A 276,514-nucleotide genomic window follows, 5' to 3' on the forward strand; every position below is an offset into this window, starting at 1 on the left:
AGTGGTCGTTGCTTTACGCCCGAGGAGTTGAGAAAGGCAAAGGGCAAAGAAGTGGTAGATCTTGACAAAGCACTAGAAGTTAATAAGCCAGTAACGGAAGAGGAATCGAATGAATTCTTGAAGTTGATCAAGCATAGCGAATATTGCATAGTAGATCAACTAAAGAAGACTCCAGCTAGGATCTCCCTTATGTCCTTGATACTCAGCTCTGAGCCGCATCGAAACGCCTTGCAAAAGGTATTGAATGAGGCATATGTACCCCAAGACATCGAACATAAAACCATGGAGCATCTAGTGGGGAGGATCCATGCAACGAATTACCTGTACTTCACAGCTGACGAGCTCGATGCTGAAGGTACCGGACATAACAAGCCTTTATACATTACGGTTAGGTGCAAGGACTGCCTCATAGGAAAAGTACTCAGTGATAATGGCTCGGCCCTTAACGTGTTGCCAAAACACATGCTAGAAGAAATGCCGATCGATGAATCCCATATTAAGCCAAGTACTATGATGGCCAGAGCGTATGACGGGTCGCCTAGGCCAATAATTGGGACTTTAGAAGTGGAGCTATATGTGGGACCACAAATGTTCCTAGTAACACTTCAGGTTATGGATATCCACCCTTCCTATAGTATGTTGTTAGGAAGACCTTGGATTCATGCAGCGGGGGCAGTAGCTTCGTCATTGCACCAATGACTGAAGTATATCATGAATGGGATGTTGGTAACTGTCAAGGCCGAGGAGACAGTATCCATGACAAAGAATGTAGCTGTGCCTTTTATCGAAGCGGGTGATTGCAAGGGTAACAATATCCATGCCTTTGAGATCGTGAACACCGACTGGGTGCCGGAAAACACAGTGCTAAGAAGGCCAAGGATCTCAGAAGCAGCAAGGATGGCAAGTCTATGCTTCTTGAACCGCGGAATCCCATTTCAGTATAACCTTATTATCGGGATACCAGAAGGGGTTAATTTGGCAAAGATGAAAAGTGCTGCTCAAAGATTTGGGCTAGGGTACCAACCTAACCAAGAGGATTATCGGTGGGCTGCTAGTCGGAGAAGGGCAAGAAGGATGGCTAGAATTAAAGGAAGAGAGCCTGATGAAGAAAAGCTGGAAATCCCTCCCCTTAGCGTGTCATTCCCAAAAGCTGCATACATAATGCAACATGATAAAGAAGCCGTCAAACATGAGCATAAATACCTTGGGGGAAAACAAGGTGGAAGGAGATGACATGAAGACAGTAGCAAGAAAGGGAGATGAAGCACTCCCACAACTGACGGTCTACACCATAGAAGAAGTATCCGCCAAGACCTTTGTGCGCAAGTTAGCTCAAGACGAGAAGTTTCAGAACTGGGTGACCCAAGAAGCTCCAGTGGTTTTCAAAATGTAAACCAATTTTGTTTGTCTTAACATGCTTTTGTCATTGCTTATGTTTGCTTTTATTTCCTCTAGTTGACAATCAAGGCTCATGATGTCAGCTAGATTTTATGTTTGTCATGGAGCCCACCTTTTCTTTAAATAAATTGTGAGATCATGCACTTTTCACAAATTGCCTTATTTTTTTATGCATTTACACCAAACACTTCCCGCTTTCAGGAATCCTGAAAGCGGATCTCCCACAACATCACATACATTTAGCATCAAGAATAAATGGCCAAACTTGAACGAGCATGTGATAGCTATGGAAGAAGAAGAGTGGGATGAAAGCAATATCAGTGAATTCACTAGGCTAGTAGAACAACAGGAACAGACTTGGAAGCCTATCGCTGAGGAACTTGAAACCATCAATGTGGGCAGTGATCAGCTTAAGAAAGAGTTAAAAATAGGTACCCTAATTACTTCTGAACAAAGGATCAAAATGATCACCCTATTACAAGAATATTCAGATGTCTTTGCTTGGTCCTATGAAGATATGCCTGGTTTGGATACAAATATTGTAGTACACAAGATACCGTTGGAAGAAGGTTGTAAGCCAGTCAAGCAGAAGCTGAGGAGGGCCCACCCGGATGTCTGGATCAAGGTCAAGGCAGAACTCGAGAAGCAATGGGATGCTGGTTTTCTAGAAGTCGTTAGATATCCGCAATGGGTATCTAACATTGTTGTGGTGCCTAAGAAGGAGGGGAAGATTAGAGTGTGCGTGGATTTTCGGAATTTGAATAAAGCTAGCCCCAAGGATGATTTTTCGCTACCACACATAGATGTTTTAGTAGACAACGCTGCCCGGAGTTCCACATATTCCTTTATAGATGGTTTTTCAGGATACAACCAGATAAAAATGGCTTCGGAGGATAAGACGAAAACAACTTTTGTCACACCTTGGGGAACGTTCTGCTATAAGGTCATGCCATTTGGATTGAAGAATGCAGGAGCAACCTATCAAAGAGCAATGGTGACTTTGTTCCACGACATGATGCACAAGGAAATTGAGGTGTATGTAGACGACATGATTGCCAAGTCTAAAAGGGAAGAGGATCATGTTGAAGTTTTGAGGAAGTTATTTGAGAGACTGAGGAAGTATGAATTAAGGCTCAATCCTGTAAAATGTTCATTCGGAGTTAAATCGGGTAAGCTGTTAGGATTTGTGGTAAGTGATAGAGGTATAGAGGTGGATCCAGATAAAGTGAAGGCCATCCAAGCTATGTCATCCCCTAAGACGGAGAAAGAAGTAAGAGGATTCTTGGGAAGATTAAACTACATTGCTAGGTTCATAGCTCAGTTAACAACAACGTGTGAACCAATATTCCGACTACTAAGGAAAAAGAATCCTGGAACCTGGAATGAGGAGTGTGAGGAGGCATTCAATAAAATCAAGCATTATTTACAAAATCCACCTTTACTGGTGCCTCCGGTATCAGGAAAACCTCTAGTATTGTATCTAACAGTGACTGAAGCGGCCATGGGATGTGTATTGGGTCAGCATGATGAAACCGGAAGGAAGGAAAGAGCTATTTATTACCTAAGTAAGAAATTCACTGAATGTGAGTCTAGATACACGGAGATAGAAAGGCTTTGTTGTGCGTTGGTGTGGGCTGCAAAGAGGTTGCGACATTATATGTTATACTATACCACTTGGTTAATTTCAAAAGTGGATCCTCTGAGGTATATTTGTAACAAGCCCTTTCTCTCAAGTCGAATTGCAAGGTGGCAAGTTCTATTAGCAGAATATGACATAGTATACATGACAAGAAAAGCCGTAAAAGGAAGTGCAATTGCAGATCATCTGGCCGATAATGCTGTTGAAGATTATGAACCTTTGGATTTTGACTTCCCTGATGAAGATATATTGTCAATAGAGAAAGAAGAAGAGAAGACAGATTGGTGGACGATGTTTTTTGATGGTGCAGTGAATGTATATGGTAACGGGGCCGGTGCGGTAATAATCTCTCCTAATAAGAAACAATATCCAGTTTCGGTTAAACTACATTTCGAGTGCACCAACAACACAGCTGAGTATGAAGCTTGTATCCTCGGTTTAGAAGCGGCATTAGAGTTGAAGATAAAGAAGTTAGATGTATATGGAGATTCAATGTTGATTATTTGTCAAGTTAAAGGGGAATGGCAGACCAAGGAGGACAAGTTGAGGCCGTACCAGGAATACCTATCCACGCTAGCAAAGGAATTTGAAGGAATTAGATTCACCCATCTGGGAAGGGAGGGGAACCATTTTGCGGATGCTTTGGCCACGTTAGCTGCTATGACTACCATTGATCTCAAGTGCAAGGTACAACCGGTACACATTGACATTAGAAATGACCCAGCTTATTGTTGCTTAGTTGAAGGAGAGATAGACGGACATCCTTGGTATTATGATATCAAGAACCTTGTGCAAAATCACGAATATCTGGTGGGAGCTTCCAAAACGGATAAGAAAACTTTGAGAAGGTTGGCTATAGACTTCTATTTAGATGGAGAGATTTTGTACAAAAGATCATTTGATGGGACCCTACTAAGGTGTTTGAATGAGGCAGATGCTAGAAAGGCATTACGGGAGGTCCATGAGGGGATTTGCTCAACCCATGCTAGCGGGCATATGATAGCGAGGAAAATCCAAAGGGCTGGTTATTTTTGGATGACACTAGAGAAAGACTGTATCGATTATGTCAGGAAATGTCATAAATGTCAAGTTTACAGTGACAAGGTCAATATGCCACCAGCTCCTCTATTTAATCTAATATCCCCTTGGCCGTTTGCAATGTGGGGAATTGACGTGATCGGGCCTGTTAACCCAAAAGCTAGCAATGGTCATAGATTCATCCTCGTAGCTATTGACTACTTCACAAAATGGGTAGAAGCTAGTTCATATGCCCACGTAACACAGAACATAGTGAAGAGGTTTATAGAGAAGAACTTGATTTGTCGATATGGTCCTCCTGAAAAGATAGTGACAGATAATGCACAGAATTTCAATGGCAAAATGATAGCGGAGCTGTGTACTAAATGGAAAATCAAGCATTCGAATTCTTCACCATACCGACCAAAGATGAATGGCGCAGTAGAAGCCGCCAACAAGAACATCAAGAAGATTATTCAGAAAATGGTAGTCACATATAGAGATTGGCATGAGATGTTGTCATTCGCACTTCACGCATACCGCACTACAGTCAGGACCTCGACAGGGACTACCCCATATTCTTTGGTATACGGTATGGAGGCAGTGATGCCGTTGGAAGTGGAAATCCCATCGTTAAGAGTATTAATGGATTCCGAACTAGAAGAGGCTGAGTGGGCCAAAGTGAGATATGAGCAACTGAACTTGATCAGCGAAAAGAGGATAGCTGCAATATGTCATCACCAACTTTACCAGAAACGAATGGCCAAGGCATATGATAAGAAGGTTAGACCGCGGTTGTTTCAAGAAGGGGATCTAGTATTGAAGAAAATATTGCCGTTACCTGGAGACGATCAAAGCAAATGGGCACCGAATTACGAGGGTCCTTACGTAGTAAAGAAGGCATTCTCAGGAGGAGCGCTGAAGTTGGCTAGAATGGATGGGGAAGACCTAGCTCGACCTGTGAATTCTGACTCTGTAAAAAGATATTATGTTTGATGTACGCTCCTAAATCAATAAAGCAAAGTTTGGCCATTGACTTCTTTCTTTTTTTTGCATTGATCTCACAACAATCATTTTTTTTGCATTAATCCCAATAGCGCATGTTTTGTTGTTATCGCACCTAAAAAAGTTTAGCATCGGCTGAACGAATTCCTTTTCTATACAAAAGCCTAGGCTAAAATCACACCCCTACACTGGGGGCAATAAGAGATGTTTTCATGAAAAGTTTTACGTGTTTAAAATGTACGGAAGCCTATAGATTTGAAAACCAAGCTAAAGCATTTGACAAAAGCATGACAAAGAGGCAATGACAAATCATACATTTTGGGAAAAGGACTACTTAAAGAAAGTCAGAGATTTCTTCTCCAAAATATGATAGGAGGCAACACGAGAGATGAATCCAGCATGCGACTTCAAAAGCAAGCTCAGGTTAAGAAGGAGGCTCAAGAACTCGAAGAAGGTGATGGGGCCTATGTTTCAAAACCAGGTACGAATGCATGCATGACATCTAATCATAAAGCATTGCATATATGTTTTTTGGATCGTTACAGGAGGAGACCTTGATGCTTTCCAACAAGATTGGAGACGAAGAAAGAATCATAGAGGATGATAGCAAAGAATCACGGTTTTGAACCATAGTGGATTCCGGAACAACGAGAAGAACAAGAAAAAGAGAGAATGAAAAGTTTTGAACCCTGCCATCAGGAAGAACGACATCGATATCAGCTTTGGTAATAAGGAATCGCCAGATGGGATTCCAAATTGATTAAAGGAGATCGCCAGAAGGGATCTCGTGTTTCGCTATTAGAAGGTCGCCAGATGGGACCTCATTTCATGTTGAAAGGAATCGCCAGATGGGATTCCAAGTTGATTAAAGGAGATCGCCAGAAGGGATCTCGTGTTTCGCTATTAGAAGGTCGCCAGATGGGACCTCATATTTCATGTTGAAAGGAATCGCCAGATGGGATTCCAAGTTGATTAAAGGAGATCGCCAGAAGGGATCTTATGTTTCGCTATTTGAAGGTCGCCAGATGGGACCTCGTATTACATGTTGGTTAGAAGGAATCGCCAGATGGGATTCCAAGTTGATTAAGGGAGATCGCCAGAAGGGATCTCGTGTTTCGCTATTTGGAGGTCGCCAGATGGGACCTCGTATTACCTGTTGAATAAAAGGAATCGCCAGATGGGATTCCAAGTTGAAGGAGATCGCCAGAAGGGATCTCGTATCTCGCTATTTGGAGGTCGCCAGATGGGACCTCATATTTCGTTTGAATAAAAGGAATTGCCAGATGGGATTCCAAGTTTGATTAAAGGAGATCGCCAGAAGGGATCTCATGTTTTGCTATTTGAAGGTCGCCAGATGGGACCTCGTTTTTCATATTGATTAAAAAAGGAATCGCCAGATGGGATTCCAAATTGATTAAAGGAGATCGCCAGATGGGATTCCAAGTTGAGGAGGATTGCTGTAAAAGACAAGTTTCAGATCAATCAAGCTTCAACCAGATCAGTTTCGGGAGTTCCGTTTTGGGGTTTATCTTTATAAAACTTACTGCGCAAAACCTCTGCTCCGTAAGCATTATAAAGAGGGGGCATCTGTTGTAACCCATTTTTGGGTTCCCCCCATAAAAATATAAATATATAGCCGGAAGAAATTAGAAAAAAATAATAAGAGGTGGGAGTGCTCAGAAAATGGTTGGAAAATTGGTCAATGAGGTTAAAAATACAAAGATTGGAGTTAGGACAGTATATTCTTGAAGGATGAGAGCCCTATTGAGAGGGGAATTTTGAAATTTGAGGAGAAAAGCCCAAATTTGGATGTTTATGGACTTAATTGGATTTTTAAATGAATTTATAGGGGATTTGATTGTAAGAAAAATTGATTTTTAAGTCAATTTGGGTTTTAATTAGAAGAAATTTAAGTTCTGGGGCCAAAATATATTTTTTAGGAATTTATTAGGTCAAATCAGGGGCTTAATTGCATAAATATTGAAGTTTAAGGGCCAATTGGGGACTTAATTGAGAAAATCCGAAATCAGGGACCAAATTGGAAGAGGCGCGTAAATGGAGGGGCTGCAATTATTCGATTCAGGGGCCTAATTGAAGAAATTGAAAGTTTATTAATCAATTGAGGGCTCAATTGCATAAATCAGAGGCCAAGGACCAAAGTGAAAAACGCGGCCAACTATAGGGGCGGAGACCGAAATTGGCAGGGATGCAATTGAAGGAAAGAAGATAATTGAGGGCTGCTTTGCAAATTGACGCGTTTTGGCGTCTTGCTGGACTTAAATGAAACGGCGCGTTTTGCCTAAAACGACGCCGTTTCATTCCAAAAAAAAAAAAAAAAAAAAAAAAAGAAGAAGATCGGAACGGTGTCGTTTTGAACGACACTGTTCCTCTTTCTTCCTCCCATGGACGTGCAGCAGGGGAAGAAAGCAAAATGGTGGGTTTTTTCTTCTTCACGTGTGCTGCCTCTCTCATGACCGCATGCCTTGCCAGAAAACCGAGGGAGCCGCACCTCGCCAGCCACGCCCGCTGGCCGACCACCCGCCGCGCGCCATGCAGAAAACAGGGGAGTAACGTCTCGACAGCTGCACCCGAATGGCCGACCAACCGCCGCAGCCCCTGCCCCCCATGTGCAGCCATAAAAAGCCCCGCCTCTTGGCTCTATAAATAGACCCAAGAAGACAGAAGAAAAAAAGAAAAAAGGGAGGAGACCCGGAAGAAAGAAAAAAACCGAAGAGAGAGAAGAGGAGAGAAAATCAACCGAAACAGAGGAGAGAGACACCGAAAACCCAACACTGAGAGGAAGGAGAGCTAGAAACCGCGAGGGAACATAGAAAACGAAAAAACAGCAAGGAGCCGGGAAGAACGTCGCCGCCGGGGGAGGTAGCAGCACTGCTTGGAGCTGCCGTTGGGACTATAGCGCCGCTTGATACCACCACCGGCTTCCACCGCAACGCCACAACACCGCCGGAAACGCAGCAAGCTCCACCGCCTCCTCCGTGCCAGGTAATTCTTCCTCCTCCCTTCATTACTGTATTTTCTTTTTTTTCGTTCCTGCATGCAGAACGAATAACGTTCTGCATGCAGAAGGGTGGGGGGAAAATAATTCCCCCCGCCAGCGTTTGTTGCTGGGCCAGGCTGGTCCTGGCCCAGCCCAGTCTTCTGGGCCGGGTCTGGCCCAGAAGTGTATAATAGTATCTGGGCCGAAATCGGCCCAATCCATTTTTGGGCCGAGATCGGCCCAACACTTTTGGGGCTGAGTCCGGCCCAGTTGTTTTGGGCCGGCCCAGCCCGATTTAATATTAAATATTATATATATTATATTTTTTGTATTACTTATATATATATGTGAAAAATTACGAAAATTCTGCAAAAATTAGTAAAAAATATATGGGATTTGGTTGTAATTTTATTACTATATTTTGATCAATATCGGTTTGTATTTTTATACTGTAAAGATACAAATCCGGTATTAAAATACCCGGTTTTCGTCAAAACATAAAAAATACATAATTACAAAAAAAAAAATGTTTTGTTTTCATGCATACGGCCTAGTCTCTCCAATATATATATATAAATATTATAACATCATATTTTTCACACAACAAAGAAAATTTCAAAACAATATATGTATTAGCATGCATTTTGGCTTTAATAACCAGTTTATTCAAGCCATGAGAACTAGGCCAATATTTCAAAAAAATTCTAAAAAAATCTTTTTGTCCTCTTTTAGTATTTGGGATTACGAATTTATACGTAAGACGTATTCCTGATATAAAAAATATGGTTTTTCATAGACGTTAGAATAGTTAGGTTTTACCCGATAAGATAAGGACCTCCTTATTGAGGAGGACTTTTCTTGAACCATAGACGGACCAACATACATAGACAGTTAGAAGGATTAGGTTTTACCCCTTAAGATAAGGACCTCCTTATTGAGGAGAACTTTTCTTGGACCATAGACGGACCAACATACATATACATTAGGAGGATTAGGTTTTACCCGATAAGATAAGGACCTCCTTATTGAGGAGGACTTTTCTTGAACCATAGACGGACCAACAACTAGGAAACACAACGAGACCTTGAATTTGATCAGACAAATAAACAATGCAGCTTACCTTAGGTAGGGTGTATTTGGGGTGCTAATACCTTCCCTTTACGCAACCAGTCCCCGTACCTAATCTCTGAGACCAGTTAGGGTTCCTAGTGACCAAAATACTAGGTGGCGACTCCCATTCCATTTTCCTACCAACAAAAGACTATTTTCTTGTCTCCCCACATTTGCCAGATAAATACCATACACACTTCCTAGATTCTAAAAAGTGGAATTTTCGCCGCGACGCCGCGCACCCCGCGACATCCGGTATAGGGGAGGTGCTGTCGAATTTTTTTTTTACATTTGAATTTAATTATATAATTATTTGTATCAAATTGTGTAGATGCGTAAAACGAAAACCAGAGCTGGTCGCTCAGGTGCGGTCGCAGCTAGTTCGTCTAACAGCGAGGATGATATTTCCTTAGGTGCCTCTCAAGAAGAGGCACCTACACCACCTGCGCCGTCAACCGATGCTGCCTCTTCCAGCGGTACTTCACAACGCAGAGGCGGCGTGCCTTCGCAGCGGAATCAATTTACCCGCAAGTACGAGGCACAGTGGAAGGACGACCTTTCAATGTAAGTTTGTTAAGGTTTTAGTTTTTTTAAAAAAAATTACAACATAATTTATGAAGTAATCACTATTGAATTTATTTCATTTATTTTCAGGTTCACAAACATTGAAGCCGCCCGAGTAATATCATCGGCGTTTAAATCGTCGATGGAGATTCCATTGTTTCAATGGAGTTAGATATCCAAGCATCCTGAATGGATGCCTCAAATCAATGCATGGTTTAACAGGTTTGAGGTTGGTATTAATTTATAATTTTCAGCTTATTAATATAATTGTAAATAAATTATTATTTTTATTTAAACTTGTTTATTTATACACAGCACAAATTCTGCTGGGACATTGAGCATAACACTGTTGTGAGGAGGGTGTGGGAAAATCACGCGGCAACTAGGTAAGATCGAAAACAATACAGGTTTTTTTTTAGACAAAAATTTATGTTTCGAAATGTAATTTTTGGTTGCGTGAAGTAGGTTGCGTGATTTTTGGTATGAAGCACAGAAAAAGGCAAAAAAAACCGCGAGGGATAAGGGTTTCCAAGGCTGGAATGATGTTGCGGTTTGGAGGGATTTCAAACCGATATACATCCCGGAATATATATGGCCGCACTATCTTGAGCACATGACGTCTGAGCGGTTCACACGACGCTCACAGTCCGGTTCTGGCAACCGGAATCGGCCAATTCATGGCGGGGTGACAACGCACACTGGCGGCTCCGTTCCGTTTGCTGCACATGCGAAACGGATGGTAAGATTAATTTAAATGAAATATATCGTTAAATTCAGTTGTTGTTAATATATCTTTTTTCATTATAGGCCGCGTCTCTTGGACATGAGCCGAGCCCGATGGAGCTGTTTGTGGAGACGCACGTGCGGAGTCAAGACCGCCAGAAGGGGGCGCAACAGTTCGTTGATAACCGTGCTCAGCATTTCGTGGTATGTTTGTTCAACCATTTTATTTTGTAAGTTATTATGTAAGTTATTATGTTTATTGTATTGAATATGATGATTACTTTTTATTTTTATTTTCAGGAGACATATAATAATCGGTTGAGGGAGAGATACGGGGACGATACTTTGACCCATCCGGAATTCGATCCGGATTTGTGGATGGAGGTTGGCTCGTCAGGTGGACCCGATAAAAATCGGGTTTACGGGCTCTCCAACACTACGGCCGACAACTTGCGGTCGACCCGTAGTGTTTCAACCGTTGGGAGCTCCCAATCAATATCGAGCTCCCAATCTAAGGAGTTCGTGGCTTTGCAGCAACTCGCCGAGAAATACGATAACCTAAAAGCGGAGTACGCACAACTCAAAGCGTTTCATGCACAACAAAGAGCGGAACAAAGAGCAGAGTCTGAGCAACTCAAAGCGTCTCAAGCACAACAAAAAGCGGAGTATGAAGCGGCTCATGAACAGCAAAAAGCGGCTTATGAACAGCTCCACGAAATGATTATGAAATTGTCAAATAGCGGAACATGTGCGCCTAATCTTTTTTGGCTGTATAACCACCAGACTCCGCCAGGATCTCCACCTCCTCCTCCAGCTCCATCATCTTTATATTAATTTGTAATCAACATTATTTACCTTTAAAACTTCATTTAATATTTTTCTTGAAACATATTCAGTTTGTAATGAATATTATTTAACTTTGTTTTTTTTTATGTTTAATATAAATTTTATTTGCATAATTGGTTTGTATTACAATTAATTTATATAGTTTTATATTATATATCCTAAATAATTTTTTAAAAACAAATTAAGAAAAAAACTATTACCAAGGATTTTACCGACGGATGAATTCGGTCGGTATTTTAAACACTCACCGACAGCCTTACCGACAGAATTAATCCGTCGGCATGTAACAGTAGCTTCCACAATTACCGACGAATTTACAGACGGACATATTCTGTCGGTATTTCATACAGTCCCCGACAGATTTACCGACGGGTAGTTTCCGTCGGTCAATCACAATATACCGACGGACTAAAAATCCGTCGGTATATTTCAAGCGGGAATCTTTTTTTTTTGGCGCGCAAATTCCGTCTGTAAAACCATCGGCAAATGGTTTTTTTGTTTTTCCGACCGATATAGCGACGGAATGGGGAATCACCGACGAAGGGAAAGCCGACGGACGTAATCCGTCGGTGATGATGTCGGTAAAAAAATCACCGACAAACTTCTAATCACACACCGACGGAATTTTTCCATCGGTAAAACTGTGAAATCTTGTAGTGTTTTTGACTTAAAATACCTAGCAAAACACTCTAGAGATCTTGTTAAACCAATCCATTATCACAAAAAAGCCAAAAAACCACCTCAAAACCCGAAATCCACCTGGAACAAAAATTCTTTCCGAGCTAAGATCTGTTGTTTTAGCCTAAAAATGGATCCGGTTGCAACGCCAAATCTAAATATTCCGATTTTATCCTTATTTATTTTTTTAATATAAAATGTATATAATTACAAAAGACAATTTTACTTTTATTGCATGTTTAGCAAGTTTTATCGTTACATTGTTTGATGAACAATAATTTATATACAGATAAACAATAACATGTGACTAAACTAATATAATTATATGTAATATTTACAGGAAATAGCTGAAATAATTCCCTTCCGGGTACCAGAACCAGCCACAGCCGGACTAGGCCACGCGGGCAGAATAGTTAATGATCGATGGCAAAACTGTGGTCGACCGTGGTGTTGGAATGAATTGACAGTCCTCCTCCTAGGCATGTCCAAGAAACAAACTTACCAGGACGTATTTATTGGTCTGCATTCTATCAGTGCGCCCCATTTATTAGCCTCAACTATAAATCATAACCATTAACCCCTTGTACCGTCATCATCTTTTAACCACTTCCCTTTCATCTCATCTTTTTGGCCTCCATTTCATCATATTTTGTTTTTTTTATGTTTTTTATATTAAATTAATTTTTTAAATTTTTAAATTTTTTTTACATATTTATATAAAATATAAATTATAAAAAATATTTTCATATATTTTGAAATAAAAAAAACAATTTTTAAAACGATATCAATTCAACAATAGCTGCCGACTTTTGACAGTTTCCATGTATTTTCAGAGAACTAGGTGCAGGTTTAGATACGAAGAATTTAACCTCATCACAACAACAAATAAAATATTTTTTGAAAAAATATTAATATGTGAGCATCATACGTACACGTGTGTGTGTGTGTGTGTGTGATGAGAAATTAAGTTAATCATTTGAGATGCGTCGAAGATTTGAAGACTAGAAGTAAGGATCGAGGGAAGAGGAAACAAGGAAAAAATTATTTATAACTCGCCAAATGTTGCTGACACTTGTACTCTGTACCCACAGCGAGGCTCGGCAACAGAACTAGATTAAACTAATAATTAACGCTTTATCTTGAGTAGAATCTTTAACGCTCTACTGACCTCGACTTTGGTTTCCAATGATTTCTTACTCGTCGATGAAAGTGTCTAATGAGAGAGGTTTTAATTATTTTTTAAAGATGCCAGAGATCCAAGTATTCTGATTTTATTTTTATTTTTTTAATATCAAATATATATAATAACAAAAGATAATTTCACTGTTAGTTTCATCGTTACATTGTCCGATGAACAATAATTTATATACAAATGAACAGGAACGTGATATTGAACTAAAATAATTATAGGTAATATTTGTAAAAAATAGTTGAAATAATCCCCTTTCGAGTACAGAGTAACAGGACGGAGCCACAGCCAGATTGGGCCATGCGGGCAGAATAATTAATGATTGATGGCAAAACTGTGGTCGTATTTATTGGTCCTGCATACTATCTCAACTATAAATCATAACCATTAACCCCTTGTACCGTCATCATCATTTAGCCGCTACCCTTTCATCTCCTCTGTTTTTGGGCTCCATTTCAGCATTTTTTTTTTCTGTTTTTTATATTAAATTAATTTTTTTCATTTCTAATTTTTTTTACATATTAATATCAAAAATAAAATATAACAAATATTTTAATATATTTTGAAATAAAAAAACAAATTTAAAACGATATCAATTCAACAATAGCTGCCGACTTTTGACAGTTTCCATGTATTTTCAGAGAACTACGTGCAGGGTTAGATACGAAGAATTTAACCTCATCACAACAACAAATAAAATATTTTTTGAAAAAATATTAATATGTGAGCATCATACGTACACGTGTGTGTGTGTGTGGTGAGAAATTAAGTTGGTCATTTGAGATGCGTCAAAGTCTTGACTAGAAGTAAGGATAGAGGGAAGAGGAAACAAGGAATATTCAGTGGATCAATGACATGCTATGCTAAAAATAATTCAGTGTGTTGAATGTAAACATGCTTTAATTTCAACAAATTTTTAATTTAATTTCAATATAATTTTTAATTAATTTTAAAATTAAATAATAATTTAAAAACTTGAGAGTTTGAACTAACACATATAAATCACGATGAAATTTCAACCTCTTTATAACTCCTACATAATATCTTCAAATCAATTGTATTGTAATTTTGATATTTTTAAATATTCTTAAATGATGAAAAAAAATCACCAGCTGAAAAAACGTTAACTAGTCTATGTTAAAAGTCTATTGACACGTGCTCTATCTTGGTTAGATTAATTTTTTTAAAACATAAAAAAGACTATTGAGAGCACGAAGAGTTTTTTTTTTTTTTATAATGTTATGAACTCTGATCAAATAGGTCAATCCTAAAACCTTTTGTCTTAGCTGTTTGTCTAATTCAAGTTTCAAATTAAATCATGTGAGAGCTAGTCTGATTAAACAATTAATTTTATGGATTCAAATGTAACGTGAATGACTAATGAAAACATAACTTAGCTTTTAAAAAGAATTCAAGATAAATCTTTTTTAAATATCGAGACAATGACAGATTGAATCAATCCCGGTCCCCCAATAACCCGGATCATGAACTCTATTTGATTTAATAACATTTTTTCTAAACTCTTTTTAATTATATAATAAAAATAGATACTCATAAAATTAAACACCAACCCTAAAATATATATTTATTTGAAACTATGATAAATCTATAGAAAATAAACAAAAATAAACTTTATAGTCTATTTTCTAACCAATCCAATATTAAAGGACGAAATAAAAAAAATAAAGGATAAAAAAAAAAACATCCAGTCTGTTAGTAAACCTGTCAAACCTGTGAATCAGGTAACTTGAGCTAGCATGCCAAACTAGTGAACGGGGTTATGGACTTCACTGAGATTATAATTTGCTTTTTTTTAAAAAAATTATTTTTTATTTAACTATACAATAATAAAAATAGACGATCGCAAAATCGAACATTAACTCAATACTGAGATATTTTTTGAGACCGTGATAACTCTATAAAAAAAAATGAAAACCAATTATGAAATTAAATTTCCAATTAACCCAATATCTATAGATGAAATCGAAAAAAAAAAAATCTTTCCAAACCCGCAAACAATGTCAACCAACCAAACATGTGAACAGATTTATGAACTTTATAAAGTTTAATAATATTTTTTTTGAAATTATTTCTTTTAACTATATGAGAAAAAAAATAATAAAAAACTCAAGTTCAATTAAAAAAAAAAAACTTCGCTAAACCCATAAACCAGTATAACTTGGGTTATCCAAGTAAACCCGCAAACTACTTTAACCATATAAAAAAACAAATTAAAAATAAATAAATTACAAGGCTTGGTTTTAAATTACTTTTATATTGAAAGATAAAATAGAAAAAAATCATTTTGAAAAACAAACAACACAAAAAATTTTTTAAAAAAAAAAGAAAAAGAAGAAAAAGCAATACACAGATTATTGTAATCCATGGGGTAATAGATATGAATAAACAGTAGTTTCCACTTTAGCTTTCTCTTAATTATAGAAAACCAATAAGCAAAGCGAGAGCAGAGAGAACATATATCATGAAATTTTTGCTATAAAAATAATAATAGCAAAGGCTAAAACGGTATGCTTAAAAAAAAAGGAAAAAAGAAAAAGTGGACGATGGACGACGTGGTTTTGTCCCACAGGTTGAAAAAAGCAGTGTTTTAAAACGCGGACCGGCCCAGCGGGTCGACCGGTGACCCGGCCGACCCGGGCCTGGGACCGGTCCGGGTGGAGGCTAAAACCCGCTTGGGAATTGGCCCGGGGAAACCCTGTCGACCCGCCGGGTCGACCCGGGAACCGGTCCACCCGGTCAAACCCGGGTGAGACCCGATCACTTTTTTCCCTGCCGCTGCCTCTTCTCTTCCTTCGACCTCCGCGTCCCGGCCTATTGCACCTGCTGCCTAAGGAGAAAAACCCGAGTTGGAGGAGTTCCATTGAAATTCACACTCTTCACCTTCTTCTCACTAGCATTCACTATAACCCCAGCTCTCCTATCAGTCTTCTTCGCCATCAATGGCGTCATCATCGCCATCTCCTGTTTCCCTTGCTCCTGTTTAGTATAATCCTTTGCTCCTGTTTCCCCAATCCTTGCCCTTCCTTCCACCCCATCCTCGCCATCATCCTCTGCGCCGCAGTCATTTGTCCACCAGCACCAACTCCCAACCCTATCGTCCCTGACATCCCAATACTAAACCCATCCCCATTCCTGGGTGGCGAAGAACTCCTCGGAACACCTCCACTCATGGCAGCACGCCTTCTCCACGCTTCCTCCCCAGAAATATTCACATCCCTGTCCCTATCCTTCTCCCTTTCCCTTTCCCTCTCCCTCTCCTCCTCCTCCTCTTGCCTCCTCCTCTCAATCTCCCTCAACCTCTCCGCTTCCATCGCCTTCCTTTTTTTCTCCCTCCTATAATCTTCATAATCATTCAGCCTGGCCGGATCATACTCCTCAACAACCACCGAATTCACCCCTACCAGTTCTGGTTGCGGAGCAACCTCATCGGGTAGCACAGTCGCCGCCGCCACGAACGAAGAAACTAAAGATTTGGAAGCAGAGATTTGGGGTTTAGGTTTGTTAGGGTTTTTTAAAAGTGATGTGAGCAGAAGAAATTAATAAAAGTGAATGTGGACTTGTGGTGTTAATTTAGAATTTAGGTTTTTTTTTTTGGGTTGACCCGGGTTAACCCGGGTCAACCCATCTGACCCGTGACCCGATCACTTGACCGGGTCGGGTTTCAAAACTATAGAAAAAAGGCTTGTGCTTCTCGTGCATCTTTTATTCCCCTCCCCTGTCCCTTTCACTCAAAGGGTTAGTTCGAGTTTCTTCGCATATTGTTGAAAATATGAAGGATAATTGTTTTGCGACGACTGATTGTGTCATCATCAAAATAGGTAGGATTAAATTGTGGTAATGATTTTTTAAAAAATATTTTTTATTTGAAAATATATTAATATAATATTTTTTAAATTTTATTTTTAATATCAATATATCAAAATCATTTAAAAATATCAAAAACTTTAATTTAAAATAAAAATTTTATTTTTTTAAAAAAAGCACGGCATCACTACAATAGTTAACACTCACAAAATCTCGTGGAAGTGTTGAGTGCTTTTTTTTTGGGTTATTAACTTGGTTCATGAGTTTGAACCGGATCACCTAAATTATTAAATAGTTAAATGAGTTTTATCTGTCAAAATCTTGGTTAATTCAACTAATAACCTGAACCGATTTTAAATTTTGAATTTCCTACATTAATCTATCCGGTTGGCAAATATTATAAATATGGTAAAAAAATAATAAAAAAAATGCAGTACAGGCACACCACTCGTATATAAAAGACACCGAAGGTTTGAACTTTGATCACTGAATTGAGGTGTTGCCAATTGAACTTCATTGGTACTGGTAGAATATGGCAGATGAGAAGAAACAAAACCTGGAAAACAAACCTGTGTTGTCTCCACCTCTACCCGAGAGGAAGAAAAACACCTCACCAAACTTCCTTTTATCTGTTGAGCTCAAATATGTGAAACTTGGTTACCACTACTTGGTTTACAATGCCATGTACCTCATGCTCATGCCAGTACTTTGCGTGATTTTTGCTCATCTTTCAACATTCACAGTTGATGAGCTTTGGAATCAACTCAAATTCAATTTTGTGACAGTAGTTCTTTCCTCAACCTCAATTGTTTTTACTGCTACACTCTACTTCATGAGCCGTCCAAGAAAAGTTTACTTGGTGGATTTTTCATGTTACAAGCCCGGACCAGCTCATAAAGTATCTAGAGAACTCTTCATGCAGTTATCTGCAGCGTCCGAGGTTTTCACAGAGCAAAGCTTAGCTTTTCAAAAGAAAATCCTAGAGAAATCAGGCTATGGTGAAATGACCTACGCTCCAAAAGGCTTGATGCGTGTCCCGCCAGACCAGTCCATGGCTGAATCCTGGAGGGAATCAGAGATGGTGATGTTCGGAGCAATTGATGATCTCTTGGCCAAAACAATGGTGAAGCCTAGAGACATAGGAATACTGGTGGTGAATAGCAGTTTGTTCAATCCCACGCCGTCTCTCTCAGCTAGAGTTGTGAATCACTACAAGCTTAGAGGGAACATTTTGAGCTATAATCTTGGTGGTATGGGCTGCAGTGCAGGACTTATTTCTATTGATCTTGCCAAAGACCTTTTACAGGTTTGTTACTTCAAATTAATGGCAAACTTTTACGGTTTTTAAGGTGCCGCCTTCGGATTTAGCAATTTAATTTGAATGATTTGACGACGGTACGGTTGATATATAGCATGATTTGCACATATGTATGATATTCTTAAAATTAAGCATGAGTTTGTACATATTTCAAATCTACTTGTCAGAAGGTCTCGGGTTTAAATATTTCCTTTATATAATAAAAGTAATAATACTTACAAGGATTGACACTTCATTGTACCAGGTGCATCCCAACTCCTATGCCCTAGTGGTGAGCACCGAGAACATTACTCGCAACTGGTATTTTGGCAATGACCGATCGATGCTTGTCACCAACTGCCTCTTCCGTATGGGAGCAGCCGCAGTCCTCCTATCCAACCGGACATTTGATCGCCGTCGCTCAAAGTATCAACTTATCCGTACTGTACGTACACATAAGGGTGCAGATGATAAGTCCTTCAACTGTGTCTTGCAACGAGAGGATCTTGACACCCAAAGAGTTGGCGTCTCTCTCTCAAAAGACCTAATGGCAATAGCTGGAGAAGCCCTTGAAACGAATATAACCACTCTGGGCCCATTAGTTCTTCCAGTCTCCGAGCAACTTCTATTCTTTGTAACCTTAGTTGCCAAAAAAATCTTCAAGATGAAGATAAAACCATATATTCCTGATTTCAAGTTGGCATTTGAGCACTTCTGCATCCACGCTGGAGGAAGAGGTGTGTTGGATGAGCTTGAGAAAAATCTTGAGCTCACTGAATGGCATATGGAGCCATCAAGAATGACTCTTTATAGGTTTGGAAATACGTCTAGCAGTTCTTTGTGGTATGAATTGGCGTACTCCGAGGCCAAGGGAAGGATCAAGAAGGGGGACAGAATTTGGCAAATAGGTTTTGGTTCAGGATTTAAGTGCAACAGTGCCGTGTGGCGTGCTATAAGAGCTATCGACCCGGCCAAAGAGAAGAATCCTTGGATGGATGAGATTGATGACTTTCCAGTTCGTGTGCCTAGAGTGGCACCTCTTGTTTATTAAAAACGTCATCTCGGAAAAAAGGTCATCGTCCATCGTTATTATTCTTTCAATCGGCAATATGTTATTATCCGAATGCAGGAGTAATTATTAACATGAAATAAAAATGTTATTTTCACATCTCTTTTGGTGTCGAAATATAACATTATTGAAATTGGTGTTATAATGTAATGGTTCTAGCTATCTGTTTTCACGTTTCTTTGTGCAATCCTGTTGTAGCACTTATCGGGTCCGATGTTTAATGTAATGGCTATATCTCTAATGTCAGGTTCAATTGAGGTATTGGCTTAGAAAATAATTTGGATTATATTGAATCAACTTGTGCAATATCAAGTCAATTCAGACTAATCAATTTAGTTAAAATGATAATTTTTATAAAACTAGAAAAAAAAATTAATTTAAAAAGAAATAAAAAGAACTCCAAATCAACCTAGTATAATCTGTCAAACCTTTCACCCAAGTAATGAAAATGAGATAACTTCATAAAAAATAAATTAAAACAAATTATAAAACTTATTTTTTAGTCAACCAAAATAATAAAAGATAAAATTATAAAACAATTATAAAAATATCCAAAAAAACCTAAGTAAAGTGGATTAACTTGTAAAACTCATGAATCATGTCATGAAACTAGGATAATATCATAGAAAATAAATCAAAATAAATTACAAAACTCAATTTAAATTTATGAAATCGTTGTTTGGACTAGATGGCAGACCATGAGCGGAATATGTAGGGCTTTTGAAGAAGAAATTATTGTTTCAATTATGAGAAAAATTGTAAAGGGGGGGGGGGAATTAATTACATGATCGAATATAATAGCACTAACGTAGGCAGTTAGTAGCAAGAAAAGAGGAAGAGTATTAAAAATACGATATATTAAAGCGCGTGTATACATGCACATGCTACCTGGAGAGTGAATTCAAATTTGAAAGTATTTAGCATATCATTTATAAGCCTACATTTAACCTAATCATTATGGGCCGTAGACAACATGAGCCCATTATAAAAGATTCAATTAGTATTATCTAAACCTAATTATTATAGGCCTTAGACAGCATGAGCCCATCTTAAAAGATTCAAGTACTATCTAAATCTAATGATTATGGGTCTTAGATCGCATGAGCCCATCTTAAACTATAAAGAGGGCATTTGGGGAAGGAAAGCAACAAGCCTTGTAAAACAAAATAGAGGTGAGGTACAAGAAAATAGATTTTTCAATATTAGAGCTCAAAGGGATCGTTCAACCACATAGGCATTTGTAAATTAAATTAATGTCGATAGTCTATGGATACAAATGCACAACATCAAGATTACCTAAGTGTTATAAAACATTAAATTATAAATCATTAGCAACCGCCCATTAAGCTAGTGAAATGAAATTTAAATCATTAATTTAAAAAAAAATAATGATTTTAGATTTTCTAATATGATTGTGTTACTCTTAAATATGAGGAGAGCCCGATCCTGGACAAACAATGATATATTCACTCATGGACATTTGAAAAAATAAACAAAAAAGCTATCTTTCACGTATTGGTTTAGGTGGTAAACCAGTTTATTTTTTACCTCATATTTTTAGGTTTGAATTCAAGAAAAAATTACAATATTTTTATAACATGATTTTATATATCTTTTGTGAATATTATAAAGTAATTTAGTTTAAATAATTATAATATTTTCATTCAAACCTAGCTTTTGGTCCATAATATATCATTGAAACTTCAAATATCTAGCTTCGAACCAATTGATAAAACAGCAAAATACCACTTAAAATTAAATATATTATATAGAATGCTTTTGGGATTAATTTACTTGTAACCGAACTCCAAAACTCAAATTTTTATTTTGTACGATTGTCTTCATGTATAAGAAAATTGAGTCATTTTAACAGTAAAAACCTTTAAGTACCCAACCACACTAGTACAAATGAATTTTTGGTGCCCACGCACAATATTTCTTAAAAATGATTTCTGATGGGGTTCAAATATTTCATCATGAGAATGTGGGTCAAGGCTTATATATTTGATAATTGATTAATTTTTTATTTTTGGTTATCTGATTAATTTTTTCTAATCAAAACGGCTTGTGGCTAATATTTAATTCCTATAAAAGATCTCTTTTGATGGATTTGGAGACTTCTAAAACTTAAGTAAGTATCGTTGGAGGATATAAAGTAAAATTATATTTTAGAAAAGAATTCCAATTATAAATATGTAATAGGGAGTCCAAAAAAAATTGAAACTTCTTTGGAAGGATTTTCACGGTCCTTTTTATAGCACATATGACTTGTCTCTTTTTGAATGGAAGATGTGAAAGTATAAGTAAAATATTTATGACTTGTTAAATTAAAATATTTTTCACTTATTAAGGAGTAACATATCTTTGACTGATGGTCTAATCATAGAATCTAAGATTCTAGGAGTAAAAAAAGAGCATGGGCACAACGCTTGGTTGAGTCTAAAAATGATAAATCTGGTAGCTTGCTGGACCTATATATATATATCTGAGCTCAACACTTAACTGAGTTAAAAATATTGATTTATCACCTTATCTTTAGTCATTTTTTAGAAAAGACAATTAAGATAAAAATAAAATATGCTTGTGAAAAATAAAACTTCTTGAAAAAAAAAATCCAATTAACTCTTCTAGAGAAGAAATTACATGCATTAATATATAATAGATATTTGGCCCGCATTTACAGTAGTTTAGATTTTTTTTTCTCAATAAAAACATTTATAGACTTTTTCAACATGTTTTTTTATTTTAAAAAAATTCTAAGTGAAAATCAAAATATTTATACATATATGCAATCAAATAAATTGAGAACTGTGTATATTAATAAGTGAAAAAAAAAACATAAACGATGACTAAATATAAAAACTGGAAAAATCGAAAGACATGTATAGATCAAAATATTTAATTTTGCAAGATGTGACATTTAGGCGGTTGTGTTTGCTAAATTTGTTAATTAAAATAATTTTTTTATCCAATCAAACGATAATAAAAATAAACACACATATTAAATTGATTGAATAAAATAAAACAAAAAAAACAAGTAAAGTTGTACATATTATAAATATTATTTGAAAATAAATTTCTTTTTATTTTCAGAAATAAAGTTCATCTATACAAAAGATTAAAAAAATATAGATTAATCATAAAAATCTCATCAAAAATTAAATGTATAATTAAAAAATAATTATCATTTCAAATAGGCTTTCTAAATAACATAAAAGAGAGAAGAGATATTAATCTAAATATAAATATAAATATAAATAAAATTAATATTAATATTAATATTAATTTTAAAAAATAAAAATAAAAAAATAAAATAGTTTTTCTTCAACAAAAAAAGAGAGTAAATAGTGTCGTCCACAGTAAAACTTGTAGGGTGAACCCAGACCATGAACTCAACCGGTTTTTTCCCCTTAAATTTATGGCAAACCTAAAAAAAAGTGAACAATGTTGTCCATGGTAAAACATAAGGGGATGAACATTGCGGTTGCACAGTATTTACCTCACACATTTTTCCCTTAAATTTATAGAAAAACCTTAAAAAAAATAATGACTAGTGTCGTCCACAGTAAAACGCGAGGGGGTGAACAGTGTGTCTGTATAGTGTTCACAACACACGCTTTAGTTTATTTAGGGTGAACCCGGATCATGAACTTAATCGGGTTTAATATTTTTCCCCCTCAAATTTATACCAAACCTAAAAAAAGTGAACAATGTCGTCTATGGATGAGGGGGCGAACAATGCGGCTGTATAATGTTCACCCCGTATGCTTTATATATATATGAAAAATGGGAAAAACACTGTGGACTTGCATATTATTTTTCCCACGCAGTTTAGATTATACTAAATAGATTGCCTGCGCGTTGCTGCGGGTTACTTTTAGAAACATGTGCTGCTTTTAATTATGAGACAATTGAAAAAAAAAAGTGTTTTCTAAGCATGCAATCAAGAGCTGATAGCATTAAAAAGGTATATGATTTGCTTTCAAGCAATGAATAAGTAACATGCAAAAAACTTGCATAAACTGTCTCGAATTTCGTATAAGAATCAAATTGTAAAATATAAAGAGAGATCAATCTAACATAGGCATTGTTTGAACAACTCAAAATAAAAGGTGGCATGATATATATATATCGAAAAACTTATGCACGACTTTAATTAAACAACCTAATAAACATTGTGTAAATTAATGACAAAAAAAATCATCAACAATAAAAAAAAAGATGAATTGAGAAAACCAAGCGAAAAATAAAGATCAAAATATCTCACATCACAACACGGGTAATTTACTTGGTCATGTTTAATAAATTCCTCTATCAAAATAAGTTTGTAATAGAAAAACAAATAAAATTTGTAATAGAAACCGACACACATAAAATTTATTGAACAATATATATAAAAAAAATACTGCAAAGCTGCATATATGAAAAATCTTATAAAAAATCAATATTAAAAACAATCTATATAAAATTAAGAAAAAACCAAAGATGAATCATACTCACCTCTCTAAAAACTAAATACACCCAATATCATTTAAAAATATCACAATCTAATTAAAATATAAATAAAAAATTTATTTGGAAAAGTATACACAAATGATGCATTATTTAAAAAAAAAGTATACATATAAAAAAGAACTAGGTCAGAAGCTTGTAGGTCTGGTAAGCTAGGCCCGACGCCTGGCCTAATGAACCAACGGCCTGCACTTGGGCCTGCAATGCCAGGCCTAAGCGCATGCCCTTTTTTAAAGTTTAATGGGGTGGACAATGCGTCGTCCGCCCCAAATATTTTAAAAAAAAATGATGCGTCGCTTACTCCATCCTAGAATACGGCCATTGTGGTGGCTGAAAAAACAAGGTCCGTCGTTTTTTCACCTAAAAATCTCATTTTAAACCCATTTTTTTTTTACCCAAAACACCTACAAATAGGGGTGATTATTTTCAGTTCGGTTCGATTTTTATCAAAAAAAGTAACCAAACTGGTTTTTTTAAAATACCGAAATCAGTTCAAACCGATCGATTTCAGTTCGGTTTGGTTATTTTAGAACAAAAACCGGTTCAAACCGATCGGGTTCAGTTTGGTTTGGCTCTGTTTTTTCGATTTGACTCAGTTTTTTCCGATTTGGCTTGGTTTTTGGTTTGGGTTTGGCTCGGTTTTTTTGGTTTCAGGCTTATAAAACCAAACCGAACCATTTGGTTTTTTTAAAAATTCTAATCATATTTTTTTCACGGTTCGGTTTTTTCGGTTATTTTTTTCTAGTTTTCTCAGTTTAATCGGTTTCTTGGTATTTTTGCTCATTCCTACCTAGAAAACACCATAGAGACCTTTTTAAACCAATCCATTGCAACAAAAAAGCCAAAAAACCACCACAAAATCCACTCGAAACAAAAATTCTTCAGGAGCTTAGATTTGTTGTTTTAGGTGTTTTGAAGGTAAAAACAAATACCTAAACATAACCCCCTCATCATATGAAACCTTCTAACACAAAAATCAACCATTTTAGTGATCAGAATCTTCCCCAATAGCTACTTTCTCTCTCTAGACCGGAATCCGAGGACTCCCTCTCTCTCCTCTCAACAAAAAAAGACTGAAAAAAAAGGAAAATAAAGTTAGGTATCAAAATGTATTATTTTGAAATATAAGGCACCAATCACTTTATACCAAAAAAATATTGCGGATTAAAATGAATGTTTCAATGAAACTTTCAACCCTCTCCTAATGCTACCCGAGATTTTCACTTCAGTCCCTTAACTTTCAATTCAATCCTCCTTCTAATAAAAATACAATCGAAGGCTAATTTAGGCTCCAAAAATCCAAATCATGCGAAATAAAAGTTCAGAGATTAAAGTGAAAATTTTCAAAAATTACAGTGTTCAAATCCACAGTAGATTATGAAATAGTGCACAGTGTTTTAGCTAATGTAAAAAGCTGATGCCTTTTAGCTTTGTACTAGTTAGGTGGCCCGCGCTACGTTGCGAGCCAATATTTTTTTAGCATAAAAATATATATAAAAAAACTAAGACCCAAGAGCCTTGGGTCTCACTGCAGCGTCAGACCCAAGAGAATTGGATTTGGGTTTGGCTACACCGTCAGACCCAAGAGCTTTGGGTGCGGGACTGGCAAGAGCATTGGGTCTGGCTACAACCCCGGACCCATGAGTAATTTTTGTAATATTAATTATAATACCAATAGTAATATTTATAATACAAATAATAATATTTTTAATATTAATAATAATATTAAACTTGCTTGGCCCAAGTTCTTATAGTTTTTAATCCCTTTAAATCAAATATATGATTTTTCTTTAATATTAATAATATTTTATTTCAAATTTAATAATAATAATAATAATAATAATTTTTAATTTTACACTTCAAATCAAATCTATGGTTGTTTTTCAATATTAATAATATTTTTTTTCAAATTTATTAGTTATCATATTAATAACATTAATTATAATAAAAATAATTATTATTATAATACAAATAATAATATTAATAATAATATTAAAATTGTCTGACCCAAGTTTAAGTGGGTCTGACTGCAACGCTAGACCCAAGAGCTTTGGGCCCCTTGTAAACGTCTGACTCAAAAGCTTTGGATCCCTCTTAAACGCCATACCCAAGAACCTTGAATCCGGATGCTAGACCCAAAAGCTGCGGGCCTGAACACCGGATCCAAGAACCCTGTGTAAACCCTCGGTTATAATTTTTCTGGGTATTTAAAAGATGAGAAATTTAACCAATAGTAAAATGGGTTAAATTAAATTAAAGAAACCTAAACAAGATATAAATAGTGAAATTAATGAAATGAAAAGTGAATATAGTACTAAATCATTGAAAAGAAAAACATTTGTGAGGACAAAATGAATACGTAAGATCAAGAGAGGTCAATATGCAAATAACAGAAGGTTGGGAGTTTATATATAAATGATAAAAAAGGGTGGGGATAAATGTGCAATTAACAAGATGTTAGAACTATAAATATCATTCTATTTTCTCTCTTGGAGTGACTGGCAAGAGTAAGAGAGAGTTTAGAGAGAGGCTGGAGAGAAGATATATTGATGGTAAATCAACTGACAGCTATAACTCCACCTTCCACCGTTGGATCAGCACGATATTCGGGTATGTTTTTCTCATCCATGTTGTATACATTGTCACCGTAGGGATTTCCTATATCAGTCCCCTTTTGAGAGATATCGAGGGAGGAAAATATTTGGGAAAATACACTTCTGGATAATCTTCTTTGCTGTCTGTTTTCTCCTTCGACCACCGTTGGATTAAGCTATAACTTGGATATGTTGTTCTTCCTGATTTTGTCTAGATTCTGAACGGTGGAGATCTGAAACAAACATTTGGTATAGAAGTTGTATATCTCGCACAGTAGGTCTGCAAGTTTGAGGTCAGTTCGGTTAAACCCATATTTCTGGACATTTCACCATTTGATGAAGTTAATATTTGGATATGTTATACTCATAATAATGCATTATAACTTGACAGTATAGATTGTTTGGAATATTATTCGTTTGTTATTTATGGTTTATAAGAACTGTGTCAAGGATTGTGTTTAGAAGAATATTGTTCGGAAAGTTTGTAAAATCGACAAGAATGTTTTATTTTGACGTAAAGAGGGAAGATTGAAATAAATAAGATAAATTGGCTCTTATAAAGATATTCTTTTTTTTTTACAGTCTTAAACGATATGTGATATGACCAGGGGTTGAGATGATAGAGAAATAGTTAAATTGTGGATGTTGTGTGTAAATGGAAAGGTTGATGAATCTGGACAGATTCGTCTCCTAACATTTGGAGAGAATTCGAGTAGAAGAATGAGAGAATTAAGATCAAGTTTCTCATAGTAATTGTAGTTTTGGATGTTAGCTAACTAAGAAATTGGTCTTGCTCAATCTGGAGCTGTAGAACCCCAGTTATGGGTCATCAACCGAGATTGGGTCTTGCCAGACCCTGTAGGGTAGTGTTTGTTGATGAGTAATTTTGACTATCTCAAAGGCAGAACTGGGTTCTCCTTCCTTCAAAGAACTTGTAGCCTTGTGTATTAGCTTTCCAACGAGACTAATCTCGCTTGAAACAGAGTTCTATAAGTGTAGATATAGTTAAAAATCTAATGAGTGTTCAGACAGTAACAGTTCAAATGTCTAGACAGTAACAGTTCAAAGTGTAGACAGTAACAGTTCAAATGTCTAGACAGTAACAGTTCAAAGTCAGACAGTAACGGTTGGAAAAGTCAAACAGTAACAGTTCAAAGTCAGACAGTAACGGTTGGAAAAGTCAAACAGTAACAGTTGGAAAAGTCAGACAGTAACGGTTGGAAAAGTCAAACAGTAACGGTTGGAAAAGTCAAACAGTAACGGTTCAAAGTCAAACAGTAACGGTTGGAAAAGTCAAACAGTAACGGTTCAAAGTCAGACAGTAACAGTTGGAAAGTGGACAGTAACAGTTCAAAGTTAGACAGTAACAGTAGACTTTCACGTGAATACTAAATAAAGGAATTGAGTCATACGAACACTTGCACATTGAGATACTAACTCTGAAAATATACATGATATATGTATGTATGTTATTATGAGGAAATGAACATGCATAAGAAAGTAACATATGAGTAATGGATGAATATGGATTCTCTATAATATCGGCCTGAAGGAATGATAACTATGGTTGGATAAAGGATGACAACATTAATGGGTGTAATGAGAAAAACATAAGATATAAAGAAAGGAATGATTGAAAGGAAGATTTATTAGCTATTGATATGATTATTATAAAACATATCCTTGAATGAGGAAAATTTATGAGATGAGTCTGTGACTGCAGGAGGGACCACCGGTGTGGTGCAACAACAGCAACAGGGGAGCACAATTAGAGCTTCTACTGCATGTAGGTGACTTTCACCTTCCTTTTAAATAATGTTGAATAATGAAAATACTTTATCATGAATATTACTGTATTGTGTTAATTCAGATACCAGACTGTCAAATGCTTAAATGTTAATAAATGAACGATTAGCTTCAGCTAAAGGCATCTGAAGAGATGACCTTGAACATTGAAATACCTTATCATGAATGTTGTCGTATTGTGTTAAGTCAGATATCGGATTGCCAAATGCTTAAATGATTGATTAGCTTCGGCTAATGGCATCCGAATGGATGACCGGGACAAATGAATGATTAGCTTCGGCTAATGGCATCCGAAGGGATGACCGGGACAAACGATTGATTAGCTTCGGCTAATGGCATCCAAATGGATGACCGGGACAAACGATTGATTAGCTTCGACTAATATCATCCGAATGGATGACCGGAATAAATGAATGATTAGCTTCGGCTAATGGTATCCGAAGGGATGACCGGGACAAACGAACGATTGATTAGCTTCGGCTAATGGCATCCGAATGGATGACCGGGACAAATGAATGATTAGCTTCGGCTAATGGCATCCGAAGGGATGACTGAGACAAACGATTGATTAACTTCAGCTAATGGCATCCGAATGGATGACCGGGACAAACGATTGATTAGCTTCGGTTAATATCATCCGAATGGATGACCGGAATAAATGAACGATTAGCTTCGGCTAATGGCATCCAAAGGGATGACCAGGACAAACGGTTGATTAGTTTTGGCTGATGGAATTCGAAGAGGATGACCGGGACAAACGATTGATTAGCTTCGGCTAATAGCATCCGAATGGATGATCGGAATAAATGAACGATTAGCTTCGGCTAATGGCATCCAAAGGGATGACCAGGACAAACGGTTGATTAGTTTTGGCTGATGGAATTCGAAGAGGATGACCGGGACAAACGATTGATTAGTTTCGGCTAATAGCATCCGAATGGATGACCGGAATAAATGAACGATTAGCTTCGGCTAATGGCATCCAAAGGGATGACCAGGACAAACGGTTGATTAGTTTTGGCTGATGGAATTCGAAGGGGATGGCCGGGGTGAGTGAATAGTTAACCTCGACAAATGATGTCTTAAAAGAATGGCCGGATTTAAAATTATAGTTGATTGCAAGAATTGGTGTATATATATATACTGCAAGTTATGTATACCAAGAACATGAAGGAACTACAAATGTCACGCTTCAAACATGAGATAATGTTAATGCTTCGTTAAACTGTCAGACCATTTTCTTATTGTTGTTGTTGTTATTATTATTATTAAGTAATTGCATTCTTGTAAATGTTTTGTACTGCAGTAGGGACGTCATACCAACAAGGTGCCTAGGAAACCCGATACATGGGAACCTACTTTTGCAAGGAATCATGTAGTTGCATTCTAAATCATGATGTATTTTATATGAATCAATGTACTGAATGTATAACTATTATTAGATCCTTTTAGATTAAATTCATGATGACTATTTGTAGGATAGAATACAAACTCATGACTGTGCATGTATATTTTAAATGCGAACTTCTAATCATGCAAACATAATATTATAAGTTAAAAAAAAAAATTACTGTTGTTTTGGGCTTGTAAAAGCCGTGCTGTTACACCTGGGTCGGTCTGTAAGGCTAGACCCAAGAACCTCGGGCAGGTTGCAACGCCGAACCCAAGAGCCCGAACAACTTGGGCTTGACGCGCCTTTTCAGCCCCAAGTTACTTAGGTCTAGAAGGGGATGTCAAACCCAAGTTAATAATAATAATAATAATAATAATAATAATAATAATTGATTTTACTCTTCAAATTAAATTTATGTTTTTTTATAATAATAATATATTTTTTAAAATTTAATAATATTAATGAATATAATAATATTTGTAATATTAATAATAATATTAAACTTGTTTGACCCAAGTTTTTATAGTTTTTAATTTCTTCAAATAAAATTTATGGTTTTTCTTTGATAGTAATAATATTTTCTTTCAAATTTATTAATGATAATAATAGTTATATTAAACTCGTCTGACCCAAGTTCTTATAGTTTTTAATCCCTTCAAATCCAATTTATGTTTTTTCTTTAATAGTAATAAGATTTTTTTTTTCAAATTTATTAATGATAATAATAATAATTTTTAATTTTACTCATCAAATGAAATCTACGGTTGTTTTTCAATATTTATAATATTTTTTCAAATTTATTAATTATTATATTAATAATATTAATTATAATAATAATAATAATATTAATATTAAATTTGTTTAACCCAAGTTTAAGTGGGTTCAGCTGCAATGTCAGGCCCAATAGTATGACAGTCATGCCTAATCCCAGCGCCAGGTATCTGATAGCCATACCATACCCCTCCCCTGTCCCTATCACTCGAAGGGTTAGTTCGAGTTTCTTCCTAGATTGTTGAAAATATGAAGGATAATTGTTTTGTGACGACTGATTGCGTCATCATTAAAATAGGTAGTTTTAAATTGTGTTAATGGTTTTTTTAAAGTATTTTTTATTTGAAAACATATTAAAATTATATATATTTTTAAATTTATTTTTAATATCAATATATTAAAACCCTTTAAAAACATAAAATAAATTTAATTTAAAATAAAAAAATTAATTTTTTAAAAAAGCACGGCAACCTGCAATAGTTAACACTCCTATAATCTCGTGGACATGTTGAGTGCTTTTTTTTTGGGCTATTAACTCGGTCGAGTTTGTACCGGATAACCTGAATTATTAAAAACCTATCATAGCTAAATGAGTTTTAGCTGGTAAAAATTGGTAAATTCAACTAGTAACCTGAACCGATTCAAGCTTTGAATTTTGAATTTTGAATTTCCTACATTAATCTATCCGGTTGGCAAAGTTTTATAACTATGGTAAAAAATAAATAAATAATGCAGTAAAAGGTACTCCACTCGTATATAAAAGACACCGAAGGTTTGGACTTTGATCACTGAATTGAGGTGTTGCCAATTGAACTTCATTGGTACTGGTAGAATATGGCAGATGAGAAGAAACAAAACCTGGAAAACAAATCTGTGTTGTCTCAACCTCTACCCGAGAGGAAGAAAAACAACTTACCAAACTTCTTTTTATCTGTTCAGCTCAAATATGTGAAACTTGGTTACCACTACTTGGTTTCCAATGCCACGTACCTCATGCTCATGCCAGTACTTTGCGTGATTTTTGCTCATCTTTCAACATTCACGGTTGACGAGCTTTGGAATCAACTCAAATTCAATTTAGTGACAGTAGTTCTTTCACTACTAAAAAAAAAAAAGGTATTAGCATCTGAATTTAGCAACGGATAATTCCGTTGCTAAATTCAGTAACGGATTTGCAACGAATTATACATATATTATTTTTTTAATATCAGCAACGGACTTTAGCAACGGATAATCCGTTGCAAAATTTACGTTGAATTTAGCAACGGATTTTCCGTTGCTAATTAAAAAAATAATTATTTAAATTTTAATATAAAACCAAAATTACGAACACCGTTGATTACATTTACAAGGATTAAATCTCAACCGTTTATTTTTCGCTGGCTTTGGTAAATCTACACTAGTGCTCTCCCCCCACACCGAAATGCAAACAGAGACAAAATGAACAAAACCAACAGATGAAAATTAATGATCTTCCACTCTTCCAGTCTCCTTCGTCCCTAACAACATCGATCCATAACTGTAGAAAAATCACCCTCTCTTTATCGATTTGATTTTCCTTTATCCCAAACATTTCATCTTCTTCGCGTCTTCAGCATCCCTAATTTCTTTTCTTCATCTTCTTCTCCTTCATCTGAACAAAATCGAACCAAACCCATCATTATCACCATCGAACATGCTGATTTAAGGTATCTCCTTGTAAACGGGTTGGGTGTTTCACAGTTTTCTTCAATAGTTCAGGTAAGTAATTAAGGGTTTTTGTTTTTGTTTGTTGCAATTTAACTTGCACTAAAAATTTTTCACCTAACTTTCCCAATCCAGGTTTCTTTCTGTCCTGTAGAACGATCTCGGTCACCTGTAACTCAAGAACACAGGTAACTTTTTTTTTTTCAATACTTTGAATAATGGTTTTAGGCTATTAATTTGATAATATAGGGGTTTATGAAATGTTTTTACCATGATCTATAACCTAATTATGCATGTGTAATTGAAAATTTATCAAAACCCCCAATTTAATTTTTAGGGTTACGGTTCATAAATTTTTTGATGTCCCAGCAGTTGAGCTATAATCATTTTTGCTTCCCTTTGGTTTCTTTTTGCCAGTAGATAGTTGTTTTCCCCCATGAGATACCTTCATATCATCGTGTAAGTGGGATGCATTTTTCTCTTCAAACTACTGTTTTGTAAGATCCAATGTTATATCTCCACATTTTCTCATCTCCTCAGGCATATAATTGTCTTTAAACAAAGCAAGGCTTTTTGGCTAAATAACTCCTTCTTTGCCCCACTGAAATTGGCTCTGAATATTATACCCTGTTGTAACTTGCTACCCTGTTGCTTCAACTTTTTACATTGTAATGCTCTACTTCTATAATTTTGAAGTGTTACAGCAGCGTATGGATGCTGTTAAAATATAGAGAGTCTAGCAACTGGTTAACCTGTGATGCATTTTGTTCTTCTGTAGCAGTCCAAGTTTTTCTTTTTTTTCTTGCTGTGATTTGATTGAGCATGCTTGCAGAGTTTTAGTGCTGCCTTTTAGTCACAGCCAATCCAACTTACTAGGATGTGGTGGTTGCTGATTCCTGTAGATATTATTTCAAAATATGCAATTATTAGTTTTAGTTGCAAAACTTATACGCACTTATTTTCCTTGACAAAATTCAAATTTTACGATCCTATTCATATTTGTAATATCATATCATTTTCTGGAATAATCCACCTTTTATTTTGCTGTGTTATGCAGGAGGAACCTCAACTATTTCAATTTGTTCCAAATTAAAAGCAGGTACCATTTGTTCAGACCACATTGTATTAACAAAGTTGTATTTATTGTGATAGATTCATAATTCTGTTTATCTGATTTATGCTCTCACAGGTCAAGGCAGCACACCAACTTCTCAAGACTATTCCACATAGCTATGGGAGCAGGAGGGTTGATGGAGTTCCTGTTTTCAGCAAACAAAATTCAGAAATTGCAATAGCTACCAAAGACGGGATTAAGTGGTGTGTATTGATTCTCTTGTATCAAAATTTAAATATGCATATTTAAATTTTCAGGGCATAAGACTGTTTTTTTTTCTTTCCTTATTCAATTCAGAAAAAAAATTGTTATAAGAAGACAATTGCCATGAAAATATGAAAACTAAACAGTACTTTAACTTGGATATTCTTTCTGTTTTTCATAGTTTAACTTAGATTTGTTTCAAAGACTAGCAATTGATAAAGCTGGATGGGTTTAACATACTGTTTATGTTTTTTATTTTTCCAGCAATATGAATGGCTTATTGGATCACAATATAAATCAATAGAGTTGGCTAAGTCTGATTGGGTTGCAACAAGGAAATCTCCACCTTGGGCCATTGATTATTGGGGCTTTGGTAAGTCAATTTTGCTCCATTTTTTGATGGTTGCTTAATTAGATTATGCTTAATTTGTCTGCTGGGCATGCCTATTGTAATCTTTTCAATTAATTAGAACTTTGCTTTTCATTGGGATAAGATTATTCATATTTAAATTTATTGTCCTTGTAGATCCTAGTTTTGGAGGTTTATGTGAACATGATGCTGGGATTATATTCAATTAACTTTTCTGGGCATAGTACTGTCTTTTTTATTTCTGCTTTTACATATTGCTTCCTGAAGTTCATGTTTTTGGTATTTTTCCTCTTAAGAAGAATAAGAATAAGCCTCGATCTTCTTTATTTAATTTCAAAACCATGAAGGCATTTAGAGGCCCAAATCCCATTTTGATTATTTGGTTAGACAATATAAATCAATGACAAGGTAATTTAGAACTTTGGGTGGGTAGTTCAAAAAATAATAATTAATGCTTTTTACAATAAGATGTGGGGGGAACATTACAAGAGTAAAAAGAATGGGGTAAGAGGTGATAAGGACATATTTAAGGGCGAAATCTTATGGGGAAACTTTATTTTTACTAGTGGAGGGTGTGGTGACTGTTTAAGGATTCCTTAATTTATCTGTAAAGTCGTGGTGTTTTGTAGCTTTGAGGTAAAATTGGATTTATAATTACGGGGAAAGAAAATAAAATTATTGGTTGACAGCAAACTGTTGCGCTGTGAATGGATGGTGGAGGAATGAGGAGATGTTTTGGACTGTTATAATGCTACATTGATTTATTTATTTATTCTCCACTGTAAAGATATTTATTTTCAAATTAAGTTGTATATCAACTGGAAAGTAAATCTCTTATGTTACACGGGCCTCATATGACATCATCATAAATGAAAGTATTGCTGTAAATTAAAGCACAGACATCAATTGTTTTTCCTTCCATTTCATGTAGTAATAAATAAGAATTGGATTGAATAATTTCAAGATAAAAGAGACCTAAAGCAACGCTTTTTCCTGAGGTGAAGCAGTTTGCCAAGCATCTAGGTTACATATTATTCTTGCTTCTGAAAGAAAAAGTAGGAGTTTGAATGCTTGTGATGGAAGAAATAAGACCAAACAAGATTCTTGATTTATTGATGCACATGCAACAATTAATAGCACCAGTCTCTTTTGCTTTATTTGTTGAGCCATCAAATGACACTAGTTGTGGGTGATTTTTGTTTTTTCCAAGCTTATATTGGAATTCCCGAAGACTACAGTACTGTGTGGATGTTAATGGGAGCACACGTATAACCAGTTTAACCTAGAAATAATAATAATAATAAGAAAAAAAACAATTCTTGAGTTTTGAGAACCAACATCTATGGACATCAAGCAATTACCAGTCTGCTTGGTCATTAAATTATATGCCATATTCTAATTAGTTAGTTAGGTTTTTTTTAAAAAAAATAATCAAATCCCCTCTTATCATGTGCTTTATTTATAAGAGATCTCAAGAACTTGAGTACTCCACATAAAATCAAAAGGGTAAACTGAAGAAAAAGGAAAAAAAAAAAAAGTTCCCCATTCAGGAGTTACTAACTAGTGAAGTTTTATTGCAAGTAATGATTTCCCATTTGAAAAGGAGATGTCTGCTTTTTTCTCCTGCTAAATTCCAACAAATTCCAATTAGCTAGCACATATATGGAAGACCTTGTCTTCTGGATCATTTCAAGCTTTTTACACAAAGCAAGCATCCGATCCCTCTGTGCATTTTATTTCCCTTCATGTCTTTCCACCCTCTCAGACGCATCCTTGGAATCAATTTAACTTGGATTTGTTTTAAAGACTAGCAATTGTTAGAACTTGATGGGTGTGACATACTGTTTATTTTTTTTATTTTTCCAGCAATATGAATGGCTTATTGGATCACAATATAATCCAAAAGAGTTGGCTAAATCTGATTGGGTTGCAATAAGAAAACCTCCACCTTGTGCCATTGATTCTTGGGGCTTAGGTAAGTCTATTTTGCTCCATTTTTACATGGTTGCTTAATTATATCGTGCATAATTTTTTTGTTGGGCATGCCTATTGTAATCTTTTCAAGTAGTTGGAACTCTGCCTTTCATTGGGACAATATTGATAGTTTGTATAAGAAAACTAATTGAATGATTTTCTTTTATTAAATCTGATATTGAGTTTATTTTGGATGAAAATTATGAGACCAAAATGAAACCTAGAGGTGGCTGAATAATATATCAATTAATTGCAAATTTAAATGTTGTGCTATTTGTGAAGTCTTGAAACATATTGTATTAAGAGATTGAGAAGACAACATTTCTCTTACGGTCTGCTCATGTCAATTAATTAACAATAATATTATGCTCCATACGTATTAAGAGAAGAAAAAAGACAACAAATCTACTAGTACATGAAATTAACTAATTTGGATTGTGCTTAAAGAATTTATAAAACAAATGTATTTATATTTTCATCCACCAGTATTATAATTATTATCTAATTATTATTTCACTACAACATAAAAGATAGATACAATGTATATGATAAGAGACAAAGATACAAATGTGAGTAACTATTATAACCCATAATAAATTATGTTTTTTTTTATATTGCATTTTCATCTTTTTTAAAAAATAAAAAAAATTCTTTAATCTTGTATTACCTCGCATGTTTCTAATTTCATTTACCATTTCTTAGTTGAGCAAAAATAGATCTGAATAAAAATAAAAAGTTTGATGGATCCAATAAAAATAAAAGGATCCAAATAAAATAAAAAAAACTATTTCAGGTGGTAACAAAAGTTAGAAGGACCAATAAAAAAAATGAACTCCAAAACTATTATAAAGATAAATTTATTTAATATTTGTTCAACTAAATATTTTTTTTTCTTTATCCATTCATTCTGTATAAAATACTAACCGAACATAATCTAAAAAGTATATTTTTGTCACTAGTTAGAAAATATAAATGACAATATGAGTGTGTGGGAATTCCTCACACACTCATATTGTCACACTAAACAGCCCATATAATTAAAAACTCAATAAGAAAAAGTAGAAGAAAAACAGTTATCCATTTTTTAGCTTCATAATGTTTGAGCTGGACAAATAATTAAAGTTTATTCATGTGGTACATATTTTATTTTAAAGGATTGTTTAAGTACTAGTAGTTAAAGAAGTATGCTTATTTCAAAAAATGCTTATTGGTGTTATCATGTTAATTAGATTAACATGGATGATCGATCGTGGATGTATCGTCGTCTTATGGATGGTCGCCTTCGTCCTGAATACATTACTGGTGTTAGAAGATTTATCAATTTTGCATTTTCAATTGATAAAAATATATCTGGGGGAAAAATTAGATGTCCTCATGTGAGGTGCAAAAATCAAAAGTTTTTAAAGGAAGATGATGTTTGTAAACATCTATTGACAAAAGGTTTTTTACCTTGTTATGAAAATTGGACTGTACATGGGGAGCCTTATGTCGCAGAACCAATATTGGCTGGACTTTCATCGATTATAATGAGTCATGATGTGAATGATGTTTGTCTAGAGAATCCATATAGGAATCTGGTTATGGATGCAATGGGGGTTGGTGATGCATTCTATAATGATAATGTGTCTAGTCCTATGGTAGTAGGGGAAATTCCAAATCCGGAGGCAACTAAATTTTTTAAGCTTTTGAAAGCTGCGGAGGAGCCGTTGTGGGATGGGTGTAACAAGCAATCCAAATTATCTGCTTGTGTACAATTGTTTAATATGAAGTCAACTTTAAATTTGACTCAGAATGCCTTCAACAATTTTATTGACTTTACAAAAAGTTACATGCCTAATGATGAAAATTTGGTTTCAAATTTTTATGATGCCAAGAAATTTATGCGGCCACTTGGACTTGGTTATGAGAAATATGATGTGTGTCCTAATTACTGTATGCTGTACTATGGGGCAGATGCAATGAAAATAAATTGTGATTTTTGTGGAAGTTTACGATACAAAACTAGAAATCCAACTAGTAAAGGTTCCAATAAGGCGGAGAAGCAACTCCGATACTTTCCTCTAACACCAAGGTTTCAGAGACTATTCATGTCTCCATATCATGCCAAAGATATGACATGTCATCATTTTCATAAGTCTGATAATGGGGTTATGGTGAACCCATCTGATGGGGAGGCATGGAAGGAGTTTAATCGTGTCCACTTAAGCTTTGCATCAGATCCGAGAAATATTCGGTTAGGGTTGTGCACTGATGGGTTTTGTCCATTTGACATGTCTTCAAATACATACTCTTGTTGGCCAGTAATTGTAACTGTTTATAATTTGCCTCCGTGGAAGTGCATGACTAGACCATTCATGTTTTTGACAATGATGATTCCTAGGCCAAAGAATCCGGGTAAAAAGCTTGATGTTTTTCTAAGACTTTTGATTGATGAGTTAAAGAATTTGTGGTTTTTTGGTGTTGAAACATATGATGTATACAGAAAGGAAAATTTTCAATTAAGGGCAGCTTTGATGTGGACCATTAGTGACTTTCCAGCATATGACATGTTATCGGGGTGGAGTACTCATGGAAATCTGTCTTGTCCTTATTGTAGGAGCATAGCAAGGCTTTTAGATTAAAAAATGGGGGGAAAACTATATTTTTTTATTGTCATCGACGATTCCTACCCATGAACCACCCATATAGATTTCAATCTGATAAGTTTTTGAAAGGAGTAATTGAAAGGCTTCCTCCTTTACCTCGTCCATCTGGTTTGGAAATGTTAAACGAAGTGTCCAAGTATACTGAGGGACATAATGGAGGTTCATCATATAATAATAAAATTCCTGGCTTTGGTGTTAAGCACAATTGGGTGAAGAAGAGCATTTTCTGGGAGCTTCTATATTGGCATACAAATTTGATTCGTCATAATCTTGATGTCATGCATATTGAGAAAAATATCTTTGACAATATTTTTTATACAGTAATGGATTGTCCGAATAGAAGCAAGGACAATTTAAAGGCTAGGTTGGATATTCAATTGTATTGTCAGAAGCCAAATTTACATTTGCAACAAGATATGAGTGGTCGGCTTTACAAACCTAAAGGCACTTATTGTCTACACAAGAAACAACAACAAGAAGTTTTGTCATGGATGAAGGAATTATCATTTCCTGATGGTTATGCTTCAAGCATTTCACGATGTGTGAAAGAGGCACAATGTAAGGTTTCGGGATGAAGAGCCATGATTGTCATATCTTCATTCAAATACTTCTTCCAACCGCTTTCCGACCTTACTTACCTAGGCCACTGTGGGAGGCATTAACTGAACTGTCCGTATTTTTTCGAGATATTTGTTCAACAAATTTAAATGCCCAGCACATGGAGTTAATGCAGATGAATATAATTGAAATAATTTGCAAACTTGAAAGGATTTTTCCTCCATCCTTCTTTGACTCCATGAAACACTTGACGATACATCTACCTTACGAGGCAAAAGTTGGTGGACCAGTTCAATATCGATGGATGTATCCATTTGAACGGTATGTTTTCATACTATGTTAATTTTATTCACTTTTTATTTTTTAAAAATAAACTAATTGACAGAAATGATATAGGTATATGTTTTATTTGAAGAAGAAAGTGACCAATAAAGCTAAAGTTGAGGGTTCCATATGTGAAGCATACTTGATTGATGAAATTACCAATTTTGCATCTCATTATTTTGGTGATGACGTGCAAACAATTTGGAATCGAGTTCCACAGAATGATGATGGTGGCCTTAGAAGTGTAGATGGATGTCTCTCTATTTTTTCCTATCCAGGGAAAAAATTATCCAAAAGATTTTATAAAAGGCAGTTGTCACATGCTGAAATGCAAATTGCGCATAACTATATGATATTCAATTGTCAAGAACTGAAGCCTTATTTAAAGTAAGTATGAAATATTATTTTGTACTAAATTTATAATAATTTATTATTAACTTTAACATTTTAAAATTTTAGGCAATGTCGACAAGAGCTAAAGTCACAACAACCACATGCGAGTGATGGTGAAATTGAAAAATTATGCGAAGCGATCTTTCGAAATTGGTTAAAAAATAATGTAAGTATTTTAATAAAATTAATTTATATTTTATGTCAATTAGCTACTTTAAAAATATTATTAATCTCTTTTAAATCATTATTTCTTATGGAGTTAACTATTATGCTAGGTGGAATACCAATCTAACAGAATTGAAAATCAGCTCTTTGGACTTGCTATGGGCCCTTCAACTTCAGTGAAATGTTATAATGGGTATTATGTGAATGGTTTTAAATTTCATACTCAACGTTATGGCCGTTTTAAAAAGACAATGAATAGTGGAGTTTGTGTGAAAGGAAGTTGCTATGATGATAATGAACGTGATTATTATGGAATGCTTAAAGAAGTTGTTCGGCTAAAATACTTGGGGAGTAAGTGCAAGTTATTTATGTTTAAATGTAATTGGTATGATACAAAACGAGGGATTAGAGTGCATCCTTCGAATGGTTTGGTTGAAATCAAGCATACATCTCGACTACACGGAAATGAAGATTTTGTGTTAGCACAACAATGTCAACAAGTCTACTATACATATCCACCTGGTAATAAATCATCTGAATGGTGGACAGTTATTAAGACAACTGCTAGAAGTCATTATAATGTTGACATGGGTGAATTTATTGAAGATGCCAACAATGTGAGATCATTTGATGTTGATCAATCAGATGAGATTTCTCAACCATGTCGTGTCCTTCCTACTCAAACACTTGATGATCCAAATATACTTGTTGAATCATCTTATTATGAAGAAATCGGGCAACATGAATTGATTCAACTTGACATGAATTGGGGAAACAAAGATGATGAAGAAGAAGAAGAAGATGATGGTGATGGTGATGGTGAAGAAGAAGAAGATGATGATGATGAGGATGATTGTTATGGTGGTGATGGTTAGGAATGATGATAATAATGAGTAGCACAAGTTAATTATATTTTGTAGTATATGTAATGAATTATCTTTATTATATGTATGAATGATTTCATATTATTTGACAATATTTAGGCTTTCAATGTTTTTTTATTTTATTTTATTCAAGTGTGTGTTATGCATCACATTACATAAATCATTTTCATTCACCTTTGAAACCATTTATAACCTTTCAAGTATCAATCTTTAAATTGTGATTCTGATGTTATATTTTATTTTGTGATTCGTTTTCTTGCTTACAGATGCTGAAGCGTGAAAGAAAGGGTTCTTCCTACTCAATGTTTTGATTTATAGGACCAAACATTAAGGTAAGCATACTCATAAATTTTGATTTCTGCTTAATTAATTATTTAGATTTTTATTTTTATTATTGTTTGTGTTAATTGGATTTTGACAATTTAAACTTCATGGCTGAGTTTTGTCATTGTAAGGAATGCTTAATGAAATTGTCTTGATGTTATTTATATATTTGGTTTTGTTACAGTAATTATTTTATTTGAAGTATAATATTTTTCGGAGTGATGACTATTAAGTGGACAATCCATACTGATTTTGAACTTCATAAACTAGATATTGTTTGTAATGAATTGGGAAAAAAATGAGATTTAACAGTTTGTTTTCATTCTAGTTATGGCAGTCTTGGGAAAATATCTGTGAATTTTTTGTTCCTGATAGTTTAACTATGAGCTAATTTATTGTTATGTTGTATATATTCATATTAAATGTTAGTTATTTTTTTCTGGTTTTTAGCATGCCTCGACGAGGATCCATATTAGATTATAGGAGTGACAGGTCCACATCAAGGAGTGACAGGTCCACTTCATCCAAGTCATTTCAAACTACATCAAGACATAATAACAAAGGATCCACATTTCATCAACCTGTGTATCAGAACGCAAATGAGTATTATATACCTACTTTGGGGAGTACACATCCTCCTCAACATGATTATGGGAGGGTTGATGCATATCAATATTGTGAGGGCTTTCATTTTCAAGATTTGCTTCAAACTCAAGGAGGTTTCTCTCGAGATAACCAACTTGTTTATGGAGGACATAATTTATATGGGAGTTATGGGAGAGTTGATGGTAATGATGATGATGTGAACATTAGAAATGAAGATGAGGGAGACGGTAGTAATGAGAGAGGTGTATATGATGAGAGAGATGTATGTGATGAGGATCAAGATGGTGTTCCATCATATCACGGTTCAACATCTTCTCCATACAATTATGATCAAAGTGTTAAAAGGAAGGGTTTTGACACGTCAATAGATCCAATAACAAGAAAAAAAGAGCTTTGTTTGTATGGAACAACAGAGTAAGTTCAAACTTTTAATAACTAACTTATTAAGGTTATATTTTCAAGTATGAAAAAAATTACTTATTATTGTGTAATTATTTGTTTAATATAAGTTTGTTATTATATATTTTCAGGTTCAATAACGCATCGTGTGGCCGTGCAATCGGAGATATTTTGAGGTCCAATTTTAAGGGAGCCTGGCACTCTTGGGAAAAAGTAGATCCAATGTGCAAGGATGAACTCTTTAAAGAGTTTAAAGTAAGAACCAACACTAATTGCCATAATATTCTTTTCAATTTTGATCACTTTAATGTAGAATTATGAAAATTATCAATTGAATAGCTATGATTGATTTGTGTTATAATTTGTTCTTATTTCTTGTTTACTCTTTAATATCATTTAATTTCTTTAGTTATTACATCATCTTGCAAATTTTGAACAAGATAACACAATATGATTAATTATTTATATAATTTGAAATTTTGTGCACTCTTTTTACTTGGTATATATATTATTTGGTAGAAAAAATATTCCTTTCCTGAGGAGGATGAGTCGATTGTTCGTAATATTTGGGAAGATAAGGCTAGGATAGCTTTGAATCAACAATTGACACGAGCTCGCAAGAAAGCTACGTCAAAAGAAAACACTACAAATATTATAGATTGTCTTGATAAAGGTCCTACCTGGATAAACAATGATGACCGGAATCAAATGATCAAAGATGTTTGGTCCACCCCTGAATTTCAAAGGAGATCTGAATCTGCTAGGAGGAATCGATTAACCAAAAAAGATGGCAAAATAAGCACTCATTCTGGAGGAACAGTGTCATTTGCATCATATCGAGCTAACATGGTAAGGATTTTTTTTTATGCTTAAGATAATAAATTAAAATTTGTATATTTATCTTTTATAATATTTATTAATCTTGAAAGCAAGAGGAAGCTGGTGGAAAAGAACCTCCATGGGATGATGTCTTTTCAGCTTTGCATCAAAGTACTAAGCAATCTGGTAGCTTCGTCGACAACAAGTCTAAAAAAGTGGTTGTATGTATTTTTATTTGATTATTTCTTAATATAACTTAAGTATTATTCAACATTCAAATTAATTTATTGTTGCATGTATTTTATTTGTAGGAAAATTATAAAATGGAGATGATTTCAAAGTATGGAACTGATCGGGAAAATCATCATTCATTTGATGGAGCAGCTTGGTGTGTGGCTTCAGGAGGAGTTACAAAGGGTAGGGTATATGGTGCACCTCGTATGCCAAAATCAAAAGTTAGTACAAGCTCTTCATCACATTCCTACTCGGTGGAGTCATCATATCCCAGTTCATCGTATCGAGCATTGCAAAAGGAGATAAAGGATAAAGAAGAGGAGATAAAGAAAAAAGATGATTTTATTCTTGAAATGAAACGGCAGATAGATTCCATGAAAGAATATCTTGTAAACAATCTTGGATACCATAGTGGGACATCAAATATTGATCAAGGTATGCCACCACCTTTGACTCCATCAATACCGCCACCTATGGCTCCTCAGATAATGACACCTATAGGTCCCGCATGTCAACCAATTTTTTGACCTACACCTCGACCTTTATATCCTGATCAATCTTGTGTTGATCCACAATATCATGGTTCGTCTTCGCAACCAGCACCATGATTGTATCTTTTGTTGTTTTTTTTTATTGTATTTGAACTTAATTGTATTAATGCAAGTTTAACTAAATTTTTATAATATGAATATTATTTTTATTTTGTTTTTTATTAATGATATAATTATTTTTAATATTAATTAATTTATGTTGGTTATATATATTCTACAACTTTTAAAATATCCATAAATAATTAAATAAATAAATTAAAAGTCATTTTAATAAATAAATAAAAATTAATTTAATAAAAACAAATGCAATCACAACGGATTCTCCGTTGGTGATTGCAACTGATGCATGAATCAGCAACGGAGAATCCGTTGCTGATTCACAAAACTAGCAACAGATTTATCCGTTGCTAAAATGAGCAACGGATAATCCGTTGCTAGTTTTGCAACGGAAAATCCGTTGCTAATTACTCCATTTTTTAGTAGTGTTTCCTCAACCTCAATTGTTTTTACTGCTACACTCTACTTCATGAGCCGTCCAAGAAAAGTTTACTTGGTGGATTTTTCATGTTACAAGCCCGGACCAGCTCATATAGCATCTAGAGAACTCTTCATGCAGTTATCTGCAGCGTCCGAGGTTTTCACAGAGCAAAGCTTAGCTTTTCAAAAGAAAATCCTAGAGAAATCAGGCTATGGTGAAATGACCTACGCTCCAATAGGCTTGATGCGTGTCCCGCCATACCAGTCCATGGCTGAATCCTGGAGGGAATCAGAGATGGTGATGTTCGGAGCAATTGATGATCTCTTGGCCAAAACAAGGGTGAAGCCTAGAGACATAGGAATACTTGTGGTGAATAGCAGTTTGTTCAATCCCACGCCGTCTCTCTCAGCTAGAGTTGTGAATCACTACAAGCTTAGAGGGAACATTTTGAGCTATAATCTTGGTGGTATGGGCTGCAGTGCAGGACTTATTTCTATTGATCTTGCCAAAGACCTTTTACAGGTTTGTTACTTCAAATGGCAAACTTTTACGGTTTTTAAGGTGCCACTTTCGGATTTAGCAATTTAATTTGAATGATTTGACGACGGTACGGTTGATATATAGCATGATTTGCACATATGTATGATATTCTTAAAATTAAGCATGAGTTTGTACATATTTCAAGTCTATCGTGTCAAAAGGTCTCGGGTTTAAATATTTCCTTTATATAATAAAAGTAATAATAATTACAAGGATTGACACTTCATTGTACCAGGTGCATCCCAACTCCTATGCCCTAGTGGTTAGCACCGAGAACATTACTCGCAACTGGTATTTTGGCAATGACCGATCGATGCTTGTCACCAACTGCCTCTCCCGTATGGAAGCAGCCGCAGTCCTCCTATCCAACCGGACATTTGATCGCCGTCGCTCAAAGTATCAACTTATCCGTACTGTACGTACACATAAGGGTGCAGATGATAAGTCCTTCAACTGTGTCTTGCAACGAGAGGATCTTGACACCCAAAGAGTTGGTGTCTCTCTCTCAAAAGACCTAATGGCTATAGCTGGAGAAGTCCTTAAAACGAATATAACCACTCTGGGCCTATTAGTTCTTCCAGTCTCCGAGCAACTTCTATTCTTTGTAACCTTAATTGCCCAAAAAATCTTCAAGAAGAAGATAAAACCATATATTCCTGATTTCAAGTTGGCATTTGAGCACTTCTGCATCCACGCGGGGTTAATAATCTTTTTATTTTTAACACAAAAAATTATTTTCAATATTTATATTTTCAATTACTTTCCAGACGCATCACTTTTAAATATTGATTTAGATGGTAAACCACTTTATTTATTGTATTTAATATTGTAATCCTCACCCTACCCTTCCTAAAATATCAATTACTTTCTCTGTTTCATAAAGAGAGTTTTATTAAACTTCACACAAATCATTTCGTTTTGTTTGCCACCCTAGTCTTTCGCAATCTTTCTTCAAGACACTTCCAATTTTCGAGAGAGAAAACTCATATATTTTTTTTATCATATTTATTACATTACATTTTAAAATTACATGTAGTTGAAAAAAAATGTGAATTCAATTTTTAAAAGAAGTAAAATAATAAAATTTGACACTCTATTCTTTTTATTTATGAATAAAACATATGTTTTAAGATATCTAAAGGAAAAAAGAACTCTCTCTTTGAGATGAGATGGAAGAAATATAATGTTTATTCTATAGGCTCCACATGTAAACAATCACCATAAAATTATAATTATTATACTCGATTCAAAAACTAAACTAAAAAGGATATGAGGTGTTCAGTTACTAGACTAACTTGTGGATCATCATATCAATTCAGTGGATCAATGACATGCTATATTAAAAATAATTCAGTGTTGAATATAATCATGCTTTAATTTCAACAAATTTTTAATTTAATTTCAATATATTTTTTAATTAATTTTAAAATTAAATAATAATTTAAAAACTTGAGAGTTTGAACTAACAGATATAAATCACGATGAAATTTCAACCTCTCTATAACTCCTACATAATATCTTAAAATCAATTATATTGTAATTTTTACATTTTTAAATATTCCTAAATGATGAAAAAAAATTAACTGGCTAAAAAAATGCTAACTAGTCTATTGACCCGCGTTCTGTCTTTGTCAGATTAATTTTTTTTAAATGTAAAAAAGAATATTGAGAGCACGAAGATTTTTTTTTTATAGTGTTATTAACTCTGATCAAATAGGTCAATCTTAAAACCTTTCGTCTCAGCTCTTTGCCAAACTCAAGTTTTCGATTAAATCGTGTGGCAGCTTGTCTGATTTAAACAATCAATTTTATGGATCCAAATATAACTTGGATGGCTGATGAAAACATGAATTAGCTTTCAAAAAAAATTCAAGATAATTTGTTTTAAAAAAAATATCGAGACAATGACATATTGGATCAATCCCGGTCCCCCAATAACACGGATCATGGACTCTATTGGATTTAATAATCTTTTTTTATAAATTCTTTTTAATTATATAATACAAATAGATGCTCGTAAAATTAAACAGCAACCCTAAAATATATATTTATTTGATATTAGGATAACCCTATAGAAAACAAACAAAAATAAACCTTATAGTCTATTCCTAACCACAAATATTGAAGGACGAAATAAAAAAATAAAGGATCAAAAATAAAAAAAAGCATATCCAGTCTGTTAGTAAACCTGTCAAACCAGTGAATCGGGTAACTTGAGCTAGCATGCCAAACCAGTGAACGGGGTTATGGACTCCACTGAGATTATAATTTGTTTTTTCTTAAAAAAATATTTTTTATTTAACTATATGATAATAAAAATAGACGATCGCAAAATCGAATATTAACTCGATACCGAGATATTTTTTGAGACCGCAATAACTTTATAGAAAGTAAATCGAAACCAATTATGGAATTGAATTCTCAATTAACCCAATATCTATAGATGAAATTGAAAAAAAGAGTTAAACTTTCCAAACTTGCGAACCATGTCAACCAACCGAACCTATGAACAGATCCATGAACTTTATAAAGTTTAATAACATGTCTTTTTTTCGAAACTATTTTTTTAACTATACGAGAAAAAAATAAACGATAACAAACTCAAGTTCAATTAAAAAAAAACATTTTGCCAAACCCATAAACCAGGATAACTTGGGTTACCCAAGTAAACCCGCAAACTACTTTAACCATATAAAAAAATAAATTAAAAATAAATAAATTACAAGATTCAATTCTAAATTACCTCAATATTAAAAGATAGAATAGACAAAAACAATTTTAAAAAAAAAAAACCAATAAGCAAAGTGAGAGCATATCATGAAATTTTTGCTATAAAAATAATAATAGCAAAGGCTAAAAGTTTTGTATGCTTAAGACTGTATGCTTAAAGGAAAAGTGGACGACGGACGACGTGGTTTTGTCCCACAGGTTGAAAAAAGGCTTGTGATGAAATCGTTTCAGCCTAGCTTAAGTTTAATTTCCCATTCTTCTGCTTGTCGTGCATCTTTTATTCCCCGAGCTAAACTCAACAGAACACTCATTACCCACAAAAAAAAAAAACATACCCCTCCCCTGTCCATTTCACTCATAGTTTTAAGATCCGGCCCGGGTTCCGGGTTCCGGGTTTTGATTGGGTTACCGGGTTTTGGCCGGGTCAGTTCTTGTTTTTTAAAATCAAAACGACGTCATTTTAGTAAAAAATAAAAAATAAAAAAGTCAACGGGTTTGCAACCGGGTCTTGCTGGGTCAACTGGGTCGCCAGGTTAGCTGAGCCACACCGGGTTTTTCCTTTCCCTGTTTTTTCTTCAACCCGGCCCGGTTCCAGCCTCGGGTCGGCCGGGTCCCGGGTCGACCCGCTGGGCCCGGCCGGGTTTCAAAACTATGCTTTCACTCGAAGGGTTAGTTCGAGTTTCTTCCCATTCTTCTGCTTCTCGTGCATCTTTCGTTTTGATATTTGACTCGCATTTCACAACAGTTTAGATATTTTTTTCTCAATAAAAAAAAATGTATATATAGACTTTTTCAACATGTTTTTTAGTTAAAAAATAATTCTAAGTGAAAATCAAAATATTTATACATACATGCAATCAAATAAATTGAGAAATATGTGTGTTAATAAATGAAAAAAAACCATAAATGATGACTAAAAATAAAAACTAGAAAAATCAAGAGACATGTGTATATCAAGATATTTAATTTCACAAGATTATGACATTTAGGTGGTTGTGTTTGCTAAATTTGTTAATTAAAATAATTTTTTTATCCAATCAAATGATAATAAAAATAGACACACATATTAAATTGTTTGAATAAAATAAAAGGAAAAAAATAATATGCAAAGCTGTACATATTAGAAATATTATTTGAAAATAAATTTTTTTTATTTTCAGAAATAAAGTTCATATATACAATAGATTGAAAAAAAATATAGATTAATCAGAAAAACATCATCAGAAATTAAATGCATAATTAAAAAATAATTGTCATTTCAAATAGGCTTTTTAAATAACATAAAAGAGAGAAGAGATATTGATCTAAATATAAATAAAAATAAAATTAAGATTAAGATTAATTAAAAAAATAAAAACAAAAAAAAAGAAAGTATTTTTTCTTCAACAAAAAAAAAGGTAAATAGTGTCATCAATAGTAAAACTTGTGGGGTGAACCTGGACTATGAACTCAACCGGTTTTTTCCCCTTAAATTTATGGCAAACATAAAAAAAAGTGAACAATGTTGTCAATGGTAAAACATAAAGAGGTCAACAGTGCGGTTGCATAGTATTCACCTCACATATTTTCCCCTTAAATTTATAGAAAAACCTTAAAAAAAAACAATGACCAGTGTCGTTCACAGTAAAACATAAGGAGGTGAACAATGCATCTGCACAATATTAAAAACAAATCTATATAAAATTAAGAGAAAACCACAGATGAATCATATCCACTTCTTTAAAAACTAAACACACCCGATATCATTTAAAAATAATCACAATTTAATTAAAACATAAATCAAAAATTTATTTGGAAAAGTATACACAAATAATGCATTTTTTTTAAAACAGAAATATATATATATATATAAGAACAAGGCCAGACGCTCGTAGGCCTGGTAAGCCAGGCCCCACGCCTGATCTAATGAACCAACGGCCTGCGCTCGGGCCTGCAATGCTAGGCCCCAGCGCATGCCCTTTTTAAAAGTTTAATGGGGCGGAAACGACGCGTCGTCTGCCCTAAATATATAAAAAAAATAATGCGTCGCTCGCTCCATTCCAGAATCCAACCACTGTGTTGATTGGAAAAACAAGGTCCGTAGTTTTTTCACCCAAAAATCCCATTTTCAATCCATTTTTTTTTTACCCAAAACACCTAGAAAACACCATAAAGACCTTGTTAAACCAATCCATTGCCACAGAAAAGCCAAAAAACCGCCCCAAAACCCGAAAATCCACCCGAAACAAAAATTCTTCCCGAGCTGAGATTTGTTGTTTTACGTGATTTGAACGTAAAAAGAAATACCTAAACGTAATCCCCCCTCATCATATAGAACATTTTGACACAAAAATCAACCTTTTTAATTGTCGAAATCTTCCCCAATGACCACTTTCTCTTTCTAGACTAGAATCTGAGGACTCCCTAAACAAAAAAAGGAAAAAGGAGGAAAATGAAGTTAGATACCAAAATGTATTGTCTTGAAATTCAAGGTCCCAGTCACTTTATACCAAACAAATGTTGGGGATTAAAATGAATGTTTGAACAAAATTTTCAACCTGCTCCCAATGCTACCCGAGATTTTCACTTCATTCCCTTAGCTTTCAATTCAATCCTCCTTCCTAAAAAAGATGCAATTGAGGGCTAATTTAGTCTCGAAAGATCCAAATCATGCAAAATAAAAGTTCAAAGATCAAAATGAAAATTTTTAAAAATTACACTGTTCTAATCCACAATAAATTATGAAATAGTGCACAGTGTTTTAGCTAATGTAAAAAGCTGATGCCTTTTAGCTTTGTACTAGTTAGGTGGCCCGCACCACGCCGCGAGCCAACTTTTTTTTGGCATAAAAAATATAAAAAAAACTAAGACCCAAGAGCCTTGAATCTGGCTGCAGCGTGAGACCTAAGAGAATTAGATTTGGGTCTGGCTACACCGCCAAATCAAAGAGTCTTGGGTGTGGCTCTAGCTACAATGTCAGACCCAAAAATCTTGAGTCTGGGTCTGTCTGCAACGCCAAGCGCAAGACCGTTGGGTCTGGCTGCAACGCCGGATCCATGAGTAATTTTTATAATATTAATTATAATAGTAATAGTAATATTTATAATACAAATAATAATATTTTTAATATTAATAATAATATTAAACTTGCTTGACCCAAGTTCTTATAGTTTCTAATCCCTTCAAATCAAATTTATGGTTTTTCTTCAATATTAATAATATTTTATTTCAAATTTATTAATGATGATGATGATGATGATGATTATTATTATTATTATTATTAATTTTACACTTCAAATCAAATCTATAGTTGTTTTTCAATATTAATAATATTTGTTTTCAAATTTATTAATTATCATATTAATAACATTAATTATAATAAAAATAATAATATTTTTAATACAAATAGTAATATTTTTAATATTAATAATAATATTAAACTTGTCCGACCCAAATTTATGTGGGTCTGGCTGCAACCGGCAGATCCAAGAGCTTTGGGCCCCTCTTAAACGTTTGACCCAAAAGCTTTGGGTCCCTCTTAAACTGCAGACCCAAGAGCCTTGGATCTGGCTGCAACGTCGGACCCAAGAGTCTTGGATCCGAACGCCAGACCCAAGAGCTGCGGGCCCGGATACTAGACCCAAAAGCCTTTGGTCGGTCTACAAGACTATACCTAAGAGCTTTGGGCTGGTTACAACGCCGGACCCAGGAGCCTTGGGCTCGGCAGGGTTGCCAAACCTAAACAACTTGGGTTTGACACCCTTTTTCAGCCCCAAGTTACTTGGGTGTGGAAGGGGATGCCAAACCCAAGTTAATAATAATAATAATAATAATAATAATAATAATAATTGATTTTACCATTCAAATCAAATCTATATTTTTTTATAAAAATAATGTTTTTTTAAATTTAATAATATTAATGAATATGGATAATATTTATAATATTAATAATAATATTAAACTTGTCTTACCCAAGTTTTTATAGTTTTTAATCTCTTCAAATAAAATTTATTGTTTTTCTTCTATAGTAATAATATTTTTAAAAAAATTTATTAATGATAACAATAATAATAATATTAAACTCGTCTGACCCAAGTTCTTATAGTTTTTAATCCCTTCAAATTCAATTTATGTTTTTTCTTCAATAGTAATAAGATTTGTTTTTTAAATTTATTAATGATAATAATGATAATTTTTAATTTTACTCATCAAATGAAATCTATGGTTGTTTTTCAATATTAATAATATTTTTTGCAAATTTATTAATTATTATATTAATAATAATAAAAATAATAATATTAAACTTGTTTGCCTAAGTTTAAGTGGGTTCGGCTGCAATGTCAGGTCCAATGGTATGACAGTCACTGCTTGACCCCAGTGCTAGGTGTCTGGCAGCCATGCCATTTCCCAGCGCCTGGAGCTGATAGTCTTGCCATGCCGCAACACCTGGGACCTGACAGTCTTATCATGTCCCAACAAAATCTGAACTGACCATTTTATCCCCAATTATTTTTTTAATGCCAAATGCTTCCCATGAAAGAAAAAAAAATTTGTACGCCATTGCAATTTTAGCAAGTTTTTTTTTTTATATAAAAATAACTTCATCATTATACTACTTCAATCCACCGTAATCTATATCCAAATAAACAGGGAGAGGGACATGCATTCATTTTAATAAATTGAATAATATAATATAATTATAGGCAATATTTGCACGAAACAGCTGCAATAGTCCCCTTACGGGTACTGGGACCGAGCCACAGCAGGACGGGGCCATGCGGGCAGAATAATTTAGCGTGTTTGTTTTTGAGGTAGCTTTTGTGGTTGTGATTTGAAAAAAGTAAGTTTTTAAAAAATATGGTTAGCTGAGGTTAGTTGGATTTTGATACATATTTTGTAAAAAATATGGTTGAAGTTTATGTGCAACAAAAAACATGTATAAAATGTTTGGTAGTTGTGTGGTTGTTTTTCAAAGTGCTTTTTACTTAGAAATACATTAAAATAATGTATTTTTATTTTTAAAAAATTATTTTTGATATCAGCGCATTAAAATGATGTAAAAACATTAAAAATATATTAATTTGAAGTAAAGAAAAAAAATAAAAAAATTATCAATTTTTTTTAAAAGCTCTTTTGAAATGTAAAAACAAACAATATTTTACGAAACTTAATTGAAAAAATATATAAAAACTGCATCAAAAAAATTACATTTCAAACTTAACTTTTTAATGAATCTCGCTAATTTTTACAGTTAACGAACACCTTATTATATTTTTTGTGGACTGCAAATACAAAGGCAGGTGAAAAACAAACGCAGTGTAATCGATGGCTTCGGCAAAACTGTGGTCGACAGCGAAGAACTACCAAAAGTCTTTGAATGAATCGACAGTCCTAGGCATGTCCAAGAAACAAACATACCATTAATAATATTTTTCAAATTTATTAATTATTTATAATAATAATAATAATAATATTAAACTTGTATGTCCCAAGTTTAAATGGATCTGGTTGCAACGCCAGATCCAAGTATTTCGATTTTATCCTTAGTTATTTTTTTAATATCAAATGTATATAATAACGAAAGACAATTTCACCTTTATTGCATGTTTAGCAAGTTTCATCGTTACATTGTCCAATCAAAAATAATTTATATACAGATAAACAACAACATGACACTGAACTAATATAATTACAGGCAATATTTGCAGGAAACAGCTGAAATAGTCCCCTTACGGATACAAGGAGCAAGCCACAAAAGGACTGGGCCATGCAGGTAGAATAATTAATGATCGATGCCTTCACCAAAAAATCCTATTTCAACATATTTTGACCCAAAATACCTAGAAAACACCCTAGAGATCTTGTTAAACCAATCCATTATCACAAAAAAGCCAAAAAACAACCCCAAAACCCGAAATCCACCCGGAACAAAAATTCTTCCCGGGCTAAGATATGTTGTTTTAGGTGTTTTGAAGGTAAAAAAAATTCAATTTATGTTTTGTCTTCAATAGTAATATGTTTTTTTTTTTCAAATTTATTAATGATAATAATAATAATGATAATAATAATAATAATTTTTAATTTTACCCATCAAATCAAATCTATGGTTGTTTTTCAATATTAATAATATTTTTCAAATTTATTAATTATTTATAATAATAATAATAATAATATTAAACTTGTATGTCCCAAGTTTAAATGGATCTGGTTGCAACGCCAGATCCAAGTATTTCGATTTTATCCTTAGTTATTTTTTTAATATCAAATGTATATAATAACGAAAGACAATTTCAAATAATTATTCTAAATAATGTATATAGTTACATTATTTTATGGTTACATTGTTCGATGAACAATAATTTATATACAGATAAACAGTAACATGACACTGAACTAATATAATTATATTTAATATTTACAGGAAATAGCTGAAATAATCCCCTTCCGGGTACCAGAACCAGCCACAGCCGGACTAGGCCATGCGGGCAGAATAATTAATGATCGATGGCAAAACTGTGGTCGACCGTGGTGTTGGAATGAATTGACAGTCCTCCTCATAGGCATGTCCAAGAAAGTAGAAATAAACATATCACACTATTTGACCACAGTTTTAACCAAACATCTATTTTTTCAAACCACAACCACAACAGCTACTACAATACAAATCACACTATTTGAATGAATCGACAGTCCTAGGCATGTCCAAGAAACAAACTTACCAGGACGTATTTATTGGTCTGCATTCTATCATCGCGCCCCATTTAATAGCCTCAACTATAAATCATAACCATTAACCCCTTGTACCGTCATCATCTTTTAACCACTTCCCTTTCATCTCCTCTGTTTTTGGGCTCCATTTCAGCATATTTTGTTTTTTTTTTTATGTTTTTTATATTAAATTAAATTTTTTAATTTTTAATTTTTAATTTTTTTTACATATTAATCTAAAATATAAAATATAATTTTTTTTTAATATATTTTGAAATAAAAAAACAATTTTTAAAACGATATCAATTCAACAATAGCTGCCGACTTTTGACAGTTTCCATGTATTTTCAGAGAACTACGTGCAGGGTTAGATACGAAGAATTTAACCTCATCACAACAACAAATAAAATATTTTTTGAAAAAATATTAATATGTGAGCATCATACGTACACACGTGTATGTGTGTGTGTGATGAGAAATTAAGTTAATCATTTGAGATGCGTCGAAGATTTGAAGACTAGAAGTAAGGATAGAGGGAAGAGGAAACAAGGAATATTCAGTGGATCAATGACATGCTATGTTAAAAATAATTCAGTGTCAGGTTCGAGCTCTGTGATTGCTCATATAATGGCTACTAGAGGCTTATATAATCGTTAACTTCAGGGCCCGTGGGATTAGTCGAGGTGCGCGCAAACTGACCCGGACACCCACATTAAACTAAAAAAATAAAATAACAATTCAGTGTGTTGAATGTAAACATGCTTTAATTTCAACAAACTTTTAATTTAATTTCAATATAATTTTTAATTAATTTTAAAATTAAATAATAATTTAAAAACTTGAGAGTTTGAACTAACATATATAAATCACGATGAAATTTCAACCTCTCTATAACTCCTACATAATATCTTAAAATCAATTATATTGTAATTTTGATATTTTTAAATGATGAAAAAAAATCACCAACTGAAAAAACGTTAACTAGTCTATATTAAAAGTCTATTGACCCGTGCTCTGTCTTTGTTAGATTAATTTTTTTAAAACATAAAAAAGACTATTGAGAGCACGAAGAGTTTTTTTTTATAATGTTATGAACTCTGATCAAATGGGTCAATCTTAAAATCTTTTGTCTCAGTTTTTTATCTAATTCAAGTTTCAAATTAAATCGTGTGAGAGCTAGTCTGATTTAAACAATCAATTGTATGGATCCAAATGTAACGTGGATGACTAATGAAAACATAACTTAGCTTTTAAAAAGAATTCAAGATATTTTTTTTTAAAATATCGAGACAATAACAGATTGAATCAATCCCGGCCCCCAAATAACCCGGATCATGAACTCTATTTGATTTAATAACTTTTTTTTTATAAACTCTTTTTAATTATATAATAAAAAAAGATTCATAATCTTTTTATTCTTAATACTTTAAGTATTTATATTTTCAATTACTTCCCAGAGGCGTCACTTTTAAATATTGATTTAGGTGGTAAACCACTTTAATTATTGTATTTAATATTGTAATCCTCACCCTACCCTTCCTAAAATATCAATTACTTTCTCTGTTTCGTAAAGAGAGTTTTATTAAACTTCACACAAATCATTTCGTTTTGTTTGCCACCTTAGTCTTTCGCAGTCTTTCTTCAAGACACTTCCAATTTTCGAGAGAGAAAACTCATATATTTTTTTTATCATATGTATTACATTACATTTTAAAATTACATGTAGTTGAAAAAAAATGTGAATTCAATTTTAAAAGAAGTAAAATAATAAAATTTGATACTCTATTCTTTTTATTTATAAATAAAAACATATATTTTAAGATAAAATGAAAAAAGAACTCACTCTATAAGATGGGAGAAATATAATGTTTATTCTATAGGCTCCACATGGAAACAATCGCCATAAAATTATAATTATTATACTCGATTCGAAAACTAAACTAGAAAAAAGATACGAGTCATTGAGTTACTAGACTAACTTGTGGATCATCATATGATCAATTCAGTGGATCAATGACAAGCTATATTAAAAATAATTCAGTGTGTTAGAATGTAAACATGCTTTAATTTCAACAAACTTTTAATTTAATTTCAATATATTTTTTAATTAATTTTAAAATTAAATAATAATTTAAAAACTTGAGAGTTTGAACTAACATATATAAATCACGATGAAATTTCAACCTCTCTATAACTCCTACATAATATCTTAAAATCAATTATATTGTAATTTTTACAGTTTTAATTATTCTTAAATGATGAAAAAAAAATCATTGGCTAAAAAAATACTAACTAGTCTATGTTACTAGTCTATTGACCCGCGTTCTGTCTTTGTCATATTAGTTTTTTTAAAATGTAAAAAGAATGTTGAGAGCACGAGGATTTTTTTTTTATAGTGTTATTAACTCTAATCAAATGGGTCAATTTTAAAACCTTTCGTCTCAGCTCTTTGTCAAACTCAAGTTTTCAATTAAATTGCGTGGCAGCTAGTTCGATTTAAACAGTCGCTTTTATGGATCCAAATGTAACTTGGATGGCTGATGAAAACATGACTTAGCTTTAAAAAAAAATTCAAGATAATTTTTTTTAAAAAAAATATCGAGACAATGACAGATTAGATCAATCATGGTCCCCCAATAACCCTGATCATGGACTCTATTGGATTTAATAATTTTTTTTTATAAACTCTTTTTAATTATATAATAAAAATAGATGCTCGTAAAATTAAACACCAACCCTAAAATATATATTTATTTGAGACTATGATAACCCTATAGAAAACAAACAAAAATAAACCTTATAGTCTATTCCTAACCGATCATATATTGAAGGACGAAATAAAAAAATAAAGGATAAAAAATAAAAAAAAGCATATCCAGTCTATTAGTAAACCTGTCAAACCTGTGAATCGGGTAACTTGAGCTAGCATGCCAAACCAGTGAACGAGGTTATGGACTCCACTGAGATTATAATTTGTTTTTTCTTAAAAAAATATTTTTTATTTAACTATATGATAATAAAAATAGACGATCGCAAAATCAAATATTAACTCAATACCGAGATATTTTTCGAGACCGCAATAACTTTATAGAAAGCAAATCGAAACCAATTATGAAATTGAATTCCCAATTAACTCAATATCTATAGATGAAATCGAAAAAAAGAGTTAAACTTTCCAAACCTGCGAACCATGTCAACCAACCGAACCTATGAACAGATCCATGGAATTTATAAAGTTTAATAACATGTTTTTTTTTTTCAAAAATATTTTTTTAACTATACGAGAAAAAAAATAAACGATAACAAACTCAAGTTCAAATCGAAAAAAAGAGTTAAACTTTCCAAACCTGCGAACCATGTCAACCAACCGAACCTATGAACAGATCCATGAACTTTATAAAGTTTAATAACATGTTTTTTTTTCAAAACTATTTTTTTAAATATAAGAGAAAAAAAATAAATGATAACAAACTCAAGTTCAATTAAAAAAAAACACTTTGCCAAACCCATAAACCATGATAACTTGGGTTACCCAAGTAAACCTGCAAACTACTTTAACCATTTAAAAAGAAAAAATAAAAATAAATAAATTATAAGATTTAATTCTAAATTATCTCAATATTACAAAATAAAATAGATAAAAAAAATTTTGAAAAAAAAAAACCAATAAGCAAAGCGAGAGCAGAGAGAGCATATCAAGAAATTTTTGCTATAAAAAAATAATAGCAAAGGCTAAAACTGTATGCTTAAAAAAAAGGAAAAAAGAAAAAGTGGACGACGGACGACGTGGTTTTGTCCCACAGGTTGAAAAAAGGCTTGTGATGAAATCGTTTCAGCCTAGCTTAAGTTTAATTTCCCATTCATCTGCTTGTCGTGCATCTTTTATTCCCCGAGCTAAACTCAACAGAACACTCATTACCCAAAAAAATAAACATACCCCTCCCCTGTCCCTTTCACTCAAAGGGTTAGTTCGAGTTTCTTCGCAGATTATTGAAAATATGAAGGATAATTGTTTTGTGACGACTGATTGCGTCATCATCAAAATAGGTAGGATTAAATTGTGGTAATGATTTTTTAAAAAATATTTTTTATTTGAAAATATATTAATATAATATTTTTTAAATTTTATTTTTAATATCAATATATCAAAATCATTTAAAAATATCAAAAACTTTAATTTAAAATAAAAATTTTATTTTTTTAAAAAAAGCACGGCATCACTACAATAGTTAACACTTACATAATCTCGTGGAAGTGTTGAGTGCTTTTTTTTGGGTTATTAACTTGGTTCATGAGTTTGAACCGGATCACCTAAATTATTAAATAGTTAAATGAGTTTTATCGGTCAAAATCTTGGTTAATTCAACTAGTAACCTGAACCGATTTTGAATTTTGAATTTCCTACATTAATCTATCCGGTTGGCAAAGTTTTATAACTATGTAAAAAAAATTAAAAAAAAAATGCAGTACGAGCACACCACTCGTATATAAAAGACACCGAAGGTTTGAACTTTGATCACTGAATTCAGGTGTTGCCAATTGAACTTCATTGGTACTTGTAGAATATGGCAGATGAGAAGAAACAAAACCTGGAAAACAAACCTGTGTTGTCTCCACCTCTACCCGAGAGGAAGAAAAACACCTTACCAAACTTCCTTTTATCTGTTCAGCTCAAATATGTGAAACTTGGTTACCACTACTTGGTTTCCAATGCCATGTACCTCATGCTCATGCCAGCACTTTGCGTGATTTTTGCTCATCTTTCAACATTCACAGTTGATGAGCTTTGGAATCAACTCAAATTCAATTTTGTGACAGTAGTTCTTTCCTCAACCTCAATTGTTTTTACTGCTACACTCTACTTCATGAGCCGTCCAAGAAAAGTTTACTTGGTGGATTTTCATGTTACAAGCCCGGACCAGCTCATAAAGCATCTAGAGAACTCTTCATGCAGTTATCTGCAGCGTCCGAGGTTTTCACAGAGCAAAGCTTAGCTTTTCAAAAGAAAATCCTAGAGAAATCAGGCTATGGTGAAATGACCTACGCTCCAAAAGGCTTGATGCGTGTCCCGCCAGACCAGTCCATGGCTGAATCCTGGAGGGAATCAGAGATGGTGATGTTCGGAGCAATTGATGATCTCTTGGCCAAAACAAGGGTGAAGCCTAGAGACATAGGAATACTCGTGGTGAATAGCAGTTTGTTCAATCCCACGCCGTCTCTCTCAGCTAGAGTTGTGAATCACTACAAGCTTAGAGGGAACATTTTGAGCTATAATCTTGGTGGTATGGGCTGCAGTGCAGGATTTATTTCTATTGATCTTGCCAAAGACCTTTTGCAGGTATGCTACTTCAAATGACAAACTTTTAAGGTTTTTAAGGTGGTGCCCCTTTGGGATTTAGCAAATTAATTTAAATGATTTGACGACGGTACGGTTGATATATAGCATGATTTGCACATATGTATGATATTCTTAAAATTAAGCATGAGTTTGTACATATTTCAAGTCTACGTGTCAAAAGGTCTCGGGTTTAAATATTTCCTTTATATAATAAAAGTAATAATAATTACAAGGATTGACACTTCATTGTACCAGGTGCATCCCAACTCCTATGCCCTAGTGGTGAGCACCGAGAACATTACTCGCAACTGGTATTTTGGCAATGACCGATCGATGCTTGTCACCAACTGCCTCTTCCGTATGGGAGCAGCCGCAGTCCTCCTATCCAACCGGACATTTGATCGCCGTCGCTCAAAGTATCAACTTATCCGTACTGTACGTACACATAAGGGTGCAGATGATAAGTCCTTCAACTGTGTCTTGCAACGAGAGGATCTTGACACCCAAAGAGTTGGCGTCTCTCTCTCAAAAGACCTAATGGCTATAGCTGGAGAAGCCCTTGAAACGAATATAACCACTCTGGGCCCATTAGTTCTTCCAGTCTCCGAACAACTTCTATTCTTTGTAACCTTAGTTGCCAAAAAAATCTTCAAGATGAAGCTAAAACCATACATTCCTGATTTCAAGTTGGCATTTGAGCACTTCTGCATCCACGCGGGAGGAAGAGGTGTGTTGGATGAGCTTGAGAAAAATCTTGAGCTCACTGAATGGCATATGGAGCCATCAAGAATGACTCTTTATAGGTTTGGAAATACGTCTAGCAGTTCTTTGTGGTATGAATTGGCGTCCTCCGAGGCCAAGGGAAGGATCAAGAAGGGGGACAGAATTTGGCAAATAGGTTTTGGTTCAGGATTTAAGTGCAACAGTGCCGTGTGGCGTGCTATAAGAGCTATCGATCCGGCCAAAGAGAAGAATCCTTGGATGGATGAGATTGATGACTTTCCAGTTCGTGTGCCCAGAGTGGCACCACTTGTTTATTAAAAACAATATCATCTCGGAAAAAAGGTCACCGTCCATCGTTATTATTATTTCAATCGGCAATATTATATTGTTATCCGAATGCAGGAGTAATTATTAACATGAAATAAAAATGTTATTTTCACATCTCTTTTGGTGTCGAAATATAACATTATTGAAATTGGTGTTATAATGTAATGGTTCTAGCTATCTGTTTTCACGTTTCTTTGTGCAATCCTGTTGTAGCACTGATCGGGTCCGATGTTTAATGTAATGGCTATATCTCTAATGTCAGGTTCAATTGAGGTATTGGCTTAGAAAATAATTTGGATTATATTGAATCAACTTGTGCAATATTAAGTCAATTCAGACTAATCAATTTGGTTAAAATGATAATTTTTATGAAACTAGTAAAAATCAATTTAAAAAAGAATAAAAAGAACTCCAAGTCAACCTAGTATAACCTGTCAAACCTTTCACTCAAGTAATGAAACTGAGATAACTTTATAAAAAGTAAATTAAAATAAATTATGAAATTTATTTGGCCCGCATTTACAGTAGTTTAGATTTTTTTTTCTCAATAAAAAAATTTATAGATTTTTTCAACATGTTTTTTATTTTAAAAAAATTCTAAGTGAAAATCAAAATATTTATACATATATGCAATCAAATAAATTGAGAACTGTGTATATTAATAAGTGAAAAAAAAACAACCATAAACGATGACTAAATATAAAAACTGGAAAAATCGAAAGACATGTATTGATCAAAATATTTAATTTTGCAAAATGTGACATTTAGGCGGTTGTGTTTGCTAAATTTATTAATTAAAATAATTTTTTTATCCAATCAAATGATAATACAAATAAACACACATATTAAATTGATTGAATAAAATAAAAGAAAAAAAATAATACGTAAAGTTGTACATATTATAAATATTATTTAAAAATAAATTTCTTTTTATTTTCAGAAATAAAGTTCATCTATACAAAAGATTAAAAAAATATAGATTAATCATAAAAACCTCATCAAAAATTAAATGTTTAATTAAAAAATAATTATCATTTCAAATAGGCTTTCTAAATAACATAAAAGAGAGAAGAGATATTAATAAAAATAAAAATAAAAATAAAAATAAGATTAATATTAATATTAATTTTAAAAAATAAAAAGAAAAAAAGAAAAAAGTTTTTCTTTAACAAAAAAAAAAGAGTAAATAGTGTCGTCCACATTAAAATTTGTGGGGTGAACCCGAACCATGAACTCAACCGGTTTTTCCCCCTTAAATTTATGGCAAACCTAAAAAAAATGAACAATGTTGTCCATGGTAAAACATAAGGGGATGGACATTGCGGCTGCACAGTATTTAGCTCACACATTTTCCCCTTAAATTTATAGAAAAACCTTAAAAAGAAAACAATGACTAGTGTCGTCCACAGTAAAACACGAGGGGGTAAACAGTGTATCTGTATAGTGTTCACAACACACGCTTTAGTTTATTTAAGGTGAACTCGGATTATGAACTCAATCGGGTTTAATATTTTTCCCCCTCAAATTTATACCAAACCTAAAAAAAGTGAACAATGTCGTCTATGGATGAGGGGGCGAACAATGCGGCTGTATAATGTTCACCCCACATGCTTTATATATATATGAAAAATGGGAAAAACATTGTGGACTTGCATATTATTTTTCCCACGCAGTTTAGATTATACTAAATAGATTGTCTGCGCGTTGCTGCGGGTTACTTTTAGAAACATGCGCTGCTTGTAATTATGAGAAAATTGAAAAAGAAAATGTTTTCTAAGCATGCAATCAAGAGCTGATAGCATTAAAAAGGTATATGATTTGCTTTTAAGCAATGAATAAGTAGCATGCAAAAAACTTGCATAAACTATCTCGAATTTCATATAAGAATCAAATTGTAAAATGTAAAGAGAGATCAATCTAACATAGACATTGTTTGAACAACTCAAAACAAAAGGTGGCATGATATATATATATATATATATATATATATATATATGCACGACTCTAATTAAACAACCTAATAAACATTGTGTAAATTAATGACAAAAAAAATCATCAACAATAAAAAAAAGATGAATTGAGAAAACCAAGCGAAAAATAAAGATCAAGATATCTCACATCATAACACGGGTAATTTATTTGGTCATGTTTAACAAGTTCCTCTATCAAAATAAGTTTGTAATAGAAAAACAAATAAAATTTGTAATAGAAAACGACACACATAAAATTTATTGAACAATATATATAAAAAGAATACTGCAAAGCTGCATATATTAAAAATCTTATAAAAAATCAATATTAAAAACAATCTATATAAAATTAAGAAAAAACCAAAGATGAATCATACTCACCTCTCTAAAAACTAAATACACCCAATATCATTTAAAAATAATCACAATCTAATTAAAACATAAACCAAAAATTTATTTAGAAAAGTATACACAAATGATGCATTATTTAAAAAAAACAAAAAAAAGTATATATATAAAAAAGAACTAGGCCAAAAGCTTGTAGGTTTGGTAAGCTAGGCCCGACGCCTGACCTAATGAACCAACGGCCTGCACTTGGGCCTGCAATGCCAGGCCTAAGCGCATGCCCTTTTTTAAAGTTTAAAGGGGTGGACAACGCGTCGTCCGCCCCAAATATTTCAAAAAAAATAATGCGTCGCTTACTTCATCCTAGAATACGGCCACTATGGTGGCTGGAAAAACAAGGTCCGTCGTTTTTTCACCAAAAAATCTCATTTTCAACCCATTTTTTACCCTAAACACCTAGAAATAGGGGTGATTATTTTCAGTTCGGTTCAATTTTTATCATAAAAAGTAACCAAACCGGTTTTTTTAAATACCGAAACCGGTTCAAACCAACCGATTTCAGTTCAGTTCGGTTATTTTAGAACAAAAACCGGTTCAAACCGACCGGTTTAAGTTTGGTTTGGCTCTGTTTTTTCCAATTTGGCTTGGTTTTTCGGTTTCAAGCTTATAAAACCAAACCAAACCAGTTGGTTTTTTAAAAATTCTAATTAGTTTTTTTTACGGTTCGTTTTTTTCTAGTTTTCTCAGTTTAATCGGTTTTTTTATTTTTTTGCTCATTCCTACCTAGAAAACACCATAGAGACCTTGTTAAGCCAATCTATTGCAACAAAAAAGCCAAAAAAACCACCGCGAAATCCACTCAAAACAAAAATTCTTCCCGAGTTTAGATTTGTTGTTTTAGGTGTTTTGAAGGTAAAAACAAATACCTAAACGTAACCCCCTCATCATATGAAACCTTCTGACACAAAAATCAACCATTTTAGTGATCAGAATCTTCCCCAATAGCTACTTTCTCTCTCTAGACCAGAATCCGAGGACTCCCTCTCTCTCCTCTCAACAAAAAAAAGACTGAAAAAAGAGGAAAATGAAGTTAGGTATCAAAGTGTATTATTTTGAAATATAAGGTACCAATCACTTTATACCAAAAAAATATTAGGGATTAAAATGAATCTTTTAATGAAACTTTCAACCCTCTCCCAATGCTACCCGAGATTTTCACTTTAGTCCCTTAACTTTCAATTCAATCCTCCTTCCTATAAAAATACAATCGAAGGCTAATTTAGGCTCCAAAAATTCAAATCACGCAAAATAAAAGTTCAGAGATTAAAGTGAAAATTTTCAAAAATTACATTGTTCTAATCCACAACAGGTTATGAAATAGTGCACAGTGTTTTAGCTAATGTAAAAAGCTAATGCCTTTTAGTTTTGTACTAGTTAGGTGGCCCGCTTTACGTTGCGAGCCAACATTTTTTTGTCATAAAAAATATATAAAAAACTAAGACTCAAGAGCCTTGGGTCTAACTGCAGCGTCAGACCCAAGAGAATTGGATTTGGATCTGGCTGCACCGTCAAACCCAAGAGCTTTGGGTGCGGGACTGGCAAGAGCATTGGATCTGGCTACAACCCCGGACCCATGAGTAATTTTTATAATATTAATTATAATACCAATAGTAATATTTATAATACAAATAATTATATTTTTAATATTAATAATAATATTAAACTTGCTTGGCCCAAGTTCTTATAGTTTTTAATCCCTTTAAATCAAATTTATGGTTTTTCTTTAATATTAATAATATGTTATTTCAAATTTAATAATAATAATAATAATAATAATAATAATTTTTAATTTTATACTTCAAATCAAATCTGTGGTTGTTTTTCAATATTAATAATTTTTTTTTCAAATTTATTAGTTATCATATTAATAACATTAATTATAATAGAAATAATTATTATTATAATACAAATAATAATATTAATAATAATATTAAACTTGTCTAACCCAAGTTTAAGTGGGTCTAATAATAATATTAGACCCAAGAGCCTTGGATCCCTCTTAAACGTCTGACCCAAAAGCTTTGGATCCCTCTTAAACGCCAGACCCAAGAGCCTTGGATCCGGATGCTAGACCCAAAAGCTGCAGGCCCGAACACCGGATCCAAGAGCCTTGGGTCGGTCTGCAAGGCCAAACCCAAGAATCTTGGGCAGGTTGCAACGCCGAACCCAAGAGCCCGAACAACTTGGGCTTGACGCGCCTTTTCAGCCCCAAGTTAATTAGGTCTAGAAGGGGATGTCAAACCCAAGTTAATAATGACAATAATAATAATAATAATAATAATAATTGATTTTACCCTTCAAATCAAATTTATGTTTTTTTATAATAATAATATATTTTTTAAAATTTAATAATATTAATGATAATAATAGTTATATTAAACTCGTCTGACCCAAGTTCTTATAGTTTTTAATCCCTTCAAATCCAATTTATGTTTTTCCATTAATAGTATTAAGATTTTTTTTCAAATTTATTAATGATAATAATAGTTATATTAAACTCGTCTGACCCAAGTTCTTATAGTTTTTAATCCCTTCAAATCCAATTTATGTTTTTCCATTAATAGTATTAAGATTTTTTTTCAAATTTATTAATGATAATAATAATAATTTTTAATTTTACCCATCAAATGAAATCTACGGTTGTTTTTCAATATTAAAAATATTTTTTTCAAATTTATTAATTATTATATTAATAATATTTATAATAATAATAATAATAATAATAATAATAATAATATTTTTAATAATAATAATATTAATATTAAATTTGTTTAAGCCAAGTTTAAGTGGGTTCAGCTGCAATGTCAGGCCCAATAATATGACAGTCATGTCTAATCCCAGCGCCAGGTGTCTGATAGCCATACCATACCTCAACGCCTAGGGCTTGATAACTTTACCATGCCCTAGTAAAATCCAAACTTATCATTTTATTCCTAATTATTCTTTTAATGTCAATTAAATACATCTAATGAAAAAAACAATTCTACCCTCCATTACACATTACATGCTTAACAAGGTGTTTTTTTTTTAAAGTAATAACAACTCCATCATTATATTATTACAGTCCAAGTAATCTGTATCTAGATAACTAGTAAGAGGGTCCAAAGTGATTTTAATATATTGAATAATATAATATAATTTTAGGTAATATTTGCACAAAACAGCTGAAATAGTCCCCCCTTACTGGTACCAGGACCGAGCCACAGCAGGACTGGGCCATGTCTTCGGCAAGCCTGTTGTCGGCAGTGAAGAACTACCAAAGTTTTTGAATGAATTGACAGTCCTAGGCATGTTGAAGAAACAAGCTTAACCAGGACGTATTTATTGAAAGAAAAGAAAACGTGGACGATGGACGACGTGGTTTTGTCCCACAGGTTAAAAAAAGGCTTGTGATGAAATCGTTTCAGCCTAGCTTAAGTTTAATTTCCCATTCTTCTGCTTGCCGTGCATCTTTTATTCCCCGAGCTAAACTCAACAGAACACTCATTACCCAAAAAAAATAAACATACCCTTCCCCTGTCCCTTTCACTTGAAGGGTTAGTTGGAGTTTCTTCACAGATTATTGAAAATATGAAGGATAATTGTTTTGTGACGATTGATTGCGTCATCATTAAAATAGATAGTTTTAAATTGTGTTTATAGTTTTTTTAAAGTATTTTTTATTTAAAAATATATTAAAATTATTTATTTTTTTAAATTTATTTTTAATATTAACATATTAAAACCCTTTAAAAATATAAAATTAATTTAATTTAAAATAAAAAATTAATTTTTTAAAAAAGCACAGCTACCTGGAATAGTTAACACTCCTATAATCTCGTGGACATGTTGAGTGTTTTTTTTGGACTATTAACCCGGTCAAGTTTGAACCGGATAACCTGAATTATTAAAAACCTATCATAGCTAAATGAGTTTTGGGCTATTAATCGTTTCCTTCTTTTAGATTTGACCATCCTGTCTTCTTTCTTCCTCCCGGTTCGTTTCCCTCTGTTGGTGGCAGATCCGGCCGTTGGTTCACGGTCCAGATGTGCTACGTGGGGTTGAACCGATGAAGAAGAGTCGGGGATTTCTGGGTCTTCACGAGCTGGCGGCTGGTTCAGGAGAATGGGCTGTTGAGGCCGAGTGAGGAGATATCTGGGTCTCCTGGCCTGTGGGTTGCTGGCGGTGTTGAGGCGGAGACACCGCTGCTGGGAGTTTCGGGGAGTCCAGTCTGTCAGTGTTGCTTCCCTATTACTGTCGGTGGAAGGGCTGAAAGGAGAAGGGAAGGTCAGGCGGTGGTTCAAGAGCAAACGGGGCTCTCTCTGTGTTTCGGCCAGAGCTCAGAAGAGAAAATGAGCGGCCTTTTTGTTGGCTGGGAGTGTGGCCGGCTAAAGAGGGAAGAAGAAGATCAAAGGGGAGGGGGGCCGGTTTGTTTTTTTGGAGGAGAAGGGCCTGTTTTTTTGTGGGGTTCTCTCCTTTTGCAAGGAAGATGGAGGGCAAGCTTTTCTGGTTCTGGGACCAAACAAAACTCCAAGCCGAAAGGGAGTGGGGTGGCGGCTTGTCTGTAGATAAATTTAGGTTAGGGTTTTTACCTTTTCCCCCCCAAAATTTTCTCCGCCTCCATGCCTCTCAATTTTTTCTCTATCCTTTTTTTGCACTGTAGCTTGGTATTTATAGGCGAAGTGTTGTTTCCAAATTGGTCCCTCAATTTTTTCTTTTCTTTTTTTTTGGTAAATTTTGATTTTTCATATTTTTTTTGTATTTTTAAAAGCGACCAATATCAACGTCGACTCAACAAGAAAAATCGGTGATTGTAAAATTAACGCGTTAAAAGTTGAACGCGTTCAAAATACCTTCAAAAATTTAAATTTTTTTGAGATGGCGTTGAAAATGCTAAAAATGATATAAATATATCAAAAATATATTTTTTGGGTGTTTTTTTTTTGTTTTTACTATTTTTTGGTTTTTTTGAAAAATTTATCAAAAACATGGGTAAAAAATTAGGTAGCAACAAGCTGAATATGAAGGGCTTTCGAAGAAAAAATTATTGTTTCAATTATGAGAAAAATTTAGAGGGGGAAAAAATTAATTACCTGATTGAATGTAATAACACTAACGCAGTTAGTAGCAAGAAAAGAGGAAGAGTATTAAAAATACGATATATTAAAGATTACTCAAGTGTGTGTATACATGCACATGTGCAACCTGGAGAGTGAATTCAAATTTGAAAGTATTTAGCATATCATTTATAAGCCTATATTTAACAAGCTCAGAACCATCAACATATCAAAAAAAAAAAAAGATTCAAGTACTATCTAAACCCCTTTCTCTCTCTAGACCGGAGTCCAACAACTACCTCTCTCTCCTTCTAACAAAAAAAGAACTGAAAAAAAAATGAAGTTATGTACCAAAATGTATTGTCTTGAAATTCAAGTAACCAACCACTTTATACCAAAAAAATATTGGGGATTAAAATAAATATTTCAATGAAACTTTTAACCCGCCCACAATGCTACCCGAGATTTTCACTCCAGTCCCTTAGCTTTCAATTCAATCCTCCTTCCTAAAAAATTGCAATTGAGGGCTAATTTAGGCTTCAAATAGCCAAATCACACAAAATAAAAGTTCAAAGATCAAAGTGAAAATTTCCAAAAACTACCGTGTTCTAATCCACAGTTAATTATGAAAGAGTGCATAGTGTTTTAACTAATGTAAAAAGTTGATGCCTTTTAGCTTTGTACTAGTTAGGTGGCTCATGCTACGCCGTGAGCCAACTTTTTTTTAGCATAAAAAATATCAAAAAAAAGTTAAGACCTAAGAGAATTGGCATTTGGGCCGACTGCACCACGAGACCCAAAAGTCTTGGGTGTGGTTCTGTCTGCAACTTCAGGCCCAAGACTGTTGGGTCTGGCTGCAACATCGGACACATGAGTAATATTTATAATATTAATTATAATATCAATAGTAATATTTATAATACAACTAATAATATTTCTAATATTAATAATAATATTAAACTTGTTTGACCCAAGTTCTTGTAGTTTTTAATCCCTTTAAATCAAATTTATGGTTTTTCTTCAATATTAATAATATTTTATTTCAAATTTATTAATGACAATGATGATAATAACAATGATAATAATAATAATAATAATAATAATAATAATAATATTTAATTTTACGCTTCAAACAAAATCTTTGGTTGTTTTTCAATATTAATAATATTTTTTCTCAGATTTATTAATTATCATATTTATAACATTAATTATAATAAAAATAATAAAATTTATAATACGAATAATAATATTAAACTTGTCTGACCCAAGTTTTAGTGGTTCTGACTACAACGCAAAGCCCAAGAGCTTTAGGCCCCTTTTAAACGCCAGGCTCAAGAGCCTTAGATCTGAACGCCAGACATAAGAGCTGCAAGCTAGGACACCGAACCCAAGAGCCTTGGGTCGGTCTGCAAGGCCAGATCCAAGAGCTTCAGGTTGGCTGTAACGCCTGACCCAACGCCGAACCCAAGAGGTGTGAACTCGAGGGGGCTGCCGGATCCAAGTAACTTGGGTGTGGCGCCCTTTTCTAGCCCCAAGTTACTTGGGTCTCGAAGGGGATGTCTAACCCAAGTTAATAATAATAATAATTATTATTATTATATGTTTTTTTCTATAATAATAATTTTTTTTTCAAATCTAATAATATTAATGAATATAATAATATTTATAATATTAATAATAATGTTAAACTTCTTTGACCCAAGTTTTTATAATTTTTAATCTCTTCAAATAAAATTTATGATTTCTCTTTGATAGTAATAATATTTTTTAAGAATTTATCAATGATGACAATAATAATAACAACAACAACAAACTCGTCTAACCTAAGTTCTTATAGTGTTTAGTCCCTTCAAATCCAATTTATGTTTTTTCTTCAATAGTAATAAGATTTGTTTTCCAAATTTATTAATGATAATAATAATAACAATAATTTTTAATTTACCCATCAAATCAAATCTATGGTTTTTTTCAATATTAATAATATACAAATTTATTAATTATTATATTAATAATATTAATTATAATAAAAATAATAATATTTTTATTATAATTAATAAGAGCCTTGGGTCCTGACGTCGGACCCAAGAGCCATGGGGTCTAGTTGCTCTACCTAACCCGGGTGCCTAGGGTGTGACAGTCATGCCTAATCCTAGTGCCAGGTGTCTAGCAGCCATGCCATGTCTCGACGCACGAGGCTGATAGTTTTGCCACGCCTTAATACCTTGGGCCTGACAGCCATACCATGCTCCAATAAAATCTGAACTGACCATTTTGTTCTCAATCATTCTTTTAATGCCAAATGCATCTTATGGAAAAAAACAATTCCATCCTCACTGCATGCTTAGCAAGTTTCTTTGGCAAGGACATCTCCATCATTACACTGCTTCAATCCATAGAAATTTATATCTAGATAAACAATGAGAGGGGCACTGAGCCCTTTTAATATATTGAATAATATAATATAATTATAGGCAATATTTGCACGAAACAACTGAAATGGTCCCCTTACAGGTACAAGGAGCAAGCCACAAAAGGACTAGGCCATGCAGGTAGAATAATTAATGATAGATGGCTTCATCCAAAAATCCTATTTCAACCTATTTTTGACCCAAAATGCTTAGAAAACACCCTTGAGATCTTGTTAAACCGATCCATTATCACAAAAAAGCCAAAAAAAACCTCCATAAAACCCGAAATCCACCTAGAACAAAAAATCTTCCCGAGCTAAGATCTGTTGTTTTAGGTGTTTTGAAGGTAAAAAAATTCAATTTATGTTTTTTCTTCAATAGTAATAAGTTTTTTTTTTCAAATTTATTAATGATAATAATAATAATAATAATAATAATAATAATAATTTATTTACCCATCAAATCAAATCTATGGTGTTTTTCAATATTAATAATATACAAATTTATTAATTATTATATTAATAAAAATAATAATATTTTCATTATAATTAATAAGAGCCTTAAGTCCTGATGTCGGACCCAAAAGCCATGAAGTCTAGTTGCTCTACCTAACTCGGGTGCCTAGGGTGTGACAGTCATGCTTAACTCTAGTGCCAGGTGTCTGGCAGCCATGCCATGTCCCAACACCCGGGGCTGATAATTTTACCACGCCCTAATGTTCTGACAGCTTTACCATGCCCCAATAAAATCTGAACTGGCCATTTTGTCCCCAATCATTCTTTCAATGCCAAATGCATCCTAAGGAAAAAAACAATTCCATCCTCACTGCATGCTTAGCAAGTTTCTTTAGCAAGGGCATTTCCATCATTACACTGCTTCAATCCATAGTAATTTATATCTAGATAAACAGTGAGAGGGGCACTAAGCCCTTTTAATATGTTGAATAATATAATATAATTATAGGCAATATTTGCACGAAACAACTGAAATAGTCTCATTACAGGTACTAGGAGCAAGCCACAAAAGGACTGGGCCATGCAGGTAGAATAATTAATGACAGATGGCTTCACCAAAAAAATCCTAATTCAACCTATTTTTGACCTAAAATACCTAGAAAACACTCTAGAGATCTTGTTAAACCAATCAATTATCACAAAAAAACCAAAAAACCAGCCAAAACCCGAAATCCACCTGTAACAAAAATTCTTCCTAAGCTAAGAATTGTTGTTTTAGGTGTTTTGAAGGTAAACAAATTCAATTTATGTTTTTTCTTCAATAGTAATAAGTTTTTTTTTCAAATTTATTAATGATAATAATAATAATAATAATAATAATAATTTTTAATTTACCCATCAAATCAAAACTATGGTGTTTTTCAATATTAATAACATACAAATTTATTAATTATTATATTAATAATATGAATTATAATAAAAATAATAATATTTTTATTATAATTAATAAGAGCCTTGGGTCCTGATGTCGGACCCAAGAGCCATGGGGTCTAGCTGCTCTACCTAACCCGGGTGCCTAGGGTGTGACAGTCATGCCTAACCATAGTGCCAGGTGTCTGACAGCCATGCCATGTCCCGACACCCAGGGCTGATTGTAACATCCCACATCGAAAAAAGAGTGTCCAGAGCCCGGGGCTGATTGTAACATCCCACATCGAAAGAAGTAGGGTTGGGCTGATTGTCCAGAGCCTAGGGCATATTAAGACAGTAAGTACCTAACCTTGTAGGACGTGTTTTGGGGTTTGTGGGCTGCCAGGAACAAAACCGTGAGGCGTGGAAGTAGGGTTGGGCTGATCCATAACGGATAATATTCTGCAAGGGGGAGTGGGTCGGGCCTTACATATGGTATAAGAGCCGAGGAAGACTCGTTCTTAAGGTGGGGGGGATTGTAACATCCCACATCGAAAGAAGAGTGTACAGAGCCAGGACATATTAAGGCAGTAGGTATCTAACCTTGTAGGAATCGTTTTGGGGCCTGTGGGCTGCAAGGAAAAAAACCGTGAGGTGTGGAAGTCGGGTTGGTCTGAGCCATAGCGGATAATATTTTGCAAGGAGGAGTGGGCCGGGCCTTACACTGATAGTTTTGCCACGCCCTAATACCTGGGGCCTGACAGCCTTACCATGCCCCAATAAAATCTGAACTTACCATTTTGTCTCTAATCATTCTTTCAATGTCAAATGCATCCTATGGAAAAAAAAAAACAATTATATCATCACTGCATGTTTAGCAAGTTTCTTTGGCAAGGACATCTCCATAATTACACTGCTTCAATCCATAGTAATTTATATCTAAATAAACAGTGAGAGGGGCACTGAGCTCTTTTAATATATTGAATAATATAATATAATTATAGGCAATATTTGCACGAAACAGCTGAAATGGTCCCCTTACGGGTACAAGGACCAAGCCACAAAAGGACTGGGCCATGCAGGTAGAATAATTAATGATAGATGCCTTCACCAAAAAATCCTATTTCAATATATTTTGACCCAAAATATCTAGAAAACACCCTAGAGATCTCGTTAAACCAATCCATTATCACAAAAGGCCAAAAAACTGCCCCAAAACCCGAAATCCATCCGGAACAAAAATTCTTCCCGAGCTAAGATATGTTGTTTTAGATGTTTTGAAGGTAAAAAAAATTCAATTTATGTTTTTTCTTCAATAGTAATAAGTTTTTTTTCAAATTTATTAATGATGATGATGATAATAATAATAATAATAATAATAATAATAATAATTTTTTATTTACCCATCAAATCAAATCAATGGTGTTTTTCAATATTAATAATATACAAATTTATTAATTATTATATTAATAAAAATAATAATATTTTCATTATAATTAATAAGAGCCTTAGGTCCTGACGTTGGACCCAAAAGCCATGAAGTCTAGTTGCTCTACCTAACTCGGGTGCCTAGGGTGTGACAGTCATGCCTAACTCTAGTGCCAGGTGTCTGGCAGCCATGCCATGTCCCGACACCCGGGGCTGATAATTTTGCCACGCCCTAATACCTGGGTTCTGACAGCCTTACCATGCCCCAATAAAATCTGAACTGGCCATTTTGTCCCCAATCATTCTTTCAATGCCAAATGCATCCTAAGGAAAAAAAAAACAATTCAATCCTCACTGCATGCTTAGCAAGTTTCTTTGGCAAGGACATTTCCATCATTACACTGCTTCAATCCACAGTAATTTATATCTAGATAAACAGTGAGAGGGGCACTGAGCCCTTTTAATATGTTGAATAATATAATATAATTATAGGCAATATTTGCACGAAACAGCTGAAATGGTCCCCTTACTGCTACCAGGAGCAAGCCACAAAAGGACTGGGCCATGCAGGTAGAATAATTAATGATAGATGGCTTCATCAAAAAAATCATATTTCAACATATTTTTAACCTAAAATACCTAGAAAACACCCTATAGATCTTGTTAAACAAATCCATTATCACAAAAAAGCCAAAAAAACCGCCCCAAAACCCGAAATCCACCCGGAACAAAAATTCTTCCCGAGCTAAGATATGTTGTTTTAGGTGTTTTGAAGGAAAAAAAATTCAATTTATGTTTTTTCTTCAATAGTAATAAGTTTTTTTTTCAAATTTAATAATAATAATAATAATTTTTAATTTTACCCATCAAATCAAATCTATGGTTGTTTTTCAATATTAATAATATTTTTTAAATTTATTAATTATTTATAATAATAATAATAATATTTTTTATAATAATAATAATATTAAACTTGCATGTCCCAAGTTTAAATGCATCTGGTTGCAACGCCAGATCCAAGTATTCCGATTTTATCCTTAGTTGTTTTTTTAATATCAAATGTATATAATAACAAAAGACAATTTCACCTTTATTGCATGTTTAGCAAGTTTCATCGTCACATTGTCCAATCAAAAATAATTTATTTACAGATAAACAACAACATGACACTGAACTAATATAATTATAGGCAATATTTACAGGAAACAGCTGAAATAATCTCCTTACGGGTACAAGGAGCAAGCCACAAAAGGACTGGGCCATGCAAGTAGAATAATTAATGATAGATGCTTTCACTAAAAAATCCTATTTCAATCTATTTTTGATCTAAAATATCTAAAAAACACCCTAAAGATCTTGTCAAACCAATTCATTATCACAAAAAATCACCCCAAAACCCGAAATCCACCCGGAACAAAAATTCTTCCCGAGCTAAGATCTAAAAGCCATGAAGTCTAGTTGCTCTACCTAACTCGGGTGCCTAGGGTGTGACAGTCATGCCTAACTCTAGTGCCAGGTGTCTGGCAGCCATGCCATGTCCCGACACCCGGGGCTGATAATTTTGCCACGCCCTAATACCTGGGTTCTGACAGCCTTACCATGCCCCAATAAAATCTGAACTGGCCATTTTGTCCCCAATCATTCTTTCAATGCCAAATGCATCCTAAGGAAAAAAAAAACAATTCAATCCTCACTGCATGCTTAGCAAGTTTCTTTGGCAAGGACATTTCCATCATTACACTGCTTCAATCCACAGTAATTTATATCTAGATAAACAGTGAGAGGGGCACTGAGCCCTTTTAATATGTTGAATAATATAATATAATTATAGGCAATATTTGCACGAAACAGCTGAAATGGTCCCCTTACTGCTACCAGGAGCAAGCCACAAAAGGACTGGGCCATGCAGGTAGAATAATTAATGATAGATGGCTTCATCAAAAAAATCATATTTCAACATATTTTTAACCTAAAATACCTAGAAAACACCCTATAGATCTTGTTAAACAAATCCATTATCACAAAAAAGCCAAAAAACCGCCCCAAAACCCGAAATCCACCCGGAACAAAAATTCTTCCCGAGCTAAGATATGTTGTTTTAGGTGTTTTGAAGGAAAAAAAATTCAATTTATGTTTTTTCTTCAATAGTAATAAGTTTTTTTTTCAAATTTAATAATAATAATAATAATTTTTAATTTTACCCATCAAATCAAATCTATGGTTGTTTTTCAATATTAATAATATTTTTTAAATTTATTAATTATTTATAATAATAATAATAATATTTTTTATAATAATAATAATATTAAACTTGCATGTCCCAAGTTTAAATGCATCTGGTTGCAACGCCAGATCCAAGTATTCCGATTTTATCCGTAGTTGTTTTTTTAATATCAAATGTATATAATAACAAAAGACAATTTCACCTTTATTGCATGTTTAGCAAGTTTCATCGTCACATTGTCCAATCAAAAATAATTTATTTACAGATAAACAACAACATGACACTGAACTAATATAATTATAGGCAATATTTACAGGAAACAGCTGAAATAATCTCCTTACGGGTACAAGGAGCAAGCCACAAAAGGACTGGGCCATGCAAGTAGAATAATTAATGATAGATGCTTTCACTAAAAAATCCTATTTCAATCTATTTTTGATCTAAAATATCTAAAAAACACCCTAAAGATCTTGTGAAACCAATTCATTATCACAAAAAATCACCCCAAAACCCGAAATCCACCCGGAATAAAAATTCTTCCCGAGCTAAGATCTATTGTTTTAGCCTAAAAATGAATCCGGTTGCAACACCAAATCCAAATATTCCGATTGTATCCTTATTTATTTTTTTAATATAAAATGTATATAATAACAAAAGACAATTTTACTTTTATTGCATGTTTAGCAAGTTTTATCGTTACATTGTTCAATGAACAATAATTTATATACAGATAAACAGTAACATGACACTAAACTAATATAATTATATGTAATATTTACAAGAAATAGCTGAAATAGTCCCCTTCTGGTACGAGGACGGAGCCACAGCCGGACTAGGCCATGCGGGCAGAATAATTAATGATCGATGGCAATACTGTGGTGGACCGTGGTGTTGGAATGAATTGTCAGTCCTCCTCCTAGGCATGTCCACCCGAGGGATTTCTGTGAAGTAGAAACAAACTTACCAGGACGTATTTATTGGTCTGCATTCTATCATCGCGCCTCATTTAATAGCCTCAACTATAAATCATAACCATTAATCCCTTGTACCGTCATCATCTTTTAACCACTTCCCTTTCATCTCCTCTCTCTTCTGTTTTTTGGCTCCATTCTAGCATCTTTTGTTAATATAAAAAATAAAATATATTTTAATATACTTTTACATGAAAAAAAAAAAACAATTTATAGTTAATAATAATATTTTTTTAAAATTTAATAATATAAATGAATATGATAATATTTATAATATTAATAATAATATTAAACTTGTCTTGCCCAAGTTTTTATAGTTTTTACTCTCTTTAAATAAAATTTATGGTTTTTCTTCAATAATAATAATATTTTTTTAAATCCTGATTTTTAACCAGACATCGAGACTCGCCTTGCGGTTTTCCAAGCCCTTCGCGCCAAGCAAGACCGCTCTTGCCCCTTTCCTTTCTCCATTCCGCCTCTTTCTTTGCTTTGTTTATTAATGATAATAATAATAATAATATTAAACTCGTATGATCCAAGTTCTTAATAAATTGAATAATATAATATAATTATAGGCAATATTTGAACGAAACAATTGAAATAGTCCCCTTACGGGTACCAGGACTGGCCATGAGGGCAGCTAAGTGTGTTTGTTTTTGATGTATCGTTTGTGGATGTGATTTGAAAAAATATAAATTTTAAAAAATATGGTAAGCTGAGGTTAGTTGGATTGAGATACGTGTTTGGTAAAAAATATGGTTGAAGCTTATGTGCATCAAAAAACATGTATAAAATATTTGGTAGTTGTGTGGTTGCTTTTCAAAGTGCTTTTTACATAGAAATACATTAAAATATTTTATTTTTATTTTTTAAAAATTATTTTTGATATCAGCGCATTAAAATGATGTAAAAACACTAAAAAAATATTAATTTGAAGTAAAGAAAAAAAAATAAAAAAATTATCAATTTTTTTTAAAAGCTCTTTTGAAACATAAAAACAAACAATGTTTTACAAAACTTAATTAAAAAAATATATAAAAACTGCATAAAAAAATTACATTTCAAACTTAATTTTTTAATGAATCTCACTAATTTTTACAGTTAACGAACACCTTACTATAATTTTTTGTGGACTGCAAATACAAAGGCAGGTGAAAAACAAACGAGTGTAATCGATGGCTTCGGCAAAACTGTGGTCGACAGCGAAGAACTACCAAAAGTCTTTGAATGAATCGACAGTCCTAGGCATGTCCAAGAAACAAACATACCATTAATAATATTTTTCAAATTTATTAATTATTTATAATAATAATAATAATAATATTAAACTTGTATGTCCCAAGTTTAAATGGATCTGGTTGCAACGCCAGATCCAAGTATTTCGATTTTATCCTTAGTTATTTTTTTAATATCAAATGTATATAATAACGAAAGACAATTTCACCTTTATTGCATGTTTAGCAAGTTTCATCGTTACATTGTCCAATCAAAAATAATTTATATACAGATAAACAACAACATGACACTGAACTAATATAATTACAGGCAATATTTGCAGGAAACAGCTGAAATAGTCCCCTTACGGATACAAGGAGCAAGCCACAAAAGGACTGGGCCATGCAGGTAGAATAATTAATGATCGATGCCTTCACCAAAAAATCCTATTTCAACATATTTTGACCCAAAATACCTAGAAAACACCCTAGAGATCTTGTTAAACCAATCCATTATCACAAAAAAGCCAAAAAACAACCCCAAAACCCGAAATCCACCCGGAACAAAAATTCTTCCCGGGCTAAGATATGTTGTTTTAGGTGTTTTGAAGGTAAAAAAAATTCAATTTATGTTTTGTCTTCAATAGTAATATGTTTTTTTTTTCAAATTTATTAATGATAATAATAATAATGATAATAATAATAATAATTTTTAATTTTACCCATCAAATCAAATCTACTGGTTGTTTTTCAATATTAATAATATTTTTCAAATTTATTAATTATTTATAATAATAATAATAATAATATTAAACTTGTATGTCCCAAGTTTAAATGGATCTGGTTGCAACGCCAGATCCAAGTATTTCGATTTTATCCTTAGTTATTTTTTTAATATCAAATGTATATAATAACGAAAGACAATTTCACCTTTATTGCATGTTTAGCAAGTTTCATCGTTACATTGTCCAATCAAAAATAATTTATATACAGATAAACAACAACATGACACTGAACTAATATAATTACAGGCAATATTTGCAGGAAACAGCTGAAATAGTCCCCTTACGGATACAAGGAGCAAGCCACAAAAGGACTGGGCCATGCAGGTAGAATAATTAATGATCGATGCCTTCACCAAAAAATCCTATTTCAACATATTTTGACCCAAAATACCTAGAAAACACCCTAGAGATCTTGTTAAACCAATCCATTATCACAAAAAAGCCAAAAAACAACCCCAAAACCCGAAATCCACCCGGAACAAAAATTCTTCCCGGGCTAAGATATGTTGTTTTAGGTGTTTTGAAGGTAAAAAAAATTCAATTTATGTTTTTTCTTCAATAGTAATATGTTTTTTTTTTTCAAATTTATTAATGATAATAATAATAATAATGATAATAATAATAATAATTTTTAATTTTACCCATCAAATCAAATCTATGGTTGTTTTTCAATATTAATAATATTTTTCAAATTTATTAATTATTTATAATAATAATAATAATAATATTAAACTTGTATGTCCCAAGTTTAAATGGATCTGGTTGCAATGCCAGATCCAAGTATTTCGATTTTATCCTTAGTTATTTTTTTAATATCAAATGTATATAACAACAAAAGACAATTTCACCTTTATTGCATGTTTAGCAAGTTTCATTGTTACATTGTCCAATCAAAAATAATTTATATACAGCTAAACAACAACATGACACTGAACTAATATAATTACAGGCAATATTTGCAGGAAACAGCTGAAATAGTCCCCTTACGGATACAAGGAGCAAGCCACAAAAGGACTGGGCCATGCAGGTAGAATAATTAATGATCAATGCCTTCACCAAAAAATCCTATTTCAACATATTTTGACCCAAAATACATAGAAAACACCCTAGAGATCTTGTTAAACCAATCCATTATCACAAAAAAGCCAAAAAACAACCACAAAACCCGAAATCCACCCGGAACAAAAATTCTTCCCGGGCTAAGATATGTTGTTTTAGGTGTTTTGAAGGTAAAAAAAATTCAATTTATGTTTTGTCTTCAATAGTAATATGTTTTTTTTTTTCAAATTTATTAATGATAATAATAATAATAATAATAATAATTTTTAATTTTACCCATCAAATCAAATCTATGGTTGTTTTTCAATATTAATAAAATTTTTCAAATTTATTAATTATTTATAATAATAATAATAATAATATTAAACTTGTATGTCCCAAGTTTAAATGGATCTGGTTGCAATGCCAGATCCAAGTATTTCGATTTTATCCTTAGTTATTTTTTTAATATCAAATGTATATAATAACAAAAGACAATTTCACCTTTATTGCATGTTTAGCAAGTTTCATCGTTATATTGTCCAATCAAAAATAATTTATATACAGATAAACAACAACATGACACTGAACTAATATAATTAAAGGCAATATTTGCAGGAAACAGCTGAAATAGTCCCCTTACGGATACAAGGAGCAAGCAACAAAAGGACTGGGCCATGCAGGTAGAAAAATTAATGATAGATGCCTTCACCAAAAAATCATATTTCAACCTATTTTTGACTTAAAATACCTAGAAATCACTCTAGAGATCTTGTTAAACCAATCCATTATCACAAAAAAGCCAAAAAACCACCTCAAAACCCGAAATCCACCCGGAAAAAAAATTCTTTCCGAGCTAAGATCTGTTGTTTTAGCCTAAAAATGGATCCGGTTGCAACGCCAAATCTAAATATTCCGATTTTATCCTTATTTATTTTTTTAATATCAAATGTATATAATAACAAAAGACAATTTTACTTTTATTGCATGTTTAGCAAGTTTTATGGTTACATTGTTCGATGAACAATAATTTATATACAGATAAACAGTAACATGACACTGAACTAATATAATTATATTTAATATTTACAGGAAATAGCTGAAATAATCCCCTTCCGGGTACCAGAACCAGCCACAGCCGGACTAGGCCATGCGGGCAGAATAATTAATGATCGATGGCAAAACTGTGGTCGACCGTGGTGTTGGAATGAATTGACAGTCCTCCTCATAGGCATGTCCAAGAAAGTAGAAATAAACATATCACACTATTTAACCACAGTTTTAACCAAACATCTATTTTTTCAATCCACAACCACAACAGCTACTACAATACAAATCACACTATTTGAATGAATCGACAGTCCTAGGCATGTCCAAGAAACAAACTTACCAGGACGTATTTATTGGTCTGCATTCTATCATCGCGCCCCATTTAATAGCCTCAACTATAAATCATAACCATTAACCCCTTGTACCGTCATCATCTTTTAACCACTTCCCTTTCATCTCCTCTGTTTTTGGGCTCCATTTCAGCATATTTTGTTTTTTTTTTTTAATGTTTTTTATATTAAATTAAATTTTTTAATTTTTAATTTTTAATTTTTTTTACATATTAATATAAAAAATAAAATATAATTTTTTTTAATATATTTTGAAATAAAAAAAACAATTTTTCAAACGATATCAATTCAACAATAGCTGCCGACTTTTGACAGTTTCCATGTATTTTCAGAGAACTACGTGCAGGGTTAGATACGAAGAATTTAACCTCATCACAACAACAAATAAAATATTTTTTGAAAAAATATTAATATGTGAGCATCATACGTACACACGTGTATGTGTGTGTGATGAGAAATTAAGTTAATCATTTGAGATGCGTCGAAGATTTGAAGACTAGAAGTAAGGATAGAGGGAAGAGGAAACAAGGAATATTCAGTGGATCAATGACATGCTATGTTAAAAATAATTCAGTTTCAGGTTCGAGCTCTGTGGTTGCTCATATAATGGTTATTAGAGGCTTATATGATCGTTAACTTCAGGGCCCGTAGGATTAGTCGAGGTGCGCGCAAACTGGCCCGGACACCCACATTAAACTAAAAAAAATAATAACAATTCAGTGTGTTGAATGTAAACATGCTTTAATTTCAACAAACTTTTAATTTAATTTTAATATAATTTTTAATTAATTTTAAAATTAAATAATAATTGAAAAACTTGAGAGTTTGAACTAACATATATAAATCACGATAAAATTTCAACCTCTCTATAACTCCTACATAATATCTTAAAATCAATTATATTGTAATTTTGATATTTTTAAATGATGAAAAAAAATCACCAACTGAAAAAACGTTAACTAGTCTATATTAAAAGTCTATTGACCCGTGCTCTGTCTTTGTTAGATTAATTTTTTTAAAACATAAAAAAGACTATTGAGAGCACGAAGAGTTTTTTTTTATAATGTTATGAACTCTGATCAAATGGGTCAATCTTAAAATCTTTTGTCTCAGTTTTTTATCTAATTCAAGTTTCAAATTAAATCGTGTGAGAGGTAGTCTGATTTAAACAATCAATTTTATGGATCCAAATGTAACGTGGATGACTAATGAAAACATAACTTAGCTTTTAAAAAGAATTCAAGATAAATTTTTTTTAAATATTGAGACAATGACAGATTGAATCAATCCCGATCCCCCAATAACCCGGATCATGAACTCTATTTGATTTAATAACCTTTTTTTTTATAAACTTTTTTTAATTATATAATAAAAATAGATACTCATAAAATTAAACACCAACCATAAAATATATATTTATTTGAGACTATGATAAACCTATAGAAAATAAACAAAAATAAACCTTATAGTCTATTTCCTAACCAATCCAATATTGAAGGACAAAATAAAAAAAAACATCCAGTATGTTAGTAAACCTGTCAAACCTGTGAATCAGGTAACTGGAGCTAGCATGTCAAACCAGTGAACGGGGTTATGGACTTCACTGAGATTATAATTTTTTTTTTAAAAAAAATTATTTTTTATTTAACTTACAATAATAAAAATAGACGATCGCAAAATCGAACATTAACTCAATACTAAGATATTTTTTGAGACCGTGATAACTCTATAAAAAACAAATCGAAACCAATTATGAAATTGAATTCCCAATTAATTCAATATCTATAGATGATATCAAAAAAAAATTAATCTTTCCAAACCCGCGAACAATATCAACCAACCAAACATGTGAACAGATTTATGAACTTTAAAAGAAAAAGTGGACGATGGACGACGTTGTTTTGTCCCACAGGTTGAAAAAAGGCTTGTGATGAAATCGTTTCAGCCTAGCTTAAGTTTAATTTCCCATTCATCTGCTTGTCGTGCATCTTTTATTCCCCGAGCTACACTCAACAGAACACTCATTACCCAAAAAAATAAACATACCCCTCCCCTGTCCCTTTCACTCGAAGGGTTAGTTCGAGTTTCTTCACAGATTGTTGAAAATATGGAGGATAATTGTTTTGTGACGACTGATTGCGTCATCGTTAAAATAGGTAGATTTAAAATGTGTTAATGATTTTTTTAAAGTATTTTTTATTTAAAAATATATTAAAATTATATATTTTTTTAAAATTTATTTTTAATATCAACATATTAAAACCCTTTAAAAACATAAAATTAATTTAATTTAAAATAAAAATAATTAATTTTTTAAAAAAGCACGGCAACCTGCAATAGTTAACACTCCTATAATCTCGTGGACATGTTGAGTGCTTTTTTTTTGGGCTATTAACTCGGTCGAGTTTGAACCGGATCGGATAACCTGAATTATTAAAATCCTATCATATATAGTTAAATGAGTTTTATCGGTCAAAATCTTGGTTAATTCAACTAGTAACCTGAACCGATTTTGAATTTTGAATTTCCTACATTAATCTATCCGGTTGGCAAAGTTTTATAACTATGTAAAAAAAATTAAAAAAAAAATGCAGTACGAGCACACCACTCGTATATAAAAGACACCGAAGGTTTGAACTTTGATCACTGAATTGAGGTGTTGCCAATTGAACTTCATTGGTACTTGTAGAATATGGCAGATGAGAAGAAACAAAACCTGGAAAACAAACCTGCGTTGTCTCCACCTCTACCCGAGAGGAAGAAAAACACCTTACCAAACTTCCTTTTATCTGTTCAGCTCAAATATGTGAAACTTGGTTACCACTACTTGGTTTCCAATGCCATGTACCTCATGCTCATGCCAGCACTTTGCGTGATTTTTGCTCATCTTTCAACATTCACAGTTGATGAGCTTTGGAATCAACTCAAATTCAATTTTGTGACAGTAGTTCTTTCCTCAACCTCAATTGTTTTTACTGCTACACTCTACTTCATGAGCCGTCCAAGAAAAGTTTACTTGGTGGATTTTTCATGTTACAAGCCCGGACCAGCTCATAAAGCATCTAGAGAACTCTTCATGCAGTTATCTGCAGCGTCCGAGGTTTTCACAGAGCAAAGCTTAGCTTTTCAAAAGAAAATCCTAGAGAAATCAGGCTATGGTGAAATGACCTACGCTCCAAAAGGCTTGATGCGTGTCCCGCCAGACCAGTCCATGGCTGAATCCTGGAGGGAATCAGAGATGGTGATGTTCGGAGCAATTGATGATCTCTTGGCCAAAACAAGGGTGAAGCCTAGAGACATAGGAATACTCGTGGTGAATAGCAGTTTGTTCAATCCCACGCCGTCTCTCTCAGCTAGAGTTGTGAATCACTACAAGCTTAGAGGGAACATTTTGAGCTATAATCTTGGTGGTATGGGCTGCAGTGCAGGACTTATTTCTATTGATCTTGCCAAAGACCTTTTACAGGTTTGTTACTTCAAATGGCTAACTTTTACGGTTTTTAAGGTGCCGCCTTCGGATTTAGCAATTTAATTTGAATGATTTGACGACGGTACGGTTGATATATAGCATGATTTGCACATATGTATGATATTCTTAAAATTAAGCATGAGTTTGTACATATTTCAAATCTACGTGTCAAAAGGTCTCGAGTTTAAATATTTCCTTTATATAATAAAAGTAATAATAATTACAAGGATTAACACTTCATTGTACCAGGTGCATCCCAACTCCTATGCCCTAGTGGTGAGCACCGAGAACATTACTCGCAACTGGTATTTTGGCAATGACCGATCGATGCTTGTCACCAACTGCCTCTTCCGTATGGGAGCAGCCGCAGTCCTCCTATCCAACCGGACATTTGATCGTCGTCGCTCAAAGTATCAACTTATCCGTACTGTACGTACACATAAGGGTGCAGATGATAAGTCCTTCAACTGTGTCTTGCAACGAGAGGATCTTGACACCCAAAGAGTTGGCGTCTCTCTCTCAAAAGATCTAATGGCTATAGCTGGAGAAGCCCTTGAAACGAATATAACCACTCTGGGCCCATTAGTTCTTCCAGTCTCCGAACAACTTCTATTCTTTGTAACCTTAGTTGCCAAAAAAATCTTCAAGATGAAGGTAAAACCATATATTCCTGATTTCAAGTTGGCATTTGAGCACTTCTGCATCCACGCGGGAGGAAGAGGTGTGTTGGATGAGATTGAGAAAAATCTAGAGCTCACTGAATGGCATATGGAGCCATCAAGAATGACTCTTTATAGGTTTGGAAATACCTCTAGCAGTTCTTTGTGGTATGAATTGGCGTACTCCGAGGCCAAGGGAAGGATCAAGAAGGGGGACAGAATTTGGCAAATAGGTTTTGGTTCAGGATTTAAGTGCAACAGTGCCGTGTGGCGTGCTATAAGAGCTATCGAACCGGCCAAAGAGAAGAATCCTTGGATGGATGAGATTGATGACTTCCCAGTTCGTGTGCCTAGAGTGGCACCTCTTGTTTATTAAAAACGTCATCTCGGAAAAAAGGTTATCGTCCATCGTTATTATTATTTCAATCGGCAATATTATGTTATTATCCGAATGCAGGAGTAATTATTAACGTGAAATAAAAATGTTATTTTCACATCTCTTTTGGTGTAGAAATATAACATTATTGAAATTGGTGTTATAATGTAATGGTTCTTTGTGCATGCAATCCTGTTGTAGCACTGATCGGGTCCGATGTTTATTTATTATCGTGTGGTCAAGTTGGTGTTTAGTGGGATTCTTGCCCGCTATTTTCATTCCAATATATATCAGTTTATAAAAAAAATATATATATTTCTGACAGCTCATTCATGAATGACATTCTCTCACAAAATTTGTTCGATAAAATGTAATGTCAGGTTCAATTGAGGTATTGGCTTAGAAAATAATTTGGATTATATTGAATCAACTTGTGCAATATGAAGTCTATTCAGACTAATCAATTTGGTTAAAATGATAATTTTTATGAAACTAGAAAAAAAAAATATTTTAAAAAGGAATAAAAAGAACTCCAAGGCAACCTAGTATAACCTGTCAAACTTTTCACCCAAGTAATAAAACTGAAATAACTTTATAAAAAGTAAATTAAAAACAAGTTATGAAGTTTATTTTTCAGTCAATCAAAATGATAAAAGATAAAATTATAAAAAAAATAATTATAAAAATATCCAAAAACACCTAAGTAAACTAGATTAGCCTGTAAAACTTATGACTCAGATAATAAAACTAGAATAATATCATAAAAAATAAATCAAAATTAATTAAAAAACTCAATTCAAATTATAATCACCTAAATTATACAAATCATGGAATCGTTGTTTGGACTAGATGGCAGACCATGAGCTGAATATGTAGGGCTTTCGAAGAAAAAATTATTGTTTCAATTATGAGAAAAATTTAGAGGGGGAAAAAATTAATTACCTGATCGAATGTAATAGCACTAACGCAGTTAGTAGCAAGAAAAGAGGAAGAGTATTAAAAATATGATATATTAAAGATTACTCAAGTGTGTGTATACATGCACATGTGCAACCTGGAGAGTGAATTCAAATTTGAAAGTATTTAGCATATCATTTATAAGCCTACATTTAACAGGCTCAGAACCATCAATAGATCAAAAAAAAAAAAAAGATTCAAGTACTATCTAAACCCCTTTCTCTCTCTAGACCGGAGTCCGACAACTACCTCTCTCTCCTTCTAACAAAAAAAGAACAGGAAAAAAAAGAAGAAAATGAAGTTATGTACCAAAATATATTCTCTTGAAATTCAAGTAACCAACCACTTTATACCAAAAAAATATTGAGGATTAAAATAAATGTTTCAACGAAACTTTTAACCCGCCCCCAATGCTACCCGAGATTTTCACTCCAGTCCCTTAGCTTTCAATTCAATCCTCCTTCCTAAAAACTTGCAATTGAGGGCTAATTTAGGCTTCAAATAGCCAAATCACACAAAATAAAAGTTCAGAGATCAAAGTGAAAATTTCCAAAAACTACCATGTTCTAATCCACAGTTAATTATGAAAGAGTGCACAGTGTTTTAACTAATGTAAAAAGTTGATGCTTTTAGCTTTGTACTGGTTAGGTGGCCCATGCTACGTCGTAAGCCAACTTTTTTTTAGCATAAAAAATATCAAAAAAAGTTAAGACCTAAGAGAATTGGCATTTGGGCCGACTGCACCGCTAGACCTAAAAGTCTTGGGTGTGGTTCTGTCTGCAACTTCAGGCCCAAGACTGTTGGGTCTGGCTGCAACATCGGACCCATGAGTAATGTCTATAATATTAATTACAATACCAATAGTAATATTTATAATACAAGTAATAATATTTTTAATATTAATAATAATATTAAACTTGTTTGACCCAAGTTCTTCTAGTTTTTAATCCCTTTAAATCAAATTTATGGTTTTTCTTCAATATTAATAATATTTTATTTCAAATTTATTAATGACAATGATGATAATAACAATGATAATGATAATGATAATGATAATGATAAAGATAATGATAATAATAATAATAATAATAATCTTTAATTTTACGCTTCAAACAAAATCTATGGTTGTTTTTCAAAATTAATAATATTTTTTCTCAGATTTATTAATTATCATATTTATAAAATTAATTATAATAAAAATAATAATATTTATAATACGAATAATAATATTAAACTTGTCTGACCCAAGTTTTAGTGGTTCTGACTATAACGCATAGCCCAAGACTTTATGCCCCTTTTAAACGCCAGCCTCAAGAGCCTTGGATCCGAATGCCAGACATAAGAGTTGCAAGCTAGGACACAGAACCCAAAAGCCTTGGGTTGGTCTGCAAGGCCAGATCCAAGAGCTTCAGGTTGGCTGTAACACCTGACCCAACGCCGAACCCAAGAGCTGTGAACTCGAGGGGGCTGCCGGATCCAAGTAACTAGTGCCCTTTTCTAGCCCCAAGTTACATGAGTCTCGAAGGGGATGTCTAACCCAAGTTAAAAAAAAAAAATAATAATAATAATAATAATAATAATAATAATTATTATTATTATATGTTTTTTTTCTATAATAATAATATTTTTTTTCAAATCTAATAATATTAATGAATATAATAATATTTGTAATATTAATATTAATGTTAAACTTCTTTGACCCAAGTTTTTATAATTTTTAATCTCTTCAAATAAAATTTATGATTTGTCTTTGATAGTAATAATATTTTTTAAGAATTTATCAATGATAATAATAATAAAAAAACAAAAAAAAAACTAGTATGACCTAAGTTCTTATAGTTTTTAATCCCTTCAAATCCAATTTATGTTTTTTTCTTCAATAGTAATAAGATTTGTTTTCCAAATTTATTAATGATAATAATAATAATAATAATTTTTAATTTACCCATCAAATCAAATCTATGGTTGTTTTTCAAAATTAATAATATACAAATTTATTAATTATTATATTAATAATATTAATTATAATAAAAATAATAATATTTTTATTATAATTAATAAGAGGCGTAGGGTCTAGTTGCTCTACCTAACCCGGGTGCCTAGGGTGTGACAGTCATGCCTAATCCTAGTGCCAGGTGTCTAGCAGCCATGCCATGTCCCGACGCACGAGGCTGATAGTTTTGCCACGCCCTAATACCTTCAGCCTGACAGCCTTACCATGTTCCAATAAAATATGAACTGACCATTTTGTTCCCAATCATTCTTTTAATGCCAAATGCATCTTATGGAAAAAAAAAAAAAAAAACAATTCCATCCTCACTGCATGCTTAGCAAGTTTCTTTGGCAAGGATATCTCCATCATTACACTGCTTCAATCCATAGAAATTTATATCTAGATAAACAGTGAGAGGGGCATTGAGCCCTTTTAATATATTGAATAATATAATATAATTATAGGCAATATTTGCACGAAACAGCTGAAATGGTCCCCTTACGGGTACAAGGAGCAAGCCACAAAAGGACTGGGCCATGCAGGTAGAATAATTAATGATAGATGACTTCATCCAAAAATCCTATTTCAACCTATTTTTGACCCAAAATGCTTAGAAAACACCCTTGTGATCTTGTTAAACCGATCCATTATCACAAAAAAGCCAAAAACCCTCCCCAAAACCCGAAATCCACCCGGAACAAAAATTCTTCCCGAGCTAAGATCTGTTGTTTTAGGTGTTTTGAAGGTAAAAAAATTCAATTTATGTTTTTTCTTCAATAGTAATAAGTTTTTTTTTCAAATTTATTAATGATAATAATAATAATTATTATTATTTTTTATTTACCCATCAAATCAAATCTATGGTGTTTTTCAATATTAATAATATACAAATTTCTTAATTATTATATTAATAATATTAATTATAATAAAAATAATAATATTTTTATTATAATTAATAAGAGCCTTAGGGTCTAGTTGCTCTACCTAACCCGGGTGCCTAGGGTGTGACAGTCATGCCTAATCCTAGTGCCAGGTGTCTAGCAGCCATGCCATGTCCCAACACCCGGGGCTGATAGTTTTGCCACGCCCTAATACCTCCGGCCTGACAGCCTTGCCATGTTCCAATAAAATCTGAACTGACCATTTTGTTCCCGATCATTCTTTTAATGCCAAATGCATCTTATGGAAAAAAAAAAAAAACAAATCCATCCTCACTGCATGCTTAGCAAGTTTCTTTGGCAAGGACATCTCCATCTTTACACTGCTTCAATCCATAGAAATTTATATCTAGATAAACAGTGAGAGGGGCAGTGAGCCCTTTTAATATATTGAATAATATAATATAATTATAGGCAATATTTGCACGAAACAGCTGAAATGGTCCCCTTATGGGTACAAGGAGCAAGCCACAAAAGGACTGGGCCATGCAGGTAGAATAATTAATGATAGATGACTTCATCCAAAAATCCTATTTCAACCTATTTTTGACCCAAAATGCTTAGAAAACACCCTTGTGATCTTGTTAAACCGATCCATTATCACAAAAAAGCCAAAAACCCTCCCCAAAACCCGAAATCCACCCGGAACAAAAATTCTTCCCGAGCTAAGATCTGTTATTTTAGGTGTTTTGAAGGTAAAAAAATTCAATTTATGTTTTTTCTTCAATAGTAATAAGTTTTTTTTTCAAATTTATTAATGATAATAATAATAATAATAATAATTTTTTATTTACCCATCAAATCAAATCTATGGTGTTTTTCAATATTAATAATATACAAATTTATTAATTATTATATTAATAATATTAATTATAATAAAAATAATAATATTTTTATTATAATTAATAAGAGCCTTAGGTCCTGACGTCGGACCCAAAAGCCCTGAAGTCTAGTTGCTCTACCTAACTCGGGTGCCTAGGGTGTGACAGTCATGCCTAACTCTAGTGCCAAGTGTCTGGCAGCCATGCTATGTCCCGACACCCGGGGCTGATAATTTTGCCACGCTCTAATACCTGGGTTCTGACAGCCTTACCATGCCACAATAAAATCTGAACTGGCCATTTTGTCCCAAATCATTCTTCCAATGCCAAATGCATCGTAAGGAAAAAAACAATTCCATCCTCACTACATGCTTAGCAAGTTTCTTTGGCAAGGACATTTCCATCATTACACTGCTTCAATCCATAATAATTTATATCTAGATAAACAGTGAGAGGGGCACTTAGCCCTTTTAATATGTTGAATAATATAATATAATTATAGGCAATATTTGCACGAAACAACTGAAATAGTCCCCTTACAGGTACTAGGAGCAAGCCACAAAAGGACTGGGCCATGCAGGTAGAATAATTAATGACAGTTGGCTTCACCAAAAAATCCTAATTCAACCTATTTTTGACCTAAAATACCTAGAAAACACTCTAGAGATCTTGTTAAACCAATCCATTATCACAAAAAAGCCAAAAAACCAACCAAAACCCGAAATTCACCTGTAACAAAAATTCGTCCTAAGTTAAGAATTGTTGTTTTAGTGTTTTGAAGCTAAAAAAATTCAATTTATGTTTTTTTCTTCAATAGTAATAAGTTTTTTTTTTCAAATTGATTAATGATAATAATAATAATAATAATTTTTAATTTACCCATCAAATCAAATCTATGGTGTTTTTCAATATTAATAACATATAAATTTATTACTTATTATATTAATAATATGAATTATAATAAAAATAATAATATTTTTATTATAATTAATAAGAGCCTTGGGTCCTGACGTCGAACCCAAGAGCCTTGGGGTCTAGTTACTCTACGTAACTCGGGTGCCTAGGGTGTGACAGTCATGCCTAACCCTAGTGCCAGGTGTCTGGCAGCTATGCCATGTCCCGACGCCCCGTGCTGATTGTTTTGCAACGCCCTAATACCTGGGGCCTGACAGCCTTACCATGCCCCAATAAAATCTGAACTGAGCATTTTTTCTCCAATCATTCTTTCAATGCCAAATGCATCATATGGAAAAAAAAACAATTCCATCCTCACTGCATGCTTAGCAAGTTTCTTTGGCAATGACATATACATCATTACACTGCTTCAATCCATAGTAATTCACTACCAGAAAATTGATAAATACAAACGGAAATACCGAGGGAATTACCGTGGGAAAAAAAAATTAAAACAAAGCAAAAAAAAATGATGACGTGTCATTTTTACCAACGGATTCCGTCGGTAAATTTGTTGGTAAATTGTGAACACTATTCATCATGTTAATTACAAAGGGAATCACCGACGGAACATTCCGTCAGTATTTTCCAGAGAGTAAATCACCGACGGATTGAAAAGTCGTCGGTGTTATTTGGCGGTTTTCTGAAAAAATTCAATTAATTTAAAATTTTCATTTAAATATTACAGACGGAATCATCGACGGATTGAAAAATCATCGGTAATTTTTTGGCGGTTTCTGAAAAAATTTTACGAAATTGAAAATTTAAATTAAATATTACCAATGGAATTACTGACGGAATAATTAAAAAAATATTAATATTTAATTATCCGTCGGTAAATCCGTCGGTAAAGCGTCCCAATAAAAAACCTGAATGCCCTTATTTCACAAGAGACAGACCTGTTTCTTATTCTTCTTCTTCTTCTTCTTGTTCTTCTACTTCTTCTTCTTCTTCTTCTTCTTCACTATATGTAAAAAACATCATTAAGGTATGTCTTCTTCTTCTTCTTCACTTTATGTAAAAAACATCATTTCTTATCTATTTCTTTCTCTTCTTTTCTCTCCTCATCTCCTTCTCTTTTCCTCCATGCTTGGGTATGTCTTCTTCTTCTTTCTTCTTTTATCCTCTTAGTTTTTTTTTTAATTAATATGCTTAATGAAATTTTTTTTCTCTCCTTAGCTTCACTTGCAACTACATTAAGGTAAGATTTTTCTTTTTTCTTCTTTTTTCATGATTTTTTTCACTATATTTGTTTTTTATTTTATTTTTAATTGTTTTTGTTCTTAATAATTGTATAAATGTTGTTGTGAGATTTTTTTTTCATTTGAGATCAATTTTTAGTAGATTTATTTATAGGATTTTTAAATTTTTAGCAATTGCAACTTCATTTTTTTCATATGAATTAATTTTTTAGTTGAATTTATTTTTTTATTTTATTTATTTGTTGCAAATTTGTTTGAATTGATTTTCTTATTCTTTTTTCCAAGCATTTTGAGTATATATTATACAGTGTTAATTTATGTTAATTTAATTATTTTATAATTTTATAAAATGAATTTTTTTAAAATGTTTTTCAATAATTACCGACGGAATTACCAACGGAAATTCCGTCGGTAATTCCGTCGGTAAAGCCGTCGGTAATTCTGTCGGTAATAAAAAAATTATTACCGACGCGTCTGTTCCGTCAGTAAATCCGTCGGTAATTCTATTACCAACGGATTTACCGACGGACAAAACATTACCGACGAACGATTCACCGACGGATCATTTCCGTCTTTGATTCCGTCGGTAATATAATTACCGATGGAATATGTGTCTTACACCGACGGAAAAATTCCGTCGGTAAAACTATTAAATCTTGTAGTGATTTATATCTAGATAAACAGTGAGAGAGGCACTGAGCCTTTTTAATATATTGAATAATATAATATAATTATACGCAATATTTGCACGAAACAGCTGAAATGGTCCCCTTACTGCTACCAGGAGCAAGCCACAAAAGGACTGGGCCATGCAGGTAGAATAATTAATGATAGATGGCTTCACCAAAAAATCTTATTTCAACCTATTTTTAACCTAAAATACCTAGAAAACACCCTATAGATCTTGTTAAACAAATCCATTATCACAAAAAAACCAAAAAACCGCCCCAAAACCCGAAATCCACCCGGAACAAAAATTCTTCCCGAGCTAAGATCTGTTGTTTTAGGTGTTTTGAAGGTAAAAAAAATTCAATTTATGTTTTTTCTTCAATAGTAATATGTTTTTTTTTTCAAATTTAATAATAATAATAATAATAATAATAATTTTTAATTTTACCCATCAAATCAAATCTATGGTTGTTTTTCAATATTAATAATATTTTTCAAATTTATTAATTATTTATAATAATAATAATAATAATATTAAACTTGTATGTCCCAAGTTTAAATGGATCTGGTTGCAACGCCAGATCCAAGTATTTCGATTTTATTCTTAGTTATTTTTTTAATATCAAATGTATATAATAACGAAAGACAATTTCACCTTTATTGCATGTTTAGCAAGTTTCATCGTTACATTGTCCAATCAAAAATAATTTATATACAGATAAACAACAACATGACACTGAACTAATATAATTACAGGCAATATTTGCAGGAAACAGCTGAAATAGTCCCCTTACGGATACAAGGAGCAAGCCACAAAAGGACTGGGCCATGCAGGTAGAATAATTAATGATCGATGCCTTCACCAAAAAATCCTATTTCAACATATTTTGACCCAAAATACCTAGAAAACACCCTAGAGATCTTGTTAAACCAATCCATTATCACAAAAAAGCCAAAAAACAACCCCAAAACCCGAAATCCACCCGGAACAAAAATTCTTCCCGGGCTAAGATATGTTGTTTTAGGTGTTTTGAAGGTAAAAAAAATTCAATTTATGTTTTTTCTTCAATAGTAATATGTTTTGTTTTCAAATTTATTAATGATAATAATAATAATAATAATAATAATAATTTTAATTTTACCCATCAAATCAAATCTATGGTTGTTTTTCAATATTAATAATATTTTTCAAATTTATTAATTATTTATAATAATAATAATAATAATATTAAACTTGTATGTCCCAAGTTTAAATGGATCTGGTTGCAACGCCAGATCCAAGTATTTCGATTTTATCCTTAGTTATTTTTTTAATATCAAATGTATATAATAACGAAAGACAATTTCACCTTTATTGCATGTTTAGCAAGTTTCATCGTTACATTGTCCAATCAAAAATAATTTATATACAGATAAACAACAACATGACACTGAACTAATATAATTACAGGCAATATTTGCAGGAAACAGCTGAAATAGTCCCCTTACGGATACAAGGAGCAAGCCACAAAAGGACTGGGTCATGCAGGTAGAATAATTAATGATCGATGCCTTCACCAAAAAATCCTATTTCAACATATTTTGACCCAAAATACCTAGAAAACACCCTAGAGATCTTGTTAAACCAATCCATTATCACAAAAAAGCCAAAAAACAACCCCAAAACCCGAAATCCACCCGGAACAAAAATTCTTCCCGGGCTAAGATATGTTGTTTTAGGTGTTTTGAAGGTAAAAAAAATTCAATTTATGTTTTTTCTTCAATAGTAATATGTTTTTTTTTTCAAATTTATTAATGATAATAATAATAATGATAATAATAATAATAATTTTTAATTTTACCCATCAAATCAAATCTATGGTTGTTTTTCAATATTAATAATATTTTTCAAATTTATTAATTATTTATAATAATAATAATAATAATATTAAACTTGTATGTCCCAAGTTTAAATGGATCTGGTTGCAATGCCAGATCCAAGTATTTCGATTTTATCCTTAGTTATTTTTTTAATATCAAATGTATATAACAACAAAAGACAATTTCACCTTTATTGCATGTTTAGCAAGTTTCATGGTTACATTGTCCAATCAAAAATAATTTATATACAGATAAACAACAACATGACACTGAACTAATATAATTACAGGCAATATTTGCAGGAAACAGCTGAAATAGTCCCCTTACGGATACAAGGAGCAAGCCACAAAAGGACTGGGCCATGCAGGTAGAATAATTAATGATCGATGCCTTCACCAAAAAATCCTATTTCAACATATTTTGACCCAAAATACCTAGAAAACACCCTAGAGATCTTGTTAAACCAATCCATTATCACAAAAAAGCCAAAAAACAACCCCAAAACCCGAAATCCACCCGGAACAAAAATTCTTCCCGGGCTAAGATATGTTGTTTTAGGTGTTTTGAAGGTAAAAAAAATTCAATTTATGTTTTTTCTTCAATAGTAATATGTTTTTTTTTTCAAATTTATTAATGATAATAATAATAATGATAATAATAATAATAATTTTTAATTTTACCCATCAAATCAAATCTATGGTTGTTTTTCAATATTAATAATATTTTTCAAATTTATTAATTATTTATAATAATAATATTAAACTTGTATGTCCCAAGTTTAAATGGATCTGGTTGCAACGCCAGATCCAAGTATTTCGATTTTATCCTTAGTTATTTTTTTAATATCAAATGTATATAATAACGAAAGACAATTTCAACTTTATTGCATGTTTAGCAAGTTGCATCGTTACATTGTCCAATCAAAAATAATTTATATACAGATAAACAACAACATGACACTGAACTAATATAATTACAGGCAATATTTGCAGGAAACAGCTGAAATAGTCCCCTTACGGATACAAGGAGCAAGCCACAAAAGGACTGGGCCATGCAGGTAGAATAATTAATGATCGATGCCTTCACCAAAAAATCCTATTTCAACATATTTTGACCCAAAATACCTAGAAAACACCCTAGAGATCTTCTTAAACCAATCCATTATCACAAAAAAGCCAAAAAACAACCCCAAAACCCGAAATCCACCCGGAACAAAAATTCTTCCCGGGCTAAGATATGTTGTTTTAGGTGTTTTGAAGGTAAAAAAAATTCAATTTATGTTTTGTCTTCAATAGTAATATGTTTTTTTTTTCAAATTTATTAATGATAATAATAATAATAATAATAATAATTTTTAATTTTACCCATCAAATCAAATCTATGGTTGTTTTTCAATATTAATAATATTTTTCAAATTTATTAATTATTTATAATAATAATAATAATAATATTAAACTTGTATGTCCCAAGTTTAAATGGATCTGGTTGCAACGCCAGATCCAAGTATTTCGATTTTATCCTTAGTTATTTTTTTAATATCAAATGTATATAATAACGAAAGACAATTTCACCATTATTGCATGTTTAGCAAGTTTCATCGTTACATTTTCCAATCAAAAATAATTTATATACAGATAAACAACAACATGACACTGAACTAATATAATTACAGGCAATATTTGCAGGAAACAGCTGAAATAGTCCCCTTACGGATACAAGGAGCAAGCCACAAAAGGACTGGGCCATGCAGGTAGAATAATTAATGATATATGCCTTCACCGAAAAATCTTATTTCAACATATTTTGACCCAAAATACCTAGAAAACACCCTAGATATCTTGTTAAACCAATCCATTATCACAAAAAAAAGCCAAAAAACAACCCCAAAACCCGAAATCCACCCGGAACAAAAATTCTTCCCGGGCTAAGATATGTTGTTTTAGGTGTTTTGAAGGTAAAAAAAATTCAATTTATGTTTTGTCTTCAATAGTAATATGTTTTTTTTTTCAAATTTATTAATGATAATAATAATAATGATAATAATAATAATAATTTTTAATTTTACCCATCAAATCAAATCTATGGTTGTTTTTCAATATTAATAATATTTTTCAAATTTATTAATTATTTATAATAATAATAATAATAATATTAAACTTGTATGTCCCAAGTTTAAATGGATCTGGTTGCAACGCCAGATCCAAGTATTTCGATTTTATCCTTAGTTATTTTTTTAATATCAAATGTATATAATAACGAAAGACAATTTCACCTTTATTGCATGTTTAGCAAGTTTCATCGTTACATTGTCCAATCAAAAATAATTTATATACAGATAAACAACAACATGACACTGAACTAATATAATTACAGGCAATATTTGCAGGAAACAGCTGAAATAGTCCCCTTACGGATACAAGGAGCAAGCCACAAAAGGACTGGGCCATGCAGGTAGAATAATTAATGATCGATGCCTTCACCAAAAAATCCTATTTCAACATATTTTGACCCAAAATACCTAGAAAACACCCTAGAGATCTTGTTAAACCAATCCATTATCACAAAAAAGCCAAAAAACAACCCCAAAACCCGAAATCCACCCGGAACAAAAATTCTTCCCGGGCTAAGATATGTTGTTTTAGGTGTTTTGAAGGTAAAAAAAATTCAATTTATGTTTTGTCTTCAATAGTAATATGTTTTTTTTTTCAAATTTATTAATGATAATAATAATAATGATAATAATAATAATAATTTTAATTTTACCCATCAAATCAAATCTATGGTTGTTTTTCAATATTAATAATATTTTTCAAATTTATTAATTATTTATAATAATAATAATAATATTAAACTTGTATGTCCCAAGTTTAAATGGATCTGGTTGCAACGCCAGATCCAAGTATTTCGATTTTATCCTTAGTTATTTTTTTAATATCAAATGTATATAATAACGAAAGACAATTTCACCTTTATTGCATGTTTAGCAAGTTTCATCGTTACATTGTCCAATCAAAAATAATTTATATACAGATAAACAACAACATGACACTGAACTAATATAATTACAGGCAATATTTGCAGGAAACAGCTGAAATAGTCCCCTTACGGATACAAGGAGCAAGCCACAAAAGGACTGGGCCATGCAGGTAGAATAATTAATGATCGATGCCTTCACCAAAAAATCCTATTTCAACATATTTTGACCCAAAATACCTAGAAAACACCCTAGAGATCTTGTTAAACCAATCCATTATCACAAAAAAGCCAAAAAACAACCCCAAAACCCGAAATCCACCCGGAACAAAAATTCTTCCCGGGCTAAGATATGTTGTTTTAGGTGTTTTGAAGGTAAAAAAAATTCAATTTATGTTTTTTCTTCAATAGTAATATGTTTTTTTTTTCAAATTTATTAATGATAATAATAATAATGATAATAATAATAATAATTTTTAATTTTACCCATCAAATCAAATCTATGGTTGTTTTTCAATATTAATAATATTTTTCAAATTTATTAATTATTTATAATAATAATAATAATAATATTAAACTTGTATGTCCCAAGTTTAAATGGATCTGGTTGCAATGCCAGATCCAAGTATTTCGATTTTATCCTTAGTTATTTTTTTAATATCAAATGTATATAACAACAAAAGACAATTTCACCTTTATTGCATGTTTAGCAAGTTTCATTGTTACATTGTCCAATCAAAAATAATTTATATACAGCTAAACAACAACATGACACTGAACTAATATAATTACAGGCAATATTTGCAGGAAACAGCTGAAATAGTCCCCTTACGGATACAAGGAGCAAGCCACAAAAGGACTGGGCCATGCAGGTAGAATAATTAATGATCAATGCCTTCACCAAAAAATCCTATTTCAACATATTTTGACCCAAAATACATAGAAAACACCCTAGAGATCTTGTTAAACCAATCCATTATCACAAAAAAGCCAAAAAACAACCACAAAACCCGAAATCCACCCGGAACAAAAATTCTTCCCGGGCTAAGATATGTTGTTTTAGGTGTTTTGAAGGTAAAAAAAATTCAATTTATGTTTTGTCTTCAATAGTAATATGTTTTTTTTTTCAAATTTATTAATGATAATAATAATAATAATAATAATAATAATTTTTAATTTTACCCATCAAATCAAATCTATGGTTGTTTTTCAATATTAATAAAATTTTTCAAATTTATTAATTATTTATAATAATAATAATAATAATATTAAACTTGTATGTCCCAAGTTTAAATGGATCTGGTTGCAATGCCAGATCCAAGTATTTCGATTTTATCCTTAGTTATTTTTTTAATATCAAATGTATATAATAACAAAAGACAATTTCACCTTTATTGCATGTTTAGCAAGTTTCATCGTTATATTGTCCAATCAAAAATAATTTATATACAGATAAACAACAACATGACACTGAACTAATATAATTAAAGGCAATATTTGCAGGAAACAGCTGAAATAGTCCCCTTACGGATACAAGGAGCAAGCAACAAAAGGACTGGGCCATGCAGGTAGAAAAATTAATGATAGATGCCTTCACCAAAAAATCATATTTCAACCTATTTTTGACTTAAAATACCTAGAAATCACTCTAGAGATCTTGTTAAACCAATCCATTATCACAAAAAAGCCAAAAAACCACCTCAAAACCCGAAATCCACCCGGAAAAAAAATTCTTTCCGAGCTAAGATCTGTTGTTTTAGCCTAAAAATGGATCCGGTTGCAACGCCAAATCTAAATATTCCGATTTTATCCTTATTTATTTTTTTAATATCAAATGTATATAATAACAAAAGACAATTTTACTTTTATTGCATGTTTAGCAAGTTTTATGGTTACATTGTTTGATGAACAATAATTTATATACAGATAAACAGTAACATGACACTGAACTAATATAATTATATTTAATATTTACAGGAAATAGCTGAAATAATCCCCTTCCGGGTACCAGAACCAGCCACAGCCGGACTAGGCCATGCGGGCAGAATAATTAATGATCGATGGCAAAACTGTGGTCGACCGTGGTGTTGGAATGAATTGACAGTCCTCCTCATAGGCATGTCCAAGAAAGTAGAAATAAACATATCACACTATTTGACCACAGTTTTAACCAAACATCTATTTTTTCAAACCACAACCACAACAGCTACTACAATACAAATCACACTATTTGAATGAATCGACAGTCCTAGGCATGTCCAAGAAACAAACTTACCAGGACGTATTTATTGGTCTGCATTCTATCATCGCGCCCCATTTAATAGCCTCAACTATAAATCATAACCATTAACCCCTTGTACCGTCATCATCTTTTAACCACTTCCCTTTCATCTCCTCTGTTTTTGGGCTCCATTTCAGCATATTTTGTTTTTTTTTTTTATGTTTTTTATATTAAATTAATTTTTTAATTTTTTTTACATATTAATATAAAATATAAAATATAAAAAATATTTTAATATATTTTGAAATAAAAAAACAATTTTAAAACGATATCAATTCAACAATAGCTGCCGGCTTTTGACAGTTTCCATGTATTTTCAGAGAACTACGTGCAGGGAAACAAGGATAGAGGGAAGAGGAAACAAGGAATATTCAGTGGATCAATGACATGCTATGTTAAAAACTAATTCTCTGTGTTGAATGTAAACATGCTTTAATTTCAACAAACATTTCATTTAATTTCAATATAATTTTTAATTAATTTTAAAATTAAATAATAATTTAAAAACTTGAGAGTTTGAACTAATACATATAAATCACGATAAAATTTCAACCTCTCTATAACTCCTACATAATATCTTTAAATCCCGGTCCCCCAATAACCCACATCATGAACTCTATTTGATTTAATAATCTTTTTTTATAAACTCTTTTTAATTATATAATAAAAATAGATACTCATAAAATTAAACACCAACCCTAAAATATATATTTATTTGAAACTATGATAAACCTATAGAAAAGAAACAAAAATAAACCTTATAGTCTATTTCCTAACCAATCCAATATTGAAGGACGAAATAAAAAAAATAAAGGAAAAAAAAAAACATCCAGTCTGTTAGTAAACCTGTCGAACTTGTGAATCAGGTAACTTGAACTAGCATGCCAAACCAGTGAACGAGGTTATGGACTTCACTGAGATTATAATTTGTTTTTTTAAAAAAATTATTTTTTATTTAACTGTACAATAATAAAAATAGACGATCGCAAAATCGAACATTAACTCAATACTGAGATATTTTTTGAGACCGTGATAACTCTATAAAAAACAAATCGAAACCAATTATGAAATTAAATTCTCAATTAACCCAATATCTATAGATGAAATAAAAAAAAATCTTTCCAAACCCGCGAACAATGTCAACCAACCAAACATGTAAACAGATTTATGAACTTTATAAAGTTTAATAACATGTTTTTTTAAAACTATTTTTTTAACTTTACGAGAAAAAAATAAATGATAACAAACTCAAGTTCGATTAAAAAAAAAATTCGCTAAACCCATAAACTAGTATAACTTGGGTTATCCAAGTAAACCCGTAGACAACTTTAATCATATAAAAAGACAAATTATAAATAAATAAATTATAAAGTTCGATTCTAAATTACCTCAATATTAAAAGATAAAATAGACAAAAACAATTTTGAAAAACAAATAAGACAAAAAAATTTAAAAAAATAAAAGAAGAAGAAAAAAAAGAAAAAATAATACACAGATTATTGTAATCCACGGGGTAATAGATATGAATAAACAGTAGTTTCCACTTTAGCTTTCTGTTAATTATAGAAAACCAATAAGCAAAGCGAGAGCAGAGAGAACATATATATATCATGAAATTTTTGCTATAAAAATAATAATAGCAAAGGCTAAAACGGTATGCTTAAAAAAAAAGGAAAAACGAAAAAGTGGACGATGGACGACGTGGTTTTGTCCCACAGGTTGAAAAAAGGCTTGTGCTTGTCGTGCATCTTTTATTCCCCGAGCTAAACTCAACAGAACACTCATTACCCAAAAAAAAATAAACATACCCCTCCCCTGTCCCTTTCACTCGTAGTTTTAAGATTCGGTCCGGGTTCCGGGTTTCAAGTTTTGACTGGGTTACCGGGTTTTAACCGGGTTAATTCTTATTTTTTTAAATCAAAACAACGTTATTTTAGTAAAAAAAAAAAACATAAATTATTGTTTTGTGACGACTGATTGCGTCATTTCACTCAAAGGGTTAGTTCGAGTTTCTTCACAGATTGTTGAAAATATGAAGGATAATTGTTTTGTGACGACTAATTGCGTCATCATCAAAATTAGGTAGTATTAAATTGTGGTAATGATTTTTTTAAAATATTTTTTATTTGAAAATATATTAAAATAATATTTTTTAAATTTTATTTTTAATATCAATATATCAAAATTATTTAAAAATATCAAAAACTTTAATTTAAAATAAAAATTTTATTTTTTTAAAAAAGCACGGCATCACTGGAATAGTTAACACACTCACATCAATCTCGTGGAAGTGTTGAGTGCTTTTTTTTGGGTTATTAACTTGGTTCATGAGTTTGAACCGGATCACCTAAATTATTAAATAGTTAAATGAGTTTTATCTGTCAAAATCTTGGTTAATTCAACTAATAACCTGAACCGATTTTGAATTTTGAATTTACTACATTAATCTATCCGGTTGGCAAATATTATAAATATGGTAAAAAAATAAAAAAAAAATGCAGTACAGACACACCACTCGTATATAAAAGACACCGAAGGTTTGAACTTTGATCACTGAATTGAGGTGTTGCCAATTGAACTTCATTGGTACTGGTTTTTTAAAAATTCTAATCAGTTTTTTTTCATGGTTCGGTTTTTTCGATTATTTTTTTCTAGTTTTCTTAGTTTAATCGGTTTTTTGGTTTTTTTGCTCATTCCTACCTAGAAAACACCATAGAGACCTTTTTAAACCAATCCATTGCAACAAAAAAGCCAAAAAAACCACCGCAAAATCCACTCGAAACAAAAATTCTTCCCGAGCTCAGATTTGTTGTTTTAGGTGTTTTAAAGGTAAAAATAAATACCTAAACATAACCCCCTTATCATATGAAACCTTCTGACACAAAAATCAACTATTTTAGTGATCAGAATATTCCCCAATAGCTACTTTCTCTCTCCAGACCGGAATCGGAGGACTCCCTCTCTCTCCTCTCAACAAAAAAGACTGAAAAAAGAGAAAAATAAAGTTAGGTATCAAAATGTATTATTTTGAAATATAAGGCACCAAATCACTTTATACCAAAAAAATATTGTGGATTAAAATGAATGTTTCAATGAAACTTTCAACCCTCTCCCAATGCTACCCGAGATTTTCACTTCAGTCCTTTAGCTTTCAATTCAATCCTCCTTCCTATAAAAATACAATCGAAGGCTAATTTAGGCTCCAAAAATCCAAATCACACAAAATAAAAGTTCAGAGATTAAAGTGAAAATTTTCAAAAATTACATTGTTCAAATCCACAATAGATTATGAAATAGTGCACAGTGTTTTAGCTAATGTAAAAAGCTGATGCCTTTTAGCTTTGTACTAGTTAGGTGGCCCGCGCTACGTTGCGAACCAATATTTTTTTAGCATAAAAAATATAAAAAAAAACTAAGACCCAAGAGCCTTGGGTCTCATTGCAGCGTCAGACCCAAGAGAATTGGATTTGGGTCTGGCTCCACCGTCAGACCCAAGAGCTTTGGGTGCGGGACTGGCAAGAGCATTGGGTCTGGCTACAACCCCGGACCCATGATTAATTTTTATAATATTAATTATAATACCAATAGTAATATTTATAATACAAATAATAATATTTTTAATATTAATAATAATATTAAACTTGCTTGGCCCAAGTTCTTATAGTTTTTAATCCCTTTAAATCAAATTTATGGTTTTTCTTTAATATTAATAATATTTTATTTCAAATTTAATAATAATAATAATAATTTTTAATTTTACACTTCAAATCAAATCTATGGTTGTTTTTCAATATTAATAATATTTTTTTCAAATTTATTAGTTATCATATTAATAACATTAATTATAATAAAATTATTATTATTATAATACAAATAATAATATTAATAATAATATTAAACTTGTCTGACCCAAGTTTAAGTGGGTCTGGCTGCAACGCTAGATCCAAGAGTTTTGGGCCCCTCTTAAACGTCTGACCCAAAAGCTTTGGATCCCTTTTAAACGTCATACCCAAGAACCTTGGATTCGGATGCTAGACCCAAAAGCTGCGGGCCCGAACACTGGATCCAAGAGTCCTGGGTCGGTCTGTAAGGCCAGACCCAAGAACCTCGAGCAGGTTGCAACGCCAAACCCATGAGCCCAAACAACTTGGGCTTGACGCGCCTTTTCAGCCCCAAGTTACTTAGGTCTAGAAGGGGATGTCAAACCCAAGTTAATAATAATAATAATAATAATTGATTTTACTCTTCAAATTAAATTTATGTTTTTTTTATAATAATAATATATTTTTTAAAATTTAATAATATTAATGAATATAATAATATTTGTAATATTAATAATAATATTAAACTTGTTTGACCCAAGTTTTTATAGTTTTTAATCTCTTCAAATAAAATTTATGGTTTTTCTTTGATAGTAATAATATTTTTAAAAAAATTTATTAATGATAATAATAGTTATATTAAACTCGTCTGACCCAAGTTCTTATAGTTTTTAATCCCTTCAAATCCAATTTATGTTTTTTCTTTAATAGTAATAAGATTTGTTTTCAAATTTATTAATGATAATAATAATAATTTTTAATTTTACTCATCAAATGAAATCTACGGTTGTTTTTCAATATTAATAATATTTTTTCAAATTTATTAATTATTATATTAATAATATTAATTATAATAAAAATAATAATATTTTTAATAATATTAATATTAATATTAAATTTGTTTAACTCAAGTTTAAGTGAGTTCAGCTGCAATGTCAGGTCCAATAGTATGACAGTCATGCCTAATCCCAGCGCCAGGTGTCTGATAACCATACCATACCCCTTCCCTGTCCCTTTCACTCGAAGGGTTAGTTCAAGTTTCTTCACATATTGTTGAAAATATGAAGGATAATTGTTTTGTGAAGACTGATTGCGTCATCATTAAAATAGGTAGTTTTAAATTGTGTTAATGATTTTTTTAAAGTGTTTTTTATTTGAAAACATATTAAAATTATATATTTTTTTAAATTTATTTTTAATATCAATATATTAAAACCCTTTAAAAACATAAAATAAATTTAATTTAAAATAAAAAAATTAATTTTTTAAAAAAGCACGGCAACCTGCAATAGTTAACACTCCTATAATCTCGTGGACATGTTGAGTGCTTTTTTTTTGGGCTATTAACTCGGTCGAGTTTGTACCGGATAACCTGAATTATTAAAAACCTATCATAGCTAAATGAGTTTTAGCTGGTAAAAATTGGTAAATTCAACTAGCAACCTGAACCGATTCAAGCTTTGAATTTTGAATTTTGAATTTCCTACATTAATCTATCCGGTTGGCAAAGTTTTATAACTATGGTAAAAAATAAATAAAAAATGCAGTAAAAGGTACACCACTCGTATATAAATGACACCGAAGGTTTGGACTTTGATCACTGAATTGAGGTGTTGCCAATTGAACTTCATTGGTACTGGTAGAATATGGCAGATGAGAAGAAACAAAACCTGGAAAACAAATCTGTGTTGTCTCAACCTCTACCCGAGAGGAAGAAAAACAACTTACCAAACTTCTTTTTATCTGTTCAGCTCAAATATGTGAAACTTGGTTACCACTACTTGGTTTCCAATGCCACGTACCTCATGCTCATGCCAGTACTTTGCGTGATTTTTGCTCATCTTTCAACATTCACAGTTGATGAGCTTTGGAATCAACTCAAATTCAATTTAGTGACAGTAGTTCTTTCACTACTAAAAAAAAAAAGGGTATTAGCATCTGAATTTAGCAACGGATAATTCCGTTGCTAAATTCAGTAACGGATTTGCAACGAATTACATATATATTATTTTTTTAATATCAGCAACGGACTTTAGCAACGGATAATCCGTTGCAAAATTTACGTTGAATTTAGCAACGGATTTTCCGTTGCTAATTAAAAAAATAATTATTTAAATTTTAATATAAAACCAAAATTACGAACACCGTTGATTACATTTACAAGGATTAAATCTCAACCGTTTATTTTTCGCTGGCTTTGGTAAATCTACACTATGCTCCCACATACCCTGCCAACGTGATAAATAAAAGAGAGGGACACCATGCCCTGCAAACAGCCGGCCACCTTACCTTGCACAGGTAAGGCAGCCCGTTTCCCCCCTGCACCACGATGGGACAGAGCAGGGGGGGCTCCTTCTTTTCCTGCTTATAAATAGAGGAAGAGAGACGAAGAGAAAGGGGTGGCAAAATTTTGGAGAAGGAACAGAGGACGAATGTGAGAGAGGAGGAGGCAGAAGAGAAAACAGAGGGGAGAGTTTATTTGAGAGGAGAGGAGCTCGGGCAAAACAGAAGAAAAAGGAAGAAAAGGGGGAAAGGAGAGTGAAAGAGCAAGACCGAAGAAGAAGGAGAAGAGCCACCGTTGCACCTCCACCAGCGCCTCCATCGCTCCTCCCAGCCACCAACGATAGCACCATCATCGTCCAAAAATAGAGGAAGAGCAGTGACAGAGAGTGAAGCGAGACGAGAGAAGGGAGAAAGGAATAGAAAACAGAGACTGCGGTCTCTGCACAGAGAAGAAGAAGAACCGTCCTCACCCTCTGGGCACCACCGCTGTGCTTCCTCTCCATCGCCACAACAGCACCGTCATCCTGCCACTATCAACGCTGCCAACGCCAGCAGAACCAGAGAGGGAGAAGAGAAACAGGGCAGAACAGAGAGGGAAGAAAAAACAGAGACCGCGGGCTCTGCACAAAGGAGGAGAAGAAAAGACAACCGCGCCACCACCTGGAATCATCGTCATTTCTCCTCCCAGACGCTGCCCCGACCACCTTCCACTACCGCCAGACCATAAACGGGGAAGAATAGAACAAACGAGGGGGAGGGGCAGAGAAAGCAGAAGGCAGCAAGAAGAAGAAAAAAAAACTGTAACAGCAGCCGCCGCCTACACCACCACCCCTGCCGCATCCGCTGCCGCCAGTGTCGCCACCGCTCCAGGTAACTTTCTCCCCTCCCCTGTCGTTTTTCGCTTCAGCTTCATTTGCATGCAAAACGTTTACGTTCTGCAGCAAATGAAGATTAATTAGCCAGTTACTGTGCTGTGCACAGTAACTAGCTAATTATATTTTGCTGGTTACTGTGCGCAGCACAATAACCAGCCCCTTTTATTTGTTACGGGCTGGCACATCAGCCCAGCCCACGCGGCTGGGCTGAGTCCAGCCCACAGTATATGGGTCGGGTCAGGCCCAGCCCAGGATGGTTGGGCCAGATCCGGCCCAGTTTTTTTATTTTATTTTTTTGGTTAAAAGAAAAATTCAAAAATATTTGTTTGTAATTTTACAAGTTTCCCGCGTATTTTTTATGTCATTTTGATTAATATCAAGCAATATTTTTTTATATTGCTAAAAATACAAAATCCGATATTAAAATACCTGGTTTTCGTCAAAACTTTCAAAAAAAAAAAACTTGTTTTGAAAAAAAGAAAAATATTTTTGTGCATACGACCAAGTCTCACAAAGAATAAAATTACATCATATTTTCATACAACAAAGAAAACTTCAAAAAAAAAATGTGTTTTAGCATGCATTTTGGCTTTAATAACCAGTTTATTAAAGTCACGAGAACTTGGCCAATATTTCAAAAATTCCAAAAAAAATTATTTTGTTTTCTTAATATCAGGGATTATGAATTTATACGTAAAACGTACTCCCGATATTAAAAAGGTAGTTTTCTTTTATAGTCATTAGAACGGTTAGGCTTTGCCCCATAAGATAAGAACCTCCTTACTGAGGAGGGCTTTTCTTGAATCATAGACGGACCAACAATTAAAAAACATGACAAGACCTTAGATTTTTATCAGACAATAAAACAATGCAGCTTATCTTAGGTAGGACGTATTTGGGGTGTTAATACCTTCGCTTTACGCAACCAGTCTTCGTACCCGATCTCTGAGATCAGTTAGGGTTCTTAGTGACCAGAATACTAGGTGGCGACTCCCATTCCATTTTTCCAATGATAAGAGACAAGAATTCCTTGTCTCCCCATATTTTCTAGACACACACCCATTGAGTGTGAAGGACGATCGCCGCGACGCCGCACACGTGCGACAGGCTCCACATGTAAACAATCACCATAAAATTATAATTATTATACTCGATTCAAAAACTAAACTAAAAAGGATATGAGGTATTTAGTTACTAGACTAACTTGTGGATCATCATATCAATTCAGTGGATCAATGACATGCTATATTAAAAATAATTCATTGTGTTGAATATAATCATGCTTTAATTTCAACAAATTTTTAATTTAATTTCAATATATTTTTAATTAATTTTAAAATTAAATAATAATTTAAAAACTTAAGAGTTTGAACTAACATATATAAATCACGATGAAATTTCAACCTCTCTATAACTCCTACATAATGTCGCACGTGTGCGGCGTCGCGGTGAAAACATCCACCCTCAAAATCTTAACTAATGTAGAAAATATGGCGAGACAAGGAATTCTTGTCTTTTATTAGTGGAAAAATGGAATGGGAGTCGCCACCTAATATTTTGGTCACTAGGAACCCTAACTGGTCTCAGAGATCTGGTACGGGGACTGGTTGCGTAAAGGAAAGGTGTTAGCACCCCAAATACGCCCTACCTAAGGTAAGCTGCATTGTTTTATTGTCTGATAAAATTTAAAGTTTTGTTGTGTTTTTTTGTTGTTAGTCCGTCTATGGTTTAAGAAAAAGTTCTCTTCGGTAAAGAAATCTTTATCTTATTGGGTAAAACCTAACCGTTCTAATGTCAACAAATAATTTAATATCCGGAATACATCTTACATATAAGGTCGTAATCCTAGATATTAAAAGAAAACAAAATAATTTTTTTGGAATTTTTGAAATATTAGCCAGTTCTCGTGACTTTAATAAACTAGTTATTAAAGCCAAAATACGTGATAAAACTTTTTTTATATATATATGAAGAGACAATATGATTTTTTTTATTATTATATATTTTTTAGAGAGACTTGGCCGTATGCATGAAAACAAAACATTTTTTTTTTACAAAAACCAGGTATTTAATACCGGATTTGTATCTTTACAGTATAAAAATACAAACCAATATTGATCAAAATGCAGTAAAATATTTGCAGAAAATCACAGATTTTTGAAAAGAATTTTTTGATTTTTTTTTATTTTTCGGGCTGGGCCCATCCCGGCCCATGTGGTTGGGCTGGACCCAGCCCACCTGTGTGGCTGGGCTGGACTCAGCCAGCCCAGCCTGGTCACTGGCCCAAAGCCAGTGACCCAATTATGCCATGCAAGCATAAAAATTTACACGTGCATGAAATTACCTTCGCACTGTTCATCTCCTTCTTGCCAATTAACCCAAAACGCAGGCAACACTTTTTATCACAGAGACTGTGGAAGGAAGTAAAACATGCCGGGTGCTGGAGAGATGAAGAAGATGGTGGTGCTGATCTCTTCTGCTATCTGCGTTGCTATGCGTTCCTCTGTTTTTTGTTCAACTCACGTCTCTCCCTCTTTCCCTCTTTCTTTCTTTTCCCGTCTGCTCTCCTCTATCCTCCTCCTTCTGCTCTCTTCTCTTGCTGCCTTTTTTACTTTCTTATGCTCTTCCTTCCTCTGTTTCTCTCTTCCTTACATTCCCCTCTCCCTCTGTTTTTTTTTCTATTCTCTGTCGCGTCCTCTCCCTCTGCCTCTCTCTTCTTTACACTCTCTTCTCTCTGTTTTTTTTTTCTGTCTCGTTGACTTCTTCCTTTTCTCCCTTTCTGTCCCGTTCTTTCCTCCTGTTTTCTCTTCTTCTCCTCTCTCCCCTCTCTCCCCTTTTCAGTGCAGTACATCCTCTGCTTTTATAGCCAGAGGATGAAAGCGTTTTCCCTTTGATGTTGCAGGGATGGAGTAACGGTCGGCGTGCATCATGGTAGCCGTGAAGCATGCCCCCTTGATTGAAGCAAATCGCGCCTTCGCCGCTGCAAACGTTTCTCGGCCAGCTCCCGTAACATAAAGAAGACAGTAAACAGTGTTGAATAAAACGGCACCGTTTTGCAACTTTAAATGATATTTCCTATTTGGTCCTTGGATGTTAATGCAATTTTGTAATCAAGCCCCCGGATGAATTGTAATTGGATCCCTTGATCTTAGCGCTTTTCTGGTTTGGTCCTTGGTTTCGGATTGTTTCAATTAAGTCCCTAATTGGCCATCAAAATTCAATAATTATGCAATTAAGCCCCTAATTTGACCAAATCAACTCTTTAAAATTATAATTGGACCCTAGAACTTTAATTTCTTCCAATAAAAGTCTAAATTGACTTAAAAAATCAATTTTCTTGCAATCAAACTCTCCATAAATTCTATTAAACCTTGGATAAAATTTAATTGAGTCCATAAACATCTTATTTTGGACTTTGCTTTCTCAAATTGAATTTTCCTTGTCCCCAGGGCTCTCATCAGTCAAAAATATATTGTCAAAATTTCAATTCTTGAATTTTCCTTGTCCTCAATCAATTTATGTCATTTTTTCAGCATTTCAGCATCATTTTCTCACTCCTATTATTTTTTGATTTCCTTCGAATATTTTTGTGATATGTATATTTTTTGTATTTTTTTCATTTTTTGTGGGGAACCCAAAAATGGGTAACAACACATAATATCTTAAAATCAATTATATTGTAATTTTCACATTTTTAATTATTCCTAAATGATAAAAAAATTAACTGGCTAAAAAAATGCTAACTAGTCTATTGACCCGCGTTCTGTCTTTGTCAGATTAATTTTTTTAAAATGTAAAAAAGAATGTTGAGAGCACGAAGAGTTTTTTTTATATAGTGTTATTAACTCTGATCAGATAGGTCAATCTTAAAACCTTTCGTCTCAGCTCTTTGCCAAACTCAAGTTTTCAATTAAATCGTGTGGCAGCTAGTCTGATTTAAACAGTCAATTTTATGGATCCAAATGTAACTGGATGGCTAATGAAAACATGAATTAGCTTTTAAAAAAATTCAAGATAATTTTTTTAAAAAACAATATCGAGACAATGACATATTGGATCAATCCCGGTCCCCCAATAACCCGAATCATGAACTTTATTGGATTTAATAATCTTTTTTTATAAACTCTTTTTAATTATATAATAAAAATAGATGCTCGTAAAGTTAAACAGCAACCCTAAAATATATATTTATTTGATATTAGGATAACCCTATAGAAAACAAACAAAAATAAACCTTATAGTCTATTCCTAACCAATCAAATATTGAAGGACAAAATAAAAAAATAAAGGATCAAAAATAAAAAAAGCATATCCAGTCTGTTAGTAAACCTGTCAAACCGGTGAATCGGGTAACTTGAGCTAGCATGCCAAACCAGTGAACGGGGTTATGGACTCCACTGAGATTATAATTTGCTTTTTTTTAAAAAAATATTTTTTATTTAACTATATGATAATAAAAATAGACGATCGCAAAATCGAATATTAACTCGATACCGAGATTTTTTTGAGACCGCAATAACTTTATAGAAAGCAAATCGAAACCAATTATGGAATTGAATTCCCAATTAACCCAATATCTATAGATGAAATTGAAAAAAAAGAGTTAAACTTTCCAAACCTGCGAACCATGTCAACTAACCGAACCTATGAACAGATCCATGAACTTTATAAAGTTTAATAACATGTTTTTTTTTCGAAACTATTTTTTTAACTATACGAGAAAAAAATAAACGATAACAAACTCAAGTTGAATTAAAAAGAAAAACACTTCGCCAAACCCATAAACCAGGATAACTTGGGTTACCCAAGTAAACCCGCAAACTACTTTAACCATATAAAAAAACAAATTAAAAATAAATAAATTAAAAGATTCAATTCTAAATTATCTCAATATTAAAAGATAGAATAGATAAAAACAATTTTTTAAAAAAAAAAACGAGTAAGCAAAGCGAGAGCAGAGAGAGCATATCATGAAATTTTTGCTATAAAAAAAATAATAGCAAGGCTAAAAGTTTTGTATGCTTAAAGGAAAAGTGGACGACGGACGACGTGGTTTTGTCCCACAGGTTGAAAAAAGGCTTGTGATGAAATCGTTTCAGCCTAGCTTAAGTTTAATTTCCCATTCTTCTGCTTGTCGTGCATCTTTTATTCCCCGATCTAAACTCAACAGAACACTCATTACCCAAAAAAAAAACATACCCCTCCCCTGTCCCTTTCACTCATAGTTTTAAGATTTGGTCCGGGTTCCGGGTTCCAAGTTTTGACCGGGTCACCGGGTTTTGGTCGAGTCAGTTCTTGTTTTTTTAAATCAAAACGACGTCATTTTAGTAAAAAAAAAAAAAAAACAAAAGTCAACAGGTTTGCAACCGGGTCTTGACCGGGTCTTGCTGGGTCAACCGGGTCGCCAGGTCAGCTGGGTCACACCGAGTTTTTCCTTCCCCTGTTTTTTCTTCAACCCGGCCCGGTTCCAGCCTCGGGTCGGCCGGGTCCCGGGTCGGCCCGCCAGGCCGGGCCGGGTTTCAAAACTATGCTTTCACTCGTAGGGTTAGTTCGAGTTTCTTCCCATTCTTCTGCTTCTCGTGCATCTTTCGTTTTGATATTTGACTCGCATTTCACAACAGTTTAGATATTTTCTTCTCAATAAAAAAATGTATATATAGACTTTTTCAACATGTTTTTTATTTAAAAAATAATTCTAAGTGAAAATCAAAATATTTATACATACATGCAATCAAATAAATTGAGAATTATGTGTGTTAATAAATGAAAAAAAACCATAAATGATGACTAAAATTAAAAACTAGAAAAATCAAGAGACATGTGTATATCAAGATATTTAATTTCACAAGATTATGACATTTAGGCGGTTGTGTTTGCTAAATTTGTTAATTAAAATAATTTTTTTATCCAATCAAACGATAATAAAAATAGACACACTTATTAAATTGTTTGAATAAAATAAAAGGAAAAAAATAATTTGCAAAGCTGTACATATTAGAAATATTATTTGAAAATAATTTTTTTTATTTTCAGAAATAAAGTTCATATATACAATAGATTGAAAAAAAATATAGATTAATCAGAAAAACATCATCAAAAATTAAATGCATAATTAAAAAATAATTGTCATTTCAAATAGGCTTTTTAAATAACATAAAAGAGAGAAGAGATATTGATCTAAATATAAATATAAATAAAATTAAGATTAAGATTAATTTTAAAAAATAGAAACAAAAAGAGAAAGTATTTTTTCTTCAACAAAAAAAAAGTAAATAGTGTCATCAATAGTAAAACTTGTGGGGTGAACCTGGACTATGAACTCAACCGGTTTTTTCCCCTTAAATTTATGGCAAACCTAAAAAAAAGTGAACAATGTTGTCCATGGTAAAACATAAAGGGGTCAACAGTGCGGTTGCATAGTATTCACCTCACATATTTTCCCCTTAAATTTATAGAAAAACCTTAAAAAAAAAAACAATGACCAGTGTCGTCCACAGTAAAACATGAGGGGGTGAACAGTGCGTCTGCACAATATTAAAAAAAAAATCTATATAAAATTAAGAGAAAACCACAGATAAATCATACCCACTTCTTTAAAAACTAAACACACCCGATATCATTTAAAAATAATCACAATTTAATTAAAACATAAATCAAAATTTATTTGGAAAAGTATACACAAATAATATATTATTTTTTTAAAAAAACAGATATATATATATATATATATATATATATACACACACACGCTCGTAGGCCTGGTAAGCCAGGCCCCACGCCTGATCTAATGAACCAACGGCCTGCGCTCGGGCCTGCAATGCCAGGCCCCAGCGCATGCCCTTTTTTAAAGTTTAATGGGGCGGAAACAACGCGTCGTCCGCCCTAAATATATATAAAAAAATAATACGTTGCTCGCTCCATTCCAGAATCCAACCACTGTGTTGACTGGAAAAACAAGGTCCGTAGTTTTTTCACCAAAAAATCCCATTTCAATCCATTTTTTTTTACCAAAAACACCTAGAAAACACCATAAAGACCTTGTTAAACCAATCCATTGCCACATAAAAGCCAAAAAACCGTCCCAAAACCCGAAAATCCACTTGAAACAAAAATTCTTCCCAAGCTGAGATATGTTGTTTCACGTGATTTGAACGTAAAAAGAAATACCTAAACATAACCCCCCCTCATCATATGGAACCTTTTGACACAAAAATCAACCATTTTAATGGTCGGAATCTTCCCCAATGACCACTTTCTCTTTCTAGACTAGAATATTATGAGGACTCCCTGAACAAAAAAAGGAAAAAGGAGGAAAATGAAGTTAGGTACCAAAATGTATTGTCTTGAAATTCAAGGTCCCAGTCACTTTATACCAAACAATTGTTGGGGATTAAAATGAATGTTTGAACAAAACTTTCAACCCGCTTCCAATGCTACCCGAGATTTTCACTTCATTCCCTTAGCTTTCAATTCAATCCTCCTTCCTAAAAAAATGCAATTGAGGGCTAATTTAGTCTCGAAAGATCCAAATCACGCAAAATAAAAGTTCAAAGATCAAAGTGAAAATTTTTAAAACTTACACTGTTCTAATCCATAGTAAATTATGAAATAGTGCACAGTGTTTTAGCAAATGTAAAAAGCTAATGCCTTTTAACTTTGTACTAGTTAGGTGGCCCGCACTACGCCGCGAGCCAACTTTTTTTTGGCATAAAAATATATATAAAAAAACTAAGACCCAAGAGCCTTGGGTCTGGCTGCAACATTAGACCCAAGAGAGTTGGATTTGGGTTTGGATGCACCGCCACATCCAAGAGTCTTGGGTGTGGCTCTAGCTATAATGTCAGACCCAAAAATCTTGAGTCTGGGTCTCTCTGCAACGCCAAGCGCAAGACCGTTGGGTCTGGTTGCAACGCCGGATTCATGAGTAATTTTTATAATATTAATTATAATAGTAATAGTAATACTTATAATACAAATAATAAAATTTTTAATATTATTAATAATATTAAACTTGCTTGACCCAAGTTCTTGTAGTTTTTAATCCCTTCAAATCAAATTTATGGTTTTTCTTCAATATTAATAATATTTTATTTCAAATTTATTAATGATGATGATGATAATTATTATTATTTTTAATTTTACACTTCAAATCAAATCTATAATTGTTTTTCAATATTAATAATATTTGTTTTTAAATTCATTAGTTATCATATTAATAACATTAATTATAATAAAAATAATAATATTTTTAATACAAATAGTAATAAGTAGGAGCTTTCCAAAGAAATAGCTTAGTAGCCACATTAGCAGCGCTTGGGATGATTTTAGGCGCGGCCTATTCCCTTTGGCTATATAATCGTGTGGTTTCTGGAAATTTAAAACCCGATTTCCTCCATAAATTCTCCGATTCAAATGGCAGAGAAGTTTCCATATTTATACCTTTTCTTGTTGGAGGGGCGACCGTCCGTTGAACTACCAAAGAAAAAAGGGTAAACCAATGTGATCATGACCCTTCTTTTTATTGGCATAATCTAAACGACAAAGTAGGATCAGAAGGCTTACGCACCCTGGAAATGAAATGAGTTCGCTTCGCACCTTCCTCAGCTTTCAGGAAAGATCCGATGCAGCTATCGAGAGATATAAGCTTGCCAGCCCGGAGTGGAGGGAAAGAGTAGCTCCTTGCCAACAGCTGAAAATTCTACATTTTAATATTAATAATAATATTAAACTTGTCCGACCCAAATTTATGTGGGTCTGGCTGCAATGCCAGATCCAAGAGCTTTGGGCCCCTCTTAAACGTCTGACCCAAAAGCTTTGGGTCCCTCTTAAACTGCAGACCTAAGAGCCTTGGATCTAGCTATAACGCTGGACCCAAGAGCCTTGGATCTAAACGCCAGACCCAAGAGATGCAGCCCGGACACTGGACCCAAGAGCCTTTAGTCGGTCTGCAAGACTATACCTAAGATCCTTGGGGCAGGTTGCAACGCCGGACCCAAGAGCTGCGGGTCCGGACACTGGACCCAAGAGCCTTTGGTCGGTCTGCAAGACTATACCTAAGAGCCTTGGGCTGGTTACAACACCGGACCCAGGAGCCTTGGGCTCGTCGGGGTTGCCAAACCCAAACAACTTGGGTTTGACATCTTTTTTCAGCCATAAGTTACTTGGGTGTGGAAGGGGATGCCAAACCCAAAATAATAATAATAATAATAATAATAATAATAATAATAATAATAATAATAATAATAATAATAATAATAGATTTTACCCTTCAAATCAAATCTATATTTTTTTTATTATAATAATATTTTTTTTAAAATTTAATAATATAAATGAATATGATAATATTTATAATATTAATAATAATATTAAACTTGTCTTGCCCAAGTTTATAATAATAATAATAATAATAATAATAATAATAGATTTTACCGTTCAAATAAAATTTATGGTTTTTCTTCGATAATAATAATATTTTTTTTAAAATACTGATTTTTAACCAGACATCGAGACTCGCCTCGCGGTTTTCCAAGGCCTTCGTGCCAAGCAAGACCGCTCTTGCCCCTTTCCTTTCTCCATTCCGCCTCTTTCTTTGCTTTGTTTATTAATGATAATAATAATAATAATATTAAACTCGTCTGACCTACGTTCTTAATAAATTGAATAATATAATATAATTATAGGCAATATTTGCACGAAACAACTGAAATAGTCCCCTTACGGGTACCAGGATGATGCAACCATATTATTTGATAGTTTCACCAACATTTAACTAGTGTTTTGCCTATGTTTTATATATAAAATGCCTTGATATTCTTTGTTTTATGTTTTGAAGGCACTTTTGGATGAAAGATGCAAAAAAGAGTAAATTGGAGATAATTGGCAGATTTGACTTTCAGTCGATGTTTTGTGCTGAGTGTGAGCTCTAGAGGTTGAAATGAAGTGATTCTAGTGGCATTAAAAATCTAACATCCATACCTTTCTTGACATCTAAGGCAAGAAAATAAAATAAGGAAGAGCATGGAAATCGCAGCCTTCAAAGTTAAATCTTGCAATCTGCCAGTGTTGACCTTCAGCCATTCAAACTTGAATATCTGGAGCTACAAAAGCCCAATTGATGCAAACTCAATTTTTTTGGATTCATGACTCAAAGGTCTATAAACGCTCCAAATGTAAGCCAAAAACGATGTCATATGAGGGAGATATGATTTTTCAAAGATGACATCTGAATTCTGCCAGCAAACAGGTTTCGTGAAGAAACGAGTCCAAATTACATTCCGAAGCATCTAAACCGATATCCAAGTTTTTATTTCAGCAATTTAGCTCCTCTAAGTCAAAGCTTGAAGATTTCATGCAAGGCTATTTCTCTTTTTTTAGGAAAATAGTTATTGAAGTACTTAAATGTAAACAGTCTACTTAATGGAGGACTATTTTGTAAAATAGAGACCTAGGGTTTCCTAGGATATAAAAAGAATGAGAGAAGAGAAGGGGGGCAGCCAGCCAAGAGGAGAAAAACGTCCCCCTCCTCTAAGAAACATGAAATTATGCATTCTTCCTTCTTTTTGATTAGTTGTTCAACAAACATGCAAGGCTAAACACTTTTTCTTTGTTGCAAGGACACGGAAACCTTCAGGATTTCAAGAACTGTGAGATTTATTTTACCTTTTCTTTTCAGTTTATATGATGAATATGTTTGTTCTCCTATGCTTATTTTTCTATGATTGTTTATTTTAATTGCTAGAGCGGACTCTAAGTTATTATTGTAGACAATCTATTGCTAAGTTTGATATCAAAACCGGAGTTGTGGTATATGAACTTGTGAAGCAACTGAGTTTAATAATTGTGGCGGATCTACGTTATTAATCTTAGGGAGAACATTCAATCAAATCAAACATAGACTGCGAACAGTTATGTTTTCTTGATTAATCAACTTATCTAGTTCTTAAGGCTGCCATTAAATTAAATTACTAGTGCGGACACTGTGGTTGTTTGATGGTTAGGGTTAGTTATACGGCGGATCCGTTAACTAACCAATGTTAAGAAGAGATAAATATTCAGAATATAAATTGATGTTTCGTTTCCATGATCAGTTCTGATTTCTGTAGGTGGATGTGTGCTTGTGACCAAGGTTTGTTCTCTTGATAATTTTCTGATTTTATTAAATTTCGTTTGATAGTTTTCTGTTTTCTTTTGCTTTAGCCTAGATAACATCCAAACCCCCCCCCCCAAATTGCATATCATCTAGCATAAAAATCTGACTTGAATATTCCCCGTGGGATCGACCCCTTGCTTGCGCTATACTATTTTGTGTGTTGTGTTTGAAGCTAGGGTAATTAATTTGTGCGACCGCGACATCGCAACAAATTTTGGCGCCGTTGCCGGGGAAGTAATTTTAGTTGATTCTTGTGCTATTATTTTTATTTGCTGTGATTGTTATTTCTTTTTCTGAAAAAAAAACAGAATTTTTGCTTGCTGCGGTATTGTTCATTACGGCAGCGGTACTGTTCAAAACAGATATTTTGGTGGAATTAGGTATCGGCCTTTTTTTTCCTGAAAGAAAACGGCGTTCTAAACAGGACTAGTGGTAAACCACTAGCCCCACCCTATCGAGGCCAAATTCCGCTGTTTTCTAGGGTTCTTAGGCAGTTTTTATTTTCTACCGTAGGATTTCGTACAATTTGTATTGTTTTCGATCTCTTGTGTGGTTAGTTTCTTTTGAGTTTTCTTGATGATTTATGCCAGTAACCCGTTCTACTAATCAAAGTCAAGTGCAGTTGGATCTCAAAATAGAAAAAACTTTATGCAGGTTACGAAAGGAAGCTCGCCTCAACACCATGGCTATTGCACGACAACAAACACTCAAGGAGCTTGCTGCTCCTAACGTGGAAAATCAGCCACTGTGCATAAACATCGACAATAATGTAAACTTTGAGCTCAAATCTGGTTTTATACATTTGCTACCAACATTCAATGGTCTTGCAGGTGAAGATCCTCATACTCATCTCAAGGAGTTCCATATGGTTTGTGTTGGCATGAAACCGAATGGAGTTGACGAAGAACAAGTTAAGTTGAAAGCTTTCCCTTTCTCTTTAAAAGGGGCAGCAAAGGCATGGTTTTTCTCTATTCTCCTAGGTTCCATTGGAACTTGGAATGTCATGAAGAAGATTTTCCTTGAAAAGTATTTCCCAGCATCCCGAGTTGCCAACATAAGGAAAGAAATATGTGGGATTCGACAATCTCATGGAGAGACATTTTCCGAGTATTGGAAAAGATTTGAGCAATTGTGCATTCAATGCCCTCATCATCAAATACTTGATCAGCTGCTCATTCAATATTTCTATGAAGGATTGATGCCTACTGATCGTAGCATCATTGATGCTGCAAATGGAGGGGCATTGGTAGATAAGACACCCGAGGCTGCACGCCAATTAATCTCAAACATGGCAGCCAACTCGAAACAATTTGGCACGTGTGGAGACTTCGTAAACAAACGAGTAAATGAGGTAAATATTTCTAACCTTGAGAATAAAGTTAATGATCTTACTTCTCTTGTGCGTTCTTTGGCTTGTGGAAATGTACAGCAGATGAAAGTTTGTAGCATATGTTCCTTACAAGGACATACCTCAGATATGTGCCCAACAATGCAAGAAGATTACATTGAACAAGTTCATACAGTTGATGGAGGATTCAACGGATAGTCCCAGCGTAAATATGATCCCTTTTCCAACACGTACAATCCCGGATGGAGAGATCATTCAAACTTATATTATGGGAACCCACCTAAATAAGGCAATCAAGGCCGACAGTTCCATCCCTATGGATTTCAGTCCCAACAGAATTATCAAGCAAGACAACCCCCTCCATTCACAAACTCCAATGTTATGGGGTCGTCATCCAGTGATGATCTTCGTGAGATGATGAAAACTTTGGCTTCTAACACTGTGACCTTGCAACAAAATGTCATGTCTTTTCAACAGGAAACAAGGTCAAGTATTCACAACTTGGAGAAGCAAATAGGGCAAGTAGCTTCAAGTGTGGGGAAATTGGAAGCACAAATAAATGGAAAATTGTCCTCCCAGGCATTGAATCCAATAGAGAATGTTAGTGTGATCATGCTGCGAAGTGGGAAAGAACTTGAAGAGAAAAGGTCGAAACAAATTGAGATGGAAGAAAAAGAAGAGATAGAAACCGAATTGAGTACAAAGAAGGAACATCCTCCTCCTTCACAAACTGAAACATCGACCAACACTCCAAGGTAACTCCTCACTCAATGAATTCCAGTTTTAAAACAATTCCACCTTTTCCTGTGAGTTCTTCTAGGTCAAAGAAAGAGGACAAAGAAAAAGAGATTTTAGAGGTTTTCAAGAAAGTAGAACTCAACATTCTTTTGCTTGATGCTATCAAGAAAATTCCCAAGTATGCCAAATTCTTGAAGGAGTTGTGTACTACCAAGAGAGCTTTCAAACTAAAAGGTCATGAAATGGTAAGTATGGGTGAAGTTGTATCTGCTATTGTTCAAAAGAATATGCCTTTGAACCAAAAAGACCCAGGTGCGTTTACTATCCCATGTGTTATTGGTAATGCTGGTTTCAAAAGGGCCTTGTGTGATTTAGGTGCATCCATTAGTGTTATGCCTAAACATGTTTATGATTCTCTTAGTCTTGAGCCTTTGAATAAAACTAGCATTGTAATACAACTTGCGGATCGTAGTTTTGTTTACCCACTTGGTGTGATAGAAGATGTCCTAGTCAAGATTGATAGTTTGGTCATTCCATGCGACTTTTATATTCTTGATATGGAACATGATTCTTGTGATTCATCAAACAACACTCCTATATTGTTTGGGAGACCATTCTTGAAAACTGCCAATACAAAGATTGATTGTGGTAAGGATACTTTGTCTATGAAAGTAGGAGATGAAAAGATTGGATTTAATTTTCATGATGCAATGAAATATCCTTATAACAATGTTTATTCTATCACATGCTATGACCAAGTTGATAAGTGTGTGCAACAAGTTTTTGATTTTGATTGTGAGGATGGATTAAGCGTAGCTTTGAGCTATGGCTATAATTTTACCAAGATTGAAAAGATGGAGAGGCATGTATGTGTTCCCCGAAACGTGCATGACTCAGCATTGGATTTGCAAGCTTTGCAAATTGTCCTCCATGATGCAGGAGTCATTTACCTCATCACGGACAGTGAATGGGTGGCGCCTATCCTTTTGGTGCCCAAAAAGATTGGAATTGCGTTGGAAGAAATACAAAATGATGCTTATGAGAATGCAAGGATTTACAAAGAAAAGATCAAAAGTCTTCATGACCGAATGATTACAAGAAAAGAGTTTAATGTTGGAGACAAAGTCCTTTTTTATCATTCGCGTTTGAAACTTTTTCCTGGAAAATTGCGCTCTCGTTGGATTGGACCCTTTGTTGTTTCTAATGTTTTTCCTTATGGTGCAGTTGAAATTACAAGTTTAGAAACCAACAAAATACTCAAGGTCAATGGGCATCGTTTGAAACCTTTCTATGAAGGTTGGACGACAGAACTCACCGCTTCTGTAGAGTTAGCTGAACCAATCTATGAAGAATGAGCATGCCACATGTCGAGCCAATGACATAAAATAAAAGCGCTTACAGGGAGGCAACCCAGCACAAAAAAAAAAACAAACAGATTTGCTTTCTTTTTCCCTTATCTTTTATTTTTCGCATTTTACTTTATTTTTGTCATTCTCCAATATTCCTTTTCTTTTATTTCAACATTGAGGACAATGTTGTGTTTTAAGTGTGGGGGTACTGGGAGAATGTTGGTTTTCTAATTTTGGTTTTCTTTGTTATTTTTCAAAATAAAAAAAAATTATGTTTGATCTTTTGAACTCCCATTGGTTTTTGAGAATATGAGTATTATGTATGAGAATTAGTTGAGATAGATGAAGATATAAATCAAATGAATGAGTGTGCATACAAGTTTTAATGTTTAATTGGTTTAGGGATTGACTTTGAGAATATGTCATGTTGACTTTATAGTGTTATACCAATGCAAGCTTTTGAGCCTTCAACATTATATTCTTTGATTGTGCCTCTTTTCAATGATATGTATCTCTAAAACTTGCTTTATATCTTGTTGAGATTACATTCACATTACATATATACATGAAGATGATAAAGGCATTAGAAATTTTAACCACTTGAGCCAAAAAGCCAACCTAAAGCAAATTATCCTTAGTAAACCTCTTTTGAGCTTGTTTATATCTTTTCTTTGCTTTATCCATGTATAAGCCTTAACTTTATATATGTTTTCCTTTTCCCTTGGCCAAGGATTAGTAGAGCATATACTAGTGATATTTCATGGAATTATGGTTGGAAATTATGTGAAAAGAAAGAAGAAGAAGAAGTGATGCTTGATGAAAAGATGGGCAAAGTTGCCAAAGGTAAAAAAACAAAAAAAGAAAAAAAGAAAAAAAGAAAAAAAAAAGTGTTCCTTTATGTTCTTAAGATTTTACGTTGAAAAAGCTTGAAATCAAAAGAAGTTAAGCATTGGTGATTAAAGATGGAAAATTTATATGCTTTAATGGAATATCTTGTTTGAAATATTATTTTTCAGAATGCTCTACTTTTTTTGGTTTGAACCTTTTCTTTTACTCTCTTTTACCTCATCTTAACCTTAGCCCCATTACAACAAGAAAATAAGACCTTTTGATTCATGCATTGTTTGTAATATGTTAGTAATGGAGATGAGATTGAAGAGCAAGCTTATGGTAGAACATATTCATTGATTGAATTTGAGAGATTTAAACACATAAGCCTTAAACACGTGAGTGTTGGAGTGTATATCAATGAGAGGACCTATCACTTTGGCATGGCATAGATTTCATTTAAATCCCGACAATTAATTGAATTTTGAAGTTTGCATGTAAATAAATTCATGAAAATTTATACTCTTTATCCTTCTTAATTGTGTTCTTGTTTATAATGCATATATTCTTGGATATTGATCGGAGATTAGAAGATTAGTCATAGTGATTTGATTTAATTTAATTTAACTTCAATTTGATTTTACCTATCCTTTCTCGAGGACGAGCAAGAGCTAAGTGTGGGGGTATTTGATGCAACCATATTATTTGATAGTTCACCAATATTTAACTAGTGTTTTGCCTGTGTTTTATATATAAAATGCCTTGATATTCTTTGTTTTATGTTTTGAAGGCACTTTTGGATGAAAGATGCAAAAATGAGTAAATTGGAGATACTTGGCAGATTTGACCTTCAGTCGATGTTTTGTGCAGAGTGTGAGCTCTAGAGGTTGAAATGAAGTGATTCTACTGGCATTAAAAAGCTAACATCCATACCTTTCTGGAAATCTAAGGCAAGAAAATAAAATAAGGAAGAGCATGGAAATCGCAGCCTTCAAAGTTAAATCTCGCAATCTGCCAGTGTTGACCTTCGGCCATTCAAACTTGAATATCTGGAGCTACAAATGTCCAATTGATGCAAATTCAATTTTTTTGGATTCATGACTCAAAGGTCTATAAACGCTCCAAATGTAAGCCAAAAAAGATGTCATATGAGGGAGATATGATTTTTCAAAGATGACATCTGAATTCTGCCAGCAAACAGGTTTCGTGAAAAAATGAGTCCAAATTACGTTCCGAAGCATCTAAACCGATATCCAAGTTTTTATTTCAGCAATTTAGCTCCTCTAAGTCAAAGCTTGAAGATTTCATGCAAGGCTATTTCTTCTTTTTTAGGAAAATAGTTATTGAAGTACTTAAATGTAAACAGTCTACTTAATGGAGGACTATTTTGTAAAATAGAGACCTAGGGTTTCCTAGGATATAAAAAGAATGAGAGAAGAGAAGGGGGGAAGCCACCCAAGAGGAGAAAAACGCCCCCCTCCTCTAAGAAACACGAAATTATGCATTCTTCCTTCTTTTTGATTAGTTGTTCAACAAACATGCAAGGCTAAACACTTTTTCTTTGTTGCAAGGACACAGAAACCTTCAGATTTCAAGAATTGCGAGATTTATTTTACCTTTTCTTTTCAGTTTATATGATGAATATGTTTGTTCTCCTATGCTTATTTTTCTATGATTGTTTATTTTAATTTCTAGAGCGGACTCTAAGTTATTATTGTAGATAATCTATTGCTAAGTTTGATATCAAAACCGGAGTTGTGGTATATGAACTTGTGAAGCAACTGAGTTTAATAATTGTGGCGGATCTACGTTATTAATCTTAGGGAGAACATTCAATCAAATCAAACATAGACTGCGGACAGTTATGTTTTCTTGATTAATCAACTTATCTAGTTCTTAAGGCTGCCATTGAATTAAATTACTAGTGCGGACACTGTGGTTGTTTGATGGTTAGGGTTAGTTATACGGCGGATCCGTTAACTAACCAATGTTAAGAAGAGATAAATATTCAGAATATAAATTGATGTTTCGTTTCCATGATCAGTTCTGATTTCTGTAGGTGGATGTGTGCTTGTGACCAAGGTTTGTTCTCTTGATAATTTTCTGATTTTATTAAATTTCGTTTGATAGTTTTCTGTTTTCTTTTGCTTTAGCCTAGATAACATTCAAACCCCCCCCCCAAAATTGCATATCATCTAGCATAAAAAGATGACTTGAATCTTCCCCGTGGGATCGACCCCTTGCTTGCTCTATACTATTTTGTGTGTTGTGTTTAAAGCTAGGGTAATTAATTTGTGCGACCGCGACATCGCAACACAGGACTGGGCCATGCGGGCAGCTAAGTATGTTTGTTTTTTATGTATCGTTTGTGGTTATGATTTGAAAAGATATAAATTTTAAAAAATATGGTAAGCTGAGGTTAGTTGGATTGAGATACGTGTTTGGTAAAAAATATAGTTGAAGTTTATGTGCAACAAAAAACATGTATAAAATGTTTGGTAGTTGTGTGGTTGCTTTTCAAAGTGCTTTTTACTTGGAAATGCACTAAAATAATGTATTTTTATTTTTAAAAAATTATTTTTGATATCAGCACATTAAAATGATGTAAAAACACTAAAAAATATTAATTTGAAGTAAAGAAAAAAAATAAAATAATTATCATTTTTTAAAAGCTCTTTTAAAACGTAAAAACAAATAATATTTTATGAAATTCAATTAAAAAAATATATAAAAACTACTTCACAAAAATTATATTTCGAACTTAATTTTTTAATGGATCTCACAATATAAAACTTAATTTTTACAGTTAACGAGCACCTTACTATATTTTTTGTGGACTGTAAATATAAAGGCAGGTGAAAAACAAACGCAGTGTAATCGATGGCTTCGGCAAAACTGTGGTCGACAGTGAAGAACTACCAAAAGTTTTGAATCCGTTTGTCTACGTGGCTGCGGCTGCGGTTAAAATAAAACGCAGCAAATATATGTTTGGTTACAGAAAAAAAATTGTTTGCTATTCATGGGTCCCACCTTTTACTGCGTTACAAACGCAGTAATCACAAAGCAGCAGGAGACTGCTTTTGTTTCAACAGTAAACAATGGGCAACACATATTTACGCACTGTGCATGCTAATTAATTAGCATGGACAGTGTAACTTGCATACATTGTACACTGTATGCATGTTACACTGTTCATGCTAATTAATTCGCATGAACAGTGTAACATGCATACAGTTCCGGTTGGACCGGTTCCGGCCAAACCAGTTCCGGTTCAAAGCTTAAAATACATTAAATCAGGTTCAACCCAGTAAAATAAAAATTATTTTTAATTTTTTAATTGTTTTTTATTAAAAAAACTAGTGTTTAACATTATTTAATGACACTACATAAATTAGACAGATATCGCTTGATAAAGTAGCATTTGCAGAATTTGATCGCAATCCTAATTTTGCTCTTGATTATATTTTATCTGATGTTATTCCGCGCTTAAACAACCAAAAAAACTGTAGTCCTTGTCGGAGGTATTTCATACGTGATGGAATTGTAGATATTTTAATGGAATAATAAAAAATATTTTATATAAAGTATTATTTATTTCATGATGTAATAACAAAAGTTAAATCTATAATATTTAAATTAAAAACTATCAATATTAATATATATTTTTTAAAATTATTTTATAACCTCAATTCCAAAAGCATTCTTAACCAAACACATTAAACTACTTTTTTTTCAACGTCAATTTTAACCACAGTTTTAACCAAACATCTATTTTTTCAAACCACAACCACAACAGCTACTACAATACAAATCACACTATTTGAATGAATCGACAGTCCTAGGCATGTCCAAGAAACAAACTTACCAGGACGTATTTATTGGTCTGCATTCTATCATCGCGCCCCATTTAATAGCCTCAACTATAAATCATAACCATTAACCCCTTGTACCGTCATCATCTTTTAACCACTTCCCTTTCATCTCCTCTGTTTTTGGGCTCCATTTCAGCATATTTTGTTTTTTTTTTTTATGTTTTTTATATTAAATTAAATTTTTTAATTTTTAATTTTTAATTTTTTTTAAATATTAATATAAAATATAATTTTTTTTTTAATATATTTTGAAATAAAAAAACAATTTTTAAAACGATATCAATTCAACAATAGCTGCCGACTTTTGACAGTTTCCATGTATTTTCAGAGAACTACGTGCAGGGTTAGATACGAAGAATTTAACCTCATCACAACAACAAATAAAATATTTTTTGAAAAAATATTAATATGTGAGCATCATACGTACACACGTGTATGTGTGTGTGATGAGAAATTAAGTTAATCATTTGAGATGCGTCGAAGATTTGAAGACTAGAAGTAAGGATAGAGGGAAGAGGAAACAAGGAATATTCAGTGGATCAATGACATGCTATGTTAAAAACTAATTCTCTGTGTTGAATGTAAACATGCTTTAATTTCAACAAACATTTCATTTAATTTCAATATAATTTTTAATTAATTTTAAAATTAAATAATAATTTAAAAACTTGAGAGTTTGAACTAACATATATAAATCACGATAAAATTTCAACCTCTCTATAACTCCTACATAATATCTTAAAATTAATTATATTGTAATTTTGATATTTTTAAATATTTTTAAATGATGAAAAAAAATCACCAACTGAAAAAACGTTAACTAGTCTATATTAAAAGTCTATTGACCCGTGCTCTGTCTTTGTTAGATTAATTTTTTTAAAACATAAAAAAGACTATTGAGAGCACGAAGAGTTTTTTTTTATAATGTTATGAACTCTGATCAAATGGGTCAATCTTAAAATCTTTTGTCTTAGTTTTTTATCTAATTCAAGTTTCAAATTAAATCGTGTGAGAGCTAGTCTGATTTAAACAATCAATTTTATGGATCCAAATGTAACGTGGATGACTAATGAAAACATAACTTAGCTTTTAAAAAGAATTCAAGATAATTTTTTTTAAATATCGAGACAATGACAGATTGAATCAATCCCGATCCCCAATAACCCGGATCATGAACTCTATTTGATTTAATAACCTTTTTTTTATAAACTCTTTTTAATTATATAATAAAAATAGATACTCATAAAATTAAACACCAACCATAAAATATATATTTATTTGAGACTATGATAACCTATAGAAAATAAACAAAAATAAACCTTATAGTCTATTTCCTAACCAATCCAATATTGAAGGACGAAATAAAAAAATAAAGAATAAAAAAAATATCCAGTCTGTTAGTAAACCTGTCAAACCTGTGAATCAGGTAACTGGAGCTAGCATGTCAAACCAGTGAACGGGGTTATGGACTTCACTGATATTATAATTTTTTTTTAAACATTAACCCCTTGTACCGTCATCATCTTTTAACCACATCCTTTTCATCTCCTCTCTCTTCTGTTTTTTTGGCTCCATTCTAGCATCTTTTGTTAATATCAAAAATAAAATATAAAATATAAAAAATATTTTAATATATTTTTACATGAAAAAAACAATTTAGAAAACGACATCACTGCAGACTTTGACAGTTCCATGCATGTACTTTTCGGAGAACTGTCATCCCAAGGACACAGATAGAGATAAACATGATCAATCATGGAAGGTAAATTTAGATCATTGATTTTGAAATTAATGGCTTAGATTTTATTTATTTGGAAAAAAATAACTATCAATTTTAAAAGAATTCTAAGAAACCATTAACTTTTTTAATGTGTTGTCCAAGAGAAATTCAACCTTGAGATCTCTTTGAAAAATTAAAGACATTAATACCATTTGAGCATATTAGTTCGGTAAAATGAAATCTAAACCTTTAATTTTAAAGATAATAAATTATTTTTATTTAGGAGTTGTTTGTGAATGTGATAGTAGTTGCTGTTTAAAGTGTTTTTTATTTAAAAATATATCAAAATAATATATATTTTTTATTTTTTAAAAAATTATTTTTGAGATCAGCATATAAAAACAATCTAAAAACATAAAAATTAAATTTTATCCTCCCTCCGTTTAAACCGCACTCCTAGAAGGGGGCTTAATATGAGAGGTCATGTTACTCCAAACATAAAGAGAGCTCAATCATTAAAAGCAAATAATATCTTCACTCATGAACACTCAACAAAAAAAAGGTAATAAAAAATTATTATTTTTATAGATATAAATTTAATAGGTTTAAAAAACCCAAAAAACTCGAAAAACATCACCTTCAAGCTCGGGTCAGCAGCTACCAAGATGCATGCTACCTGGATCCAATTAAATTTTTGGCTTGGACATGTGCCCCAACAACCCATGGGCTCGGGCACGCTCCCCAAGGCCAACTTGTCCTTACCTAACTCTCCCTTTAGAATTTTCTCAGGATCTCATGTTGGTCTCTTAGTTTTTTATACTGATCTGATACATATTATTTTGAGTTGAATACAACACAAAATATCACAATGGTAAAATTACATTTCAATCCATCATCGCCACAAAAAAAAAAGACTAATAAGCTATAAATATATCATATATCCTTCAATCAAAGATTCGTAATCTTTTTATTCTTAACACTTTAAGTATTTATATTTTCAATTACTTTCCAGAGGCGTCTCTTTTAAATATTGATTTAGATGGTAAACCACTTTATTTATTGTATTTAATATTGTAATTCTCACCCTACCCTTCCTAAAATATCAATTACTTTCTCTGTTTCATAAAGAGAGTTTTATTAAACTTCACACAAATCATTTCGTTTGCCACCCTAGTCTTTTGCAATCTTTCTTCAAGACACTTCCAATTTTCGAGAGAGAAAACTCATATATTTGTTTTTATCATATTTATTACATTACATTTTAAAATTACATGTAGTTGAAAAAAAATGTGAATTCAATTTTAAAAGAAGTAAAATAATAAAATTTGATACTCTATTCTTTTTATTTATGAACTAGTTACATGACCCGCGCGATGCCGCGGGTTAATTTATTTTTGCTTAAAAAATATATAAAAAAAAATAAGGTCTAATAGTGTTATGTTTTTCTGCAAAGTTATACCCAAGAGTCTTGGGTTTGGCTGCAACACCTAACCCAAGAGTAATATTTATAATATTAATAATAACATCAAACTTGCATGATACAAGTTTAAATGGGTCTGACTGCAATACCGGACCCAATAGCCTTGGATGTGGGTCTGGCTGCAAGGTTGTGTCATAAAAGTATGATAATCAAATAGATTAATTAAAAAGAAAAAAACAAAGAAAAAAAAACCAACCGGAAGAAAAAAACTAATGAAGAAAAAGAATTTTTTTTTTAATTAACTGGGTTAACCCTTCAAACCAGGTTAACCCGTCAAACCTTGGATTCATGTCGTGAAAGTTTGATAACTAAACAGGAAAAACAAATTGATGGGTTACCCGTAATTAATTGGGCTAACCTGTGAAACCAGGTTAATCCATCAAACCCGGGATCCGTGTCATGAAAGTTTGATAACTAAATATAAAAAAATTTAATACTAACAAACTAAATTAAACGAAAAAAATTAACTAAAAAGGAAAAAAAACAAAAAAAAACAAAAGGCATCAACCTTTTCATTGTGGACTGCTCTGTGCAGTCCACAGTCAAAGGCATAAAAAGGAAAAAAAGCAAAAAAAAAAAAACTAAAGGCATCAAACAATAACTAAATAGAAAAAAAAATTAATATTAATGAACTAAATTAAATAAAAAAATATTAATTAAAAATAAAAAATAAAGAAAAAAAACCTATAAGAAGAAAAAAACTAATGAAGAAAGAGAAAAAAAATCTAAATTAACTTTGAATCAACTGGGTTAATCTATCAAATCTGGGATCCGTGTCATAAAAGTCTGATAATTAAGTAGAAAAAATTTAATATTAAAAAGTAAATAAAAAATAATTAAAAATAAAAAAAACAAAGAAAAAAGCTTAAAAAAAAACTAAAGGCATCAGCTTTTTCACTGTAGATTGCACTGTGCAATCCATAGTAAAAGGCTTAAAAAGGAAAAAAACAAAGGCGCACGCCACGGGTAATTTTTTTTTCTTGCATAAAAAATATCAAAAAAGGCTAAGATCTAAGAGTGTTAGGTTTTTTTGCAAAGATATACCCAAAAGCCTTGGGTCTAGCTGCAACGCTTGACTCAAGAGTAATATTTATAATATTAATAATAATATTAAACTCACATGACTCAAGTTTAAGTGAGTCTGACTGCAACACCAGACCAATAGCCTTGGATGTGGGTTTGGCTGCAAAGTCATGTCATAAAAGTGTGATAATTAAATAGATTAACTAAAAAGAAAAAAACCAACAGGAAGAAAAAAACTAATGAAGAAAAAGAAAAAAAATTAAATTAACTGGGTTAACCCTTCAAACCAGGTTAACCCGTCAAACTTGGGATTCGCGTCATGAAAGTTTGATAACTGCATAGAAAAACAAAATTGACGGGTTAACCCATGAAACCAAGTTAACCCGTCAAACCCGAGATATATGTCATGGAAGTCTGATAACTAAATAGAAAAAAAATTTAAAATTAACAAACTAAACTAAACAAAAAAAATTAATTAAAAAGAAAAAAAGAAAAAAAATCCGGGTTAACTCGTCAAACCAGGCTAACCCGTTAAACCCGGGATCCGTGCCATGAAAGTCTGATAACTAAATAAAAAAAATTTAACATTAACAAAATAAATTAAATAAAAAAATTATTAAAAGAAAAAAAAATTGACAGCTTAACCCAAAATTAATTGGGTTAACCCATGAAACTTGGAATATGTGTCATGAAAGTCTAATAACTTAATAGAAAGAAATTTAACATTAACAAACTAAAGTAAACGAAAAAAATTAATTAAAAAGAAAAGAAAAACAAAAAAAATATTTCGGATTAACTCGTCAAACCGTGTTAACCTGTTAAACTCGGAATCCGTGTCATGAAAGTCTAATAACTAAATAAAAAAATTAACATTAACAAACAAAAAAATTTTATTAAAAGAAAAAAAAAAACAAAGAAAGAAGCAAAAACAAAAAAAACCCTAAAGGCATAAAAAATGAAAAAAAAAAGAAGAAAAAAAACAGAAAAAAATGAAAAAAAAAGAAGCTCATCTTTTACTCAAAAACAAAAAACCCTAAAGGCATAAAAAATGAAAAAAAAAAACAAGAAGAAGAAGAAGAAGAAGCTCATCTTTTAATGTGGACTGCACTGTGCAGTCCACAGTAAAAAACTAAGCCCTTTTAGTATAGTTTAATAAACACATATGTTTTAAGATATTTAAAGGAAAAAAAGAACTCTCTCTTTAGGAGGAGATGGAAGAAATATAATGTTTATTCTATAGGCTCCACATGGAGACAATCACCATAAAATTATAATTATTATACTCGATTCAAAAACTATACTAGAAAAAAAAATACGAGTCATTCAGTTATTAGACTAACTTGTGGATCATCATATCAATTCAGTGGATCAATGACATGTTATATTAAAAATAATTCAGTGTGCTGAATGTAAACATGCTTTAATTTCAACAAACTTTTAATTTAATTTCAATATATTTTTTAATTAATTTTAAATTAAATAATAATTTAAAAACTTGAGAGTTTGAACTAACAGATATAAATCACGATGAAAATTCAACCTCTCTATAACTCCTATATAATATCATAAAATCAATTATATTGTAATTTTTACATTTTTAATTATTCTTAAATGATGAAAAAAAATTCACTAGCTAAAAAAATGGTAACTAGTCTATGTTACTAGTGTATTGACCCGCGTTGTGTCTTTGTCAGATTAGTTTTTTTAAAATGTAAAAAAGAATGTTGAGAGCACGAGGAGTTTTTTTTTATAGTGTTATTAACTCTGATCAAATGGGTCACTCTTAAAACCTTTCGTCTCAGCTCTTTGCCAAACTCAAGTTTTCAATTAAATCGCGTGGCAGCTAGTTCAATTTAAACAGTTGATTTTATAGATCAAAATGTAACTTGGATGCCTGATGAAAACATTACTTAGCTTTCAAAAAAAATTCAAGATAATTTTTTTTTTTAAAAAAATATCGAGACAATGACAGACTGGATCAATCCTGGCCCCCTAATAACCCGGATCATGAACTCTATTGGATTTAATAATTTTTTTTATAAACTCTTTTTAATTATATAATAAAAATAGATGCTCGTAAAATTAAACACCAACCCTAAAATATATATTTATTTGAGACTATGATAATCCAATAGAAAACAAACAAAAATAAACCTTATAGTCTATTCCTAACCAATCAAATATTGAAGGACAAAATAAAAAAAAATAAAGAATAAAAAACAAAAAAAGCATATCCAGTCTGTTAGTAAACCTGTCAACCCTGTGAATCGGGTAACTTGAGCTAGTATGCCAAACCAGTGAACGGGGTTATGGATTCCACTGAGATTATAATTTGTTTTTTCTTAAAAAAATATTTTTATTTAACTATATGATAATAAAAATAAACGATCGCAAAATCGAATATTAACTCAATACCGAGATATTTTTTGAGACCGCAATAACTTTATAGAAAGCAAATCAAAACCAATTATGGAATTGAATTCCCAATTAACCCAATATCTATAGATGAAATTGAAAAAAAGAGTTAAACTTTCCAAACCTGCGAACCATGTCAACCAACCGAACCTATGAATAGATCTATGAACTTTATAAAATTTAAGAACATGTTTTTTTTTAAACTATTTATTTAACTATACAAGAAAAAAATAAACGACAACAAACTCAAGTTCAATTAAAAAAAAACATTTCGTCAAACTCATAAACCAGGATAACTTGGGTTACCCAAGTAAACCCGCAAATACTTTAACCATATAAAAAGACAAATTAAAAATAAATAATTTACAAGATTTAATTCTAAATTATCTTAATATTAAAAGACAGAATAGACAAAAACAGTTTTGAAAAAAAAAAAGCAAAGCGAGAGCAGAGAGAGCATATCATGAAATTTTTGCTATAAAAATAATAATAGCAAAGGCTAAAAGTTTTGTATGCTTAAAGGAAAAGTGGACGATGGACGACGTGGTTTTGTCCCACAGGTTGAAAAAAGGCTTGTGATGAAATCGTTTCAGCCTAGCTTAAGTTTAATTTCCCATTCTTCTGCTTGTCGTGCATCTTTTATTCCCCGAGCTAAACTCAACAGAACACTCATTACCCAAAAAAATAAACATACCCCTCCCCTGTCCCTGTCACTCGTAGGTTTAAGACCCGGCCTGGTTCAAGGCCTGGGTTCTGGGTTTTGACCGGGTCGGCCGGGTCATTTTTTTTTTAAAAAAATCAAAACGACGTCGTTTTAGTAAAAAAAAATCAAAAGTCAACGGGTTTGCAACTGGGTCTTGACCGGGTCAGCCGGCTCACATCAGGTTTTTTCTTCCCATTTTTTTTCTTCAACCCGGCCCGGTTCCAGCCCCGGGTCGGCTGGGTCTCAGGTCAACCCACTAGGCCAGGCCGGGTTTCAAAACTATGCTTTCACTCGAAGGGTTAGTTCGAGTTTCTTCCCATTCTTTTGCTTCTCGTGCATCTTTCGTTTTGATATTTGACTCGCATTTCACAACAGTTTAGATATTTTTTTCTCAATAAAAAAAATGTATATATAGACTTTTTCAACATGTTTTTTATTTGAAAAATAATTCTAAGTGAAAATCAAAATATTTATACATACATGCAATCAAATAAATTGAGAACTATGTGTGTTAATAAACGAAAAAAAACCATAAATGATGACTAAAAATAAAAACTAGAAAAATCAAGAGACATGTGTATATCAAGATATTTAACTTCACAAGATTATGACATTTAGGCGGTTGTGTTTGCTAAATTTGTTAATTAAAATAATTTTTTTATCCAATCAAACGATAATAAAAATAGACACACATATTAAATTGTTTGAATAAAATAAAAGAAAAAAAATAATATGCAAAGCTGTACATATTAGAAATTTTTTTTGAAATTTTTTTTATTTTCAGAAATAAAGTTCATATATACAATAGATTAAAAAAATATAGATTAATCAGAAAAACATCATCAGAAATTAAATGCATAATTAAAAAATAATTGTCATTTCAAATAGGCTTTTTAAATAACATAAAAGAGAGAAGAGATATTGATCTAAATATAAATATAAATAAAATTAAGATTAAGATTAATTTAAAAAAATAGAAACAAAAAAAGAAAGTATTTTTTCTTCAACAAAAAAAAGAAGTAAATAGTGTCATCAATAGTAAAACTTGTGGGGTGAACTCGGACTATGAACTCAACCGGTTTTTTCCCCTTAAATTTGTGGCAAACCTAAAAAAAAGTGAACAATGTTGTCCATGGTAAAACATAAAGGGGTGAACAGCCAGGCCTCACGCCTGCCCCAATGAACCACCGGCCTGCGCTCGGGTAAACATGGCCCAGACACCCACATTAAACTAAAAAAGTAATAACAATTCAGTGTGTTGAATGTAAACATGCTTTAATTTCAACAAACTTTTAATTTAATTTCAATATAATTTTTAATTAATTTTAAAATTAAATAATAATTTAAAAACTTGAGAGTTTGAACTAACATATATAAATCACGATAAAATTTCAACCTCTCTATAACTCCTACATAATATCTTAAAATCAATTATATTGTAATTTTGATATTTTTAAATATTTTTAAATGATGAAAAAAAATCACCAACTGAAAAAACGTTAACTAGTCTATATTAAAAGTCTATTGACCCGTGCTCTGTCTTTGTTAGATTAATTTTTTTAAAACATAAAAAAGACTATTGAGAGCACGAAGAGTTTTTTTTATAATGTTATGAACTCTGATCAAATGGGTCAATCTTAAAATCTTTTGTCTCAGTTTTTTATCTAATTCAAGTTTCAAATTAAATCGTGTGAGAGATAGTCTGATTTAAACAATCAATTTTATGGATCCAAATGTAACGTGGATGACTAATGAAAACATAACTTAGCTTTTAAAAAGAATTCAAGATAATTTTTTTTAAAATATCGAGACAATGACAGATTGAATCAATCCCGATCCCCCAATAACCCGGATCATGAACTCTATTTGATTTAATAACCTTTTTTTATAAACTCTTTTTAATTATATAATAAAAATAGATACTCATAAAATTAAACACCAACCATAAAATATATATTTATTTGAGACTATGATAAACCTATAGAAAATAAACAAAAATAAACCTTATAGTCTATTTCCTAACCAATCCAATATTGAAGGACGAAATAAAAAAATAAAGAATAAAAAAAACATCCAGTCTGTTAGTAAACCTGTCAAACCTGTGAATCAGGTAACTGAAGCTAGCATGTCAAACCAGTGAACGGGGTCATGGACTTCACTGAGATTATAATTTTTTTTTTAAACATTAACCCCTTGTACCGTCATCATCTTTTAACCACTTCCCTTTCATCTCCCCTCTCTTCTGTTTTTTTGGCTCCATTCTAGCATCTTTTGTTAATATCAAAAATAAAATATAAAATATAAAAAATATTTTAATATATTTTTACATGAAAAAAACAATTTAGAAAACGACATCACTGCAGACTTTGACAGTTCCATGCATGTACTTTTCGGAGAACTGTCATCCCAAGGACACAGATAGAGATAAACATGATCAATCATGGAAGGTAAATTTAGATCATTGATTTTGAAATTAATGGCTTAGATTTTATTTATTTGGAAAAAAATAACTATCAATTTTAAAAGAATTCTAAGAAACCATTAACTTTTTTAATGTGTTGTCCAAGAGAAATTCAACCTTGAGATCTCTTTGAAAAATTAAAGACATTAATACCATTTGAGCATATTAGTTCGGTAAAATGAAATCTAAACCTTTAATTTTAAAGATAATAAATTATTTTTATTTAGGGGTTGTTTGTGAATGTGATAGTAGTTGCTGTTTAAAGTGTTTTTTATTCAAAAATATATCAAAATAATATATATTTTTTATTTTTTAAAAAATTATTTTTGAGACCAGCATATAAAAACAATCTAAAAACATAAAAATTAAATTTTATCCTCCCTCCGTTTAAACCGCACTCCTAGAAGGGGGCTTAATATGAGAGGTCATGTTACTCCGAACATAAAGAGTGCTCAATCATTAAAAGCAAATAATATCTTCACTCATGAACACTCAACAAAAAAAAGTAATAAAAATTATTATTTTTATAGATATAAATTTAATAGGTTTAAAAAAACCCAAAAAACTCGAAAAACATCACCTTCAAGCTCGGGTCAGCAGCTACCAAGATGCATGCTACCTGGATCCAATTAAATTTTTGGCTTGGACACGTGCCCCAACAACCTATGGGCTCGGGCACGCTCCCCAAGGCCAACTTGTCCTTACCTAACTCTCCCTTTATAATTTTCTCAGGATCTCATGTTGGTCTCTTAGTTTTTTATACTGATCTAATACATATTATTTTGAGTTGAATACAACACAAAATATCACAATGGTAAAATTACATTTCAATCCATCATCGCCACAAAAAAATAAGACTAATAAGCTATAAATATATCATAAATCCTTCAATTAAAGATTCGTAATCTTTTTATTCTTTACACTTTAAGTATTTATATTTTCAATTACTTTCCAGAGGCGTCTCTTTTAAATATTGATTTAGATGGTAAACCACTTTATTTATTGTATTTAATATTGTAATTCTCACCCTACCCTTCCTAAAATATCAATTACTTTCTCTGTTTCATAAAGAGAGTTTTATTAAACTTCACACAAATCATTTCGTTTGCCACCCTAGTCTTTTGCAATCTTTCTTCAAGACACTTCCAATTTTCGAGAGATAAAACTCATATTTTTTTTTATCATATTTATTTCATTACATTTTAAAATTACATGTAGTTGAAAAAAAATGTGAATTCAATTTTAAAAGAAGTAAAATAATAAAATTTGATACTCTATTCTTTTTATTTATGAATAAAAACATAAAGTTTCCATAGGTTTAACATAGTTTTGAAAAAAACACATGTTATTAAACTTTCCATACCTGCGAACCATGTCAACCAACCGAACTTATGAACAGATCCATGGACTTTATAAAGTTTAATAACATGTGTTTTTTTCAAAACTATTTTTTTAACTATACGAGAAAAAAATAAATCATAATAAACTCAAGTTCAATAAAAAAAAAAAACACTTTGCCAAACCCATAAACCAGAATAACTGGGGTTACCCAAGTAAACCTGCAAATTACTTTAACAATATAAAAAGACAAATTGAAATTAAATAAATTACAAGGTTAAATTCTAAATTATTTTAATAAAATAAATAAAAATAATTTTGAAAAAAAAAACGATAAGCAAAGCGAGAGAAGAGAGAGCATATCATGAAATTTTTGCTATAAAAATAATAATAGCAAAGGCTAAAAGTTTTGTATGCTTAAAGGAAAAGTGGACGATGGACGACGTGGTTTTGTCCCACAGGTTGAAAAAAGGCTTGTGATGAAATCGTTTCAGCCTAGCTTAAGTTTAATTTCCCATTCTTCTGCTTGTCGTGCATCTTTTATTCCCCGATCTAAACTCAACAGAACACTCATTACCCAAAAAAAAAACATACCCCTCCCCTGTCCCTTTCACTCGAAGGGTTAGTACGAGTTTCTTCACAGATTGTTGAAAATATGAAGGATAATTGTTTTGTGACGACTGATTGCGTCATCATTAAAATAGGTAGATTTAAAATGTGTTAATGATTTTTTAAAAGTATTTTTTATTTAAAAATATATTAAAATTATATATTTTTTTTAAATTTATTTTTAATATCAATATATTAAAACCCTTTAAAAACATAAAATTATTTTAATTTAAAATAAAAATAATTAATTTTAAAAAAAAACACGGCAACCTGCAATAGTTAACACTCCTATAATCTCGTGGACATGTTGAGTGTTTTTTTTTTGGACTATTAACTCGGTCGAGTTTGAACCGGATCGGATAACCTGAATTATTAAAATCCTATCATATATAGTTAAATGAGTTTTATCGGTCAAAATCTTGGTTAATTCAACTAGTAACCTGAACCGATTTTGAATTTTGAATTTCCTACATTAATCTATCCGGTTGGCAAAGTTTTATAACTATGTAAAAAAAATAAAAAAAAATGCAGTACGAGCACTCCACTCGTATATAAAAGACACCGAAGGTTTGAACTTTGATCACTGAATTGAGGTGTTGCCAATTGAACTTCATTGGTACTTGTAGAATATGGCAGATGAGAAGAAACAAAACCTGGAAAACAAACCTGTGTTGTCTCCACCTCTACCCGAGAGGAAGAAAAACACCTTACCAAACTTCCTTTTATCTGTTCAGCTCAAATATGTGAAACTTGGTTACCACTACTTGGTTTCCAATGCCATGTACCTCATGCTCATGCCAGTACTTTGCGTGATTTTTGCTCATCTTTCAACATTCACAGTTGATGAGCTTTGGAATCAACTCAAATTCAATTTTGTGACAGTAGTTCTTTCCTCAACCTCAATTGTTTTTACTGCTACACTCTACTTCATGAGCCGTCCAAGAAAAGTTTACTTGGTGGATTTTTCATGTTACAAGCCCGGACCAGCTCATAAAGCATCTAGAGAACTCTTCATGCAGTTATCTGCACAGTCCGCGGTTTTCACAGAGCAAAGCTTAGCTTTTCAAAAGAAAATCCTAGAGAAATCAGGCTATGGTGAAATGACCTACGCTCCAAAAGGCTTGATGCGTGTCCCGCCAGACCAGTCCATGGCTGAATCCTGGAGGGAATCAGAGATGGTGATGTTCGGAGCAATTGATGATCTCTTGGCCAAAACAATGGTGAAGCCTAGAGACATAGGAATACTTGTGGTGAATAGCAGTTTGTTCAATCCCACGCCGTCTCTCTCAGCTAGAGTTGTGAATCACTACAAGCTTAGAGGGAACATTTTGAGCTATTATCTTGGTGGTATGGGCTGCAGTGCAGGACTTATTTCTATTGATCTTGCCAAAGACCTTTTACAGGTTTGTTACTTCAAATGGCAAACTTTTACGGTTTTTAAGGTCTGGTGGCTGGACCGGTCCGGGTTTAACAAAAGACCGGCTGTGGCAACAGCCCGGCCAAACCCGGGCGACCCAGGCGAACCCGGACGAGACCCAGGCGAACCCGGACATTTTTTCCCTTCAAATGTGGGATTTGAAACACATTAGTATATATACTCTATGTTCCCAAGAAAAAAGTCATGTTTTTTCAATGTGGGATAAAAAACCTTTTGGTTTAAATACTTCAACTTAAAAGGATAACATAGTATTTTTTTTCAATGTGGGGTTTGAAGCCCTTTCATATATATATATACACTATGTTCCCATGAAAAAAACCATGTCTTTTCAATGTAGGATAAAAAACATTTTGGTTTAAATACTTCAACTTAAAAGGATAACATATTATCTTTTCAATGTGGGTTTGAAGCCCTTTCATATATATATACACTATGTTCCCATGAAAAAAACCATGTCTTTTCAATGTGGGATAAAAAACCTTTTGGTTTAAATACTTCAACTTAAAAGGATAACATAGTATCTTTTCAATGTGGGGTTTGAAGCCCTTTCATATATATACACTATGTTCCCATGAAAAAAACCATGTTTTTTCAATGTGGGATAAAAAACCTTTTGGTTTAAATACTTCAACTTAAAAGGATAACATAGTATCTTTTCAATGTGGGGTTTGAAGCCCTTTCATATATATACACTATGTTCCCATGAAAAAAACCATGTTTTTTCAATGTGGGATAAAAAACCTTTTGGTTTAAATACTTCAACTTAAAAGGATAACATAGTATCTTTTCAATGTGGGATTTGAAGCCCTTTAATATATATACTCCATGTTTCCATGAAAAAAGTTATGTTTTTTCAATGTGGGATTTGAAACCCATTAGTATATATACTCTATGTTTCCAAGGAAAAAGTTATGTTTTTTCAATGTGGGATAAAAAACTTTTTTAGTTTAAATACTTTAACTTAAAAGTTTAACATAATATCTTTTTAATATGGGATAAAAAACTTTTTAAAATATTCTTTTAAACTTCATAATATGTATAATCTATATTTACATGGATTTTTTCATATGAAATATTAAAACTTTATTTTTTTTTAATTTTTCCGGGTTAATCCAGGTTGACCCGAGTTGACCCGGGTTGACCCCTGAAACCCGGGACCCGGCCCCTTGGCCGGGTCAACCCCCGGGCCGGGTTTAATAACTATGTTAAAAATACGATATATTAAAGATTACTCAAGCGTGTGTATAAATGCACATGCTATCTGGAGAGTGAATTTAAATTTAAAAGTATTTAGCATATCATTTATGAATATCTCATTATGGGCCTTAGACAGCATGAGTCTACCTTAAAAGATTCAAGTACTATCTAAACCTAATTATTATGGGCTTTAAACAGCATGAGCCCATCTTAAACTATAAAGAGGGCATTTGGGGAAGGAAAGCAACAAGCCTCGTAAAACAAAATAGAGGTTAGATACAAGAAAATAGATTTTTCAATATTAGAGCTCAAAGGGATCGTTCAACCACATAGGCATTTGTAAATTAAATTAATGTCGATAGTCTATGGATACAAATGCACAACATCAAGATTACCTAAGTGTTATAAAACATTAATTTATAAATCATTAGCAACCGCCCATTAAGCTAGTGAAATGAAATTTAAATCATTAATTTTAAAAAAATAATGATTTTAGATTTTCTAATATGATTGTGTTACTCTTAAATATAAGGAGAGCCCGATCCTTGACAAAGAATGATATATTCACTCATGGACATTTGAAAAAAACAAAAAAGCTATCTTTCTCGTATTGGTTTAGGTGGTAAACCAGTTTATTTTTTACCTCATATTTTTAGGTTTGAATTCAAGAAAAAATTACAATATTTTTATAACATGATTTTATATATCTTTTGTGAATATTATAAAGTAATTTACTTTAAATAATTATAATATTTTCATTCAAACCTAGCTTTTGGTCCATAATATATCATCGAAACTTCAAATATCTAGCTTCGAACCAATTGATAAAACAGCAAAATACCACTTAAAATTAAATATACTATATAGAATGCTTTTGGGATTAATTTACTTGTAACCGAACTCCAAAACTCAAATTTTTATTTTGTACGATTGTCTTCATGTATAAGAAAATTAAGTCATTTTAATAGTAAAAACCTTTAAGTACCCAACCACACTAGTACAAATGAATTATTGGTGCCCACGCACAATATTTTTTAAAAATGATTTCTGATGGGGTTCAAATATTTCATCATGAGATTGTGGGTCAAGGATTATATATTAGATAATTGATCAATTTTCTAGCTATGGTTATCTGATTAATTTTTTCTAATCAAAATGGCTTGTGGCTAATATTTAATCCCTGTAAAAGATTTTTTTTGATGAATTTGAAGACTTCTAAAACTTAAGTAAGTATAGTTGGATATAAAGTAAAATTATATTTTAGAAAAGAATTCCAATAATAAATATCTAATAGGGAGTCCGGAAAAAATTGAAACTTCTCTTGAAGGATTTTCATGGTCTTTTTTATAGCACATATGACTTGTCTCTTTTTGAATGGAAGGTGTCAAAGTAAAAGTAAAATATTTTTGACTCGTTAGGGAGTAAAATATCTTTGACTCATGGTCTAATAATAGAATCTAAGATTCTAAGCGTAAAAAAAGAGCATGGGTTCAACGCTTGGTTGAATCTAAAAATAATAAATCTGGTAGCTCGCCGGACCTATATATATCTGAGCTCAACACTTAACTAAGTTAAAAATATTGATTTATCACCTTATCTTTAGTCATTTTTTAGAAAAGACAATTAAGATAAAAATAAAATACGCTCGTGAAAAATAACACTTCTTGAAAAAAATCCATTTAACTCTTCTAGAGAAGACATTACATGCATTAATATATACTAGATATTTGGCCCGCATTTACAGTAGTTTAGATTTTTTTTTCTCAATAAAAAAATTTATAGACTTTTTCAACATGTTTTTTATTTTAAAAAAATTCTAAGTGAAAATCAAAATATTTATACATATATGCAATCAAATAAATTGAGAACTGTGTATATTAATAAGTGAAAAAAAAAACAACCATAAACGATGACTAAATATAAAAACTGGAAAAATTGAAAGACATGTATAGATCAAAATATTTAATTTTGCAAGATGTGACATTTAGGCGGTTGTGTTTGCTAAATATATTAATTAAAATAATTTTTTTATCCAATCAAACGATAATAAAAATAAACACACATATTAAATTGATTGAATAAAATAAAAGAAAAAAAATAATATGTAAAGTTGTACATATTATAAATATTATTTGAAAATAAATTTCTTTTTATTTTCAAAAATAAATTTCATCTATACAAAAGATTAAAAAAATATAGATTAATCATAAAAACCTCATCAAGAATTAAATGTATAACTAAAAAATAATTATCATTTCAAATAGGCTTTCCAAATAACATAAAAGAGAGAAGAGATATTAATCTAAATAAAATTAAAAATAAAAATAAAATTAAGATTAATATTAATATTAATTTTAAAAAATAAAAAAAAAAAAATATATTTTTTCTTTAACAAAAAAAAAGAGTAAATAGTGTCGTCCACATTAAAACTTGTGGGGTGAACCCAGACCATGAACTCAACCGGTTTTTTCCCCTTAAATTTATGGCAAACCTAAAACAAAGTGAACAATATTGTCCATGGTAAAACATAAGGGGATGAACATTGCGGCTGCACAGTATTTACCTCACACATTTTCCCCTTAAATTTATAGAAAAACCTTAAAAAAGAAAACAATGACTAGTGTCGTCCACAGTAAAACGCGAGGGGGTGAACAGTGTGTCTGTATAATGTTCACAACACACGCTTTAGTTTATTTAAGGTGAACCCGAATTATGAATTCAATCGGGTTTAATATTTACCCCCCTCAAATTTATACCAAACCTAAAAAAAATAAACAATGTCGTCTATAGATGAGGGGGCGAACAATGCGACTGTACACCCCACATGCTTTATATATATATGAAAAATGGGAAAAACACTATGGACTTGCATATTATTTTTCCCACGCAGTTTAGATTATACTAAATAGATTGCCTGCACGTTGCTGCAGGTTACTTTTAGAAACATGCGCTGCTTTTAATTATGAGACAATTGAAAAAAAAAGTGTTTTCTAAGCATGCAACCAAGAGCAGATAACATTAAAAATGTATATGATTTACTTTCAAGCAATGAATAAGTAGCATGCAAAAAACTTGCATAAACTGTCTCGAATTTCATATAAAAATCAAATTGTAAAATATAAAGAGAAATCAATCTAACATAGACATTGTTTGAACAACTCAAAACAAAAGGTGGCATGATATATATATATCGAAAAACTTATGCACGACTCTAATTAAACAACCTAATAAACATTGTGTAAATTAATGACAAAAAAAATCATAAACAATAAATAAAAAAAAGATGACTTGAGAAACCCAAGCGAAAAATAAAGATAAAGATATCTCACATCACAACACAGGTAATTTACTTGGTCATGTTTAATAAATTTCTCTATCAAAATAAGTTTGTAATAGAAAAACAAATAAAATTTGTAATAGAAACCGACACACATAAAATTTATTGAACAATATATATATAAAAAGAATATTGCAAAGCTACATATATTAAAAATCTTATAAAAAATCAATATTAAAAATAATCTATATAAAATTAAGAAAAAACCAAAGATGAATCATACTCACCTCTCTAAAAACGAAATACACCCAATATCATTTAAAAATAATCACAATCTAATTAAAACATAAACCAAAAATTTATTTGGAAAAGTATGCACAAATGATGCATTATTTAAAAAAAACAAAAAAAAAGTATATATGTATATATAAAAGAACTAGGCCAGAAGCTTGTAGGTCTAGTAAGCTAGGCCCGACGCCTAGCCTAATGAACCAACAGCCTGCACTTGGGCCTGCAATGTCAGGCCTAAACACATGCCCTTTTTTAAAGTTTAATGGGGTGGACAACGCGTCGTTCGCCCCAAATATTTCAAAAAAATAATGCGTCGCTTACTCCATCTTAGAATACGGCCTTTGTGATGGCTGGAAGAACAAGGTCTGTCGTTTTTTCACCCAAAAATCTCATTTTCAACCTATTTTTTACCCAAAACACATAGAAATAGGGGTGATTATTTTCAGTTCGGTTCGATTTTTATCAAAAAAAGTAACCAAACCGGTTTTTTGAAATACCAAAACCGGTTCAAACCGACCGATTTCAATTCGATTCGGTTATTTTAGAACAAAAACCGGTTCAAACTGACCCGTTTCAGTTTGGTTTGGCTCTGTTTTTTCTGATTTGGCTCGGTTTTTGGTTTGGGTTCGGCTCGGTTTTTCAGTTTTAGGCTTATAAAACCAAACCGAACCAGTTGGTTTTTTAAAAATTCTAATTAGTTTTTTTTCACGGTTCGGTTTTTTTGGTTTTTTTGCTCATTCCTACCTAGAAAACACCATAGAGACCTTGTTAAACCAATCTATTGCAACAAAAAAGCCAAAAAACCACCACAAAATCCACTCGAAACAAAAATTCTTCCCGAGCTCAGATTTGTTGTTTTAGGTGCTTTAAAGGTAAAAACAAATACATAAACGTAACCCCCTCATCATATGAAATCTTTTGACACAAAAATCAACCATTTTAGTTATCAGAATCTTCCCCAATAGCTACTTTCTCTCTCTAGACCGGAATCCGAGGACTCCCTCTCTCTCCTCTCAACAAAAAAAGACTGAAAAAAGAGGAAAATGAAGTTAGGTATCAAAGTGTATTATTTTGAAATATAAGGTACCAATCACTTTATACCAAAAAAATATTGGGGATTAAAATGAATGTTTCAATGAAACTTTCAACCCTCTCCCAATGCTACCCGAGATTTTCACTTTAGTCCCTTAGCTTTCAATTCAATCCTCCTTCCTATAAAAATACAATCGAAGGCTAATTTAGGCTCCAAAAATCCAAATCACGCAAAATAAAAGTTCAGAGATTAAAGTGAAAATTTTCAAAAATTACATTGTTCTAATCCACAGCAGGTTATGAAATAGTGCACAGTGTTTTAGCTAATGTAAAAAGCTAATGCCTTTTAGTTTTGTACTAGTTAGGTGGCCCGCTCTACGTTGCGAGCCAACATTTTTTTGGCATAAAAAATATATAAAAAAATAAGACCCAAGAGCCTTGGGTCTAACTGCAGCGTTAGACCCAAGAGAATTGGATTTGGGTCTGGTTGCACCGTCAAACCCAAGAGCTTTGGGTGCAGGACTGGCAAGAGCCTTGAGTCTGGCTACAACCCCGGACCCATGAGTAATTTTTATAATATTAATTATAATACCAATAGTAATATTTATAATACAAATAATAAATTTTTAATATTAATAATAATATTAAACTTGTTTGGCCCAAGTTCTTATAGTTTTTAATCCCTTTAAATCAAATTTATGGTTTTTCTTTAATCTTAAACGCCAGACCCAGGAGCCTTGGATCCGGATGCTAGACCCAAAAGCTGCGGGCCCGAACACCAGATCCAAGAGCCATGGGTCGATCTGCAAGGCCAGGCCCAAGAACCTTGGGCAGGTTGCAACGCCGAACCCAAGAGCCTGAACAACTTGGGCTTGACGCGCCTTTTCAGCCCCAAGTTAATTAGGTCTAGAAGGGGATGTCAAACTCAAGTTAATAATGAAAATAATAATAATAATTTATTTTACCCTTCAAATCAAATTTATGTTTTTTTTATAATAATAATATATTTTTTAAAATTTAATAATATTAATGAATATAATAATATTTGTAATATTAATAATAATATTAAACTTGTTTGACCCAAATTTTTATAGTTTTTAATCTCTTCAAATAAAATTTATGGTTTTTCTTTGATAGTAATAATATTTTTTTCCAAATTTATTAATGATAATACTCATTTCTGGACCCTATGTTTGCTGGAAGATTGACAAAAGCAAATGAAAGAAATATTTTTTCGAAACCCTGTTTGAGCTGTTTTCTGCTCTCTTTATCCTTCCCCTTTGCTGCCAAAATCATCAGGTTTTCTTAGATTGATCAGAAGTCTTCATAATGCCAAATTCATTCCTTTTTTATCTGGTCTTTAAAGTTGAAAAAATCCCTCAGAATTTGCATAAAAAAATGGTTCTGTTGTTGTCGCAATTTTTTGTTCCAACTTAGGCTCTGATTCTGACTCGGTTTCGTACGATATCTGACCATCCTAGGTATATTCTGTCACTCATGATATGTTAAAAAATTGGCGTACACCTTTATTAGGTCCTAGGGATCATTGTTCTTAGGGAAAATTCTCAGTCAGATTCGGATGCTCAGCATCGTCAGATCAAGAACCTTTTTGACCAACTAGATTACTAGCAGATTCTGTTCTCTAAAATGATTTTATCTCACTTCAACTCCTTCATCAAATTTGTAGTCCGGGACACGTAGATGAATTTGAGCTTTTGAATTGTTTGATTCCGATATCAGAAACTCAAGATATTCCTGTTTGAAATCTAGCGTGAAAACATAGAATCTTGTCGCGAGAAGGTTTCCAGCCGAGTTTGGTTGCAATTCTGTTATTCAAAACGAATTTATCTCACTTTGAATCCTTCATTTAAGTTGTAGTCCGGGACACGTAGATGAATTTGGGCTTTTTGAATTGCTTGATTTCAATAACAAAAGCTCAAGATATTCCCATTTGAATATCTAGTGTTGAAAGCAGGGATTCCTGACCGCGAGAAGGATTTTTGCCCAAGTTCACAGGACTGATTCGAAGGATTTTTTTTAACCAAGGACTGAATCAAAATGTGCTAAATTGAGGGATTGAATTGAAGAAGGACATTGAAAGCTGGAGAGGGGGGCTGGATCATCATAAATGACAGGATTTTTACCACACCGAATAAGGAAAATAGGACTTTGCAGCTGCACCCTCCATCTAATTTCTTTCCTTTTTTTTTCTCTGCTGTTTTCCTTTCTCATCACGCCTGATTTTTGGAGCTGAAGACCACGTTTTTGTTGCCTCATTTCAAAGGGAGCAGCTAGCCCTATGGAAGGAAAGAAAAGAGCCACACCATCCTCTAACTAGGAAAGAAATCACTGCTGATCACAAAATCAGAATCAAACATTCTGGTTTCCTATTTCTGCTCACCCGAGAATACACCCTAGAGTTAATGTAATATTTGTTTCCTAAATAAAGCTGTGTATAGGCTATATAGAAGCCTCGGCTGCTGACCTAAAGGTGGGGGGGAAACGCAGAAAAGAGAGAGCATAAAAAGGAGACAAAAAACGGAAAAAAAAATAGCAGCAAAGAGAGAGCAGAAAAGAGAGGAGAGGATAGAGAAAACACGGCAAAAGAAAGAGAAGGAAAACGCAAGAGAGGCAGGCGACGGGGAAACCAGTCATTTACCAGCACATAGCTGAAATATTTTGTCCGTTTCAGCATCTCTATTTTCGTCTGTCATTTACCAGCAGCCAAGGAGGCACGCGTGAGCTGTGTCTTTCGGCCTTGGGTTTTATTTTCTGCAAACAGGAGCTGCAGTTTGAAGGAACACGCAAGAGAGGCAGGCGACGGTATTCAAGGAAGAACGCGTGAGCTGTGATTTTTTTGGTCCCTGGTTTCATTTTCTGCAAACAGGAGCGGCATGTATAAGCCCCAATCTCTCCTCCTTTGTTATTTTTATACTAAGCATTCGGTTGTAAAGCTTTTCTTCCTTCTGAAATAATTGGTTTCTGTTTAGAAAAACCAACGCTTGCCTCTTATTTTTTTCATGATTTTTGAGTTCAGTTGCTACCCATGTAAAAAAGGTTTTTTCTTTCATGTTTAGGAACTTTTACATTTAGGGACTTTCCTTTTGTTTTCCTTACACCCGTTGGAGAAGAAATCAGCCGGTCTTTGTTTTTTTTTTAGTGATTTCTCCCAGTTTTTTTTTTTGTTTTTATTCTGGCTATCTGCGCATTAAGTTGGCTTTGAAATTTTTATTATTATTGCTTTAAGCTTATTATAAATCTTAGAATATATATGTAACATCCCCCATTTCTGGGATAAAACAACAATCTCATGTCAATAGAAAAACATAGTACTTAAAAAAAAAAATTCTTTTTTTTTTGTATATACATATTCATGGTCTTCGTATTAACATCTACCGGAATTTCGACGGAGTCCCCCCTATACCGGAAGGTCCCAAATTACCGATATGTAACTTGTTTACACTTCTAACAGTTCGCATCTCATAACTTAATTCCCGACCCAATCATCCTGGGTTTCAATTCCACAATTATACTCACACCTATCAACTATAATATTTATGATATGCATTATATAACAAAAATATCATTATGGATGGATAATTTAAATAAATATAAATACATAGACATGAAATATAGTTATATAAACTACAGCGTTAAATTCATCCAATCAAGTTTAAATATTTATTATACAAATTAAGTTATACAAACATTTTCATGTTTACAAAATACAAGGGTATACTCCCTAGAACCTAGATTTCAAGAAGGGAACATAAGCTAAGATCTACTCCTGTCGTGCATGCGATGATCCTGAAACAAAATACATATTATTGCAAGGTGAATATCACAATAAATATAACAATATGAATATCTAATAATTTCAACAGGGTAACATGCATTCATATTTCATTTACTTCTCCCTTCTAGTTTTTTTTTTTATTAAAATCTCTTCCTTATTCAAACTATTAATAACCGTTCCCTCTGCCACTATCAACCTTCATTCCAAACCTTATAAGATCAACGTGATTACTTTTGCAATTTCACTGGTATCGTCATCACCACCCCATAGGAGTCGATATAAGGCGATCCCTTTACTCGGGATCCTAACATACACTAAATGTATGCTGGCCAATACATGGTGATCCCCTTACCCGGGATCCTAACATACACTGAATGTATGTTAGCCAATACGTGGAGATCCCCTTACCCGGGATCCTAACATACACTAAATGTATGCTAGTCCATTCGTGACGATCCCCTTACCCGGGATCATAACATACACTCAATGTATGCTAGACAATACATCGTGATCCCCTTACCCGGGATCCTAGCATACACTCAATGTATGCTAGTTTATGCCTCAAATCACACTTCTCATATTTCCTTTGTCAGTGATAATTTCATCACTTGGCAATTCACATAACAACTTTTCACCTTGAATACACATACATTCAGTAATTCACATTTCACATCAAAAAATATATTAAATCATGGAATTTAACTAGAAAGCATAGGTGTGAATCACCTACCTGCAATAGAAGTTCTACTCGTGCTCCCCTGTTGCTGCTGTTGCACCACGTCTGTGGTCCCTCCTGCAAATCACAGGTTTATCTCATAAATTTTCCTCACTCAAGGATATGTTATATAATAACCATATCAACAACCAATAAGTCTTTCTTTCAGTCATTTCTTAGTACTTTATGTTTTTCTCATTTCACTCATTATTACTGTCGTTCTTTGTCCAATCCTAGTTATCATTCCTTTCTTTATATTTGGACTATCACTATCCAACTATTACTGTCCATTTTTGAACTGAAACTGTCTAACCTCTCCTTAGATTTTTAACTATATCTGGAGTTATAGAACTTCGATTCAAGCAAAATTTATGGCGTTGGAAAGGTAAGACATGAGGCTACAAGTTCTATGTTTTGAGAAGAACCGAGTTCTACCTCTAAGATAGTCAAAATCGCTCATTAACAAACACTTGGACTGTTACTGTCCAACTGTTACTGTCCATTTTTGAATTGTTACTGTCTGACCTCTCCTTAGATTTTTAACTATATCTGGAGTTATAGAACTCCGATTCAAGCAAACTTTGTGGCGTTGGAAAGGTAAGACATGAGGCTACAAGTTCTATGTTTTGAGAAGAACCCAGTTCTACCTCTAAGATAGTCAAAATCTCTCATTAACAAACACTTGAACTATTACTGTCTGACCTCTCCTCAGATTTTTAACTATATCTAGAGTTATAGAACTCCGATTCAAGCGAAATTTATGGTGTTGGAAAGGTAAGACATGAGGCTACAAGTTCTATGTTTTGAGAAGAACCCAGTTCTGCCTCTAAGATAGTCAAAATCGCTTATTAACAAACACTTGGATTGTTACTGTCCAACTGTTACTGTCCATTTTTGAACTGTTACTGTCTGACCTCTCCTCAGATTTTTAACTATATCTGGAGTTATAGAACTCCGATTCAAACTAAATTTATAGAGTTGGAAAGGTAAGACATGAGGCTACAAGTTCTATGTTTTGAGAAGGACCCAGTTCTGCCTCTAAGATAGTCAAAATCGCTCATTAACAAACACTTAGACTGTTACTGTCCATTTTTGAACTGTTACTGTCTGACCTCTCCTCGGATTTTTAACTATATCTGGAGTTATAGAACTCCGATTCAAGCGAAATTGGTGGCGTTGGAAAGGGAAGACATGAGGCTACAAGTTCTATGTTTTGAGAAGAACCCAGTTCTGCCTCTAAGATAGTCAAAATCGCTCATTAACAAACACTTGGACTGTTACTGTTCAACTGTTACTGTCCATTTTTGAACTGTTACTGTCTTATTTTTGAACCGTTATTGTCTAAACATTGAACTGTTACTGCCTAGACATTGAACTGTTACTGTCTTTTTTTTAAACCGTTACTGTCTAGACATTGAACTGTTACTGTCCAACTGTTACTGTCTAAACATCGAACTGTTACTGTCTTGTTTTTGAACTGTTACTGTCTGACCTCTCCTCAGATTTTTAACTATATCTGAAGTTATAGACTCCGATTCAAGTGAAATTTATGGCGTTGGAAAGGTAAGACATGAGGATATAAGTTCTATGTTTTGAGGAGAACCCAGTTCTGCCTCTAAGACAGTCAAAATTGTTCATCAATGAACCAGACCTACTACCCTATAGGGTCTGTCATGACCCAGTCTCGGTTGGTGACCCATAACTGGAGTTCTATGACTCCAAATTGAGCAAGACCAATTTCATTAGTTAGTAAACATCCAAAACTACAATTTCTATGAAGGAACTTGATCCTAATTCCTTCATTCTCCTACCCAAAATCTCTTTGAAGGTCAAGAGACGAAACTGTCCAGATTCATCAACCTTTCCATTTACACACAACACATGAAGTTCTTTACTTTAACAACTCTTACTTTTTCCTCAATTCAAGTCTAAGAACTCAATATATAAATTAACATCCAGGCTTCAATTCATAATCGACTTGAAATGACTCATAAGACCAGGTTTAGAATATCTTACCTGGTGCGAATCAAGGCTTCGATCCCTCCTTTTCTTTCTAATGACAGCCGACCCTCCCCTCTTCTCTTCTTGTTCAATTTTTTTCTTGTTAATCCCTTTCCCACCAGGGTTTATTTTACCTATAACCCTCAATCTGGGATGGGTTCTTGAAATTTTGGTGTTTCTCTCTTGATTTGTAAAAATAGATATAAAAACTCCCTCTTTTCTTTCTTTACGTAGCTGCAGATCTGTTTTTGGTGAGAATAGGAGTATTTATGCTCTATAATTATTCTTATTTGCATTTAGGCCCCATTTTCTTTAAGTGTATTCGTTCTTGCCCCCACTTCTTTTTAGTTTAGTTTATTTTCTTTAATTTAATCCAGCCTTGGTTTTTCTCGGGATTTACAATATATGACGGCTTTTAGCTTTTATTGCGATTTTTCTTTTGTGTTTAATTGCGTTGCTTGTGTTTTCGATAAAAAAATATAAAAAAATGTTTTTTGTGTGTTGCATACGGCCAATACCCTAACATATTTTAAACTTTTTTTTATATACAAAAAATATTGGAAGTTTTGAAAATGTGTTTTCGCATGGATTTCTTAAACACAACAAAAAAATTGTTTTCTTGCATTTCTGGATTTTACAACATGTTTTTAAAACTCCAAAGGGTATTGGCCAATATTCTAAAAAATATAAAAATCTTATTTTGGGGGGAATTTATCTATTATTCACCGCTAATGTTTGGATAAAGAAATCCTTAAAGGACGAATATCCAAAATATTATTGGGAATAATTTGTTATTATTCACTGTTAATATTTGGATAAAGAAACCCAGAGTGGTAAATATCCAAAATAATTTTCTAGAAATAATAAATCCGCACACATCCTTGAAAGAAGCCTTGATTATAATCGAGGACATTTCAATTTTTTTTTTACTCCACGGTTTACAAACCGTGAGAGTATAAAACACTAAGGAAAAAATAGGCATTTAAAGCACCCTAGATTTCTAAATTTTTTGTCCCTCCTCCTTGCGATTTACGAGTTGCAAACTCTTGAAATACCAAGGGAAAAATGAGTTTTTAAAGCACATGAAATCTCCTTGGATTTCTGTCTTAATAAATTTAGTTAGAAACTTAGAAAAACTGATGGGATTAGAAAACACCAACACCATAGCAATTATAAGACAAACTAAACACCAAGCAGCTTACCTTAGGTAGGGCGTACTAGGGGTGCTAATACCTTCCCTTTATGCAACCAGTCCCTTGCCTTAGAATCTCTGAAAGACCAGTTAGGTTTCCTAGTGACCATAATATTAGGTGGCGACTCCCTTATTCACAATAAAACAAAAGCCCCGAAATCAATCGAGGGTTCGCCACGACGTCGCGCTCCGCCGCGAGGGTGCGACAATAATAATAGTTATATTAAACTCGTCTGACCCAAGTTCTTATAGTTTTTAATCCCTTCAAATCCAATTTATGTTTTTCCTTTAATAGTATTAAGATTTTTTTTTCAAATTTATTAATGATAATAATAATAATTTTTAATTTTACCCATCAAATGAAATCTATGGTTGTTTTTCAATATTAATAATATTTTTTCAAATTTATTAATTATTATATTAATAATATTAATTATAATAATAATATTTTTAATAATAATAATATTAATATTAAATTTGTCTAACTCAAGTTTAAGTAGATTCAGCTGCAATGTCAGGCCCAATGGTATGACAGTCATGCCTAATCTCAGCGTCAGGTGTCTGATAGTCATACCATACCCCAACGCCTAGGGCTTGATAACCTTATCATGCCCTAGTAAAATCCGAACTGATCATTTTATTCTTAATTATTTTTTTAATACCAAATACATCTATAGAAAAGAACAATTCTACCCTCCATTACATGCTTAACAAGGTGTTTTTTTTAAGTAAGAACAAGTCCATCATTATATTATTACAGTCGAAGTAATCTGTATCTAGATAACTAGTAAGAGGGTCCAAAGTGATTATAATATATTGAATAATATAATATAATTTTAGGTAATATTTACACGAAACAGCTGAAATAGTCCCCCCTTACTGCTACCAGGACCGAGCCACAGCAGGACTGGACCATGCGGGTAGAATAAATAAGGATCGATTTCTTCGGCAAGCCTGTTGTCGGCAGTGAAGAACTACCAAAGTCTTTGAATGAATTGACAGTCCTAGGCATGTCCAAGAAACAAACTTACCAGGACGTATTTATTGAAAGAAAAGAAAACGTGGACGGTGGACGGTGGACGGTGGACGATGGACGATGGACGATGGACGACGTGGTTTTGTCCCACAGGTTAAAAAAAGGATTGTGATGAAATCGTTTCAGCCTAGCTTAAGTTTAATTTCCCATTCTTCTGCTTGCCGTGCATCTTTTATTCCCCGAGCTAAACTCAACAGAACACTCATTACCCAAAAAAAATAAACATACCCTTCCCCTGTCCCTTTCACTCGAAGGGTTAGTTCGAGTTTCTTCACATATTGTTGAAAATATGAAGGATAATTGTTTTGTGACGACTGATTGCGTCATCATTAAAATAGGTAGTTTTAAATTGTGTTAATGGTTTTTTTAAAGTATTTTTTATTTGAAAATATATTAAAATTATCTATTTTTTTAAATTTATTTTTAATATCAACATATTAAAACCATTTAAAAAACATAAAATAAATTTAATTCAAAATAAAAAAATTAATTTTTTAAAAAAGCACGGAAACCTGCAATAGTTAACACTCCTATAATCTCGTGGACATATTGAGTGCTTTTTTTTTGGGCTATTAACTCGGTCGAGTTTGAACCGGATAACCTGAATTATTAAAAACCTATCATAGCTAAATGAGTTTTAGCTGGTCAAAATTGGTAAATTCAACTAGCAACCTGAACCGATTCAAGCTTTGAATTTTGAATTTTGAATTTCCTACATTAATCTATCCGGTTGGCAAAGTTTTATAACTATGGTAAAAAATAAATAAAAAATGCAGTAAAAGGTACACCACTCGTATATAAATGACACCGAAGGTTTGGACTTTGATCACTGAATTGAGGTGTTGCCAATTGAACTTCATTGGTACTGGTAGAATATGGCAGATGAGAAGAAACAAAACCTGGAAAACAAATCTGTGTTGTCTCAACCTCTACCCGAGAGGAAGAAAAACAACTTACCAAACTTCTTTTTATCTGTTCAGCTCAAATATGTGAAACTTGGTTACCACTACTTGGTTTCCAATGCCACGTACCTCATGCTCATGCCAGTACTTTGCGTGATTTTTGCTCATCTTTCAACATTCACAGTTGATGAGCTTTGGAAGCAACTCAAATTCAATTTTGTGACAGTAGTTCTTTCCTCAACCTCAATTGTTTTTACTGCTACACTCTACTTCATGAGCCGTCCAAGACAAGTTTACTTGGTGGATTTTTCATGTTACAAGCCCGGACCAGCTCATATAGCATCTAGAGAACTCTTCATGCAGTTATCTGCAGCGTCCGAGATTTTCACAGAGCAAAGCTTAGCTTTTCAAAAGAAAATCCTAGAGAAATCAGGCTATGGTGAAATGACCTACGCTCCAATAGGCTTGATGCGTGTCCCGCCAGACCAGTCCATGGCTGAATCCTTGAGGGAAACAGAGATGGTGATGTTCGGAGCAATTGATGATCTCTTGGCCAAAACAAGGGTGAAGCCTAGAGACATAGGAATACTTGTGGTGAATAGCAGTTTGTTCAATCCCACGCCGTCTCTCTCAGCTAGAGTTGTGAATCACTACAAGCTTAGAGGGAACATTTTGAGCTATAATCTTGGTGGTATGGGCTGCAGTGCAGGACTTATTTCTATTGATCTTGCCAAAGACCTTTTACAGGTTTGTTACTTCAAATGGCAAACTTTTACGGTTTTTAAGGTGCCGCCTTTGGATTTAGCAATTTAATTTGAATGATTTGACGACGGTACGGTTGATATATAGCATGATTTGCACATATGTATGATATTCTTAAAATTAAGCATGAGTTTGTACATATTTCAAATCTACGTGTCAAAAGGTCTCGGGTTTAAATATTTCCTTTATATAATAAAAGTAATAATAATTACAAGGATTGACACTTCATTGTACCAGGTGCATCCCAACTCCTATGCCCTAGTGGTGAGCACCGAGAACATTTCTCGCAACTGGTATTTTGGCAATGACCGATCGATGCTTGTCACCAACTGCCTCTTCCGTATGGGAGCAGCCGCAGTCCTCCTATCCAACCGGACATTTGATCGCCGTCGCTCAAAGTATCAACTTATCCGTACTGTACGTACACATAAGGGTGCAGATGATAAGTCCTTCAACTGTGTCTTGCAACGAGAGGATCTTGACACCCAAAGAGTTGGTGTCTCTCTCTCAAAAGACCTAATGGCTATAGCTGGAGAAGCCCTTAAAACGAATATAACCACTCTGGGCCCATTAGTTCTTCCAGTCTCCGAGCAACTTCTATTCTTTGTAACCTTAGTTGCCAAAAAAATCTTCAAGATGAAGATAAAACCATATATTCCTGATTTCAAGTTGGCATTTGAGCACTTCTGCATCCACGCGGGAGGAAGAGGTGTGTTGGATGAGCTTGAGAAAAATCTTGAGCTCACTGAATGGCATATGGAGCCATCAAGAATGACTCTTTATAGGTTTGGAAATACCTCTAGCAGTTCTTTGTGGTATGAATTGGCGTACTCCGAGGCCAAGGGAAGGATCAAGAAGGGGGACAGAATTTGGCAAATAGGTTTTGGTTCAGGATTTAAGTGCAACAGTGCCGTGTGGCGTGCTATAAGAGCTATCGATCCGGCAAAAGAGAAGAATCCTTGGATGGATGAGATTGATGACTTTCCAGTTCGTGTGCCAAGAGTGGCACCACTTGTTTATTAAAAACAATATCATCTCGGAAAAAAGGTCACCGTCCATCGTTATTATTATTTCAATCGGCAATATTATATTGTTATCCGAATGCAGGAGTAATTATTAACATGAAATAAAAATGTTATTTTCACATCTCTTTTGGTGTCGAAATATAACATTATTGAAATTGGTGTTATAATGTAATGGTTCTAGCTATCTGTTTTCACGTTTCTTTGTGCAATCCTGTTGTAGCACTGATCGGGTCCGATGTTTATTTATTATCGTGTGGTCAAGTTGGTGTTTAGTGGGATTCTTGCCCTCTATTTTTATTCCAATATATATCGGTTTATAAAAAAATATATATATATTGTGCTGGCTAGCTAGTTGCTATCTCTAATATTTCTCACAACTCATTCATGAATGACATTCTCTCACAAAATTTTGTTCGATGAACTGTATTGGCTATATCTCTAATGTCAGGTTCAATTGAGGTATTGGCTCATAAAATAATTTGGATTATATTGAATCAATTCAAACTAATCAATTTAGTTAAAATGACATTTTTTAAAATAATTTTTTTAAAAATAATTCTTTAAATGAGTTTGGATTCAAGTCAAACCAACATTTTTACTAATTTAAAACCGGTTTGAGCAAAGCTGAAATTCATGAATTTTTTTAATCAAGGCATTTTAATTTACAATCAAAATGAAGGAAATTAATTACATTATTCACACAATTCCATCATATTAATTACATGCTACTAAACTGAGCGATAAAATACACATGCATACATTTTAGGAGTTGGGACGCTTTAACCATACAATATGTAGCCTATTGATAAGAGCTTGGATCAAGGGATTTGTTTTCCATGTGATCTCAGGTTTGAGTCTTGTGGTTGCTAATATTGATAGTCACTGGAGATTTACCTGGTCATTAACTTCAGAACTTGTGGGGATTAGTAGAGATGCGCGCAAGCTGACCCGAACACTCCATGTGAATAAAATAAAATAAAAAGAGATGGGACGCTTTGGATTGTTCTCCAATAAAAAAATTGGGTTAATGAAAAAATTAGCCAGAGAAAATAATTTAAATATTAGTGGTGATCGGAGAGAGATAAAAATTGGATGTGCTTTTGAGACAAAAATAAGGAAAGAGTCGGCTGGGAAGCTAAATCTTAGTCGCTGAATGTAAACTTTACCCTTCAAATCACCAATTTTACAGGGTAATTATTATATACCCTCCTATAATTCTCCACATCAACAAGAACGAAACAAAGAAAATTAATTTTATTAACTACAATTTCTAGCCCTATTAACCACTGCCAAACACACTAACTCATAGGATTTTCGATAGGAGACCTAAAGCTAAAATTTCAGAAGAGAGAAGGATGAGAACTTAGGAATTAGGCGGATATTATTTCTCATCATATGTAGTTTGAAGATGAATATCGAAAATGTACGGTGCAACTAATGCACTAAAAATTGTAATTGTGCAAAAGTATATCTAAGAGATATTTACATATGATGACAAAGGCAGAACAACAACAGAGGTGGAATTTAATGGAAAACAAAAACCCTCGAAGAAGATATTTAAGAATGACTAGTTTTCAACTCAACTCGGCAAGTAGCGTCTTCAGATATAATTATCACATTGACTATATATAGTTGTTGAGATTAAACAAAGACTTGTGATAAATATGTGAAGTCTTCCTGTCTCACACGCTAAGCAAAGAAGGAAAAAGTAACTCATAAAATACCACTAAGTTTTGTGAAGTTAGTGGCATGTAGCATCACATGAACTAGTGGCCGGCATATTAATTATATATCCAGTACGTCTAAGATCATTTATATATAGAAACAAAACCCACTTGTGAATAAGATATAGAATTATGGAGTGCAAGTTTCCTGGATTTTTGTTCCCGGACCGTATGACTAAATATTAATTAATACTACCGTCCCGTCCTTGAGAGCAAAATAGATCTCAGGCCACGTACCGTGCCCTCAATCTATTAATTATTCTCAACAACAAAATAAAAAATTAAATTTTACACCCGCTTAACTTGATATGCTCCACTCTACTCAAATATCTGTTTATGAACTACAGCAACCACAAGAATCAATATTAAATTAAAACATTAACATTTAATATATATGATTGAGATTGATAAAATTGTCTAATGTAAGTTTAATTAGTCTGTGATTAAATTGATGCTAAAGTCTGTGTTAATACTGAAACGATGGTGTATAACTTGGGTGACATGAATTCACTTGATTTATTAATAGAAAGGAAAGAGAGAAGAAAACAAGGGAGTAGCATTCACTCGGTACACTCCGTTTACTCCAACATGTATGTTTATAAGCCACAAGCTACAACAAATCACAAGAAAAGAATCAAGTAAAACATTAACATTAAATATGATTGAGAATGATGAAATTGTCTAATACAGGTTTAATTAATCTGTGATTAAAATGATGCTAAAGTATGTGCCAATATTGAAATGGTGGTGTATAACGTGGGTGACATGAATTTGCTTGATGTGTAAATAGAAAGAAGAAGAAGAAGAAGATGTTAGAATAATGGAGACGACAATGCCCCACCTCCACTTATGCTAGTGGGAACAACTCATCTCCCACTTAGCATAAAATGGAAGAACATGGTGGGAACAACTCATCCCACTTAGCACAAAGTGGAAGTTCATGGTGGCCATGATCTCTTGTTCCCAGCTTAGTCTATAAATAGACACATTGAAGAGCTGAGGGTGTGCGGCAGAATAGAGAGAAGAAGATAGAGAGAGCTTGAGTGAAAGTGAGTTGAGAAGAGAAGAGTGTTTTCTCCTCCTCCTTGTTTGTATTGTTTCTTTGATTGATTAATACAAACCAATAGCTCCATGGAGTAGGCAAGTTGTCGAACCACGTAAATTTGATGTGTGTTTGATTTCTGGAATAGCCCAACAACTGGTATAAGAGCTTATTCTTGAAAAAGAGGGTGTTTGATCCAAACCCAGAAATCAAAGTTATCAAAACATGTTTTTATACATACCATCGTGTAAGGGAAGACGAGAGCAATCCACTGGTGAAACTCCGGCGAAACACCGATGTCCTGTATGCCAGAACGCGCCCACACGCGCCTACGTCAGGACTGCTCACGCTCACAGATGTGCAACACGCGCCACACGCTCCTTCTTCGCCCAACCACCTGCAACTGAACTGGGTTGACCCGCCATGTCATCTGCCAGCCAACAGCCACAACAGCAATTATGTACAGTCATTAGCCGTGTCACCTGCCAAGTCATTAGCCACGTCAGTGTATGCCACGTCATCAATAATTCCGCACGGTTGATCCAGGTCATCAAAAGTGGGTCGAGTTGGCTTATGTTTCTGACACATCATCTAATACACGTCATCAACTTGAGTCTTGATCTGATGCGCCACAGACACTAATTCATCTGACACGCGGCTTCATCGGCATCGTCCATTAATCCAAAAGTTTGATTGATAAGATCTGAGCCATCCAAAGTTCGATTTGGGTGATTTCAGAGTTGTTTCCAACATTTTTTTCCATTCTGGACACATCCGTAAGGTCAGATTCAACAAATTCAAATTCAAAAATTATTAAAAATGGCAGATGAAATAAAGGCTACTAGAATTGAAAAATTTGATGGGACAGATTTTGGATATTGAAAAATGCAAATCGAAGACTATATGGGAAGAAACTTCATCTTCCTTTTTTGGGGAGCAAACCTGAGAATATGCAAGAAAAAGAATGGCTACTTCTTGATAAACAAGTTTTGGGAATTATCCGGCTATCCTTATCAAGAAGAGTTGCTCACAACGTTACAAAAGAAAAATCCACTGCAAGATTAATAGAAGCCTTGTCTGGGATGTATGAGAAGCCATCAGCAAATAATAAGGTGCACCTGATGAAAAAGTTGTTCAGCTTGAAGATGACCGAAGGCACCTCTGTTACACAACACCTCAACAACTTTAACACCATCACAAATCAATTGTCATCTGTTGAGATTGAGTTTGATAATGAGATTCGTGCACTCATCTTGCTAGGTTCACTTCCAAGCAGTTGGGAAGGTATGAGAACAGCCATGAGTAACTCAACTGGAAAATCCAAACTGAAATATGATGACATCCGAGACTTGATTTTGGCTGAAGAAGTGCGAAAGAAAGACTCAGGTGAAAGTTCAAGTTCAGGTTCAGCTCTCAACATCAACACTTGAGGGAGGAGACATGATAGAGGCTTATCTAGAGGCAGATCAAAATCAAGATACAAAAGTAAAAGCAAGTTTGGACCCAGAAAGCAGGTTGAATGTTGGAATTGTGGCAAACCTGGTCATTACATGAGGAGTTGCACAAAACCAAAAAAGCTTGAAGGTGACTTTGCGAACGCTACCACAAATGAGGTACAAGATGCTTTGATTCTTGCTGTACAAAGTCCAATTGATGATTGGATTCTTGATTCTGGTGCTTCATTCCACTATACACCACACCATGAAATGATGCAAAACTATATTGCTGGAGATCACGATGTAGTCTATCTGGCCGATAGACAACCAATGGATATTGTGGGTATAGGAGATGTGCAAATTAAGACAATGAATGTGTCTATATGGAACTTACAAAATGTAAGGCATGTTCCTTGATTAAAGAAGAAGTTGATCTCCGTTGGACAACTTGACGATAGTGGTCATTCAATCCTTTTTTCTTGAGGTATGTGGAAGGTATCGAAGGGAGCAATGGCTTTGGCTCGTGGAAAGAAAACCGACACCTTGTATATGACCACACGATTTGCAGACATTATTGCCTCTAATGAAGCAGAAAATCAGGCACATCTATGGCACTGTAGACTCGGCCATATGAGTCAAAAGGGGATAAAGATACTTCAGTCGAAGGGAAAGCTGCCAGAGTTAAAAAATGTTGATTTAGACATTTGTGAAAGTTGCATTCTTGGAAAATAGAAGAAGCTCAGTTTCTTAAAAGTTGGCAAGACCTTAAGACCAAGAAAGCTAGAACTGGTACACACAGATTTATGGGGACCTTCTCCAGTGGCATCTCTTGGAGGTTCTTGGTATTATGTGACCTTCATTGACGATTTCAGTAGGAAGGTATGGGTCTACTTTCTGAAAAATAAATCTGATGTGTTTGAAACATTCAAGAAATGGAAGGCTATGGTTAAGACTGAATCAGGTCTGAAGTTGAAATGCTTAAGATCTGATAATGGAGGAGAATACATTGATGGAGGTTTCAAAGAGTATTGCGCTGTCAATGGTATCAGAATGGAAAAGACCGTTCCAAGCACACCACAACAGAACAGCATTGCTGAACGGATGAACAGGACCATCAATGAATGAGATAGAAGCATGAGGTTGCATTCAGGGTTACCTTAAACGTTTTGGGCTGATGCAGTTCATACTGCAGTTTACTTAATCAACTGTGGTCCATCAGTTCCTTTGGAATTCAGATTGCTCGAGAAAGTATGGAGAGGAAAAGAGGTACAACTTTTTCATCTCAAGGTCTTCGGGTGTGTTTCCTATGTTTACATAGATTATGATGCTCGCAACAAGCTAGATGCCAAATCCAAGAAATGTTTCTTCATTGGCTATGGAGATGAAGAATTTGGGTTTTGGTTCTGGGATGATCAGAACAGAAAGATTATCAGAAACAGGAACGTGATCTTCAATGAGAAAGTTTTATACAAAGACAGATCAAGTGTAGAAACAGATATGGCTGATTCAGATACAAGTCCATAAAAATCTGAATTCATAAGATTAGAAGGGCTTCCTGATGCTACCAAGCAGAATAAAAATCAAGAGCCTTTGCAAGAAGATTCAAGCACATCTGTACCCACTACTACACAGGAAGATGTGGAGCCAAGTGAACCCATTGTTTATGTTTGCAGGTCTTCAAGGACTGTAAAGCCCCCACAACGATTCACACTTCTACTGAATTATATTTTGCTGACAGATGGTGGTGAACTGCAAACTTATGAAGAATCTTTACAAGATGGAAACTCAAGCAAGTGGGAGTTAGCCATGAAGGATGAGATGGATTCGTTGTTAAAGAACAAGACTTAGGAGCTAACCACACTACCTTAAGGATAGAAGGCTTTGCAAAACAAGTGGGTTTACAAAGTAAAGACTGAGCATGACGGAAGCAAACGGTTCAAAGCAAGGCTTGTTGTAAAAGGATTTCAACAAAAAAAAGGAATTGACTACTCTAAGATATTTTCTCCAGTTATGAAGCTCACAACAATCAGAGTTGTTCTAGGAATAGTAGCTGCAGAAAATTTACATTTTGAACAATTAGATGTAAAAATAGCATTTCTTCATGGTGAATTGGAAGAAGACATTTACATGCAACAGCCAGAGGGGTTTGCAATACAAGCAAAGGAGAACCAAGTCTGCAAGCTAAAGAAAAGTCTATATGGTTTGAAGCAAGCTCCAAGATGGTGGTACAAGAAGTTTGACAACTTCATGTGTAGTTCAGGGTACACAAGATGCCAGGCTGATCATTGTTGCTATGCCAAACATTTTGACAACTCCTACATCATTCTACTATTATATGTGGATGATATGTTGATTGCAGGATCCAGCATTGAGGAGATTGACAAGTTGAAACACCAGTTGTCAAAATAGTTTGAAATTGAAGGATCTGGGAGCTGCTAAACAAATACTTGGCATGAGAATCATCAGAGATAAAGACAAAGGCATACTAAAGCTTTCACAAACAGAGTATGTCAAGAAGGTTCTCAGCAGATTTAGTATGGATAATGTTAAACCAGTAAGTACACCTATGGGGAATCATTTCAAGCTCAGCAAAAACCAGTCACCAAAAACTAAGCTAGAATATGGATACATAGATAAGATTTCATACGCCTCAGCTATCGGCTCTTTGATGTATGTTATGGTCTGTACCAGACCAGACATTGCCCATGCAGTGGGAGTTGTAAGCCGATATATGAGCAATCCTGGAAAGCAGCATTGGGAGGCGGTAAAATGGATCATGAGGTACTTAAAAGGTTCCTCGAAAACTTGTCTCAGTTTCACAGCTGGTGGTTTGAAACTTGAAGGTTTTGTAGACGTTGATCTAGTAGGAGATGTTGATAGCAGAAAGAGCACTACAGGATATGTATATACTCTAGGAGGTACTGCTGTTTCCTGGAGTTCTACCTTGCAAAAGATCATCGCTCTTTCAACAACAGAAGCTGAATATGTTGCAGTTTCAGAATCTACAAAAGAGATAGTATGGCTACAGAGTTTCCTAAAAGAATTGGGCACGATGAATGGAAAGGGTACTTTGTATAGCGACAGTCAGAGTGCAATCTTCCTTGCCAAGAATCCAGCATTTCACTCCAGGACTAAGCATATTCAGATGAAATATCACTTCATCCGACAATTACTGGACGATGAGCAACTAATGCTAGAAAAGGTCTATTGAAGCAAGAATCCAGCTGACATGTTAGCCAAAAGAGTTACACTTGATAAACTGAAGTTGTGTAAAACTTCAGTTGGTCTTCAAGGATAAAAGATAATTTCATTATTTGTCTCCAAGTGGGAGATTGTTAGAATAATGGAGACAAACAATGTCCTACCTCCACTTTATGCTAGTGGGAACAACTCATCTCCCACTTAGCATAAAGTGGAAGCACATGGTGTGAACAACTCATCCCACTTAGCACAAAGTGGAAGTTCATGGTGGCCATGATCTCTTGTTCCCAGCTTAGTCTATAAATAGACACATTGAAGAGCTGAGGGTGTGCGGCAGAATAGAGAGAAGAATATAGAGAGAGCTTGAGTGAAAGTGAGTTAAGTAGAGAAGAGTGTTTTCTCCTCCTCCTTGTTTGTATTGTTTCTTTGATTGATTAATACAAACCAGTAGCTCCGTAGAGTAGGCAAGTTGCCGAACCACGTAAATTTGATGTGTGTTTGATTTCTGGAATAGCCCAACAGAAGAAATGAGTACGTAGCATGTTGTTGAAGAAATTTAATAATTTTTTAATTACTAATCCTAAGATTTAAACCTAAAAAATCAAGAAAATAAGCAAACTTAATTTCTTGGCTACTAAGTCCAACTCTTAAGATTACTAATTTCAATGAATGTGCTGATGTATAAAAATATGCAATACTATTATTGACCATGTCTTTTGATTTCAAGACTTGTTAGCGCCAAAAGGAGGAATATTGTCAATTCAAAGGTTAACAATCAATCCCCCCTGGCCCTGGGTTTGTAATAACCTGCACTACTTCTTTTCCAGTTAACTAAAAACATAAACTTTGATGTCTTGCACACATGGGCAAACATTCACTTCTCCAAACAAACATTGCTGGATCGGTTAAACCCAAACCCACCTGCCTCCTACACTTTAAATTCATGGTTTCATGAGTAATTCATGGTTTCATGAGTTGAGGCGAACATGTAGGATGTACTGGATGCGTGTTATTTTGATAACGATTATTTTTTAAAGTATTTTTTATTTAAAAAATATATTAAAATAATATTTTTTTTAATTTTTTTTATATCAGTATATTAAAATAATATAAAAACATAAAAATATAACTTAGAAGAAAAAAAATCAAACAATGCTTATGGGCGTATGTCTAATCACAACCAAATCAAAACCCAAAAGTCCCTTACAATATTAAACTATGTAGCAGACAATGGCATTCTACCGACAGGAAAAGAAGAGCAAACACAGGAACAGTGAAAAATGCAAATGACTTCGCACAACCTCAAACAAAGATCAAATGTACTTTAGCCATTCAAGAATCATAAGGTTGAATCTACAATCTCAGCATCCTCTCTCAAGTATTTGAAAGCATAATTGGTGCAGATATCTTTCTAAGCATCTTCATATTTACATCACCAGAAATACGTTCAATTTCATATGCTGTACTTGTGTATTTGTGAAGCATTTCGTCAAAATAACCAGTTTTATCTTGCTGTGACCAAGGGACAGAGGGAAGACAGAGGAAGAGCAAAACAAAACAAAAAATAATTTACCATGACAACAATGTGCGATTATCTGACTACCTTTGATAATTCACACCTTGAACCAATACACTAAAATCCCCTAGGTGCTGTGTTTGCATTGTTTCACTTTCCCAGTTCAATTTGTTAGGCTTTAATGATATCTTAATCTCATAACAGACTATTTTCAACAATGCAAACCAGAAAGAATAGCCCTGATATCATAAAATAGAATCAAGAGATGTGAACCAACTTAAAAAAAAGTGTTTTTTTTTTTTTTGGTATGTGAAGGTGAATGTATATGAAGAGTTCTATGGCTCTATTCTCCAAAGATATTTGCCGACTCAGCAAGTACAGGGATATCTCTATCTTTCTCAACCACATCCTAACATCATAAACTCAAGGTTAAATCACATATTTAAACACTCGTGATTCCTGCAACCTCCGACATACCAAAGCATGAATACATTGGTTGCAATAAGAGAAGAGCTAGATCTTTGTTTCACAAACTCCCATTTGCACATCACGTGCAGTGTTCTCTCTTTTCATTAAGGGGTCATGAACCTGAAATCTCATGTATGTACCTTAACAGTCACGGGCCCTTATAGGTCTTGGAAAACGGTGAAATAAAATATTAAGATTCGGGAAGACTTGTAAAATTGAAAAAGAAAATAGAAACAGGAAAAGAATTCTTGTCTAAATCGACTTCCAATTTCCAGAGCATACAAGGCAATCTTCACTTTTTCACATTCCAATGCACAATTACATGCCCGTCAAGTTTTCTTCCCGCAGTGTTAGCTCAAAAGCTCAAGGATCCAATGAGGCTTCTCATCAATCTGAGCATGATTTTAATAACCCTAAACAACCTAAATGTTAATGTCTTGATCTCTACATATTCTGCAGATTGTCGCTTGATATAGTCCATACTGGTTACCAAATCCTGTAGTGAACAAATGGGCACCCAATGCTCTAACCCTAAGCGTCTCTGGAGTTCTTTAGGAAGCGCAATATCAAGCCAATCATCTATCTGTTTTGTTTTAACACATCATTATTTGCACCAAATTTACACCTAAATAACTTGCATTCAATCAAGTCCAGACTTTTACTAGAATATTAATTAAATAATTCCACAAACCCTGAGATTTTAAAAGTGTGAGTAAAGCTAGATAGATACAACTTGGAGAAGACCATCAAGGAAGCCAGATATTTTAGCGGGAGTCTTTGCGCATGTCTTCTTTGAAAGAAAGCAACGTGAGAGCGTTGAGTGCCCATGTCTCTCTCTGGTGATTCGTCTTTCTTCTTCCTTTAAACTCGCATTATTCCAGACTGCTAACATCACATTTTTACCATTTTTCCTGTCAAATCCACAAGTTCTATTAATTACTCCTGGAGTTCATCAAGGCTGATACCCTTTTGATTCAACTTGTACCACAGAATCTGCAGCAGGTGAGGCGGCTGCACAGTCACTTGTGCTGCCGAAGGGACGCCCTCTCTTAGGAGCTGGGGCTATGGAGCGGCCCCCGGACTTGTCTTGGTCCAGCTTCTACATTATTTTGTGTGTCTATCGGTCTTGTGGGTCGGCAACCGCGGGATCCATTTTTCAGGGCAGCTGGGCAGGGGAGGTTTATTGACCCGGATTCGATTTTATTTTAATGGTTTGGGCTTTTACTTTGCTGGATCATCGGGCATTGCGGCCTTCATGAGTGGGTTTCAGAGATTTGCCACGTAATGAATCTTTGATCATTTTGCTTTTCCAAGTCGTGATTTTTTACACGGAAGGTTCTTTATCTTTATTTCCTTAACTTTAACACACACAAAAAAACTAATAGCAATTATATAGTATTTTTATTTATTTTAAAAAGACTTATATAATGTATTAATTCTTGTTTCTTTCTTACTTATATTGTTTTAAAAATATATATATATTGATAAATGAAAGAGTTAGTATTTTCAAATAATTTATTTTAATTTCTTAAAAATACTTAAATTTAAGTTACATTCTTAATGATAATTTTACTACAAAATACAAGAAATTGCCAACTAGTTAAGCGATTTTAGTCCCAATATAATATAATAATTCTTCACTAAATAGTTGAATATATTTTATCTCGTATTTAGCATTAAAGACAAGTTGTAGTTATAATTATAGATAAAGGTTATTGATAAAATATGACGTTGAAAATGTATTTACACTGATATATCTACAATTAAAAGATTAAAAGTGTAAAAAACAGGGGTAATTATTTTTAATTTTTTTGATTTAATTGATTTTTTAGTTTTTTTTCTCACCCCAAATAATAAAAACCCTAAGAAACTCTACAAATTTCGGCCTTTTAGCATGTAGCTCAGGCGAGTACATGCAAAAGAGTTGGGCTAACTAAAGGAGGGGATGGTGCATTTGGGGCCCAACAATGGTATTCGTTTATAAAATTGGATGGAATAACAAGTCAAGAAAGTTGGATTTCAAATATTGCTATGTTTGGATTATGAAATAACTTTTTTAAAATAAAAAAAAACCTCACTTTCCTATCCCCTGCGTTCTTCCTCCCCTCTTTGAAGGGGAAGTGGGGCATGGTAATTCTCCTTACGATCTTTTTAAAAATGAATGGTAGGGTCTAATGATAAAGATAATATTGTGAAGCACTCTCATCTCAATCGTGAGTTGTTTCTCTTTCTTTTAAGTTTGTTTTCTTTCACTCTAACGTTCTTTCAAGTGAGGCACGCAAGAGCAAATTCGACAGATATATCTTTTTTTTCTGTGCTAGGAAAGCAAGATTTAATACTCTGATGAATATATCCATGTTGCTGATAGTATATCTGAAAAGCTAATTTATTGCTTACATGATTTAATCCTAAAATAAAAGGTGAGTGTGTTAGGAAGATTAATCAGCAAAGAAAATCACAGTTGATCAAATTTGTTCGAGGCATTAAATTATTCATTGTATTGTATTAAATTATATTATATTACTGTAGGGGGTGGATAAACATATGAATGTCATCGGGGTCGTAAAGCGGTGAAGGCCCTGAAAAGGGTGGGCCATGTGGTGGGGGAGGTTACCGTTTGATTTTGGAGTTTAGCAATCAACTCTTTCTTAATAATTAGGCTGTTCTTGATTCTGTACTGTACTGCTAACCAAGAAAAGCAGCTGGAAATCATTATACAGGCCTGGCCTGGCTGTCTGACAGCCCAGTTGAATACGTTCAAGAATATCTCAGATCATCCCCTCGTCTCCATCAGAGTTTCCTTGCAGCTTTGTGAGAGCACAGGGACATTAGGGGATACGCTCTTGTTTATAGTGAGTTTTTGACACTACCAGAGAGAATTCATGAAGATGGACAGAAATATGATCTAGAATCGATAAGTTCTGCCATTTACACAGTTGCAATAGCCATTGCACACCAGAACCACAGCTAGAAAATGGTCTGATGCGGGTACATTAGGGTCTCATTGGATTTTTCTTTCGGCAAACATCAAATATATTGTTAGGTGTTATTGACTTTACATCCAAATCATTTTAATTTTGATTATAAACTTGATAAAACAGGATTAAGATAATTTACATAGCGATGGTGTTTTTAATGAGAATTCTTGGAATCTCGTTAGTTGATATATTAATTTTGATGCTTGGAGAGTCACTAATCTTTATCTAATCCCTTGCCCCTTTTTTTTATAAATAAAGGACTTCCATGTCAAACTCTGTATCTAATCATTTAGTTTATCATTTATATTATATTCATATCTAATTTTGATTCCAAGGAAGCCAATTAATGGAACCAACCGGGTGGTTAAGATACTAATACAGTACGCAACAGTTCATTAATTAATATTTCTGCTCTCGTTTGGTAGACAAGTCGAAATTGATGATCCCATCAGCTGGTTTATTTCCCTAATCCCTTTCCGATTCCATTTCTTTGAAGCCATTACAGAAGAACCACCCCACCTCCTCGAAACCAGTCAAAGAGTTCTTTTAACTACGCGCATGGCTCCGATGAAAATTATCATTTCGGAGAATTCTTTAAATTATCTAAGAAAAATCTTACATTCCTTAAATTATATTTTATCGCGGTTGTAATTCAGCTAACCAGAATTACTCAGATTTTGCACTCATTATTTGATTATTCTTTTTATCCAAAATCCCTTCAAAGATTTCAATTAACTAAGTAAAAAAAGTTTTGACTGTCCTGAAAACTACAAACTCATTAATTTTAAAAATCTATAAATACGTAAGTAAATAAATATACAACTTGAATCATTTTACTTAAATCACCAATTCTCTAAAAATCTATACATGCACATGTAAAAGTTTTCCCTGATATATCTGCAACATGATTCATATTATTTCTTTTCTGTATTTGTTTCTATATTTCAATCCTATTGAGTGCAATCTTATCCTTTCATCATCATCCTTGCAGCAGATTGAGAGTTTTTTTTTTTTTTTTTGAGAATAGCAGATTGAGAGTTTAGAAGCTCTAACCGAGACACATGCATATGTATTTGAGGAATAATTATAGTTTAAAATGCTATTTTATATATATGATGCCTGCTGACAAATAACGATTAGGCAGATGCATGTCAAGTAAAGTTGCAATGCCGCCCTTTGTCTTGACTGGGTAAGATAATAAGATCTCTGCAATCACAGAACATTGACTGGCCGAATGGCAATTGCGCTTCTGTTGAGGAAAAACAATTTTTTTTTAAGGATTAAAATCTATTTCCTGAAAAACCCAAAGGCTGCATTAACGAGTCAAATAAAAAAAAATCACCCCTGATATTTGGAGTTCTGTCAAATTTCTTCCTAAACCACAATTTCTGTTGAACACTCTCATGGGGTGAGGTTTCACGTTCTCTTTTATTTATCAATCAATGCAATTAGAATACTTAAATTTATTTTTGTCGGGAGATAATTGAAAAACAAAATCACAAATCTGAAGGTGGATATTGCAATAATTCGGAGATCATTATAAAGTCCTGAAGGAATTTTATTAAGCAACATAGCCCAAAAACATGAAAGTAATAAAGAAAAGTTACGAAATAAAGATTTAAAATTCAGGGAAGTAATTAGAAAAAAACTGCATTGTATGGGGACCAAGTGGCGGAAACACAAGCACCAGGGAGGTGTTTTGTGATTTACCCTTTATAGTTTAATGATGATCCGCTCCATTGATTCGAGAGGTAAAGCTGCAGCAGAGCTAGTCATAGGAGTAAACTATGTTAATCCAGATATAAAAGATCATCACTCCAATGCTTCTCGAGACATAAGCTTGATAAATTAATGTAACAATATCAGCAGTATAATTGCCTTGTCGTCTGACAATGTGGCTGTTGTCTTCTTTTTTGAGTTTGAGTGCATTCAAGGTTTAAAAAGGAAGTGGGTAAGGAGGAAATCAACAGTAACATGTGAGAAAAGGCCATAAAAAGAAGAATATGCTAAAGGACCCCATGCCACCTAATATTGAATCCATATCATAACGGATAAATGACTTTGAATAAAGGAGGATTGTTATCGTTTTAGGGATGATTGGAATTGCGGTGTAGAATATCTTTTAAAATAATTTTTTTATTTATTTTTACATTAATATTAGAAGAAATAATTTAATTTTTTTCAAGTCAAGAACATTTTCAAAAATCAACGGAAATAGAAGCTTTGTCGAGCAACCCGCAAACATGTTAAATCATGATTCGATAGAAAAGAGGCTAAGCTGTCTAGACTTGTCATGAGCTCTCACTCGGTTTTGGATTGAGACATCCCTTACCATTTGTGATTTAAAGCTCCAAATCATATACTGCTATCAAAAATGAATATTTACTCTCTTTTTTTTTTTTATAAACGAATAATCTTGGGTTGTGTATAAAAGTACCGTACAAAAGAAGAAGAAGAAAAGCATCTCTCTCACCCACATGCATCGATTTCCAATTCCATGTGGCAAATTTACCTTAATTTCCTCGAGTCCTTGTCTTCGGAAGCCCAGCAAATTGCCTAGCATTTCTAAAGTGGGAGCCCAACATTCTTCCCATGAGCAAAACTGCCCTTCCAAGTTCTTTTTCCATTGTGCATTATGAATACTCTGATTTTGTGAAGGCTAAGGCTAACAAATCTACACCTCGCAAGCAATCTCCATACCATACCATATCTCTCGGGAGAGGGAGGGAGAGAGGGAGTAGGTAGGTGATGGGTTGCTTTCATAAGAGCATTATTATCGTCAAACTTTAGGCAAATTTGTTTTTATAATTTTGCCTTGTATGGGAAGAACGAAGAAGAGACCCCACCCCATCATCAGTCCTATCACCCAAAAAATAAGAAAAGGGAAATAGACCCCACAATAGCTCATGAATACGATAATACATCGTGGGATTTAATTTTAATTAGATGTATTATGTATAGGCCCCACTCCTGGTCGCTAGATATGCCAAGTTCTTAAAGTTGTTCGAGAAATATAACGGTTCACTCTTTCATAGGAAAGGGAAAAGGGCATTTTATTAGGATTTAAAAAGTACTGGAGGAGCTGATTCCTTGAAGGAGTGGTTGGTTACTCATGATGAACGTTCATGCTACGATTGAGAGAAGAAAAGATATGCCCTCCTCGGTAATGAGCTACAGCAGGTACATATGACCCAGATGCCTCTAAAAAAGCAAGAACCAAAACAGGATTAGTTTTCGATTGTGCAAATTGATCAGCAAATCATCTAGCTCAAGTTCAAATATTTGCACTTGTGCTTGTGTTGCACGTGTGACAGCATCTTCCTAGTTTATACCACAGTCCATCACTCCCAAATTTTGACCCACCCACCAGGAGTGGAGAAATTTCCCTGGAGGCTGTGAAAACCTTTAAAATGAATGGATTCGCGAGCTGAGTTGAAGTATTGGAGACGTTTTTTAGGTCTCCCAAAAAAGAGAAATCAAAACAAAAACACAAGTTGAGCAGACCTAAACTACTACTAATAATTAAAAAATAATAATAACATAAAAAAAAAAAAAGCTTTAAACATGGAAAGGCACATATTGGGTAATTATCATGGAAAGGGACGTGTTGGGTAATTAACAATGCAGCAAAATGTTTTGATGAAAAAGCACACTTTTGATTGTTACATTTTTGGACTCGCAATATTTAATTGATTTCGTTAATTAATATCGTGAAGCGCAATATCGATTAAATTTCAATAGCAATTCCAATCATTTCATGAAAATCCAGCAATGAAATTTCTCAACATCTAACTCTAACAAAAAAAAGTTCCTATAAGATTTATGATTGAGTTGCATAACAACTATAATTTTAATGGTTATTTAGTTTGTTAATCTTATATTTTATTTAGTTAATGCTTTTAGACAGTAAGAAATTTTCCAATTTTAACAAAATTCGAGTAGAGTTTCTTCTATTTAAGAAATATATCTAAAATTTTATCTAATTTAAAATACCTGAAAATAACCACAATAACCAAATACAATAAATTCTCACATTTCATAATCACAAATAGCATCAGGCTTACCACTCAAAACACAAATCTCAATTATTTTAACCCCCCACATTTATGAAATGTAGTTCTCTATAAGAATGTTTTCATGAGATGAATGCAAATAAATAAACATATATGAATGCAAAAGGAATATGAAATACTTAAATAATACAACATTCTAGTAATTGAAGTCCCAAAATATGTCAACATAACCCATCTATACATCCACGTGAATGATCCAAGCTCATCAATAGCACGACTGCATCTTACTCCTGCCTGAGTGGCCTCGTCCTCTGCCACAACATCATCAAAAGTTAACATCTCTTCAAAGTTATCAAGTGTATTACAGTAAACATTGAACCACCAAGACATATAGGTGTATACTTCATGTTCTTTGTCAATATTATGAAGCACAGATGTGGCCTCTCGACCCTCCCGTAGCAACAAGTCAACCCAATATTTTAAAAAATATTAATTTTAAATTAAAATATCAATAAATAAAATGCATCGTTTAACATATATTGATTTTAAAAAGATTCGTTTTTTAAACCTGTTTGACATGTTGCTTTTATTGCTTGTATGTTGGTGGAGGAACTTGATTGGGATTCGTTGTAATGACCCAATGTGTGATACTTATGTACTAAATTATATACTCATTCTCTGTAATCACATGATGTATCTATGTAAATATCTCATTTCTTGATCCATCCCATTGTGATACATAAGTTTAATGGCGGCTTAATCAATTGTAATCATTATTTTTACCCCGGTGATTTTTTACGTGCAATGCACCACTCGTATCTATGTCAAATGAAATGTCTTGTCTGTATTGAAATGTCTTATTGCTTGATCTGGACAATGTATCTCAATCATCTTAAAAAATATCAATGAGACCACTAATGTCCATATGTTCATCCCTCTAGTGCAAATAACTAGAGTAACTACCAATTTTTCATCCTCATAAGATGTTCATATGATATGTAAAAGATAAGTATCTTAAATATTAAACAACAATAATTATTGTGAAGTTAAGTTATTTTCTTTAACAAATTGTTCAAAAAATACCTAGATAGATTGTTGTATATTTAGCTTGCTCAGATAAAATGACAACACATGTGTTAGGTTATTATCAAATACTCTACTAGCACACCAGCTAACATTACAAAAATGTTAGTTTAATTGTATTTTTAAAGTTACAAGTAGACAATATAAATGCATATAATTGCAAAATAAAATTGATTTACTTGCATCCTAGTAGGAGCTGAAGTCTAACACTCATAGTTTGGATAGTTATAAGTGACAAATTAGGAATTTAGAACCGATTCATATGAAGATGCTCTCAAGATCATAATTGTTATTAAATAAAAATGAGTTTTTTTCATGTTAACAACAAACATCTAAAACGTAAATAGTTTTTTCAAATTCTTTCATTCATACATGTAGAAGTAACAAACATTCTCCAGCCTATTTGGCCCCTCTCAAGATATAAATGTCTATACAGACATGCTAAAACAATAAATCCCCAGTTATATATGGGAATTGCATCAAAATCATCCAGAAGCGTCAGATAAAATAAGAGCATATATCTTCCTGTGAGGTTTATAAATAATATATTGTTAGACATGCACAATAAATATGTTCTCGCATATCTACACAACAAATTAAAATCATCATATTAATTCATATATAATTAACACATTCAAATAATAATTTATTGAATACCTCCGCAAAACCTTGTCATTAGCATCATATAGTGATATGGTAAATGTCTCCTCAATCTATTTAAGATGTATTCTACCCCTCTTCAATTTAGAGGAGAGGATGTCAAACCAAATGAATGCTCGTATAATGCAATCTAATTATACACACCAGTATATGTGACCACCCATCCATCAATAGGAAGACCAAACAAAATTACAAAGTCTTGTAATGTCGGTGTCATTTCTTCATGCCTAAGATGGAATGTGTGTGTCTCAAATCTTCATCACTCAATTAGTGCATGGATCAAGTTGTGGTTAAGCTTGATGTGCTCTACATAACTGATGTATAAAAAATCAGTCTTGAACACATATGGTTGAACTCGTTCATACAATTTCGTTCATTTATGTGTCTAATAATAAATCATAACCTCATCTTGCACAATAATTTAAAATATAATACATTTAATGTTAAGTAATGAAAATATTTATTGAAGTTAAATATACTTATAATATCGGAGAAAATGTCCTCCAATCGTTGTCTATCCTACAACTATAGAACAAAAGTGTCAGTAGGCCGATAGGCATGTACTATGACTCAAACTCTCCATAAAATTAGCCATGCTCTCTGGTAATGTTAGCCTCGTAATGTGTTTACCCACTATAAGAAGAAGATTTGTCACCTTGCTTGCGCGATATCCTATGTAAGAGTACTTATGTTTAATATGAAATTAGATAAGTTTAATATACTTTAAAAAATATCATATTATATTTTAACAACTAATTATGTTGTCATTCATACGTATCGAAGCTTAGGCTCCCATTTCTTTAGTGTTCTTCTTTCATCTTACACTAATTAACATATTTTCAAATCAACAAATTGTCCTCTACTTTTATTATACTTAATCACAATATAAGTTACACTTTGTCACCTATATCAATCTGCATCATAACAAGGAAGAAGAAATGAATCTCTATGAATACAAATCTTGTCCGTTATCAATACAACTATACTAGATCAATCATTTTTATCATATTCATGTATTACTTCACATTTAAAGAAATATTCGTCTTATCATTTCTTATTTGGTCAAAACCTAACCCCAAACTTACTAGATGTTCCATTCTTTGATTCTTCTTGTCTTAACATGTTTTCAAGCTAGTGCCACATTCTATAATAGTTACATTAAAAATCTCAAGTGCACATTCAATGACATTTAACTCACCTAAACATATTGAACCTAACAAATATTATGATTTATTTCCCAACCTTTTAGTTAAATTTAGGGGTTCCCACTATCAATATGTTTTTACAACACACACAATATACATAGAAATCTAAATTGAAAGAACTCCCCCTACATTTTTCCCATTTGACTTAAAGTTAAGGGTCTCTAATAATCCAAATTCCTTCATCCATTTTTATCTATTTCATTGTCATTAAACTCTTATTTCACAATTCTACACCTAATTTCCATTTCCCCTAAATTTCATCAATAAACCCTAACTTGAATAATTAAAGATTTATTCAATTTCCATAATTAAACACTAATTAATGATCATAGTTTATAGAAGAATAACCCACCTAGCAAATTTGGATGAGCAATGGCAAATTTCCTTGCAAATTTCTTGATTAACACCTTTTTTCTTCCTTCTCAACTCATGGTTTCTTTCTCCCTCTAACTTCTTTTGCTGCCAACCCTTTATCCTCTCTTTCTATCCCCCTCTAAACTTGTTTCTCTCACACAATCACCCAATCTCTCCTCCATCTTTCAAATTTCATCAATATCATCATCAATGTTTACTGTCATATTAAGGTTTAACGTCTTATCATTTTCATTGTCACTTGGCTTAGAATAGTTAAATCTATGTTGATTGGTAAATGGATTGTCAAACATAGTATCATCAATCCTTTATAACAAATCATTCAACAATAAAAAAATTTTCCCACTACTAACTGACTTTGAAGGACTAATAAATTGTGATGCACTTGTACATATTCGACCAAAAGCCAGGATACATAAAGATTTTGGTTGACTACTTACATACAATATCATCATGTGTTAATCCATCTTGGATGAAAGAATCAGTTATTGTCTTAAAATTGTCATCACATACAATTAGTACATGATAATACTGATGTTTACTAATTTAACACCTCCAAGTTATTTCAACATCAATATCATTATAATTCCACTCAAGTCCATGACAAATATTTTCTTTCATTTCTGTACATGCCTAAAATTGCTCACATCAAGAACAAAAGTATAATCGTAATAACATAACATAAATATGTTACAAGATATTTTGTAAAAAAAGAAATAATTTGAATTCCGGTCAATTGGATATAATTGTAACTAAATTGCATTACCCTAACCTTAATTGCCAAAATTCATAGCAAATTCAAACAAATTTCAAAAATTTAACAAAACACGTACTTGACCAAAATTAAACAAAATTTATGATATCATATCTAATTGGTGTTTTCATGCTCAATTGCATGAAATCAAACCCAAATTCATAAAAAAATTAAAAATAAGTCAAAGAAAATATCAAATTAGGCAACTTATACATAATTTATTACAACGTGTAACTCATCAAAATTCTACCGCATTCATAATCTATTGCATGAAACCATCAAGCGTAATTGATAATATTATTAGTTGATTCCAACCAATTCACACAGAATCACTAATTCAATAACTTATTCAAAATTCAACGAAACACATAATTTATTAAAATAATTAATTCATAATTAATTCAACTTATTTTTATGTTCAATTATATCAAATCTATCCTAACTAATGGTATTTATAATTAATTTATTATTAATTCAACAAGCCCTAAATTCAATCTCAACCCTAAACAATAATTTCATTTCAACTAAATCAGACACAAATTAAATATAAAACTTATATATTTAATAAAAATATAGTATGTTTACCTTGCTTGTCGGACTACAAAGTGCTTGGGAGGCGGTGACAAAGATGAATTTTGAAGAGAAAAACATCTTAGGATCCATCATTCAGATTATGATGGATTCAAGTTTTTTGTGTTTTAAGGGCAAAAAAACAAGTGATTGATGAGTTTTTTAGAGAGGACAGTTGCATCTGTATGTATTCTTCAATTTGAGGAGGGATTTAAATTTCACGACATGTCGTATTTTTTTGTACTTGAAAATAACGATATTTAATAAATTTTATTCTTTTGAATTCTGATAAGATAAAAATATGGTATTTCATTAAAAAAAATATATATGTTATGGTCAAAAATTTTAGGTTAGTGTGCAAATTTTTTTAAAAAATCCATGGAAAGCTAGAGAGAATATCACGCCATTCCAGTGAACGTTTTATTTGCCTCCTCCTCACGGCGTTCGAGATTCCACAAGCCACGGCCGTCCGTCATCAACAACAATAATAACAAACCCAAACACCACCACTTAAGAAAATTTAAAAATAAAGAATCTGTAAAAGGTAATTTGCCTAAAAAGATGAGATACTAACAAAAACAAAGGAAAGTTTCATCCTCCTTTGTTCCCATTGTAGAAACAATACCTCAGAAAAATGGGTATGAGACCCCCATTTTTTAATAGACAGTATCTGCCATTTAGAGAAACGAGGATCGATCCTCAGGTGCTTTTATATTTTTATTTTTTTTCTAACTTTTTTTTTTTTTACATTGTTTTAATATTTACATTATCGATATTTTATTACATTGACGATAGATTCACCTGCCTCAGAGATTACAGACAACCCTTCACCTCGCAAACAAAAAAAGAAGGGGAAAAAAGGATATATTTATAATTATATATAGAAATTATATTTTTTATACCTCAAAAAATTCCAAAATTTTTTTATGGTTTCTCTTTGAGAAGAGAAGCTAATCCAGTCACCATCCTGGCTCCTCTCTCTACACCTTTCGATTTCACCGCCGGTGGCTGCCACGCCACTGTCCTCACCTTCACTTTCTCATCCTCACCGGAACTTTTCTCAGGAGACGAAATGGACGACTCGGAATTTAACGTCGAATTCTCTCCGAAAATCAGCTCGAACTCCCCACAACAATCATCACTCTCTGGAAACTCCTCTTTTAGCTCTTCAGTTTCGTTGCTGTTATTGTTCGAAACGTTTTCGTGTAATCTGGTACAAGGTGAGAGCCATTTAGCACGCATATACTCCGCTTTTCTCCAAGGAGGAAAGTGCATGCCTTTCTTCTTCAAGCTCTGTTTGGCTGCCTCCGAGACAATCGACACAATCTGTCCAAGCCGCTCAGATTTCCCGACGAAGATGTACGGCAACGATTGCAGGATCGCCTTGTAGGCCCCGGTCGATCTCGCTATTTCAAATTCCGATTTGAAATCGATATCGATCAACAATCTCTCTCCTTCAACTATGACATCCACATACTCATACTCACCTAATCAGAGAACAAAATTAAAACAAAATCAAAACAAAATTCGAATTTTTTATTAGAAAAACAAAGACGGGATGAATTGTACATGTACCGGCAGGGAAAGAGGGAGATTTGTCCCATTTAGATTTGCAAATAGAAGAATTGTAGCCGAGAGATGCCAATCCATCTGTTACGATCTTTCTCAAAAAACCGTCTTTCTGTTTGTGATTCTTGTTCTTCTCCAAAATCATTGCAGTGTCTGCTAATAGATTTCTCTCCGCAACACTCGCGCAAGGAATCAAACTCTGTTATTTTAAAAAACCAACCAAACAAGTCACTGTAATTTTAGCTCTCTCTGATCATTTCTTTCAGAAAATAATCTATTTATGCTTATATATGGACATACAAGAAGAAAGAGTTCAATTGAAGTGATTTTATTTACCTTGAGAAAATCACAGGCATCACCAGAAGGAGCCGTACCCATTGATTCCCCAAAACCATTACCAAAGACATCAAATTCATCATCCGAGCTGTCGTTGCCAGTGCCGTTGAAGCAATTGCAGCGATGGCGGCCCCGAAATGGCTTGTCGTTGGATTCCTCCATGTAACTCTGCACCATTTTAGCCAAACAAACCGAGCTCGGCTCGAACTGATCATCTTTACTGTTATTCCCACACGGAGCTTCACTGCCTGGTGCTTTGTCCACAGAGGAAATCCGCAACACGTTTGGTAACTGCCGGTCAAAGAGCCTCTTTAGACGCGATTTCAGCACCGGTTTAGCCGGTTCAGCTCGAACCCGTGCCTGAGAATCAATATCTATTGGTTGGATCTTCATAGGGAAAGGCATAACAAAGAGTGAATGTTAACAAGGATGGATTGCTATGTGGTTTTAAACACTGGGTGATTGTCAGTTCTGCAGCTGCTCCATATCCAGCTCTAGCTAGCCCCCTCTCTCACACACAAATACAGACCTGCTTGCTTACACAGTGACTGAGACTGACTAATCATCAATGACCTATCCGGATCCTGATGATTCTTACTTCGTATAGTTCATTAAAATCAATGTGCACTGGTTAAAACTGATCCCTATCAGTATTTATCTCTCTCTTCCAAAAAGCTCAAAAAAGGAAATAAAAAAATATACTAGACCCAATCAAAGCCTCAAGAAAAAAGAGTTATTCTACCAAAATTTGTGTACAAGAAAAATCTAGTACCTTCCTTGCATGATTAAAGGGATAAAAGTAAAACTTGGAAGCTATGCAAGAGAAGACAATGGGTTTTAGCTTAGAGTCTTTTCGTGGAAGACATGGCGGCGATGATCTGAAACACGGACATTGCGTAAAGGATTAGAATATGTAATATCCGGAATATTCATTTCCCCGGCGATATCCAGAGAACCGGTTACGGTATGAAATTTGAAGGAGATCAGAGGAGACGCAGAGAGACTACTTCTTTTAAGAGGAGGGTGGAAACTGATGGACTGGCTCCAATAGATGGGTTTCGGACATCTTATAGGGGAAAGTCGTCATGCTGACATGGATTTGACATTCCACGTAGATTCTGAAATGGCAAGTCTTATCCTGAATTTTGCAGTTAGTTTTTTTTTTTCGTGGATCTGGTTCCATGGTTCCACGCGCCACTAATTCAAAAAAATCAAGGGGTCTCGTGATTGGCTTGCTCCTGTGTAGTTACTCTATTAACCTCCCACGGTGCCGTTGTTGCGGCTTGCGGGAGGACGTGGAATGGTGGTGTTTGGTGATTAGAGGGTAAATTTGAAATTTGAATAAAAAGGAAGAGGTGGGTGCCTGGCATTGTGAGACTTGCAGCAGGATCAGTTGTTTGTATAATATTTTATTTTTATTTGTTTTTGGTTGGATAATTAATATGCTGGAGGACCATTTGATGAATTCAACAGTTGAAGTTTGAATGGTTACTGGTCTTTTTGGACCGTTTGATTATAGTTGATGTTTTTGTGATCAGTCTTTTATTTTTTTCCTTAATTATTGTAAATTAGTCATGTCTATTAAAAGGATGTTGCATCTTGTGAGAAATGATGATGTTAAAAATGCCATTATAATACGCTTTATCCAGTATTTTTACTTATTGTTTTGTAAAATAATAATTTCATCACTGTTTAATTTAATCTACTATTACACTATAAAACAATTAATTTATTATTTTGTATTGTTGTTATACACTTGTATATGAGATTGTGTAGTGTAATTGGGATTTAAATGATTGAGATTATGGTAATGGTTGTTTTTTAAAATATATTTTGTTTAGAAATTTATTAAAATAATAATTTTTTTATTTTTTAAATTTTATTTTTAACATCAACACATCAAAATAATCTAAAATCATTATAAAAAAATTATTTAAAGCAAAAATAATTTTAAAAAATAACGCTCTTTAAACGCAAAAAAAAGAAAACACACTTTTACATTTTTCAAATATTTATTAAAATATGGTCTATTAATTTGTCTCTTGTGCATGTTCTTAAAAATATATTAGTGATGTAAAATTACAAGTGCTTCAAGATACAGTTGTGCATTTATTATTAATCATGGGAAAATTATCGTAAAGAAATTAAGGAGGGAGTATTGTCTTGAAAGAAGGAAAATACATTATACGGATCATAACATTATGAACTGTTGAATATATTTAACTATTGTATAAAATAATTATCTTATTAATTTTATTGTAATTGTGATAGAACGAAACCTAGCAGAAGATTTTACAAAATTTTAGATAGAAAATAATAATATCTTTAGTTCGCGGGCTATTTTCTATTTTGACTGAAAATTCATGGGAGGTCTGTACGGCTCCGCCTTGGGAAATTGATTGGCTTTCATGACGTTTTATTTTTCCTTTGCTGGTGACTGAGAACTGAACAAAGACTGGTAATTGATATTAAAGTCCTTAATAACTTTTTTTATTATTATTATTATTATTACGTTGATATCCAGACCAGTTTGCACATATTTTAATTAATTTTACAGATTTTAAAATTAACAATCATATAACCATTATGTTATTTTTATCGATAATGGTCCTAGACTTTGCTTTGGCCCCAAAATATTAAAACTTTCCAATTTAATCCTTATGTTTAATAATCAAGCATCTGGCTCACAAAAAAAATTAATTTATTGCCTTTTTAAGACTTTCTAGCTTTTAATTTCATATTTCAAGTTTACCCTAATACAGTTTTTCTTTTGTTGCCTGCCCTTCCACCTCGTTTAATGCTAGAGTTCTACTTTTGTTCTTGGACACAACAACTACTAAAGTAGGATAGAACAAATATTAATAATATTTATATTAGTTATAAATCCTTTTCCTCACTACTAACATTTGGTGTTGAATATAATAATTATATATAATTTCATGGAAGTTAACAAGAAAGTTGTTATATCTACTATTTTTCAGGATATAAAACAGTTTCTTCTCATGTTCTCCATGAACTTGGTGACTTTATTCCAGCAAGAATTGGACAGTCTCCCTAATGTTTTCATGAACTTAATGACTTTGTAGAGCATTCCCAACATCCCCGCGTCCTACGATTTAGACAAGCTTCCACTCAACTAGCCATGTCTAAAAACCACCGAAAAACTTCCCACAACTTTGCTGCCACTTTCTCCCATAAATTGAATGTCTAGGCATTAGCTCCCTGTCATAAGTTCAAACTTATCTAAGCTAATACTACCGATTTTGTTGACTCTATCGGCTTCAACACTATCCCATAGATCACCATTGTACATTTTGTTTTTCCAGTTGTGTTTTTATCAGTGTGCTTCTGACGAATGCGACCCTGTGATGGATAGCTATCTTGACCTTTTGGTGTGGGTTTATAATTGATTAGCCTCATTTCTTACCATTGACCTCCTCAATCTATGCTAAAATATTTATGCCGCGCAGAGAAATAACTCAAAAGCTGGTGGGTCAACACGTTTGCCTATATATGAAAATGAGGTTACACAAATATTTATAGTCCGACTTATACATATTGTTAAAAAGTATTTAGAAATCTAATACACTTAATCGAGTCATAAATAAAAAAAATACAATACGCAAGTCGCAGATTACATCCGCGGCAAGCGAGTCGTCGATAGTAACCATCTTCGACTCAATATTATCATTCTTTATCTGCGACTAAAGTTAGGTTCTGCCCTCATGATATAGCTGCCCCTCCAGTTGGCATCTAAAAAATTTGCTCTTTTGGTGAATCCCAGTAATAACATAGAATTCTTCAACTTGTGCCTTGCGCAACAACCCTCCAGTATACCACCAAAGATTGGTGAGGGAGTGCTTGGGAACCCCCCGGAGAGTAGGAGACTCTTTCTTCCGCCGCAGAAACTCTGAGACTCCTAGAGTCATGAAAAAGGTGAGAGGCATGGGAGTGGATGAGAATGACGAGGCTGGTCTCCATGGAACCAGAGGAAGCTTGCTGGATCTTGGGGTGGCGAGGATGGAAATGAAGAGACCAGATCATGATCAGGACCAAGTGCTTTGGACCCCACCTCTATTCACCATCACCGTTGGATCAAACCTGCACATGTTAATATTATTCACTATACTGTTATTTTTAGGAGTACTATTAACCATAAAGTCGCATGCAGTATCTACGACTTGTAAAACTGTACTGTATTTTCTGCACTGTATTAGTTTACCAATTTGTTTTTTAACTGTGCTAATAAAACAAAAAACTCATTAAAAAAAAAAAGAAAGAAAGAGAGAGGCTTGATTGATGTGGTCCATGCCCAATTATTGTGGTCCGCAACTGTGAGAGAGAAGAATAAAAAAATAAAAAAACAAACCATTTATATTAATAAGAATATAAAAGCAAAATGCCAACATGTCACTTGGTAAGGGAGTGGGAAGCAATAATTTTCTCTTCGGTGGGGTCCCGTTGATATTATTCAGAAGGCTCCCCACCACACATGTATTACGATACTGACCCCTTAATTTTAATTGTGAAGGGCTACTCGGCAGTCACACGTAGGACAAAACAAGAACCAATTAAAAGAATAACCCATGATTACTGTAACGAGATTAATTCTAATTATATAATAAGGTCATCTTCGGTGCGTAGATAATCATGAAGTGTCCATTGTGGGGTACGAGATATGCTTTCCAACTTTAACTGTACTGTTTTTTTACCTTCAACCAGGATTTCATTTCCATAATAATTTATTAAATAAAATATAATGGTTTCATTTTCACGTTACCGAGTGATAGAAATAAAAGAAGAAAACAAAATATTTAATTTTTAACAGACCAGAGGGGTACCTGGGGTTGGCATTATGTGCTCCTTTGGATTCTTACTGTTAAGTTCGTGGGGAGACCTTTTCCTTTTCTGACTTGCTCTTGAAATACGTGGTCTGATAGCAGCTATTAGGGGTTTTTATTTGGATATATGTTAAGATATTTTTTTTTTTATATTATCACACTAAATAATCTAAAAATAATAAAAAAAATATAATTAATATGATCAAAAAAATATTTTTTTTTTTCAAAATCACGTATCACCACAAAAACAATCATTATCATCTAAATTGATTTTAATATTGTATTTGTCGAGTTTTAATATATCACTATGAGTTTATAGAGTATTTGAGAACGTTGTAATGATTGTTTTTTAAAATGTTTTTCGTCAAAAAATATATCCAAAAAAATACTTTTTTATTTTTTAAAAAAATATTTTTGACATCAGCTCATCAAAATAATATGAAAATATAAAAAAATTAAATTTTAAATTTAAACAAAACACTGTTTAAAATGTAATTCCAAACTACCCTTTGTTGTGGACAAGTCATGGAGGGGGTCGTTTGGACTACAAGTGTAGGACTTGTCATCTATAATTTGGTAAAAGAAGACGAATTTATATATCCAATGACAATTATGCAGGATAAATTAGTAATTTTACTAAAACTCTAGGATTCACACAACCGGCACTTGCTTGGGATCCTATGCTAATAAGCAAGCCTGAAAAATTTCAAATTCCTGAGGATCGCGTTTTAGCTTCGAGAGAGCGATTCTAGAGGTTCAAGTTATAAAGCAAGACTTCATGAAAACAGAAATTAATTATGATTAAGTGTTAAGTTTTATAGAATTAATTAAATATAGTTTGCAATCGAATTAAATATACCTTGGAAAATTAATTAAATGTGTATTAAATTTGAAAAACATATTTTTTTTTTATGTTATTCACGGTTTTTATTTCTATTTTTTTCACTATTTTTCAAATGAAAGAAAAGATAATTCCTGAAATAAGGTGAATTTCTAATCGCATGCCCTTAAAAGCAAACCCTCGTACCTGCATGTATAGATATCGCGCTGTTAGACTAGGATTGATCAGGCAGCGGCACAAACTCCCACAGTGAGCATGAAACCTCGTGTCTGGTCATTGTCCACACAGTCAAGCTCCAAGGACGCTGCGATAATGAAAGCAGCAATTCTGTACGTGAAAAAAATAAAACAGAGAGATCAAATGAATGATTGGAGCCCATTTCCTGCCTGCAGCATTCAGGGGGAAGTGTCCATTTTTCCTTTCTTTTTATGGCTGCCCATTCTTGGTAGTAAATTGGTTCACTGAAGGAAAGGAATTAAGCCAGTAGTCTGGGCATTGGCAAACTTGGGATACAGCGACTTGCCACAAATTAAAGTTTGTGTACCATCAAGATGATTACATTTGCAATTTTGAGTTAAGGACACAGTACTATGTGGTTCGTCGCAAGGAAAATATATGGTAAATTCAAAATAAATCTTGTTATTGCTTTTTATCACTTTTGACCTCTTGCCATTAAAGGCTTAGTTTCATCAATGGTAATATATCATTGTTATGTTGTAGGGTCGGTTAATTTTTTTAATATAAAAAATATATTGGTATCGTTAATTATTTTTAATAAATTAATTCGATATGATTCTATTACATTGACGAGTTTAAAGACAATTTTGATAGCTAGTAAAAATATAATTTAATTTAAAATAATTAGTCTAACAAATTGACTCTATAGACTGATCTAGGAGAAACAAATTTTCTGTTTTAAGAAATTGATTAAAAAATATCTCGATTTCAAATTTTAAAAAAAATCATTTTGAAAAGTTTTATGTACCAACACCCTATATTCTTGTGCAAGTAAAGCGACGCCGAAGGAAGTTTTGAAAAACCAATATTATGTAATAACTTTCTCCGAACACCAATTGGGGCGTAGCTACATCCACTGTCATGAACTGATTGCATCTCTCTCTCTCTCTTTTATTTTAACGAAAAGACAAAGCTTAACAATTAGTAGTGTAGCATTGAGCATGGTCCATGGATTGGAGATCTGTCACTAATCGGTTGGGTACTTGGGTTTACAGCCTGAATTTGTTCCAACTTTAATGTGGCAAGGCCATTGATGCCTCTTTATCGAGCTTCTTTTGATGTCGTCTATCGAATCTCCTTTAAGAACTTAATGATTCTCTCTTTAAAACCCTTTTTCTTTTTCTCATGGGAACAGGGGCTTGTTATCAGCTTTTGGAGACTCGGATGCTTTTTACTTGCCATGGATTACTTTTGGTGACTTGAGAAAAAGTTGCAACCTTTAGGGATTTTTGTGTTCGGTGAAGGACTGGATCAGAGAATTGTTTTTAGGTGGAGGCCCCCTTTCATAATTTCGAATGGGCAAATCCTGGTGCCTCGGAACCTTAATCTCAGCCCCCTTTTTCATGGTAATTACCTTGAATTTCCCAGGAACTTACCGATGGCTCGAATGTTTGCCTTCAATTAACCATACAAGCTCATCATGAGCTATTTTACGGGTACTTGAAAGTTTCCCTTGGATTTAGTGCAATTTATACATCCGAACTGATTTCACAAAAGTTTAACTTGCGCTAAAAAGAATCGAAACACAACCAGATCCATAAAAGAATACATTTTATTTTTATTTTTATTGGTTTTATAAGATGTTTTTGAATTACTTTCGTGTGTTAAGATTAAGTTTCCTTTTTTTGATAATATTTTGAAGTTGTCTCTGTTTTGTTTACAAGTGTGAATTGGATTTTATGAGGTTAAAGAACGAACATGAAGAGATGATTTTTTTTTTCTCTTGAACATAAGGAGCTTTATTATGACTGTTTTACATGAAAAAGAAAATTATAATTTAAATAAAACATTAGCTTTATTCAGGCATAAAGGAATTTATCATATAAAGAGGAAGCGAGTGGGGGCATGAAACTAAAGCCAACGAGGGGTTATTATCCACAAGTTTTTAAAATCTTCCAGATGAAAGAGATTTCTATTAACAAGTGTCGATGAGGTAGGGCCTTCTCTCTTTATATCCATTGGCAGATAAGGAGTCTAATCCATGCGGGGAAACCCCATGAAAACGACACTGCTTTCATATACACTAGCCCCACACACTACCGGAGCTGCTGATCTTCGCAAATCCTTGATCTGGAAAGCCTAGAGGCGGTGCCGCCTGTGACCATTCCTTGCCCCAGATTTGGATGTCTGTAACGTCTCTACAGTGGATTCCTCAAATATGATTGGTAGTTCCATAAAGCTTTAACTGTTTAGACCTAACCACGATACAAGAGGTTGTGCAATCACTCACTCGACTGTGATTTATGGTATAATGGTCCTCCAAGAATTATTGACGCTTCAACATAAATAGATGGCGTATGATCATGCATGCTGTTGAGGTCTTTTTTGGTGCGTATGCAGCTGGTTTTCAATGTCGATCTCATATATGTGGGTAATATCCATGAATATGCGGGATTGGTTCTGGCATAAATAGCTTGAATTTCAACCTGATTAATTGAAGAGATCATAGGCTATGTTCTGGTGTGAGAAAACTGACTGAAAAAAGGAAAAGAAGAAGCACTAACATGTGGGAAATCGGCCTAGAAGGAGTAATTAAGAACATACACGCAAGGGACATTCTTGAAGACTTGAAAAAAATATATGTGCCGATTATCTAGCTTGTATGGGATCTGCTTCTGAGAGTCCTCTCCATACCTCGCAGGACATGAAGGAGATCAATTTGCTGATTATGTAGCTTGTATGGAATCCCCCAAGAGTTCTCTCCAGATTTGAGATCTTCCTCTCTGTTTTTTTTTAATTAATTAATGTAGGTGTCCGGCCAGCTTGTGTATATCTCAATTAATCCTACAAGTCCTGAAATTAACGACCATGTAAGCCTCCAATGACCCTGAAGTTTATAAAACTCAAACTAGTAATCTCTAAATAACAAATCTAGAATCTAATCAATTAAACTACATCACTCAGTGTTGAAATCTTCCTCTCTTCTACCTCATAGAGTTAGTCTTTTTGGTTTGTGTTTTTTTGGCAATAAAAATAGAAAAACTCATGTGTTAAAATCTTAAAAGAATTGCTTGAAACTTAAAAGGGAAAAGAACTCGGGTTACCTGAGTTTTATTTTTTATTTATTTACATGCTTATTAATTTTTAAAATTTTAATGGCTGTTATATACATTCGGCAGCATTTACATCAATTAGTAACAATTGTAATATGTCATAATGGCTGCTAAAGCTGGTAGTGTGTAACTGTTTGGTATCGAGTTTTTACCTAAGTTTTAAAAATAAATTAGCTTTAAAAAAATTATTTTAATACATTTTTAAATAAAAAATATTTTTTAAAAAATATCATACATCATAATACTAAACACATTAGCTTCCTTCAAGATGACAGTAGAGTTTTCAAGCAATTGCCATTAAAATTCAATCTGTTGTAGCAGTTATCTTGCTGTGTACCGAAGTAAACATTGTTTCTGGACAAATACAAAAGAAGCATGGAAAAAGATGCTTCTCCAGTAATTAGCTTTTACATTGTTTACATAAATCAACTGGAAAACATGTTTTTACCCAGCATTTTGACCTTTAATTATTCAGAGGTTAATTGAAAGAACACGGCCACTCTTCATCGCTAATTCACCGACTAATCAAACAAATTATCAAAATAATCAGCCTAACCAATCCCCAAATCAACCACTCAATTACAATTACAAAGTTTGGCTTGAGGCTGGATGTCTTCTTGCCAAGAGAACAGAGGGCCGTAACCTTGGTGAGCAGCCTAAACAAGCTTCGTGCCCCAGTGATTATAAAAATGGCCATCTACCAGTAACTACTTGAACCATTATAGGAGCAGCAAACGTCACAGATTACTAGCACCGCTGCCTTACCTTCTTCTAAGACGACCCCATTTGTTGGCCTACCAAGTTATATAAAAGTATTAATTTAAAATAAAAAATTTAAAATTTAAAAAACAAATTAACAGGTGCTTAGTCAATCAATGTATCCCGCTACCTTACCTCTCCATGATATAATAAACTAACTCTATATATAATTAATGCCTCTTACAATATGATATTTGCATATGTCAACTTGCATCAGCAAACACATGCTTAGTTTATTTTCCGCATAGATAATGTAGGCAAACTTTTTATATAATTCGGGCTGTTGCTTTGTAAACTTATTGGATTGATAGCAACGCAAGGTGGTGTGTGTGTCTTTATATATATATATATATATATATATATGTTGTTGATGAAGATAATGAATCCACCACACACTCAGCTATCAATTTTTCAAAATGATAAATATATCAATTTAATCTATAATCAAACATCAGTGTCTATATCAATGTGATTAAAGTTTACTTGTAGGTTATTATGGTGTAAGGCTGTCGGCCTCATTTACTCGCACACTCGCGAAATTGCTGCCTCGCACTTCGCATTTTTGTCTACATTGCCTTTAAAGCTCATCCAAAATTCATTTTGGTTTTCTCAAATTGTCAATGTCATTCAACCATCAAGGCTAAGTCTTACGCTTGATCGATTTTTCACTCTTTTAGATATAAATACTTCTTATTGCGCAGATCATACTACTTGATTTTGTTTCCTAATCCTTTTTTTATTTTTGTTGAGAGTTTTGAGTAAAATTATAAATGGAATATTTATTATTATTTTTTATGTATGTATAACAAGTACCGGAGGGAATCTTCATTTAATAAAGCATAATTGATATGTTATTTATTTTTAAAGTTGTTGTTAAATAAGACTTTTAACCATTGCTCAAATAATTCTTAACTTAAACAGGCTCTGAGACTACTGCAAGTGTCGTCTATGCTGGAGGGTCAAGTGACGAAAATTCTATTGACTTTATGAGAAAATTAACACAAATTCATGGCCTTGTATAGATTTATCGTCCGTGTTAAAGGGGGACTGCATCATTTATTTTTCCCTGATAAGGACATTATAATACCTTTATTATCCCCAGAAAAATAACAACAATAATAATAACCCCTTTGTTTGTATCAATCACATCAACTTAAGTTGGTGTCACAGAAATAAACTATAAAGATATGATTTACAACAGAGATGACGACTGATGAAGAAGGCATAAAAGGTATTTTAAAAGGAAAGGTAAACATGAAATGACTGGTATTATTTTTTGTTTGGTCTCCAGCATCAAAACCCACTTCTCTCCTCTGCGACCTGAGTGGTTGGATTCTTGTTTTAGGTTTCTTCTTTTCCTCGAGCAAAGCCAAATCAGCATCATTCCTACCCTTTATCTGTTCCATAGCAATAGCAATAGGGTTTAGGTGACTGTTCGGAAATAATTCGCCTGCTTCCAACTGTTTCACGATTTTAGTGTGGTAGCGATGCTATTTTCATGTCTTGAGGATTGAACTAGTCTGAGTTGATAGAATATTGGGCCACTCTAGCGTCTAAACTAAGACTGTCGGACCCATCTACGATGACGCCGAGATGGGAAATATGAAAAAAAAATAATATCAAATATGTAATTTTTATAATCTGAAAATGGCTGTTTGTTTGTTTTTCTTTAATAAAAAAATAACCCTATTTGTAAGATATGAAATATCCCAAAGGGTGAATGATCCAATTATCAATTGATAATCGAAAAGATATATATATATAGTGTTTATATATATTTTTAACATTGCTTAAGAGGGTACCTATTTATCTGTCATCGTCGTTGATGGAAATCATTAAGTATTGGAGTGGATGTTTCTTTAATAAATCAACTGTGAAATAGTTAAGTCTTTCAAAGTCACTAGTACTCTATGATTTTAAGTGAAGTAGGTGATGTCCAGTAGTCTCTCAAGTCACCTGATGGAGCGGGGATTGAGATAATAGGTAATTATGAACAGCAATATATAAAAATTTAAATTTTTACAGGAATTTTTAAAGGTTTTTATTTTTATAATATAACTCCTACAGCGCTGCAAGGACCATTATATATTAAGATATTGAGATTCTTGCACTAGGACTCAGTTTGGATGGTTTTGTTATTTTCCTTGTCTAGTTCGGATTTTCTTCCGGATTTTATGGTTATTTTCTTAGTATTTTTAGTTTTTTATTTTATAGTTGATGTAGGTTTTTTAATCTATTTAAGATTTTATAAACCTCTTAAAAAATATACTTCATTAATATTATTTTTAGAAATAATAAAATTTTAAATTTAAGCTTCATATTTGCATCCCTTGTCGTTATTAAATATTTGTGTTTTGTGTTTGAAGTTGTCTTTGACAAACACAAAACACAAATATTTTATCAAATTTTTTTTAAACAATATTATTCTATTAATTTCTTATGTTTACTATGCAAATTACCTAATTTATCTGGAAATGAAGCAAAGAAATCAACTATAGATTGCTTGAGTTATGGACTTAAAAAAAAATTCAGTTAAAAGTATCCTAGAATTATCGTTACCCATTATTAAATCGCTTCATAAATGATTTTAAAAGCGCATCCCCACCTTGACCTGATATATTAAGTTAAATTTAATAATTGTTTCTTGAACATTGACTCCAATTTTTGAACCCAAAAAATTTAAAAAGGGAACAAACTTTCTTAATTATCAAATTATTCATTTGAATTTTTTTTTAATTCCATGTCTAAATCAGTCTTCAATCATGGTTTAGAAACAATAAATTAGAACGTTGAAAGTAAACGAATTGCTGCTCTTAAAAGGAAAAGGAAAAAAGTTTCGAGTTTTCGAGTTTGGTTGTGGTTGTTTTTCAAAGTGTTTTTTATTTAAAATATATTAAAATAATATTTTTTTTTATTTTTTTAAATTTATTTTTGATATAAGCGCATTAAAATGATTTAAAAATACCAGAAAAATATTAATTTGAAGTAAAAAAAATTAAAAAAATTAATTTTTTTCAAAGACGCTTTTAAAACAAAAAAAATAAACAGTAAATATGTCAGGGATGCATCTATATGTTTTTTCTTAGCCTAGCTTGAATGATTTTACTTTCACTGCACTAACAGGATCATCTGATTAGTTACTCTTTTGGTTTTTCGTAGAATTATGAGAGGATGACTCAGTGATGCCATTGGTTTCCTGCTTCGTTTACAAGGTTTAAACACTTATTTTCTGCGGATAAAAAAAATCAAAATTCAAACCCCACTCCTTTTATTTCACAAGAAATCGTTTTGTAACAGAGTTACAGTGTACAATTACCCTTTTATTGAGTTCATTATTGCTATCCGTACGACCATATTCATAGATTATAGATGCTCTTAAAGTTAATGCACCCCGTATTTTTATCAGTCACCTAAATTTTCCAGTTTGAGCTGAAAAAGGTTTCTTTCACACGGATTTGCAGTTTCTTTGCATGTTGCTTTTTTATGGACCTGTTAAAAAAATTATGAGTCCCTCTGTGTTATATAAAAAATAATTAATTAATTCTCATGGGTTTAGAAACTATATATTTAATCCTTAAATCCATTTATAACTTCACTTTTTATATTCATTTCATATTTTTTTTATTTCATGAATATAAAAGGATTGATAAAAAAGAAGGTATTTTTTAGAATATAAGACCAGTAAATTAAGCATGATCAAAACTGATCCAGAGACTAATTCACTAACTTTTGAAACTAGAGTGATCATTCCTATCATTTTTCAAAATTAAAGGGGCTAATTTATAATTTACTAGAGTTCAAGATGATAAACGCGAGAATCTCAAATGGGCTTCTAGCAAACAAGGCCCCAGAAGTTCTGACTGTTGAGACCGATGATATTAAGAGTGACCCTAGGCTACTTCAATTCCGAACGTCAAAAATCCAACCCTTTTTACTATTTTTCTCAAGCTGAATTACAAAGAGGCAGCTTGAAGGTTTCTTTGGACAAAAATAGTTTTTCCTGGTTACATGGAGTGGGTGACAAGAAAATACTTGAATAGAGACGAGAATTTGAGACTGTCAAGGAGAAACGGCACCATAATGATTCAATGGTAACCTTGTAAACCTAGCGAGGTCCTAGGAAATCCTTGCAATGCTCTCTGCTAAAACAAGCAAAGGCTATAGATATGAATTCCTCCTCCTTTGAGTCCTTTTTATCGCTATATTTTATTTCAACACACGAACCAATAAAAAAGACAAGAGGAGAAAACAGGAATCATATTGCTCTATGAACTGAGGCAAAAGAAATGCACAATGCTTGTTCCATGATAGCTCAAATACCCATAACTTTTCCGACCCCAGCTCCTTCCCTTTCAGGGCCCATCACCTCCAAACAAGTCCGCCAGTTATATAAAACAACTCCTATGGCCATTCATAACCGTGACTCACAAAGTTGGCACCATCTAACACTACCACAGCAATATGGGCATCTTCTCAAGAAATAAGTGCAGTACTAATAACATACCTTTTCGGTTTTTATCAATCTCATTGAGCCAACCCGAGACGATTTCTGAAAGGCCTGCCTAAACATAAAACAAATGGTGATCAAACGTAGAAAACACACATATCTTCAGCCTGGAGTCATCAATAAAAATAGAATAAGAAATTCAGTATGCTTGGAGATATAAAATGGAAAGATAAATAGGTGTGAACAGATACAAAGCAATAACTGGATAGCATAAACAAATCTGGTAACAACTTCTGTTGACCTTGTTTTCTCTATCTAAGCATTTATCGGAACTAAGAGTCAAGCTGAAAAAACAACATAAGCAATCTGGACTACACTGGTTATATAAAACCACACAACAATATATGAGAAAATATAGCTCTGCTTCCATTGGTACACTTAGAAACATGTCAAAACAAAGTCACTGGGTAAAATTGTGATCACCTGCCAAAAAAATCAAAGCTGCTAGCATGGAGTGATCCGCCAAACCTTATTGCTGAATGGGTGGATGTGTCCTTGAATCAGGCACAAAGCCAGTGAAAGCAGGGATGATTTGATGACTACCCTCAGATTCCTTTATAGCAATTAGAATTTTCTAGCAGCAACCAAATTGCTGAACCACTAACAATAGACATAGAAATTACTAGATAACCCAACCTAGAAGAAGGGCTGAGGTGGCGATTGCAATCTAACCTAAAATCTAAGGGACAGTCAGAACTTGGATGGACTGTAATATGTCCGAGACAGCAATGACAAGGTCACCTGATTTGATCATTCCCCTAGCCTTGAGCAATGAGAAGGTTTTATTAAGGTTGCCTTCCATATCATCAGAGAAACTCAGGCGGAAAGGTATCAGGCCCCACTGTAGATTCAGGCGTCTCCTTACAGATGTTGTGCTTGTGAAAGCAAAGATTGGGCAATCAGGTCTGCAGCGTGACAAGAGAGAAGCCATGTGGCCTGTCTTTGTGTAGACAAAAAGTGCATCTACTCCCAAATTGTTAGCTGCAAAATGCCAATCATACCACATAATCCATGTAAAATTTAATGAACACATACATGTACACAAACAAAAATAAAGTGGCACTTCAAAGAAAGGTGAGAAGGGGAGGGGGGGTTTAGAATCTAATTACTGGAGAGGCTGGTCACTCTGACAACCACCACCAATAAAGTAAGCAAGTCATGAGAACCAAACCAAGCAAGAGGAAATGAAAAGGAGATGCTTGGTTGAACCAATGTAATTAGATGACTTGCTACAATTTAGAACTGTATGACGACAATGGTCAGAAAAAGGTTACTCAATTTGAAGGCAATAAGAAAAAATGAAAGAAAAGAAAAACAGGAAACAATAGCAATTACTGATCATGCAGTAGGATGAAGAAGAAAGATTTCAAACAATATGCAAGACATAATTATCAAAATCCCCCTTTGAACACCAGTGACATGTATATATATAAAAGCATTCGTGACCTTAATTTGGGAGTTTGGACAACTTCAAGAAATGTTGCTCGTCAATAAAATACAACAGTATATTCTAAATAGCTGGTGTAATTTTGCAATCAAAATATGATGGGTGCATTTTCTTCATTTTTCACTTTTCTTTACCTCTGGTGTTCATATTCCACACACAAAAAAAAGGGTTTACTCAATGAATGAAACCCCTGAAAGTATTTTAAAATCGGTTTCTGTGAAGGCCTCATTTTACAACTAGTTGAATCAGAAAATGCCTCTTATGCTAAAATAAATTCATTAGCAGATGTCTAGAAGACTAGAACCAAAGTGTGCATACCCATCTTGGCAGCAGAAATGCAAATCTCTTCAGAAATACTGTCAGAAAATGAGGATCCTACAACAGGGAGTTCCATAGCTTCATGGCATTTCTCTTCTCTCCACCACTTCTCAATTCTCACACTGACACTCCTCAGAACAGCCAATGCCTTTTCTGGGTATTGGCCCATGGCTGACTCACCAGATAGCATCAAAGCATCTGCCCTTTGCCTAACTGCTTCAGAAACATCAGCTACCTCAGCCCTGGTAGGTGTGGGGTATTCAATCATAGATTCAAGCAGCTGAGAAGCGACAATGACTGGCTTATTTAGCTGCCTACAAATTTGAACAATATTTTGCTGGGCCGATGGGACCTGTTCTAATGGTATCTGAGCACCTAGATCTCCTCTGGCTACCATTGCTCCATCTGATGCTTGAATGATCTCCTCCAAGTTCTTTAATGAGTCAATACTCTCTATCTTTGCAATGACAGCTATATCACTGCATCAGAATTAAAAATCAGTGCCGGTCCAGAAAATTGGCAACCATGCCAACCATTTTATTAATGAAGGCAAACACTATAAAAAAAGCACATGCAACATATGTTATTTTCAACATGACAGTAACTCAGCTTCATGTTGCAACTTTCAATGGTAACATAAACTGATCTAGTATTTGAAATCTAAAGATACCAGACACACTATAGAAATCAAGACAAACTCAGTCCACCAAAAACCCAGATAAATGAAATACTGGATGTCCAAATAATGACCAAAAAGAACTTCCAAGTATTGCAGCGGGTAACAAAGAGTCCAGCCTTGTTCAGATTGGGGGGCTGGCTAAGATGAGATTCAATCATAAGAGTGGAAAGCATTACATATTTTAATTTGCTATGCTTACCTATCACGAGACCGTGCAGCTATGTAGCTTTTAAGATGAGTAATCACTTCAGCAGACTTGACAAAGGATATTGCAATGAAGTCAACGCCCTCTGAAATCCCAAAATCAATATCCAACCAATCCTGAAAAATATATATAGAAAAAAATGGTGATGAAATCAGATGAACATTTTCAACTTTGCAGAAAAAGGTGCAGTAGAAATGGGTGATGCAGCACTAACTGGTTAATTGATGTGGTGCACACCTCGCTAAAGATTTACACAAACATATTTTTTGCTAAACATGCTGTTTGCATCAGCAGGCAACATCTACAATTGATTTTTTATATTTACAAGACCTACAAGTGGTTCGTCAGAATGAACTCTCTACAACCCCTATTTATGAGGGAACTTTCAACTCCAGTTGTGAAAAACTGAACAGACTGCAGTTCTTCCAGGGTTAAGGTCACAATAGATTTCTGGAATGAGTTGACCTAGAAACTGAAGGCAATTCCCAACCCAAGGCTTAACTTGGAGTATATTTTATATATTACCCTACATCTTAGTTTTGAAAATGCAATCTATTTCAAATATATATGTGTGTGTGTGTGTAACATTTATTTTAAAAAATATGATGGTATCCCCACCAACAGAGAAAGTACTAATATAAAGTGCATGGAATGGGTATGGCAGAAAAGAATATTTCAGTATGAAAGTTCATTCACATGAAGTTTGCACTAATATAAAGTGCAATTTATTTCAGCTCGGCAAAATAAACCATCCAGTTAATGGTGAGAACCAATAAACAGTAAACAGATATAGAGAAAGAGAAGGGGGGAGGAGGGGGGGGTGCGGGGGGCCAAAAATGAAATGAAAATAAAAAAAATTATTTTCTAAAAATGGTGGTATATATTGTCTAGATGAAAATTCCCCACGCCTTCTCTAAATGCCAATTTTTTTTTTCTTCTTGTTAATATTTGCATGAGATCGAGAAAATTTCAAGTTTAAGAACACTTTCAGAATCCTGAAAACTTGAACCGGATAACCAGTTAGGCACTCCTCAGCCCCCCAACCTCCTCTAAAAGAAAGAAAGAAGAGAAAATAAAAGAAAAAGATCGATAACTTGATATTCTCCTCAACTAATGACAGGCAAACTCTCAAAATTTCTGGAAGCATTTAAAGACATGCAGGGAAAATATGGCTTTTCTACTTACTATCAATGACACCTTTCACACTTAGCAGAAGATATTGATTTCAATAACATATAAAAAATAGAGGCACCAACCTTCGAGGAAATTGTGGGGAGCATAGCATTGCGTTCTCGTACTAGACTTCCGTCCCTCCAGAAAGTCACATTAGCTCGTGGTAGCATCAGTCCAGGATCAGTACACCTACACTTGACATCTGGACCAATTTTCTCCATCACCTCAAACCTCACCATTCCACCATCAACAAGGAGTTCATCCCCAACTTTCACATCTGTTGATCATCAGATATGGGATTGAGTTACAGCTAAAGATTGGTAGTTTCTTGCAAAAACAAATAGTAATATTTTTTCTTCAAACAACGATAGCATTAAGAAAATTACCCTCAGCAAAACCATCATAATTCACATTGACAGTGCGTTCTGGTCGATGCGAATCAAATGCTCGCACACTAAAAGTCCAAATTTCACCATCCTGCACACACACGCACGTCCAACAACTCGATACTATTACCTCCAAATCTTACGAAATTTTGCAAAAATGACTCCAAATCTTAATGTACACTTTGAACAACTCCAACAACCAAATCACTTTGCGCATTATCTAATAATTTAATTAATCATGTTCAGCTTAAAAAAGTTAGCCTCGTTCTTCAATTGAATTAGAATAACATTCATAACAACATCCAAGAAAAAGGGGGGAAATCACATAGTTTTACTGAATTATCCAAAATCGCAATGTTACCTCAGCTTTAGCAGAGGATGCACCACCGAGATCACCCATATGAATCTCACTACCTTCAGTATCCATCATAATAGCAACAGCAAAACCTTTCTCTTCATTCAATCTCCTCACTCTCTCAATCACTCTCCTATGCCACTCACGCGTCCCATGACACATGTTAATTCGTGCAACATTCATTCCTCCAACAGCCAGCGCTTCCAGTTCTTCAAATCCACACGTCGCTGGCCCGATCGTGCACACAAGTTTTGTCCTCCTCGTGCTCCTGAACCCGTTCTCCTTCAATTCCACCTCCGTCACCGCATCTACCTCGATCGAGCTCGAGTCGGAGATAATTGATTGCGACGGCGGTGTATCATAGTCCTGCGGTGTAGAGGATAATATCCCGCTTGCTCCGGTTCCGTTGTTGGAGATTAGGACTTGCGGAGACGTGCTGGAGTTGGGATCTGATGACGTGGAGGCTTTGATTGAGATGAGTTTCGGAGAGAAGGTGGTGGCCGGGAACCGGCGATTGCTGGAGGGTTTGGGGTAAGGTTGTTTGGGGAAAGTGAGATTAGAGGGAGTGAAGATGTGTAATGACCGAGACATGGTTACCGGGAAAATGTGGTCAGGTGATGACAGGGAGGGAAGGAGGGTTTGGGGATTGGTTAATGAGGAAGGAAGGGGTTTTATTAAAGATAGGGAAAGGGGCGGATGTAACGAGGAGAGTCAAGTGAGAAAGAGCTTTGTAGAAGTCGCCAAGTGAGCAGGGCAGGAAGGGGACAGAACGAGTGACTGTTGACAAACATGATTTGTACTCTTTGCTTTTATTTCCACTGAGCGTTTGGAAACGCAAGCCAGCACACATTTAAAAAAAAAAAAATTATGAAATATTAATTTATTTTTATATGTTTTGAATTGTGTTAATGTAATTTTAAAAATAATTTTTAAAAATAAAAATTATTATTTTAATATATTTTAATATAAAAAATATTTTAGAAAATAACAACATTCTCAAACAGGAATCATGAACTTTGCTGCAGGGAGAGTTTGATCGTTTATAAAAATAATAATGGTTATTTTTTAAAATATTTTTTTTATATAAAAATGTATTAAAATAATATTTTTTTATTTTTTAAATTATTTTTATATTAATACATAAAAAATATAAAAATATAAAAAAAATAATTTTAAATAAAAAATAAAATTAAAAATATATCCAGCCCTATTTAAAAGTAATGCCAAACAAAAACTTCAAGTGAAATGGTGCAGTTTATATTTTATTTTAATTATAAATTTAAAAATATTTTGATAATTAATTAGAATTGCAGTTTTATATAATTTTCATTAAAAAAAAATTCAAATCTTAATTAAAAGAAATAATTTATAAATTTTTTTATTCTATCATAGTAAATGTACACCAAGTTTGATCGATTAGGTGGGTGGATGGGATTGTATTTTGGTCCCACTTGATATTTTAGTTGCAGGAAAAAAAAATGTTTTCATTTAATGATATTTTTTTCTTCATGTTAAGGTTTTTGACTGGTGGCTGCTGCAAGTGCTGGAAGTACTCCCAGCATATCCTTCGAAGCCTATAGTATCCAGCACAGGGGAAATAAAATGGACAGTTAGGATGATTTATTTTCTTAGTTTTCTGTTTTTTTTTTTTAAGTGACTGTTCAGTCATCAGTGGAAGCTAAGATGATAAAAACCAAGGTCCACCTGGTATATATCGTCACTGCTTCTATTTTTTTACCTTTTTTTTTTTTAATTTTGAAAACAACGGAAATAAAGAATAACGTTTCAAACTTGTAAATGGAGACATCAAAAATAAAATGATAGTTATAACTTAGTTCATGTAGTTTTTCAAACTAAATTAATCTATTATGTGGTATTAAAGATAATCGACTTTTATTGTTTTGACTCCTAGCCAGACATCGCAGCTGTGTAGGATAGCCTGTTCTTCCTCTTTTTCTTTTTCTTTTTCTTTTTTGTTGTATTTTCCCATCTTCACTGTTCTGCAAAGTAAACAGTGGAGAGTGGATTAATTCACTCTCTACTATTCACATTGCATGTGAATAGTGGAGAGCGTCTCCACGGTTTCCCAAACCTGAATGCATTAGATCAAATCTAACCTAGTAAAATAAAAAAAAAAGCAAAAAAAAATCTAAAAAATCTTTTCCTAAAAAAATTGTGATTTTCTGACATATTTTTCCATCAATTTTGCATAATCCAAAAAAAAATAGATATCGTAACCAGTTTATGATTATTCATTAGGGTTTGATCAAAATATCAGAAATTTTTTTCCAATCTTTTTTCTAGTGTCCAGACATATACTTTAATATTTGTGGGGTGTTAAATTACATGATAAAGTATACCCTCAGATATTGTGTTTTATTCGAAAAACTAGTGTTTAACATTATTCAATTGCACTACATAATTATATTAGAAGAAGATCGCATGATGACGTAGCATTTGCAAAATTTGATTGTAATCTCAATTTTGTTCCTGATGATATTTTACCTGATGTTGTTGCACGCTCAGGAAGCCATGGAAACTATAGTCCTTGTCGGATGGATTTCGTACGTGATGGAATTATAGATAGTTTAATAGAATAATAAAAAATACTTTATATAAAGTATTGTTTATTTCATGATGTAATAGCAGTAGTTAAATCTACAATATTTTAATTAAAAACTATCAATATTAATATATGTCTTTTAGTTATTTTATAACCTCAATTTGAAAAGCATTTTTAACCAAACATATTAAACTACTTTTTGCTCAACCTCAATTTCAATCACAGTTTTAACCAAACATATATTTTACCAAATCAACCTCAACTAAAAGTGCTTTTATAAAAACAACTTTTTTCAAACCACAAAAGCTACCACATTACCATGACACATGTTTGACATTGCGTTTTGAAAATACTTTTAAAAAAATTTAATATTTTTTTAGTTTTTTCTTTGCTTCAAATTAATATTTTTTTTTATGTTTTCAAATCATTTTGATCTGCTTATGTTAAAAATGATTTTTAAAAAATAAAAAAAATATATTATTTTAATGTGTTTTAAAATGAAAAGTACTTTGAAAAACAACCGTTACCACACTTTCAAACACATTTGATTCGCTCATTTGACAAGAATTCGTTCTTGGTTCACATGTTTTCTTTATCAGGGTAGCCAGTAAACACGGGTTTTTTCTTTCTTAGTAATTATTGTTGAAGTACGACAGTGAGACATCTTTTCAAGTAGCACGATGAACCTGCCTCAAGCTTTGTATTGCCTACATTTACATCTTGTTTTGATTGCAGTTATTTTTTAAAGTATTTTTTATTTAGAAATATATTAAAATAATATTTTTTATTCTTTAAAAGTTATTTTAACATCAGCATGTCCAAATGATCTAAAAACATCAAAAAAATATTAATTTGAAAAAAAAAATTTATATTTGTTTAAAATGCTTTTAAACTCAAAAACAAATAGTGAAGAACCATCTTGATTTGTAACTGAACCGTGATTTTTCTGTTCCTTGTACAGTTCGACCATGCTTGCTATGAGGGTTTGCGAAGCGAACGCGGTGTTTACTGATTCTTATAATTGTAGAAGAATGTGTTGTCAGGAAACAGGAAAGTACGTATCAAGAAGACATCATTTCTTGATTTATCCTCGAGAGCAGGAATTCATTTGCTGCGTTTTGTAATGGATTGTTCAGACCCAAAGTCTTGTAATTCCTTTGCCTAAAGGAGGTCGTGATATACAAGATGCAAGGAAATAATCTAAACTAGGGTGCTTACTGTGTGGCACTGAGAAACAGGTCCAATTCTATCTTCTAATTTTCAGCTAATATATTTCAATCAGGGATTATTACAACTTCCTTTAGGACCAAGTGGAAATTGCAATTGATCTTCAACAGTTTGTACATCATCAACAGGACAATCTCATGCTTGTAATAGCTCATTCAATTAGTTAGAACTCCAATCTTAAGGCTGTGCATCATCTCCAGGGAGACGGAGTCGCATTTGCATACTGTTACTCAAGCTAGGAAACTCCGTTTCAGGATCTGGACGGTGATTTTGTTGCTTGCTGTGACCACGGTCATGTGCATGTGAACCAGGTGCTTTTTGCAAGTTTTTCCTGCTTCGGCCACTCCTGCTCAAGTATTAAATGAAGGGAAAATTGTAAATGAAAAATGGAGTGGTCTTAGAGAAGAAAATAAGTTCCTTTGCTTTTTTAATTTAGAATCGGAAAAGGCATGAAGTTGGTTAAATTAACCAGAGAAAATGAATTTCAATATAATATATAAGGATGCCACGATATCACTTATCCCACTGATCTTCGTAAGTGCAATGAAGATGAAATATAATTGGACGAGAGTTTTGTCACTTAACTTGCTCCTGTATCGGTTCCTTGCATCACTTATCTCACTTCGAATACGCCTGCAAAAATCAGAATATTGGACGAGAGTTTTGTCACTTAACTTGCTCTCTCTTACTCAAGTATTTTATAAGGGGAAAACAGTAAATCAAGAATTTCTGAGAGCCGGGCTGGTTTGGGAAGATATTACTTTACAACCAAAAGAAAATGACTTCCAACATAATCACAATGAATTATGAAGATAGAATACCATTGATGGCCTGTTCTGTCTCTTGAATTGCTCCGGTTACGCCTCCGAGGTGAGTGCTTGGAATCACTTCTCTGGATTGGACTAGGCCTGCAAAAAGCACAATATTTATGCGTTTTTCGTGCTTTGGTTTCTCTATTTTATGAAGGGAAAACAGGTATATGAAGAACGTCCGAGAGAAAGAGTGGTCTGGGAAAAGTAACGAAGTGGATTACAACCAAAACAAAACAAAACACTGGAGAGAGTATACCATCGGGATCCTTGGGAAGTCTTGTCTCTCAATTTGCTCCTTGAATGCCTAGGGGCTGATTCCTTGGCACTATTCCCGTCACCTTCATAATTCCTGCAAAAATGATAACACGTGTCAGTTTTTCTTGCTTCGAGCACTCCTGCTGAAACAAAATTGTGACATTATGCTGAGAAGAAAACGAACATAACAAGAGACAATTGCTGTCAGTGTACTAATGAGAGAATACCATCCAGGGGAAGTTTTTTCTCTTGACTTGCTTTGGTAATGGCTTGGAGATGACTGATTGGAATGACCTTTCTGATTTTGATCATGCCTGAAAAGTTCAGAATATTTACAACGACAAGTCACCCCAGCTTTCACAGTCCCACATCTGCTATACTAAAGACAGATTAGCTTTTCTGCCTTTTGAGTTATAAAAGAAGTTTTCCCACATAAGAAAGCAGATAAAGAGTTTATGAAACATCTTTTCATACGTGCATATAGGAAAATAGCAAGCTAACAACAGAATGGATCAAAGCAAGCCAACATCAAAAACCTGGATTCAGAGTGGTGCTCAACAACTCCGTGTCTTTTTGACTTTCTTTTTCTCGAATGTCTTCCTTCAGAAGGCAAACTGGAATCTGTCAAAGAACCCAAATAATTGGAACACTGTTGAAAACTACAGCCAGAAACTTGAAATTACTCAATCTCGTTTTTAATCAGAAAAGATCTCGCAGTCTTCATCTGCCTTTTCAATATGAAATTGCTGGAGAAATCTTTTTTTTACCTTAAAAGGCAAATCATATTGTTTTTTTTTTCAGGAAAGAAAAGCACTAAGACTTCAAAATGTTTAGAAAATTCGGCAAATGCTATACCTTCCCTTATCAAGATTGAATTAAGACTTCTTTTTTTAGGAGATACTCCACATGCTGTAATGATGACAAGATGTTCGGGCCTTCCATCAGGAAATGTTTGGACCTGTTCAATTTTCTGCACTGTTTCATAGCCTCTCACAACTCTTCCAAACACAACATGTTTCCTGGAAACAGGTAGAATATGCCATCATTGAATGTTGTGTAATAATCACGTGCAAGTGAAGCTGAATAAGTTGTTAGCATAGTGAAATACAAAGTAATCTAGAAAATAGGAATTAGAAATTAGAGCTCTGTGCCAAATAACAAAATAACACCATACCCATCGAGTTCATGTAGCTCATTGAAGGTGATAAAGAAACAGGATCCGATTGTATATTTATGATAATCACTTGCCGTTGTGAGAAGATAAGGTGCATCATGTTTGAGTCTCTCGCCCTCATCTGCATATGTAAAGATTGAAGTTAACATGATTACAGAAAACGATAATCCAAACTACAGTCACAAGCAAACTTCTCCTTTCAGATACACACATGAGAAAACATGCATCGGAAACAAAGATACTAGAGGGTGACTGAGATCTGCATATCAAGGCACACGGGCTCATATTACATACCAAAAAATGGTATTCCATATATGTTCTCTCCACCAGTTCCTGAAATCATCATTGTAGCTGATGCGTTACTAATCTGTGAATAACGATGAAAAAAAATGGCTGCATAACTAAAAGGATCAGAAGACCTTGCTGTTGACTAACCATTTTCCTCAGAGAAATCTCCACCCTGTGAAGAAGTAAAAAACATTAAGAAGAGAAGAAGGTTGCATGAAACATTTAGCAAAACAAAGGGATACAAATGATGAGATTTTTTCGGTTCCATGAAAAAGGAGACATATCTTTGCAGCAGGCTTTCAATGGGTCTGTAGTATAGATTGCTCAAGCCAGACTATCAGCATGAACTTTCAATCGAAGGTCTAGTCCATAATAAATGATTTCACTAATTCTATGAACAGGCTCATACCAAAATCTATCTATCATAATAGAATGAAACAATGAACCACGAAAACAGTGAGCATAACTTTTACTTATTTAATGGCATGCTGCAATGGTCGCTATTTAGAGGCTTCTGGATACAGCAAACTATAGACAAACTATAAAGCCGTTAAGGAAGAAAGGAAGGAAGACGAATACCTCAGCCCATTTTCCCCTCACTATATTATAAAAAGTTGACCCTTTGAGGTACATAGGCTTTCCCGTATGCTTTCCCAGTCCCATGTCACCTACAATTTTAAACTTGATATCAAATACATTATAGAGAATTTTACTGAAAGGTCTCTCTGATGCATTTTCAGATGGCACTTGAATTGATATATAGTTCCTATTGAGATTCATGTGTTGGCAAAAATTATAATTTTAACCTAATTAATTTACAGAAGCCACCCATCTGATAATCTATATGTCAACTGCCACACATAGAACCAATTGCATGTTTATCCAGCTTTCTAAACAAGTCCACATTGTCAAATTCAAGCATCATGCCTTTCAGAATTTCTAACAATATAGAGAAGATTTACATGTCACCTGCGCAAAGCGCTAGAAAGTTCTGTGCAGTCTTAGGGGCCTGATCTGCAAGAAGCTGAAAAGGGCATGACTACGTAAATACAGGGCCACAATGGGGTGTAAACAGAGAAAATATCTGACCTGTAATTTACCTCTATTTCAATTCTTTCTGCAAGATTCCCACCAATGGATATGTCTAAAAATACTTCAGGATTTTGTGTATTTCTCATTCTTCTTCTCTCAAAGGAGCTAATGTGACATTAATAACTCAAACTTTAGAACTTAGAACAATTTTCTTAAAGCTGTGACAGACAAATCCAGTAAATTTATACCAGCACTCTTAAAATACAGTAAATGTAGTCAAAATGTCTAACATCACCAAATTTGTAAATGAACACAAACGTTAGTAGGTAATAACAATATAAGAAAATTATAAAGCTTCCAGCAAGCCATCATAATAATCCTAGCAGATGATCTACTTTCCAACAAAGTAGAAAGATACGAACAACTGCAGGTTATCAAATCACTGATAACACAAAATATTATTGACAGTATGTGCATTATTAGACTTCTACAGTTAGTAGCTCACATGCCCCAAACTGCAAGGATGTAGAAGCAGAATTTCTTTTCGGCATATTAACTAATTACCTGTCAAAGAACCTAAATACCATCGCAAAATTCACTTAAGGGGCAGTTTTTGCAGTGCCTTTAAACCATGTTCCTTAGCTAAATAAAAAGAGAAAAGGCTAATTAATAACAATAACCATGCCACTTGTTGTACATCATAATACATTAAAACCACACTATTAACTACCTGGCCTTGGTGCAAAATTGCTACTCAAGTAACTTCATTGACTATGCCCAAATGACACGAACCCTAGGCATTGATTAAGTATTGTAGTTACAGCACAGAAACATATCTTTCAAATTACTATATCAAATGCACGCGTGCAGCTGGTCCATACCAAAGAAATCCCAGTCTCGAATTTTCCAAGCTAAAGTTGCAAAATACAAAAGAAATGCATCTTGAATACACCCTTGAAATCCTGAACCCTACGTGTGGGTCTATTTTATTGCCGATAAGGAGAAAAGGATCAAAAGACTTTCAAGAAATAGAAATTTATATATCAAGAAAACAACCTTCTGCCAAAATAGTATAATAATTGCAATTGTTTGTATTAAATTGGGCTTGGATTTTACATTTTCTTGAAATAAAAAACATCAAGATAAACAAGCACTAGTAAGAACACGAGGCGGAGGTTCTTTTCTTTTACCTTTGACTTCTTCTCCTCCATTTTCTCAGTAACCAAACAGAAGATAATGAGAAACCCATAATACATTCCAATAAAAGAACGCTCCCCAATTCACACAAGGGAAGATAGCGAAACATAAAGAATAACAAGCGACTAGCAATAATTAACAAAAACAGGAGGTTCAAGTTCATTAATTAGCTATACAAAAAGAAAGCAACAACAAATTCAAGAAACCAAGTCTAAGTTATGCACGCACCTTGTTGATGACGGAGAGGGGGTGTTTCTGAGAAAGGAAAACAGGCTCTCTTGGATTTTATTTGTATGCAATTGGTTCATATACAAAACATGAAGGAAAATAGCCGCGAAGGGGATGTACCATGCATGCGTGCAGGGAGGTGAGCCGTTATGATCGTTTTATAACGTTCCCTTAGAATACACAAAAAATGACAAATGAAATATTTCAAAATGATCTGCTTATCCTTGCTACGTCCATATGAATACAGAACATTGCACGATCCTGTATGTATTGGGTATATAAGGATACAGGAATATTAAAAATACGGACTATAAATTACAATATTAATTGAGTACAAGACTGTTGACGTTGCAATATGACAACACATTCCAGGCCAAACTAAGGTTACATTTGTCTATGAAAAAATACACTTTCAAATTAGTTTTTTTTAATTATTTTGATGTATTAATATTAAAAATAAAATTTAAAAAATAAATAATAATATTATTATTTTAATACATTTCAAGTAAAAAATACTTTAAAAAACAACATTTATAATTGTTCTAGACACCCTTGTAGTGTAATGAAGTTTGATATGGTCTGTGTTTTGTACTAACTATATATTCAAAAATATTTGATTAATTAATATTTATCATATTTTTGCATAAATTTTATGGAAAACTCTTTTTTAAAATTTTAGTTAAGGAAAAACTATAATTTATAATTTTTATTAAAATTATTTTTTCAAACCATAACAATAAAAAATATATCACTACCAAAACACATAGAAACCAGGTCGTAACAATATGGGCAATCTATAGTGAAATAAAAGAAGAATCTGAAAAAAAAAAAAAAAAAAAAAAAAGGAAGGAGGTAAATGTTAGTTTGCTAGAGGATGTATCGTGTGTGTCTAATGTGCATGAAAAGTATAAAAGCTCGTATAGTTTTGAAAAAATACACTTAAGGAAAGTAATTTAAAATTACTATATTTAAAATTATTGTGAGCGGATTAATAGTAATTTTTCCTTGTTCACATCCTTCCTAGTTCTACTAATCAATAGTTTAGCATGTGGAGGACTTGTTGTTGACCAACCAACATCTTGATTCATCATTCTCATAATCTCACATTGAATAAAAACAACAATACCTAGCTTTTTACAAGTCATTGACAAACCTTTTTTCAACTAAAATTTTTTTCTCTCTTGTTTCTATTTTATATATATATATTTTTTATGGACTCACCGGGGCTACTCTTTAGCTTCTTAATATTAAGAAATAAAAAAAACTTAAAAAAGATAGAGAAAACAATGTTTTCTTTTTCTTGGTCTTCAAAAAAAAGAAGCTTTTTGCCATGTGTTTAAGGGTAAAATAGTCTTTGTCTTAGGATAATTTTGGTATTCTAAAATTGATTGAAGGAAGGACGGGTATTTCACATTTGGATTGTAAGTGAATCTACAGCACTACCTTTAAAAGAAATTAATTTTTGAATTTCTACTCAAGGTTAGTTTTTTTATTTTCAACTACAAATATACATTAAAATAACATTTTTACTCTAGGATTAAAAAAAATAACAGGCAAATGGAAGGTCTTTTTGTTATTTTCAATATTGTTGCATAGTAAAAAGACATTGACACCCTTTGTGTCAAGTAATTTAACTCTTAGGTTAAAATGATATTTTTGTCATTTTATTGTTGTTTTTTAATTAATTGTTTGGGGATGGGGTCATTTGAGTATTTTAATAATTAAAAAATAATTAAAGAAAAAAAAGATAGACTCGTGTTGCGCACGCATCAGCAGCTTCGTTGTCTTTGGACGGTGCATGTAATTGATTATAGAGGCAAAAAAAAATATTATTTCAAGATGGCTTCGTCTTCATCTCAACATCTCCTCTCTAGATATGTGGTGTGTGCATCAATAAAAGGTTCAGTTTTTCACCGACGACTATTTTTTTTCCCTCTTTTTACCTTAGTGTTTGTGCCCTCCCACCTGATTTTTCAGGTCAACCCCTAAACTTCTATTTATTTTTTATTTAATTTCTATTTTTTTTTATTATAATTTTTTAAAGATAATTCTAGAGTCTCAACATCTTCTCTCTAGATATGTGGTGTGTACGTCAATAAAAGGTTCGGTTTGTCACCGGCGACTATTTTTTTCCCTCTCTTTACCTCAATGTTTGTGCCCTTCCACCTGATTTTCGAGGACAGCCCTAAACTTTTATTTATTTTTTATTTAATTTCTATTCTTTTGGTTATAATTTTTTTAAAAGATAATTCATTGAATTAGATAATTTTAGAGTTGCAATTTTTTTTTCAATTCCACCCTCTTCACCCTACGGAAATTTTTTTCCTTATAGATTTCGTTCTCATTGTCTAGGAAATGGACCTGTAAAGTTGTTGCTGGAGGACTCGATCAAATCGAGTTCGAGAAGTTGAACACAATTTTCAGCAATTGGTGAGGCCTAGTCGTGACGAGGACTCGATCAATTTCCTTCAAGTTTAGTTTAAAGGTCAATAACTTTCAGCATAAGTATTGGACCACAATTCACGTGAATGCTGGACCTTGTAAGAGAAGCCGTGTACTGAATTCTATGATACGTACTTACCGTACTGTATAAGACAGCCTGCAATGTACTATTGCAATCAGCAATATCGAAATTAGCCTTGACAGTTTGTTTTTTATTTTAAAAGTTTTTTTAAGAAAAAAATTGAATTTCTAAAAATTTTTTATTTTAAATTAATTTTTTTATGTGTTTTTAGATATTGATATAAAAAATAATTTTAAAAAATAAAAAAATATTATTTCAATATACTTTCAAGTAAAAATACATTTTAAAAAATAATTATAAATATACCCGTAAACACCCCCAGTAAAGAGAAACCGCGTCGACAGGCAGTCTCATTAATATGCATCTAGCTCCATTGATGACTCAAGGCTGGCATTAATCATATATTATAAAAAGATTAACAACATCATAAGCCGGCTAGGGAGTTAAACACGCGCCCCCAGTCGAGTAGGAATGGTCCCATTCATATTGTCCTTTTAATTAACAATAAAGTTAATAAACTGTAATTGTTAAAAGGAGATAATATAGCATGGGCAGATTGAAATCCTTTCATATTTGGTAATATTTATTATTTTTAAATCATGAAATTTAAATGAAGGAACATAATTTTAACATATTTAAAAATGATAAAAATATAATTACTCGATGTTTCTTTCAGAATCATTATATTACAAAAACAATGATAAAATTTGAAATATAATGAACATATCCAAAAATGGGAGATATAATAATCCAAATTTTATAGGTGCAAATAATATCATTGATGTATTTTCGGTGCTACAAATTATGTAAAAAAATTCATAGTATATTAAGAGGCATTTATTTTTATATTTGAAATTACATTTGAGCATGTTTGATATGGAATATTATTAAATTGATGTTTTTATATATTCATGTAGGTTATACAAAAATACATATTAAGATGGTTTTGTAAAAAGTAAATCTCTCTTCTCGAGCAAGCAAAGTACCATGGGGCGTGGGCTTTGGGTAAGAAATTAATCCATGTTTGTTTCAGTATTTTAAATATATTTTTTAAAAAGTTAAAAAAATTTATTTTAAATTAATATTTTTTTATATTTTCAAATTATTTCAATGTGTCGTGATGTGTTTATATTAAAAATAATTTTTTAAAAATAAAAAATATTTTTTTAAATAAAAAATATTTTAAAAAACAAATCTCCAACCCCCACATGAAACAAAAATGCACACCTCCCCATAAGTCATCCATCTACTCTTTGAATGCTCCTTGTCTCCCAAGCAGCGAACCCTTATAGCTGTAAAATTTTTCAAGTCAAACATACAATTCAAAACATCATCTAGCTAGCTAAACCTAATGCTATGGATACAATATAGATACACTAGAGACCATCTATCTAAAAGCAATGCAAGGTCATTGGTCAGAGAGAGAGAGAGAGAGAGCAGATGGCCTTTTTGATTCTTTCCTGGCCAATAATACCGTGACAACCAATCTAGTCATAAGCTTGATTTGACTCGTGATCTATTAATTTGAAAGAAAAAAAAAAACAAAGAAAAATCCTGCTGCACTTCACCTCATTGGATGTCTACATAAACCCAGCTAAGATTGAGCTATACTCAACATATTCTCTCTCGTCACAAAAAAAACACCTCCCTCCTTCCCTCTCTCTCCCACGCACGCACTTGAGCTGCAATCTGTAGTGCTCAACATTCTTTTCTCCCTCTGCCTCTCTCCCTCCTTCCCTCTCTCTCTCGTTCCCATTAACCAGATTAAGTTTTGATTTCTGGCTGTTCTGAATTAAAAAGCAAACATATAATGGCAGAGGCACTGACTGAAGAACAGATTGTTGAATTTAGAGAAGCCTTTTGTCTCTTTGATAAGGATGGAGATGGTTAGTTTCCTCTTTCTAAATAGCTTAATTATGTCATAATTTGCTGTGTGTTCAATCCGTGTTCAACATATATATTAATTATAACTTGAGCATACATGTATATATAAAATATGGATGCAGGTTGCATTACCGTTGAAGAATTGGCCACGGTCATTCGGTCATTGGATCAAAATCCAACAGAAGAAGAACTTCATGATATGATTAGCGAAGTTGATTCTGATAGAAATGGGACTATAGAGTTTGCTGAGTTCTTAAGCTTGATGGCCAAAAAAATGAAGGTATATCACCCACACACCCACACGTGACAGTACATTTTGTTTGATATAATTATAATTAATTAATTAATTAATATTACCCTTTGATTTGTGTTAGTAATTCATCAATATATATATATATATAGCGTTTGGTAATAAGGCTACAGTTTTGAAAGATATTAATGAATTTATCAGGAGACTGATGCGGAGGAAGAGCTTAAGGAGGCGTTCAAGGTGTTTGACAAGGATCAGAATGGCTATATATCAGCTAATGAGGTAATATGAGTAATTAATTTGGCCTTCTTTTCCATTTTTAATTAATATATATTATTAATCGACATCTTCTCATTCGTAATATTTATTGAAAATAATTTACGTCTATAGTAAATTACCACACAAGATTCACTCGTCCGATGGAAACTAACTCAATATATATCTTGTGTACTTTTTCTCATAATTGAAAATTCAGACTTCTAAAAAAATTTAGAAATTCTAAAATTTAAAATGACAGTGCTATGCAAATTCATGCTTATCCTCAGTCGACATGTCTCTTGCTTTTGTTTTTATCGAGGGTTGACGTTGACGAAAAATTAGAATTATTAATCAAGTTTAATAATTCAAGATATTATTTGTTTTGATGTTCTTGAAAATTTTTATTTTAATATTTTTAGATTATTTTGATTTGTTGATGTTAAAAATAAATTTTAAAAAATAAAAAATATTATTTTAATATATTTTTAAATAAAAAATATTTTAAAAAACAATTATAATTAGACAATTATATACACAAAGGAGTTTCCCAAACAATCACTGATTTTTGTAGGAAAACAGACCATAAAAACATAAGCAAATGGGGCTTTTTTTTGCTTATAGACAAGAATTTTTTGAAAAAACCTTCCTTAAAGTTTTCCAATGATAACAAGAAAATGAGATTAGCCGTAATAAATGTTTAAACAAATGAATATTTGGTCAAGAGTTTTAAAAATATATTAACGGTTGTTTTTTAAAGTATTTTTTGCATGAAAATATATTAAAATAATATTTTTTATTTTTTAAAAATTATTTTTAACATTAATATATCAAAATAATTCAAAAAAAAGATTAAAAAATAATTTTAAAAAAAAACTGTTTGGATAATAATTTTCAACTGCATGTTATTCCTATGAGAATCTCTTTCACCGGTGAAAGAGGAGAGACATTGTCTAGTGTCTAGAGTTCAAATTTTTAAAACTCGTGCTTGTTGGAAACAGCACAAGTAAAACAAATAAAAAAAAAAAAGTAAAATTTTGTATATTGATATTCGTGTAAAAAATTTAATAAATCTTCGTACCTGGTATTTCACATGTTTCTCCCAAGTTGAAGGTTTAGTTTACACAACAATTCGTATGAGATAAGCTGTACAACTCAGTGTGCAGTGAACATTAACCATTTTTCATGGGACATTGCATTTGGATTATAGCATTTTACTTATTTAATTGGCCAGAGAATCTAAGCAAATTAAAAATTCTCTCTTTTTGTTCATGTTCAGTTGAGGCATGTCATGATCAATCTGGGTGAAAAGCTTACTGACGAGGAGGTGGAGCAGATGATTAAAGAAGCTGATTTGGATGGTGATGGTCAAGTTAATTATGATGAATTTGTTAAAATGATGATGAACGTGGGGTAACAAATTCAGTCGAATCAGATTGAAGATTGCCACGCTCAAAATTCTTTGATTTTCATCTAAATTCCATCATAAATCGGCTTTCTCCCATTCCATTATTGTATGCATTTGTTGTTGTTGCGGCAGCAGTAGACAGCAGCTGCTGCTTTAAGAGTTTTGATATTGTAGCAGGGTTTATTTTTTTTAATTTTTTTTGCGGCTCATTTGCGGTTCCACTTGATCATAGAATGGCACGAATTTGTCGCAATTTATGTTAAAAATCCGTGCAAGAAACATTGATTATTGAACGAAACTATATGTATTCACATATAGTAGTGAAATATTTAGAGATTGGGATTAAAAGAAATATATTATAAAAAAAATGCATAATACACAAATTTTGTCTATGATACATAGAAATGAGGGGTGATAATAACGAGTAAGATGAGATGGATTTTTAGAGTAACGTGGTTTAATTTTGAATATTGGAAACCCCCCATCAAAACTGCCCGTATAGTTGGGGGACTGATTCATAGTTTACCCAGAACTTTTAAATTCCTATATTTTCCAGGACTCCAATTCAAAGGATGTACAAAGATATGACTTTTGGTTGCACTCGTGACTGTTGACAAAGGACCGATGGTCGGCTATGCATGTAAAGTACCTATATTTTCCACGAATCCGATAAGAAACTTTTTTCATAACCATTTAGATAATTTAAAGATAAGAATTTGGAATTAAAAGTTTGCATCCTATAATTTTAGATTTGAGTTCTGTATTTGTTAATATGATAACCACTAAAAACTTATATGGTTGTTAACTTTAAGACCCATGATATTAGTTGAGGTATGCACAAACTAACCCGAATATCCACATTAATAAAAAAAAATTATATATATATATATATTTATGTGTGTGTGTCACGACTTGTTTTTCATGTAAATAAGGTCCCTTTCCATGCTTTTTTTTTATCTATGCAAACCCAAATATTTATATAAACTTCTTCTTTTAGCTCGGTTAGTATCTACGCAATAATTGATATTATAAATAAATTCATAATATAAATTATTTATTTTGATACAAAATAACATAAATTATAATAAAAAAAATAAAAAATCCAACAAAAACAATATACTAATAAAGCTATAGGTATGAAAAAAATAATAATGAGAATGTAATTTTATATCTATTGTCTATTCCATCAAAGATATTGTTGTCATTTCCTATTAAAACCTTTCTTTTCTTTCAAAATATTACAATATCATCTTTTTTTCTTTTTTAAAAAGATGGAGAAGAAAACCTTCCCTTTCTCATTATTTGACCTGCTCTTTCTTTCTGTTATCTTACTTGGGAAGAAAAGCAAATGAAGTTTCTTTGACTTTTGCTTTCTAAAATGACCTCCGCTTGTATAACATGTAATGCCAACGTCAATACAATTGTAAAGACAACAGACCATTCCAGACTCCACGTTGTCTGTAAGAGCGTGTGGTGTTTTGCTATGCGCGTATGGGGATAAGATTTATGTCGGCATTGACGTAGCTAACAGAAGGATTGATTACCAAGGTTTAGTATTCCTTTCAATTTCAATGTATGAATTGTGATGCATTTCCCTCCTTAGACTACCTCAATTGACAAGGACGGTATGGATTTGATCAAGGACGGTATGTTATATATTCATAGCTTTTCCTCAGTTGAGGTTTACGTGATCTCCTGGGCCAGAAAGAGCTTACCTTATGGTGTTCCTTAGTGGGAAATTGTCGTCTTGAATTGACAGGAGAATGTTTCTTTGGGCTCCCCCCTGCATGCTGAAGGGCAGATTACTGTCCATGGGCTGTTTCTCTAGCTTCCACGTCCCAGCCACAGCCTCTATCAGAAAAGGGAAAAGGTTCGTATGTGACGCCTCCAAAGATCCAGAAAACACTGCGATATATATCGTCGATGTCAGAATGTCTATCTATCGGGTGGCCTTTTTTGAGCACCACCTCTGATACAATCTGACTTCCTGCTTCCTTTTATCGTGAAAAACAAGACAAAACTGTTGAAATTTCAAACAAACGGCTTCACTAAGTTTGTGTTATAAATAGAATAAACAAATAACAAAATCAAAGGCAGCGGCAAAGCTGCCCGGTTTACAATTTCCTTTCCAAACCTTCCAATTTCTCTCCAACAAATTCATAAACAAAGAAAACTTACAAACGAACTAAATCAAGAGATTCAGCTAAAAACTTGCATCAGAATGCAAGGTAATGCAAGTTCAGAAGAAGTATATACAGGGAAGAGCACAAAAAAATACAGACGCAGAAGATTTAGTAATCACCCTTTCTTGGGTCAACTGAACCAGCCGGCAGTTTCTCCATAGATCAAAACTCCATTTCTTGAAAAACTTAGAATCACGTAAGAAAGCCATCCAAAACAAATTGAAAAGTAGAACTCGAAAACTGGCAATTTCTATTAATTAATCACTGTTGCACAACACATGCACTGACCAAAGAGGGATGTTCTGCGCTTATGCTTCTCTTTAGCTTTAGGTGAAGCTGATGCCACTTCCTTCGTACGTGAGTTCCATAAATCCTTGGCTGCCTTCTTTGCAGCAGCATGGTTATCCTGTTTCGTTGGTGTAACAAGAACATGAGCCTCTTCTTCTTTCAAGAAACCAAGAGATGGTGTTCTTGACTTCTCAGAATCACTTGTTTCCAGAGTAATCACTTTCTCTTCCACTGGCTTTGCTCGAAGTGATTCTTGATTATAGTGAGGAAGCAGACGTGGACTTTGCAGTCTTACTTTAGCCTGATTTGATGAGCTTTCAATTGTAGTCTTGTCTTGATAAAGCAGTGGAGTCTGATCTGACTCTTCACTCCTTGCTTCTATTCGGAGATCAAGATCAAAGCTTGGCGACTTTCGCATCTGTACATGGATGTTCAGATTGTCAGGATTTGATTCAGTGCTGAACCTCCCCACACTTTCTTGTGCCTCATGGCCACCCTTTGGAAAGATAGTTGTTTCAAGTATTTCACTTCGTTCAAAATCGAAGGACTTGGTTTCTCTCACAATTTCTGGAGCTGCTATGACATAGAATGAATCTTCTTGTTGAGGCTTGTCCATTGCCAACTCAACCGTAGAAGCTGAGTTCCCTGCAATATTTATGCCCGCGGCTTGGTCAGTAGAAGCCTTTGCAACAAGGAACTCCTTGCAACTCTCAGGCCTCAATTCCAGGGCTAACTCATTGCTACATTGAGCAACGGCAGATGCCATTACCGTTTCTTGTTGCTGATCTTGAGTCTGGAACAGAGAAGCCGGAGCCTTTGGGGTATATGCTTCTGCTTGTACCGAAACTGTTCTGGACATAAACTGTTCTCCGCTTTGCTGTTCTTCTGCACCCTTACCCACGGCACATGGAACTTCGGTCTTCTCCTTTATCTTTTCGACAATTTGCCTCTCTTCTGGTTTCTCTTCCCCCATTGTACAATCTGTTTCCTCTTCATTGCCTCTTCTGTTGGACATGGATAACTCTTCTGGGAGCATTCCAAGTTCAGGAACCATCATAGTGTCTCCTTCAGATTCCTTGCAGCTGTCTTCAAAAGCTTCACTCTGGATGCCATTGAACAAGTCAACGTGGTAGCCATTCTCATCAACCTTTGCCTTCTCAACTTGGCAGCTTCCGTTGCTAACAGGATCATGAGAAACATTAACTGAACTCTCCTCATTATTCTTGCAACTTGATCCGAGAAAAGAATCAGTTTGAGATGCATTTGCCAAGTCATTATCTGATTCTCTAATTGAATCCTCACGTAACTGATTCAGGTCGTAATGATGCTCGTTAGCTTCTATTTCTGATTCTTTTCTCATGAATTCAGTTTCTTCAGTGGAGACAAAGCATTTGTCTTCAGGTACAGATAGTTCTATATGGGAGTTTAGTGAGTTAGCCATCAGATTGGCCTCTGGATGTGACTCTGAGCAATTGTTTCCATAACAATCCATTTCACTGGTGAACTCTTCTTCACATTTATCTCTGTAATCACTTCGAGAATCTGATGATATCCTTGTTGCGTCAATAACATTTGTTTTGGCTGAATAATTTCCAACCTCAACTTTCTCTTCACTGAGCATCTCATCTTCTTGAGATGTCATTTCTTTCTCTGACAAGTCAACCCTTTTCTCCTCCACATCTAGATTGGTCCCAGAAACAAGAATTCCATCCAGATTGTCAGATAGGCAGGTATTCAACAGGTGATCATTCGCCGAAGTAATGCCTGCAATACTTGTTCCCAGGATATTTTCACTTGGTTTCGATGAATTAAAGCTATCTTGTGCAGATTGGTCAGCACAAGTTTCTGTTAATTCATGTTGATCAAACTTCAATCCCACAGAGTCTTGAGGTTCTGGATCATGTGATGGTGATATGGTAAAAAAAGGTGATGTTGACATGACCTTCTCTTCCTCTGTTGCAATTTATAGACAACATAAGGTTTAAACTAGGTTTTACTACACTTTTGTAAATCTAAGTTTTACTTCTACTTTCCAAATATTAATGAACAGAATTCTATCTAATAAAAATACAACATGATGGCATGTATTCTAGCAATCAGAATAGTGTTTCACAGAGTATCTGAGGGCAGGCTAACCTTTCTTGAAGGAAGCTCGCTTCTCAAGCTGATTGCTGTTTGCTCCCAGAACATTGCCCTCCAAATTGGACTCTGTTGGCTTCTCATGACCTTCCAATTCATTCGGCGAAGAAGCTGGTTGAGATTGATTATCTTCGCCACCCACTTCATTTGATTTCAGTTCTGCTTTAGGAGATCCAGCAGCTGGATGGACTTCGGTATGATCTACACAGGAGAAGGCATGAGTTAAGTATACAGATTTTTCAGCACTGTTTGTTTTGAACAGAATGGATATTGTTTCTTGGTGAAATCCGTTAACAGATTAAAATTACTCAGTTCAACTTAACAAAACCTTAGTGTCAACAACCAACAGATAAAATTCATAATGGATGCGTGCATTCCATATTGATATTGGTACGCCACAAACCTGACTCATCCGATGCCTGGTTATGATCATGAATATCTCCAGAACCCTTTGGATCGTCAGAATCTAACCCTGTAACTTTTTCATGATAATCCTCACTCTCTTCTGCAGGAAGCACATGATTTTCTTCTTTTACAACGTTGGCATTAACAAGTTCTTGTACAGATTTTCCCTGATCCTCATCGGCCATGGTATCTTCTTCTGCATACATTAGCGTTGATTAATAAACATCAGAATTAGCAAGTGAAAAGCTAAAGTAGATTTCAAGCCGTACCTCGCAATCCAGATGTGTTATTGTTGCCCATCTCATTTCCCATGCTCAATATTCTAAATCCTGCTATATAAATGATGCAGTAAGATCAAACATTCAACAGTTGTCTGCCGCGATGGCTACTCTTTTTGTGGCGGTATATGAAGTAAAGGGAGTTCAAATTCAAAGTCAACAAGTGTAAAACTACATACCATGATGATCATTGTTTTCACCTGCCTGTAGCCATAAGTATTTAGGACGGCTTGATTTCTGTGAGGCTGCCAGTGTTAATACATGATTAAACTGGTTACTCAACTTGTATTGCTTAAAGCATAAGCCTCATTTTCTGGTCACCTGTCACCTAAACTGATGCATCCCTTAAAGTACTGGCACATTTATCCTTTCATTCTCGTTTCCTGTTCCTTCTTTTTTGTGTGTGTGTGTGTGTGACATTGACATTCTGTGATCTGGAATTCTATACTATCCATGGGGCACTGTTAACCAATTAAAGTTCACTGTCGGCGACTAAATGTGCTTTGTGTAACCTGTCATTGGCCTGCCCATATGATTACAATGTGCTGAATTCCTTAGCACTGTTATTCCAACTTCCAGGTTAATCCAACCTAGCCTTTCTAGTTAGCAATTTTGTGCATGCATTGTTGCAGATGCTTGTGCAGTATTTACTTCGTAACTACAAGAATAATGCTTGGTAGGACATTTATTTTAGCATCAACCATATTTTAGCTGGTTGTTTATGAAAGCCTCCAGCTCCAAGTAATGCTAGGCATGTGTGGAAAATCATGGAAAGGTAATTCCACCTATCCGCAATTACTTCCATAATGGATGCGTTCAGATTGTAAAAAAAGCTAGGGTTTCAAGGGCCTACATGGATGGCAATAACCAATCCATATGGCCGATAGGGTTACTGGGACACGCATAGAATCCAAGATACAATTTACATAAAGTTAAGCACACATTTGAGTTATTGATTGATGATTTAATCCATTCTCAACTCATAAGATATCCATGCCATTATCTGATCATGTGGTTCAAACTCGAGGGCTCGAAACCAATGATTTGGCGGAAGCCACATGTAGATTATAGATTGGCCAAGTTCTGCCAGCAAAGTAGCAGACTGGTGTAGAATAATGGTGGTGGTAAGGCTTTGAACAGGGTGGGTCTGCTATTCAAGATTTCTTGGTCTTAAAGTTTATTCTACCCGCTGGGTGGCTGAAGACTGCTATTTTTTAAGGCCAGCCACATTATAGCTTTGCGTTGCTTTAGAACTCTCTACCTTTGCACAGGCTCAAAAGTCGTCGAATTGGACCCTCCCTCTTCTTTTTTTCTGGTTGAGAGGAACACGGACAATGTATCTGGAAATCATGTTTTTTTAAATTTTTAAATTTTTTTCTATTTAAAATGAAAGTTTTTTTAATATTTTCAGATGTTTTAATATGTTAATATTAAAAATAATTTTTAAAAAATAAAAAATTTTATTTTAATATATTTATAAATAAAAAATACTTAAACTGGCACTGCTATTATAATTTTAAATATGCCCTATTAAAAAAGAAAAAAAAAGATGGGCCGATGAAAATCCACTGCCTTCAATTTTTTTAACAAAATGTGAGTCGCTAAAATGATGGTTTAATGAAGGTATTTATGGATGAAGTATTTTAAAGGTGATACAAGTTATTTTTTAAAATATTTTTTTTATTAAAAATATATTAAAATAATATTTTCATGATTTATTTGAAACGAAATTCCAAATTACATTTAAGAAATTTCATTTATATTTAAATCATTTTAGCATGTGACCCAACCAACCACCACCTTTCATATCGCCACATCGATCATGGGAGTTCGAGTAATTAAATTTCCCAAGTAGAAGGTCCCACTGAAAAATGAAAATGTTTGGTTAGGAATTAGTATCCATTAAGAAAAGTTTTAATTGATTCTTAAAAGAGAGGAGGGAAAAGAAAAGGAGAAGATTTGATTGGGCTTTTTCTCAAGCTAGCTGATGGGCTAGCTCATACTTGGGCTATCCTTAACAGAAAGGCCCAGATCATGTCGGCATATACATTGTGGACTGACAAGTTTAAAAGTAAGCCTCGTTTGTTTGATTCCCAAGAAGAAAATAGATTACTCTCCAACTAAGGAAACATCATAATATAAAACTTAGTTACTTTTCAGTATTTTATTATATTATAAATAATAAATTTAGAAGTAATAAATTTATTAAATTTTAGTAAAAATATCTTAATTTTACCAAATATTGTTTTTGTTTTTGGTAATTTTTATATTAAATTGTTTTTGCTCTGAAAAGCACAAATATTCCTGCAAGATAGAAGAAAATAAATTAATTTCCAACCACTGTATAATTATATCATAACAATGAGTTAGAAATCATTTTTAGTATATAGTTGTATCTATTTTTTAATTGTATATTGAAAATTATTTTTCAATAGTTTGCTATATTATAGAAAGTAAGTTAAGAAAAATAATAGATTTTGAGTCATTAACTTTTCATAAAATAATAGAAAATTTTAATTCTATCAAACATTTCTTCTTCTTCTTACTCTTTTCTTTTGTGCACTGAAAAGCATGAAGCTTCCTTTTAGGAGGTTATTTGGGATTGCAATGAAAGATGTATTTCATGATTTTTTGTTTAAATGTTTTTATATTTTAAGATTGTTTTAATGTATTGATGTCAAAATAATTTTTTTAAAATAAAAAATATATTATTTTAATATATTTTTAAATAAAAAATACTTAAAAATTTTTTTTTACTATACTTCTATATACATTAAATAGAAATTTAATATCAAGAGGTAGTTTAATTAATTAAATATTTAGATATTGAGTTTACTCCACAATGATCACGAATTCAAGTATCTCAATTACTAAAATTTTATATATTTCTTAACTTTAAACCCGTAAAATTAATTAAAGTTAATGCAATAGCCGTAGCATCCCTTTTTTCCTACCGCGTTTGACTGGTCAAATACCGTGAAGCTAAGAATTGGACTGTTCCTCTGGGCTTGTTGGGCCTAAAAACCTAACCCACGAGACAATCCATAAACAGCAAAAATGCTAAGCTAAGCTAAGCTATTGGATACACAGACTTTATCTTTATCCCCTCTTCGTCAGCCACCTGCTTGTTGCAGAAACTACAAGCAAGGAACCACACCAGGAATCTAATTCTTCCTTACCGATTCATTTTACACTTCCTTGACGCGTTCACCGCCTAACAGGCTCCCTATATATAGAACCAGGCAACCAGCAACCATAAAAATCATCACAGCTACGTTTCTTCTTTATTGTTAATTACATCGATCTTTTAATTAGAATTGAGTGTTAATCTGCATTGACTCCTACATCCCCACGGAACGTAGGCCTCCAGCTACGTTTCTTCTTTGGTTTTTGGTAGGTTAATACAGCTTAATCCTTTCTTTAATTTGTCAAGTGTCATTTCTGTTTCTCCTATCTGTCATTATTCCATTTTCTGCTAGCTTTTGAAATTATACATGCCCCCCCATCTGCATGCAAACATGGTTTGCATTGAACGTTTACTTGATGTCCCTGCCACCCTTAGCAAACCCGACAAAAGATGGCATTTAGCTTTTGCAACTATCTATTGTTCTAGGACCATTTACTCTCTAGCGAAAATACCAGTTGTTCTGCTCAAAAGGCCCACCAACATTTCTTCCTCTCCGTCTTATACTTCACTAAACATTAATTTAGACAGTGAGCACTTCAAGATTCATCAATCAAGTCTTGCAGAGCTTGTTAACAAGAAAGACCTCCACCAACTTCAGAATTTTGGTGGCACTTTTGGCATCTATGGCGGTGCTGAGGACATTGCTCGCCGACAGCAAGCATTCGGTTCCAACACGTATAAGAAACCGCCAACAAAGGGCCTTTTCCATTTTGTAGCGGAAGCGTTTAAAGATCTTACCATTGCCATTCTTTTAGGCTGCGCAGCGCTTTCTCTTGGATTCGGTGTCAAAGAGCATGGTCTAAAGGAAGGTTGGTATGATGGTGGCAGCATTTTCGTTGCTGTTTTTCTTGTCATTGCTGTCTCTGCTATAAGTAATTATAGACAAAATAGACAGTTTGATAAGTTGTCGAAAATCAGCAGTAATATCAAAATTGATGTTGTGAGAAGCGGGCGAAGACAAGAAGTTTCAATATTTGAAATTGTTGTGGGGGATGTCGTCTGTCTAAAGATTGGAGACCAGGTTCCTGCTGATGGATTGTTCATTGATGGGCATTCCTTACAAATAGACGAATCCAGCATGACAGGAGAGAGCGATCATGTGGAAATCAATCACAAGAAAAATCCATTCTTGGTCTCTGGCACCAAGGTGGCTGATGGCTACGGTCAAATGCTGGTTACTTCAGTTGGCATGAACACGACATGGGGAGAAATGATGAGCCACATCAGTCGCGACACAGATGAACAAACACCTTTACAAGCTAGGCTCAATAAGCTAACCTCATCGATAGGTATGGTTGGATTGACTGTGGCTTTTCTTGTTCTTGTAGTTTTGTTGGTTCGCTACTTCACTGGGAATACACAGGATGAGAGTGGGAATAAGGAATTCAATGGTAGCAAGACCAAGGCTGATGATATAGTGAATGCGGTGGTGGGGATTGTAGCTGCAGCAGTGACCATAATTGTGGTTGCAATTCCTGAAGGATTACCACTGGCAGTCACGCTCACTCTTGCTTATTCAATGAAAAGAATGATGAAAGATCAAGCAATGGTGAGGAAGCTTTCCGCTTGTGAGACTATGGGCTCTGCCACCACAATTTGCACGGACAAAACAGGCACTCTTACAATGAACCTGATGAAGGTGACGAAGTTTTGGCTGGGTCAAGAATCAATGGAACAGAGCAGTCCTTCTATTTCTCCATATGTTCTTGAATTGATACAACAAGGGGTTGCTCTGAATACGACTTGTAGCGCTTACAGAGAAAGTCCAGAATCTAAGTTTGTTTTCTCAGGTAGTCCCACTGAAAAAGCAATTCTTTCTTGGGCTATCCATGAACTGAACATGGATATGGAGCAAATGAAGCATAGTTTTACGATTCTCTATGTCGAAGCCTTCAATTCACAGAAGAAAAGGAGCGGTGTTTTGTCCAGGAAAAAAGTGGACAACACAATCCACGTCCACTGGAAAGGAGCAGCGGAGATGATCCTAGCAATGTGCTCGAGTTACTATGATGCTTCTGGATTAATGAAAGACATGGATGTCGGAGAAAGGAATACATTCAAGCAAATTATCCAAGTTATGGCAGCTAATAGCCTTCGTTGCATTGCATTTGCGCACAAACAATTATCGGAGGAGCAATATGAAGATGGAAAGGAAGAGAAAAGGCTCCAAGAAGACAGCTTCACACTATTAGGACTTGTGGGTATCAAGGATCCAATTAGACCTGGGGTGAAGAAAGCTGTTGATGATTGTCAACATGCTGGAGTTAACATCAAAATGATCACTGGTGATAATGTTTTCACTGCGAGAGCGATAGCGATTGAGTGTGGAATACTCGAATATGGTGCAGAGAATATCAATGGAGCTGTGGTAGAAGGAGAAGAGTTCCGAAATTATACACACGAGCAAAGAATGGAGAAGGTCGATAAAATCTGTGTGATGGCAAGGTCTTCTCCATTTGATAAACTTCTCATGGTACAGTGCCTGAAACAAAAAGGTCATGTGGTGGCAGTAACTGGTGATGGCACAAATGATGCACCAGCATTGAAGGAAGCTGATATTGGACTATCTATGGGAATTCAAGGCACTGAAGTGGCTAAAGAAAGCTCAGATATTGTCATTTTGGATGATAATTTCGCTTCGGTAGCCACTGTTTTGAGGTGGGGTAGATGTGTCTACAGCAACATACAGAAATTCATTCAGTTCCAGCTCACAGTAAATGTTGCCGCTCTTGTTATCAACTTTGTAGCAGCAGTTTCAGCAGGTGAAGTACCACTAACAGCAGTCCAGTTGTTGTGGGTGAATCTGATTATGGACACATTGGGTGCTCTGGCTCTAGCTACTGAGCAGCCTACCCAGGAGCTCATGAAAAAAACCCCAGTGGGTAGGACTGAGCCACTTATCACCAACATCATGTGGAGGAACCTACTATCTCAAGCTTTGTATCAGATAGCTATCCTCTTGACACTCCAGTTCAAGGGAGAACCCATCTTCGGGTTGACTGAAAGGGTAAATGATACTTTGATCTTCAACATTTTTGTACTGTGCCAAGTGTTCAACGAATTCAATGCAAGGAAGCTGGAGGAGAAGAATGTTTTCAAAGGGATACACAAGAACAAGTTGTTTCTAGGAATCATTGGTATAACCATTCTCCTACAGGTGCTGATGGTGGAATTTTTGAAGAAATTTGCAGACACAGAGAGGTTGAACTGGGGCCAATGGGGTGCCTGTATCGGAATCGCAGCACTATCTTGGCCAATCGGTTGGGTTGTCAAGTGCATACCTGTTCCAGAGAAACCAATTTTCAGCTATCTCACTTGGAAGAAATAAACCGTTGAAGTCATATGATTCTTTTATTTTTTTCATATCTTTTCCACCCTTATTAGGGTTTAGAAAGATACAGATTATTAATTACTTATTGTCTATATTTTAGAACCTCATTAGAAGCTATATGGTTTCCAATTAGATTCGCATTTTGGTGAATACTGAATATATTTGCTATATTGCATCAGAAATGATGCTCTTAACATTAATAAAAGCGCATTTGTTACGTGTTTCTTGCTTTCTTATATGCTAGCTAGCGCGTGAAACTGCCCAACATGGTTGATCTTACCGAGCAGGGGATGTTAATCGGTATTTGTTAAAGATAGTCCCCAAATAGTCAGCATACCAAGCAGGGGATTGTTCGACCGTATAACATCCGTTATGCTGTTGTTATTCTGTAAGAGTCATTTTGATAATTGGATTTGTTATTTAGAATAAGGATATATTTCTGATCAAAAGTAGCGTAATCAATTAAAACAAAATATGCATGTGGGTGTAATAATTTGCTCTTCTTTTCAGTTGACCTCAATTTCATCATCATCATCATCTGTGAATGTATGATCTTGAAGTTCTTCAAGAACAGAAACAGCAGCTTGCAAATTCTTTTTCCAGAGATTTGTTTTGTATGTGAAGTCTCTATTCTGTTTCTTCTAGTATTGAGCTAGATTGATTTTGGTTAGCTTACCAATCGTCATCATTTTTCTTCAGTTTTCTTGTTTGTCCTGTACACAAAATAGACGTAAATATTATATGTTCACATGGTAATATTTTAGGGATCTAATTTCAAGTAGCAGTTTTTTGTCATTTTTCTCATGTTTTCCCCTCTGCATGTTTCCTATACAGAAGTTAGATATTAGCTGGTATTACAAATTCCTTTAGTTTAATTATAAAATATGTTGGGATATTTGTCAGGTACTTGATGTAATTGAGGTCTACTACTTCAGGACACACGGTAAAAAACAGTTCCAGAAGCGTACACTTTCCTCAGAAATTTTGTAGCTCAAGAGTCAAGACATTAGCATCCCTCGTTTGGGATTCTTTCAATTATGTGTGCTGTGGCTACTGAGTTTTCAACAAGTACCCAAAAAATTAAACAAACACACCATGTCTTTTACAGAATCACAACCACAGTATGATACAATGCGCCCAACACACATGCTAGTGTGCCAATGCGAGATGCCACAGCAGGCATCTAATTGCAAATTGAGGCAAGTTTTTTGTCCCTGCTCCAGTGCCTCATGATTTTATTAGATATCTGGACAGAGAATCTATACAAACGCTGGAGCACATGATGGAGATGAATAAGTTTTACAGTATCTCCCAACCAGATGGCATAACAGTATGGTACAACAAATCCTTAACTCCATTTAAGCTGGGACAGGTTCTGGGACTTTGCCATTGCCTGCCAGTGTCAAACTGTCATAGTATTCAACCAACACTTTCCAGCCACCAGGGCACATGAATCCATCGGGAGGGTTCTCTTTGTTCTTTGCGAGTGTTCGCATCTGCAGGATACAAGCAAGCGTTGTGATATGCAGCCAAAAGATCAACATAATTATATATAAATGAAAAATATGAAGTTTCTGTCCCACTCGGTCCAAAACTTCTTCCTCATATTTTGTTCCTCCGCTTGTTTCTAATATCTTTTAGACAATCACAGAATTGAAAAAATAAGTTGGCTACATACCTTTGTGCCAGATATAAAGAGGAAGTCTCCGTGCCTCGAGGGATCAAAGAATGCCATTTTACCCTGAGTCTTATCATATGCAGCAACCTGCATCCAATTACAATCACCATGAGTTTTTCAAATTAAGGTTACAAGAGCAATATCAAAAGACTTGATGATAAGAAGATACATACCCTGAAAGGAAGAATGTTTAAACGCTCCAGTCCTGGGGCCATACTCAACACTTTCTTCCCATGATCAGCATCATATAAATCTCTCTTCTCAACTGGATGGCTCATTCCAGCTGGATCCCTGCCAACAATGTAAAAGTTAGCTCCTGCATTAATCCGAGCTTTTGCATGCCACTGCACCTCAGTTGGACCAGCATATTGCATGGGAGATGGGAATATTGAAACCACAGTTGTTTCTGGATCAAGGACACCATCCTTAAGCACCTGAGAATGTATCATCATCATCAAACAAAATCAGTAAAATAAATCAACAACAAATGAATCTATGTAGAGAAAAGCAAATGGCAGGGAAGTGAGTTTAATTGCACATACCTCCTCATGTTGCTTCATTCTCCAGCTGAGTGGAACATCATCTGCTTTTGTGTAGCCTCCTAGTGGATGAAGCAAAAGGATGGGATTCTTATAGCCCATCTCAAGAAGCCGTCTGCGAGTATCTGTCATGAGTAAAGCATGTCCATTGTGCACGGGATTCCTGAGCTGGAATGCAAAGACAGCATCTGCATTACGCCTAGTGAATTCTTCACGGAGTTCTGCAGGTGACAACCGAAAATGATCAAGGCCATCATGATACTTGATTGGTTCTAAAACTTCCAAGTCCCCTCCAATCAGCCAGTTCCCAGACTTAGCTATGGTTTCTTCAGCGTAAGGTAAACCAGGAGCACTAGTTCCCCATGTTCTCGCAATCCGTTCTTCTTTGGGGTGCTTATAAATCTCTATACTGAAACAAACAAACAGATAAATAAATCAGGATATAAGTTAATCCATTAGTAGTTTCTTCATCATTGATAAAAATTGGATAGCATAAAATACACAATCTATGACTTGCAGAACAATCATCTAACTTGTATGCCTTTAGCAATTATGAACAATAGTGGACATATGTTACATTTCTGTTTCTGGTAGACTTGTCCTAGCATGTTCGGTAAAAGAAAGACTATCATTTATGCATAAAGTACACAATAAATCACATTAAAACTAGACTAAACCACGAGCCAGGACAATTTTGTTCATTCATCTATTCCTTTAGACATCATTGTCAAGTAACAAGGCATGGAAAATTTCCAGTTAGGGTTAAACACAGACCTTTGCAACAGTTGTGAAGGAATCATGCATCCTCAGTAAAGTAACCACCAGATGAGAGAGAATACAACAAGCAGAAATAGTTTGTACATTTGGGATTTGCAATGGTGGATCATAGAGGTACACTTGAAACAGTAAGTTTTTAGAAAACAATTCAAACAAGAAACAACGATTAATATTTGTTGAACTTCAATCTTAAATTGGACGAAATGAAAATTTACGGTATTGATAGCTTGAAATGGCAAAGGAAACAATTTAATTTGCTGATATATGAAATCAATAACCAAACCAAGAATATGATTTATATTAGACCATATAACAGAAGGACTAGAGTCAAATTAACAAAGAAACACCAGATCAGGGATAGCATCTTAACCTCCAAGATTAACCGAGGTCATGTTATTTTATACCAGGAAATCAAATTCAATTAATCTAAAAACCATAAGCTGAAAAAATTAAAATTCCAATCCCCACATCTACACTCTGATTAAATTTTAAACACATATAGTAAAATCAATACTATATCTTAAAAATAAAAGGAAAGCACAGTCCATCACTGAAAATAAAACGGAACTTGGTAAAATAAAATTTTCATAAAATCATTATAATTTAGACCATTCAAATCAAAACTTTAGGTATTCATATTCATTATCACTTTCAAACACGAATATAGAACTTTGCCCTTCATGTTCGTTTTCCATCAATGCAGCTGAAACATGCAAATAGCATAAAATCCAACAAAAGAAAAGTTATTCTTACTCGTTGAAAATGGCAATGGTATTGTCATCAGAGTCAACAAGAGCGACCCTTTTGGACTCGCCAATACCCTGCTTCTGCAAATCATCAATAGCGAGCACAATAGGCACCGACATGTTAACAACCGACCCGTTTTCCAAACGGAGCGAGTTGAAATGAAGTGTTTGGAGGAACTCGGATTCTCTCATGAACCCGCGGAGAGGGCTTGCCCAGCCCTCGCTTAAAACATGCACCCATTGAATATCAATCTTTGTTAACTTAACTTTAGGCAATGAAATTGCCTCTTTCTTTTTAAGATCTTGTTGTGACTTTTCAGCGAATAGTTGAACAAGTTTCCCACCATCTGGGTCGATCAACCCGGCTTGAATCCTGACCCGTTTCCATTGGGTTTTGGGGGCAAATGATAGCTTGAGGGTAGGGCCAAAGTGGGTATTGAGTGGTTTTGGGAGAGAGTGAGAACTGTAAGAGGTTTTGGTGAAGAGAGTAGACATGGTAGCCATTGATGGAGAGGACCAAGAGTCTCTATCTGTGTCTCTCTTAAGTTATTATTTCTTGGAGGCTAGTTGTTTGATAATGAGGACGAAGGTATTTTGTAAAATTAGAAATAGTAAGAAGTGACAAGGAGATGTTAGGTAAGTGGAAGTCTGATGATGCAGAATTTGGCTTGGAGTTGGAGACAGAGAAAGGGATTGGATTCATATAGGAAATAGAGAGAGGAGAGTTAGGTTGTAAAAAAAATGGAAGGACCTGAACACTGTTTTCGGTTTCTCATTTTATATTTGGTTTTTATTTATTTATATCTGGCTTGGAATCTGTTAATAGTTATTTTTAAAAAATATTTTTTATTTAAAAATATATTAAAAATATATTTTTTATTTTTTAAAATTATTTTTAATATTAACATATAAAACAATTAGAAAATACTAAAAAAAATTAATTAAAAATAAAAAAAATTAATTTATAAAAAAAAATTAAAATACAGAGCAATTCTCCTCCTCTGATTAAAAAAATTGCTTCTTATTTTTTTTAGTTTGCTTTTAATAGGGTCACCCCGGTCTTATGAACCGGGTCATAGATCTGAAAGATTAACCCGAGTCAATTTCTATCTTTTTTAAAGTATTTTTTTAATTTTATTTTTTCCGATATTTTTTTTTTGCTTTATATTTATAGGGTCATCTTAATTTTATGTCCAAGGTCATGTGTTTGATTTGTTGATCTGGGTTGGCTGTCGGGTTCGCTTGAGGCTTTTTTTGTTATCTTTTGTTTTGCTTTGACAAGTTTTTAAAATTTATTTTTTAAAATTGGCTTGTAATAAATTTCTTAATATGACCAGATCTAGGATTTCATAGATTACAAGCTTTTTAAGATTTGACCATGTTTGGGATGTTTGTTCAGTTTTATTTAGTTTTTACAAATATTTTCAATTTCACCTCCTGTGATTTTTTTAATCTTTAAAATTTGATCACAATTCCTTTTATTTTTATTTATTTTTATCCAATATTATTTTTTATTTTTTCATTAAATTGCATCATTCCCTGGGTTTTTTTCTACCAAATTTTATCCTTATTTTTTTTGCAAGTTTTTTTATTAATATTTTTCTACAGATCTCATCCATTGAAATTAAATTGATTGAGAATTATACTTCTTAATTGAATATGGATAAAAAATTCTACAATATGCGACTTTTAGATATTATACCAAGTTTGAAAGCTTTGTTAGGTTTGCCCTGATTTTTTTCTTTTTCTAAATTGATGTTTTCCTATTTTTTATCCTTTTTTAACTTCTTTTTTTGTTATTTTTTCTGTTTAATTCTCTCTTTGTTAAACTTCTATTTTTATTTTTTTCTATTTGATTCTATTGGGTTAACCCTCGATAATTTTTTTCTACTTCATCCCTACTATGTTTTAATCTATAAATAATTTATCATATTACAAATTATTTTTAATTTCACTCCGTGTGATTTTTTAATCTTTCAAGTTTGGTACTAATTTTTTTAATTGCAATTTTCTTGTTTGGGATAATTTTTGTTTTCAAATTTCATCCTTATTGGGTTTTTTTGTCAGATTTTAGCTCTATTTTTTTTTGTTCCTTTTCTTCTTCAAGTTTTTTTATTAATAGTTTTTTCAACGATTTCATCATTCAAAATTAAATTTGATGATCTTCTTAATTGAACTCGAATCCATGATTTAACATGTTGCAAGTTTTTTGGATTAGATTAGATTTAAGAGGTTCGTTTGTATTTTCTTGGTTTTCTCTTTATTTTTGTAAGTTGATTGTTTTTTTTTTTTTTGAAGTTTGGCTTTTTTTTTTTTTTTAAGTTATGTTATTATTGAGTTGTTTAATAATTATAATGGGCTCAAATATAGTTTTTTTTTCATTGTTATTTTTTCATATTATTTAAATTCTCATTTTAATCCATGACTTGAAACATAATTTTTTTTAATCTATTACTTTTTTATATCAAAAAAACAAATTGTTCTGCCCGCGGCAAATGGCGGCAACATATCCAGTAGAAGCTATTTAAGGTTCGAAGAATCTTCCTTGTGAGAATTCAAAGATGCAACAAAGCAGAGAATTGTACAAGGAAAAAGTCTCTTTCAAGTTTATGTCGACTTGACGTTACTTTTAACGTCTTCTTCAGCTGAATTCTGCCTGTTTCACGGCCAGATTCAAAGCCACCATTAAGAAGTGGAGGCAAAGTTTTCTCGGGAGTCCCATTTATTATTTTGAAAAAGACAATTAAAAAAAAACACGATTATCGTATTTTTTAAAATATGATTTATTAAATTAAATATGTATGATTTAGTGCATAATAAATATAGTAATATTTAACTATTTCATATAATTCAGATTATTGAAATTAGAATGAATGATTAGATTTAAAACAGTGTCTCTCATGTTTCTTTACAAATATGAGAAGATTCGAATTAAAAAAAAATTAAAGCTATAAATATAATAGAATAAACACTATCTAATTCCACGTTTACAACAGGATATATATATATATATATATATATATATATATATATATATATATATATAAAAAGGTGCTTACCCGCACGTAAGGTGATGTTTCTTCTGGGGCATTTGGATAAAACTAAACCACGCCGCACGCAAGGTCAGATTCCCCTATTGCTCTATGATGTTGTAAGTTTAACCGTGTACATGATCCGCAAAAAAGAGGTCCCGCAATAATAATAATAACTTTCATGAAGAAGACTGCTTGTTTTCAAAGATATTTTTATTCTTCAGTTTTATAAAAAAAGGTTTAATAACAATTTATAATTCATGTCATTTTACTATTGTGATGATGGATTAAAAAATCCAAATAACTTAGCAGTAAAGTTTATGTGCTGGATAACCGATAATATGATTTATTTTTTCCAACCAAGATAATTGGTGGCTTATACCTGGTGCATGGTAAGTCAGGATGACTAATATTTGTAAAATGTTTTGTTTGATAGATTTGAGAACTCTTAAATACTCAGGTACTTTTAAAGAGAGGGAATATAATGATATTCTAGACATAGATGCTCTGGAAATATATGTGCATTAAAGAATGAAGATTGTGAATCTAAAGTTTTAAAGATTCGTTGGGTAATTATAACCTGTGAGTGTTTTTTTGGAAAGGATAGGCAAATTTATTATTTTGTCTTGATAGTATTAACGAGAGATAAATATCATTTATATATGTATTAATGAGAGATAAATATATTTACACAAACATTAATGCAATGAGAGGTTTTTTATACAATTAAAGCTATAGGGAGAGTAGGATTCAAAATGTAGTTTTTTTCTCAAGGTTGAGTCCATGACGCCGAGTTATTCTTCAAGATTAAACTTTTACTTGAGGAAGAATATTAAAAAATAATATAAATTATATGTTAGAATCTTATTTAACACCTTAAACTTTTAAATTGAGATAATTTTTTTGATAAATTTTGTCTTATCTATGCTAAGCCAAAGCTTAGGAAGATAATCATAAATAAAAATGTGCATATATCACTATTACGGTAAGTGATATTCAAGCTTTTGATTTTATAAATAAGCATTTTACGAGGAACTCACCCACAGTTACCAACACACTATCAATATATTTGAAATTTTGAGTCCACATGGAATCATGACACTGTGCTATATAATATATTTCAAATTCTCGAATTCAATGGCGGATCCTGATATTCAAAATACCAATAATATGATATTATTTATAACATTGTTCATATATATAATATTTTATTTATAAATTGACCATTCTTATTTAAATCACGTGCATATATAATCTGAACAAAATAGTTTTTTTATTCAAGTTGAACAAATGTTTTACCTATGCAATAAAAAATCTGGAATTTTTATAAAAGTTTTTAATAAAAAAATTATTTTTCTCCATCCTACGTATTGGCTTATCGGACAATTTAAGGGAGTTTACTTCATAAATATACATAAACTTATTCTCTTAAAAACCAAGGACCAATATATAATTCTGCCACTCACACGACGACACGACGTCATCTAATTAAATACAACGTTAGGAATAAAATTGTAACTTTTGAAAAGTGTATGGACCAACTGTAATGTTATTCAAAACCTAGGAAGGTTGTTGCCCTCTCATGTCCCTTCGAGGATCTGCCACTGTTTGCATTAATTAGTCCTGATTTTTTTTTAATGTATGCTTATGCAGTGGTTGTTAAGTCGGTGGTTATAGCAAATAAGTACACATATATAGAGAATCTGCCTTGAATTATTTTCTATAATTTTTTTAAGAATTTTATTTTATTTATAATAAATATAAATAAATAATATCAAGTGTCATTAATTTTATATATATATAGAAAGAGAAAGAGAAAGTGGCTTGTTTTTCAAGTCTTCCCTCCAACATCCAAATCTATTATTTTAATATTGTTTATATTATAAGGCAAAACTTTTTATTTTTTAAATGTAGAATAAAATTATTTTTATTTATTTATCTAATATATAAGTTATTTTCTAAAATTATTATCTGTTAATAAGAAAATTATACATTAAAAAATGATGATGAGCTGTTGCTGAATTGATTTCAACGTGTCCCTTGTTTTAATGGATCTCAAGTGACAGCTAACCTCCCCTTTGTAACTCGGAAAAGACACCTCTGGTCATGGGCTCATTTGGCAGCTTAAAAACTATTGGATGGATCATGCGAAAAAGAAAAGAAGTCGAGATGATTCATATATATATTTCAGATGACCGGTGTTTGTTTTCCAAGAAAAATGAAGTTTTGATAAGCAGAAGATATTTAATTTTTATTAATATCATTGAAAATAGTAGATTTTTTAGGTTATTTAATAACTTTTCTATAAAAATACTAATTTTATTATCAATTAAAACTATTTTTACAAGTACTTAAAACTTCTATTATAAATTTAGAGTTTTTTAAATAAAAAAATGAAGTATATAAGAGGCATCATCGAATCTAAATAGTAAATCTAACGAGTCCGGACAAGAGAATGCCCGTAGTAAATCTAACGAGAATTTGACCTTTTGCGGTTTTGAACTTCTGAATCTCTGATCCCTTTCTGTCGACTAATATGCAGTTGCGGTGGTTTTTTATTCTTTAACAAATCCCAAATTAGTTAGTGATGGAGCATAATTTTTATTCTTTTTGAAAAAAAAACCATTTCATCCATTTGGAGCGGCTTGACCTTCAAGCTGTTTGTGCCAAGCCGAATCAGCTGGCACTCTAGATCATTTGGGCTTACCAAACAATTAGAAATTATAGTTGTCTGTCCTTGAACGGCTAGAATTTAGTTCCTTGTATGTTTAAATATTGACCTCCACGTACTTAAATGTTTTTTTTTTAAGATATTTTAAGAGTTGCGTATATATGATGTATATATTTTTTTATACGGAGTAAGTATTATTTTCTACCATAATGGCATGATTCATTATCAACATCTTTTCTAGTGACAAATATCACACAACATTAAAAATTATTTTAAAAAAATTAATCTCACAGAAAAAAAGAAGAAGCATATAACAAGTACAAATTCAAAATAAACTAAATGCTTAGAAAAAAAAAAGACCTTCAATATGCTATTTTTAAAAAAATAATATTGAAACAATAACATATTATATCAACTTGGACATTGTGGATTAACCTGTCAAACTTGCTATTCGAGTCACGAACTCAATTAGGTTTAATAATAAATTTATTTTTAATCTAAATACAAAATAACAAAATTTACAATATAAAAATAATCCCAAAAAAGAGCCCATTTTTGCAGGCCTCTGGGGGCTTAGCGCTGGATTGTTTTTAAAAAAGAGTCCAGTGAGCCTTTGAGTCCAAACCCGTACGTTTGGGCCTTGTTTTATATTATTTTTTTCTTTTCAAGGAGCAAATAACCTGGTCATCCGTCCTTATTTCCTTTTATATATATATATATATATATATATATATATATAAAACATAATCAGACAACACGTCTTTTTGTTGAAGCAAATGACCAACACGCACAAGCAGTTTCTTTATAATAATTATAATATAATATGCATGTCCCTGTGCGCGCGTAAACTGGAAGCACCCAATTAGTGCCCCTGGGGTAGTACTGTCATTGGCTAACGAGACATTGGAAGAAGTAAAATTAATTTTTAAATTGTTTTTATTTAAAAAAATATTTTTTTTATATTTTAAAAATTATTTTTAATATTGATATATTATTTATAGTACATCAAAATAATCTATAAATACTAAAAAAATAATTAATTTAAAGTAAAGAAATTTATTTTATTTTAAAAACACTTTTAAAATATAAAAATAAATATACCAAAAATTAAAAATATCTATATTACTTGCATAAGCAGCTAAATAGGATTCCACGTATCAAAATCAGTGTGCTGTTTTTTTTTTTTATATATATTATTATTATTATAACAAAACAAGTCAAAGTTCTATACACACACAGACACACACACGACTAGCACAAAAGGAACAACCCAAGCTAACAAACAGTGAAGCAAAAGGACCCTCAAGAGAATGACTAAAGATGCGAGGACCTCACTCAAGATCACTATCAATGTTCGCCAACCAATTAGCACAATCTTATGCTTGCAGGAAATGTAACGAAAACAAATAGGCCATGCTCTATTTAGAAGCTCGCGACTGTGATGCATTGTAGGATCTCCAAAAACAACATCTACGTCCCAATTAGGACTAGCGGCAAGGATCTATCCGCATCCAGCTTGCCACAGTTGCCATGGTATATTTAAGCAACGAGGCTTGAACAGCGATCACACGACGGTTCTCAGGGAATTTCAAGACATGATTGATGAGAGCTAAGTATCCGTTTGTCTAAGTGATTTGCTGTGTTTCAAGTTATAATTAAACATCTTCCTTTTCCTTTTCTTTTTTTAACTTGAATCACAGTTTTCATCGGGTAGACAAGTCGACACTAAAATATGTTAGACTCCGGGGGGAATCCACTAGCTTTGAAAGGAGATTTTGATGGTGTGGTAACCAGGACACGGTTAGAGAGAAGGCAATGGAGGTGTGGTTTTTGTGATTGGTCAGTTGAAGAGGAATATTGTTGGGCCTCTTTTGGGCAGGCCTGTAGTTACTAGAAACCAGGACAGAGTCCTTCCTAAGCCAGTCTTAGGCGGGCTCGTAAGAGCCCATCTGTAATCTGGCTCCGGAGCTTGGTCCTTAATTCATCTAGAAACTTGTACTTGTACTAGAAAAAAAGAAACTCACAGGCCCCGATCTCAACACATTCAGACATTCATAAAGAGTCTTCTCTCTGTTTTTCCCTCTCTCACAGGCCCATACAAAACACAGTCTACCCTAGGTTGATGAACGAGGAGGGGGTGTGATAAGAGAATCCAGCTCATTAAAAGCCAATTCGATCTTTTGCCAGCATTCCGCCCAAGATTTCATATGAATGTCTGTTTTTCTGGGTACAATCTTGCTCCTAAATCCTGATTGCTGATTGTTTCAGTATTATAACTTGATGCTTGTAACCAAGAAAAAAGAAGCTCAACGCTGATATCAACGCCAAAAGGTATCAAAACCCTAATAACGCATCATATTTAGCTTTTCCTTTTGCACGAGACACCCCACGACCTAACCCTGGTGTGAAAGATTCAAGATTAGGACCAGCATTCTTGAATCTCAACCATGACAGAAAGGTGGCTCGGATAAGCTAATGTCATCAGTACTGTTTCTTATCATTCTGAAACAGTCTTGAATATCTGCATGATTAGTGACAAATATGGTCGGTTACACAGCTCTTAGTCTAGATATGTTCAAATATGACGCCTGGATCGTAACAAAGGAGAGAAAAGGAAAACAGTGTAAGACATGGACAAGAAGTTTCAATGAAAGAATGCTTATGATAATGCGCACACGTACGTGCATCTACACTCAAAAGATGCATAAAAATAAATAAATGGCTCCATCAAAAGATAAAGTTTAACGTATGGCACACATACGGACATATTAGCAGTCAAGAAAAGCAAAAGGGATAATGTCTTGGTCTTAAACACATCACTTTGCTCTCTGTGTCCCAACAAACAAGCACACCTTTTGCGATCTCCAATAAAATCATAAAGTGAAAGTGATACCCTTTCCTTTCGAGCTTCTTTCATGCAGCAACCAAAGCAAAGCCCACTTTTTACGAAAATGATGTAATCATTCCTTTTCTTTTCTTTTCTTTTTTAACCTTCTTGATTGAATAAACCAGTGTGAAAAAAGCATTTTTCACCGGTATCATCTGTTGGACATCGCTTTCAAGAGAATCAAAATGCCATCAAAGCTGTTTTTGGATCTTAAAAAATCGGTCGGTCAAAACTCAAAAGCAAGTACTTAGCCCATATCACTGTACGGAATGATATCTGGAGGTGGGGGATTACATGGGCCCCCACACCAACATTCATTAGCCCATGGACTTTGGGAGGGTTTTCTGGGGCCCGCCAAGATAAAAAGATTCTCCGGGGAGGGGGGGTATATATATATATATATATATATATATATATACACACATCTGTAATTGTTATTGAACAAGAATGCCCTTTGCACCTTTCACGTAAAATAAAGGGGGCGTGGTGCTGATGATTAAAGCACTCGGTGTTTTCTTTGAGTTCTGACCGTTTCTGCTTTTGGGCGAGTGATAAAAGGTTTTGGTGCCTTTCGATGCCATCATGTGTGTTTGCTCAATGTTAGAAAGCATGTCTTGAAAGGACCAAAATGCCATCAAACATAAAATAGTGATGGATCTTTTGTTTGAATTATTGTGGACAATGGTAACAACAAGGACCATTAAGGGAGCAATGGTCTTTACTTCTTTCATGCTAAAGAAAACTATACTGTTGATTTTCATAGATAATGGCTGCCCCTTTTCATCCACGGGATCATGGTAATTTGCTTCGAATTCTGAGGCTATATGTCAAAGAAACAGACAAATTAAGTCCCTGGAAAAATTACTTTGATACAAAACATGGGGCTCGCAGTCTAGTTAAAAACTAATAGCAAGAAGATGATCGGGAGAGGCTAAACGCAAGTCGAGCTCAAAAGGTATGATCAAGACAAATAGTGAAGCCAAGAGGGTCCGGCTATTGTGACCCGGTGATGTTGACCAAAATGGACCCTAACCTGGCCTACATTTTTGACTCGCTTAAGCTAATAATTAGACTCTTTTGAAGCAATCTTCCCTTGGATTTCTGCTGGGACCTCTTCCTTCGGTGTGGTCCAAAGTAAGAGATGATAAGTTCATCTAGATTGGGCTCGATCTGCTACTCTCCGCCGTCTGCCTCTCTTGTGACGTGAGAATTGTAAACCATCCACTTCTCAGCATATGGCAATTTTGGTTGGACCCCAATCTGGATACAAGTGGCAGCATTTAGACTCTGATCCAGGTTGATCGTATTTTTTTTTTGTTACAATCGTATTTGCAATTTTACTTGGATGTTTGTAACCGAGGATTAACATGTTTTTTTAATCAAAATTTATTTATTTTTATTTTAAATTAATTTTTAAATAAAAAAGTACTTGAAAGACAATCTCGCCGGAACTACCAAACACTTTATCCGAACTTCAGAAGGAAGGGCAAACGTTTTGTGGCAGCTCTCTGCACATTTCTAATTAATAATTGGCTGTTGCTAGAAAATCGACATCCCCAACAGTCAAAACATTTTCCTCTTTGGCAGTTTCACTAGTTTCGTGTCTCCGACTCTCGTAGTAATCCATGACAAAGGGTCGGAAATAAACTTGTAAGTGAAATAAAAACTTCAGATCTCTGCTAATAACGAAGCTAGTGTTTGTCTTTACCTTCTGCTCTTGCCCCATCTCTTTTAAGCCCTGGGGATACTTTTCTGCAGGAGATAAGCATTCTACTTTCTATATATGGAAAACATCTGTCTGAGGCAGCAGCTTTCACTATGCTGCTTGCGAGAATGGTTGAGTACAAGTTCTCAGTTATACCCATGGCATTTTCTAATGATACTCGAAAGCCATTGCAAACATAATGGTTCAAGTTGCTACATGATAAATTCAGATTTAACTATATAAAAAGAAAACCTAAAAACTCAAGTCTCCGTTATATATATGGTTCCAACTGTTCATGAGCTCTATCTTGAAGAAAAGCCCAATAATATAGACTCAATTTTGGATAAGAATTTAGTTTTCATAGACTCATGAGGAAGAGCTCAACTCATATTTTGAATCTTAATATTTTGCAGTTATAGCTATTCAGATTAATAGCACCAGGGACAATTTAATTTTCTTTCTGTGCTTGAGTTTTCATTCGTTGTAAAACAAGTATGTTGTATCACTTTGTGTTCAATTCTCTCTATGTGAGCAAGGCAGTGGAAATAGGGAACAACTCTGATGTTCACCAAGCCGATCGAGTCGTGGCTGAAGAAGCCAAAACCTTGCAAGATCGTATTGTAATCTCTCTTAACATTGATTTTTAATTGCAATTAGGGTTTTTGACTTGACTGGATACATTCGATTCTATTACAGTTTTTTTTAATTAATTTGTTTGTTCCGTAATGAATGGATTAGTTGTTTAATTTTCAATTGTTCTTGACGCTTTATTCCTTAATTTCTACTCTCTGATTTTGCATGTGATCAAGAGAACTAGCTTTGCTTGCAATTTCTGTTCTCGCTATCATTTTCTTAGACAATTTGTGTTACCAAAAAGCTTTGGTTGAGAGTTGAGACAAACTACTACCCAAGTACTACACAATTTTCGCTTTTGTATTTTCTACTTTGAACAGTTTTGACACTCAAAGGAAGGCTAATTAAATTTTACATGTTTAGCTTTTTTACTTCTTTAATTATATAATTTCATAAATACAGAAGTTATTATAAAAAAAATGTTTTATACAAGCGAATGAACTCATGTAATTATAGAATAATCTTTATAAAGCAAAATAAAGTATAGAGAAACTCGGTCGATATAAAAAAAGAGTATAAGATTTTTTTTAAAAAAAAAATCTTATACTCACGGGTCAAATCATGAGAAATTACCACAAATCGACTTTGAGAATTGCGACTTTGATGGATTGTTCTTATTATGAACCCTATTCACGGGGCTCTTTTTCTAAGTTCATAACTCTGCCCTAATCCGGAGGAAATGTTTTGCAAATATGATCTCATATACTTTGGAATAAAGTTGAATAGTCAAACAAGAAGAGGATGAATCTGAAGAACTCAGCAAACGGCTCGAAGATCGATTTGCTTGCATCTGAATCTCTCCTCATGCAAGAGATGGTAGGATGACAATAATGTTATGGTCAAGTCACTTAGGAGTCCGACTCTTCACATTTTGTTAATTATTTCCATTCTCACTAGTGCCCACAATATCGAGTGCAAGCACTTAATTAGAACTCCTTGTCACCAGATGAAAAGCAAACAGATCAAGAATAAAAAGTTATTTTTATAACACTCTTTGACTACATCCACAACATTTAGCACTAGCAGAAAAGGAGATGAACGGATTAAATTAATTAGAGATGAAAAACAAAATCAAAGACCTGGGAGGTGATGCATGCAATATGGCTGGCAGACCGGCACTTAACTTATATTAAGATAACATGTAAAAAAATTGCAAAGAAATCTAAACAGGATCGAAAACTAAGATTAATGCTCGGCATGTGTCCTTGTTCTGATAGCTAAATTTGCTTGTTTCATGATGGGGAGAATTCTATAAATTTTATTTAATTCCTTGAACCATACCGTACAAGTATGACTTCCACTTCTTCTGCCGCCACGCCAATATCTATTCTAAAGAAATGGACTTCTTTAATTAAAGCCTTCATTTCCAGGGAAAACGAGAGGTTGAAGATAATCGTGACTCGCGCGAGTGTTGGCAGAAAGAAACTGCATATTGAACCCAAAACGAGCCTGAATCTTGTGTTATCAGTTATGCATATTTGGAGTCTTGCAAGTAACAAGCTTTCATTTCCAGGGAAAACGAGAGGTTGAAGATAATCGTGACTCGCGCGAGTGTTGGCAGAAAGAAACTGCATATTGAACCCAAAACGAGCCTGAATCTTGTGTTATCAGTTATGCATATTTGGAGTCTTGCAAGTAACAAGCTTTGTTTGTGATAGACTACCCAGATTTATGCAAAATGCTACTTCTCCTAAAGTTTTATTTTTCCCTGTTCTCATGAAAGAGAGGTAAGCGGTGAGTACAAGTGTTCTTTGCTCGAGCAAAGCAAAACGCAGCCTTGGAATCTACTTGCTTGAGGATAGTTAATGCCTCAATGATGCAAGATAACTTATATATGGGATGCAAGGTGTTCGTAGGGCAACTATTCTACCGTTATTGTTGATTTTGTTTTTTTTTTATTATTATTATTTTAATTTGTTGGTTTAGTTATATATATTCCCATTGAATAAGCATCTTAAGTCTTGATTTTAAGTATATGTATAACGATTTTTTTAAAGTATGAACAGGCATGATATAGATACATTTTTTTTTTTACCGATGCATAATCGATTCATTCAAGCACCCATTTTTTTTTTATTATGACAAGTAGAATATAGATGGTCCATGTGATATATATTAGGATTAAAACATTTGCTTAAAAAGGTCTTAAGCTTTAAAGTAATTTTTCTTAAAATGGTATTAGGGTTTTAATTTTAGTGACCATACAGGGTATGAATTCTAATTTTTCTCATCTTGATGTCTTGGATTTTCAAAATTCAACTTGAGAGTCAACCCGGGCAAGGACCAAGTTACAGGTCATATGGGTCAATACAAGTTGACCTGAGTCAACGTATAAATAAAGATGATTATTATCATAACTTTAAAACTCGATTTAAGAGTTGATCTGGAACAAAATTCAAGTCACGGGTTAGGAAGGTAAGCTCGGTTATCCCAAATTTCTTTTTTAAAAAAGTCAACGTGTTTTTGATCCGTGCTTTATTCCTGGTTGACCTGGATTTTTTTACCGGGTCAAGTTGAGTCAATCTTTCCTCTATGTTTTTTTAAACCCGGACCAGTTCAGGCCCCAGATCAAACCGTAAAGTCAGTTCTGATTTTATAACTGGACTTATTATAATATTATTAATCTCAAAACTCAATTTAAACTAAAATAAAAAATAATAATATTGAATTGTTTTTTTTTAATATATGAGTTTAACAACAATATATATTAAAGATAAAACAAATTTTTTATATTTTATTATGTCTTATCTATCATGATTAAATATGACACAGATAAAGTTCATATATCATGTATATCGTTATTATTATTATTATTATTTTATTCTAGTCTTTCTTTTTATCTTATCTCTTTTCTCTTTATTATTTCTTTTTTTTTTTTCAAAATAATAACCGAACATTATCCTATGTGGTACCGGAATAAACACATGCGCGGATACTTTGTCAACAACGAAGCATCATGGCCTTCAATTGTATTTTATAAGGAAACCACTTGAAAAATTAATTATAGCGGTAGAATTTTGCGTATCAAAATTACTATCTTTTTTAATCGGGTCCTAAGCATAATATCACAGAAGAATTTTGTTTTTCGTTGTTAAACATGCATTGGGACCATCTAGTAATGATCACAACAACCAGCCAATATCATACCCTCCTGTCCACCGGCTACCACGGCGGACATATCAAGGTTTTGTTTTTAAAAACAAAAAATATTTCTTGACCATTGCACTTTCTTTTAGCTTAAATCAATTTTCTATGATCATCAAAAATTATTTTTGGACCATTTCACTTGTTTCTAGGCCCCTTTTTGTACTTTAAAGTTATTTTTAAAAAGATAATTTTCTTATGATTTATAACATCACAAAAAATAAATTAAAAAATATTAATTATGTTACGAAAAATAAGTTGGAAAGCAATTTATTAATGTTTTAGTTTTTTTTTCCAGTTTATTAAAAGAATAGAGATCGAATCTGACAAATAAAAAAATTAAAAGAAAATGAAATTAAAAAAATATAAATTGTTTAAAATAAAATAAATAGCAATTAAAAAAATGAAAACCAGATTCAATAAGTAAAAAAATTCAATTAAAAGTGATAAAAAAAATCAAAATTGATATAAAAATAAAATAAAATTAAATTCTAAGGTTCGAAACTAAAAAAAAAGATTTAAAACAAAATATATAGTAATCAAAAGATTGTAGACTAAATGTAATATAATTAACAAATAACAAAATATTTTTTATTTTTTTATAATTTTTATAAAGTATTTTTCATTCAGAAAAAAAAAAACACTCCCATACTATTTTTTTGATTGAAAAATATTATTTATTAACTGATTTTTATAATATTAAACGAGCATTAAAATATTTTAAAAATAATTTTCAAAAATCACTATCTATAAAAACAAACAACAAACAAACAGTAACTTAGTTGAAATCAATTTTCTATGATCATCCAATATTCTAAAAGATGAAAATGAATGGAGATGAGAGTGCTGAGGAGATGATGATCCATCTCAACTAAGAGATGAAAATGAATAAAGATGAAAGAGCTGAGGAGATGATGATCCATCTCAACTATGGTGCCACGTAATACTGTACATGGGGCTCACATGACATGATAGGAACTTGTCCTATTAATGATTGGTCGTGTTCCAAGCCCACTTAAAGCACTTGGAGCATCCATCCATCATGTCCACATCCAAATAATTAGGACTTGTAACCATTTTAAAGGTGATTAATTTTATCTGTTCAACTCGTCCAATTTCTCTACACGTGTGAGTTACTGTCCAAAACATTGTTCTCCATGCCACTTGAATAATAATAATAACAATAACAATAATAATTATAATGTAGTTTAATTTATCAAATCATAAGTTTATTTTTGTTTTTTAGAGTTTATCAATTTAAATATTATAAATTTTAGAGTTATTATAGACTTATTTTATTGTTAATTTTAGAATTTTAAAAATTATTTGAGATGCGTGTAAGTTGGTTTGGCTACTCATAATTATAAAAAAGTAAAAGTTAATAATAATAATAATAGTGATGAAAGAATTGGAATAATTAAGAGAGGCAATTGAGCGAGTTCACGAAAGTGTAAAATAGAGGGCAGCTGCGTGTGATGAACAAGGTGGAGGATGGGCCCCGCCACACGCACTCTCTCTTTCTTCTCATTTTTCGGGGAAGACATTTACTTGGAAACCCCACCACACTGTCATCACCATTCTCAAATATACCTCTAATTTGTCCACAAATACCAACATAGTGAGCGACTGAGCATACATGCCTTTCACTATTTTATTTGATGACAAAAACAAAACAAGACAGGCCCATACATGCCCTTCCCTTCCCAGAGTCACAAACTCCTTTGGCTATATATATAAAATGCCCTCTCTCTCCCTCTCTCTCCCCCCCCTCTATCCCTTGTGGAGGTAATGATTTGGTGAATTTATGGTATTTTGAATTATGCGTGTGCATGCCACCAAAACCATCCAGCAAATGGTACATTCTCATTTGTGTGGACCATTCCACATTCACATCACAAGATCTTGTGATGATGTATACTGCAGTACATATCCTGCCCTTGCCCCCCTCGATACATAGACTTCCTCGCTAGAATCCTAGACCAAGTGCTCTTGTTTTTTTCAAGCTTATCGCCATCATGCCGAAGGATTTTTTCTTGTTACCGTGTCGTCAGAAACATGGTGTTCATATCCTGTGCGATGTAGATGGCTTGCTAACTCTCGCCTGTGTGCATGCATCTCATTCTTCCGTTTTTCATTTTAAAACGGTGAAAAATAAAGAGTTGGATACGCTTTTCCCCCTTCTCTTTGCTGTTCTTGTTCATGATTAATTAGATACGATAACACATTACATTCTTTTCCTTTTTTATTGCAAGATGTCGTCAGGTACTGTGAGCTTCTATTTTTCTCTCAATCACTGATAAATATTTGTTTTTCTTTTTCTTGATTGCTGAGAAATTAGTGTTTGGTTAATCAAATAGTTTTTACCTTTTACATTTACATTGAAATTCATGTATAATTATAGTTCAAATATTAGTTTAGGAGAAGCTAAAATAATATATATTTCATTTGTAAATACATGCTTTTTATTTATCTTGTAAGTAAAAATTCTTCACAACAATTTTATTTTAATCAAGTATATATTTTTTTTAAACCACAACTAATTAAACTACTTTTTAAATTATTTTTTTTATAAATCAGAACCATAAAAACTACCAAAACATGAAATACACACTAAATGTTAGAAATTCTTATTTGGTTAATTACTTTTTATGTTAGCATATACATTATGTTTTATATTAAAAAAAATTAAGGTATGACCCCCCTCCATCATTGTTCATTTAGACAATAAAGAAATTTTTTCTTTCATCTATTTTTAAATTTATCTTTATTTTTTTTACCGGTAATTCATATTGTTTTAAAATAAGCTTAGTTTACAATGTAATGTTGAGACAACTCCTGCATGATCTGATTTTAAACCTAATTTATTAAAAGAATTGGATCAAAAAAATTTAAAATCAGCATGCCAGTTTAAATTTGATAATAATATTAAATAATTCTCTATAGTATATACATTACATTCAATTTGTTTTAAAAAAATTGATCAGCAACGTAATGCATCCCTATAAAGTAAAACTGGTATATACTTTATATCCTTCCCAGGTACGGGGTTCGAGGCTGGATTGATGTTTTCATTGCAGCCAGAGATAAATATATTTTGATATTAGATGTTCTAGAAATAGTCGTTACAGTGATTACCCAGCGACGGAAATAATTGTGTAGGAGGTTTTTTCATGTCTAAGCTCAAATGACAATAGAATTGATCATTGAGAAGACAGCCTGTTAAGATTTGAGATTTGGACTCCATATTTAAATGTCGACAGAGACTTCCATGATAAAAGACTATTTTTAAAAATTTTAAAATCGAACTCTGAAAAGGACGGGATGAAACTGAGGGATATTAGAGGAAAATGCAATTTCTTGGTAGGGATCGAAAATCGGATCACGTTCATTGATCATCGTCATGTAGTAATTTAGTCCTGGTCCTGGATTGGAAAGGAGTTTTATGCATTGTAACTGTCATTGGAGACAGCTAATCAGCTCTTTGAAGAAATGACAGAGAGGTAGAGAGAGAGAGAGAGAGAGAGAGTTACAGTGCCGATGACAGGGAAATTAATGTAGCAGAGATGGGAGGATAATTAATCGCCAAGAGTCACAGAGACAATAATACAGGAAGAAAATGCAACAGGGATCCATGGATGCTGATGGGAAACCGGGAATTGCCAAATCTCGAGATAAAAATTTCATCAATGCCGTGAACTTTCATTATTAAGATTAAGCGAGAAAAAAAAAAAAAAAAAAAACAGAAACTAGGTCCGGGTGCGTGCTTTGGCTGCGAATCGGATCCAAACCGACAGCTGCATTAAATATAAGTTAGTGTCACTGTTTTTTCTTTCCATGCATACAATAAAATATTTGAAATAAAGATTAAAAACTTAATCATTGTATTATATAAAATTAATAAATCATTATATACATTAATAATTGGGGGGAAAAAAGTTGACGTGGCTTGTTCCACCAAGCCAAGAGTGAACGGATCACTTGTTTAAATGATGATCTAATTAAAAAAAAAATAATGACACCATCATTTTAATTTTCACATAACCCTAGCTTAAATGTAAAATAACCGACTATCAAATAATTAAATGATAAAAAAAACAGGGGGTTTAATGAAAAGATAGCCATATTGAATTGACTTGTAATAACTTGCAAATTCGACAATTCAGATAATAAACATGATCACAATGAGTTAACTGGGATTGACAATTTATCTTTTTTATTTTTCTTCCCTCGTTCTTTCTATGGCTGAGCCTTGACCAGGTCAGAACTAGTCTCGAGTTTGAATAAAGAATGAAGATGAAATTTAAAAAATAAATAAATATTAAATGATAAAGCTACAAAAACACTAGCTTTAAAAAACCACAAGCAATCCTAAACAAATCTCCTAAAGCGGAGCAAATCATCCAAACTCATAAACCGTGAAATTCCATACATGGGTTAAATCAATAAGATCGATTCCCAGCTTATCTGATATTATATGATGGAATTGTAAAAAAATATAAATTAAAAAAAATGCCAAGGTAAAAGGAATTGCAACAAAAAAATGAGAATTGAATCACATTGGAAAAAAAAATTGAAGGAGGATGAAATTGTACAACAAAAAAATTAATTCAAAAAATCATTTGAAACAAAACAAATAACAATTAAAAAAACAAGGATCAAATATGACAGATAAAAAACTAAAAGAGGATCAAATTGAAAAATAAATAAACGTTGAATGATGAAATTGAAAAAAAAAAACTAGCTTAAAAGGGGGGAAAAAAAGCAAATTGCGTGAATCTCATAAACCTGAGTCAATCCTCCAAAGTTGTAACTCGTGAAATCCTAGATTCGAGTTCAATCACTAGACTTAAATTCTCAATCAATTTAATGTTGTGGTGAAATTGTAAATTTTTTTGCCAAAGTGAAAAGAATTGAGAAAAAAATAATAATCAAGGATCAGACCACACAAGAAAAATAAAATAAAGAAGGATAAAATCACAAAGAAAACTTCAATTCTAAAAATTATTCAAAATAAAATAAACAACAATAAAAAAATTGAGGACTTAAATTGATATATAAGAAATTAAAGGAGAATGGAATTGAAAAAAACAATTCTATAAATCATTTCAAATGAAAAAATAGTAATCAAAAGAACAAGAATCAATCTGAATGGAAAACAAATTGAAGGGTTGATTTAAAATTTTGAAGTGCTATGCATGAAAATCGAGGTTATGAGATAAAAGAAGAAAAAAAAAAAAAAAGTTCGCCAGGCGAAACTGGAGGTTAAAACGCCACACACACCTTTGTGAAAGGGAGGAGCCGTCGAGACGAATTGAACCACTCTAAGAAAGCCCCATCGTCAACCGCCGAAAGCCTTTGCATGCCTCGTCCAAAGGTGGTGGAGTTCATGACATGTAAATGCGTGTTATTCACATAACAACCACTTTACCTTTCTTTTGAATATTTTATATATATTAAAAGATAAACCTTCGGGTCAACACAAATGTAAAACAAAAAAAAAAAACAAAGTGGAAAGGTTAAAAATAGTAACTGGGTTACAGTTAGTCATTCTTTTTAAGGGTAATACCATTATTTTATTAAAAAAATTGAGTAGTTCCCAGTCAATTTTATAGTAATTAATGGACCATATATAAATACCAAATTAACTCCAAATACAAGTTTATCAAAATTTTACTTTTAAGGGCAAATAAGTAAGTATACTTTCATATAGAATGGTAAATTGAGTCTATGGCCATAATGTTTTTTCCTTTCATTTTATTTATTTATTTATTTTGTTATAGTCAGCCTTTAAGATTTGTTTCCCAAATGAGAGTTTTTTTTGCTTTTACATAGCAATGTCACTAAAAAAAATAATGGAATCTAGCACAACAAGAAAAAGTAATTGTTGCAGTTTGTGGCATAGATTTGTTTTTCACTTTAATTTTTTTTTTAATTTTCTTTTTAACTTTTTATTTTCTAGTTTTATCATTTATTATTTGATAGATTTTAAATTAACTTTCATAATTTATTTTTGTTTATTTTTTATGAGGTTATTGCAGTCTTAATAAAACGTCTCAGTATATAATTAATGTTTAATTTCATGAGTGTTTAGTTTTATTATCGTATAATTAAATAAATAATAGTTAATTTAAGAAAAATAAAGTTATTAACTTGGTTGATTCCGCCAAATTGCATGTGTGACATGTTAACTTCCGTTGATTAGGATTTAGCTTTTATAGCTGGTTTTTGTTTGCTTTTTACATGATTACTGCAATCTCAAAGAAATGTCATGGCATGAGATTGATATTCAATTTTATAAAAGTCTTTTTTTATAATATAATTAAGTAAAAGATAATTTTAAAAAATAAAATTATTAAACTCGATAAAGTTTATAATTCAAATTATAGCTTTGAACATATAAGCCGTGAATTAAGATGGGGCCATCTTAGTGTATCATATTTTTTAACATTTTTTTTTTTTTGTGTGGAATCATGGTGAACAACTCCCTATCCTGTCCACATTTTTACGTTTAATTTTGAGCTTATATTGAAGACGATGCTGGTCATATCCAACATGCAAATGTCAACCCTTCTTTCATAAGTGACATATTTATCACATTAAAATGAATCCCTGATATCTGGGGTTTGCCTGTTCATTCGATTGCCAAAGTCTTTTAACGTACAGTCGAGATATTCTTAAACTAGGACTTTAGAGAAAAACATGCATGTTAAAAAGATGCACGAAGAATATTACAAATTCTTACCAGTCCATACAACACCTAATGGTTCTTATGCCATGCAATACCTATTTGATTTGGTACGTACATTATAATAAAATTGAATACATAAATTACTAATTTTTCCTTGCAAATACAGTAAATTATAAATTCCATGTAGAGTATAAAACCTACTAGCTAGCTCAATTAAAATCTTGGAGTTCTCCAAATCCATTACCACAAAAAATGCTACTAGCTAGTGATAAACATCTACTACTTACCAGCAAGCATTGCACGCAGAATTGCGAGGAAAACTAAAACTAAAACTAGTTCTAAATATGTAAACAGAACACAATATTGTACGTTGAAGGCATGATTATTTTGCAACACTCCTGGAAAAAAAAATCAAAACAAAACAAAGAAAAACCGGAGATGGATGCTTGTTATCACTACGTAATCATATCATATAAACAATTTTGTCGACAGATACCATGTAAAACAGCCGAGAGGACCAATCGTATATCTTCACAGTGAATTGATATGGGAAGAAGCAGATCCGAGAGATTGCATGATTTTTTTATTTTTATGACAGAATACACCACGTTTATTTGAAGAAACAAATCCGAAGTATCCCCGTTGAGGATACAAACACGAACACTCTTTTTTTTTTTACCCTCTCTTGCTGGAAAGGATTTATTTTACCCGCTAATAAACTGCCCACCATTGCTTGTACAGAGACAGTAAAGCCATAAGCATTTCAAACTTGGTCAACAAAGCACTAATCCCATCCGAGACGATCCAATCAGAACCATCCAAAATATAATGAAGTGGTTTTCATCAAACTTTAGTTTGATTTCCCACCAAGAACATGCGTTTAGTGGGATCCTTTTCCCTCCCCAAGTCTAGGATATCATGATGCACAATCACTATTCTCCCTCGTTCCGCACTCCTTCCTCTCTTTTTTCCTGTCCTATTATCCAAAAATCCAAGGCTATCATCAAGTACTTCCCTGCCCATTAACAAACCTAAGAATCTATGATCTTTTGATCATTTCCCCTACAGAACCCAACAAAATAAGAAAGCAACAAGGACCAAGCACTTTGCTTTCCTCCTCATCAAAGCCCTCAGATTGGTGGGGGCCAAGTCCATGAATTGAAGGTAGAGCATGATGCCCGCTGGATCATCAGACCATCAATACAAAAAGCCAGTGGGAGCCACATATATAGATAAGGAGTAAGGAAAAAAAAAAAAAAATGAAAGAAAGGAAGGTGGACCCGGTGTTCTAAAGTCCCCTTGAATCGACCGTTGAAGGCTTCAGCAAGGCTGTGATAATGGATGGGGGTGTTGTTTGTTTAGTGGGCACATAGGGACTAGAGAATATTCGAAGCAGTATAGAGAAATTAAGAATTAGGAATAAAAAAAAAAACAGAGAGGGAGGGGAGAGAAAAAGAGTGAACATTACATAACATATGTAGAAATCTGCAGGAGTGAGGACTGTGAGTTCGAATTATTCTTCTTCTGTGGATGATTGCTTTTATATTTACTCAGTGACTCTCTTTGGACCATACAGATAACAACAACAATAGTAATAATTTTAGTATTCTCTAATATTAAACCCCATCCCTCCCCTCCCTCTAGTCTTGTCTACCGCATTGCCCTTTTCTTAAGCGTGTCACTTACATATTTGCTTCCTTATTTTTATATTTTCTTTTCAAATTGCTCCTATATTTTTAAGCAAAGGTACGTCCCCGAGGCTGCGCAATTCAGTCATCAAGAACTGAAACCGAAGACAGGGAGAGAGAGGGGCTAAAAGCAGGGTAGTCGTAATATATATAAAGCAGCAGCAGAGAGAGAGAGAGAGAGAGAGAGAGGAAGGGAGGCATGGCAGAGGGCCTCACTCACAAAGCCTTTTACACGTGATAAAGAAAACACCAAAAGCACACTTGCATGCGTGTATAAAGATTCATCATCATCATCGTCTCTCTAGAATTCTCTCACTCTTACTCTCTTTTATTTCTAAGGCCAGAAGAACTGAAACCCTCCATAAAAAGCCTTCACTTTCCTTTCTCCTTAAACCCATCATTTCACGTTCTTTGTCTCCCTCTTCTCTCAAACATTTCTCTTCTTGCAACCTCAACTCTTGTATCTTGGTTGTTACCGACTGAGTGAGTGAGCAGGTGAGTGTTGTGTACGAGTAATTCTCTCCCTCTCCCTCTCTCTTGTTGTCGGAGTCGTTGTTGGTATTTATTGCTGTGACATTTTTATCAAATCAATAAATTTGCTTGGGTATGATAGTGGTTTCACTGCCCTTTTCAAAGTTTATTCCTTCGTTTTGTATACACCAACCTTACTCCTCCTTGTTCTTGTATTTATTTTTTGTTTTCTTCTATGTGTACTCATATGGGTTTCAAATCTCTCTTTAAATAAAATAGAATTTTCTGTAATGCTCTTGCTGTGTTTTTTTCTGCTTGGTTTTTACCTGATCTTTTATTTATGAACTTCCAGTTTTGTCCAAGGAACAGACAGGCTTAATGTTTTGGTTCTGTCTGCTGGGCACATAACTAATGTATTTCTTGGGCTTCTTCCTTCTACTAATATATTTGATTTTTTCTTTTGTACTACTGCTTTGTTTGCTTGTTCTTGTCCTTTCGATTCATTGTCATTGGGCTTGCTAAATAGAACCATCTATAAGAAGATTTTGGATTGGCGATGGTCAGTTTTTTCTTTGAATCTGGCATCATTTTTCGAGTCGGGGACCTGATTTTTAGCTGTTGGTCTTATTTGGGGTTTCTTGTTTTAATTTCCCCCCTTCTTTTTCTTGGTTCCTTTCCTGAGATTTTAAGGTAATTTTTAAAGAAAAAAAAATCTGTTTAAAGCTTCAACAAACAATCTATACCATATATATGTGCCTGTGCTATTAATGTATTGTGCACTCATGTTTTGCATTCTCCACTTCAATGGTTTACCGGTCAGAGAGAAACTGTAACTCTTGCTTTTGGGTTTTCATTTTTTTTGTACTTTATATATATGTTTATGGGGTTTATATGCTGAATCAGAGGTGAAAGGCTTGATTTCAAAATTTGCAAAGGACTAGTGCTGCTTGTGAAGTGCAAATAAGTCCCGGCCTTTTATCCATACCCTTTTACTTGCGTATAAAACTACTTTGAATTGCACCGTCATCATTATCATTCCTATTTCTTTACAGTGTCTAGTTTTTTGTTCACTAGGCTGCCATGCATTTTCTCTTATTGATTTTGAACCTTTTTTGGTTGCAGAGGAGAAGTGGTCTTAAGTCCAAGCCTGTGAGGCCAACAAGCAAAAGACTAGAAGATAAATAAAGTATATTTTTGCCATTCGGTGAATCTTTACTTTTTTGAAGACAAAGTATCTTGCTGCTTTCACATAAAGTTTCAGTGAGTGAAGGGAATAAAGTGAAAGAAAAAACTAGCTATGCCTATAAGGCAAATGAAAGAGAGCTCAGAGCAGCACTTAGTGATAAAAACTCACATGCAGAACTCCATAAACCAACCTCAAAAACACCACAAAACTGCTCAAAATGGCAAAGGACCACCACAACCACTCCAAGAAAGTTCCAACACTAAACCCCAAAACCAGACCTCACCTCCTGCAAAGAATAGAGGGAGAAGGAGAGGCAGAGGTGGTAGAAAGTCTGATCAAGGAGATGTATGTATGAGGCCTTGTTCAAGGCCTTGTACCGTAGTACATAAACCTGTTGTGAATCCAATTGGTGATCTCCTGTCAACTACTTCAAGCGGGCCTATTGAGACTGGTAAAAATGTTTGTGAAATGGAGATGGGTCCGGGGTTCCCAACCTCAAGCAAGTCTTTGAGTTTCGCGCGTAGGCCTGGTTATGGTCAAGTTGGTAGTAAGTGTATTGTTAAGGCCAACCATTTCTTTGCAGAGTTACCAGACAAGGACTTGAACCAGTATGATGTAAGCTTCTTTCTTTTATTGTAATGAAGGAAAAGATGATGTCTTTTGTTTCTTTCCTTCCCTTCCTCTTCCTTTTCTTCCCAAGTTTTGTCTGATGGATTTTTCTGTATTCACCATCTGGGCCCTTAGCCCGACACTGAGCATTTAAATGTTCTTATTGTTCTCTGTTTCTTGGATGGATTCTTACAGTATTGAACATGACTGTTGATATACGCTGCTGTAGAATATTTAAGTTTTTAATTTCTTTTCTGGAGAGAATTTATGGCATTGCTGATTCGTGGCGCCCTAAATCTGACAGCTGACGCGTTTATACTGTTGTTTCTTCTTATCTTTTGCTGTTGCATTGTAGATGAAATTAAATGGGTTCTGTTTTTTCTTCTATACTTCTGGTAACATTTACGAGTGTGTTAAATCTGGCCATTAATATGTTCTTTTTGCTTGTTACCATTTTTCACCATCTGTTCCTTCTGATACTTGCAGGTTACTATAACTCCTGAAGTGGCATCAAGAACTGTGAACAGAGCTATTATGGCAGAGCTCGTGAGGCTTTACAAAGAATCTGATTTAGGAATGCGACTGCCTGCTTATGATGGCAGAAAGAGCTTGTACACAGCTGGTAAGCTTCCGTTTGCTTGGAAGGAGTTCGCTATTAAGCTTGTTGATGCACAGGATGGTATCAGTGGTCCCAAGTTAGTATTTATTATCTCTGTCTTGGTTCCTTCATTTATATTTTACTTTGTTTTTCTCTGCTGACTCAATATAGATTGTTATTAATAAGGAATTAGAAAATTGAGGGTAAGAAATATAAATTTAAGTTCGAGAAAAAAAAAGGAAGAAGATAAGTTTCCTGTTTATCACATTAATAATGCATGCTAGATTTTTCTTCTGTTTTATTCGCGGTTATGAAGTAATTATTTGGCCCTTGTAACAATTATTCAGGAGAGAGAGAGAATACAAAGTGGTGATCAAGTTTGTTGCAAGGGCAAACATGTATCATTTGAGTCAATTCTTAGCTGGAAAACATGCTGATGCTCCGCAGGAAGCTCTACAGATTCTTGACATTGTACTGAGAGAGCTCTCTACAAAGAGGTACAATTTCTTATTGAGTCTACTGGTCATTTCAAATTTTATCACAATAATTTTGTAATTCTTGGATTGAGCCTTATTATTTCATGATGTCTTTTCTCTGTCAAGGTATTGCCCTGTTGGAAGATCCTTTTTTTCACCCGATATAAGAGCACCACAGCGACTAGGTGATGGCTTGGAATCCTGGTGCGGATTTTACCAGAGTATAAGACCGACTCAAATGGGACTGTCCTTAAACATTGGTAATTTAATTACAAGAAATTGAAGCGTGTTGATAGATTTTTTTTTGTAGTTTGCATGATGTTTTCTCAGTCTCATCTTATGTTCTTTTTTCTTTATGTATTGTGGCGTAGATATGGCCTCGGCAGCATTCATTGAGCCTCTTCCTGTGATAGAGTTTGTCGCTCAGCTTCTAGGCAAAGATGTATTGTCAAGGCCATTGTCTGATTCTGATCGAGTGAAGGTACTTTAAACCGTGGAGATGACGAAGGCTATTTTTGTTTTTAATCTTTTGGAATTTACTTTAACTCGAGCTGCTATTTAAAAACATCATGACAGATTAAAAAAGGTCTAAGAGGAGTGAAAGTTGAAGTAACTCACAGAGGGAGTGTACGAAGAAAGTATCGTGTCTCGGGCTTGACATCTCAGCCTACAAGAGAACTTGTGTAAGTTTTAGATCTCTCATGCTTATCTGCTCTTTAAATTATCTAATTACTCAGGCCATTGAGATTTTCTTTTATGTGAAAAAGGTACGGCAATTGATTAGTTATTTGAGGTTATTCAGCATACAATTAGATCAAGGAAATGGAAGATTCTCTCTAATTTTGTTTTATTCAAAGAGCTTCTGAATATTTGTGATTCTTTATGCGTGTTCTTATAGTCAAAGCTCTTCTTTTGTAGGTTTCCTGTTGATGATAACTCGACAATGAAGTCAGTCGTTGAATACTTCCAAGAGATGTATGGCTTCACCATTCAACATGCACATCTACCTTGCCTTCAGGTTGGAAACCAGAAGAAAGCAAATTATCTACCCATGGAGGTAAGCCGAGGTCCTTTTTCCTGCTCAATGCCTTGCTTTCAGTTGTCTTTCTTTTACTCTTGTTAAGTTTTTGTGGATTCCAAATTCGCTTGCTAGGCTTGCAAAATTGTGGAGGGGCAACGGTATACAAAACGGTTGAATGAGAGGCAAATTACTGCCCTTCTAAAAGTTACATGTCAAAGACCCCGGGATCGGGAAAATGACATTTTGCAGGTATTTGTGGTGTTTTGACTTCCCTTCTCTTCAAGCGAATATTGTTTGTGTAGACCAAACAAGTTGGATTTGTGAATTTGAGCAACACGCATCTATCACTGGAAAAATAGAAACTGTGCAATCTTATTGCTTAAAAAATAATATCGCATGTTATGCCATGACTGAAGTGCCACACCATGCTTTACAAGCTTTGTGTTAGATGCGAAGTCTCTGACAGAATCTTGAGTTCTCTCATTTTAGTTGGACCAGCACTGACATTGATGGAATAACTGCTGTCATTTCCATGTTCAAATAATTGCACAAACTGTAAATTTTACTCCTGCTCACAAAGAAGCATGCAATTTTGCTAGAAATTAGCTTGTGGTCTAGTGTCTTTTGGTATTGCATTAATTTTTTGCTTTTTTTTGTCCTATTTTAATCTTTTAACATTCTGTACTCTGCACTTTCCAACACAAGCAGACTGTTCAGAATAATGCTTATGATCAAGACCCCTACGCGAAGGAGTTTGGGATCAAAATCAGTGAAAAGCTTGCTTCTGTTGAGGCTCGAATTCTCCCTGCCCCTTGGGTAAATATAAAGTCTTCCCTTTAAAGTTTGTATTGATTTAGAGGAAGATGTTATTGTTACTTGTTCATCATCTAATGACACATGAACCTCCAGCTGAAATATCATGAAACTGGAAAAGAAAAGGATTGCTTGCCTCAAGTGGGGCAATGGAATATGATGAACAAGGTATTGCACTGGTACCTTAATCACGGACTCTTTTTTTTTATATAAATATAAATTTTGGGTAATATGATGTTATACTCTAAGCTGCAAATGAACTCTGAATATTGGAATGTTTAAGACTATCATTTTCATTTGAGTTGACTCCTATTCATTGATGCCTTCTAACAATGATCTTATGTCTACTGATTCACATATGCATAGAAAATGATTAATGGAATGACTGTAAGCCGGTGGGCATGTATTAACTTCTCAAGGAGTGTGCAAGAGAGTGTTGCTCGTGGCTTTTGCAATGAACTTGCCCAAATGTGTCAAGTTTCTGGAATGGTAGTTTTTCTATAATCCAGACCTCCTTTTAACACTCGTCCTTCCTTTTCCTTACCAATTATTAAGTAGATAATTTGTTTCTGTTTTTAGGAGTTCAATTCAGAGCCTGTGATCCCTATCTACAATGCCAGGCCTGAGCATGTAGAGAAAGCTTTGAAGCACGTCTATCATGCATCCACAAACAGAACCAAAGGAAAAGAGCTAGAGCTTCTCTTAGCTATTCTACCTGACAACAATGGGTCCCTATATGGTATGCCATTTGTGCTGAGGATTTAATTGCTGTGATCTATTAAGTTGTCTTATGCTTATTCTTTTTCTCTTTTCTTGAGTGGACAAAAAAAATGAAGATATGATTCAGTACTTGAATTTTGTAACATATGCCTCTTTTTTAGGTGATCTGAAGCGAATATGCGAAACTGATCTTGGTTTAATAACTCAATGCTGTCTCTCGAAACATGTGTTCAAGATCAGTAAGCAGTACTTGGCAAATGTGTCCCTCAAGATCAATGTAAAGGTTAGATCAACTCTCTGATTTATGAAAATAGCAATGCTGTACAAATGTCGGAAGCACCTCTAGAGTTATGAAGTGACTCTTGTAATGTTTTATATTTATAAAACTACCAGAGTACTCAGTGACGTTCTAGAATTACAATGGAACGCATGCATCTAATTGATTTTTCTCATGTGTGTGTGCGCGCACGCGCGTATTGGTGGGTATAAGTTACTTTGCTCTTTAATTTCCTGATCAGTGTCTGAAGTTTTCCTGAATGTTTAACTACTTAATCATTCATGCTCCCAGCACTTATTTTTCTCCATGTCCATGGTGCAGATGGGTGGTAGAAATACTGTCCTTTTAGATGCTATCAGCTGCAGAATACCATTAGTTAGCGACATACCAACCATTATTTTTGGAGCAGATGTGACTCACCCAGAGAATGGAGAGGACTCAAGCCCCTCAATAGCTGCTGTAGAATTTCTTTACCAAATTCTATTTGCTGAACCTGCTCTTCAAATTTATTAAGATCTGGTTGCTGATAGATGTTGACCTGCCTGCAGGTGGTGGCTTCTCAGGACTGGCCTGAAGTAACAAAATATGCTGGACTAGTTTGTGCTCAAGCTCACAGACAGGAACTCATACAGGACTTGTACAAAACATGGCAAGATCCTGTTCGTGGTACTGTTAGCGGTGGCATGATCAGGTAAAGAAATTTCACTTCACTCGGCTTATTTTTTGCCTAAATTCCTAATATTGTTTATATAATTGTTCGGAATGTTGCAATGTGAATATCATATTCTCCCGTGCAGAGATCTTCTGATTTCTTTCAGGAAAGCAACTGGACAAAAGCCGCTAAGGATCATATTTTACAGGCGAGTATTGTCATCTCATGCAAAAAATTTCTGATAACATGTATGCATCATTTCAGGGCAGACACTGCATGTTCAATCAGAACATGGCTACATGCGCATATGCATTTATGTTCAGCTTTTTTGGTGCGAGCACCCAACTACTATGATAATCAGTCATTGTTAAATTAATGGTAGCTGAGATGATTGCACATGGATACATGCGCACCTGCACCATTTTCAACTTTTCTGTTTTACAAATGCCTGGAAATGCTTGTGCATTTGCCTGCAAATCTGCCTACGGGATCTGCTATATGAACATATGAAAGATGCATGCATTAATTAAGACCTTTTATACTTTATTTCTTAAAGTGATGGGATGTAACTTGTGCAGGGATGGTGTTAGTGAAGGACAATTTTATCAAGTTCTGCTTTATGAGTTGGATGCGATTCGGAAGGTTAGAAATTGAATGCCACGTTCATGTTTCTGATTCAAATAAAGTGGAAATATTTTTGGTTCTATAAAATAATTTCTTCACAGGCCTGTGCGTCTTTGGAGCCAAATTATCAGCCACCAGTAACTTTCATAGTTGTACAAAAACGTCACCACACTAGATTGTTTGCTAACAACCATAGGGACAGGACTAGCACAGACAAGAGTGGAAACATACTGCCTGGTAAAGTTTAGAATATTTTTTTGGCTGTATATGTGCACAAAGATGCACTGGTCAATTTTTTCCCTCTTTTTAATAGCTTATATTATTCAAATTCGTTTTTCTTGATGTTTTTGTTATCCAGGCACTGTGGTTGATTCTAAAATCTGTCATCCAACAGAGTTTGACTTCTATCTCTGTAGCCATGCTGGTATTCAGGTAGAATTTATCTTTCTTCAATGTAAATTTTCATAAGCAACTAGAAATGTTTTGGTTCATTAATCATAACATAAGTATATGTTTAGCATGTACCTCCTTGCTGTTTTATGATGATCGTTTAGATGGTGGTGGTGGTGGTGGTGGTGGTGGTGGTGGTGGAGTGTTTGTAATGGATGAACTTTTTCAAAGAGAGAGGAAAAGGAATAAGGTGCCAGTTGCATTAAAATTTAAGTTAGACAGACTGTCATAGGCGGATGGTTCTTATTCCAATGAATATCATACCTCTTCTGTTGAAGATGTGCTCTACGCAAATGGGATAATTTACTCAACTATCATGGACAAACTCAATTTGATTGGAAATCTGAATCATGTTATTTGGGTTGGGACTTGGGAGAGGCTAGGTTCATTGCTACTTTCCAACAGGTAAACGGTGTGCTAATGGTTTACAGACTGGATCTCTGAGTGTTGATCTTTCTCGTACCAGCAGGCTCATTTGAAAGGAGTTACGACATTTTTTTAACGTGTTGAGCTAGGAAACGCAGGAAGCTTAACTTGATGCTACTTGATGGGAATGACTGGAATATTAGGTTGGATTAAACTGAAATCAGACTGATGGACAGATCAGAGACTTGTGTCAGATATAATTTCCAAGCATGGTGGATGCTGCCAGATAATGTTTGCTAAATTTGAGATTTCAAGTAGTGATTTGTTGATTGCTTTTAACTTGTTCTGCAAATGCTCAATGTTGTTATGTGTTGTTGCTGAGGATGTCTTGCAAATGCTGACAGTTTGAATTAAGGATGACTTATTTCTTCCAAATTTTGAATATCAGTATATTTATTTACTACTGTCTGTCTTGCGTTCTCTGAGATAGAGATGAACTTGCTTCTATCTGATGTGACAGGGGACAAGTAGGCCAGCGCACTATCATGTTTTGTGGGATGAGAACAACTTCACAGCCGATGGAATCCAGTCTTTGACGAATAATCTCTGCTACACATATGCTAGGTGCACTCGCTCCGTTTCAGTAGGTAAATCATGTGGACAATATATACTGGTCCTTTGTCCATTGATGTTAACCTCCTAAAAGTCTTTTTGCAAGAACTAAGAAAATTAAGCTATTTTAAAAAAAGTACGGCAGAAGTTTGATTAATTGGATGCTTTTATGAGCTTCTCTTTTGGAGAAAACAAAAAGAACTATGAAATTGGCTGCTTGTTAATGAGGTTTCCTGGCTTGAGGGAGAAGAACATAGGAACAATCAGGGAACTTTGTTTCATGATTTTTCATATGCTCCCGCTACGCACGAACCCATAGATGCACAATACATGCAATTTTAGGCGTTTAGCTAGTCTGGTGCATTTAATGTGAACAAATAAAATATGGACATATGATGAATTCCTCATCTCAAGTTTTTCCTGTTCTCTGCTGGGTGTTCGAGCAGATTGTTTTACAACTTGCAACTCAAGTGGCTAGTGGTTTTTATGCAGTTCCTCCGGCATACTATGCACATTTAGCTGCATTTCGTGCTCGATTTTACACGGAGCCAGTAATGCACGAGACTGGCTCAGCAGGCAGTGGTGCTGGCCATGGTGCTAAGGGAACACGAACAGGAGAATCTGGTGTCCGGCCACTGCCGGCCTTGAAAGAGAATGTAAAGAGAGTAATGTTTTATTGTTAGGGGGGAATGGAAGTTGGGATTCAGGTAGTGGTTAGCTGGAGATGCTAGTATTGATAATTCTCATGTACATGTAACAACACAAGCATGATAGCAAAATGTTTCATTCTACCTCAGTGATTAGAAGCCCAAAAAGCCTTTGGTCGGTTGTTCTCTTGAAACATCTCAAAACATGGGAAACGCCCCTAAACACAGGTGATGGCACTCGTCTTCCGACCATCCATAGATGACGGGAAGAACAAAGTAGGCCTTGTAAAGAAATGTTCATTAATGAATCGATCGCTATGTAGGAAATTTTGCCCCATTTAGGAGTGCATGATCTAGTAACTTGTGAAGTTTCAACCCCGATTTTGTGTTCTCTTTGGCTCTTGGTCAAGTTTTAGAGTTGTGTGTGTATAACTAGTATGGTCGCTTGTGCTATAATCAAGTCTGTTACCATTCATTTCTACAGACTGCAATGCCGAACGGAAGCGACAAATGGATTTGCATAGGGTCAAAAGATTTAAAGTTGGCTGGTAAAAAATGAAGCCAAGAAGACTAGGTTTTTTTGTGGGAGCTTGGGCACAGTGCGAACTCTTCGTGCTGGAATGAGAACCAGGCAACAGCCCTCTTACCCAACGCCTCTTCTTGTAAAAATTTCAGGATTTTAGAACAAGTGATCTAAGAAAGAATTTGCAGCAAAAACTGACTTGTGGCAAAGTCTGGTGACTGACCATAGCCTTGGTCTGATTCCAACGGTTCGGTGGGGGTCTGAGCAAGGATTCAAAGGTGTGGGGGTAAATAGAGTTTGAAGAGGTACGTAGGTAATTGTCTTAAAAGAAAGAGGACAATTTGGAACTATTAAAACTATAAGGGCTAGAATGAATCTTTTCAAATATGATTTATTGGTATGTTTATCTCTCGCCAAATGAGAGTTTTATGTCTCTAGTTTATTTGAAAGATTAGGTCATTTAAATAAATGTTTTGGGATTTTATTTTGTTATTCGAAAGAGAATGATATCCATTGACAGTGTTGGATGGATAAAATCTAGCTGGGAAAGTTCAAAGAACTCTATTTTTTATCCATGAAAACAACACATGTTGCCTTAATTCACCAATATATACAAGGATTTTGTCCGATCTATATATTTTCTCTTTAAAAAATAATACTAAAAGATTATAATTAGTTACTTTGCTGTTCAGAGGGTGATGCAATTACATATATAGATTTCAGTCATGTCCTTGGTTGCTTTAGCTGAGAGTTTTTCAAAACTTGAAGACAATGGAGACAAAATAGTTTCACTTAATTAGTTCCTCAATCACGAACATGGATGGGCCGAAGGAGGATTGGAAAATTGGTGACACTTGGAGGACGTGAATGAGATAAATCAAAGTCTTGGGCCTACAATGAGACCCTCCACAATCCTCTGTCAAGAGGGGAAATCAAGATTTACCAAAGTAAAATCTAAGTGTTAACAACAGCAGAAAGCCAGGAAGCATACAAATTCGGAACAATATTTATTCATACGACTTTCATGTTTAAGGCTACATTAAAGTCCCAGCCCAGCCCTAAATTTAGTTTCTTCAAAGGCTCGAGCTAGGCGAGCGGGTTGGCATTGAACTGTCTTCGGTCTAAACCTTACCGAAATATGGTAGACTTGCGAGGATCGACTGGGCCATCTAATCATGACCTCTTTCTTGCCCATTAAAAGCTTCTGGCATTCCGAGAAAGCGACCCGGTAGAAAAAATGGATTTGCCGCAGAGCCAAGCCTACTTGACTCTTCCTTGGCTTTGCCCGAGGCATGTCCTGCTATTCCCTCTATGCTAGTCTAGAGTAGAATAGTGAGTGCTCGTCTATAATTTAACCGACTGATACTACTGACGCAAGTAAATCTTGGATATCACTAGCTAGATCGCTGACCATATTGAAGTTGATCTTGGGGAAGTTAGCTGGCCTTATGTATCATCATTTATAACTAGGTTACCTTTAGAAGATTGTTGATTATCCAAAAAAAAACAAAAACCTTTAGAAGATTGTTTTCAATTTCTACACTCTTTTTTTCTTGGAAACATTGGGACAGGAAACAAATATATATTGAACCGGAAAAGAAACAAAGAAACAAACATGTTCTTAAGGAACATAAAAATGAATTATTTATCAAGAGGGTATTTGAGAAAAATCAATATAATTAAGTTGAACTATCTTGGAGGGGAAAAAAAAGGGTTTTAGTGAACTTAATTATTGTTCAAGAAAAAAACATACTCTTCAATTTACTTTTATAAAAACAATGAAGATACTGGTGCTTTCCTCTAACATAGATTTATGGTTTTTTTAAGAAATTAAAATAAATTACTTTAAAAAGTTAATACTTGCATTGATAAAATAAAATATTTCAAAATAATATAAGTAAAAAAATAAAATTCAAGTCAACCCATGCATATTATTGAAATGTTTTCGTCTTGCTATTGGAAATGTACCTTCAAATTCAATTGCAAAAGAACTGATCATTCTAGAAAACTTAAAAGTGCCACTGTGTATTCTTTTTTTTTTAATAAAATAAATAAATATTTTTTTTTAAATCAAATTAAAGAGATCAATTCTCATGTTTTTGTTAAAGTGAAATTCAATAAACTTCGAGCAGAATCACTTTTTAAAAGTAAGAATTAGAAAAGTAACGAAAAAAAAAGTAAAATACAGAAATAATCAATAAGAATAATTTAAAAATCACGAAATCATTGCGTTTAAAAATTCATAGTAAAAGAATATATATTTACATATTTTTTGTTTTTTTTGAAGATCTGTAAAGGTCCCAGTCTACTCCTCCTGTGAGGTACCATCCATTTTCACCGTTCACTTGCAATTCCACTGGCATTCGCCGAACCATATGCTTGAGAATCTAATGAAACTCAGGACCTTCAATTTTAACCAAGTTTTCATTTGCTTTTTGTTGCGCTAAAGCACAGTTACATTTCTGAGAGAAAATGTCATTCCGCCATTACAACAGAAACAGTACTCAAGAGTATAAAATAAAGACTTAAAAATGGAGATGATCAAATTACATTAAGCAAACGTTCGAAAGCTAAGCATATCCTAAAATTCAAGTGATGCTAGCTAGGAAGACTGTAACAACTAAACAAAATGCAAGGCACATCATGTTAAGGAAGTAAGAAGCACTAACTCACATTGAGTATATGCATTAATTCCCCTATTAAAGATATCAAAGATACTATCTCCGCATGTGAATTGTGCAGTACCAGGATACATACAAGCTTTATCCATTTAAACACACTACCTCATCACAGGCACATACGCTGCTAACCTTTTCAACTGATCTCTCTCTTTCACCAATTAAACGCGAACCATTCCCGGGTCCCTTTAAGAAAACAAAGTCAGTTGTATTGTCGTTGTCTAGACAGCATCATGGTCTCCCAAGAGCATCCTTAAAATGGCATGTAACAAGGCCTTATCATCAGTGGATCCTCCACCCAATGTCCTCGATGAAAATGACAATTGCAAGCTCTGGTAATGGTTGGGGAAATCAAATTAATGACGTTTTTACTTCTTTGGGCACTCTGGAGTCCTCTGGAAAAAGGAAAGCAATATCGAATCTTGTCCATATAGATCTTCCTACCAAAAGAGAGTGGCCAAACTTGAACAATCAAGAGAGGAGCTATAGACTTCAAGTATCTAAGCATAAACATCTCCAGTGTGTGTGTTTGTTGTGTACTTGAAAAAAAAATGCCAGCAAGCAAGCACATATGTCTAGATAAAAGAGAGGTGCATTTAATAGGGAAGATAGAGATAGCTAGATGGGAACCATCAACCTTCATATATATATGTATTTATGTACATCTATAATGTTTAATTTGTACTCTTGTGTGCACATGGAATATAAGGACTGGAATGAGTTTAAGGGGTTCACATGCAAGCCAACGTTTAGATATTTTTGATAACACGACGAGAGAATACATTTTATTGAGACAAAAATGAAACACAAGCACGGATCACATACCAAAATTATGCCAATGGAGCGTAGAAATGTGAGTTCTCAAAATTCAAAATGTTACATTTCTACATCTGGGCTCCTTTGACAGATTTCTCTATCAAGATTCAAATGTTCTTGCAATATTCTGCATGCGAGCTGACAAAGGAAAAAAATAGGATGTAAAATCTTATAGCAGTGTTTGGGGTTGCGGTTCTCTCAATCGCAACATAAATTGTCCCGTGGTTCACTCCCCATTAATGCTCAATTTAGCCAGTCCACACGATCTGTATTGTTGTGGTCCGCAAATATAGAGTCTAAGTCTCAGAGCTGGGGCTGGTGCTAACCAGACCATTGTCCTAATAATGCTGTAGCTCGCAGCCTTCTCCAAAACGCATCCAAATTAATATCAATTAAACAATCAAAAAGGAATTTAGAGGCCACAAGGTTACAGCAACTCAAATGTTCTGCTATTTGCTTTTCATATGTAATTAAGAAACTAGGGAAATACTTGGTGAATTTCTTAAGGTTATTTATTTCGTTTCATGTTGATAATTTACAACTGGATCCCCAAACCCTCTGTTAGTACCTAAGACAAGATATCTCCTAGCTATTCAAACTAAAGACTAAGAGGTTGTCATCTTTAATAATCCCTCTCACTGTCATCGTCACCATTGTTTTCTTCTTCTTCTTCATCATCAAACTTGGAAGAGATATACACGGAAGTGATCAGAACAGATAAGGAACTTCAAAGAATATGTATGAAAAGAAACCCATGCTTTCATCATTGTGAATCTTTAAGCTACAAGAGATAAGAGATCCACGAGATGATCTATAAAATGTTAAAGAAATAACTTTTTCAAATAGGACAAGCTTACTATTCTATTTCTGTACCAGATATATTCTCCAAATTTCAAGCAGTCTCTCAATCTTACTGTTTAATTTCATGAAATCTTACACGACTCAAAATTGCAAAATCACACGCACATAAAAAATACCGAGTGCTCTCTTCTTGACCAATCTCAAATGATGACATCTTAAGATCTCAATTGCTTCCCAGAAAAACTCTGGGTGGTTTGTGGGTGTGTAACTTGTATTTGTGCAGTAAAATGACCAAGATCCAACTCACCAAGTGAGAAGACTGGATAAATTAACCAACATCATGAGAACCTGAAACAGGAAACAACGAAGGAATACAAGAGCAAGTTTTTCAAAACATAACAAGAAAAAAACTTGCTTTCTATATCATGAATCTGTAACTCGATTAATTGAGAGAAAAAACAGTGTTTGTCTCAACAACGCACAAAATTTAAAGAAATCATTGACTTCTCTCCTTTTCTCTGATCTCACACACACATACACACTTTGATTTGCGAGTTGTTAAATTAGAAAGGAATGCACTTCACAGAAACCCTAGCCAGACTAGTAAGGTGAGCTTATATTCCAAATCAACTTAAAATAAAGGTAATGATGGGAAGGTGCATATAAGATGTTTTTGAAACCCTAAAATGAGCGCTGCTATTTTGAAATTTGTTGCCGCTAATCTAAGCCGGAATCAATTCATATAACCGTGTTATAAACCCCAAACAAAGAAAAATAAGATATAGTACATATATAATCTACAGGAAATAGAAGGGGCTTACCAAATTAATTAACAAGATCCGTACGGCAGGCTACTTATAGGAACCTCAGGGCTCAATCACCAAAGCATCAGGACGGATCTTGAAATCGTCGAACTGTACCGAGACGCAAAAATCCTGTTACCCAAAACCCTAACAAACCTTAGCACTGAAAATTTTCCTCATAAGTTTCACATAATAAAAGAGCAGAAACACAACAATCAATACACTAAACACACAGGCAAAAAAAAGAGGCAAAATTTTAATGCAAACACGACAGTAAGAAGCAAAACCCAAGAAACCCAGATGAGACTAAATGATATACTCTATAAAGAAGATCACTTACCTTTCTAGGGATTGGACAAGGAGAACCCTAATATTAGCTAGCTAGCCATGTAAGAAAGGAAATTGATTAGGTTTTATTTGGAATTAGGGTTTCTCGTGATACCAACAACAGGTGAAACTGCCACATGATCTGTTTCTTTCCTCAACAAAGGAGGAAGGCTAAGATCATGCTGGCAGCTTCAACTGATAGAGGTGCACGATAAGAAGATGCACAGTCAGAAGAGCTAGCTAGCATATGTTATAGCTAGTACTTTAAGAACAGCAGGAGATGAGAGGGTATGAAGAGGGTGAGAGGATGAAGGAGGTATAAATAGAAGGATGAGGAGGGGATTGAAGGGGAGTTATGAATTATCAGGATTATTTTATCATTAATTTGATTTTTATTTTTTGTTGTTGATGGAATATAGGAGGACTGTGAAGATTGAGAAAGCGGGCTACAGGGAAAAAATAAATAAAAACAAAATTTATATATGGAAAATGTAAGGAGTGGTCCCTGATGATGCAAATTGAATATTGTCACGCCAAGAAGAGAACCATGCAGTTTTGCAGACAAGTTAGTGAGTGTTTCCATATATATTGTAGGAGCATTAAATACTTTCTTAGGCTGGGCCCTGGGAGAGTGGGGGACTATCTCTCTGACTGTGAGGAGTAAAGCATCAAACCCATGAGCCAAAAGGGGTGGGTGTACGAGTGCTAGGAGAGCATATGAGGGGACCATATCTACTTAAATCTTGCATGGTTTGCATAAGGTTCACACATAAACTAGGAAGAAAGGAAATTTAATTTGTGAATCTCTCATTGCTGCTTGTTTCTCTCTCTCTCTCTCTCTCTCTGACGATAATGTGATGTGTATTTATCCCAATTCCATATAAGCATCTTTTCTTTGTTCGCTGATGATAACCCTTTTCTTTGCAAACTTGCCATATCTTGGATACTTGCCGATCCTACACCTGGTTGGTGCCAGCTGCTGCGTGTAGTTGTTAATTAATTATAAACATATATCTGATCTAGAAAATCAGGAAAACGACTTGTTTGTTTAGGTTTTTCTTTTGTTTTAGAAGCCCTTTTGCACCTGGTGTGATGATGGAACCAAGTGCATAAGCTAGCTAGCAACGCCATGAGCCATTCTCGAGAAAAAAGTTTCATGGATGTTGCGATTCAATTATAACCTAACATATGGCTGATCGATCTGTGTTCCCAGACCCTGATTAGATTTGCCTTGGCCTTTTGAGATATCATTTACCGATTTCAAGATTCCAAATGAATCCCTTTTTCTGATTTCAACATATCTATTTTATATATCCAATAGATGATCATTGCTTTCAAAATCCCCTCTCTTTCTTGGAATAGATTCCCTTTGGCTGTTATATTCTTCCTGCGATATGGATGCATTCTATCATAAGCAAGTTAACTGTACCTACGCTGATGTGGGCCAATTATAAACACTCAACACTTCAATATTAAACCCCATACTATAGGTTATCTCCCTTCATCTAGGGTTTTATAGCTAATATATATATATATATATATATTCTGCGCATATCTACATATCTTAGATACTCGGTGCCCAACGATTTTATTAGTTAACTATACAAATTAATATTGTATTGATGAATTACTTCATTAATTTATCAAGCTTGGAATAATAACTTGATTGAATCTCATTCTTCATGCCTCTGCACCCAAAAAAAAGCTCATGCCTGACGACAAAACCCTTAACTAATTAACCAGAAACTAACAATTCAAATAACTTAATTAAGCTTGTGTGATCATTACACACACGCACACACACACACACATATATATATATATATATGACATTGCAGTTAAGTAGTAGTAGTATACGATGTTATATATGCGCAACACTCTGGTTTAGATTGCTTACATATGAAATTTGTACAATCGGCTACGATCGAGACAATGCGAGGCAAATAATTAAAATACAGTTAATTTTTTTTATTTGGTAATCTGTAGATTGATCTTTTTCTTTTTTAATCTCCTCCGACTCCCTCTCTCTCTCTGTGTATATATATATATAGCGTTGCAAATTTTAAACAAATGTCTCTCTCTCTTAGAATAAGAAAGCAATCTAAGTGCGGTTTTACTGAAAGGTTTGCAGGAGAGAGATGGGCATTTCTTTCGGTATCTATGCAGGATCATATCTGATATCTACATATGGTTGTACGTAAATGTTCCAGATAATATACTGACATGCTTGTAACCATCTCTTGATTTGGCTTTTATGCAGCCCCTCTCTCCATTTTAGCATACCTGACATTGCCTTGTGCCAATAATTGATCTGCCTGGTTGCTGAATACTTTCTAAAATCAATGAATTGTCAGTAGCCTACGAATTAAAATATATATTTCGTCCTAAAATACTGTGTAAACTAATTACACGTTTGATAATTAGATATAATTAAGGGACTATAAAATACGATCATGACTTCTTATATTCTTATGTTTGATGATGTGATTTTTAAAATTATAATGTAATAGATCATTACAATTACATATAATGACTTATTACATCTCAAGCATTATATAAAAAACCATGTAATAAACTATTATGTGACGAAGAGTAATGTTACAAGGACATGATTGTAAAAAAAAATTATTATAAAGGACTACAATGACTATTTTCAAAACTTGCAAGAATTGAAATAAAACTTTGTACGCGCACTCGTTACATTGGAACCAAACAAATGAATATAATAAACCATCCCATTTCGTTATATTATATTCTTTTTCATTACAATATTACACATTCAATTATATTATATCACGTTGCATTCAATCAAACATATAGTAATTTATTATTTAATAGAAACTGGATTAGAGAATAAGATATATAGTTTTAAAATCCAGTATAGCATCTATTCCAAAATAAATGGTTGCCACGCTAAACCACAACATATGAAGCACGGATTCAAGGAGTTTCATGCAAGAATCATGATTTGATGCAGTGGCCATGCACATGCCCCTCACAAAATCTCAAAGATTCCCATTTGAGATTTAAATTACCTTAGTATCGGTTAATAAAGGTCTGCCACATATCTTCACCCAACTTCTCGATGATCAAGACTGCCAAGGATCGATGAATTACATAATAAGCCTATATTTGTTGAACTAGTTGTTGCCATATATATATTTTAGACCCTAGCTAGTTTTAGCTCGAATCATATGTAAGTGTGTGTGTGTGTGTATCTCGACTTCACCAGACACTTGTTTGCTCGGTCTGCGCGCTATTACTCATGTTGAAGTGCCAATTGCAAATATGAATCAGCTGTGAAATTCGAGAGGGGTCATATTTGCATTCATCTAGTCACAAAAAAAAAAAAATTAAAGTTTTTTTCACATAAAAATATATTAAAATAGTATTTAATTTTTTTTTATATTAGCACATTAAAACAATCAAAAACTATATATATAAAAATTATTTAGATGGAAAAAAATTTAATTTTTTTTTTTTAAATAAAAACATATAGAATTAAGTGTTTGCTTGAGCATCGAACCGAAGACCACCTGTCAAAAAAAAAACAATTCTCCAGCTGGCCGCTAGCGATGTGGCTCGACTTGTTTGCAATGAATATATGTAGATAAATATCCTGGCCATATGTCGACACAAGCAAATGGAAAAAGGCACGTGGCTGCTGCGATCCGAACCCCATTTTTATGAACAATAAAAAAGATACGTCAACTACTAGACTAGAAAATTAATTTATTTAGGAAATTCCAACACAATATATATAAATAATATTTACAATCCACTGGTCGAACCACAACATCAATGACTTGGGAGCTTCATCGGTTCATGGTCGGGTTCATTTATGATAACATTCCTTTTAGAGGTTTGGTGTAGTGGCTACGCTTTGCCGCGGGATGAAATAAATTATTATTTTTTTCAATAAAAAGATGTTAGTCATCAGCATTGCGTTTTTCACCACCAAGAAAAAAATATATTGCGTGCTGAGAAGACGCGTACGTTTAATAAAACGAGGCTAATTTTGACAGAAAAGTTTTTTGAGGAATGATAATTCTAATAAAAATGTAAAAAAACATTGAAGATGAAAACTTATTTTAATTCATTATTTGTTTAATTATGTAATAAAAAATAGACAAGCGCATGAAATATAACAAAAAAAAAATTAAAAAAACATCTTAAAACAAAAAAAACAAGAGGAGCCGCACAAAATAGCACTTGTTTATATTATATTGTGCATGCTACAATCTGATAAAAAAAATAGAGTAAAAATTGCATGTTATTATTTCACGCATGCGGCGTCACAATGATCATTCCCCTGGATTTGAATCATTGAGAATTATGTTAGTGAAAAAAAAAAAAGTCACCATTTATAATTTTGATTACTGGAAATCTTAATTGGTATCAGAGTCTAGATAATGGATCTGATTATATAAATAGAATGTATTAGCACCCTAGTACATCTTACTTGAAGTAAGCTACATTGTTTATTAGTCTAATATAAACTAAGAAAATGTGTTTTTTAACATTTAGTCTGTCTAAGATTTAAAAAAAATTCTTCTTAATAAAGAGATCCTTATCTATCAGGTTAAAAACTTCACCGTTCTAATATCATCATTAAAAAAAACTATTTTTTTACTTAATATTAATAATATGTCTTACATATAAGTTTATAATATTGTATATTAAAAGAAAAAAAAACTATAATACGTCTTATGAATTCATAATCCTGCATATTAAAAGAAACAAAATAAAATCTTTTAAATTAATATCTTGTTAATTTTTGTGTTTAATTGATTGATAGAAATTACCGGTGAAATTAAATTTAATAACAATTATTCTATTTAATTAAGAACATGAATGTTTTTTCGTAAATTTTTTATAGTTCTATTGTGGTTTCAAGTGATTTATCAAAATTTGTTATTACACAAAACTAATACTCATGAATGTATTTTTATATTTGTATTTTATATTTATTTATTTGAGATTTTAGGGGCTTAATTATATTTTGATAATGTTATTTGAATACGATAAATAAACACTTTAAAGATAATATTTCTTACTCCTCCAAAGTTCCAAACCAAGTAAATTTTTCTATTTCTTTATCTCTTCGTCTCAAAATACTCTCGTGCATAAAAGGTGATATAGTTTTTCTTTTTCTTTTTTTTCTTGTTATATGATCATTCATGTCACATTGAAGTCAGTTTATGAATGTGAAAACTAAGTTTATAATTTCAATTTAGTCAAAAGAATTCACAAGGAAAAATATTTAGTTTTTTATATCATATACAAGTTTGCACCTTAAGATATGTGCTTGAGGTTATATTATTTTCTTTCCTAAAAAAACGTTAAAAAAATAAATGATAGGAAATTCAAATACATCGTGGCATTTATAATTATACTTGGATGCTTAAATACTATAGTTTTGATGTCAATTAGGTAAAGTATTGTGCATATTTTTCTAGTATTTAATATCTATTACTAAAGAGTCATTTTATTATCTTGACTACAATTAGTAATATACTTTATTAACACATGATATTATTAAATTATTAGTTGAGAATTATTTTTGTGAAAATTAAAGTAGAAACTTCAGTGATATAAAAAGTATCGATGTTTGGATACTTTGTGGATTACAAATAAAATAGCGGTTAAAAAAAAAGATGTAGTTAAAAGTCTTGGATTAAACGTTCCAAACTAAATCAGTGTGGTAAAAGTATATTAATTAGATATTAATATTATAATTTTTGAGTTTTAAAAAATTATCATTAAATTCATATTTGTATGAATGCCTTGATTTAAAAGTGATTTTATCAAAAAAAAAATTGAAAAGTAAGTTAATGCTACAGTTTTTAGTTAGCTTTTTCTTTGAATAGATAGTTATTTTCCCCTTAATTTATTTGTTATTGATATTTAATATTTTTTTAAAATCAAGGTAATGATTACACACGAATGGAAGAAGATGGAAAACAGTGCTCTAAAAATCCCTAAGAAGAAGTACATATCAAGATAGAAATTTTAAAATATATATTTTAGATATTAAGAATTAATTTTTATTAATTCATGCATATAAAATGTGCCGATTCTCTTTAATTGTGATTGTATTTGACTAATATTTTAGAATAAAGATAATTGATATAGAAAAAGATAAAATTGTATTTAGTTTAAAAAATAGAGATAGAAAGTAAAATTATGTACTCTAATAACAAGAAACAAATAAAAATATACCTCTACTTTCTCCGTCTCTCTTTTTTTTTTTTTTTTTTTTTGTATATATGCCATGTGTCTTATGTTGCGGGTAGAATTAATTCAAGTTAAATTTAATATAAAAAAGAAGAAGGTGTTAACAGTGTGAATATGTTTTATCAGAATCATGAATTTTGTGTCATAGAGGAATTAAAAGATATTGTATATGTTTAATACAATGAATTAAAAAAAATATTAAATGACACGTAAATAAAAATTGTAAACACTAATTGAAAAACAAAGCAAGAAGTTGATCTTTGTAACAAAAGGTAAAAGATAGATAAAAATGCAAATATTTAACTTAGGATTGTTCTTTTATTTTATATATTTTTCTTACATTTATCTCCAAGATTTAGTTTGATTGATAAATACATATGATTATCCATGAAATAAATGCATAATACAAATATAATAGATTTATGTAAAATTTAACCAAAAAAATAAAAATTAAATACAATAATTTCTTTGATGTATTGTGAAATTATAAAAACTCTTTGAAAGACTACTTAATATGAGATAATAGTTAAACAAGATAAATTTAAAAGATATTAATTAAAAAAACTAAAATGAAAAACCAAAACAAAAACAAATATAAAAAAAATCAAGTATTATTAGGCATTAAAGGTCAGGCCATGCGTTTGGACTAAAAAAACAAGAGCCCATGACCTTGTGCTTGTTTTGTTTAAAACATTATCCATCTAAACTTTTTTTAGAAAAAAGATTGGAATGCACATTGTTCACCTAAGCAAACCGATGTGTCATTTACTAATATAATTTTTAGAGATTTGAGTTTTTAGTCTCTAAAAAATTAATTTTCAATTTGCTTTCATAAAAAAAAACACATCAAAAACATTCTAAAAGTCTCTCAATAAACCTATTTCCATTCCCAAACACGTTCGAATCACTTTAAAAAATAAAAATCAAGTCAAATAATTTCTTTTTTATATTATGATCTACTTGTTTCCAGCATGGTTAATGAAAAACACCATCTCCATTGAACTCGCAACTCATTAACACCAAAATTATTTTTTTTATGATTGAAGTGTGACTAATAAGATATTTTCTCTTTCCTATATGAAAGTTTAATGATTGATGAAAAATAAAGTTTAGGATAAAAATATAAAAAACTAAAAGAATAAGACCAAATGTATAAAATTGAAATTTTAAGAATCAAATTGAAGTTTTTCGTGCCTTAAATGAAAAAAAAAACCTTTGTTTTTTTAATATCAATTTTGCTCCTTTATCCTTTATATTTTTTAACAATAACCTAAAATTCTAATATGTAAATATTGAAATATTATATGAAATATTTGATAAAAACAACATGCAAATCAAAATAGATCTCAACACATAAAACTATGTTAACATAACTAGGAAGAATGAAATTATAAAGAAATAAAATTTAATGACAAATGAAAAACAAATCTTAAAGGAGTTGAAAAGAAAAAAATATTAAATATGAAAGTAAGCACTGAAATGAGTCTTGGTGGATAATGCATACAAAATAAAACAACCCATCTATTTATTTATTGTATATTTTATAGTTATTAAACTCGGTCAGGGATTGATCCAGCCAAGGAGCTGGGTCCCAAGTCATATAGGTTGACTCAGGTTAATAGAAAAAAAAAATGTTTGAGGTTTTAATATCCCATATAAAAATTTTTTGAAATAATTCATATGAATGTAGATTATAAAAAAAATAAAGTGTAGTATATTTATTCCACATTGAAAAGTTCAGAAATAATTCATAGATTTATGGTATAAAAAAAAAATGTGAACTGAGGTATACTTCCCACATCAAATACTTAAAAAAAATTCATGTGAATGTAAATTATATATAATTATCTCATATTAAAAAATTAAAAAATAAATCTTATAGATATGGGCTATAAAAAAAATGTTAAGTATAGTATAATTATTCCATATTAAAAAAAATTAAAAAAAAAGTCATGTAGATATAGTCATATATAATTATTTCACATAAAAAAATAATACATATAAATGTAAGCTATAAAAAGATAAAATATAGAATAGTTATCTCATATTGAAAAGTTAAAAATAATTTATGTGAATATAGACTATATATAATTATTCCATATCGAAAAGTTAAAAAATAATTCATGTGAATTTTAAATATAAAAAAAGATATGTAAGGCTAATTATTCATAAATTAATTTTATATTTTTAAATTTATAAAAAAAATAAAAATGTAAGAAAAAAATCAAACGATCTAAATTATTAAATCTTCATGTTGACGAGAGGCCTTTTCTGGGCCAAAAAGACATTAATATGCGGCCCATATTTCGTGGGCCTAAAATGCTTAGATACGTCGAAACACGCGTGTCAACAACCCAATGAGGATCTTGATCGAGGGACCGCGGCTCTATGTACCTGGTGTCCTTCTGCTGGTGAATTTATTTTTTTCACGGCAACTTTACATAAACATACACGCACAGAGGGAGGGACAGGGGCGTTTTTGTTTTCTAGTAACCCCTATAAGCCTAGATTATTGAAAACTCTTGTATCTTCCCATCTGGTCTTTCTCGGCAAGCAGAATTTAGGGTACAGTGAGGTGATGTAGCTTGAATGGTCCCCGGCCATACAGTATTGTTAGATGACCGCAACCATGTACAGTAACGAGAAACATTTCACTCCCTTTCTGCGTTAGCAAACTTGCATCCTTTTTCTGATGTATGGTTACATAGAACTAGGCAACTGCGCAGTGCAGTCGAGCTGCCAGCAAGAACGGTTCCTCGTGCATTGCAGTGCGCTGATACAAGGTGAAGCTGGTCGCACCTTGAATTTCCTTTCCACATTTATATAGCGCCCACTCGCAAGAAACAAAACTGAAAAGACGAAAGAGTGTAAAATGGTATGGTAGCCACCAACCAGCTAGCAATGACGAGTTGGAATGATTGATGATTTTTTCATAAAATCTCACTTTTCCCTCCTTTATAATCTCTTGATCTAGACAGCATGCATCTCTCTCTAACCAAAACAGTTGCAGATGTGGGAAACGGATACATGATTACACACACCTGGTTGTAGAAAGTCGAGCACAAGTAATCTACGCATGCTGGCTCTGCCTCTATTCGGAAGCCAACAGCTCTACGGTCAGGTATACTCGTGTGGTTAACACTTCCTAGGATATTGCTTTAGTTGAATACGTGCCCCCACCCTTTTCTCTAACCCGTCATATTTAAGAACGGGAAAACCATGTATCCGAGGAGGTTTTGCGGTGTTAATGTGATCATAAAATAGAGGGTTTATTTGTTCAACGTGTGAAAATTCTCCTCTGCTCGAGCCCTGAAGTTTTTGCCACTACCCAGGAGCCACATCCCAACAACATGAACTGCAGATTGGATATTACCTGCAAAACACATATAACGTCAAAACGAACAC

The 276,514-nt window shown here is 33.2% G+C and overlaps 14 protein-coding genes, 2 long non-coding RNA genes and 1 pseudogene across 23 annotated transcripts in view; 9 read left to right on the forward strand and 8 right to left on the reverse strand.

The window, feature by feature from the left end:
* Positions 1-5,050, forward strand: part of LOC112328962 (uncharacterized) — a 5,578-nt gene extending 528 nt beyond the window's left edge. The window contains exons 1-4 of the mRNA XM_052456472.1: positions 1-136; positions 335-609; positions 739-1,163; positions 1,720-5,050. The exon at positions 1-136 is cut by the window's left edge and continues 528 nt beyond it. Of these exons, the coding sequence (XP_052312432.1) occupies positions 1-136; positions 335-609; positions 739-1,163; positions 1,720-5,050 (4,167 nt within the window). The remainder of the gene's footprint in view (positions 137-334; positions 610-738; positions 1,164-1,719) is intronic.
* A 10,949-nt stretch (positions 5,051-15,999) lies between these two features.
* On the reverse strand, positions 16,000-16,703 carry LOC18102501 (DNA-damage-repair/toleration protein DRT111, chloroplastic; the record flags this gene model as incomplete). Its single annotated transcript, XM_052456473.1, has 2 exons — positions 16,000-16,137; positions 16,176-16,703. Coding segments are annotated over 2 exons (666 nt in total), but the record flags the coding sequence as incomplete, so codon positions are not given.
* Positions 16,704-17,458: 755 nt separating this feature from the next.
* Positions 17,459-19,491, forward strand: LOC18102502 (3-ketoacyl-CoA synthase 11). Its single transcript, XM_006378311.3, has 2 exons — positions 17,459-18,298; positions 18,555-19,491. Exons 1-2 carry the CDS (start codon positions 17,525-17,527, stop codon positions 19,338-19,340), a joined length of 1,560 nt encoding a protein of 519 aa, XP_006378373.1. The 5' UTR covers positions 17,459-17,524; the 3' UTR covers positions 19,341-19,491.
* An 11,714-nt stretch (positions 19,492-31,205) lies between these two features.
* On the forward strand, positions 31,206-60,815 carry LOC18102496 (3-ketoacyl-CoA synthase 11-like; annotated as a pseudogene).
* Positions 44,027-51,902, forward strand: LOC127905825 (3-ketoacyl-CoA synthase 20-like). Its single transcript, XM_052456241.1, has 4 exons — positions 44,027-44,052; positions 44,168-44,684; positions 44,938-45,396; positions 51,756-51,902. The coding sequence occupies exons 1-4, from the start codon at positions 44,027-44,029 to the stop codon at positions 51,900-51,902; spliced, it is 1,149 nt and encodes a 382-aa protein (XP_052312201.1).
* On the reverse strand, positions 59,642-156,216 carry LOC127905886 (uncharacterized). Its single transcript, XR_008060377.1, has 2 exons — positions 156,070-156,216; positions 59,642-59,991 (listed from the first exon to the last, which is right to left on the reverse strand). It is a non-coding gene; the product is annotated as an uncharacterized LOC127905886 (long non-coding RNA).
* Positions 83,390-85,444, forward strand: LOC18102498 (3-ketoacyl-CoA synthase 11). Its single transcript, XM_006378307.3, has 2 exons — positions 83,390-84,216; positions 84,469-85,444. The coding sequence occupies exons 1-2, from the start codon at positions 83,443-83,445 to the stop codon at positions 85,252-85,254; spliced, it is 1,560 nt and encodes a 519-aa protein (XP_006378369.1). The 5' UTR covers positions 83,390-83,442; the 3' UTR covers positions 85,255-85,444.
* Positions 138,528-156,699, forward strand: LOC18102505 (3-ketoacyl-CoA synthase 11). 2 transcript variants are annotated; one of them, XM_052456603.1, is made up of 2 exons: positions 138,528-139,317; positions 155,791-156,699. In XM_052456603.1, exons 1-2 carry the CDS (start codon positions 138,544-138,546, stop codon positions 156,574-156,576), a joined length of 1,560 nt encoding a protein of 519 aa, XP_052312563.1. In that variant the 5' UTR covers positions 138,528-138,543; the 3' UTR covers positions 156,577-156,699. The 2 variants fall into 2 exon arrangements, with proteins under 2 accessions (XP_052312563.1, XP_006378377.1); XM_006378315.3 differs by lacking the exon at positions 138,528-139,317 and adding an exon at positions 154,683-155,538.
* Positions 156,700-178,276: 21,577 nt separating this feature from the next.
* On the reverse strand, positions 178,277-180,558 carry LOC7474168 (uncharacterized). Of its 2 annotated transcripts, none has more exons than XM_002315707.4 (3): positions 179,506-180,558; positions 179,176-179,368; positions 178,277-179,087 (listed from the first exon to the last, which is right to left on the reverse strand). In XM_002315707.4, exons 1-3 carry the CDS (start codon positions 179,908-179,910, stop codon positions 178,525-178,527), a joined length of 1,161 nt encoding a protein of 386 aa, XP_002315743.4. In that variant the 5' UTR covers positions 179,911-180,558; the 3' UTR covers positions 178,277-178,524. The 2 variants fall into 2 exon arrangements, with proteins under 2 accessions (XP_002315743.4, XP_024466793.2); XM_024611025.2 differs by having other exon boundaries at positions 179,170-179,368.
* Positions 180,559-193,923: 13,365 nt separating this feature from the next.
* Positions 193,924-199,091, reverse strand: LOC7498049 (pyruvate kinase isozyme A, chloroplastic). The gene is made up of 6 exons (XM_002315708.4): positions 198,313-199,091; positions 197,952-198,042; positions 197,649-197,842; positions 196,387-196,508; positions 195,509-195,987; positions 193,924-194,724 (listed from the first exon to the last, which is right to left on the reverse strand). Exons 1-6 carry the CDS (start codon positions 198,895-198,897, stop codon positions 194,423-194,425), a joined length of 1,773 nt encoding a protein of 590 aa, XP_002315744.2. The 5' UTR covers positions 198,898-199,091; the 3' UTR covers positions 193,924-194,422.
* A 3,077-nt stretch (positions 199,092-202,168) lies between these two features.
* On the reverse strand, positions 202,169-207,301 carry LOC7498050 (peptidyl-prolyl cis-trans isomerase cyp11). The gene is made up of 14 exons (XM_024610399.2): positions 207,083-207,301; positions 205,726-205,822; positions 205,595-205,649; positions 205,205-205,293; positions 204,773-204,797; positions 204,632-204,670; positions 204,338-204,458; positions 204,019-204,182; positions 203,700-203,784; positions 203,391-203,477; positions 203,165-203,257; positions 202,918-203,004; positions 202,682-202,729; positions 202,169-202,442 (listed from the first exon to the last, which is right to left on the reverse strand). The coding sequence occupies exons 1-14, from the start codon at positions 207,160-207,162 to the stop codon at positions 202,274-202,276; spliced, it is 1,239 nt and encodes a 412-aa protein (XP_024466167.2). The 5' UTR covers positions 207,163-207,301; the 3' UTR covers positions 202,169-202,273.
* Positions 207,302-211,208: 3,907 nt separating this feature from the next.
* LOC7498051 (calmodulin-like protein 8) lies at positions 211,209-213,612 on the forward strand. Its single transcript, XM_002314625.4, has 4 exons — positions 211,209-211,492; positions 211,613-211,770; positions 211,942-212,022; positions 213,275-213,612. The coding sequence occupies exons 1-4, from the start codon at positions 211,417-211,419 to the stop codon at positions 213,410-213,412; spliced, it is 453 nt and encodes a 150-aa protein (XP_002314661.1). The 5' UTR covers positions 211,209-211,416; the 3' UTR covers positions 213,413-213,612.
* Positions 213,613-215,426: 1,814 nt separating this feature from the next.
* LOC7474169 (uncharacterized) lies at positions 215,427-219,270 on the reverse strand. Of its 3 annotated transcripts, none has more exons than XM_024609702.2 (5): positions 218,876-219,270; positions 218,688-218,747; positions 218,417-218,614; positions 218,011-218,214; positions 215,427-217,827 (listed from the first exon to the last, which is right to left on the reverse strand). In XM_024609702.2, exons 2-5 carry the CDS (start codon positions 218,728-218,730, stop codon positions 215,840-215,842), a joined length of 2,433 nt encoding a protein of 810 aa, XP_024465470.2. In that variant the 5' UTR covers positions 218,731-218,747; positions 218,876-219,270; the 3' UTR covers positions 215,427-215,839. The 3 variants fall into 3 exon arrangements, with proteins under 3 accessions (XP_024465470.2, XP_024465469.2, XP_024465471.2); XM_024609701.2 differs by having other exon boundaries at positions 218,688-218,750; XM_024609703.2 differs by lacking the exon at positions 218,876-219,270 and having other exon boundaries at positions 218,688-218,867.
* A 2,609-nt stretch (positions 219,271-221,879) lies between these two features.
* LOC7498052 (putative calcium-transporting ATPase 13, plasma membrane-type) lies at positions 221,880-225,437 on the forward strand. The gene has a single exon (XM_002314626.4). The coding sequence runs from the start codon at positions 222,191-222,193 to the stop codon at positions 225,209-225,211; it is 3,021 nt and encodes a 1,006-aa protein (XP_002314662.4). The 5' UTR covers positions 221,880-222,190; the 3' UTR covers positions 225,212-225,437.
* An 857-nt stretch (positions 225,438-226,294) lies between these two features.
* Positions 226,295-229,682, reverse strand: LOC7474170 (ATP sulfurylase 1, chloroplastic). Its single transcript, XM_002315711.4, has 5 exons — positions 228,962-229,682; positions 227,435-227,840; positions 227,066-227,326; positions 226,893-226,979; positions 226,295-226,710 (listed from the first exon to the last, which is right to left on the reverse strand). The coding sequence occupies exons 1-5, from the start codon at positions 229,456-229,458 to the stop codon at positions 226,573-226,575; spliced, it is 1,389 nt and encodes a 462-aa protein (XP_002315747.1). The 5' UTR covers positions 229,459-229,682; the 3' UTR covers positions 226,295-226,572.
* A 21,888-nt stretch (positions 229,683-251,570) lies between these two features.
* LOC7498053 (protein argonaute 10) lies at positions 251,571-261,261 on the forward strand. 2 transcript variants are annotated; one of them, XR_002984353.2, is made up of 23 exons: positions 251,571-251,897; positions 252,996-253,674; positions 254,155-254,363; positions 254,614-254,763; positions 254,869-255,002; positions 255,114-255,223; positions 255,319-255,425; positions 255,661-255,799; positions 255,896-256,012; positions 256,472-256,579; positions 256,673-256,744; positions 256,943-257,065; positions 257,156-257,315; positions 257,458-257,579; positions 257,895-258,032; positions 258,122-258,264; positions 258,371-258,433; positions 258,804-258,867; positions 258,951-259,086; positions 259,208-259,281; positions 260,186-260,312; positions 260,770-261,152; positions 261,184-261,261. XR_002984353.2 is itself a non-coding variant. In XM_024610653.2 (22 exons), the coding sequence occupies exons 2-22, from the start codon at positions 253,171-253,173 to the stop codon at positions 260,958-260,960; spliced, it is 2,991 nt and encodes a 996-aa protein (XP_024466421.2). In that variant the 5' UTR covers positions 251,571-251,897; positions 252,996-253,170; the 3' UTR covers positions 260,961-261,261. The 2 variants fall into 2 exon arrangements, 1 of the variants encoding a protein (XP_024466421.2); XM_024610653.2 differs by having other exon boundaries at positions 260,770-261,261.
* Positions 261,262-263,960: 2,699 nt separating this feature from the next.
* On the reverse strand, positions 263,961-267,671 carry LOC112328879 (uncharacterized). Of its 3 annotated transcripts, none has more exons than XR_008060234.1 (3): positions 266,886-267,333; positions 264,951-266,677; positions 263,961-264,565 (listed from the first exon to the last, which is right to left on the reverse strand). It is a non-coding gene; the product is annotated as an uncharacterized LOC112328879 (long non-coding RNA). The 3 variants fall into 3 exon arrangements; XR_002984113.2 differs by having other exon boundaries at positions 263,961-266,090; positions 266,564-266,677; positions 266,886-267,323; XR_002984112.2 differs by having other exon boundaries at positions 263,961-266,677; positions 266,886-267,671.
* Between the last annotated feature and the right edge of the window lie 8,843 nt (positions 267,672-276,514).

Source organism: Populus trichocarpa, chromosome 10 (genome assembly GCF_000002775.5).
Source record: "Populus trichocarpa isolate Nisqually-1 chromosome 10, P.trichocarpa_v4.1, whole genome shotgun sequence".
Taxonomy (NCBI): domain Eukaryota; kingdom Viridiplantae; phylum Streptophyta; class Magnoliopsida; order Malpighiales; family Salicaceae; genus Populus; species Populus trichocarpa.

What these genes read in the sequence shown, in the direction of transcription:
- LOC7498050 (XM_024610399.2), bottom strand. Translation starts at nt 207,162, where the DNA reads ATGAACCAATTGCATACAAATAAAATCCAAGAGAGCCTGTTTTCCTTT. An exon ending in ATATGGAATACCATTTTTTG is followed by an intron (nt 204,459 to 204,631) that starts GTATGTAATATG and finishes TTACATATGCAG; the next exon opens with ATGAGGGCGAGAGACTCAAA. An exon ending in GAGCACCACTCTGAATCCAG is followed by an intron (nt 203,478 to 203,699) that starts GTTTTTGATGTT and finishes TGAACTTTTCAG; the next exon opens with GCATGATCAAAATCAGAAAG.
- LOC7498052 (XM_002314626.4), top strand. Translation starts at nt 222,191, where the DNA reads ATGCCCCCCCATCTGCATGCAAACATGGTTTGCATTGAACGTTTACTT.
- LOC7498053 (XM_024610653.2), top strand. Translation starts at nt 253,171, where the DNA reads ATGCCTATAAGGCAAATGAAAGAGAGCTCAGAGCAGCACTTAGTGATA. An exon ending in CAGCCTACAAGAGAACTTGT is followed by an intron (nt 255,426 to 255,660) that starts GTAAGTTTTAGA and finishes CTTCTTTTGTAG; the next exon opens with GTTTCCTGTTGATGATAACT. An exon ending in CACTCGCTCCGTTTCAGTAG is followed by an intron (nt 260,313 to 260,769) that starts GTAAATCATGTG and finishes GTTTTTATGCAG; the next exon opens with TTCCTCCGGCATACTATGCA.
- LOC127905825 (XM_052456241.1), top strand. Translation starts at nt 44,027, where the DNA reads ATGCATGAATCAGCAACGGAGAATCC. An exon ending in TTGCCAAAGACCTTTTACAG is followed by an intron (nt 44,685 to 44,937) that starts GTTTGTTACTTC and finishes TCATTGTACCAG; the next exon opens with GTGCATCCCAACTCCTATGC. An exon ending in TTGAGCACTTCTGCATCCAC is followed by an intron (nt 45,397 to 51,755) that starts GCGGGGTTAATA and finishes CTGCAATGTCAG; the next exon opens with GTCCAATGGTATGACAGTCA.
- LOC7474170 (XM_002315711.4), bottom strand. Translation starts at nt 229,458, where the DNA reads ATGGCTACCATGTCTACTCTCTTCACCAAAACCTCTTACAGTTCTCAC. An exon ending in GAATGAAGCAACATGAGGAG is followed by an intron (nt 227,327 to 227,434) that starts GTATGTGCAATT and finishes ATACATTCTCAG; the next exon opens with GTGCTTAAGGATGGTGTCCT. An exon ending in TAAACATTCTTCCTTTCAGG is followed by an intron (nt 226,980 to 227,065) that starts GTATGTATCTTC and finishes AATTGGATGCAG; the next exon opens with GTTGCTGCATATGATAAGAC.
- LOC18102498 (XM_006378307.3), top strand. Translation starts at nt 83,443, where the DNA reads ATGGCAGATGAGAAGAAACAAAACCTGGAAAACAAACCTGCGTTGTCT. An exon ending in TTGCCAAAGACCTTTTACAG is followed by an intron (nt 84,217 to 84,468) that starts GTTTGTTACTTC and finishes TCATTGTACCAG; the next exon opens with GTGCATCCCAACTCCTATGC.
- LOC7498051 (XM_002314625.4), top strand. Translation starts at nt 211,417, where the DNA reads ATGGCAGAGGCACTGACTGAAGAACAGATTGTTGAATTTAGAGAAGCC. An exon ending in CTTTGATAAGGATGGAGATG is followed by an intron (nt 211,493 to 211,612) that starts GTTAGTTTCCTC and finishes ATATGGATGCAG; the next exon opens with GTTGCATTACCGTTGAAGAA. An exon ending in TGATGGCCAAAAAAATGAAG is followed by an intron (nt 211,771 to 211,941) that starts GTATATCACCCA and finishes TGAATTTATCAG; the next exon opens with GAGACTGATGCGGAGGAAGA.
- LOC7498049 (XM_002315708.4), bottom strand. Translation starts at nt 198,897, where the DNA reads ATGTCTCGGTCATTACACATCTTCACTCCCTCTAATCTCACTTTCCCC. An exon ending in TTATGATGGTTTTGCTGAGG is followed by an intron (nt 197,843 to 197,951) that starts GTAATTTTCTTA and finishes GATGATCAACAG; the next exon opens with ATGTGAAAGTTGGGGATGAA. An exon ending in TCCCCACAATTTCCTCGAAG is followed by an intron (nt 196,509 to 197,648) that starts GTTGGTGCCTCT and finishes TATATTTTTCAG; the next exon opens with GATTGGTTGGATATTGATTT.
- LOC7474169 (XM_024609702.2), bottom strand. Translation starts at nt 218,730, where the DNA reads ATGGGAAATGAGATGGGCAACAATAACACATCTGGATTGCGAG. An exon ending in CCAGGCATCGGATGAGTCAG is followed by an intron (nt 218,215 to 218,416) that starts GTTTGTGGCGTA and finishes TCTCCTGTGTAG; the next exon opens with ATCATACCGAAGTCCATCCA. An exon ending in GCGAGCTTCCTTCAAGAAAG is followed by an intron (nt 217,828 to 218,010) that starts GTTAGCCTGCCC and finishes AAATTGCAACAG; the next exon opens with AGGAAGAGAAGGTCATGTCA.
- LOC18102502 (XM_006378311.3), top strand. Translation starts at nt 17,525, where the DNA reads ATGGCAGATGAGAAGAAACAAAACCTGGAAAACAAACCTGTGTTGTCT. An exon ending in TTGCCAAAGACCTTTTACAG is followed by an intron (nt 18,299 to 18,554) that starts GTTTGTTACTTC and finishes TCATTGTACCAG; the next exon opens with GTGCATCCCAACTCCTATGC.
- LOC18102505 (XM_052456603.1), top strand. Translation starts at nt 138,544, where the DNA reads ATGGCAGATGAGAAGAAACAAAACCTGGAAAACAAACCTGTGTTGTCT. An exon ending in TTGCCAAAGACCTTTTACAG is followed by an intron (nt 139,318 to 155,790) that starts GTTTGTTACTTC and finishes TCATTGTACCAG; the next exon opens with GTGCATCCCAACTCCTATGC.
- LOC7474168 (XM_024611025.2), bottom strand. Translation starts at nt 179,910, where the DNA reads ATGCCTTTCCCTATGAAGATCCAACCAATAGATATTGATTCTCAGGCA. An exon ending in ATGCCTGTGATTTTCTCAAG is followed by an intron (nt 179,369 to 179,505) that starts GTAAATAAAATC and finishes TTAAAATAACAG; the next exon opens with AGTTTGATTCCTTGCGCGAG. An exon ending in CTCTTTCCCTGCCGGTACAT is followed by an intron (nt 179,088 to 179,169) that starts GTACAATTCATC and finishes TTCTCTGATTAG; the next exon opens with GTGAGTATGAGTATGTGGAT.